We start from the raw sequence: 288,358 nt of genomic DNA, 5'->3' as shown, positions 1-288,358 counted from the left end.
TTAGTTGCTCTTGAGATGTCCCACTATTAGATCTAGTCCTGTCCAGTTAATTTTCAGTTACCAGGCCTGATTCTCTAATAATCACACACTTTCTAAGCTCCAACACTTTTCTGGAGTGAGCTTCACTACACTGATTTCCTGTTATTTTCCACAGGAAGACATCAGGACTCTCAGCACTCTGGAGGAAGATTACTGCTAGTCTTTCATGCTTAGTCGAAAGCAATCTTCATCCCATCTGTAATCTCTAAACAGCCTGTCATTCTTCAGTGGGGTATAATAGAACATTATTATCTAACAGGGACTATGTTCAGGTATGACTTCTTGCTAACAGCTTAACAGTTTTACTTTAGAAGTTTAACAGATTAATTTTCACTAAGAACCCACATCACACAAACCTTCAAAAGGTCTTCTCAAAGAAACAAGATCAAAATAAACACTTTTTGAAAATGAGGCAGCTGATCAAAATTGACAACTGCTTCTTTTGAGAACAATCAAATGAAAATTTGTGGGTAAAAGGCATCCTCTGGAGGCAGCAAGGTTACTTGATATTTTAAATGAAAATCTATTAATAAAGAATTTGAATTCATTCTACCTAAATTCGTATTACGAAAAAGTCCTTCCAGTGCAAGTAATAATGGGGAAAGAATACTTTATTCCTTGTTAAATTATAAAAATATAGTAAAGACAGCAGTTGCATATGCCAAAGATGGTTTGGACTTCAGAATTTTTGTGAATTCAGATTCAGTTTATCCACAAAATAAAGCACAATTTCTAATTCCCTCATATTAAACATTACCTGGCAAATCAAGTAGTATTTGACTGAAGAAAAATTTTATGCATCTTAAATAGAGACGAGTGATTTTTCTGTCATAGCTTTTAGTGAAAAAACAGTGTCTCATTTACAAAACCACTCTGACACAGAAGAGTCAGATCCATTAAATCCATAAAAATTCTCAAATAAATCTTACCAGATTTGGGAGTTTTGCATGTATAGAATACATGCATAAATACATACATACATGCATACATACGTACATAAATATATAAAGCAAAAAAAAATAAATCTAGGAAATATTTTCTAAGGTATTTTTTTCAAGAAACTAAAATGCATAATAATGTTCCCCTCCCTCCCCATTCCCACCCCTGTGGATTACAGTAAGAACATTTTTTAAGAAGGAGACTGATCCTTCAGATTTATCTCTGAAAAAAAAATCATAACAGTAATATGTGTGTATGCATGTATGTTTATTTTAATATTCTGGTGCAGAATTAGAAATTCTGAGTTACTATGGGAAGCTGTTCTCTTGGCACTTCCATCTCGGCCAGAGCCAAGCATAAGAGATACTGTATAGATATTGCGCAGCTCTTTTGTTTTCCATTAGTTTTCCGGGGATAGTTCTAAGAAACATTCTGATTGGAAAACAGAATTAAGATTCTGATGGGAAATGGCCCTGCGGGGTGGGAATAACAGGGACGCAAATCTCGGGAGCGCCCGGCGGCGGAGCGCGAGTGCCGCCCCGAGGCCGCGGGAGAGAGGGATGCTGCTGCTCCTGCTCCTGCTCCTGGTTTTCCTCCTGGTGTTGCTTCTTCTGCTGCTGCTGCTGCTGCTGCTCCTGGTTCTGCTGCTGCTGCTTCTGGTTCTGCTGCTGCTGCTGGTGTTGGTTCTTCTGCTGCTGCTGCTCCTGGCTGCCGCTGCTGCTCCCAGTTCTGATCCTGCTCCTAGTTCTGCTGCTGCTGTTGCTGCTCCTGCTGCTACTCCTGGTTCTAAAGCTGCTGCTGCTGCTCCTGGCCTTGCTCTGGCTGCTGCAGCTGCTCCTGCTCCTGGTGCTGCTGCTGGTCCCAGCTGTGCTGCCCCACCGCAGGAGCGCTCCCGCATACTTTTCACTTCTCTCCATCTTATCAGGCACACAGGAAAACAGTCCTGCAATTTTGTGCCCCTGCAGGCTGGGGAAAAGGGCTTTTAAAGCAGTTTAAGGCAACATATGCAGGTATATAATTTTTTAATGAAATGTGAAATACTTCACATCAGAAGAAAAATAATTATCTTCCAGAAACCCTGGCTCCCTGATTTTCAAACTCTTGCTTTCCAAACTTGACAGCACAACAGAAACATCAAAGTGACAAAACATGTGCTGCAAGTTGCTCACAATCTACATTTACAAGTGTCTCTCTGGACCCCACCTAAGTTAATAAAAATTTAATATGTTAGATGTTGAACCTTGTTTCTAAATTATATTTCCTTTCTTAGTTGAATAATATAAAATATGTGTGCAAATACTTCTACAAAAATGATGATAAATAGCTGACAATACACAGCTATAAGAAAATCTAAATCATAAAACTATTTAAGCTGGAAAATACCTTTAAAACCATTTAGTCCAACCATATACCTAACACTGCCAAGTCCACCATTAAACCATGTCCCTAAGTGTCTCATCTACACTAAGGTATGTCCCTAAAACTTGCATCTACATGTGGTTCTTTACAAAGGAAGAATGCAATCCTGAAAGGATGTTATATTTCACATGAGGAAATTTTTTATACACTGTGTAATTAATATTTTTTTACCCCTACAGAAAAACCTAGGAAATCTTCATTGAGCGGTATTTCTCTATTGAAGCACATTCTCCTTTCTATGTCTGAATGGGGGCATATATCCTCCTACATTATAATACTTATTTTGTAGAGACTGTGTATTCTTTTAATTGAAAAAGTCAACAGATCAGTACATAGATTTAATTATTTTCTTAAAATATAGACTTAAAGATTGCTGTAGGTCTCCTTTAGCTGAAATAGTCTATTCTGTTCTATTCTATTCTATTCTGACTGAACTAAGCTAATATTTTTTGCAAGATAAACTGCTTTAATGTTAAGGAATATGGTACTTAATACACTATTTTTAAAATCCAGTAAGATTAGATTTAAGGAGATTTTGAATAAATTCTGACTTGGATTTTCTTTTTTTTTTTTTTTTTTTTTTTTTTTTTGCCACTTAATATTTTATTGCCTGGTCTACATTGTGGGAAAGAAAGCCTTACAGCTAAAACCAATATGTTTGCAAAAATAAAATATAAATTAAATATACCATATTTTCCTTTCTTTAACTGCTTTTAGTTCAGCTATGAGGGTTTAACATAAGTTGCCATCATGTGTTCCTAAAGAAATATTGCTTGTACTGCTTCCAGGGTATCTGAGATTTCACATTTGCCAGATATATATTTAAAGAAAAGAAGCATAATATCCCAGTTAGAAGTGCTGGTGAGAACATAATTTACTTTATAGTTCTACCTTTTTCTCCCTAGTTACACTCAGCTGACCATTAATTTTTATTTTTGTGAGAGTACTAGAAATCTTTTACATTTCTAAGGTTAAAATGGACCGAAATATTTAAAATTTTCATTTGCAAAAGCAGGGACATAAGCTTATGAGCAGAATCAAAGAAGCAAGGAATAGTTGAAGTTGGAAGGGATCTCTGGAAATCCTCTAATACAACCACTTTCTTAAAGCACAGTCAGCTAGACAAGAGTGCCCAAGACTGTGTTCAGCCAGGTTCTGAGTATTTCTAAACATTAAGAATCTACAATAACTCTATTGAAACAGGTTCTTAAAAGTGTTCAAGAACACTTACAATAGAAAAATACCAAAAAACCCCTACCCTTTTTCTAAGTCTAAATTGAATTTCTTTATTTCTGTTCACTCCTGCTGCTTCTTGTCCTTTCACTGAACACCACTCAAGATTCTGGCTATGTTCTTTTTACTCCCTCTCATTGGATATTTACTTATATTTACAGGACCCTTCTGAGCCTTCTCTTCTACAGGATAAACAATACAAGCTCTCTCAGCCTCTCCTTGTCAAAGATGCTTCAGTCCCTTGGTCATAGGATTATAGAATATCCTGAACTGGAAGGGACACAAAAGGATATCAAGTCCAACCCCTGGCCTACATGGGACAACCTCCAAAATCACATAGTTATATTCATATAAATGTCCTTTCACAATGTCACTCACACCTTGATGTTCACTTGCTCCTTTGCAGAGAAGGCCAGTGCTCAGGACGTGCCTCATGAGTGCTGGGTAGGGGGGCAGGGTCACCTCTGGCAATCAGTTGTTGACTCTTTTCCTGAGATAGAACACAATGTTGTTGACATCCTTTGGTGCAAAGGCATGTTACTGATTCACGTTCAACAAGTTTACCACCCTAACTAAAGTCAAGACAAAAAACATCCATTGCTATCCTCTTGCCCATAGAACCACTCATTGTGGAAGGCTATCAGGTTGGTCAAGCGTGATTTTCACTTCATAAACCCAAGTTAACTTCTAGCTTTTATTTCCTTAAAATGTTTGGCAGCAGTTATATGGTTTATTTGCTCCATCTCCTTCTCAGTAACTGAGGTAAGTTTGAATAAGCTAGAAGATACATCTTCCTGTTCTTCAAGAGAGGAGTGACATTTACTTTCTTCCAGGGCTGACATGTACTTTCTTCTGGTCCTCAGGAACCTCCCCCAGTTTCATCTATTGGTTCATCCCATCACCTCCCATGGACTTGCATATACCATTTGATCAAATGCTTAACATGGTCCTCCTCCATGGGTAAGTTTTCCTTGCTCCAGACTTTCCCATATGTCTCAGGGACCTGGATTCCTGAAGGCTGGGCTTACCAGTGTAGTCCAAGGCAAATTAGGTATTAGACACCTTGATCCCATGCCCTTTGTCACCAGGACCCCTATTCCATTCAGAAGTGGGTCTACGTTTCTCCTAATCCTATCTTCATTTTGCTACCAATAGATTGGTAGAAGCCTTTCTCTCTGCTCTTTACACAGCTCACCAGATTTAACTCTATAAGTTTTGTCTTGCCCATCTCTGCATGTTCAGACTGTTTTTATATTCCTCCTGTTTCATCTGTTCTTGCTTCCACCTCCTCTATGATTTCCTTTTATACTTTCATTTTGTCAAGATGTTCTTATTCGTCCATGCAGGACTCCTGCAAACTGCCTTTGTTTGATTTCCTCACATGAGGATGATCCATCCTTGAGCTTGGAAGAGCTGATCCTCAAAAATCAACCAGCTCTCCTGGACTGCTCTTCTCTCCAGGATAGTATCACATGTTATTTCTCCAAGCAGATCCCTGAAGAGGCCAAAGTCTGCTCTCCTGAAGTCGAGGGCTGTGATCATACTATATTACATTGTGTAATCCTGCTCTCTACCTTGATCTTTCTCCTGCGGAAACAAATATGCTTGGAAGAGTGCAGATGTATCTCATGCTGGTTACTGTGTACATATATGGTATCAAAAATAATATTTCCTTTTTTTTGGGTCAGATTTGTCTATTTCAGATCTTTACGATCCAACTACTTTAGTACTAGCTAATGAAACTTTGATACTGCTTTAATTAAGAAAAAAAATTACGTCTATGGTAAATGATGGATGAAGGAAAAACCTTTTACATAATTTTTACGTTCCTCTTAAATCTCAATTCCATTTCAAAACTCATAACCTAAACACAGGTGTAAATCAAAAAAAGATTGCCTTTCTCCTTAAAGTGACTGAGTGTATTTTTGGCAGCCTGACACTGAGAACTGGCCACAGAAAGAAGCTGATGCTTCTTCCTTGCTTTCTGTCCTCTTAACTTCTGTCACTATAATCAAAAAAAGATTGCCTTTCTCCTTAAAGTGATGAGTGTATTTTTGGCAGCCTGACACTGAGAACTGTCTACAGAAAGAAGCTGATGCTTTTTCCTTGCTTTCTGTCCTCTTAATTTTGTCACTACTTTGTTCATTCTGTAACATAGGGTGAGTGCACAGGTGACACATATATATGTCAGAAAAACTTGTCTTTAGAGCAGGGACATTGGTTGCTCTAAGAATATAAAAATAATTGTTCCATTAAGGATACACCAGTAGGTAACAGGAAAAATGAAATTTTAAGGAAATAGGAAAGAGCCAGAGGAAAGTGAAACCCATTTCTTTCCTGTCCCTTTTTCAATGTCAAGGACATATGAAAGTCAACAGGGGGAAAAAAGTCTGGCGTCAAATAATGAAAAAAAGCTTTGTCTAAGAATGCTTCTTTTGTATTTTCCCTTTCAAAAATATTAGGCAAAACTGAGGAGAGAATGTCATTCCTCCCATCCTATGCCAGAAATAATCAAAAGCCAGAACCCAGGGAGATCAGGAGTCTGAGAGCAACTTGCCAAGGAAATTGTTAAGAGAGTGACAGAAAATCAAGAATATTTCCAGAGCTATAGAAATTTCCTACAGAGGTGTGAAAGAGCAAAAGAGATGACAAGCAGCATGCCAGTAACAATGAGAGAAGAAACAAAAAACCTAGTTCTAAGCAAGAGAAAAGCTTTGGCAGGTATCAAGAGCAGGACAAACTTAAATGTTATGACTGAAGCCAGGATAAATCAAATATTCAAAGTACTCTGTCTACTTCAGGGACAAGCTTAGATATAACCTAGTGAGAGGATACTGTTCAAGTTTGGAAATCCTTACAGCTATACAGTTAACAGATTACGGGGTTTTGTCCCTCTTGTTGGGCCCCAGGGAGCTCCCCTGGTGGGGGAGACCCTCCTGTAACAGTTCTCTGCCAGGATAGAGAGATGCACAGGACTTTTTCTGTCTTCAGGTTGTTGTTTATTGTTATCAAAAATTCTGGCACACCGTCTATACCAGACAGCGCGCAGGAAAGCACCGCAAAATGGCTACAAGATGTGCAGTTTCAGGGTCTTTTAAAGTAGTTTCAGCTAATAAACTCTTAAAATGTACTTTATTTCCACCTTTCTACCAATAACTCGTCCCTTGTCTGTCCACGTAACCTCTGCACTGCTGCTTTCCTCACTCAATCATCCTGTGGCACCAACCCTGCAGAAAATAGAGTAGATGAAGAAGAAGAAGAAGAAGAAGAAGAAGAAGAAGAAGAAGAAGAAGAAGAAGAAGAAGAAGAAGAAGAAGAAGAAGCAGCAGCCTGAGACAACAACGCCTGAAATCCTCCATCTTGCTTCCTATCCACTTCCATACTAAAAAAAACCAAAACCTTAATCTCTCACCCTGTGACAAACTACATTATTCTCTATTATCTATTTCACACTCTTGTAGACTCTAGTCTCTCCTGGAGTCTTGGAAGCCCTCTATGGGCAGAGGTCAAAGGCAGTGCTTCTCTGGGAGTCAGGACCCCTCAGAGCAGGCAGAGAAATATTCCCTGTGCCCTGGGTTCCAACAATGGATAGTAATGTTTCCAGAGAGAAACAATTGATGGATAGATAGCACCAAGATGTAAAATCAAAGGATGTTTGTTATCCCTCTTTTCATCATGAGAGAAAACATTCTGAGAGATGGAAGGTCTGTTTTCTGCATATTTTGCTCCACATCTCAAGCAAAAATCTGTAGATATACTGGCTAGCATCATCTCAAGGAACTGGATTAAGTCAGAAAAATGCCCTTAATCCATCTCCCCATTAGAAAGCACAGCTATGACCATCTCTTCACAATTTTTATTATTTCCTGTACATTGATAAGATAAATGCTTCCTGTCTCAGATGGAAGTGTGGCTGGGCAGATGAGGGATAGGTTGGACTCTGAAGTAATACCTTTCCATTAGTTAGTGACTAGTGAGAGTCTCAGAGCACTGAGCCTGCAGGAGGACAAGCGTTGCAGGAATAAAACAGGGGTTTTTTTTCCTATGACACTGTTGGGAATACAAGGGGCAAACTTCATGGGATAGCTGTGGGAAATACAATCTTACTGTAACTGATAGAGGTGGAGAGAAAGTAAGTGGTCTGCAACCGCTTTGTACTAAAGGCTAAAATTTTGTCCCAGGTCATCAGAGAAATGAATCAAAAATCCGAAACTCCTGTTACTCACCAGAATTATGGTATGATCCTAATAGTTTGGGAAGTGAGCCAATACTCTCTTGCAAACTGGTCATAAAATCATAGACAGGTTCGTAGGCCATTGGGGATGGTGTTTCACCCTCCCTTGCACAGACGGCTCCCTGAGACTTCCCAGGATGTGCCTCCAGGGAGCTCCAGCCCGGTGTCCCAGGGCAGGGGCTGGAGGCAGGGAAGCCTTTCCCCGCTGTGGGGAGCAGCCCTGCTGCTGTGCCAGAGCCCCCCATGGCACTGTGCGGGGGACAAACACCTGCTAGGGACAAAAGAAAACACTGCTGGAGAAAAGACAAGTCGTGTGGTGAGAGTAGGATTATTTAAGGTGGTTGAAAGAGGAACATGAGAAAACTCCGGAACACAGATGTCTAGAGAGCCTCCACAGAGCCAGGGAAGGAAGGCACTGCTGCAGGCTTGGCCTCGTTGACAGCTTGAAGATCAGTGCTTTGAAGAAATTACCTCATTGCTAGAACACAGCCAGTGCTGGTGTGTACTCGGCTGCTATTACCAGATTTTACTGGCAAATATTTTCTCAATGAGACAGCTACATGCAGAGGTGACAGCACCGCAGCCAAAGGCAGCTGAATCCATCTGCACTTGTTTTGTTTAATTTTATCTTCAATGATTTAATTCAGCTTTGCATTTCATTGTTTTCATGTTAAAAGTGCATCTGGTCTCATGAAACATTACCAAACTGGGCTTTTCTTAAGAGAAAAATCAAGATAAGAAAGTAAAATCACAGAATAATTTGTAAGAATAGTAGAATTGTATTTTAAACAAAAGATAAGGAAAACAGGGTTGTGCCTAAATAATAAAGAAATAGATTTAAAATGTTTTAGTTTGAGTTTAATTACTGGCAATCATATCAGCTTTAGAGACAAAGAGATAATTAAAGACACTTGTAGGTTTGGGATGGATAATTGGTATTTGCCAGAACTAGCTGTATGAGAAATGAAACAATATATACTGTATCTTAGCTGTGGTTGCATTAAATGAATTTGGTTTGCGCATTTTCAATAAATCTTCCACAAAGTCCTCAAGGAATAACTTGCTGTTTCTTTCTTTCTTTAAAAATAATCTGGTTTCATTTGTAACATAAAAATGATATGCATCCTTTTAATTTCAAGTAATCTGGCAGCTGACTCTAATTTTTGTGTTTATAGGAATAAATGAAAAAACACAAAATATGCTCTTCAAAATATGTTGATGATATTAAGTGCTACTCTAGTTACATCCTGAGATTAGCTCAGTTGTTTAGAGCATGGTGCTAATAACACCAAGGCTGTTGGTTTATTCCCTGCATGAGTCATTCATTTAAGACTTGGATTTGATGATTCTTGTGGGTCCTTTCCAACTCAGACTGTTCTGTGAATCTGCATCAGAATACTTGTTAGAGAAGCTGATTCTTACATAAATAATACTGTGCTTACAATATAACTGGAGAATTGGTGATGTTAGAGTGGACACCAAATGAACAAAAGCATAAAGTGACACTTCTCGTGTTCCAGCCTCAGTGCAAATGCTGTTGATTTAATATAGCTTTTGCATGAGTGATGTAAGATTCCTTTCCAAAGTGTACTCTGACTGCTCCATGTGAGAATATTTGTGAGTCCTTGTTGGTGTGATGACTTTCAGAATTCAAATCTCTTCCTGGCCTGCTGGGGTCTGGTTCTTTTGATTTGCGATTTTCTTCAGCTCTGGTTATTTTCTCACTCTTTTTTTTTTTTTTAATTTCTTTCTTATTTGTAAAAGCCAGCAGAACTTTTCAAGGACATCTCATTTTAATGAGATGTTACTCATAGGAAATCTTTTTTTCTTAGGTAATTTGTTCAACAGTGGAAAAAGCTGGAAATATCACATGTTACATGGAAAGCATTTTAATTTCTGCACATTTGTTAAATGAACAGTTACACAATTTTCCCTCCTACTTCTTCTTGCTAGTTTTAGGAGAAAATATAAAAATATGCTATTATTTTACTACAAAGGGTTTCTTTGCTGAGTTCCGTGAATGACTTAATACCCAAATGGGAAAAGGTACATGGTTCAGGCCCCACAAATGTTGGCAGTTATAGCATTCAAAACATGAATGTGATGTGAAAATACAATGATCTTCCCCATCACATGAGTAAAATTATTTTTTTAAAGCAAAACCATTGTTCTTCTCAAGTATAATATGGAACACTAGAAAGGAGTCCACAGTTCCAAAACTTGTTATCCTACAATTCAAACTCATTGTCAGAATTTCATAGCAGACAACAGAGGAAATTAAATAAAGCTGTTGTCACTTCTCAACTTGCCATGGAGTTAGAGCTTAACTAGATTTTTGATATTTCTATCAGAGATTTCTGTAGGAAAAAAAAAAATCTATCTATTCATCCATTCACTCATTCATCTATCCTTTCATCCATCCCAGGAAGGGATTTAACAATTTGGAGGAGGAAATCTGCTGGTGAATACTGGCTAAAATTTCTGTTAATTCCCTTTTGCCCTTAAACTGATACTGAGAGAAAAAATGCTGAAGTTTCTGTTAAGCTCTGGTCTCTCCTCATACATATCCCACTATCTTCCCCTTTCCTCTTGGGTCTTTGGAAACAGAGTGGTGATGCTGATGTTCAGGGTTAGGAAACAGCAATACTTTTTCCAGATTGGACCATATTTTGAAGCTACAGTTGTTGGAGTTGTTTGGGCAGTTTCCTCACTCCCTAAGCAACAGCTAATTCTTGTTGTTCGAGGCTCAGATTTAATATTGAAATAAATGGAAATTTTTAATTAGGAAATGAAACTTTCTCCTTTTCTTACTTATCAGTTTTAAACTTTGTAGGGAAAATACAAAACCAAATTTTTATGCAAATGAAGAATTAAAGGGATTAGACTATCCAGTGCCTTTTAAAACTTCTTTAATCACAGATAGTTGATTACCAGCTGTATGTTTTACAAAATCCTTTAAAAAGTATTAATCTTACAAAAGCTACAAAGAGTTGGGAAACAATGGGGAATATAACACTTACATGCAACACTGACAGCTGTGAATAGCAAGAATTGTTGAACCTCAAGTAACCAGACCATGCAGTCAACTGCAGCATCCCTAGGGTCTTTTAATTCCTTTCATGAAGCAACCATGCACATTCTTTCTAATGCAATGTTGTGTGAACAAGACTATCATTTCTCCTCGTGGTCTCATAAAAAAATGACTGATTAAAGGGATCCCAGATGTACAGAATAAACTGGAGCATGCAAATACTCATTTAAAACACTTACAGAATTTTTAGAAAAGCATATTTTAGAAGGAAACTAGTCCCCCCACTAAAAGAATAACATTTAGAATACATTTTATATTGACACAGGGGAAGATCTTTACTAGTGCTGCTTTTCACCCATGTATATTCTTTAAATATCCTTTATGGAATAATAATAAAAATAAATGTAGAATTAAAGAAGCAAAACACAGCAACAGTTTTACCATTACTCAAAAAATCACCTAAATAGTTTCATTGTTTAAGCTTCTCAGTTTCCAGGGTATAATCTGTCAGCAGTTGGCTTGGGATTCCCAGTGTAGGAAATTTATAATAGGTACTTGAAAGAGTAAAGTCAACCTTTTTTATGCCCGTATTGGGGCACCCTTAAAACTTTGACTGGATGCTGAACAATACAGCACCTAAGCACATTCTGGGTCTTCTTATGTTCCTCCATAATATCAGTGAACTTTCATAGAGAGGGAGACACCCCTTTGGGTGTAAGCCAAAGGATGCAGCCAACCCTTTGGGTTTTTGGACATGTTTTCCAGATTAGTGTATTCTGAATTCCCAACAGCGCAGGAGCATGACATGCACTTAGAGGTTTTTTCCCTCTCACAACTTTCCAAATTTTGAATAATTAACAGTGTCATAGGTGCCTGCCTAAATAAATTAGATTTGTACAGCTATATAAATATTTCTGGATCAGGCTTTTCTGTATTCCTGGTCATTGCATTAGCCACTCATAGGTGTTAACTACTTTGTTAGTTAATATGGTGACCTCAACTGACCAGTAGGTCATTAAAAGCGTTGTTCACTTTCCTCTGTTTGCAGAACAGCAGACAGAGATTTGATTTACTATAACTTTTCAGGACCCAGGACTTCTGCTGACAAAAAGAATGCAAATGCAAAATACTTTGGCTATTTTTCAGCCTGACTTGCTGCTCCATTCTCACAGGGACGTTTCAGTAAAAGAGTCAGTATGCTCTTCAGACACTTCAGGGAAAGTACTGTAAAGAGGACTCACAAAAGGATCAGAAAAGTCTCCAGTAATTCTGTCAAGATATGGCTAAGCTGTTTTTTGTTGCTGATCAAAAATATTTGCTCTTTTACAAATTAAGGGAACTGGGGATGGAAAAGTCACTAGATTTACCACAGGTTTTAGTAATACTGGTCATTAGTGTAATTGATGTACATAATTCATTTTGTATGTTTAAGTCCTTGTTAGCTAGAGATCTGGGAATAAATGTCACGTTTACATCATGTTTGGGACAATATATGACAATTTTGAGACATACTGAGTTCAACTGTAAATTGTTACAAAAGTTTAATTTGAAAACTCAGTATTTTGGGAAAAATAGGGGTATTTATCAACAGTTAAAGCCATTTTGTAAAAATAGTTAAAAAAAAAAGGAAAACCAAAGTGTTTATTAAAAAAAAATAACAATAAACTACTTTTTTGAAGCATTTTCCCTTCAGTCCCTCTATGAGACAATAACTTTTCTTATTGGCATCAGGAAATCTATGAAATAAAATCTCATCTAGTTCTAGTGCTAGTGGCTATTCCATATTGGTGCTCACTAACAGGGGAAATGATCAAGTTGAAGGAATTTGTTTTAGAAATTATAAGCATGTCCAGAGTGGATGGTGCAGCAAGATACCAGCAGATGGCTGGTTCAGAAAACTCCTATTGCCTCTGAACTCAGACATGCCAGGAGGACTGGCTCCCCAAACCTTATAAACCACTGAAAGTTGGTTAATTGCTCGGGAAATGCCCATAGCCAACACAGGAAGAGATGGGGATGAATTCACAATGTACTGTACATGTGTCATGTTCAGTTAGATATGTCCAGCATAATCCCATTGCAATATTCAAAGTATAGGTTTTGTGTAAACAAGGTGTAAGATCCTTACTTCCACTGAAGTAATGTCATTCCATTCACCAGGCTTTGGAACTGAAAGCAAACGTGAAGTCACCCACAGTTTTTTTCTGATGTGCATCATGCCAACATATCCTTTGTGATTTACAAGTCCAAAGAGAGTTTTCTTTGTTTATGGATATTTTTTTTTGGTTTGTTCTGACATAAGAGAGGAGTTAAGCTGTCACATCACAGGAACAGAAAAAAAGCCCCACATGATTTACAAAACAATCCAAATAAAGCAGTATGCCTATTAATCACAGCTCTTAAAAAATGTGGTCTGTACTTCAAAGACTGCTGAAAAAATAAATGAACTTTATAAAATATTTTAAATTTTTGTGACAAATTGTCAGGGAACATCTGTTTTAACATCTTCTAATAGTAATACTTTGCATATTTTGCCAGCAGTTCCTCCAAAGATTTAAACATGCTTTGCAAATAGCTGCTGAAGTAGTTAATGAGTGTATATTGCCTAGATTTTCTTTCTGTCTTTGTAATTTTTTAAAATTTCCATGGTATTTAAAAAAAAATCAGTTTTGTTTTGCCCAGCTTTCATTTGTTAAAAAACAAGATTTGGCATTTTTTTGTTGTTAAGGTAGTAGAGCACATGAAACCTAAGTCTATAAATTTTACTGATTTCATTATTTATGTCTCAATATACCTACGCACTTACTGAATACTTTTGATATGGCATTTTTCTAGGTCAATTTAACATGTGTGTTATTCTCTTAGCCTCACAACTTGTTCCTGATCAGGAAAGAAAACATTTTTGGCGCTTGTTTTCCATGTATTTCTTATTACCTTAATATAAAATTCCAGAATTACTTTATTGTCTCTCAACAGAATGGGCAAGTCTGTTCAGTTCGTAGCAAAGAAAGAGAGAATCCCTTCACAGGAACTTCTTTATCTTGCAAATGACCCTTAAGTCCCAGGTTTTCCTCCTACTAATTACAGGAATACACTTCCCTGAAGTGGGATGCTGTTATGGCCCTTTCAGCTAAATGAGCTTTCTTTTATTATGAAGGGAAAAAATAATAAAATCATAAATAAAACTCTAAACTTAGGCTTGTATTTACATCCTGTGTGCGAAAGGCCTTTAATGCATAGACTCCTCTGTATAGTATTACATAGGCTGAGTTTGTGATTGTCCCTCTCTGGGTTTAAATTTAGACAAGCTCTCAGATGGTTCATAAGATAGGTAAATAGATAAACTGTGATGGAATATGGTCTTTTTTTTTTTTTTCCCCAGTGTATCTATCTGAAGTCTTTCTTATATTCCTACACAGTATGTGAATGAGTTGAAAAATATGAAATGAAAAGTAACATTAAAGATCTGACATATGATAAGATTTCATAGAATTGGTGAGCAGAATATTGCAAGTCTTTTGCCCTTGGTCCATTCCCAGCCTCAGAATATTCTTAAAGATGACAAGATACCTTTTTTTGTAGTTCAGTATTCAAATATGCCAGAAGAAAGATACTGGTTGAATATTCCTTTTTAGATTGCCTCTTTACCCTGTATATCTGTAGTTTTGATATCAAAATCTTTAGTGAGTGTTTGTAAATAGTTGTTGGGAGACAGATCTCAGTAGAAATCATAAAATAAGTCATGCTTTGTGGCAATATTCCATAAACACAGAACTAATGTAAATTTAAAAATTTCTTAAGAGTTTAAAGCACTAAAGCCTACCTCAATGAGAAATTAGTTTAATTTAAAGTTCAAGAATAATCTGAATTTAAAGCAAAAAGAATTATTCTCACAATAAAAATGACAGTGCTAAAGTTGTCTTTTAACATCCCATTTCAATAAACCAGTGCTTTTCTTTCTGTCTTTGTAATTTTTTAAAATTTCCATGGTATTTAAAAAAAATCAGTTTTGTTTTGCCCAGCTTTCATTTGTTAAAAAACAAGAAGATTTGGCATTTTTTTGTTGTTAAGGTAGTAGAGCACATGAAACCTAAGTCTATAAATTTTACTGATTTCATTATTTATGTCTCAATATACCTATGCACTTACTGAATACTTTTGATATGGCATTTTTCTAGGTCAATTTAACATGTGTGTTATTCTCTTAGCCTCACAACTTGTTCCTGATCAGGAAAGAAAACATTTTTGGCGCTTGTTTTCCATGTATTTCTTATTACCTTAATATAAAATTCCAGAATTACTTTATTGTCTCTCAACAGAATGGGCAAGTCTGTTCAGTTAGTAGCAAAGAAAGAGAGAATCCCTTCACAGGAACTTCTTTATCTTGCAAATGACCCTTAAGTCCCAGGTTTTCCTCCTACTAATTACAGGAATACACTTCCCTGAAGTGGGATGCTGTTATGGCCCTTTCAGCTAAATGAGCTTTCTTTTATTATGAAGGGAAAAAATAATAAAATCATAAATAAAACTCTAAACTTAGGCTTGTATTTACATCCTGTGTGCGAAAGGCCTTTAATGCATAGACTCCTCTGTATAGTATTACATAGGCTGAGTTTGTGATTGTCCCTCTCTGGGTTTAAATTTAGACAAGCTCTCAGATGGTTCATAAGATAGGTAAATAGATAAACTGCAATGGAATATTGTCTTTTTTTTTCCAGGTAAATAGATAAACTGCAATGGAATATTGTCTTTTTTTTTTTTTTCCCCCCAGTGTATCTATCTGAAGTCTTTCTTATATTCCTACACAGTATGTGAATGAGTTGAAAAATATGAAATGAAAAGTAACATTAAAGATCTGACATATGATAAGATTTCATAGAATTGGTGAGCAGAATATTGCAAGTCTTTTGCCCTTGGTCCATTCCCAGCCTCAGAATATTCTTAAAGATGACAAGATACCTTTTTTTGTAGTTCAGTATTCAAATATGCCAGAAGAAAGATACTGGTTGAATATTCCTTTTTAGATTGCCTCTTTACCCTGTATATCTGTAGTTTTGATATCAAAATCTTTAGTGAGTGTTTGTAAATAGTTGTTGGGAGACAGATCTCAGTAGAAATCATAAAATAAGTCATGCTTTGTGGCAATATTCCATAAACACAGAACTAATGTAAATTTAAAAATTTCTTAAGAGTTTAAAGCACTAAAGCCTACCTCAATGAGAAATTAGTTTAATTTAAAGTTCAAGAATAATCTGAATTTAAAGCAAAAAGAATTATTCTCACAATAAAAATGACAGTGCTAAAGTTGTCTTTTAACATCCCATTTCAATAAACCAGTGCGTTTTACCTGTAAGAACTAGGTCTTTATTAAGTCCATGTACTCCCTAGTAGCTTTAGTTTAGAGGGTTCTTTAATAATTTTAATTCCTTATCACTTCTGTTGTACTTTTAAATCTCTAGAACTTTTCCAGATACAGTTTCATTTTTATCTGCAAAATGAAAGCCAAAATTCTTGTTGACAAGTAGAACTCTTTCCTATTCTCATCAAAGCATTGATTTTTCTAGTCTCTGTGTCCAAATGTCCCACAGCAGGCCCTGGTTTGGAGGGCCAGATGGAATGCTGAGGCCATCCAGCAGTTTATAAATGAACATTTAGTGTATAATAGTGCTTACTTTTATATTAGATTCCTGGAATTTCCTATGCCTGCAATTCAAACACTTCAGTCCCCTAGTGAACTTAACTAATACAGTTTGTAAACACAGTAAGATTGTCACCAGCTATATACAGTGAGAAAGATGATGTTGAGTGTTAAATCATGTTGAAAATAAACTTGTTCAATGGGAACTACTTGTATCTATTTGTAGCATTCCCCTCTTTCAGAGGGAAGGAACAGACAAAGTACACAGCTTTATGTGTATATGTGCTTGGGGATTCTCAGCTGTTTTTCAATCTAGACAATTTTATTATCAGCTCTGAAACAGAAAAAGCCTTTCATTATCTTCCTAAAAGAAGCAGCTTTTGTATGCCTCTGATCAGCTGTACATCATTTCATTACAGCAGTGATTGTTCTGTCTGTAATAAATCTGTGCTCTGAATGATTCTCTCCTGCAAGAACAGCACTCACACTCCTCAGAGGAAACACACAGCCTGTGTCAGTTCATCTTTTGACACTCATCTTATTTTTATGTAGATGACTTGAACTCGTCATCTTGTTAAGCTCTTAACTAAAGTTTTGTTGAGGAATTAAAACTGTGTCTTTGACATCTTCCCTAGTAATTGCATGATTTCAGTTCTATCACTCTTTTCTGTGTTCCTGCATTTTATTTCTTGACTTCCATTCATATGTTTAGTTAGTTTGTACCTTTCACTTTTTTTTTTTTTTTTTTAATTAATTCAGTGTGTCTGGCAATGTCAAAATGAACCTTTTTGTTGGCTGCAGTAGGCACTGCACTGGCACCTTTCTAACGTTCATATGGTGTAACTAGTCTGCCATGGCATTTTCCATTAGTGTAGTATCCTCAGAGTGTTTGACTAGCTTCTTCTAAGTCCTAAGGACAGGCATGGATAAAAGTATAAGTGGAGCTTAAAAGGTACTCAATCAGATTTTCCTCCTTTTTTGTATGGGTAAATAGTTTGTATAATGACAAACTATATCCATGAAAGGAACTGAGAGTCTAAGAGTCAATTCAAAAAGGACATTAGGGAACATGTCATGACACAATTTATGTCCAAATAGGTAAATGTTCCTTTCCTATACCCTATGCTATTCTCAAACCATTCTCAGATGTTTGAGAGAGTGCTTTTTTGCATGAAAATACTGCCAGGAGAATTTCTAGTAAATAAACAGTGTGAAGAGTTGCATGTTTGTTCCATAATAACAGCTCTCAAACAAAGAAGGTAAATTCATTCATAGAATATCCTGAGTTGGAAGGGACACAAAAGGGCCATCAAGTCCAAATCCAGGCTCTGCACAGGCAGTCCCAAGATTGGTAAATGAAATCCAGAAGCAACCTACCTCCTCATGTAAGGCACTGGAGAATTTAAAAGATCTAAAGGATAGTCAAGAAATCTTGAGTTATGAGTAACCATTGATTTTTAGAACTTGCAGAGCTTTTTATAAAGGCTATGGACGTGTATTTTGCCCATTTAGTTACCACAAAGTAGAGGTGTCTCCTGGGACTGTACATCAGAATAAACTAATCCTTTATTATCTAAAACAGTGAAGGCTGTGTTTCCTGACTGTAATATGGAAACAGTTGGAGCTCTTGGTGGAATGTGGGATTCTTAAAATCAATATACTTTTCCAATCCGTTAGGATTTAAATCCACAGAAATATATCCAGGTTCTCAGACTATGGCACAATAGTGGGTGAAGAACATCACACACTGAATCCCACAATTTATGGTGTTAGGGACCTCTGGAGGCCATCCAGTCTGATTCCTTACTCAAAGCATTTCTATTTCGACCAAATTCCTCAGGCTGTATTCAGAACATCTCCAAGATGGATATTCTGCACAGTTTGTAGATGGATGACTTTTCCCAATATTTAATAGAAAAATAAATTTTCTAATCTCTAAGCAGATCTTTCTATGTTCCTAACTCGTGTCTCTTGACTCACTTTCACTGTGCATTTGCAAGAGCTTGTCTTCATGGTAGTCCTATCCTCTATTCAGGAAGTTGCAGACAGCAATATGATTTTTCCCTTAACCTTCTTGAAAGGCTGAGCAGGCCCAGTTTGTCAGCCTCTGCTCATGGCCCTGTTCTGCCCTATTGGCTCAGTGCCCTCACTGGAATTGCTCCTGAGTCTCACTGTCCTTGTGCTGAGGAGCCTCCCAGCAGACACAGTACTGCAGATGTGGTCTCACAGCTCTTGGAGTTGGTAAGGACATGTACTTTAGTCTGTGGTTAGGTGTAAAGACTTCTGTTTCAGAAGTCACAATATTTTGAAACTTCATAAATCAATGTATTTTCTCTTCTATGAAAAATAATTTCCCACAAAATTATATCTGAGAGCTACCATTATTACAATATCTGGTTTATTTTCTGTGAGTCAAAAGAGTAACTTTGTTAAATGGCTTTAATCAGTTTTTTAATATCTCCAAGGCATGCTTAGAAGCTGCCTGATTGCCTCTGTTCTCATCGTGGAAGATGTAGAAGTGGCTGTCTTCTCATTTGTAAATTGATTGAAAATATAGAATATCTGTTGAAATAATGACTAACATTTCAAGGATGCTGGTGTGGCAGAAATAAATACACTTTAAAGTATTCATGAAGGAGTCTCTGAACTGCCTTACAGTATAAGACTATGACCACATCCACTTTGAACTGTTATCAGAAAGTACATGGAGTGGTTGTGGAGGGTCAGGTCCTACATCATATTTTAGTCTTGCTATGGATTTCTACTCTGTTGGTTTTGCATAAATTGTCTAAAGTAATTGTTTTCGAATTTTCTTGATAGACTTAAGGAATATTTGCCGTGTTGCTCAAGAGGCCTGTATCACCTAGTCTATGAGTAATACTAAAGAAGTCAATTACTTACACTTTTTCCTTCATATTTTCTAATAGTCTGAATAAAACCTGGAGATATTGCCCCTTCCAATAAACAAGAACTTCTCTCTATTCCAAGGCCTTTCTGTATTTCATGTTTTTGTAAGTGACAAGGACAATTCAGACAAGATTTAACCAGGCTGGAATTTTATTGTGTTCGACTACTAGTGTGTAAATGAAAAAGCATCCACTTTTGCACTGTAACTCAAATAATTGTTGTGTATAGCTGCAGCTATTTACTCTTCTGAGGACAGAACTGAGCTGTATGTTGAAGAGTCCTAGATCCCAGTGTTACACATGTCAGACCTTTTGCCTTAGCTTTTTAAACAAATCACACAATAAAATAAGAAGAGCTTCCATGTGCCCTTCCTGTTCAGTCTGTCAGCAAAAAAGGATGGGTGAACTTCTCATTTAAGAAAGGCAGCCTTTTGAAGATGTTTAGAAAAGCAAGGGGGAGGCTAAGATCAAAGGACCCCAGAACCTGTTCTGTGTAGTCAGTCAGTATTGTTCTTGCACATCTGGGTCAGTTCAGAATGTTTTTGTAGAGGCAATGAGATCTTTTTACATACTACATTCTCTTGAATTTATGATGTGAATTCAATGTTATATTGAAGTTAATTGGTAGTGACCTTAAACATACACAATCTTAGACAAAAACTATGCTAAGCTCAAGTTAAGGTCACAAGATGTAGCTATAATTTGAAGTAATAAAGATATCCAAAGGGCATGCAGAATAAATACAAGAAAAAGAGCTGTGTAAGAAACCTAAATGAGTTTGATGAAGAAAATGCACAAGAGAGATATTCAAGCCTCCTCCTGCCCCCCTATTTTTTGTAGTGATGCCATGTGGCAATAATTTGATTTTTTCATAGCAGCCCAAATATAATTAAACTCTTTTAAAGAAATATGTTTCCTTTAGTTTTTTAGTTCAACAGACCTGAATCACCCAAAATCATCCAAAGTTTTTTCCCATTACTGCTCTATTGCCAATGAACACTAAGCCTTTTTTGTTACTTTCTCCCTGAATAAAAAACAACCTTTTTCAGGTTTATATTTTCACATGAAACAAGCAAACAATACAATCAGAAAATAAGCATGCCCAGATAAAGCACTTGAAAAAAACAGCATTGCATTCTCCTGTGAGCATTACTGAATACAAAAACTCCTTCATTTGGAACCTTCTTCTGCCCAGAAGGAAGACACTGTAGCATGTGCTGAATGTCCACAGTCACTGTGCTGGGCCAGCAAATGGGTCTATCCCACATCTGGAAGCTACTGCCAACCAATGGACCTCTCTAGCCTTCTGTTCCAGTTAAACAGGGCATATCCAGCCTCTCCTCTTCATTCTGGACCAAGTAAATTTGATTTACCCTTGGTTACAATGTTAAAGATCAGTTGATTCTTTGGGCAAGTATAAAACCTCCCTGAATATATCACTGAATTTGCTGAGGCTCAAGAAGCTCATGGGTTCACTATAGTTCAGTTATTTAGGTAGTGCAGTTCTTGGATTTTGCAAATTGATAAATATTTTACCAAATTATAGTACACCTATAAGGTAGATGTAAAAGAAGATAAACCAGTGTTTCTTGCCACATTCTCAGGTCAAATACTTCAAGCCAGGAATTTCATTGGAGCGTTCAAACTGCAAGAATTAGATTTATGGCATTGACTTTGATGGGAAATTGTTTTAAAACTTCAGGATTTGTTCCTACAGCTGATGATTCTCCAGGGAAAGTAAAAAGTTTTCAATCACAGAAATAAAGTTACATTTCTTAACTTTTTACATTTTCTCCTTCATGAACCCTTCTGAAGGTGTCTTTTCCTTTCACAATGGATGGACTTTAAATAAAAGATACAAATCCTCTGTGCAAGTATAATATTTTTCCTGTTCTAGCCCCAGATCTACCTCCCTCCACTAAACTGCTTTTTACAGCTCTGTAAAACATGCCTTGTCTTTTTAACCTTGAACAGCAGAGGGCAACCTGAGAATGACTATTCTGTTCCTACAGCTTAAGATGCTGGAAATACAGTGGTTTAAAAATCGTTACCACTTAATGGTATGTTAAATACATGTCAAATAACTACAGTATTCAGTATTGATTGCGGATATGTCAAATTTGTTGCATTTTTCAGAGCAAACTGATATTTCATTCTACATCAGCTCACTATGTGGTCTCAATAAGTCATGACCATGCCCAGCATAGTCTGTCATTTGCAGAATAAATTTTTTCAAGTAGGCGGAAGAACTGTGCAAAAGAGATGGGGAAATGCTACCTTGGAAAGAAAAAAAAACCTTATTGAAATATTCTTAAGGTAAAAAAGATTAAACCAGTGTAATTTATAAAGCTATTATAGATTGTAGTAAACATTTACTGATTTATAACACTATGATTAATTCTACAGACCTGATTAAAAATTCTGTATTTCTTTCTAATTAAAGTTCTTAAAATACCATACTTCGTTTAAGGGACTAGACTACCTTTGTCTAAACTTACTTGAAAGTGTTATTAGAACAGATTAAATTAAGTGGAAGAAGTAAGAACATAATTTAGAGACAGTGAGATACCAGAAGACATGAAAAAAGAGCCCAAGAGAAAAGAACCTACAAAATAGTAAATATCATAAGTGCTTGACAACATGGTTGCCTTGTTGCTCATAGCCTGATCCAAATACTGCTGCAAATTTATTTAAGAGCTGTCCTTTAGATCTTGGAAATCATCTTCTTACTACTATATTGTAGCTTATTTATAGTCAGCTGTGTTTCAGTGCATTTCCTTAAGGAAAGCTTTGAATTTTCAAACATGTTACAACAATATGTGTGAAGAACATTTGCTGGTATTGTTTCCCTTGGGACCCTGCATGCCTTTCTCCTAAGCTCCTCACAGGACTCATCCCTTAATCCTACTTTCCCTTCCTGTGGATCTTTGTAAAAAAACTCCAGCTAGAGATCATGCCAGTGACTCACAGGTATAGTACTTCACTCAAAGTTAAATTAAAATTCTTTTCCAACATTCTCAGTGCTACTCAATACCAGAGCAAGCTCAGAATGCCTGAAACAATCCTTAACCATTCCCCTTTGGCTTTCTTTGTTACATTTGCATGATGTCATCACTGTCCTTCCTGGGCCTGATGCCAGCAAGATGGAGATTGTGTTAACCTCAACACTTTTTCCAGCGCGTCAGGTTCCATTTCAGTGGAGAATCTTCTGTTTTCATCCATGTGAAAACGCATCTTGAGTTGTAACTCTAACAGCTTTGAAACATTTGGTTTATATACATTTAAGATGGTGTTGATGTGCAGAATTTGTTCTCTAATACATTCCACACCTTCATATTGTAGAACTTCCTTTTTTCCCAGAAACAAAAGACAAACTGTCTGTCTTCCATTTTGGGGAACATTTTGCAACCCTTGCTATCTCTTCAGTAATGCTGAGCTTCTGAACTCATGTCTTTTCTGCCAATGTCTCCCCTCATCAACCCATTGCTACATATTTTTACGCCAAGGATATTTTTATGCCATTTTCTCTAAATACTGGAATTTAACTCTCCACTTAGAATAATTTGTGGTTGTTAATGCTAATAAAAGTCTTGGAGGAGATATTAAACTTTAAACGTCACATTTTAACCCTGTTTTTTTCCATTCTTTTTCAAAGCATGATCAGTTTTCATCAGAATTGTCTTCATCATAAAAATAAAGTCATTTTGCCCAGGTACTCTGTCCTGAGTGAGTAGGTAGAACATGGGCAAGAATTGGATGAAGCTCTTCCACCCCTTTGCCTTGGTTTTGAGGCTGAGCCTTTACAGTTTCAAGGGACCTGTATCTCCCAAGCTCTGCCATTTATCTTGGCTCACAAACCAAGCCCCTTTTTTACTTCATGGAGAAACTGAAATTCAGGGATTCACTCTGCATTGGAATTGTCCTACATTTTAGTTCTTTGCTGACTTGCATTACATCTCTCAGCATATTTCTGAGAACATCATAACTGTTTATGTGTAACAGTCTCTGCTTCTCTGGAAAAACATTTCAGAACATACCACTTCTAAATTAGAACACAGTCGTGCAAGAAACAAGAGAGTAAAGGAAGGAAAAAGTGATGAACTCGCTGGATATGTTTACTGACCTGGCTAGTGTCATAGAATTCAGTACCATCACCTTTTTTTTTTTCCTTCCTTTACTCTTTTCTGTATGTTCATGTCTCTTTAGTGCTGTCTCGTAGACTGCTAGAGCTTCACGATAAGGATACCATGAAGAGATTATGTGAGGATATTTGGGTTACTGAGAGCAAATAATGATATTTTGTATCCATTATTTCACAGGACAAAAAGTGAGCCTCTTCATCATATGAAATCTGAATGTATTCCAGAGGTCTAGTTCTTGGTTTGTTTTCTTTCTTTATCCAGTGGTATGAGACACTGGACAGACATCACTTTTCATAAAATTCTACTAAATGTTTGCATTTCTTAGATGTCCTTCTTAATATAATATTGGCAAAACCTATCAATATTTTGTGAAAATATTGGCAAGGCTTCCACTGGCACAAGTGTTAAAACAATATTACCTAGAAAGAAAGGAAAACTTAGTGAGGGATTAGCATGAGAGATTAAAATAACTTTTTGCTTTCATTTGTTGAAGGTGCAGTCATTATGACCACCAAGATTTTTTTCACCCACTTTAAAACTGTATTTAAAATGAGCTATTCCCAATCTTTTTGGCACAGAGTTACAAAACATCATGGATTTTGAATTGCTGTAAGCCAGCAAAGCTGATCTTACCATAGCTAATCTGCTGTTGTTCCTCTTTGTTTATTCTAGCTGAGACTCTGGCACTCTTGCCTATATTGTGTATTACTGTCATCAGTTTTCTGATGGGAAATTACTAGCTGCTGTGTCCAGCTGACTTTAGCATGACTTATTTAAGTTCAGTCTGCCTGGTCTTCTGTCAGCTGTGGATGCAGGTCTTGTTTCTGCACATATAAACCTGTTTTCCCCAATTTCTGAGCCATATACCTTAGTGGTGACTGCCTTGAATTATGGAGTAAAAAGGCACCATGCTACGTGATAACGTTTTGCACAATCAGTTTCTGCTCCTCATTCCTAATCTAACCCCCACTGTTAACTGTCCTTTTCCTCAGTTCCTCCATCTCTCTTGCCTTGAATGTCCATGAGGACTACTCTGGCTGTAGCCCTGAGAGCTGTGACTGAAGGTGACAGTGCTTTGCTAGTCTGAGATCCAAGCTGGAGCTCGTGCTACACTGTTCTGGTTGCACCAAAATTATGCCCTAACCTGTAAAAACTTCTGTTTCAGGCTTTGTATTTGTAACCCTGTCATTATTAAAAATTGATTTTGAAAAAAGTTTAATTATTCATTAAGATCTGTTTTGGAAAAAAACAAATTCTTTTCAGTATATTTTCAGTACAAGCATTTAAGAGTGGAAATTTTCAAAAATCAATGACTGTAGCCTTATGTCAGAGAGACAAAGGGTACTGTTAAACACAGACTTGGATGGATAATGTGTTGTACTCTTGTTCAGAATGTTCCTATTTTGGTCAGTTGAAGAAAAGTTTATTTATTTTTATAGGACAGGAAAAACACAGAATTTTTTAATGAAAATTTGTGTGTAGTCTTAATTCACTGGCACCTTTTTGTAAATATTTAGTTTTCGAGCAATATTACATATAAAATTTTAATAAAATACAATAATAGAAACAGACTAATGCCAAAAACTGGGGCTGAATAACTTCTTTCTGAAATTCTAGTAGGATATATTAAAGTACTGTTTTCTTCTATGTTTCTACATTCATATAATAAAATGTTAATATCAAATATTAACATAGTTAATATCAAATATTAACATAGTATAATAATAAAATGGTTCTTTTCTTTGTATATGTTCAAGTATATGTATATGTTTATATATGTTCAAGGCCCAGATACAATATGGGTGGACATAATGTGATCACAAGTTTATTGCTTGCTTCTTGAAAATGTGCCTTCCTCACAGCTTGGGAGGCTGGGCTACTATTGACTCAATTCTGTTTTTATGCTTATTTTGTCCTATATCTTTTATTAACTAGAACTCTTTGTCACAGTGTGTTGTGCATCCGCCTTTTCAATAAAAAACTGATCTAAAAGTATTGATTTATGGCCCTGGGTCAAACCTGGCTCTAGACAGAGGGGTGAATGGTCAGTGTAGAGAAATCCATACCAACCAGCCAGATGATTACAAGGCAGAAAGAGTAGAAGAGAACCATAAAGTAATCCCTTGTACCATCATCCTACAATGTCAGAAGAGCAGCTGGCCTGTTGCAGCACACATTACGGTGATCAAAAGTAAGTTTTAAAGTATATTTAAGTGCTTCCTGTGCCTTCTGTTTTGTAGCTTTTCCAGAGTTAAAGATTTCATTTTATATATTGGCTGTGGACTTTGGATTGATAAAGTTTTATTTTGCTGAATGCTTCACAACACTTTCTGGTACAGTTAACAAGTGAAAAGCTCCTGCAGATGAGCGAGGCAATCATCTGTCACTGAACCTAAGCCTCAGGGTACTGGAACACTTTCATTTACCAAGCTTGTTGTGTCCAGGTGTGTGCTGTACACCTTCTCTGCCATATACACCCTTGTTTCTGCAGCAGAAAACTCAGACTGATTATTGGAAAGAAGATGCATTTTTCTCTGTCGAGATCCTTGGTACAGACGTTTAGAAATCCACAACCCTTGTGTGCCTGTTGTCTAGTCTAGGCATACCTTTTGTAACTTTAACTAGTCACAGTCCATATACAGATAACAGCCTACATTTACTATCTACTGGAGAATCAGTCGTGCTCTGTCACCACAGTATTCATCAGAAATTTCAGACAGTCCTTCACCAAGAACTCATATTTGTGGTAGGAGTCCATCAGCAGAAAATAGTCCAATGCTGCATATCTATTCTGCATGCATGCATGACTGTTTATGATAACCCCAGAATCCTTAGTTATATTTCATGGGATGTGTGAAAATTTTTCACATGGTGTCCCAAATAAAATGAAAAAAAAAGTCTAAATGCCATTGGACTAGATAAGAAGGTGTGTTCTGCACTCTAACTGCCACATAAAGTAACATCAACATATTGCTGTGTACTGTCAAAATTGTGTCAAAGTTGGGAAATCGCCTGACTTGTGCATGTGCATCATCTGGTTCTGTGCATGTTATTATCATTCCTCCAATTTATGAAACCACCTGTCTAAATAATCTCTTCTCTGGAGAACAAAACACTGCAGGTCTAACTTGCCTGCCTTGGTGACATTGGTGAAATCTTCACATTGGCATCAATGAATCCACTTGCAGGAAAATGTGGATGTTGAATAAGACCAAACCTTAACTACATCAATAGAAAGATCTTGCACTTGCTCACTAGCCTGAAACTGTGAGGAGCCTTTCTGGTAATTTCAAAGGGTGTGGAAACAGAACTACAGTGGCTTATAATCTTCAATTTAGTAAAATAGGTTTAATTAGCATTCAGCTCTGAGGTCTCTCTGTATGAGACTTAGTAAAACCATGTGACACTTAAGTTAGAGTGTGATCAAATTCTACTAGAAAAACACTTATATATTGATTTCACTGTCTGTGAATAAAGTCTTTCTAATAATTCATTTTCCTACTCCATGTAACATAAAATCTTGGAAAGAAAAAATAATTTGTTTTAATTAGCATTGTTCTTGCTGATCAAGTCCAGATGATGGTGATAATGATTACTACATGTACTACTACTGTTATTATGAGTTACTTTTAGCTGGCTGCATTTCTTGCATTGCACTTTGAGATAAAAGCTGTAAACTTCCCACTGTACACAATACCGACATAATTTCAGGTTGAAGTGGCACAGTGGGCTCTGCACTGGTCTTTGATGTCTGGAGAGTAGAACTCACATTCTGCCTTTGATCTCAAGTGAAAATAAGTTTGGTGAGTCTCATTTTAGCCTCTTCTCTACAGTATAAGTGCTCCCACAGTTCAGCACAATTGGCATTCTCTGTGTAAGGGACACCCTAGAGATGGGGTGTTGTTGGGTCAGCTCTGAAATTTGCTGGCAAAGCTGAATGGAGGTGCTTGCATAACAGCTTGTGGGATGCCTGGTTTATATTTAGCACTGCTGTACTAAATACGTTTCCATTGTAAATATAAAATAATATAGTTCCACAGTAGCTTGCAGATGAACATCTTAGTTCATCCATATAAAGTATTTTATTATGTTATCTTATTTAAAAGACTTCTTTCTCTTCACTTGACATGCAGGTTTTTTAAAATCTCTCCATCATATGATCTAACAGTAACCCTTTGGTAAACCCCTTGAAGCTTGCCAAGACCACACATACTCCATAGTTCAACCTAAAGACAAAAAGAGTGAAACAAGATTAATTCTGAATATTTAGTCATTATTTTAGCTTTGCTTTTACCTCATTTTTATAATCAATTCTTCAAAAGTCCTACTCTGCCACAGTCCAGTCTCTGAATCTAGTTATTTTTCAGCAGGTCACTGAAGATCTGGTTTGTATCCAAGCATTCCCCAGATTTAGGAATTGGGAATCTTGTCTTATTGCTCATCTGTATAAAAGCATCTGGTATAATTTGAGCCTGTTTTTAGGAGCTGTTGTTGTACATAAACAAACAAACAAACAACCCCCCACAAATTAAAGATGTGTGTGCAATATAGCACAGGTAAAATATAGTGATGCCTTGAGATTCTCATTGTAGAGCTTATTTGTCAATACAGAAACTTAAATATGGGGAGGAGTTTTGTGTGTGCATATTTCACAGTTCACTTTGCTATTGGCTGCGATTCAAAGGAATTAACAAGAAATGAAAGAATCAAAAATGAATACCTTATTTATTGTTTACAGGCCAAAATCCAACTTAACTCCAATTTGTGTATGACTTCCCTCTCATGAAATAAAATCTGTGTGTCACTGTTGCCTTTGTAATCCTTTCTATTGCTCAAAAAATGTTGCATATTTCACAATGTCATGAAACAAAGTCACTAACCACAACTTAAAACTGTGCCTCCTCCAATATACTGCAGAGTTTCTTATGCTATTTTATCTGGTTTTTTAATAAACTGAGAAAGGGAATAAAACTGAGAAATTTACAGAAAAAAACCTTGAAGTTCATATTTCCCATTTTCTTATTTTTGATAGGTGCCTATTAATACTTGCTTACACTGGTTAAGGAATAGGGGTAAAGGATAAGGTGAATATGTTCAGGCAACCAGCAGCTGGAGACTTCTTGAGCCAGAGGTTGTGTTGGCCATGTTGGTCAGTTGGCCGTGTTGATTGCTACTTAAAGACCCTTCTTGAGCTCTGTCTGAACTCCTGGCTCACAGCATCATGGTGTTGACTCAGCCACTTTGGAGGAGAAAATACTGTTTTTCACAACTTTGATGATATTTTTTCTGATATGGACACAGCAGGATTCCAAGAACAGGGAATCAGTGCCTTGCTAATCTCACAAGATCAGGAAGCAGATCCCAGCAAGCTTTCTCAGGACCATGGTATCATCACATTGGTGTCTGATACTTTCTCTCCCATTCTCACTGGGGGTTTCTTCTCTTGCTTTTGTAGCCATACAGTTCATCACAAAAGAACTTCCAATGATTCTTCCAAACTCACCCATCCCTCATGCTACTTGACCTTTGTGCCATGACGTTTTCTTCTAGTGGGGCACCTAATTTTTTCATCTCTCTAGTTCCAGGTGGCCCCACAGCTGCTCCTCCCATGGACAGCTGAAATGCGAATGAAATTCAGCAATTTTATTGATGGTAATCAATTTTAACCCAAACCTGTAGTATTTGGAACAGTCTATTTGTCACTTGTCGTTAAAAAATTATTTGTTCACACATAGTAAAGCAGCAACCTGCCAGAAGGCAGGAAAATAAACAGCTATGCCTCATCCCTTCATCTTTAACACACAAGCAGCAGGTCAAACAAAGATAAAAATCTGAGGGCTTAACTCTGTCAATAACAGTTTCTGTAAAATTCTTTCCAGGCAGGAACTTTTCCATTCATTATAAACATCTGCTGAGGAAACCACATTAATTTCCTAAGGAAAAAGATGTGCAAACATTCACCTTTTACACTTGGTAATGTATACAAAACTTTCAACCAAAAGGCTATTTCTATTAACAAAAAGGTTTTAAAAATTAATCATAAAACCAAGTATCATACTAAGTTCATAACACATGTTTAGAGCAATGTAAATATTTAGGTAATTTAATTAAATCTAGTAACCTTTCCAAATCATGTAGCTCCCTATTAGCAGTTAATTATAAACCATTCCATGCTTTTACAATATCATTAAAACTAATTTCAAGGAGTTATTGTTGTAGAATGGGGAAGGCATCTATCCAGGTTTGAAGGTTAATCAGCTGTTCAGCATATTTTAGAAACATAATATCAGTCTCTGAATCTGTCTCTGAATCTAGGAAATGTATGAACAAACACTTACCAAAACAATACTTGGACCCCAAATAAGTGCTTCTGCTTCAAATATGTTGAAACCTTTCTCACCTTTGTTGTGTAGACATGCCTGAAGTCTCTACACTCTGTGGCTGTCACAGAGTCTATTTATTTCTTCCTGAGAAACTAAAGTTTCACTTGTTCACGCAGAGGAGTGTGAGACAGTTTAATAGACCCTTTGACTCTCTCATGGGCTACTGGCTTTGTGAATCCCAGTGTGAGCACCAGGAAGAATGTCAGTGCCTTCTTTTCCCCTGAATTTTTTGGGATCTGTTGGACCTCAATCCTCATATCCCTTCAGTTCTGCAGAACATCACATGGCTGGACAGCCACAAAGGGAAGACTAGCCCATGGACAGATGTAAGGTGGTACTGGTAAGTATGGGTAAATGCAGGAAAGTTTTATCTGTCTTGCCAAATCACACACAAACAGGCTGTTTCAGGATGTGTTAAGCTGTGCTGGTATCATATCATTAACTTGGAGCTAACAGATCCTCATCAGGAGATGGGCATATTTGTTTGTTGAACTATCAGATCTGTTCAGCTTCTAAACCAGATACGTCTCATCTGCTGGACCATTTGTATCAGTCTTGGAACAGGGTGAGAGCTGAGGGCTGAGGTTAGTCCTCAGTTCTCAGTTCCCTGCTCTTTCCTCAGAGCAGATAACAGCCTGGCAATTGTACACGAGTGTGAGGTTTGGGAGCAATCAATGTATTTATTGGTTGCATGTCTGAAAACACTGAACAAACTTCTTAGTCTTTTTTTTTTTCTCTTTTATTTTCTTATTTTTTCCAATTTGTGAATTTTGCCCACTTTGACATTTACCTGAATGGCTCTTGTCTCAGGGTTTTTAGCTGTGAAGTTGACATCCCAACATGCTGATGAGTGTTGATTCTTACAGCCTGTCTGAATTCAGCAAGAGGATTATGGTGCCAGGGAAGAAAAAAGTAGGAAACAAAGAAGAACCTGTCAGCCTGCTGGAAGGAGACTCTGCTAATCCTCTTTGGGGATATCCATGCTGCTTTTTGAATAACTTGTTTGTGGTAAGAATGATTTTGCTAAAGATAATATATAAGGCATTTTCTCATAAGCAGTGGGTCCACTGAGACATGGAGACATAGGAACTAGCCAAATAAATATTAAGGAAGGAGCACTAACTATACAAAACTGAGAGACAATGTAGAGGACAGATGACCTGGTAGCTTTAGTGTTGATATAAATTTGCAAAAGTCACTTCCCTGCTCTGTCAAAAATTTCCTGTGTGACCACATGCAAACTGCGGAAGCCAGGTATTACAAGGAGATTATGGTTTACAACTTAACCTTAGGCAAACACAGTCTGTCTGCAAATTTCACAAGAAATTAGGTACATAATTAGGAGCAGTTGTCTAAATACCTTTGTGAACATTGCCTCCAGCATATTTGTGCTCTACTGCTGAATGCACTTCTACTCTTCTCAGAGGCATTGGAGGAATGAAGACCTTAAAGAGTAGGCTGACAAGAAACCATGTTTCTGGCACGCCCGTCTCAAAGTGAAATGATGTTCTAGATGTGCATATTTTTCTCTGTGGACGATAATGGCAGATTTTAGATGTCACACTACAATGCGTATTGAACACATGCCAATGTTATGTCACATAAATATTGGATTTTGTGGTTGAAAAGCTCCTAGAAGTTAGTGTTATTACTTTTAGGAAAAGAGTAGTGAATAAAACCTAGTGGCATATATCTGCTGAAGTAATCTCTGTGGAGTGAAAAGATGTAGCTCACAGAAGTCACAAAAGACTTTGTAGAACATCCACATTTTAATAGTATTTCATTCTCCCTTTTTGTTGCTTGAGCATCAACCCTAAGTGAATGTGATTATTCAAGGAGAATCCTACCTGCTTTTTTGTCATCATAAGTTAGATTTTTTAATTGCCTGTTGTTACAAGCAGTGAGTAGCAAAATTTGTTAGCTGCAGTTCAATCCAAGTGATGATGAGACTGAGCTGGTGCTTTACTCCATTTTTTTTTGTTAGCTTTTTGTGTGGAATTGGTCTTGTTTTCTATATGCTCTACACTGTCTTGACATAAAATGCACACAGTTTACTTCATGATAAGCCTGACAAGTTAGATTAAGATGCAAGTGTGTGGCTGTGCCAAGGCTGTTATTAGAACATTTATGTTGCCAGAGTGTAGTCTCATTCGAATTTAATACCCAGCAGACATATCTCTGACAGACCCAATTTTGTACAATTGTCCTCACCATCAGGCCAGGTCATAGTTCCTTAACACAAATATACCCTAAGCTTTGAGAAAAAAACCCCACTCTTTATCTGTGAAAGGAATATGAAGAGCCAGAGTAATGGAATAAACAATATTTAAAATATAACAATATTTAAAAATACTTTTTCTAGGTTTATATGTCTTTTAAGTTACCTAGTGGACATGCCATGGATGGTTGCCCTCTGACAGGCACATGTACAGGTTGTGTCGGTACCTGTATGAAAGATGGCAAATTAAATTTGCATGCTCCCCACTTCCCATTTTGATGGCCACCAACAACTTTCTTAGGGGAACAGTGGACACCTGGTTAGCTGATTGACAGGCTTATAAATTCAGCCCTGGCTTTGGTAATGAAAGTAAACTCTGCCTAGTCCACATTATCAGGTTCTGCATTTCAGATTGCCAACACTTCCTGGGAGTTGCATCAAATACAGAGGATCTGCCAACAGGTTTGGCACTACAATTGCCTACATCTCCAGGGCTAATAAACCTATGTCTGCTAAAAAGAAGCATTTGGAATGGCCTAATTCAGAAAGGGAAAAGATTTGATAAACAACTAGTGCTGAACAAGTCCAAATGACAATGGCACCTCTAAATGAATAGTTCATTCTGAAACTTGGGCTCAAAATCCTAGAGTCTGAAGGTGTTTTGACTAACCCAAAAATGTTTTACCTTTCTGTAGTTTCTTCTGAACATTACAGTATAAAAAATATTTAGTTTTGGAGATCAAAACCATCACTAAGGTATATTTGTGGTAACTGTTGGAGTGTATCAGGTTTGTCTCAATATAATTTAAAATGTATCTTGGGACAGACAGCTGATCATTCTCTACTTGTTCTAAGAAATGAGCAGGTAACAAAACATCTAGAACTTTTTGCATTCTCACGTGTAAAACTGAGCATAGAGTCAGTCATCTGCTAAAAGGTTTTGGAGAGTAGTAAAATTGAAGATTAAAAAGGTCTGGGAAGGCAAGGAAAAAGATTGAAATAGCTTAAGAAAAAGGTACAAAGAAATGTACATCAGAAAAGCAATGTACAACCCAGAGTTATCAACCAGTTTTTCAACATTTTTTAACCACAATGCAGCATTAATTTCAGATAAACATTAAACAGCATTAAGGTACTTGACTAATCAACTTGGTTACTGCATAAGAGGAAAAGTAAAACATCTGGGTACTAATGATTCCTACCTATTTTTAGCCAAGGTTCTAGGATTTTTGTGAAGCAAGTCCTGTTGCTATATACACAAAGAAAGAAGTACACCTTATATGAATAATCAGGACATAATGGCAAAAAAATTCAGATCAATGAGACATAAGTAGTTATGAGAGAATTCATTATACTTTCTTTTTCCTTGTAAACCTTTGTGGTCAGGGAGGATCTTTGTAGAAACCAGAGAAATTTTACAAAAACCAGACACTTCTATTCCCCTGGTGTCTCACTCTTCAACATGCCAAGAGGTTTTAAAAACATGTATATATTCTTTGCTTAAAATAACAGTGTTTATTTCACCCTGACAAATATGTGCCAACTGTTTTATCCTCTAAAAAGATTAGTCAAATCTTTAAGTTAGAATCAGTAGAGGTGTGTAGAAACTTGCTCCGATTAAGTAGTGCACAGATCTTTTACTTTCTTCTCCCATCCCGAATTTCTCTCTCCTGCTTGCTTTCAGAAAGGTTTGCAGTAAAACTGCATGCAAGTTTTACTAAGAAACATCTCTGTATTAGCAGAAGTGAGAGGCAGTGACATGTTCTTCTACTAATTGTGTAGTCATATATTTGCTGTCAGTGTATTTGGTCTGCCAGAGTTGAAACATTCAAATCCTGAACACTCGACACGTTGCAGTAACAAAATATACACATATGTAGAACATGCTGCACACACACACACACACACACACACACACACACACACACACACATATGCATATGCATGCATGCATTCTCATATGCACACTGCAATGAGGACCAGGGCTTCTAAATTCTGTAAGATCTTTTAGAGATCATAAATCAACTTATTATGAGCTTTTCTACTTCAATGTTATGAAATTGAGCCAAAAGCTTTTAACATAATATGATGTGACTTAAGCCAAACATGAAAAAGCATAAAAAGAATGTTCAGCTGGGAGAGAATTCATAAGGACCAAATAAGAAGTGCTTTCATAAATCTGCTTGCATGTGTTAAGATGAAGACAAAAAATTAAAGGTCTGTTCAAGTGTAAGAAGGCAATATTTTCCACGTGTAAACATGGCATAGCTTCATCATTAAATTATGATATTAAGGGGGAGAAGTAAACAGTGCAAATAATAAATGCCCCAGAGATGGTGAATGCAATCACAGTGGGCTAGAAACAACCATGGAATAATGCACGCTCTGCTGGACTCTGTCATGGAAGGCATAGGGCTTGCTTCCCTTGGCTGGAGGAAGCTGGGAAAGGAAGGGTTTGTGAAGCTTCTGCCGTGAGCGGAGGCAGATGGAGAGCTGCAGCAGGGAGGTGCCAAGTGTGAGCATAACAAGCCACCCTTTCCTGCATTACCAAAACCATTCACCTCAAAGCAGGGGTCATGGTAGACAAGTACTTTAAACCTTCAATGAAGAAAAAATAGAAGTTTAAAGAACTGATTTCCTCAAGTCTGACAATAAATCAAGTGGAAGAACCTGGAGCTTCTTACTGCTAAACTTACATTTACACTCCTCAAAGATAATATAGAAAACATCTGGATGCTTACATTCAAAGTGGTTCCAAAACTCAGGTTATTCAATGTCAAATTACTTGCATACTGTGTCTGAATTTTGACATGCAAAGATAGCTCACAGCTAAGCTCATAGCTTATTCTTTCCTTTGCATTTGTTCAGCTTTAAACAGATAATTACATCAACTTTCAGAGAAATGCTTCTAGTAAGTGGAAAGCAGATTAAAGTACATTTTCAGTGAAGCAGGAGATATAAACCAGAAAATACTGGGTGAAATGCTGAAAAATTCATGTCAAATAATCTGAAAAAGGCAGGAGTTCTAGAATGTTTTCCAGACATGCTTTCTTATGGTGTGAAGTGCAACAAGGTGCTGAAATATATTCATTAATCTATTTATTTTATTGAAGAGTATATGACTTGGAGGAAAATTTTAGCAGTAGTAAAAACTATTAAGTTTGTTTAGAGTCAAGAGTGAGTGGAAGATTAATCTACTTAAGGAGGAAAGACTGTCTTTAGATCAGTGCCTTCTCTTGCCTTTTGAATATCAAGATCCACTCTTGAACTCTCCACTAGATGAGAGGGATCTTTCTACATCTTTTTTACCTCTTATAGTAAGGGCAGCCAGCTCATGGGCTTGCTGTCACAGTGCAGAGGGAAAAGGAAAAGTAGCTGATGTGGGGTACACTGCTGTGTGCTGAAATATGGTAGAGCCACCACTGCTTAAAGTCATCCTGGATACCAGGCTGCTACTTCGAGATATAATGGAGAATTTTGGAAAAGCTCAAAGACGAAGATATTTTACTGACAAAATTATGATAATGAAGAATAGTGGTTGGGTAAAGGGGCAGCAACTTAAACTGAAAGGAGTCAGATATTAGGAGAAATTGGATATTAGGAGAAATTCTTTACTGTGAGGGTGGTGAGACACAGGAATAAGTTGCCCAGAGAAGTTGTGGATGCTCTGTTCCTGGGAGTGATCAAGGATAGATTGGATGGAGCTTAGAGTATCCTGCTCTAATGCAAAATGTCATTGCCCATAGCAGGGGATTTGGAACTAAGTGATCTTTAAGGTCCTTTCTAACCCAAACTATTCTATGTTTCTTAAGAACAGAGAAAGCAACTTACATGAGAGCTTTTAGAAGTGCATTGAAGAAAGATTAGGTTCAAAAAATGGGTTCCTATAACAAATAGAAGTTTAAGAATGTTTGATTTGAATTGTGTAGATTACATTTTTTCTATGAGACAATGTTCACTTGAGGCTAAAAATGTTAAATGGATTGTCACTGTTTAGAGGTTGAGAGTCTACTGATTGCAGTAAATTAAATCCACTGGTTTTAAGAAAAACATATGTATGAACATATATGTACATGTATACATTTTCATATGCTCATACATGTATGAACATATACATACATGTATGAACGTATGAATAACAGTATGTACCCATTTATGGGTGGAAGACAGACACAACATTTTTAAATGGCTTAACTCACACTTAAGGAGTAGGCACAGAATTATTTCTAAGAACCTGGTTTAGAAGGCAGGGCTCTTTATTTGTTTGCTTATGTCAAAATCCTCTCAGCTCATTTTCTCAGTTCTCAAGGTGGATCTTCTACAGAGAAAATGAAAAGATAGCTCTGTAAAAAGACAAAAGATCATTCATGAGCTTTTATGTTTCAAACTGTCCATAATGGATGATGACAATAGGAACAGGATTCACTTAAAAAATCAGAAGACCTTGTGGTGGATTCAATAAACATTTCTTTCTGTTGTGGTCTTTCAGGTGTTCTAGGTTTAATTGTGATGACATAGATTTTTAAAAAATCATATTTCCACAGCAAACTAGAGGAGAGTACAAATAACCTGCACAATGCTCCTCCTGCCTTTAGAATTTAGAAATGAGTAAAAATACACTCCCTGTCTCCTCTGCTTCCGTGTTCAACAGTCGTATCTACATTCTCACACATGTTATCAATCACTCCACATCCATCTTAATAGAGTCAAACTTCACTCTCTTGCCTTTCAGCACCATGCATACTCTACATATTCCTGTAGGTCATCAACTTTCCTAACTATCTTGCAACTTAAACCTTCAGCTGAAATCCACTTAATTGAACAATGGCCCTAACAACCAAAACCAGGCACAATCTGTTAATATATTTCTCTTTTCAGTAGAAAACAATAAACTATGTCAGGGTTGGACATACTTTTTGAAATTACCAGTAGAGATTATACTTTATGAGGTCCAGAGCTTTTCAACAGTAGTTTTCTTGCCCATTTCTTCAATAGGTCTGAACAAATTTAAATATAATATTGTGCCTAAAATATTTCAGAAATCTAAGGCCTCTTGTGTAAAATGCTATTCTTTTCATTTCATTGTTCACATCACATTACAAGCAACAGTGACAGATGCCACGCTTGAAAGGAAACTCTTAAAAAGAGATTTGAGAGATACCAAACAACATAAAATGTCTTTTTTGTTGTTTTTAATTGTGAGTTACCATCAGAATATCCCCATGACCCTACCAATGCTCTGTTGCTTATGCTACAAGAGTAAGTGCATCTTCTAGTGCATTATTTTTTTATTATTCCTTGGATGAACTATTCTAGACAGACCTGGTTTCTGATGACTGAATTCCCCTTTAAACAAATAGTATCAGATGTGGGATGTGCAGGCACATACACAAGCTTGATCACAAGATCTGATTTGCTGTAATCCCAAGATTATACTTGTCTTAAAAATTAAAACCCAAGATTCAGAACAAACTTTTTGCTTTATAAATGCAGCAGCTGTCTGTTCACACCTTTCATGGCCTGCTTGGGCCACCCAGATGAAACAGTCACAAATCAAAATGGAACTCCCATCATGCTGTTAAACACTCCCCAAAGATAAGAGCAACAGGCCTGTAACATCGATTATCTCACCCACAAGAGACAGCAGTGGGGTTGCAGAGTATCTCGTTCTTCTGACAGTTTGTGCTAAAATAAACCAGATTGAGGGACAAAGGAGTTCAAATGTAAAAAATTAGTCAAATCTGTGTGTCTGTTGTACAAAAAAACAGAGTTATACATGTGATCATAGCAAACTCAAAAGGAGCTGTTTTTATGACTGGTTAATGACACGGCAAATGCATTTGGCTTTGGTGATGGGCTTCTATTTCAACAGTAAGGAAAACCACTAAGTTGTTTTGGGGGAGATTTGGACTACATGTGAATTTGTTTTATATTCCCATGACTGGTTTTGGAAAAAAAACAAAACACCTCTACTCTTTTGCTGGTGGGTTAGAAGTACTTCTAGTCCTTTTCTTTGGAATTTTGTAAGTTAAATCAATCAATTTAATTTACTTAAGAGCCAAGCAGGAATGTCAAAAAAGAGCTTAGATGGGTGGGAGAACTAAAACAACTTGCCCATCCTTTCATTAGGCCAAGGTGATTCTACCTACTTCTCTTGCTATGCATCACCACCAGTGTTCCAAAACTCCAACAGTCTCAGCTGGGGATTTAAATTTCAGTCATCTTAACTTGTGTTTCCCAGAACAATAGGCTGGACAGTGGCAAGGGTTTCACAGGGCTGCTGTGAACAGCATACACTACCCTTCAGGTTTACTCAAAAGCATTTCATGACAGAAAGCACTAAGTGAGGGAATACTCTATGGGCCTGCCTTTTCTGGCTTTTTTCCATCACTTTTACTGTGTACATCAACTTAGGTGCTGAGAAGTGACATACTCACTGTGCTGGTAGTAATAGAGCACATCGTCATTGTAGGAAACAATGAGCAATTTTCAGATTATTTGTCAGTAATATTCCTAAACTCACTTCTTTGTGTACATACAGTGGTGCCAATGATATTTTTTATTTACTATGCAATGTTGCTACTTTTTTTACTATGTTTCATAGCCTTTATTACAGTAGAAACATTGTTGTTCAGTAGTAACGCAAGTAACCAACCTTGACCTGCAGCACAAAGTAGGAGTAGTAATAGCTAATACTGGGTATGAAAGAAGTGATGCAAGAAAAAGAATTATGAGGCTACTTGTTTCCTTTCTGCTTTTTCCAGATGAGCCTAAACCCCGTGATGAAGAAAGGTTAGAAAATCAGTATTGCATGTTCTATTTCAGCTTTTCTTTAACGAAACCCAAAGTCCAAACAAATGAAGCAGAAGTAATTAATTTCTAGTTTTTATGACTAGTATTTTTGTTATGCTTAAGGTTCAGAGAACAGAAACCAAATAAAAATAAACCAGACATTTTAATTAGAGGAAGGATTTCCAATTTGGAATTTTTTGAATTCTCAACATTTCCAGTGATTCTTCAGAGTAGCAATTAACCAAAACACTACTTTTAACTGCAATTTGAAGAATTTATTGTACATGACCTAGTGCCTTAATTGCAAGGTTCTGTGATACCTTGAATAGTTTACTTCTTTCTTCAGTTTAGCAGGGTAAAAGATCCTTTGTATGATAATTAAATAAAATTGTTAACATAATCTATTAATAAGAGAATAATATTTATGTCAAAACAAATTTGACATTTCTTACAAAAACTGTTAATTCTTCACTTTTTCCTCATTAACATTTGAAAGATTTTAATCTCAAATAATAATTTTTTGTAGCTGTTTCTGAATGTGGCTGTGACAACTTTTGTTGGTCTTTGCTTTCATTCATTTAGCCTTATTTTTGTAGCTGTTTCTGAATGTGGCTGTGACAACTTTTGTTGGCCTTTGCTTTCATTCAGCCTATTCTAAAACTGGTGTGTTTTCCCTTTCCACTCTAATGTAGCAGTAGTTATGTTTCTTTTAAAAGAAGACAACTTGACACTGCAGATCTGGCTAGAGGCCTGCTACACAGACCCTCTCTGCATTTGTTCTCGCTTGTCAGGGTGATTTTTACCATCCACATTCAAAGCCTCTGCAATCTACATGGCCTCCCATGTCACAGGTTGGTGTTCCCAGGCATGGTTATAAGGATCATACATAAAGAACAACCTTCCCTAGTTTTTATTAAATAATATGATAGCAGCACAATCCTGCTTCTTTTTTTTTTCCTCTGGGGAGGATTTCATAAGCTTCCTATCAGTGTTTCTAAGTCTGTATAACACTAGACAGCCGTGTGGCTCTCCACTTTCAATGTGATTTTGAAGGCAGGCTCTGGAAAGTTGATAACATGTTTCACAACCTTCGTGTCTGGAAGCAGTTTCCCTTGATTGAAGTCATATAAGTTCAGCTAAGTTGGAGTGTGTTGTAAATATTTATCTGGCAGTCTGACATATAAAGTTGTTCTGAAATTACAAAGTACATTCCTGGCTTTCATGTATTATTGCCACTTTTTTCAATACACTTGTGAGTGATATTATTTTGAGAACTTTCTATAAGTGACTTATCATTGCTTGTTAAAGTTCTCACACTCTGTTGTACGGTCATTTTTTAGGATGGTAGCTCTTGAGTTGTATTACTTCCCTATCTTCTAAAACATAAATGTGTGATTATTCCAGAAGTGCAACAAGAATTTATACAATGAGGTAAGCATGGTTTGCACATTTGATTTTGAAATCTGGTTTTGTGGCACTTATTTCCATGTAGGGATACAGATGTTTCCTATTGCTGGCAAATGGATGGCGATGACAAATTTCTAATCATTAGGTCATTTGTCATTACCTATCAAATAATTATATGTAAGGTAATGCTTCTGCATAGAAACTCTTTCCCAGAAACAGAATTAATTCAACTCCAACTTCTTCTGTGTTTTCCTGGGATTTTTTCACTTATATTCAAAAATTAACTTTGTGCTCTACAATGTGCTGTATATGAAAAGTACAATTCTTCCTTACAGAGGTACAAGTCAGGTTCAATAATGTTAGGATAAATAGTATTAGGATGAACAGTGCACTGCTGCTGAGCTCTTGTTCGAAGCCCTTTCAAGTCCAAATACAGTTTTGTCACAAAGCATATTTTGAAAGGTTTTTTAATGGGTTTAAATGTGAACTGTTTCTTTGAGTTTGTGATGGCTTCTATGAAAAGAAAGAGAAAGGGAACTGAGGTGAAAAATCAGCTAATTTCAACAAACAATTATAATTTCTATCTGTTTCAGTTGAAATAAACTGTGGTAGGTTAAAATAGTTGCAGAACACTAACACTTTGTTTTCCCAGGCCAGAAGCCAATACTGCCCCTTAAACTCATCGTTCCCAAAGCCATGTCACTGAGAGCTATTAGGATGGAGTTGCTGACTGTGACGTGCAGTTCCACTGAATGTTACAACTGGGTGTAGTTCATCCTTGTAATAATTAATGTCAGGAGCAAACACTTGGCTTACATACCTAGGAAAAGTTTTGACTTGTAATACTGGGTTAAAGTTTGTTCTAGTTTTAGTGTTGTGGGGCTTTTTATTTATTTTTTTTTAATTTAAGAAAAATTAAATGACATAAAAGCCAGTAATTATTCTTAGAGGCCTACCTCAGGGTGAATTGAAAACATTGCTGCTTCTTCAATCCTGACTGGCAGCAAAATAAAAAATAAGCTGGGAACATTAGGATAGAGTATTAAAAACTAAATACCCCGGGGACATTAGGATAGAGTATTAACAACTAAATACTCCTTGTTTCAAAGCATTCAATTTAGTCATTATGGCAGAGGCACACTCAAGAAACCTAACGCACAAGGAAAAGTTTTATTATTAATTTGTAAAAATTAATCCCAACTCGACAACAATTCTGTGCAAATAGAGTACAAATTCTCACATTACATATTAAAAACCAGTTAAGATATAGTCAAATAGATCTAACCATTTAAGATCCATGTTACTCATGAAAACAAACTAGTTATAGTGTGGTAACTCTGTGTGCAGAAAAATTAAGACTTTCCTTTGGTCTTTTAGTATTTGGCTAAGAGGCAGCTGAATAGCTGCATAAAGAAACTAGTTTGATAACAATTATTTGGACCAGCCAAAGAAAAAATTGCTTTCTGCAGCTTGTGACAGCTGGTCAGACTGATCCCTGACACTAGAGAAACTATGAAAACAGTAGTAGAGGTAAAAAGAAATTAAATTCTTTTCTTGTTTTATTTAACAGCAGCCAAATAGGCACTTCTGAGACAGTATAAAGGTATTCAGTATTCTAGACTGTGTGTGTAATAGTGTCATTTGATGTTTTACACTCTGTTGCAGGGTGTGTCTTTTTGTTTTTTTTGTAGCATGCAAAAAAACCCTTAAAGAAACTGCCTGCTGATATATATGTAAACAGATTGGGTTTGATCATTTACAAGAGATTGCTGTTGAGAGAACACAAAGTTCCATAAAGACTATGCTGTCTCCCTAGCTGATGGCAGTCCTTGTAAATGTACAGGAAAATCATGTTTTGATTAAAATTTGTCTGCGTTTAATTTTAAAAGCTTACATGATAATTGCTGGTTTTTCAACATTTGGACAAATTTTTACTTTGTATTTTAGGTCTGAGTGCAGTAAAGCACTTGAGTCTTTATGGAAACATGATTTCAGGAATGTCAGTGCTAAAATCTTTAAACTCATTAGCCAAAAAAAGTGTAATTAGCTGCTGCTATAACTTTATATAAACATGTGTGCTATCAGGCTGGTAACGCACTGATGTCTGATTTGGCCAAGGGAATCCCTATTGTGACATCTTTCTTCACCCAGGAATTTTAAAAATTCTATGGAGCAAAGCATGCTTCATAACTTATTTGCACTGGAAGAAACTGTGTGTGTGGGGGTGGGTGTGTGTGTGTGTAACAGACTGCCATTTGATCCAAACCACCAGTATGACCCAGCTAAATATGTGGTCTCATATGAGTAAGACTTGAAAACTTATCCTCCAGCATATATCTGACAGCAATTCAACAAGATATTGATTCAGTATGTTATGGTAGTTTCACTTTCCGTGAAGGTATCGCTCAATGACCTGAATATAATCACATTAGCAAGACCAAAAACTGCTTCAAGCAGAATGAATCATATTGACTTTCTACCCAAGAGCTGTGATATAGCTAAAGGTATGTGTAAGGAAGACTTCTTAGAAAGCAGTTAAATGCTAATACTGAAAATTTAAAAGTATGATCTTGGTGTTCTGTTCTTGGTTCTGTTCTTCACAGTGTTGATATGGAGTGTTTGGCCAGACACTAAACCTCACTATGTTTTTCCTGCACCTTTCATTAGCAAGTTAGACTGAGGTTTAATTTTTTTCTCTTATTGCATTTATGAAGTACTTTGCAATTCTGAAGAGGAAAAATTAGCATTACAAGTGTAAAGTCAAAAGGTCATTATTGTATTTAAGTAATTATACCAATTTATTTCAACCAAAGCCTTAGAGGGTAGCAATGTATTTGTTTTAGCTGAGGTTGAAGATACTGTGTGACAGGCAGAGCTTGCATGTTACTGTAGTTCATATCTAGTTCACTGAAATTATCAGATCCTGTTTTTTGTCAAAAGCAGATCATAGAGAAGATAGCACAGTTTAACCCAAATGCCTGATTTCTGTATTTCAGAGCCCAAGATTTTCACATGGTGGTGGCAAAGACCAATGGCTGTGTTAGCAGCCACACTACAGCATTCACAGTATTTTGGCTTGAACACTATGCAGAAGTGTACCACGGAAAATACATCCAATAAGTCTAACACTACTATGAAATTATTTTACTTACTTCAAGTAGTAATTGAAGTGCACATATTTTTCTAGGGAGAGTAAGGTTTGTGTATGGTTCATTACAAAATGAGTGTTTAGCAGTTAAGCATCTTTGTTTCTGTCACTTAGATCTCTGCACTTTGGCTCGTGCTAAGATTTGAAGCCATTGGGATGCTCTTTGATGTAAGTGAAATTCCCAAATTACTCTCCTCCAAAAATTAGATAGTTCACTGGTTTGTGCAGGTATTCTACTAGTTAAAGGAAAATTTTATTTTTTTGCATTATCATTTTTGATCCTGCTAATCTTTTAGTTGAATATCTATTCTGCTAAAGCTGAGGTTATGGAAATCACTAGAACAAAGGCATTGGGTTGAGCGCTGAAGAAAGAATAAAGTCAAAGTCTTGTCTACATTCCACATGGGATAAATATTTGAATACCTATTTTTCTTTTCCAAGAGAGTTCTTGTAATATTACAGACATCTAGAAATACATATTTTCTTACTCCGGGTTTTCTTATTTTGCTGTTTTCTACTCCTGCTTTTACTGTTGTTGGTACGGCATTAGCATGCTGTGGTTTAACACTCTTATCACATCAGAGGTGATGATGTGCTCCATTCCTGTTGCATGCAGCACAGAACTGACTTATTCCTAAAGAAGAAAATAAAAAAAGAGACTCAATAATTTATTTAGTTAAAATGTAAAAACACCTTTACATTAGTAAGAGGAGAGGTTAAAACATACCTCAGAGATTAGACTGCTGTTTTTAAATGTGTGATCTAGTGATTCCTTATGGCTGTAGTACTCTTGTCAACTACAAACTCCACTTGCCCAGAGAAAACTTCTTTTATCTTGCACAAAAATTTATCAAGCAATATATTAAATAAATACAGCAATATATTTATATTACTCAAATAAAAACCTCTTGATATAAAACATCCTTCATAGAGATTTAGTAAAACTAAATTTATACCTTGAAGATTTTATGTAAGTTCTGTAATATTTTGGTTTTTTCTCTGGTCCTTAACATTAGTGGGGTATTAAGTTAAGAAGAGGGACTGTATAGTGCTCTTCATTTTTCTTAAATCTTTCAAAGGATATTCCACCTTAAAATCAAGTCTTGTTACCGTTTGAAATGCCAGAGATCTGAGATTTGTGACATTGTAGGTGAGAGACTCAGTTTCAGTAGAAGAAAACATAATCTATCTTCCCTATGTACTCTTGAGAACCTGTCCCAGCTGGATCTTGGCAGCACTAAAGATATCCATCACTGCTAACCATGCTTGTCTGGAAGCAGCACACCAATCTGCCTGCCTTAGAAGCCCTGATTGGAACATTTCCAGTTCATCACCACACATGAGTCTCCATATATGAAGTCACAAGCATTCTCCCAGAGAAGCACTTTGTAATCTCGTTAGAAGCTGGTGGAGGTGGACATGGCTGTGTGCCTCTCCCTGAGCATCTCCAGAGGGCTGGCCTGAGCAGGTTTTGTCAGACACAAGGAATGTTGCTGTGAACTTTACCATTATTAGTCCAAAAAATTACAGACTCTGCCTGTCACCCAAAATACAGCAATTTACTTCTGATGACTAATGTTCTGGTAGCAAACTGCACATAATCTATTTTGATTTACTGTGATTATGGTATGTCCCCTCCAATGGCTTTTTTCTCATTTTCAATGAGCTTAGACGTATGCTTCTCCCCAGACCCCTGAAGTACAGCCATGAGCTGGAGAGACATATGCATGTGATTAATCAGTGGATGATGAGAAATCAGTACCCTGCACTCATTATTTCATGGTGATTAAAATTTCCTAGTTATTAATGATGTAAAGAATGGCTTTGAGGTGTGTAGAAAATTCAACATCTGAATAACAATGGGCACAGGTGAATGGGGATGAGGCTTTCCAAGGGAAATTTTTGTTTAAGTCTTCCTGGCACAGAAAATGAAAGCTGGGGCTATCACTTGCAACAACAGAGGGCTGTGGGATCGGAGTTCATCACAATGGCCAGTTCTGTCAGCTCAGCCAAAAATAACTTGGAGGAGTAAAAGAATTAAAATGTTAACTTACCCAGAGAAAGAAAAATAATCTGCTATTTCTACAAACAGCCTTCCACTGTCTCTCTGTAGCTGCCTCAGCAGTACTCAGTAGGATAAGAAATAAGTTTTAGTTGTTATTAAAGACCACATGAAAACAAATGCGGAAGTATTCTCTGAAATATGAGGCTGATTGATTTTCTTTTGCTTTACAAACATAGATGAATTATACATTCTTGCACAGCTTTTGAAGGATTCAGTGGTGCTCTTTACAGATTTTTAGTTATCTGACTAACACATGAGAGGCATAAAGAATTTTTTTCTTCTGTAATGTTTAAAGCTGGAGATGAGGATTTAAATGCTAAATGCTGAGGTGCCTCTTATCTAATAAGATGTAATTATCAGTGTGGTTTAATGTTACTGTGTTTGTAATATTTGAACAACAACAAAAATATTAGTTCCTTTTCTTTTGTGAGATGCATATTACTTACTTTCAGCTTGTGTTTGTACATATACACTTGGAGCTATGAATGAATGGGACTTGGATCCTGACATGATGTGAGGAAGATATATGGCAAAAACCTGCAATTAGCAGTGTTTATTTTTTCATCTACTGCTTCTCTCTTGTAATAGAGATAAGTAATGGTTGGGTGAAATATATGGACTGGTTAACCTGTTTTCAGATAGATAGAAATAAGATTACTGGAATTTAGCAAATGGTATTTCAAATGGTTGTTGCATTTTATTTTTAAAAGCTAACTGTCTTACTGAAATAAATATATGATAGACTGTGACACTCCATCTGTGAATCTGTATGTGTCCAGAGTGTTTCCCAGGACCTCTTTAAAAGAATACTTTTTTTATGTCAGGGGTTTCTTTGTCATTACATAACTCTAAATTTTGGAAATATATTCATCAAATGGCTATGGGTCATGGCATCCCCTCATTATTATCTAAGAGATGGTTTAGTGAAAATCTGGCTCATTTCTTTCCATCAAATTAAGTTATGAACAACAGCTAATGAAAACTGAGTTTTTAGAGGTCTCAAGAGTGTATGATTTTCTAATTAGATTGATGTTTAGATAAAATTAATACTGAGGTGGTCAAATATTTAGATGGCGATGAGCAGGGGCTACATAATTCATGCACCAAACTTGGGAGCTTGCTTCTCTCCGTTGCTCTTTTATTGGAGCAGTGGAACCTCTTTAATCCACACTGATGACAGAAAGATTTTCATGACCATATTGTGATTTAGAAATTATGGCAGACTGAAAACCTTCCAAGAAGACTGCTTTAGAGAAACAGTGCTGAACTGGAGGGACGAGGCCTGCAGGGCAGTAAGTGCAGGAGGGAAAAAGGAGATCGTTGATAGCAATGGTTAACAACATGTGATGCTTTTTGCCCAGTAAAAAAATAAGGTGCAGGCATAAAAAATGACAGTACAGGATGTCACCTCTACACAGTCCATTTCTATCATGGCAGTGGACTCTCCATGCTGCTGTAAATAACAACCTAGACCTGGCATGAAAGTCTTCTATAAACACACTAAAGGAAGCCACAAGGATATTTTAATAATTCTGCACTCTCTGATTTGGGATGTGGGCTACACTGATCTCTCTCCCTGTGGATCAGGGTTTACTGCAGTCCAATAGCTGTAGTTTTACTGGCTTTTTCAAAGTATTCCTCAAATCTGTATTTTCTTCCCATGAAGACCTGAAATATCTGTTCAATTTTTGCATGTACAAATCACCAGGATATGGTACCTATGGAATCAGCTCCTATACTATGGTGAATCTGGAGATAAAGGAGGCACAGAAACATTCTCCACTGCTTTTAAGCACTATTTTTAGATATTTTGGTGTTTTAAACTCTGCGTTTGGACCCACATAAAATTTGAGTTATTCCTGTTTTTTTAAAAATCCTGCAGACTGGACAATCTTGAAACGTTTTAACCTGTTGGATGTGGCTGGCTTCCAGGAAATTATGGCAAGGCATGCTTTAGACCATGAAAAAATATCTTCTGAGGAGGAAATAAATGCTTCAGGGGAAAGAGAGTGTCACTAGCCTGTAAAGGAATCATCACTCTTTCCCAGACTTTGTAAGGGGCTCTGGAAAACAGGATATTGTATCTAGACTGCTGCACTCAGAATTGGCACGGTTTGCAGCAGGGTTTATGGCACCAGAGAGGCAAGGAAAGCTTCATTCAAACCAGGACACCAGGTTTAAATGATTCTTCTCAGGACTTTGATGTGGTAAATAAATGACAAATGTGCATCTTTATGAGCACAAGAAAGAAGAAAGAGGAACTTAACAGCACTCCAACTTTATTGGCCTAAAGGCAAAAAAGGTGTTGGGACATGGTGCAGCTCAAGAGCCTTTCAAAGTCATGATCATTACTTTTGTGGCCACAGGTTTAAAACTAGCAGAGTTCAGTGTTTCTGCTACAGCTGAGCATGCAGTCATCTCTGACAATACCTTTCCCAAAAATTTTCACACCCTAAAGTAAATTATAAATCCCAGCATTTCAGCTATCGTTAAAAAAAAAATAAAATAAAAAAAACCCCAAAAAACAACAGGAGCACGCTACTCAGCACCTTTACTGTATTTTAACTTTAGCTCATGAGGTCTGCAGGTGGAAAAGGGATACAGTATTTTCCCAGATATATGTAAAAGTCAAATCTTGGTTAAGTGTTTCAAATGAATGACTAATTTACTTTTTAAAAAGTCACTTTCATAATTATTTCCATTGAAGGTTTCACACTATTATTATATATTTTATAAAAATATTTGAATAGTTATCAAAGTGTTAGCAAATCTCAAACTGCTATAAATGTAATTCCCCAATAACACAAGGATTTTCTTTTGAAAATGTACAGTTTAAAATGAAATATAGATTTTTTTTTTTCTTAAAATAAAGCACTCACTAATCAGAGTTTTCTCCCTATTTTATTTCCATTTTTTCAACAAACAAGTTGCATAACCCAAGAAATCAGTCTGGTCATAAAAATCTTGGACAAAAACACCATTATGTGTTGCAAATCCATAACTGCATCTCCAGCTATCTGGGCTTTAAAGATAAAAAATTACGTTTTCACATATGCTGAAGGACAGGACTTGTACTTTTCCAATCAGGGTAGGTAGACAATGTTTCTGAGGACAGATGGGAGGTCAGACATTCGCAGTTTACACTTTCTGGCTACAGTTGTTCCTGTACGTCTGTACAGAAATTTCATGACAGACGCTTAGTGCTTATAAGGAAAAAAAAATCTTTGTAATTAAATACATGAAAAGTTTTTAATTAATATGCATAATATTCCTGGACAGACCTTCAGTTTATAAAACATTATTGTTATTTTACAGTTAGTTCTGGATGATTCTCGAATCTATCTGGTGTTTCACAGTTGGTTCATTTCACTATTATTCAACCTATTTCTTATGTGCTTCTTTCTATAGGTACTTTGTAAATAGTAACAATAAATCCCAAAAGAATGGTAAATACTGAACTGGCATCTTGGTAGCAGACATATGCTTGAAATACACTGTAGGCTGAAGAAGAAGGCATCTTAATTGATATCTGCAAAGATACCTCCTAGTTTTGATACTGTCAAAGAAAACACATTCTCACAGTGCAGTTAAAAAAATCTTTTGGTGCTTGCAAACAGAAATAGGTTAAGGCAGAAAAATGCTTTGCTAGGGATTTTGACATTTACTTCTATTTGAATTTGAAAGGAAATATAAAAATTACAAAGGTCTCTGTGGCAAAACAATTTCATTATGAATTAAATTTCAGATTAACTAAAATATTTATTTCAAAAAACAATGATTATTATTTGGAAGCCCTGTAAAAATGCAAATTTTTATAATTAAGAAATAATTTAATACCTAAAAACCTGATTTTATTCTTATTTTATTAATCTCTTATTTACTCAATTTGTGATTTGATCTTAGACTTTATTTTAAATTAATTTAGTTAATTACTCTCACTTTTTCAACTTTTTTGAATCCTAATTAAGAAAAATTGCTCTGACATAAAGCTTATGTTATTTTTCTCTTCAGAGTGCCTTTTCTGTAGACTACTCATGGATAACTTTAAAACTTTGGACTAGAAAATTAGATGAGTCCTCATCATACATTATATAGACATCTGTTTTTATTATGGCAGCTTGGTTGCATTTTTCTGCAGTAATGAAACAGCTGTTACTGTAACCTGTAGTGAATGATAACCTTATTTTCTTTTTCCAAGCATTTCTTCTCTTATTTGTTACTAGAATGGAGCAGTTTCACACATTGATTCAAGATGCAAAAATTTATTACAACAGAGGAGATGCACCAAAGTTGAAATTAAAATGGAAGATTTAAAATGTTGTTAAGAGCTTCCATTCAGACTTTTCAAGACATATTTTTAAATGCAAAAAATAGTAAATATACAAGAGCTATGACTTAGAAACTGTTGAAACCCAGAGGACCTCATTCCTGGAGCAGTGTGAAGTATTTTAAGGGCTATGAACTGTGAAAGCCCAGCTGTGCTGGGGGACTGCATTTCTGTGGCAACCAGCTTTTCAAGGAGGTGGCTTATAATTCCTGAAAATCAAGCAGTCCAGCTGCTTCAGGAGCTGGGGCAATTGCAGAGGTCTATAAGCTGTCACAAAACAGGTTTTCTCTCCTTTCCAAGGGGAAGATAATGAAACTGATGCATTCCTACAGCTTATGTCCTTCTTCTAACAAGTCAGTATTTTTTAATGGGAAAACATTGTGTTCCTAACCAGGTCTCACAGGGATGTAGCTGTATAATCTCTCTGTAACACAAACTTGTTTCTCTACTCACTGTAATGTAAAGGTCACCTGTAGTTACTACATGCTCATGCTATGATTTAATGTGCCTCTCTATTTACTGCTCATTAGTGTGGACCATCACTAAGACTGAAGGCCACACCATTGGCTATCCCACATCAAAGCAAGACTGATTGTAAAATTAAAAAAAAAATCCTGCTTAAAACAAGTTTTCAAATTATTTTCTCCAGAGTAAAATCATACTGTCATTCCCCCATAAACATTAGAATATTTGCTGTGGGCTTTAGTCTAAATTTCTGGCTTGCAGAAATTATAATAGCTTTGTGGTGCTCACTAAGAAAAGATTTCTGATATGTAATGTAAAATATCTACATTTCAACTGAAATTTAATGACAAGCTTCAATACCTTACTCCCAAACTGCAGTGAGTTCAACTGTTTCCTTCCAGATGCAGATCAACTACAGCTCTGACTTTCCATGTTCCATTCTTTAGATCAGGAGTACACTATTATAAGTCTGGAGATCACATTTGGCTCTTGGTGTCAAATGACAAATCAATTGTCACATAAATATTAATCAAAACATCAGTTTCAATTCTTTTATTGTTAAGACTTAGTGTTAGCCATTCCTAAATGTAGCTATTGTGGCTTCTAGCTCTTATAAAAATTGGTATTTTATTAAATGACAGTTTTAATATGTAGCCAAAAGTCTAGTCTTTGTAGGCAAAAGGCACTCCTGGTTTTATCACTACATTTGCAAATAGCAAACTACCAATTATCAGCATGGCAAACAAAACAAATAAATTGACCAAAAGCCTCACATTGCTCATTTCTTGGTGCCATGATTCTTCAAAGCAAGAAAGTTCTTTAAGATGTGACTAGGATGACAGACTCCCAAAACATGATATTTTTAGGAGAGAATAAATGGCAGCCTCTAGAAATCTGGAGGAGGAGGATAGAGTGACTTAATTGGAGAGAATGACTGCCTATAAAAATAAGTTTTACTCCTAAATTACCTTTAATGAGAGGTTGAAAGAGCAGAGAAATCACAAAAGAATATCTGCTCTACATTGTTGTGACACTTCGGGGAAATGTATAACATACTTTCTTCCCAGCAGTCAGCCAATTCTCCAGGCAGTCGTACATAATGCAACAGAACTCAGCTATGACAAGAGGATAGTAATATGATTTCATTAAAATGTAGTGAATGAGTCAGGTTAGGTCCCTATAAATAAAGATGCTCTTTAAAATGTCATACATATATGCAGGAATAGCCAAAACCTCTGTGCATATTATTTATAGCGTGTTACACTAGTACTGTGAAGCTGACCTCAACTTGTCTGAGGACCACCTTGTACTGGGCAGTGGACCAAAACACTGTGACATCCTGTGCCCTATCTAAATAGTTTTCCAAACCCTCTGTGTTTGAAGATCTGCCTCTTTTCAGTCAGAGAGAGCTAACAGGCACTGCTGGTTTATTTCAGATAACTTACGGCTGTCATAAACAATTTTCATGCCAATGTTGAACTTCTACCCTATGCTCTACTTATATTTTGTACTCTACAATGTGCTAAAAAAACCTAAATAATCCTAAACCTATTAATTAAGTTGAGGGTTTTTTTTCTATGAATTAATTCAACCTATGTGATCTTTTAAAATTTAGCTTTTTTTCAAGGCTGACATTGAGATAGCTGTCTTGGACTACAAATGGAGAATCCAATCTAGAGCCAAAGACTCACAGAATGGTGAGATTGAGGAAGAGAACTCTGGAGGTCATCTGGTCCAACACACCTTGTCAGGCAGGGGCACTTAGACACAACTGCCCAGTATTAAACCCAGATAGCTTTTAAACATCCCCAAGGAGGGAGACTCCAGAACCTTCTGAGTGGCCTGTGCCAGTGCTAAGTCACTGTCACAGTAAAAAAAGTGTTTCCTGTGTTCCTGTGTGTGCCCACTGCCTCTGGTCCTGTCACGGGCACCGAAGGAAAGAGCCTGGTTCTGCCCGCTGTACCTTCCCTTCAGACACATGGATCCCCCCTGAGTCTTCTCCAGGCCGAACAGTCCTTGCTCCCTCAGCCTTCTCTCACAGAAGAGATGTTTCTGTCTCTTAAACGCCTCTGTGGTGCTTTTTGGACTTAATGAGATTCTTGTCTCCATGTCTCCATCCAGCTGAGGTCACTCTGGACACCAGCAGGATCCTCTGGCATATCAGCCACTCTTGCTACTTTTGTGTCATCTGCAAACTTGCTGAGGATACACTCTGCCCCAGAATGCTGATCATTAGTGAAGGTGTTAAACAGGACTGAACCCAGTATTAACCCCTGGGGTAGACCAATTACTACTATAAACTGGACTTTGTGCCACTGATCCTCATTATGTGAGCCTGGCTGGTTTTCAGTCCACCTCACCCTCTCTCCATCCTGTCCATTCTTCTTTATGGTACTGTAGTTTTCTGGATCCTCTTTCTTGCCCTTCTTGATGATATGAGTGGTGCTTGTTTTCTGCCAGTCCTCAGGCACCTGTAATCATGATTGTTTGAAGATCATTGAGAGTGGCCTTGCAATGACATGTGCCAGCTCCTTCATTACCTGTGAGTATTCCATCAGAGTCCATTTGCTTAAGTATTCCCTAACCTGATCCTCTTCTACCATGGATACATATTCCTTGCTCCAGGCTTTCCCCTATGTTTCTTAGACTTGGGATTCCTAAAGACTGGTCTTATTTGGAAAGACTGAAGTGAAGAAAGCATTTGGTACTTTGGCCTTTTCTTCAGCAATACCCATACTTTTCCTAGTCTTCCTTTTGTCACCTATATACTTTTAGAAGCTCTTTTGGCTGCCTTTGACAATCCTAGCCAAACTGAATTCCATTTGGGCTTTGGTTCATCTCATTCCTACATGCCCAGACAGAGTGTCTGCATTCCTCCAAAGTCCTACATTCCTCACAAAACCTGTATTTATGTTGCTAAATAGAAAACACTGAGACAGACAAATAAACTGTCGGCTATCTATTCCTTGTTGTCGTGCTTCTACATACTGTCTAGTCACTAATGGTGACTAATTTTCTTTGAGACATGGTCTTGGCATGATTTGTGGATAAAGCATGAGCCCAGGACCATCCCCAACAGGCAGTATTTTTAAGACTGCAGCAGATATTGAACTTTTACCCACATTTCCTTGTTTATTCCAAAAGCTTTTCTATCTCAAATGCACTCATATACCTTTCCAGCCTACCCCTTGCCATGTAAGACACACTTCTAATATTGTGCTGTTAAAAAAATCCCCACTGTAGTAGGCTTCAACACTGCATTTTGAATAAAAATACTCCCCAACACATAAAACATAACATCATTTGCTACTTGGAAACAGCACAGGATTAAGAACAGACATTGGGCCAAGTACTAGGAGACGTGAATGTAGGAGGTCTGTGCCATTTGGCCTCATATCTGAAAACAAATTAATAGAGATGAATGATTCAAGAGATGCCTAACGGAGTTGACATCTTTCAAAGACTGGAATGAAATTATTTTAGATACTTGGAGATATTTTGGCATATTTTCCTAAAAAGGAGAGGCTGCCAATAAGACAGTTGTATGAGGTAGGGTTCTCATTATATTGATTTGATTTTTTACCATGTCTACCCTCTTTGAAGGTTGGAGTGGTAAAATACTGTCATGAATGTCTCCTTTCTTTTTCTGTCTATGTTTAATGTAAAAGATGTTTCTTCTTGCCTAAAGGAAAGGTCCCAGCCCTGAACTGACAGCACTAGGTCAGAGGGTGGATCTCAATTCTACCCATCCCATCTTCCTGTTTTAACAACTAGTAGGTTCAAATCTCCATGTCCCCCACTTGCAACATCTAAGCTATTGCTTCTGATAGGGGGATGTGTCAAAAGCTCTGTGAAGACTGGGCACCAGATGGCAATTTATATTGATGCACACAACTGAGAAGTACATAATGACAGACATTGCTGACTGCCTGTACTAGCAATCAACAGAGGGAAGGAAATTAGGAGGTTATGTCAGCTGATGGACTCTGACTTCCTTGCTTTTGGACTCTCAGAATGACAAAAGTCATTTCCCACTGCTCAAACTGAACCTAGGAAACAGTGAAATAATACTGACCAGAAAAGAAAAAAATCACTGAATATCTGGTCAAGAAAAAAATTGTTTCCACCTTTTAATGAAGAAATACAGCTGCCATTCATAAAAACAGTCCAAAGCCTCTGAGCTCTCAGTTTGACTCCTCACTGACACTGGATGAGCAGGTAACATCAGTTTCCAAAAACACTTATTTTGCCTCTCTAGCTGGCTGAGAAAATTCCCTTCTCTCTAATGAGAATTTTACTGAGGTAGTCTACTGTTCTTCCTGACTGCCCCAAAGCTACTTTAACTATGTGGTTAGAAACTGAATGTGACTGTCATAAACACGTTCCAGCAGACATGAAGTATGCCACTTTACCTTCCTTCTGGTTCCAGTCACTGAAGAAAAAAGAACTTTGTACAGAAGTCCAGCATAGCAAGTGACTTCCTCTTTGAGATTAAAGTCTTTCTGATCTCGAAGATCTTGAAGACAATTACCAAATAGAATAGTATTTGAGTTGGCAAATTCTATAACCACACAGAAAATGACAAGTTAAAGCTGGGGACAAGAGTTATTTATCAAAGAAGGCAATACCAAAGTGAGGGGGGAAGTGGGTGTCAAGTCTGTCTGTTCTGGTTCAATTCTCCAATAATTTTTTCCTCAGGCTTCTTATCATGGCTTTCTCTTTTCTACTGATTCCCAAATGAAATCTTATTTCAAGAGGCTTTTTCTTTCCAAAGAAGGAAGTATTAAAGTCTTTTAAAAGTTCACTAATTTCTGCATTACTGTCATTGGTTTTATGGGGAAGGTGAAGAGACGCTGACATAAAGTAGAAAATATTTGGTAGAAAGAAATACAACTGTAGATGAGAAGGATTTTGTTAAGTCAGGCAGAGGACTGTAAAAAAATTCAGAGATTGATAAAGTACTGGAGTAAATTAAGTCAGAGCTATTGCAGTTGGATTTCAATGCTGATAAATGCATAACAATACCATAGGGAAAAACCGAAGCATTTTAGAAGAGTCTAAAATGAACAGCACCAGGAATGTTTTGAGAATCTGATGTCAATGCAAATATGTTAGTGAGGAGTTTGATTCAAGACAGTAAGACAGGAATCAGATGAAGGATAACCTAAGTCATTAGAGATTGTAAGAATTTGGAAATTTTATTAAAAAAAAAAGAAGCTGTTGCCATTACACAATTCATTACTATTTTTATTATTGCCATTATATAATTCATTTATAGGCTTGTCTGGGATACTTTAGTTGAAATTGGCCACCCCATGTTTAAGAAAAAAAGAATAATGCAGAACAAAAGGGAACCAGAACTGCATGATGAAAATTTCAAACATACAACTATGAAAGTTTATATAAAGAGAAATTCAAAGGCTTTTGTTGCTTATCATAGAAACCAGCCTGTTATGGCACTAGATAAAAGAATATAAAGAATTAAACAGAAACTGTTTACAGCTTCTGTTCTCCTAGCTCTTAAAAATGTGAAACGTAAAGAAACTGATGTTTAAGGAATTTAAAATTCATGAAAGGTAATACTTTTCTATATAGTCCATTGAGCACTTTTTTGACATAGGATGTCCTTAGCATGCTCACAGGAATAGTCAGTAAGAGTAAGTAAAAAATGTTGTTCTTCAGTGGTTACGGTGGTTTCTACTACTAGACTCACTTCTGTTTACTCATATGTTTTCTTTTAATATTAATGTGAAGTATCAGATATAGTCATTATTGGAAATATATCTGTTATAATTTTGAAATGCCTATCTTGTACATCATTGATACCAGCACATAATTGTTGGTACAGATGGCAAAAAAAAAAAAAAAAAAAAAAAAAAATTAGAACTTGCTTTGACACAGATGATGGACCAAATCTTCTTGAATACAAATCCATCTGTTAGATGCAGTTTAATGATTTACATGCAGTGGATAGCTAAAAGAAAGAAGACAAATTTGACACAATAGTTTAATTTGATTATTTGGTAAAATATTCTGAATATTACCCCTTATTTTATATTTTAAATATCAAATATATCTTGCCTTAAATGAGATGGCAGATACAGTGGGATGTCTTCATACCACAAGTAGAACAATAATTGGTCTTGATTGTCAAAATATAAACAAGCATAGTGAATTACTTTAGATCTACTTGGAGAACTGAGCATATCTGAATAACAATATTGACTTTGTCTCATGTTATTGCGTGTTAAAAGCAAACCTGAACTTTATGTATTAACGAATGCTATGATCAGATAAGGATTTTCCCTAGGTCCCTTAGCCATATCTGCAGATCCCAATGAGAGAGCAAGAAGAAAATACCTCAAAACTATTTTTCACTGCTTAATAAAACTGTGATCCAAATCTCCTCATGTAAGTTTCCAGGGGATACAAGGCTGCCAAATCTTCTTACTTAAGTAAATGATCTTGAAATGGTGGGTCTGTAAATAATCAAAGAGATGCTATATTCTTGTCAGTCAGTGAAACAAATGGAGCATTTTAATTACTACGCATAACATTTTTGTAACAGCACATTCCCTCACCCCTGCCTACTCTGGGATCTTTTCAGACCACCTCAAATGAAAAATGAGATTTCCTACAGTACTTTATTTTAAAGAAAAAAGGGACATCAATAAACCACTTATGCTCCATTCCAGATGTGTAGCATTTAAGGCACAATGGGATTGTGTAATGCAATTAAGGGAATTTGATCAAGAGGCCAGACAAACAAAACATTCAGTGGTAATAACTTGATAATGCCCTCCTCCCTCCAAGCCCTGTGAGATTGCCTCCCTTAAAGAAGCCAGCTGAATAAGATAGGTATCCCAGTACAGCTATCCTAGAAATGCAGTGAGGAGAGGTTCCTAACCTATCTTGGTCAGGAAGAAGAAAAATCTCTTCTAGAAATTTTAGGGGGTAGGCAGTGTTTCCTCCAGAATCAGAGAGGAAAAAAATAGAAAACTAAAAAAAAGCCATCTATAGCTATGAAATATTGTTTTGAAGAAACCTAAAAGGCATCACTTAATGTTTAGATGTAAGAATTTGTTTCAATATTCATCCTGTTACCACAGGAAAAGAGCCTGTATCCTAGAATACACCAGATGATGGTAGTATACACAACAAAGTTTCCTGAGATTCTGCTGAAATTTGGTTGTAAGTGAACTGATAAAATTTAATATTAACACAAAACCATATTTCTACCTAATGGTTATAAAAATGACCACTATGTCATTGGGGCCAAATTCCATTTGAATTGCTCTGGCCATTAACTTTTTTGAAGTCATTTGAACTAACAGTGTAGGTAAGGTAGCTGGGATTTGTTGTCTTTATTACCTCAACAATGTTGTCAATTATTACTTTGAAGAAGAAAGAGACCATAGCTGTTTTAAACTCCCATGGGCAGAAATAAAAAGCATTATTTATTGTAGGAGACACTAATGGCTTTTCATAGGTCAATTAATCTTTTTTATGGAAGGATAACATTAAATTCAAATTACTGACAAGACCTAACACAATGTAACTCCTGAAGGCCATTCAAAATGGTTCTTAAGAGTTGAAGAGACAGTCAACAAAATAAAGCACAGCAAAATGTGTTAAGTGTTTGTAAAGTAAAAGCACGATACAGAACAAGTTATTTCTTACGGCAGAAATTGGCCTATTGAAATGGATGACAAACTAAACAGAACATAAGATTAGGAGGCTGCAAAGAGAACTGAATAAATCTCATTCCAGGATGAGAGCTGTGTCTTTATCCTGAAAGTAACTAGCAAGTTGGTTTTTTTTCAGGAAATCTAAGGGTTCATCCAGATGGATTTGCCCATCTGCTTGCCATACTACTAGATCAACCTGAAGGAACTGAGAAAGAAAAAAAAAAAAAAACATCAAAAGAGATTTTGAAACAATTAACTGATAGAAAAGGTCAAAAGATTAGAGTAAAGAAAAAAAAAAAAACATCAAAAGAGGTTTTGAAACAATCAACTGATAGAAAAGGTCAAAAGATTAGAGGTTTTTTTTAAACCAGGAAACAAAGAATTTAGGGAGGAGACATAAGAAACTTCTAGTAAACAAGAGTTTATAAAAAGAACAGTGATCAATTTATTTTCCTTGATCACAGGAACTGGACAAATAGAAATAGATGTTTGTTTCTAGCAAAGGAAATTTCAAATGAAATGCTGTGGAATATTGTATTGGAGATTTTCAGGATCAGCTCATGCAAACACCTACTGAGAATGGTGAGTTTTTCCAAGTAACAGGGTGAACAGATACTTTTTAATACCTTCTCCTTTTATTTTGTAATTTACAATGGTACTATGCAATGAAAAGTACTATTGACACTATGTTGTATGTAAGAACATGCAGAAAAGCGTGAAATTGAAATTTCAAAAACTCAAGCACCTGTACATTTCTGCAGATACCGCTCCATTAAATGCAGGAAAGTGTCTGGGGTCTTGTTAATGTCTATCTTATTTAAATGTTTAAGTGGAAAATTTTAACCCTTTGCCTACTGATTTGTGTTACTTCAATGAAAATGAATTTTTATTTCCACTGGTATTTCAAATAGGTATTTTTTTTTTAGTTCATATTTTTAATAATTTCTTCAATTGTATTTTTGAATATTTGGTTTTCAACCTTTCTTAGAGGAATTAAAACTATATTATGTGATAAATGTATCCAAAATTCTTTAAAAGATTAATTTTAATAGTTCTATATTAAGGGCAAGCCTACAACACTTTCAGTTTCCTTGAGAAGATATACAACTTTGTCTAACACAGAAATAATTTAGAAGTTGTAAAAAAAGCTATTTGATTGAGTGTATGATCATAGAATTTGGAAGGGACCTCAAAGATCATCTAGTAATCTTCTGACCTCATGTTTGTTGAGTTCACTTACTGTAAATATTTTATAAATATTTTTAATCATCCATAATTATTATAGGCTATTATGTCCCAAACATCCTAAAGCTATGTCCTCAGTTGTGTGAGCTGATGATATGTTCTACTGATCTTGTCCTTTTCGAATCTTCTGCATGATATAGTGAATATTTTTAGTACTTATATTTCTGAATGGAAGTATAAAGGAGATGCAATGTACTGCTGAAAATGAATATTTACAACCTATATAGGAAGACATGAAATACTGAGAACTGCAAGCTGGTCTATTACCTTTGACAGAAATCTCAGTGTTCTGTATAAAATTTCTTATCTTAAATTCAGTGTTACAATGTTGTACTTTAATTAATAATTTTAAAAAGAGATTTTTCATTTTACAGTAACATTTTTTTTATATATAATTCCTTTTCCTTGAGAATGCACATTTATTTAATGGGATTAATTTTGATTTAATATAGGCATATAGGCACTTGTGAACCTATAGGCATTTGGGGATATAGGAGATATCTAAAAGATACTAATGAAAGATAATTTTGATTTTGACCTGTACTTAAGCTTTCTATATTGTGATAAAACGAATTCTTCATACTTTGAAATAATGTCTGTTGTAGCTTTGAAATAATGTCTTGTGTAGCTGACAGCTGACCTTAGTAAATTTTGCATTTGCTAAAAGCTAATGCATCTCTGCTGCAGGAGAAATTAGTTGCTGTCAGAGGAATAATACTGCATTGTCAGAGGAAACTGAGCTTTGCAGCTGAAAGTTCCTCCTATGACTGAGGTGGGAATGTGGAAGAAAACAAGGTCTCATAAATCACTGCACTCAGGTGGGGAGCACAGAGGCAGTGCAGACTTGAGTGTGCAGCTGATGGTGTCTCCACAGCAGAATCTCTCACTGACTTACACCCAGCACTGCAATGAGGTTTACTGGCCTTATTTTAAAAAAAAACAGGACCCTTTTTAAAACAAGGTTTGAAAATTCACATGCAACTCAGGAAGATGTTTGTAGTCTCCTTTTATAATTCAACTGCAGAATAAGAGGGACTGTATGAAAGCTGCAGAATATTTGGGGAAGGGAGCAAGGCTGTGTAATGAGCTCCCAAAGGAAAACCACACTCATTCATGCAGCAAGCGCTCAATTAGAGAATATTTACATTTAGAAAATGCTTTCATACCTATCAGTGACCAGGAAGAGGCTGAAAAATGCTAAAAATATGAAGCTAAATCTCAGCTCCCAGAACTGATGCTCTTCTACTATGCACAACATAACATTTAGTATTAATGAAGTTCTTTCTCCACAGCATCAAAAATCTTTTTCAGTTTCTACATTTCCTTGTAGTTCTGCACCACAGAAGGCAGAGTAACAATGAACTTCTGTGTACAGGATCAGAAAGGAGGATCTGGTTGTTTTTTTGTGTCAGTGACAGTTGACATATTTTTAATTGTTTTGTCTTTGTTAATTTATTTTTACTTTGTCTTCACCTGCTAATTTTCAAGTTAACACAACTGCTCTGAGTCAATTTCAGTATTAAAATCAAGGTTTTTGCAGGGAAATTGTCTGCTAAACTATGGGCATTTTAGTAGAAATGAAACAGTATTCATATCAGGACAGGCAATTTGTAATTAGCTAGCAGTGATCCCTGGATAGACCAACACTGGGAAAAGCAGTAATATATTCTTTAGTTAATACTTCTGCTCCATTTCCAGTATGAATTTAGAATTTGTTCATGGATTTGAGATATGGGGGACCCTAAGCTGTTAGGGAAAATAATTTAGATAAAGTGCCAAATTTTTTTATGCTTGTTGGAAGCTGGTTTGGCCTGCTTCATTCTGAGAAATCACAATGGTAATCTTGCAAATGCAGGTATTCTCCTGGGACTCCTGATTAAAACACTCTGTCTTTGTTTCTCTGGCTCTTCAGCTTCTAATCCCAGAGAGAAGTGAAGGGAGAAGATAGATTTGAAAGCTACACAAATCTTTTTCAGTTCAGCTGTGTGAGGACACTAGAATCAGAGCTGTCCTTACTTTGTCTTCATTTGCTGCACATCTGTTTTGACCATTCTGAGACAAAAAGGATTTCTTTTGTGGTAAGCTTATGGCCACTGAAGTGGGTAAAAGAAAACTCTTTAAAAGGCAATGGACTGTTGCTGTTTCAGACAGGTCCCAATCAGGATCTCTTTCTCTCTTCCTTTTGACAGTGCTTGCATTGTCTGTCATATCAATAAAGGCTGGCTGAATCAATCTCAACTGTTGCCAAGGAAAGCTGTTGCAAAACAATGTGAAGTCTCCATGAGGACAAACCTAAACAAGCTGCTTCCCAAAGTGGACTAAGCTGAACTGCACAAAGGAGCTCTTGTGAGACACAAGGTTTTCCGTGTTCTTTAATTCCCAGCTATTGCCCTGCAATCTGCCTGGATGGCTTGCCCTTACTGCTTTCACTACCAAAGGGCTGAATCATCTCTATCTGGCTGCCCTGCAAAATTTTTGTGGATTTATGAAAAGATATGTTTTGATTCCAACCAAATACACAAACATTAATGACTTCTGCCCATCACTATTACGCTGCCCTGAGAGTTTTAAAATGAATTGCTAAAATAACTTATTGAGATTCAAATGTACTTGTACACTGAACAGTAGTTATGAGGCGTATTCTTCCAATGACTCTCATTTGTCCATTAGTTCCAAATTATTGTGGTGTAAAGCTGGAGTCTTATACACTTGTTCCTCTTAGATTTTCTAAAAGGAAAGACTATAATGTTTATGTGACAAACTTTTTGCATTTCTGGATTCTTCAAGTAGGGAGGAAAGAAAAATAATTTAGTAACTACATCTTTGAGGGCCAGCTGGCTGTAAATCACCTTGGCAGAAAAGGCTCTGAGGGACCTGGTGGACAACACATTGAACATTACAACAAAGCTTAAGGGTATCCTGAGCTGCCTAAGGAGAAATATTTCTATCAGGTTGAGCAAGGTCAACTTTTCCTTCAGCACCACTGAGGCCACATCTGGAGTCCCGTGTCTAACTCTGCAATCCCCAGTACAGGAGAGACAGGAACTCCTGGAGAGAGCCCAGTGAAGTTCCACAAAGATGATACAGGCCTGAAACTTCTATGAAAAAACAGGCAGGGAGAGCTGTGATTGTTATGTCCGGAAAAGAGATAGTCCAGGAAAGATCCCATAAATGTGTGCAAACCTGAGGGGAGGGTGTAAAGAGGATAGAACCAGGCTCTTTTCAGAGGTGCACAGTGACAGGACCAGAGGCGCAAACTGAGGCAGAAGAGCTTCCCTATGAAAATCAGAAAACACTTTCCACTGTGAAGGTGACTGAGCACTGATAAAGACTGCTGAGAGACCAGTGGAGTCTCCCTCCTTGGAGATATTCAAAAGCTGTCTGGATATGATCCCAGGCAACTATATCTAGGTGTACAGGCTTGGCATTAAGGGGTGTTACACCAGATGACCTCCAGTTTCCTTCCCACCCCATCCATTCCATTCATCTGTTACATATATTAGACACGTCACTAGCTAAGGAGTTATGAAGTCTTACACAGCCCATGATGCAAAGCTTCATGTAGAGAAGGAGAAATTACTGTTTTGACTATCTTGACTATTGCCAATTCAGTTTATACAAATATATATATATAAGACTAGATACCTTGTGAAATTTTATTTGAACCAATAATATGACAAAAGCCTTCTCTTTACTCAGTTTGTTAAAATTCCTGTCTGAAAAGTACAAGATAGACACCTAGAAAGAGAAAAAAATATTTGATTGTAGTTCACTTAGCTTTTAACGATTGACATTATTTGGGCTTAGCTTAGATTTAGAAGGTACAGTTTTACTCTGAACTCACTCTATGGCCTCTCTATGCTTCACAGCATATGAAAACGATAACTTACCATATGGTAGAACTTTATTTTATAACTATTATTGACCTTTTTTTCAACTCCCAGTGTTTCCTGCAGGACAATCCCAGCACTCTTCACCAAGAGAGCAAGTTCTGCAAGTTGGACCTGCTTAGTGCACTATGGATGTTTCACCTTAGCATGTATAAACTATTTACAGTGTGTTTATACAGAGATTATGGAAGCTCTGTGATGCAGACCATTCACACATCATGAGCAGATTCCGGTGTGTTTCAAGCTCAGCAGTTCCTCAGTAGAAACACTCTCACTGAAATCGATGGGGTTCCTCTCGGTGTGATTACGTGTGACTTGACATGAGGAAAGGCATTTGGGGCTGACCTTGTGGGTTTTTTATACTAAAGCTAATTATTATTCCTACAGAATCTTTTGTTAGTTCTTATTTTTTTGGAATTGATAGTGGTCTCAGTGCAACCACAACTGCAGTGCATTGAACTCTAAGTACTCTAAGTACAGCACAAGTACAGCAAGGGTAATTTTCTTCCTGATACTGCCTTCCACTACCCCCAGCACAGAGTGGCTTCTATTTATTTCAGTGGAAAACATTCCCCCACTTTAACAGAAACAGAAAACTCATTGTGGGATCAAAATCTTAAGCACATTCACAGATACAGACATTGAACTTTGATGAAAGTTTTTACAAGTAAAAAAATCAATCAATCAATGAATCAGTCACATAATTTAAATTCCCCTCTACATCAACAACTTAGAAAATTATTTTCCTTCCTTTCAAATTAAATTCTGAACAAAGTGGTAAACACTTTAGCTACATTGGAACTATTTAATGTTGTGTCCTTCCATCTGAATATTTATTTCATTTATCTTTTTGCTGGAGAGTGATTACTATTGATACCTATCACTACAGAATGTCTATGATGCACACCCAGTCTTCAGGGGGATTTGAGGAGCCATATAAGCTGGAGAGCTTCCCACTTTAAAGCATGCTCATTTATCATTCCACTGTCTTGCACAGACAGAAATTTTGCACATTATCCAATTTAAACATCCATTTAGAAACAATCCAATTTTTATTCCTTGCTAACATCAGCACAGAGACTGTGATGAACTCCAGCAAGATGGCTGAAACTGAGAAGGGGTATTCAAAAAGAGAGAGACAAAAATGTAACTAGATACCATTGCAGAAATGATTGCAGCAAATTTTGAACACAAACTTACTGCTTTCTGTTGCCATGACACCAAGTTTTATTGTAATGAGTTAAGGATGTCAATAATGCCTTTTAATGCAGTTTTGAGAATTCAAAAATGGTGAAAGGTTATGCACTAGTTTGTCATTTTAATTTGCCAATAGGAATAAAATCTGGCAAAAAAAAGTACTATAAAATGAAAAGAAGTCATATTAGAACAAAATTCCACATTGCAATTCTAACCAATGTTATTTTGCCATAAAATTAGAAATAATGTTGCCCTTTAACATCAAACTAACATTTTGTCATTCAGTATAACTAAGTTCTGATGTCAAAGTAATACATTATTCTCATAGAAGAAAAATAAAATATTGCCATGATCATACTTAGACTATTGCAGGAATGGAGCTAGAATGACAATTAAATATGCTGTGTCTTTCAAACATAACATTTTCTTGAAAGGATGTGCTTTATTCTGAAATAAATTTATGGTAACTACTTTAGAGACATTAAGTATAAAAGTGGCTTTTGTATCAGTTTAAGACTTCTTTTGTCTATCAGGTATTTTAGGGGAATGGTGTGGTTTGGAATTTAGTGGTTAATTTCTTGCTATTTAATATGCTGAATAAATGATCAGGAAAGTCATTTGAAAAAAGATGAAAGAGTGATTTAGGAATCTTGGCATCCTGACCTTAACAGGTCTAGACAACACAATTTTAGATTTAATTCCATAAGTTGGATTCTCCAAGTACCCAAAAGTTAGACTACATAGAACTTCTTGTGATTAATTGTTTAATGAAAAGGTATTTTTTAAACATTTTAAAATTGACACCCTCCCCATTCCCACAGTTACTGGAAAAGCTCTTCAGATTTATTTTTTTTGAATTTTTTCTGTTTTCAGTTTCTGAAGTTCTCCCTAGAGAAACCTGAAACTTTCAGAAAGTTTCTGTTTCATTGAGGCAAGCCTGCAATAACTTACATTCCTGTTCAAACACACACACATCGTGAGGCACTGCATTTATTAATCACATCGATTTTGAAGGCACTAATCCTAACACACAAAGCCCAGAACAATTGCAAGTCTCTGCAGGTCTGTGGCACAGCAGCCTTCCATAGTGATTTTCTATTTGTCAGAGCTTAGTATTTTGCTTTTGACAAATCCACCACTCTTGATAGCACGTCTTGAGCTGAATAAGTTGAGCCTTCTAAAAGACCTATCTAAAAAAACTTTTATTTGTTTATGAGAAATTCATACCAGTGCTGATTATTGAGAAAATGTAAACTGTTATACGACATCCCATCTTCCACAGGTATTTCTGGTCAAAGGCAAAGAAATAGAAGAGAGAAATAAATGTGACCACACAACAAAGAATAGTGCAATAAATAGGAATATTAATGGAGCAGCTCTAAATTCCTCTTGCTCTTTTCTGAAATATCTGTAGAAGAGACCTGAAGAGTGATCATCTCAGCTCTGGGTTGGAAAGACAGACACAGTGTTTAAATATCAAACAATAGACTGTGTTGTGAAGATTTGTTTTACTTGGTGATTAGTGTTGATCAAGATGATAGAAATTGGGTACTGGGGCCCTTTGTGAGGATTTTATGTTCCTAATTTCAGGCATTCAGCTGCAAAAATATCTTAAATGGGTGCCTCATTTTCCCAGTCTGTGAGTATGTGTAGACACACATGGTTTTACATGAAAAGTGATCAAAAATTTGTTTCAAACATGAAAAATGCTGCTAAGTATGACATAATTTGTAAATCCATTTACTAGTGTCTAAGACATTAAAACAATAAACCCATAAAATTACAGGTAAGTATATACTGTTTTCTTTTAAGATTTATGTTTTTAAATAATACATAAAGTTAACAAAAATAGAAGAACTTAGCAAATTTTGGCATTTTACAAAACCTGTACTTCATAAAGTTCAGGAGTTTTGACACACTGTAGGTTCCTTTTGTGGGGAGTTTTCTGGTTTGTTTGCCTTTTTTTTTTTTATATGCAGTCATAAATGGAGGAAAAATCGACACATACATACACAGAGCAAGACTAGAGCAGCTTCACCTTAAGGGGATACTAGAGTTTCCACAGTTCTGTGAATTGTATATGTTAATGACATTTTTTAGACAGGGTTATACATTAAGTAATAGTACTCTATCTTTTCAGAGTTAAGTGGAATTTAATCACACAACCTTTGGATTTTGTGGGAGCTGAGCACTTAAATTCTATGAAGCTCTGAAAATTTAGGGTTAAAAGGGTCTGGCAAACATAAAAATAAGGAAATTCATAATGATGGGTGACCCCAAAAGACTTGGAATTTGGGTAAGCTGTGGACAAGTGTCTAAAAGTTCAGATGTTTATCTATCCTCTGGAGCCTACAGAGTTGGGCTGCAAAGGCTTTCAGGAAGATGATTACTTTTAAGATTTTTAGCTCTTCTGCTTCTGGTCATAGCTGAGTATAGACCCTAAATAGGCTTTGTTTCTTAGCACATTCTTTTTATTTGCTTCAGGAAAAGTGATTTGAAGGGAAAGTATTTTACAGTAGGGGTCATCTTTTCTAATTTAATCAGCATTTCTTAGTTAAAATTGCAGAAAATAGAACTTAAGATATAATCTAAAGTCATTAATAAATCCAAGGAAAGTGAGAAATAGTATAATATTAATACCTTGAATTCTGTCTTGCCAAAAAGTAGACTTCAGGGTATTGTGCTGAACAGGGACTTTGGTTGAGATCTTGAAGGACTAATTTCAGATTAATAATTTTAAATACTTATTCTAGTATTTAAAATTTTAATTTTTGAATTTTAATTAACTGATCTGAACACAGTGGGTAGAAGTCTGTAGTGAAAATTATTAATGTCACAGAACTGGCATTACTGGTGTGATGAAGAATGAAAGAAAATTTCACTGTGATATAAAATAGTAGATTGAGACGGAAGATATGCGCACAATTCTAATGTGCTATTTAACTAAAGGACAAAGCAGGAACAAGTGAAAATTAGCATATGGATAAATATAGGAAGGAAATGAGAAAAATGTCCTTAAGCAACAGAAAAAATTTTGTAACAACTCTTCCTCAGGAGCAGTGGAAGCAAGAAATGCATCTGCTTTCAAGATGGAGCCAGAGTCAATGTTACAGGGGATTATCAACTGCAATTACTTGTGATTACAAACAGGAATAAATGATCCAGAAAATGGAGTTACTTTCAATTTTTTAAAAATTTCTGTTAATTCATATAATGCTCACATATGACAATATTTGAAAACTGTTGTTTGCTCAGATATAGTGGAGCATTAAAAGTAGACAATGAGATAAATAATTAAACACACTGACCCTATCTCCCTGATGTTTGTCTTAACATGGAAAGAAAATGTTACTGACATTTTCTGTAATATGTCACTGTACTGAAAATTCATTAATAATTAAATAATATAGAAACATAATCTGTCTCAGCTTACATGTCCTCTGCCTTTCTCATTTGACAATTGCTAAAATTTTTAGATAACTTGTGGGACTTGATTTGCCTCCTCAGAGCTCCAGCCCTAAGAAATGCAGAACATAACAGACATAATCTAGGAGAGCATTTAAATTCAAATTTCAAAATACTAATTAATCCTCAGAAACCACAGTGAGTCTGCAACAATGCCTGTGCATTAGGCCTCTCCATTAACTGGACCTATACATTTCCCTGGCGTGGGGTAATTCTAATTGTGATCTTTTTTGTTTGACTTGCTTTTCCCCCAGATAGCTATCTTTTCCAGCACTTACTTCTCAACATAGGATCTGAGGGTTGGCATGAAAGACAGTTCAAAGCACTGTCAGTTTCAGGTAGGATCACTATTCTGTAGGTGAATATTTGTGTCTGTTATTTGATGCTAAATTTTCTGTCCTTGCTATCTGAATAAGCTATTTTTAAAGGCATGCTAATCAAACATGATGTTATCTATAGTACTGTTACCTGCTTGAAAAAAAAACATAAGGAACCAACAGTTATAAAAAGTACTAAAATTCTTCCTGTGTTAATTAGCACTATCACCTAAAAAGAAGATACACTTGAGAAAACAGAATTAATTTTGTTTCAATTTTTAGTGCTTTGAATCAGCAACATCCACAGAGAAAACACTGATATGTGATAAAAGGTCGAACAGTCTCTTTTTTCCTGCATATGTTACTTTTGCCTTGGGATAAAAATGCACATCTTCACAACACTCTCTGAATCCAATATACTAGGGCTTTTTCAAAGGCAAAAATGATAGTTATTGTCTGTGGATGTTATAAACTTACAGTATCAAATATTACCATAATTCTTAAGGCAGATCCAGATAATTGTACCCATCTTTATTTGTTTATGGTGTAATTTTAAGAAATTCATCACCTCTTATGTTCTTAGATGGGAAGCAGAAGGTCTTTGTGGCAGGAGTAAATAATTCCTGTACAGATGCTGAGTTCTTGAAAATAACACTTCTTTAAAAGTACCATCTCTTACTTTCATTTATTTTGGACTTTGGGCATTGCCTCTACAATGTATTAAGCAGTCTCAGATGTCAAGGTCTTTTAGATCTTGACCTCAAATGTCTGCATTACTAGAGAAAATTTTGGTTGAGAGAATGATAGTGTCTTCTAGAGAAGATGAGAGAAAGCCTGAGGTAAGAAAAATTAATCTAGTAGAATATTGCTTATTTATATTTATCATCTTGTGCTTCATACAATTATCTTTTAGTGAGCTGGAATAGTATGCAGAATGGAAAATAAGATAGAAAAAGTGCTATTTATGTAGAAATTTTATATTTAAAATGATAAATTGAAATATTTTCCTGATTATTTGCAGAATATTGTTTTCTTTACATGGCTCAACTTGGCTTTAACTTATGTTAAAGTATAACTGAGTATTATGTGACAGATACATTGCTGAAACACATAACATTACCTAAATTTTGACTGTACCCCTCTCCACAACAAGAAATATATGTGGTTAAAGTTTGAAGCTTTAACAAGTTTTATTTTGATGAGAACTATAGGATGATATTTATTTAACATTTTAATTGATTCATAAAAGCAGTTATTCATGTACAGATGAACACTGAAAATATTAAATATTCATTGGAGACAAAATAATGTATAACTTATGCACAATTTCTGATAGAAAGCAAATTAAATATTCATTGGAGACAAAATAATGTATAACTTCTTATGCACAATTTCTGATAGAAAGCAAAGTCACTTTATCACAAATGAATTATAAATATAATTTTTTGAAAATAATGCAACTCAGTTAGAGCCACTAAGACCAAGAACTAGTACCTTAACTAAGAATTTGTTTTATAGGCTAAATGCCAAGAAAATATTCTGTTTAGAGAAGTACTTTGATTCAAATATTTTTTTAGATGATCACTTTTTATTGCTATTATTGCTATCAGTGTAATTGTTGTTAGTCCCCTTTTTAGTTTTTAACTCATTTGAAATAAATACCATTATTTCCATCTGAGTTAGGAATGGGTGAATCACCATGCAGATTTGAATGTTTAAAATTAGAGCTGGTTTTGTTTTTCAGCAACAAGCAGTACAATCTCAGTAAAATGTAGATGGGTGTCCTTTTACTTATTTTCTCTCTGTGTATGGCTTTGTCTAAATGACTTACAGTTGGTAGGAAGATTGAATATTGTAAGGTTATCTGAAAAGTCTAATACTTGCTGACACTAAGCAGGTACCAGAAAACTCAAAAGCAAGACCATCTTGCCTTCATCAGTGTTTTTAGGGTCAGCTTAAAACAGGATGAAACTTACAAACTCTTTACCTCTTTTTGCATTTCAGTTGTGAATAGCCTGTCCAAGAGACTGTGGAATGTAGTTTTTGGTAATTGACAGAACCCAAGTGAATAGAATTCATTTTTGAGGCTATCAGAAAAATGTCTTCTCCATATGGGCTTTACATTATGGAAGATGAGAACGTAAAATCTCTTGGCAATCCTTTGTTGCACTTTTGCCAGACTTACAATACTTACATTAAATTGATGTTCATATTTTTGTACAGGAAGATTCCTTCCTTGGTATCACAGCACTCTTTCTCAGACAACAACCAGGAAAGTTTTAAACATGTGGTTAAATTAATGCATTTTTGCTTACTCACAATGAATTAATGGCATAACTTGCTGGGTACAATATTTCCTCTTAACCTGGAGTCTTTACAACTTTGTGGCCTTAAGCATTTTATACAACTTTAGTGGTTCTATCAAAATATTTCAATTTTACAAGAAAAACAAGCAACAAACCCAAAATTGCACATGGAAATACGAAGAAAAATGTGGGGAGTTTTTTGTGCTAATTACTATCTTATGTTTCAGAAAGTTCTATAAAATTAACCTCAAGACAATACAATATAATGTTTTATTCAGGCTACTCCCTTACACACTGAAACAGAATGGCTTGGAAGATAAACATTTACTGTGCCCACAGATATTTGTATTTTTAGTTTTTTCTGCATTCAACACCTGAATTAAAATTCTTTCAATGGTTAGTGAAATAAAAAAGAATTTACACAGAATATATGCATTTTCATCAAATGCACAACAATTTTTCATCAACAATTTTTGTTGTCTCTTTAATTGTTCTTGGAAAAACAATGTACTCTGGATTTCAGACAAGATTCTATCAACTACCATCAAAGTTATGCAATTTAACAAAATATTTCAGTTTTGGCAAAATATCGTATTTTGGGAAAACACATTTTGTCATGTTGTCCCACCAACTTTACTGGTGAAAAACATCTGTTTAAGAATGATTTCTGGAAATATCATATCCTTTCAAAGGGCTCAGGATTTTTTTTTTCAGTTTTCTGTGCACTGCCCTTCCATTTGCAGCTAAAATGATGTAGAAATAAGTAGGCTGAATTACAAAAAAGGCCCTTGTTGTGATATATCAGTCTTGGAGCAGTAAGTGCTGGAATTATTGTGAGATATACCATTCTCAAGACTTCCAGTTTAATTTGCAAACCCAAGGGGGAAACTCATAGTTTAGATACACCATTTAAGGTTTGCCCAAAGCCAGCCTTGGGTCACTTCAGAGTTCAGGAGAAAACTTCTGTTACATGAACAATTATTGTTGTACTCCTGCAATCTTATCTTCCACACAGAGACTTAACTAGAGTGCTCAGAGATTAAAAATAAAAAATTCTAATAACATTTTTACCACGGCTGTACACAGTCTTTACCATAGAATTAAAGTGCCCATTCAAAAAACCCTGTGAGCCTCCAGGACAGAAAGGGGCTAAGACTTGCTGCTATATGGTAGATAAACAAAATCAGTCATTACAAAAGCCTAGCTGTTAATTTGCTTTCAGAAGTATCTGTACAACGCCTGATACACCCTCCTATTTATGCAGATACTTCTTTTTTAATGTTGCATACTTTAGGGCAGCGTGGCTGACCCTTTAAGGCAGAAAGTAGGCATCAGTGAAATACACTTTCTTTATCTCTTAGGAAATGTGGAGGGGTGATTAGGAAATACCTCTGGAATGGCTTATATTTTGATCAGGTGCATTTGCAGACACATTTCTTATCCTTCCCCAAAATTACAGAAGGATTTACAAGTCTTACTGTGAAAGTGGTGTCAAAGACATCTCTAAGTCAAGAAAGACATTCTTCAGAGCTTCAATCCATATGTTGAGAGCTTTCTTGGCAGGCAGCTCTCATCACAACAAGGTGTTCAAAGAGAGGGATTTGCTCTGAACTGGCAAGTTGCAATGATGCTTCACAGGCATCATGTGAATTGTACTTCAGTGTGCTGGGATTTAAAGGAAACTGCATTGCCTTTCTATGTAACTGGCCTTTAGAGGGAATATGCTGTTTTTGAAATACAACAAATAAATGTCCACAGAGGAGACTTTTGCACACTACAGTGAATGGAAACTGCATTGCCTTTCTATGTAACTGGCCAGTTTAGGGAATATGCTGTTTTTGAAATACAACAAATAAATGTCCACAGAGGAGACTTTTGCACACTACAGTGAATATAATAAGTTTTTGAATGAACTCAAGCTTTCTAAAGAAGAGTTTATTTTAACCTACCTGCTTGCTTTTTTATTTTGCCATGATGTCATGGTATTCATAGATAGAACATACATATAAGGGATTTTTGCTGCCCTTACTGCTACTGGTATATAATGGAGAAGTGTGAGAACTGGAACTGCATTATTCAGAGTATATGTTCACCTCTGTTCTTTCTTGTTGTGTTAGGTATAGGAGGGGAAATGTCTGTGAGATTTATAGTGGGAACTGTCACAGTGATCCGCATCATCATAGAATGATCCAAAATGCAGGAATTCTGTTGTCTGAAGCTGATCAGTTTGGAAACAGGTGGCAAAAACCCAGTTTTATCTGGCTAAAACTTCCTCCTTGTGCTTTCAGCAGTTGATTTTGTCCTAAACCCTTACAGTCCTCCATCCTACAAGAAGTATTGAGATGAAAAAGTAAAGGATACTCAAAAGTCATGCTAGGTAGGAGTCAGGATGAATAATGTAAGTCCTCAAGGAGTCAGAATTATCTAGATTTAATATTACCCTTGGGTTATTACAACCCAGGACAAAATGAAGAGCACATGGCACTTCCATTCCCAGCACAGTGGTTGAGGGTATTTGCACTGTTGGCAAGGAAATGGGTTTGGCCTGCCAGCAGGAAACGGATCCAAATTTGGATGAGAGCTATAAAAAAGTGTCATTAATTGGAGGTGAACAGAAGTAACAGATGCCTTGAACTATTGCATTACCCCCCAGACTTTTCAAGAATAATTTGCATAATTCAGGGCCACTGTATTTCACCACCCACAGCTATTGCATATGTCAAAAGATTTTGCTTCAGGTTTAAGATTAGTCCCTGAGACACCAGTTTTTTATGAACTATATACATGGTGAATTTTACTGACATATTTCACCCCCCTGAATTTGGGCCTATTTTTCACTCGTCTAGTATTTAGTAGGGATAATTTTGTCCTAATTTTAGTGAACTAGAGGATATAAAGAAAAAAAAAATTATGTTGGGAGAGTGCCAGCTAACAACAGTTTAATTTGCAGATCTTTTTTATCTTGATTTTTAAAGTTAGCCATATACACTGAAGTTCTGCAGAGATGTGATAGGATTCCTTGAAATTTTTGAAACCTTAAAGATTATATAATTTGGAAGATTTTTAGAATCCTTATGAATTCTGAGGGAATTATTTTCTGGTAGTTTTAGAAATGCTTTCAATAATTTAATACCTAAAGGTGTATAAACCAGCTTATTGATTAGCTGTAGACTAAAGAAGTAGGTTTTTGCCAGGAATGCTAAAAAGGTTTTATGTAATTACTTTTAATTGTCAGTACAAACCACTTTTTAATAGAGCTTTTCAGTTACACTTACATGTTGCCATTGAATTTGCTAAGATTTTATTTAGACTAACATTTTTTAGGTGGAACAGACTAGAATTTATTCTTTACAGATGAAAATCATGGAGGTAGTCCAATTATTCAAAGGTACATTTTCATATAATTTGCACAGAAAGATTTCTTATCTGCCCCTCTCAAAACAGCCCTTTCCCCTCTGTTGGCATGTCATGGCAAAATATTCATCAAAGCAAAAATGTTTTACAGTAAAATACCATGTCTGGTTCCAATGAACCAAAAACCAAATCCCTGTACTGAGGAGAGGCTCTGTCTTTTTACCTTAGCCTAATTATTGATGGAAAAGTCTTGGGAAGGATGAGTTTATCAGAACATAGTTAAAATTGTTTTTTTTTTTTAATTTAAAAAAGCTCTGCTATTGAATCCAAACCACATTTGATAATGTATCATTTTAAAAGAATTTCAACATGGGTAGATCTTCAAGTCCAACTTTTTTTCTGGAAAGATAAAAGTTTTAAAATGCTAATTTATATATGAAGGCACTGTTTGCAAATGTGTCTTACAGGCTTTGTTTCATGCAAGTGAAAAGCAAAACCATATTTCACAGACTTAAAGTTTATCAAGAAAGGCTTAACATTTTGTCCATTTGTGAAGGAAAACTTACTTTATGGGTGTCTGCAAAGAGGATAGTCTGCAAATTAAAAAATGTCTTACCTTTTCCTTGAACATACTGTAACTCCTTACCTTCTTAGTAAATATCTTAGCAATGTAGAAACAAATTAAAGACCTGTATCTCTCTGCAGAGAATAATTGATCAGATGGGTAGAAATTGACATGAAGAAAAAGAGTGTTGTTCAAAACCCACAGCTGCTCTGTTGCTGATGAGCACTGACACATTTTTCTGTACTTTTCCCCTAAAAAGTGCACAGCCAACATATATAGACACAGTTCTACAATACATGCAGTAATTATGTGGGGCTAAGATATGCACTGTAATTATATTGCTATGGTAAATCCCACTCTTGTGCATAACATGCAAGTAGGGTTTTCTATGGCTTTTTGAATTTATATGCTAATTAACCAATTAGGGTTTTTTTCCTTTGTGAACTGCAGTATATAATTTTTTAAGACTACATGTATTCTACACTGACCGGCAAGTTCCAGTTAACAGTTTTTCACATCACTGAGAAAATCTTAAAACTTATGCTGCTTTGCTATTTTACTTTTCCTGTAAAATTCCTTGGTGCGCTGCATTGTAGGTCATTGCTCTTTTCCATAGCTCCCTGTCTTCATTCAGCATTTTCTTTTAATAGTTTTAATTTTAGTTTAGGGGTTTTTGCATTTATTTTTGTTCCAAGTAGTGTGTTCGCTTAAAGTAAGGGAGAAGTAGAATCCTGTTTTCAAGTTTAAAAAAGAAAAGAAACCTACAGGTCCAGTGGAGGACTAAAGTCACACAAACTATGTTACAAAGCACTTTCTCCCAGATGGGGAATCTTTTTTCTGCATTCTTAATTTTCACCACACCTGTAAACTGACGTTTTGGTACTACTACCAGATACAGTATCTGCCTATCAATCACTATTTGCTTTTGTTAATTAAAAGCAGAGGGCAAGTGCTTAAAAAAAAAAAAAAAAAAAAAAAAAAAAAAAAAAAAAAAGAGTATGTGGCTGTTGATGAAGTGGAAAGGAAAAAATTCCATCTTGAACAAGTTACATCAAATATACATAAATTTATTGACTAGAGATTTTGGGAAAATGCTGAGTTCTATTTACTAAGAGTCAATGAAATTGCTGTGTCCACAGAACATTCAGCTTTGTTTAAAAAAGGGCAAAAAAATACGTTGTTTGTGGTTGAAAGTGAAATGACTTCATTAAGTCAACTGAAAAACTTTTTTGTTTTGGGTTAACCCTGAATTGATCTCTGTAAGATGAATCAGATCCTGTTAAGACTTAGCAGAGTCTACCTGTACCAGGTCAGATCTCCTGCTTAGGTGAGACCTGTCACATTCTCTGTTTGCTCTGCAGCCTGTACAGTGCCAGCCTGGGGCTTGTGGTGCATTTGGCTGATAATCTCTGATCTTTCAGATATTGGGGAATTTTCTGCAACAATTTTCAGATGACATTGGACGCAATCAGAATAAGATACTCAGATTGCAACCTTCTTCACTGGTGTTCCAAACTGGATGAGGAGAGGTAATTCCCTTAACTGCAGTGGCAGTGCCTTACAAGCAAGCATGAAAGTTCCTCATTGCATTGTGAAATGACACGTTCTCATATAAAAAGAACACTCTTCCAGCAGCCAGACTGGGAATCAGAGTCATCCCTGCTCAAAGAAGGACTCTGCATCAACATCCAAAACCATGCAAAATGACTTTGCTCAAACTGGATTCTTAACCATGCAGATCAAATATAATCTCAATTTTCAGATCAAATTTGCCTCTTTTCTGCTTGGCTCTGAGCTTGAAATGTCTTTGGAAGCAACTGGAAATTCTGGTTTTCAGCTGGTATCAGGTATGAGTCATCCACACCTTAAAGTTACTCTCAAGAGAGTGTCTTCAAGCTTTGAAATTAAAAGTATTTCAGGCTTTTTGTAGGAAGGTTGATAACTACCTATAAGCTTTAGTTTCTCCTCTTAGTGCAAGCTCTAAAAACATGATAATTGCTCTTATGCAAATTTTACTGCATGAGCAATATCAGCTTAGTTGTTAAAATTTTTTTTCAAGAGGGGATTTTAATTTTTTTTGTACTGTACCATTTTGTTATCCCGGTTTAAAAATTAAAGTCTATAACAACAATCTATTCTGTAGGAAGCCAGAAAACATTTCTAGGAATGTCATTGCCATATTAAACCTTTTTAAAGTGTAAGTATGTTAATATGAGCTGGAAAAGATTGTGAAGATTAAGGAACATGATAGAATTTCAGGAGTGAGAGGAAGGTAGGAAGAACAGTCTCTTTGCGACATCTTATTTCATATTATTCCTGAGTTAATTTTCCTTGCTTGAAAATGTGCTGGTATCAGTTAAACTGCCTTAAAGGGATGAGAAAAAGTCTTAAATGAGCATGGCTATGCAGTAGATGAGCTTAATGTTTGGGTCACATTTTACATATGACTGATGAGCCTGGGACATTGCAACTTTATCTTCTGCCTAATGCAGAAAATAAACATGAAGATATACTGAAAAAAATACAGAAAATGCTCTCCATTGAGAATATCTCCTACTGGAAGTGTCAGCCACCTGGAAAAATACAGGTATTTAATTTCTATAAATTGTTGTCCCTACAGTGGTACTTGCAGGGCAGAAGATAAAACAAGGGCAAAAAAATTCCATCAGTTTATCTTTCTCTAGGCAGTCACTTTGAGCACATAGGAAATGCACATGATCCTACCTGTTGCCTGACTTGCTACTTCCAATTCAAAAGAGGCAAGCATCCATTTTGTTTCTCTTGTGCACATTCACCCAGACATAGCACAAATACACAAATACGTACTTTATTTGCCTGTTAGTTGTACTTTTTAGTGAAATAAATTATCCAGATTGAAATATTTCTCCTCACAGTGTGGGAAAACTCAAAAAACCCTTGAGCAAAACACTTTTGAAACACTGGCAGCCATGGATAAAAGCCAGAATAGTCAGCTGGGCTTTATTTTTCTTTGAAGGGTGCAAAGATGTGCACAAACTGCTGCACTGCCTCTTCTCATGCAGGCACTGGGTCCACAGAGGGCTCAGCAGTGTCTGAATTGTCTTTCTGACCCTTACCCTCAGCAATGCTGTGACAAGAGCACTTGATATTGATTACTTCGTGAAGAGGGAGTGGGAGTACAGCTGGATTTTGAAGCAAACTTTTTTTCCTTGAAGGTTTTGATGCAAAGATACCAGTGAACTTTCTGGGAAGAAGTACATTGGCTCTGACAGCACGTGCTCAAGATGAGGTTGGAGTTTTCCCCTGTGCAGGTTGACCCTGCACCAAGTTATCACAGTTGGACCCTGTGTCTGAAGCCACGGTTCCATTCACAGGCAAATGACAATAATGCTGGGATCAGTGGCTTTTGGACTTTCTCCCCAATGCTATTGCAAGTTTCCTGGGTTCTTCCAAATGGAAAGCAAAAAGCATTTACCAAACCTCAGAGTTCTCTGGGATGAGAAAAGTATTTCCTCCCCTATTGCAGGCTGAAGGTCTTCATGTTATTTTCTAAAGTACATTTTAAGGAACTGTCTACTTAGAAGCTTGTGCTTGAAGCCATGCATGTCTTGTTTCAGGCAACTGGTGCCTCAGGTCTCTTTTCAGTTATTTGGTCATTGTGGAGTGAATGACAATGTAACAAAAGGTTAAATGGTAGTTTGAAAAACATTTAGGTATAAACAATAAGCAGAAGATACTTGAAGACAGACTATTTTGATTTATTTGTCATGTGATATATATTTCCTGTGTGAATATATGATTTGAGATAAACACTCTGTTAGGTGTACAAAACTCAAAGCTTGTCTCTGAGTAAAAAAAAAAAAAAAGTTCTTGAAGCTGTTCTACAAAGGAAAAAAAATCTACTTCTCTTCAAAGATGAATCTCATGCATCAGGAATATACACTCAACATTTCATATCCAATTCTTCCAAATCCACAACTGTGGAATTAAAAAGGTATCTATAATAAAAAAAGTGGAGTGGATTTTGTTAATGAGAAAGGCAATTAGTTAAAAAGCTACTGTCTTCCAGTTTCTCAAAACCCATGTGTTGAGGTGCTTGTGAATACACTTCTTCTCCTTATAAAAATCCTATAAACTTAAGTCACTCAGGGCCATCAGGGAAAAAAAGATTTTTGCATATAAGGCGACTTCATATCATATTAATTCTTCCTTACAGATTTTTCCTTAGGAATTGCTCTTCTGTATATACTTGGTCACTTTCAAGAGATGACCAGGCAAACTCAAGTCTTCTGTAGACGCACAAAAGGTAAGGAATTATATTACTAATTTTAGGCTGCCATATGGCATTCTTGCAGGCCTACTGGAAATGAAGTGTAAGGTTTAAACAAAAAGGTTGTATCATCTCTTATCTCCAAAAAAAAGGTTAAATTCTTTAAGGCTGGGCTGTATAGATATGACCTGTGCTTGAAGACTCTGGGACTTGTCTCTAATAAAGAAGAAAAACAGCAATTACTTTTATCACTTTCATGGAAACACAAAACAGTGGAGCTATGTGAAAGCCAGAGACAATGGGATACGGTATATGAAAATATGCTTCTTATTATAGATTTATGTTAAATTTGGCACTAATTCTATTATTTTATCGGTGGAATTCAGTTATTTTCTACTTGCAGGGAAAATTGATGTGGGTTTTTATTGCTGATTTATCTAGAATTTCACTGTTCAAATATTTTGTTTTCAGCAAACCAAGCTTATAAAAATTAATATTTATTTCTGGAAGGTTAAGGTGTTGTTTTCTACTAAGTGTTCTTTTCACAGTGTTAGATTTTCACTGTCATATTTTCTGGAAAAATCCCTTTGTCAGTATTTCTTCTCCTGCGAAGATGAGAAGCTTCTGAGAAAAAGGAAAACAATATTATCTTATTTGCTTTTCCTGTGTTTCACTGTTTTAAAATGTGGTTTGGACATTGTTTACCAACAGGTGATTGTTTCATTGGTTTCATGAGAATTGTTTTGGACTTATTGGCCAATCATGGCCAAGCTGTGTCAGACTCTGAAAAGAGAGTAATGAGTTTTTCATTAATATCTTTTAGTCTTCTGTCTGTGTCTTTTCTGTATTATTTAGTATAGTTTAATATAATTTAGTTTAGTATTATTTAATATAACATAGATATAAAATAATAAGTTAGCCTTCTAAAAACACAGATTCATCATTCCTTCCTTTGTCTGGGAACCCTGCAAATACAAGATTAGATGATCACTGTTTTACTCCTCCTCTTATTACTGTACTTGATCCAAGCATCCTCTTGCAAAGAAAAACACTGCCTTTTCAGCCATTTGGTGGAAAGATGCTTCCTTGAGACCCATGATTTAAAGTGGCACATAAATTTCTAAGACTGACTAGGTCTTAGAAAGGAAATGGAATAAGGTGTCAGCTCCTGATTTCTGGCTCAGGTTGATGTTTTTAGGAATAAATGGTTCATAGCAGAGTTGTCAGAGAATAGTCAGACCCATGCTAGATTACTGGGAGCTGGCTCAGAGTCTGTGGATCTATTGGACACTTGGGCACCAGGATGGGTAAGCAAACCCCTCAGCCTCCAGGCCTGCAGTGCTGGGTGGGCTTGGCTCAAATCCCTTCAGGATGTCACTGCTCAGTGGGAGCTGCTGTGGGAGACAGTGGCTGTGATCCTTGTCAGCAGCACAGAGGGACCTGCCAAGTTCACAGCACTGTTCACTTCTCTGGGCTGCAAGCAATCGTAGGCTTTTTATCGGGCTAACACACACACACCCTGCTGGTGGTGACACTTAATGTCTTCAGCACTTCAGAAGTTTTGTGTAGTTTGCAATGCACATGGCTTTTTATGAGAGGAGATCTTTGATTATTTTCCATTGCCCATGAACTGAGGCATACCTACACTTCTGTCTATAATTACGCCTCTAGTTAGAGCTGTTCACTCCTGGCAAGTCTTACATAGGCAGGATACATTTTGCTGACTGTACGCTGTGCAGGATTTAATAGCAAAGGTGAGTCCATGATATTCCATAGCTCACATTATTTTTAGTACTTGTCAAATACTTCTAGACTTACTCTGAAGTAAGCACTATTCCTGTAGTAAGATATTTCCCAGACATATGGCATTTCAGAGTGAATTATCCATATTGGGGAGAACGAGAGACTTGGAATTGGACATTGTCAATCTGAAGCATTTTTATTGGCATTATGTAGGAAAAGCAAATTTCTGACAGTAGCCACATACATTTTATCAGAATTTTGGGAAGCCATCTTCAAGGGGCTAATACTGCTGCTCAGGAGACTGGTGATAAAATAACTGCTCTTCATTTAATGTGAACTTCAAGCAGCAGATGAGCTTTTTTGTTTCAGGAAAAGGTTACTGAAATAACAGTATCCACTTAGAGGACACAAATAATATTCAAGGTGGATTAAATCTTGTCAGTAAGTAGTGAAGAGGGGCTCCAGAAAGTGCAACAGAAAGGCAGGGGCTGCTCAATCAGGACAGAGAATGCCTTCCCAAGCCAGGCTGTCCCTCTTCAAGCTCAGCAGGAAGGAGACTAAAATAAGCAACAGATGAAGTGTGGTCCCAAAATGTATTTTTTTGAAAAAAAATCAAAGAATGCAACATTAGTCTTTTGTAGGCTGCAAATAACTTTATTTTTTTTCCCTTTTAGGTTCTTTCATGCATTTTTTTCATTGGTGAGACAAACAAAGCTAAATCTCTTTAAATTCTTTCTCTGCTAACCCAGCAGTCATTTTAACTGCTTTTTGATCTCATCTTAATCCTGACTCTGACTCCATTTTGTGTGTATGTATATGCATGTTTGAGCACAGGTGGGAACCAAGAAAATCAGTCCTGACTTCCCCTTTTCCTGGGGTTAGAACAAGGGCCTGAGAGCATGGGCCTCAAAACAAGACTGCTCTAGCCCAGCACAGGCTTTGTAGACTTTACAAGACACGTGTACAGAAGAAAAACCTGAAGCATCACATTACTGCAGCTCTCAGCACTTAATTCCTCTGCACTATTTTCACTCATCTATTCCAGTCACCTTTGCCTGAAATTCAACTCTTTCTACTATATATATCCCAGGCACTTTATTTCTAACCCTTGAAATGCATGTTGTTCAGGATATTAAAAATAAATATTATTTTAGCAAATGTAAAGATTTCCAATATCTCATTGCAAACCTCAGTCATTTTTGGCTATGCACAGTGTGGATGATTGATTATATTTGCCTACAATAAGTCAGAAATCAACAAATTTTAAGTGAAGCATACCTGAAATGTATTTATTTAAAAACACATAATTTTAATCCCAATTAATAACTTGAATATTTAAAAACAAATATTTAGTGCTTTTACATAAGATGCTGAAAGATCATCTTGGAAGTTTTTGTAAGCATGAACTTTTCATGAAAAGATAGTGGCTGATGTTTGTTGCTTAAGGCAGAAATAATGTCATCAGTGATTGGTATAAAATGATATGGTAAATGGGATACCAATATCAATTAATAGAGACAAAACCCACCAAACTTTGTTCAGTTTTTAAACCCCTCTTCTAACTTCAATCCAATAAGGAGCTTTGGAGAACCTTTGTTGAAAAGATGGACTTGCTTATAATTCAGTTGACTTTATTATATGAAAAATATGCAGATGAGTAAACTGATAAATTTTACTTATAACCCATAAAAATAACTCTGACATAAAAATAGTTGCACAAATGTTTTTTATGTTGCACAAATAAGTGCAACATTAAAAAAAAATCTAGAGAATGGAGAATGATGGAGGCTGTTGCTGTGTGTGTTTGAGTTAAGGCAGACTTGGCTGCATGGAACAATCACCAGGAAGGATTTTGTCCAGACACACATTCTGCTGAGCAAGTCACAGTGGTTCAAGAGTTGAGGCCAGAGGACAATATCAGTATTTTCTGGTGTAGAAATACTGATGTCCTTTCCTTAAGGATAGAGGTGCAGGGAGAGGGGAAGGAAGAAGCAGCTGCAGGTGGGAGACCACAGTGAGGTTTCCAGGGCTGGACTGAAGCCCAAGCAGCCTTTAACAGACACAAAAATGTGTAAATGTGTTTTTTCAGCTAAATATGCATGTGGAGGCCTGAGTTAAAACATGAAGTCACAGTCTTAGTGTTCTACTCAGTCATGTTTAAAGCCTTCAATGTGGTATGTCTTTGACTCATTTTCAGAATAACAAGCTTCCCTGTGAGAAAGTTTTGAGAAAATTTGGAGCTCCTTAACCTAAATCATCCATTCTTAATTTCATCTTCTCACTGCCTAATCAGTTCCTTTTTCACTGTCCATGCCTTTACTTGTCAATTGTATGTGGACTGGTACTGGACCTCATCCCTATTTGCTCCCTCTCCAAGATAAATAAATTTAGACCTAGTATTTTAACTTAGATGCAAGTCATGTTTTTTTTTTCTTTTCAGCAGCCTTTAGTTGCCATAAAGGTCCAGATGATTTGCTGCATCCAAGCTGTGTACAGAAGGCCTGTCCCATCTTTTGTACCTCTTCACAACTACTATACAAAACCTGATTTTTCTTTTAGTCATTCATTCCGCTTCAGAAACACTGCATAGTATTTTGTAGGATCATGTCTTTGTTGCTGTCAAAACACTAATATGCTGCAATAATTTTCCCAGATTTCTTATTTTTTCTATACAGCATGAAATTAATAATTTTTCCCCTGGCATTTACAGTTCTTCAAAGAAAAAAAATCCTGCTCCTGTTCCTTCACTTTCCAGCTGGTACTGATGCCCTTTCCAATTCAGTGCTGTCACAGAATTTCATCCACGCTTCCTATACTACAGCTTCCAGATGGAGACTTTCCATAGGGCCAATTGCCAATCATCTTATGTGCTGTCTCTTCCAATGTGATATTACTTCTGTTTTATAATCCTTTATTTGCTCCTTTAGCTGGTTCTAAATCTGCATTTATATATCTATTAATTAATATTGGTTTGGATAAATACGTCAAGCTAGATTTTTTGACATAGAATGTCAAATGTTTTATTAAATTTTAATTCTAAAACACTACATATCATTTTGTGGACTTTTAATATCTGATAAACAGTTTATGAGGAAAAGGGTTCTTTTTCTTCATAGCTGATTATTTCTTATCCATTCTCCTTTATAATTTTTTCCCTCTGAAGCATACATTATTTCATTCCTTTGTAATTTATTAGTTGATAAAAACTGCTATTATTTTCTTTTGTAAGTCAGTATGCTTACCTATCTCAGTATTTTTGCAATCTACATAAATTGCAGTATCACTTGAAAATGGAGTTGAGAGCTCAGATTGTTTGTTTATTATTTGCCTTTTAAAATAGCATAGAAAATGAATCAGCAATAAATGATCTTACAAAATTATATGAGAGTTGTATATATATTCATACTCAGCAATACTTTATTAAAAGATAGCCCCTTGCAGATGTGAGGGAGAAGGCAAGGATATAGTGGCTATGCCTGGTGATGCAATGGAGACAAGATCATGAGCTTGCAATTATCCCATTTGCTCCATCCAGACCATGCTGAGATGAACATTATCTTCAGAACACTATAGCCAAAGTCAATGATCTCTGAGATATGATGTAGTGACAGATTGAGGTGTCTATAGGTCTTGTGTTCTTAGAACAGTTGTTGGGTCTATGTTTCAGGGTCTTTGCAAGATGATTAAGTGGTGTCAGCATGTCCAAAATATGCTGCTTTCATTACAGTTCTCTGCCAAGATTTAGAAAGATTTAGAAAGGCCTGAAGACAAAAAAGTGAGGAATAAAAGAGCACATGAAAAATATAGTATTATTCAGGAGTGTAGTTGTTAATTTAATTTAGTCAATTAATTGAATCAATTTCTGGTTTCCACTAGAAAAAAGCTTAAAATGGTCCCTTAAGTTTTTAACAGACTTCTGTTCTTGGCAGAACTGCCCATTTTGAAAACACAAGATCTCATTATATTCACTCATGTAAGCGTTTAATATTTCAAAAATATACTTCAATACAAAAAAAACCCACCAGAAAACAACAACTGAAGGATAGGAGGGCAAAGAGAATGTAACATTTTGGAAAACCTTCTGCTCTAAGTTTTTTTTAAATATTTCAAAAATATACTTCAATACAAAAAAACACCAAAAACCAACAACTGAAGGATAGGAGAGAAAAGAGAACGGAACATTTTGGAAAAGCTTTTGCTCTAAGTTTTTTTAAAATCAGACCTGAGCTAGGAATTGGCTGTGACAGATTACCAGTTGCTGCCACTTAGAGCTGCCACAGTAAAGTGCGTTACGCTGACTGCAGGGACAGTGAATGAACCCCTGCAAGCAAACACTGCCAATGCAACCATCTCAAATCAGTTCAGCATTTCAGAGACAGTCTGTGTGAAGAACACATGCCTTCATGAGAGAAGATAATGATGGGAAACAATGGCCATTTAAGGGCCTGAAAATCTATGTGTACCTTTAAACATGTGGAGTCCTGCCTGCCATATCTTTGTAGAAGTTAGCTGAAACTTGCAATGATGGCTATTTCACATCTCCAGTCTTCTTCTAGACTGGAATCAAACTTGGATAATAAAATTAAAACAATAGAAGTTTACATTGTATAAAGTGGGACATTAATAACACCATAGTAAAAATATAGTAGAGCTATACTGCGTGCAAAGATAACTGGAGGAAACACAGTTTTTCAGTAATTTCAAGGTTTAAAATTTCGATTCTGTTTTGGAAAAAACGAAAACCCAAACCTTTGGAAAATCTTTCAAAGTAAAATTGTGGAGAAATATGAGTTTTTGAGTCAAAACCAGAAATGGTATAATATGAGAGGGTTCTTTGGACTTCACTATGCATGTGTTTTTCTCTCTCGTGATCTGAGATAGACATTTTACTGTCTGAGTTGGACTAAGAATTTGAACCTCTTTCTTTGACATCCCACCATCTGAATTAATGCAATGTGAAGATTAATATTAATATTTCTCTTTGCTACCTGGAATACTCGAAAGGACTTGGATGTTCAAAAGTGCTGTTGAAACAGATACATTTCTGGAAGACATTTGTTTCAGCAAAATTTCACTTCAAAAATATTTGTTCAGCTTTAATTATTGTCTTTTTCCTCTTCCTTTCTTTGACATCCCACCATCTGAATTAATGCAATGTGAAGATTAATATTAATATTTCACTTGTATGCTACCTGGAATACTCAAAAGGACTTGGATGTTCAAAAGTGTTGTTGAAACAGATACATTTCTTGAAGACATTTGTTTCAGCAAAATTTCACTTTGAAAACATTTGTTCAGCTTTAATTATTGTCTCTTTTTCCTCTTTTACTACTATCACTATCTGTCATTTACTAGGAGATGTAAGGACTTAATTGTTCAAATGTCATTACAATGCTGTGGGAGCTAATTATCTAACTCTTTCAGAGTTTTGATAAAGTCAGATATCCTTTCTTTATCAATGGAGTTTTTAGAGTGTCCTCTGACTACCAAGTTTCCTGCTATTTGCCTATGTGTTTATCTTGTATATATACATGTCATAATCACACTATTATTATTGAATTACTATGCACATAAGGTATTAATTGATAGAGCCTAATTTCTGCAGGCAAAGCTGTGCCCAGAGAAAGAAAGGCTTGATTTCAGACTGCCATGTAATTTCACCAACTCCTGATGAGTAGTGCTCTTAGTTCTTATGTATACTTCCTGCTATAAACTTGCTGTGTGCAGCAGACCAGAGCAGAACTGAACAAAGCAGAACAGAAGGGCACAGCATAAAGTAGACTAGAAGAGAGTAGGATATTTCAGTTGGAAGGGAATGACAATGGTCGTCTAGTCCAACTGCCTGACCCATGCAGGGCTGACAAAACGTTAAAGACTATTAGTAACAGTGTTGTTCAAGTACCTTCTAATCACCGACAGGCTTGGGGCATCACCCACCACTCTAGGAAGCCTGTTCCAGTGTTTTGCCACCTTTTTGGTAAAGAAATGCTTTCTAATGTTCAGTTTGAACCTCTGATGCAGTTTTGAACCATTCCCATGCATCCGGTCACTGAATCCCTCAGAGAAGAGATCAGCACCTCTCGCTCCACTTCCCTAAGTGGTTTATGTTGCAAAGGAAGACATTACAGATGCATTTTCTGAAACGAGAGATCTATTGACATCACAGCAGGAAAAGGAGAGTAGAATATAAAAGAATAATCCAATGAACATTCTTCTTCCAAGCGCAACACCTTTATTTGTTGCTATTTACCTTGACTCAGGTACATTCAGAATCAAGGAAAGACATGAGGAAAGAAAGGTCACTTCTGAGATGTGGGAACATTTGCTCAAAATCTCTAAAACATCTGCACTATATTAGGACTGTCCATGGAAGAGTCAAGAGTAACATTTGAAAACCAGCGGTAAAGACTTGGCCCATTAAATAGGAGGAGCACAGGACAAGACTCTAATCCCAAGGGTGACAAGTCTAGACTGACTTTGGTCTCTGGTCTGTCTAGTAGCTTTCTTAAGAATGAGTTGTATTCAGCTCTTCTTGTCCAGAGAGAGGTTTGTCTTGGGCCAGAAATTTCATGAAATGAAATTTGGAAGAAAACCTGTGCTTTTTGTGAGTTACTTGAAACACAAATATCTTAGGTCTTTGTACAGCTGCTTTGTAGGGAGGTTCACATGGCTTTCCTTACAGTTAGAGTCACATAATACAACAGGACATAATCCTTCAAACTGTACCTGTGCTTCTGAAAGCTCCCCCATATCCCGTGCATGATGTACAGTTGTGAACTCTGAACTTGCAAACTTCTGTAGAAATAGCTTAGAGAGAACCACAAGAAACATAATGAATCCTCATGCATGAGAGGTTGTGACCAGTATTTTATGAAGTCCTAGTGGGAGTTATTTTTCAGATGGGAGTAGCTGTATGGTTTTGTCCCCACAGAGTGACAAAACCCCCCCTTTTTTTCCCTTTATTGATATTAGTGATATCGCAAGAGTTGTCACCATTAAGGTTAAAATTTCACTTCCATTATAAATCTTGTTTGTAGAGGTTTTCACATCTGGCTTATTTCAAATTACATCAAGCTTCAAGAAATTTGGTGTCTAAACTGTCAGCATTAGTGTGATTTTTTTTAAAAGCAAAAATGTTTAAATCCATTAAAATATTAGTGCTATGGAGTGGGAAAGTATAGTATGTGTTCCCATGGGATCAATGAGAGTTTTGCCTTTGACTTCAATAGAAACAGGAAATAGGTTATAATGCATAATCAATCTGAGAATTCCCCAGCTCCATCCCATGCTCCAAACTTTAGCTAATATTTAAAAGAGGATTCTGATGTGTGTAGGTGACGTTTCTTCTCCCTTTGCCAACCTTCTAACAATATTTTTGGGGTGTTTTAACCTGAATTCACATTTGGTCAAGAGTCAGTACACCTCTAATGAAATAACACAGTCAGAATAATGTCAAACAAGCCACAGAAATCTCCAGTGCCTTCAGTGTGAGAGACTGGTATTTTGTTTTGAGTCCCCTGAAATGTGAAGTCACAGAATGAGTGTAAGTAGAGATGGAAAGCTGAGTATTAGGTTGCATGTTACTCTCCCCTGCCAGTCTAAAATTTTCCCTGCAGCTTGCAATCTAGTTTTAAATGACCTGACTATTAAGGGGCATCTCCATCTTTTCTCAGGAGTATTTACCAGTTTAACAGGGATTGCTTAAGGAAGCATATCCAGATAGCTACTAGATACTCCCTGAACTCAGTCTAAGGGTAACCTCTTTGACCACACAAAATAATCATGTCATCTTTGACTCCTGCCTGTTTAACTTCTTGCAGACAGTGACGTCTACTACTTCCCACCAAAAATAATCATGTCATCTTTGACTCCTGCCTGTTTAACTTCTTAAAGTTAAAGTAGTAGACAGTGACGTCTACTACTTCCCACCTCCTTCTTTACTATACTAGCTATTCACATAGGAGTCTTTTCATAAGGCCTTATACTATTGTCTTTATTTTTTTTAAATATGGAAGTATTTTCTTTTCAGCAACCATAGATAGTACAGGTATTTCAAAATGTGTGTGTGCGTGCTGCAGATTGCAGTACAGCAGAAATATCCACAGTCTCTTTCTGAAACTGAAAACATTTCACAGCCCACAAGGAGTTGTTTTCTGTTTTCTATTTGTTCTGACACAAACACTGGCTGTAAAACTTGCTGTCTGAAAATATGCCTGGCAGCTGAAATAACATTCAGCTTTCCCTGTACTTGGGAATGCTGCATTATATCATTTCAGGCTACATCATGCAGTATCTGATACATGTTATCTGAGATAATGCAGCTCAAACAACAAGAGAACTTTGTGCTGACTTTCATCTTTAGCATAAGATAGCTCAACTGATTATAAGATTATAAGATAAAATAATTTACCAGAAATAACTTAACAGAACGATTTACCCAAAACATGTTTTGAGTATGCTTGTTACTCAAGATAGTGTACTGCTGCTCTTAATAATTAATCACATGCCCATGATATATGTCCCAGATCATCCATTCCCAGACTGTGACACATTCAGCTGGGTATCTGAGAGTCAGTGAAGACTGGTAGCAAAAAAAATGTAATGAAGTGAACAACCCAAATTTATGTAATCCACGGGGAACTTTTTGGATATTTCCCGTATTATAGAACAGGCTATTTCTCTTGGAAGTGACTTATAGTGATCATCTAGTCCAACTGCCTGAACAAATCAGGGTTGACCAATGTTAGAGCATGTTAGTAAGGACATTGTCCAAATACCTCTCAAATAGTGAGAGGCTTTGGACATCAACTACTTTTCTGTGAAGTCTTCTCCAGTGTTTGAGCACTGTCACAGTAAAGAAATGTGTCCTAATGTCCAGTCTGAAACCCTCCTTGTGCAGTTTTGAACCATTTCAATGCTTCCTGTAAAAGGATACAAGGGAGAAGAGATCAGCAAGAGATCAGAGTGAGCTGAGTAAAGCCATGGTCCCACCACGATTGAGGACATTTCTCCCTTGATGTCAATGAGATTAAGATTTCCATATTTCAGTACAAAATCTGTATTTAGCTGCTACTGTGAAATATAAAAATAGATCCAAAATGCTTAAGCTTATTTACAATAAAGACAACTGTGGAACACAAAATGAGTATAAAGGAACAGTTCCCAACAATTCTCTCAAGAGCAGTACAGAAAATATACAGTAATTCAGACTTGTTTACAGTTATTCCCATTCACACTGTACTGATTGGCAGCTCTGATATTACCCTGTGAACATCTTTATTTCCACAGCTCTGGTCCAAACTTATTTGTTCTTCCAGTCCTCAGCATTCCAGGCCTGTCACCAGTAAAGAGAGTAAAGGAATATTAAATTAAACTGGGACCTATGCATTTATCAGCTTTGCCTCTGTTGTGAAGAGGTCTGATCTGGCACCTCTGGAAGCCTCTTCTTTTTGTGTTGTGAAAGCTGAAGTGGCCCATATAACACACAGCCAAATTCTCAGTCTTTTTAACTGTTTTAAACTAAGTTTTAACAGGACTGTCAAGCAGCACATGCAGTATGTCAGTTAACACTGTAGAGTAAAATTGACAAAGAGCACTTTATGTACCTTCAGAGCAAGTATATCTTTACCAACACTTTTGAGCTATTTTAGGTTTGTAAGCTGCAAGTATCTCCTGCTCTCAGATTTGATAACAGGAGAACCAAGACTGGAGATGAGTAGCACCTGGCAATTAATAATCTAGCTAGTCTGCAGGCTTTAATAAGCAGAATGATAAAAGTTTAACATTTCCTGACTCTGGCAGTCCCTTCTCCAAATACTAAGAAGTATTTGTTTCACAGTCACAGGCAGACTTGCCCCTCTCCTTACTTCTATGTAAAGATCTCTTAGAAGCATGTGAAAAATCAGAGAAAGGTTAATCCTGAGATAAAATACATAAAAGTAACAGAATTCTTTGCATCAGTTGCCAAAAATCAAAATTCTCCCACAATTTTGTGGAAGTAAATGACTTTCTAAATGCTTTAATTGTTCCTTTGAACATCACTTTCTTTTCATCATGTCCCAGAACAGCAAAGACATTGCATATGCTGTGGTTAGCCTTTAAGAACCAGTCACTGAAATGAAAGTGAAACGAGAAAAGGGGCATTCTAAGAATTTTCTAGCTTGTCTTGTAGTGTTTCCATTTAGTAACATCTGCTACTCATAAATCATGAAAGAAACCCCTAACAGCCTGTAATACCAATACATGTGTGAAAACAAGAGTCTTTCACCTCTTGCAGGTAGGCAAAACTTTCATCTTAAAGTAATAAAAGCAGAATATTTGTCTCTTCCTGCCCATTTGGTGGTGCAGTCTGCCCTCAGGGTTCTTGTCACCGGGGCTCTCAGGTGGCCCACCCTGACTGTGGCCACTGACCTGCAAGTCAGCACCACGTCTATGCTCAGCCTGCTGCAGCTCACACACCAAAGCTCATCTGGGCTTGCTCTGCCACAGCCTGCAGACAAGCAGCTGCTGCCAGGGCTGGGCCAACTGCACTGGCTGCTGGCTGGGAATTCTCTGTTGCTTTCCACAATACGTAAAAAAAATGTGCTCTTTTTTGAGCAGCACATGGCAAAGTTCTGCCCATCGCCTTTTGTCTGCAGCTGAGCGACTTGCCTTGGCATACAGACCTCTTAGGTAGAAGATGATTTTGTTTCACTGACCAGCATGATGATTCCAGCAGATACATAAATGTAAATATGTATATAAGTGGATAGATACAGATATATAGATAGATATAGATAGATATGAAGAATATGAGAGTTATGAATGTTAGGGCTTGTTATAACCTTACAGAGGCCCTAATTATTTATTATATAATAGATTCAGATGTAGACAGGCAAGACTGTGTATCACCTCAAAAACAATCTCAGACTTTGGGGCATCATCAGAAAAAAAAGTGCACAAGAGGCTATAAAACATGAAAGGGAAGTAATGTCCATGAAAATCAAGTTATGATAAAAAAGATGAATAAATACAGACAAAGAAGTAATAATGACTTGACTTTCCATATAAAAAACTTGGCTTGACTTTCAATATAAAAAAAAGAGTATGATAAAAAAGATGAATAAATACAGACAAAGAAGTAATAATGACTTGAATTTCCATGGTAGTCTTCTGGAAATTTTTTCTGAAATCTTTTTTTAACCAATACACTAAGTTTGTCATTAATTTGACTCAATTTTGGAAGGAGCATGATTAGAAATTCTGTGACAAGCATAGTAGTAGTAGAGAAACCATTTACAGAGTCCTGTACGGGCAGGTTACATAACAGCAGCTCAGGCAGGGCTGTTTCCAGCTGCCCCTCCATGATTTACACCCCTGGGCTGCTGTGTGGGTTTACCCCATCTGGGGTGCAAAAGTCAGGCTGCAGCATGGGCCGGGCAGGGGGCTGGGCACTGCAGAGACAGGACCTGGCAGCCTCAGACTGTCCCATCTCCAGGCAGAGGAAGGGTAGCCCAGGGTCACAGGGACAGCCTCAGCCCTGAGAGTCGGGCACCTCTCTGGGGACAGGGGCAGGTGAAGGCTGGGACAGAACACCAGCCCACTTTTACAGGTCAGTATGAAAAGCTTGTATTTGTTTGACTTTGTCATGTATTTTCTGTTGGCCTGGTTCTCAAGTTCTCAATAGAGTCTGAATTGAGGCTATATTGGCATATAGTTTTGTCTCCTTATTTCAATAAAATCCACAACATTGCTGAGGATGTACTTTGAGTCCTCATCCCAAAGATGAAGATACTGAACAACATCAGCTTTTGGGATCATCATCGACTTCTGGGATACAGCAGTCCTGACCAGCCACAATGTAGATGTCAAGTTGCTGTCTTCTGAGCACAATAGCTTCAGCCAGTTTTCAATACCTCCAAAAAGGTATCCAACCAGCCCTTAACTATTTAACTTCCATATGAAAATGCTATGGGAGGTAGTGTCAAAGGCTATATTGAAGTAAAGTTAAGATAGGTCTGTGTACGTACCACAAATAGATGTTTTCCATCTGTTTTCACATATGAAGAAGGTTATCAAGCTGATCAAACATGATTTATCTCTGATGGATTGACACTAACTGGTCCTAAAGACTTTGTCACTTATGTTGACATTGAATTACTAGGGGCTTGTTATATAATCTCCCAGGAACAGAGGCAAAGCTGACAGATGCATTCATCCCAAATTCACTCTCTGGTCTGTCCTAACACAGGAGTACCTCTACCCTTTTCCCAGTTATTAATAATTTTACCATGCATCGTGAATTTCAGCAATGATTCAGAACAGATTAAAAATCACATCAGCAAACCAACTCAGCATCTGGGTGATTCCTACTCATTTTGGGCTGACTGTATCCAAACCATATGACATTATTATTAAAACCTTTGAGTCTCAGAGATTGCTATCAGCCAGGCCAGAGCACTGAAGGATTTCATTTTGAATGGAGGTACCTGTCCTCACCATTCAGAGACACATCCAGGTTTCACTGAGTTTTATTTGAAGGTCACTGAGGCCACTAGGCATTTTTTTATTCTTGAACTAAAATGCCATTCTGACAGTAGGTTTTTTTCAGTATTTTCAATAGGATTTTCCTTGTTTACTATTTGTTTATATATTTTCTTTCCTCTGAAATTTAATTTGTTGAAGTGAAGAAGTCTCTAGAGCAGTTAATATTTTTGCAATAGAAGAGATGCCTTTTTTAAAACACCAGTAGCCTTGGAAGAAAAAACAAGATTGGTTTTCAGAAAAGCATGAAGTTCCCATTACCAGAATCCACAAATGTGAATTTATTCTAAGATATTAAAATTCCGCAACATGATGATCAAGTTCCTGTTTTTATTAGAAATTTGATTGACCAAAGTCCACTTTAAAAACTGTGAATTCCCATTAGAGAACAGTTATTTTATCAATTATCTCCTACGTGTTTAATTGAAGAGAAGCTGGTTGATTTTATTGAAATTCTGGTTTTGGTAAAGTTCTAATATTTCAAAAATGTTCCTTAATATTATTCTCCTGGTTTTTGCAAAGACATAACTGCAGCTTCTTTCCTTTAATAGTTGCATGAGGCAAAAAAAGAATGTTTAAAAATATTTTATTCAGTAAGAAAAAACCAAAAAGATAAAAGGTAATCCTTGTTTCTCATGCCACAAATATATTTAAATCAGCCCTAAAATCCTTTCACCAAATACTTGTAAAATGTTCTGATTTAATATGTGTTATGCAACTTTTTTCTTCAAGACTCTCATGCCACAAATATATTTAAATCAGCCCTAAAATCCTTTAGCCAAATACTTGTGAAATGTTCTGATTTTATATGTGTTATGAACTTTTTTCTTCAAGACTGAAATCCATGTCTACCTATGTTCCTACAATACAATTTTCCTCATTAATCTGCAACTGCTCTACAGGAATCCATATAATATGTGGTATGTTGCCAAGGGACACTGTAATAATTAAAATATTGAATGTAAAGATGGGTTCTGCAAAGGTTTTGGAGACAGTTTGGATAGACTTGGTATCACTGGCCATGGGGCCACAGGCTGCTGGGTGCTAGTGAGCATGAGCTGTAACCTTGAAACTTCCTATCCTAGAAGCCAAAATTATGATAATACAAGATTCGAAAAGTTTTAAAGTTCCTTTTTGTAGAGGTATTCTTTCTGTGCTAGCTGTGTGAGAAACTTCTCCATCAGTTAGTAAAACAAAGGTGGACTTAGGCAGAGGCCTGGGGCTGGTTATGCTGTTTAGTTTTTGGCAATTAGCAACTGTCTGGACTGTCCCTGTGCCTGGTAACAATCTCTTAAAAACCCTTGACTTTGACCTCTGAGACTGGACAGAAACTCTTCTGGGGAAAATTGGATGCAGCCACCGTGTTTCTAGGGGTATGAGAGTTTGGCTCTAAGTATATAAAATGCCATGTTAGATGGCCTTGGGGTCTTAGCTGAGATTTTGCTAGCTTATGAACTTTCATAACGCTTTTATCCAAATTAGGTTTATTAGAGAACTCTCCACCGTGAAAATTCTTTTTAGAGCTGTCATTGATGCGTATAATGAAGGCCACTGGCCCAGTACAGCACCCTCACAACATGCCAGTCCCTGACACTGAGAGCACAATTGGGCACTCCACTTATACCACAAACCAGAGAAATATGACCAGCAAGGTTCTTTTTGCATTCCTCCTAGAGGCTATTTGTCTGCAGTCCAATGTGACCAGCCATGCTCCTTTGCTGTCCAAACTGGACAGATCACCAATGAGTAGCAAAAGTTTGGTATTTTTCACATTCAAGAACAGATTGACTGAAAAATTTTTAATTACTGCCAACTTGATGGAAGACTGCAAAGAGTCCGACATGTCTTAACACATATCACAGCCATTGTAGGATCAAATTGCCATCCATATGAGGGCAGTTAGCTTCCAGATGTTAAAGGAGCAACTCAAACTTTCAGGATTATATTGGGATTTTTTCCAAATTAAAAGTGACCTTTTTTATGTGCGCAGATAGCAGCAAATGATCAGTTGGAGTGAATGTGCAAAGCTCCCTTTAATTTGGTGAACCTGTGCCAAATTACACTAGCAAAGATTATGGCTGCAGGAGAGACAGAACAATTTTAAAGCAATCTCCACAGTTACAATTTGTTTGTTTTAAAAAGGAAAGTATTACTTCGTATTTGATAGGGATCATTTGACATTATTACATTTTAACAGTAATGTTTTTCACTGTGACAAGCAGAGATAATTGGAACTATCTTAAATATCCAGCTTGAAATGTCCTCTTGTTTTCCTTTTATGGCAAAAAGGAACCTTTTAGAAGAGAAATAGATAAACAGCTCTTCTTCTTTATAGGGGCATAGAATGAAATAACCCTGTAAGTAAACTGGTTAGATAATCTTTTAGAACTTAATGAGAATATGGAATCAACTATTATTCTTACAAGCCAAGTAATGTAAAACATATGATATCTCTAACTAAAAACATAGAGCAACAGAGCTATGACTGAACAAATAAAGGTAGAAAACACAGTAAGAGTTTTTGTGAAACTTTAAATGAAAACACTGTTTTAACTCACGTAAAACCAGTGTTACATATCCTAAAATTTAGTTTATATAATATAAATAGTGTTATAAGTCCATTATAAATGCTTTGATTTATTATTGATGAATGCCATAGTATAAAATATAAAAGTGTGGTTTTTACTTGATTTTATAAACAGAGTTTGCAGTTTCTTAAGCACTGATGTTCTGTCCCATTTCCATCTTTATTTTATTTTTGTACATCAAATCATATATTGTGCTTTCAAAACAGGCATGCCACCAATGTGGTCATTAACCTGCAGACAATCTCTTTATTTGAAAAATTGCACCAAAGATACTCTCTTATCTGCTGGCAGCAGAATTGCATTTTCACTTAACTAGACCTCAAACTGCCTAGGAATACAAGAATGGCCATACGTTCTCATTAAAGCTCCATGTAGGCCAGCATTCTGCCTGTAAGTGGACATCAGGGAAAAAGAAGATCCATACAAGCCTCTTGTATAATATTCCCCTCTCGTTTTTTTTCAGCTTTTTCCTACTTCCACTTCAGAGAATTTTTGGTTTGTCTATTTTGTTTACCTCTACATGGATAATTTTACTTCAGTGTGGAGCAGTCAGAGCTCCACAGAACTAAACATATTTTAAAAAACATATGTCTATTTGATCTTCTGATTATGAAGTTTTGCATGAGTTTGTCGAGACAGTATCTGCCTGTCATGCCTGCTAAATTCCTGTCATGTTGCATCAGATACAGAAAACCTGTCAATTATCCTGACTAGCGTGGCCCATAAACAAGTCAGAACTGAAACTCAGATTGCTTTTTTGAGCATGGAAGTAGATTATATAACTTGCAACACAGATAAAAGTGACACTATTTCCAATTTTTTTTTACTTATATGCATATGTCATTGCACAGTAACATAAACACCATCTCAATTATACCACATCTTCCCTTAGTATTTGTGCATTACAGTTGTGGTGAAAAAGGTAGGTGTTTCACAGTCATGATAAGAAACATCACCTCTGAGGGAGAAAAAAATTACAGAATTCCTTACTCTGCTTTTTGTGATTGATCTTTTCAGGGCATTTCACAGAATAAAACTGAATAAAAATATTGATGATCTCAGGGAGGGGAAGAAAATTATGCTGATATTGGAGCAATTGACACACTTCAAAACAAGAAGAAAGTTAGATGACTTAATTTTTGTCATCTTCAACTCTCTGTTAACCTGCTCTTCTAGTTCCTTTAGAATTCATTTCCATGAGCTGAAGTATTGTTACTCTCCAAGGCAGTGTGCAGGGGTGAAGGTGGGCTATGGATTGTGTGAGTCTGTAGAACTAACATGCCTTGGGGGATTTAAAATTCGTAACGTCTGCTTAAGGCACTCAGCTGGCAAAGAACAGCAAATCTCAAAGCTAGGCAACAGGAAATACTAAACAGTTCCTAAACTCTGTTAAAACCTAGTTTCACTTGTGATCCAGAACCTAGAATCCTGAGCATAAATCCTTGATAGAAGAAGAAGAAAGGAGCTTCTGGGGGGAACGTGGGGAGGGTGGTGACCTGAAGCAGGGTGGGGCTTGTCCTCACTCCTGACTCTCTCTGGCCTGGCCTGTGCAGGTCCAAGCTGGCTGCTTGGGAGCTGGCTTGTCAGGCTCCTCACTATGCAGAACAGCACCGTGGTGGGGGAGTGGGCACTTGTTAACCCCTGTGGGCTGGATTTGCCCTGTAAGCTGTAACTATAGGTTGGGGCTGTACCCTACAGGTATCAACAGTAATTCCTAAATGAAATTAAAAGTGATGAGGAGTATCAAAACTATGGAAACCATAGACAAAAATGGCCAGTTATTTCAAATGGATTGGACAGCAGTTCACAAGGCAGATGCTTTTTTATTTATGTTGTTAAATATGGCTTAAACATTTGCAAACTGTTTTGCTCAGACACTGCAATGTCATTTTCACAAGAGCTTTGTAAGATGATAAATTAGAATCCAGTTCTACAATAGGACCATTTTCTGAATCCTGGGATATATCAGCCTTAAAAAGCAAATTTCAAAAACTTCTCATCCAACTGCATCTGTCATGAAGCAGACCTCATCTGGGTGTCAACGACAAGGAACTGTGAGACTGAAATAAATTACAGATTTATTTTCATCTGCACTAGCTCATTAATGTAAAGGAGAGTGATATGGATATAATTAGATAGGACTAAGGGAAAAGTTGGTCAAAAAAAGAAGGGATCTTTGATGAAAAAATAATGACAGCAAGATTTTTCTCTGAATGCTGGGAAAACTAACTTGTATGAGTTTTTTATCCTTGATTAACAAATATTCTGGCCTAGCTCCTCTGAATTTTCCGAGACACTCCCTGTGTTTCTATGTTTTTGCTGTGAAAACTACTCAGGATGCTGAAAGGAAGAGGAGGCAAGCATTTACCTTCTTTCATTCAATTTCAGACATAAGTATTACTAAGATGGCAAAACTGTGCCTAACAATGAGCTGTAAAACTGCACACATTTTGAAGATAACAAAAATGAAGAATAAGACAGGCATTCATAACATTGACTAGATATTTTCTCCTTTTTCTTCTTCCTCTCCCATATTCCATGTAGAGCAGTCCCCAGTTTTCCAATGAAATGTTGCCCTATCACAAACTAAGCTGCTCTAAAAGGTCTGATATGACCTAGTTTTCTCAGTAATATGTAATAAAGACATTTAAAAATATTTTAACTTCTAGTTGATATTAAAAAAATTCATCTGTATTCTTGGAACGTTTCTGTGCAAAAATCATGCTCAGTTCCTTCTTTGACTTCTGTAGAAATATTCCAGATTTACACTCAGCAGATGTGAGATGAGAATCTAGCCGAGTATGTCAACACATCAGGGAAAAGAAACATCTGGACTCGAAGCTGATCTATAAGGTCTTTTTCACAATGCCCAAGAAAGTGAGGAAACACTAGTAGCAGACACCCCCAGCCTGCCAAGATTCTGCAAAAAATGATGGATTATTTGTTTCTTGGTGAAAATGATTATGCAGTGGCTGTAGTGCAAAGTACATATTTTATTATCTAAATATGCATTTTCACATTTAAGGGGAAAAAAAAATGGAGCATGTGAAAACTGGAGTGCTTTGTCTTGGGGAGGAACAGATTGCTGTTTTGGCTCACTGCAAATTTAGCATTACAAATCACATTAAAGGCAAATTCATTATCAGTTGATTTGTGTACATAAAAACAAGGGCACCCATACTTTGCTGCAGGCATTTTTTACAACTTTTAAACTAGAAACAGCCATGGATATGGCTGCATATCTTAATTTTCTGTGCTGAAATTTAGAAATTGCAACCTTTTTTCCTCCTTTAAAACAAAACAGGAGACCTCTTGCAGCTCTATTTTTGACAAAAGACAGAACAAACAGCAATTTGTCTGAATAAAACTTTTAGTAATTTGTAGAATCTGAGCTGATTGAAAATTTTCACTCAATAATTGCTAAAAGAACATTGAGTTCTTGAAAATGTTCCTTGTCAAGATAACTGAATTAGCTGCAATTTGAATGAGTCAGACTAAAAAAGGAGGCATCTTTACAGACAAAATGCTGGCAGCAGAATTTTTCATGAGTCTTGGTGAAATGCTTCATAGTTTGTATGAAATTGACAACCTTACTTGAGTAGTTTTGTCAAATACCTGCTTCATCCTATCTGGAGTTTATGTAACCAAACCAGGGATGATCAAATATATTCTATCAAATTTGGCTTTAGCAGAAATTTGATTTTTATTAGAAATATTTACATAGTGCAGTTGTCTGTTTTCAGTGGAAACCCTGACCTTTTGCCAAAGCTTCCACTCCAAAACCTTTGTTGACAAGCTCTAATTCTTCTTTTTTTCTCAGCTGATAGCTCTCTGAGTTTTAAGTTCTGACAAAAAGCTGACATTTTCCAGAGATGTATTTTGCTTTTTGCTATGAGACTGACTCTATTACAGTAATTCCATCTCATGTTTTTATCATATCTCCTCTTATATACCTCTTTTCTAAACAACTCCAAACTTTCCAGTCTCCCTTCACAGAAGTTTTTCACAGCCCCAGTCTTTCTCAGAAGAGAGCACTTCTGCAATTGCTGGTGGTGAGGGTATGAGCAGTACAGCACACCTCATTGGCAAGGTAAACCAGCCAACTTCTGAAAGTTAGAGTAACTTTTCTTTAGCACTCTCCAACATTGCCTCTTTAAGATTTTATCATCTCAGCTATCTGTATAACTTCTTTTCCACTGGGAGGTATCTCCTGAATACCTACATTAATCTCCTGAATTGACATTAATTCAGTAATATGTGCTGCAAGTAATTTTTCTTCAGTTTGCACTGTTGCACCTGCCAGCACTGAATTGTTGTACATGTCAATGTGCTCATTCACAAAGCATAATTAAGACCCAAGGAGAGTCAAGATTTCACTTGGTCTCAGTTAAATTACCTCTCCCCACAACATTTTAACATGTGGCTGTATATATTCAGTGTAAAACTACTTTAGTTTGGATGTCTTCTCTATGCTTGGATTTCTTGCCTGTCTTTCCAAACTGCAGTCCCTTTATCTGAGGGCTATGCCTGTGTAACGCTTTCAGTGTAAAACAAGCAATCACAGTAAAAGCCTATTTTATGAAATCTGGAAAGAAATACAGGAAGCAGCAACAGGAATGCTGTAGAGAAAAAAATTATTATTTTAACAGTAGGCAATAATTTTTGACAGATGGAATAGGGAATGTTTTTCAGGAGTCGTAAATATTGAATAGCCAATGCGTAATACTTCAGCCATTAATAATTTAATTCTATTGAATTATTTCTACAACTAAAACTTGCTTAAAGATAGGAATTGTATAGAAAGAAATAACAGATAATTTCTGGATTAAGGAATAAATTATAAAAAGAAAGTTTTGAGATTTTTGTGGCAAGAGGGTATAAATATGTTGGTAATTCCTCTAATGGACTCAAGAATGTCTGCAGAATTCTGTTGCATTTCAATCAAATACCTAAACTTACAGAGAATAATTGACAGAGAATTTTTAGAATTTTAATTAATACAATGATAAAAAGAAATCTTGTCTTAGTTCCAGATATCAAAATGCAAGACATTTTGTTAAATCTTTGGTGTTTTATATATCTTTTTCATCTACAAAAGAATCTATTTAATAAAAATTGAATTGACATCTATAAGAAAGATATTTATTGGTTCTCCAAACATGTTAAACCCACCAAACTGCTGCTCCTCTCTATGCCACATCTAATGGCATTTAGTTCTGTTGTCAGCATCCATTATTCTTTTCTTAATACTAGGATGCAAAGTTTTACCTTTCAGTTGCAGATGTCTGTATAATCAAATGATGCTGAATTGTTGTAATATGAATTTGAAATAAAACTCTCTGTTTTGTTCTTTCTGTTCTATGAATAATGTTTTATCCAACACCCTGCTGGTATTCATAGCACAGAAAGTATGCCAAAGTCTGCTTTTTCCTTTTTGACTTCAGAAAGAGAGTGCTTCAGAAGAAGAGGGCTCTTTTGGTTCAATTGTTATTAAAGATGTTTGACTATGGCCATGGCTGTGTGCCAACTGATGGCTGGTATCAGCTAAAACAAAAAAGTGATAAAGCAGAAGGAAATATCAAAAAGCTTGGATTTCAGAATGATCTGGATTATTAATTTATTAGTTAACAACAGTAAATTTACCAGATAAGTTCTAGGATAACACGTGTATATTTTCATATTTAAAAGTATAAAAGGCAACTTGACTATCAAAGATTTTGCCAACATATATTTCAGTTCAATGGAAATTCCAGTTTTTGGGCCAAATTCACAGAACACTGCTACCTTGTGATCAGGACACATCTGTACTGCACATTGCAGTTTGGCTGCCACAAGCAATCCAGCTGCTGAGGAGTTGGGCAAATGAGCCTGCGTGGGACACGCCGCTAAAGCAGCTATCATGTGCCTGATAATCTGTGACACACTGCAGCGTGAGGTGCAATGTTTATGTTCCCTGGCACTGCAGTGAACAGGTTTTAGGCTCCTGCCATCTCTTGGGACATTGCAAGATATGAATTAGATATAGACTGTCAATGGAGCATATGGAAAGAGAGGAGTGCCAGCACTCTACAGAGAAAATAAATAACCTAGGCCAGCCAACAGGAAATATTACACAAAATCCCCTGCTAAGATTTAGACATTTTGGCTTTACAACAGTGAGAGATTTCACTTCATAGATGATTCATGGACATTCCTGCTATTGAGATCCTTTGGTTAAGGAATGAGTAGAGGATCAAGGTCAAAGGAGGAGTGCAGTTATAGCTGACTGTTTCCATATAGCCTGTATCATAACATTCATTTACCATCAGGAGACTTGGCTACAGGTTCATATTCTCCCTAAATTGATTTAAACCCACATCACCTAGTTCATGGGAGAGTGTCTGTGTCCTATAACTAGAAGGGATATGGGATGGGTCAGGGACTGTTCATGCCTTGCCAGGACTCATAAACACCAGTGACAGCACTTGGCCCATGTGGTTCAGTAGCTGATAGAAGCTGAAAGCAAATATCTAGATATCAATTATAAAAATTTTTCACCAAAAGGGTCCCAATTTTCAACTTTTTACTGCTCAGGACATTTGTGAGCAGACAAGATATCTCTTGAAGTAATTTCTCTTTCTGGGAGTAATTAAGTCCTCATCAGGATGGGGCAGAAAAAAATGTACATATCTTCAGGGCTTTCTTAACCCACATTTCCTCTTTCTCAGAACAGTCAGATTGCAGAGTGTATGAAAGACTAAACTTCTGGTGTGATTGCTAGTGTGGAAGGAATAAGTCCTTGTTCCCTGGGAGTAAATTAATTTGTTTGCTTATCTGTTGAGTAATGGTTTGTTTGATTGCAGTTTGTCAGATTTGTGGTTTGGCTGCAGTTTTGGGTTTGCAGAGTCTGTTTGGGGCTGTCGGTTGAGAGTAGGAAAAACATCTTGAAGCTTGAAGGGTGAAAAAGTCCTTCTGCTTTTAATCACTGCCAACAGTGTTAATATTTTGTTAGCTGCCAAAGCTCTGTAACAGGGTAAGGTTGACTAAGGTAGATGTTCCAGAAGCCAGACCTAGTAGCAATGAAGTGTGACTTGCGCTGGAAAAGCATTGTCCTATCTATCAAAGATGAGGGGAAAAGCAAAGGAGACAAGGCTGAAAAAGCAGCACAGAAACAAAAAGTGTGAGTAGAGTTTATATTCTTGTAGATAGATTTTAAAAATCAAAAATGTGTAACTACCTTTTCCCATGTTTAAAAAATTGCCATGGTATGTGTGGGGGTCACATAATAGAATTTCTCTCCAAGAGGCTATTGCATTTTCTGACAGCGTGTAGTTTGCTTGTACCACAGTATGTTTTGGAGCACAGATGTGATCCAGTTGAAGGCATAGCAATGCACATATCATTTAGGGAGCTCACATGACAGTGATTTTGTACCAACAAGAGATTAGGGGTTTATGTCTGAGAACCACAACATGTGGTGCATCCATGTGTTGGATTTTATGAGCCATGGAATACGAATTTCAGTACAATGTAGTAAATTCATGGGCAGTTCTCTGGGGCAACTCAGATTTTTTTTTTTTTAAACAGCCACCATTTCTTGGGATTTTCTTACTTGAGAGTCTTGATGAACCAGGCTGCACTTACACTTCTCCTTGCATGACTAAAATAACATCTTAGTCATCTTCCAAGGCAACTGGTAAAGCAGTTGAAATTTTGGGTGCTGAACACATGCCTCAGTCCTGGTCTTGCAGACTTAGATCCTTTCAGTGCACTGTCCATTGGATATGTGATGATCACCCATTCGGTGTACACACCAACGCATTCTGGGTGGACTTTTGAGATGAACTAGCTAGGCCCTGTGTGGTTTGGCTTTGAGGAAAAATCCCTTCAGAAACTCATCCCAACAGGCAGTATGTAAGACTGTACATCAGGTTTGTTTCTTTACACACCCCTTCAGCCTTATTGTTGCAAGATTTTGTTCACATATCTACATGTTCTTGTGTACCAGCTCAGTTTCATTACATGGAAACAGCTGTCTGTCAATAATGAGACACAATGATACAACTTCATATTCCTTTTATTTTTTCTTCTTCTTTTTTTGTTTTTCCCTATGGTTCCCTTTGTCCTGCAGATTCTACTAGTATACTTGTCATTACCATCTTTTTAATCCCAAATGAATGGGCTTCTCCATTCCAGCCCTGAGGTTTGGGATGCTGACTATAGAAATAATAGAGTTTAGGGTTTGTCAAGGGAAACAGCAGAGAAAAATTAAAACAAAGGATTCTGGAAAATAGATGCTAGGAACAACATGTAAGAGGAACGGTACAAAATTTAGAATATATTTAACTCCCAGGATCACAGGACCAGACTTGATCCCAGTAGGCACTGCTTGCACCCTGCTTTTTTTGTACTGGGTTTTGGTCTCTGGAAGCTAATAGAAGTTAAGCGGACTGTTTGCTGAGGAAAGTGTATTAGGCATCGACTTGAGGAACTTTGTTCATGAAGTAGCTGACTGAGTATTCAGAGTGTGTGACGTGTTTCAGTAAGAACCGGGTACCAGTCAAGATCTCCCACACAGTGTGCCAGGTCTCATAGCCTACTTCTGCTGCCTTCTGTCTTTTGTCCTGTTCAGAGCTAGCATGATAGTACAGTTGAATGCAGCTGCAGCTGTTACTTGGCTCTGGCCCAGGACAATAGCAGAGCAGTACACCTCCTCTGAGCCAAACCATGTTTGCTTGAGTACTCTCCTCATGGCTCCCATACTTTTAATTTCATAGATTACCTATCCACTTGGCCAAAGATCAGGCTCATGTGCTCAGGCAGCCGAGTTTGACTGCAGATGCCCAAACTGTTCAAACAGAAAATAGAAATGGTCACTGTAGATACCCCAGCTAAATGAGCAACCTTTGCCCTAGGCTGTTGAGGATCCCAGGTGACATATTCTCTGTCTGCATCAGCCCTGGTAATGATAGGTTCTGTCAGTGTGATCCTGTGCCTGGCTGGTGTCCCAGAGAGAATAGAGGTGGGAAGAGTTAGTAACTGCTGCATGCTCTCTCTAGACCCTTCCACGACTGGGTTCAGCACACAGAGGACAAAGGCTTCACCAGACCCATGGTGAATTGGGGGCACCATCACGTGCAGATGCTACCTCTGGCAAACAATCATCCCTGCTTCATGATGGCAATCACCCATGAGACTGCAGGGGTATGCAAATATATTTTCAACAACACACAACCTTCCTATATAGTACAACATGCTCCAAAGTATAGAAAGCATTGTGGAGAAAAAAATGTGGTCCATGGAGAAGCCCAGGAAACATCTGGCTATGCTTACTGTCTATCTCAGGCTGAAGTATAGCTCCATAACTGCTGACACATTAGCTGCAAGGAGAATTGTGATGATGGTGATGATGGGCAGAAGTGACATCAGTCCAATCTCTTCTCCCTTCTCCAGGCACTCTTGATGAGCAGGAAAAATCATCAGTCTTGCTTTTCATGAACGCATGTATGAATGTATGTATGTACGTACGTGTGTATGTACAGTTTGAATGCAATATGTCTTCTTATGCAGCTCCAGTAAAATAAACCAGTGAGAGCTTTTTGTGGAAAGAAACAGGTGTGGGGCTATGATTCTCATTTTCCCAGGGTGAAAAAAATAGAGACAGTAGTCAAAGCCTCCAAAAGTGACAGACACTAGGTCCTGGAGTAGGAAACATTTTCTGAGATTGAAAGGGTTTAGGTAGCATAAGGCCAGTTCCCTGTCACTGATAGAAGAGCGGGGACAGAATTGTCAGCAACACTAGACCGTTCTATTGGCAAAATGCCTAGGAGCTGGCTGTGTGCTTAGAAAATGATAGGAAAAAAGAAAGTGGCCTCAAAGGCCTTCAGAAATGATCCAGAATTTGTCCTCAGATGCTCCCTTGTTTCCTCAAAGAGGGCAACACACAGGAGGCTTGAAATCTCAAACCTCTGCATCTGAGTACATTGCAGCTGCCAAGGTTTTCATAGCTGCAGAATGTCTTCCCATCATCCATGCAACCATTATTATCTTCAGTCCATATTAGTCCTTCTTCAGAACCTTTGGCTTAATCAAACACAGCTCATTGTTTAGTCCTATACCAATAAACAAAACAAAGCCAGGGCCTCTCTCATGGCCCAGAACACAGGAGGTTTGGATGGCTAAAATTTTCCCTCCTCTACAGGAAAAAAAGGATGGCCTCAAGTGCAGTTCTGGACCAGTCCCTGGCCAACAGTATTCTCACCAGTGGAAGAAGTTCAGCTGGCTCAGGCCAAATCTGCGTCAAGAAGAGTGTGAACTGTTGAACAGCAGGGCAGGACTCAGTGGAACAGTATGGTCCTGCAGAAGGCCAAGTAAACAATGCACACCCATAGCACAACACACAGCTCCTTTGCATGTGCTGGCAAGAACAGACCTGAGAAGAGTCTCCCTCTAGAGTTCTAGCAGCTGTTTTAGATCTACCCACCTTCATTCTGGATTGGGATCAACATAGTGGTGGGATTTGGGTTAGTGTAAATGAGGCACACATGACGTTGATCTGGCATGAGTCCTGTCCCTGTCTCTGTGATGATAACCATGGTGTTGTAGCTAACATTCAGTGTTATGGCAGTGGCAGTCTGAGGCAGAGGGCCAGCAGACATCCACAATGCACGGCAGATCCGCAGCTAGAGCCATGACTAGAGATGGAAACCAAAGACAAAGAGAAATAAAGGGCCCCATGCCTGCATGTAAAAGATGCAAGGCTGCTTCCAAGGACAATGACTGTGGGCAAGTAGGCAGAAACAAAGCAAGAAGGGGCTGTGAGAAGGCTTGCAGCCTATCTGTAGGAGGTTCACTAGCTGTGGGAGATCTGGCATGGTCAGACAGTCCTGACTTAGCATAAAGTTCGCTGGCACAAAGTCACCTCATCAACATTTTTGAAGTGCTATAAACTTGCTTCGTTGGCTCAAGTGTAAGTTTATCAGCACTCTGCATCATGAGGGGGAGTGTTCTTATTCCAGTGGAGTCTGGATTTAATCTACAGCCAAACCATAGACATAGACAGTGAGAGCTGTAATAGAGCAAGTAAATGGATACATGTTCTAATGGTAAAAATTGAGGGAAAAAAGTCATTACAACATGGGGGAGCAAACTGGCAAATATAAGTGCTGAGAAGAGAAATGAAATGTATCCAAAATACCAAGTGATTATAGAGTCATGATGCTATATCCAGCATATACAATTCCTATGGATATCAACTGCAGAGCATGCTGTGACAAATGTTTTGCAAATGGCCCAGTGGAAGTTGAAATTTACAGCCTTCACAGTAGGAAAGACAAGTGGAAAACACAGTGAATGAGCCCGTGATATGCTCCCTGTGATCCTTAATGTTCATGTATCACACCAACAATTTCCTCCAGGCCAGAGAAATTTCAGTGTTCCTAATTTTACTGGAATTCTCTCCTGCTTTCTTTCACTGTTGCTTCTTTATTACTACTGCACCATGTAGCTAAGCAGAGGATCTACTTTGGTGCTATCTGAATCTTCTCAAAGGCATTATGAAGACTCAAGTGCACGAAAAATTGCCCCATTCCCCCGTTTATAGATTCAGTTTTTCCTGCAGGTAAGAAACATTACATTGTTATTCAGATGTATTAGACCACCCCAAAATCAAAACAGGCAAAGCCAAGTAGAAATTGCCAGTATTCATAGCATCCCAGACAGACAACACAGTTGCTAGTGTTTATGAAGGTTAATGTTAAAAAAAAAAAGGAAAAAGGAAAAAACTGCTTTCATTTGCTCTTAGTGCATTTATGTCAGGAAGGTCTCTGCCTTATGCAGGTGACTCCTGTTTTTAAAAAAATTCCAGCCCCTGGGTACCTGTTACACATCACTTAGAGGGGCAATTTTAGGAGGTTCCCTGCAGAAACATTCATCACCTCAGGCCCACCCTGCAGGATTTATCTTCATATAAATCACTGACTACACCATGATTTTTGATGTGTGGAGAATGCTAATGCTAGCAGACAAACTCCCTTTAAATTCCTGGAGGGACTCAGACAAGTATTTCATCCTAATATTTGTTCTGCTCCTTTCTTAACTGTGAGATATTTTGATTGTATTGTCTGTTAAATAGAGCATTGTTTCACATTCTTGGACTATTAGACTATTGGTAATCTGGAAAATAAAATAGTCTATGCTTTCATCCTGGTACAACTTGTCCTTGCTGGGTGGCTCCCTGACAGGTTTCATTTTGAAAAGGGCTTTATACTGGATCTTCTGTATCAATTTCAGTGTCTAGAAAAATACATACAATAAATATCAAATTAACGTAAACACATGTTGGAAGGTATTGGCTTGAATGGGAAACTGTACTTATGTAAAATGGAAGAAAACAAGGCATATCGTACTATTTTCAGTAAAGAAAGAACAACTAGAAATTGGCAATCTCCACAATCCTTTTGTACTGACTGACCTTTCTTCATATCTTAGACAATTCTCCTACAAGCAATCCAGCTGTCATAAAAATTTCAGATCATCTGAGAAAAAGAAACTTAATACATTTCTCTGGAAAGCTTTCGGGACTCAGATTTGTTCCAAGCTATAGTCTCAAACTTGGTCATGCTGCAGATGACACAGTTATCTGGAGAAGGTTTTCACCTTCCAAGGATTGAAAGTGCTGACAGCACAAAGTCAATGAGCATAGAGAGGTGAATAGTACAGGAAGAGTTATGTGCTCTCAAGGACAAGAGTACTAGAATTGTATAAAAAACTATAACACAACTAACACAACAAACTATAATACAACTGTTCTGTGCTCTCAAGGACAAGAGTACTAGAATTGTATAAAAAACTATAACACAATGTTCCAAAAATCAACAACAATTTAGTAAAGGTTGAAGACAAAGTTTGAATGAGGTGACTAATTTTAATTTTATGCTGAAAAAATCAGTTAAGACTCTTCTTAAAAAGTAAGATATGGTTGTACAGAAGACTATGCTAAATCTAAACCCAGCTGTATTAGTTGTTAGATGTACTAAATCCAGTACTAAATCCAGCTGTCTAGTTGTTAGATGATAACTAATTTAAGCTTTTAGGTGGTTTAAATATTTTTGTCGTGGTTTATTTTCTCTTTTTTTCCTAGGATATCATGTTATCTGAAATAGTACTATTTTGAATATTCTAATGAAGACTGATATTAGTTTTATAGATGTCATGATTTAAAAAGACAAGTAATGTAAAGTTTAGAGAGAAATGTAATACCAGCTGCCAGATCAACTAGCAGAATTGGGGAGAAAAGAAAATCTTTGGATTGACTGCTTTATTTCAGACATAGAAATGTTTGCTTGTCTGAAAAACTGTGAATTTTGTATGCTATTTAACTTTGTTTAAGGGCATATAGTTAAATGACTGATAAATAAGCCAAAATAGAAGACTAAGCATAGAGTACCAGATAAATTGCTGAATATATGGACAGAAAGAGAAAACAGCTGAGATAAAAAATAAGGAATCCTACGAATCATGTACTTTATGGTGCTTTATTTAAGGGGGGATTATGAGTGTGAAATATAAAAATGCATTTTAAATGGTTTATTTTCATGATATTCCATGTGAACATATCCATGCTAAATGACATTGATGTATAATGTGACTTATATAAAATATTTTAAATAATTATTCAAAGGAAAAAGTGTTTCAGATTAGGAAAGGGAGTCAAGAGTCATTAAGTTCATTAGAGAAATTCAATTCAGATTTCATTACATAAAAATAAAATACTAAAGGGGTGAAACTAGGCCCTGGAAAAACAATATTTACTTTTTCCTGTCATGGAAACAGCTATGAAAATCACCTGTTGCAGCTGTTGCAGGACTCAATGAGCTAATAGATGAACTTTTTCACAATTATTTTCAGTTGCAATGTCAATCCTCAAGAGTACACTGATGTTTTCCTGATGACATTGCCTCACAAACAATACTAAATTTAATTGAGTTATTGGGATGTTTATTGACACAAGCATCAAATGTCTTTGTCCACATGAATATTGGCTGGTCCAAACATTCCCAAAGTGTCTGTTTCCCTGAGTGAAAATCAAACACAATTTATCTCGTGTCTAACCTCTGCAGTGTTGGATAAATGTGACAGGAGCAGATGGCAGCTGTATGATGGCAGTGGTTGAGTTTGCTCCCAACTCCTGTCCACAAAGGCCATGGACATGGAGGCCAGCAGCTGACCCAGGTCCTCCAGCAGGGCTGCAGCAGGCAGGGCAAGCGTGCTGTGCTGCACTGACTTGCAGATGACCAGAGTTAAGACCTGGGAGACTAAAAATGCCTGCTTGTTGCTGCCACGTATTTTAAAATCTCAAGTGGATATACTGGGAGCAAGGAAGAGAAGAGCTGATCAGCACTCATGGCTGTTGGAGAGGCTGGATGTCCTCTATAGCCTGCCTGGTCAACACCCCAACTACTTCCAGACTGATAAATACATATAAAAAACCTTATAATAATGTGACTAATTATTGTTTGTGGCTTAAACTCCCTGTAGATGTACAGTGAAGTTAAAACTGGGTAAAATAGGCTTGAGCTGTGTGATGATTCCAGAAATTTCAACATTGAGCTGTGAGAAACACTGGGAAGAAACCTCCATCAATGTGAAGGGCTGAATGACAGCCACCAACTTTTGTGTAACTTACTAAATGCCCTCATCTCTGGACGAGCTGTGTGATGATTCCAGAAATTTCAACATTGAGCTGTGAGAAACACTGGGAAGAAACCTCCATCAATGTGAAGGGCTGAATGACAGCCACCAACTTTTGTTGAGGTGGCCCTCATCTCTGGATGCCCTATTTTTGTTGCTCATGTTACATGGGGAAGGTCACGGGAAATGTTCCTTAAGACAAAAGCTGCAGGTAGATTTTGCATTATCTCTGTACTGAGCTGTTACAGAACTATGTAGGTGAGCTGCAAATCTACCTATGATATTATCTAAAACCAGTATAATTTACTGATTTGTGAGAAGCACCTATCTCCTCATGACCCTGTGCTTAGTATTTGATCCCCAACTTGCTTGGTGTTTATTAATGCAAAAACAACACCCATGAATCCACTCTTGAAAGAAATAGAAAATTTATTACCTAAACCAGAGCATATTATCACAGAATAATTATGGATATTATTATTGTTATTTTTATTGTTATTATTTTGCATCCTCCTAGACAATACATTAATTTTAGGCATACACTGCCTCAGCTGAGTTATATCCCAAAACTGAGGTCATGCAGGGAAGTGGAGGCCCTTTGCCTTCAGAATTCAGGTAGTATATAACTCCTAATATTATGGCAGATACATGCACATACTGTTGTACATTTATATATTCATAATTCAAATTTTTACACAAACTCATGGTTCATTGGATATAATCTTCCTTTGTAGCTGAATCAACCTCAAATCAGAAATATCTTCTCTAGTACAATCCAAACTTGATTTATCCCTTCAGGAAAAAAGGGATATAGTTGTTATAGCTATCTATCTATCTATCTATCTATCTATCTATCTATCTCTATCTCTATCATCTATATCTATCTATATCTATATATCTATATGTATATCTATATATATATCTATATCATCTATATCTATATCTATATATCTATATCTATCTAGATTTATTATATATATTATTTATTAATGTATCTATTTATATTTTTATATTATTTTATTAGATATATGTAATTTAAACATTTGAAAAAAATGTTACAGAAACATTGCTAAGTAGTGTATTTTTCTGATTCTGTAAAATAATGGAATTTTTTTTTCATTCTAAAGTCTTCATAATAGCTACTTTTCCACCAAGAAATTAATTCTTTGTTCCTTTGACTTTTCTAAAAGAAACCAAGGCACAAGGCCATAGATAATACACAAATTTCTAAACAGTTTCAATTTCTAAGCTTTAAATTACCATAAAGCCATTTGATCCATCTGTATTTCAAACACTTATAATTATAGAGATTTATATTTACATCTGGCACAGAGTTACAGAGTTGTAACTGGCCTCTTTTGGATCCTATTGCCTAGACCCCATCACATCTGACTCTGCACTGGTAATGTAGAGGACTGGAGAATGCCATTAGTGACCCCTACTCCACAGACAGACAGCTATAAATGGTACTTAGTATCAGAGTTTAGAAAATACTTGTGTTATGTACAGATTTCCCAGGGCCGTGTGGAAATGAAAGCCATACATCTGTTGAAGAGAAAGGTTTTCCATTAGGAAAGGTCTACTCTATGTAGTTCCTACATTGTGTGTCAGAACAGAGTTTGAACAGGATTGAAATATTTTTACATTATCACAATGCAAAATATATAAAGTAATAATTTTAAATATGCCCTCATGGTTTTCTGATTTTACTAGAGTTCTAAACTTATAAAATAACACATTGAATATTATATGTAATAGCTGCAGTCAAGAATGTTAAGAAGCAGACCTTCTCAAACCTTGAGGCTCAGCTGCGTGTTTCCTGAACAGTGTTTGGCCAGGGGAAAAGAGGCTGGGGTCAGCCTGTGGCCTCGGTCAGCCTTGACAGGTTCTGAGAGAACACCTTGCATCACAACTGATTTCTCATTCTCCCTCTACTGCAGGCAAATAGAAATGGAAAAACATGTTACAGTGACTTTGAGGTCTCATCTGAAGTTTCCTATAGGGAGCAGCTGTGCACCACTCAAAACTGTACAGTCATCCACACATAGCTTACAGAAGATGGACAGTTATCCATGTGCACCTGTAAGCAGTTGGCTCACACGGAATTAAGGTGTAATTATTTTTTAAAATTATTTTCTTCTTATTTTGATTTTTTTTTATAGTTGGCATTTGTTCAAAGAAGCAACCCTGGAAGATTGGCATGTTTTGTGACAGAGCTCAGGAACACTGCTGGAAAGACTCCCCAGGATTTCTGGAATAATCTGAAGTCAGACAGCAGTGATTCTTCTGTTTTCTTGGAGTTCTTTTGAAAGACAGCAGGAAGATCCAAGGGACTGACTCTACCAGTAAAGAAGTGAATTGAAGAAGAGCCTAGGAGGGCTGCAGAAGGAAATATTGAAGACTGGTTGATATGAGACAAGGTGTTATATTTTATACTTGAAATCTCTGTGTGGTAACGGTCAATTAAAATTCTGACACTGTTTGAAGCAAGTATTTATTAGTTTTCATGTTTTTAAGTACTTCCTGAACAATAACTGATACTCAATAAATCATCTAAGAAAAATTAGGTCTTCAGCTTATACTAAAGATTTCTCCAAATGAGGGGTCCAAAAATTGTACAAATGCAATGATTAGAGAAAACTCTACTTTATTCTGTGGACAAAATCAATATTGCAGGCATGTTAGACACAAAAGGATTTTCTCTAAAAAATGCTTTGTTCTCATGCACTTGATTGTTTTCAGCTGCTGTAGTCAGAAGGCTGGCTGTAAAATTGCATTACAAAAATGCTGAAGATGTTGCACTCCACATTAAACTTATGATGAAAACCCAGAAATTTTAAAGAGTAAAATGAATGGGCTGTCAGTCTGAAAGCACAGGGAAAGCTAAATCTAAAGCTGGATATAGTTGTGCAAGACAGTATTATGCCAGAAACTGTAATATTAGCACTGAAAGGAGAGCCACAGACAGCAGTGGGTAAGGTGGTAAACTTCAGCCTTATGATAGGGAACTTATCCCCGCTAAGGGAGTTTGTGAACTAAATTCATAGAGAAAAAAACAACTGGAAAGGATTCAATTTGTAATTGGACCAGAGGAAAATGTATCCATTATGGGATTAGAGAGAGGTCGTGCTATGGCGTCGCTGTGCTGGTTCTCTCACTCCTCTGCTCCACATCCCTCTTATGATAACCTCAGAAGCTGGGGAAAGCTACAGGACAGGGGTGGGCAGTTGTACTCTTCTTTCATATGGGATAGTTGTTTTTTCCCTTTGGTTGAGGCTAAATGAGGGGGTAGATAGGATTTGTGTGTGAGTGTGGGTGTGAGGGGCAATAGCAATTTCCCAAACGTCTGCGGCTGTGTACACGTGAGAACTGATTCAGGATGGTTTATCTCAGTGTGAGCGACCTCCTGAGAGTGATTGGGAATGAGAACTTGAAAGCATGAAGATAAAGAGGAGTAATTTACACTTCAATGATTATCACACAGTAGAGTTATTGTCCCTTTTTGTTACTTAGTTAGCAGAAGTAAATATGTAAACAGCAGACATTTTTTATTATTATCTTTCCTGGTTTGCCAGTGTTTGAAGGGCAGGCTCCTCATCCTGGTAAATCCACACTTTATTTTAGATTTTTTGTGATATCCAGAATGTGAGAAGTCATTTCTTTATTTGTGCTGATACAGTACTTCTAGTCCTTAAAACATCATTCTTGTCAGGAACTGCTGCACAGAAAAATTTATTTATTCAGTACAGCCCCCCAAATCCTCCATTCTGGAGTCCTGGAGCAGCACCTGATTTGAGAAGGACAGACATGGAAACTCTGTTCTCCTATGCACAAGTTAAAAAATAAACTTGTGAGTTTTTTTGCTTCAAAATTTTCATGTCTTTCTCTCAAGACCAAAAGCCTTTAAGCACTCAATGGTGTGGAGAGAGAAAGTGCATGCAGCCATTGTGTCCTGCTCAAGTTCCTGCTAAGGCTTATATTATCCCATTAGCTGCACAGTAATAGTAAAGTTTGTTTCTGAAAGTATATAGTTATCTATTCCTAATAGTTGTCCTTGGTTTACTAGAGAGTTTATTGTTTTCTTCCAATAAGAATGAAGAAAATGAAATTAAATAAATGAAGAAAAATCCTCCTGATTATTTACTTTCTTGAGGCCCCAGAAGAAAAGGCACAGAGTCCTTATTACTGCTATAATCATAGAATGGCCAGAAGATCATAATAATGTGTCACAAGTAAATGTTTTCAGTGAGACATGAGGTTGGGGTCTGGTATATTTCTAAACTATATGTCAGGCCTTGAAAGTTTTCAATTAATTGACTTCAGGTTTAGTAAAGTGAAAATCTCCCTGGTAAGGGGTTATCACAAATGCACCAAGGCTCTGTAACTCAGAAGAGCAATACTCACACTGAGCACTTACATGCAGACCTCAAAGAGCTTTTAATCACTAGATGCTTAACCAATTTGCAGCAGATATCTTAGCTAACAATTATGGCCTCCCTTAGCTCCAAAGTATTTGTGGGCAGACTGTAACTCTCTCAAACAATTCAGTCAGTCACTCAAAATTTTACAGAAGCATTTCTTTAAGGAGGACTTTCAACACTGCTATGTATCAGTCCTTTAAAATAATTTACACATCAATTTATGCATTTATTTTAATACATATATAGCTAATCTAGCAAGCATTTAGCACTTACTGTGTTATTTTAAAATGTAATGCACCTACATTATATGTGCATTATAACTATAACATTAACTATAACTATAACATTATTGGAAAATCTATTTATTATACACTGTCCTGTTCACTAAAATAATGTATTGTTAATTGTGTAGAAAAAGTTCAATTTTTATTGTAATTATTTGAGATAATGCTATAGGTCTTTGATATTATATGTTGAGATGTCATTATAACTGCTCCTGTTAGCAATGGGAAGCCAGATATGTCTTCATTGACTCTGCATACAATAGATCAATAGCAATTTCAACATATTTAAATAGTAAAATAAATTACTCCTTATGTGAAAAAAACGTCTCTGCCCTCGGTATGTTAAACATTAGTTCTGGAATTCCTACACCAGGAATATCCTTCTTTTACCAAAAGCCTCAATAAAAACAGAAAACAAGAGAAAGCAGAACTGTTGGCTTCTAGTGTAACTGCAGGCAGAAAAATCAGCACTTGCAGATGGTTCCCAAATGAAGCAATTGCAAGCTCTGAACTGGGTGCTAGCTCACTGAGGATGCTCAGCCTGCAGGAGTTACCAGGCAAACCGAGGGGCTGGGGGGACAAAAGGGTTCTGCAGCTCCACTTGAGATTGGGTCTTCACTGAAGGCTGCTTTTGAAATGCATGTGAGAGAGAGGTGTCCAATAAGGAACTGCAGAAATCACAAGCAACAGGCAATGCAAAGCCACAGAGATGCAAAGCCAAAGCATTTATATCTATACCTCCATTGTACACAGGTCTGTAACCATATATATATATATAAAGCCATTATATATCATACCCTATTTTATTTAGATGCATATGTTTGCATATGTATCTGTATATTTTTGAATATATTTATGTTTACATAAATGACAGACACATGTACATATATATATAATTATTACCAGACTGTGTACTAACTATTTCTCAGATCAAATGTGTTTGAAAGTATGTAAATAGAGAAGACAATTTTGATGTTTGTTTTTGGATGTTTTAAAAAATACACATGGTACTTGCCTCCCTTCTTTCAAATAAAGAAATTTCTGTGAGGATCCAGGTACTCAGTTCTACCTTCTAATAGAGAAGCCAAGAAACAAAGTAACTATAGTGAAATGAAATTAATCAAAGCTTTTCCTTTAGTATTTCAGTCATTAATTTTACAAAATATCCCTGAATTTAACATAAGGGTGAAAATGAAAGTGGAATTATCATTGACCATTTTTTGTTTTGTTCAAGTAATTTCTCAGGGCTACTCTATACATTGAGTTATTTCACAGAAGTCTATTTGTCTGTGATCTTGTGCTAGTGTTGCATTCAAACACTCTTAAGTGTTAGAAAAACATGCAAATTGAAAGTTTACAATTTAAATATTTAAACACTTTATATCGTATTTCCTTCTTTTTTAGAAAATCCAGTTTTATAGAGAAGGTAGGTGCTCAAAATTCTGGTTTCCTACAAATAGTTTTCAGATAGCACTATTAAAGAATCGACTTTTAAAGTATGTTAGTGTGGTAAACAATATATAATGTATATGAAAATATACATAGTAAGATTTAATGTGTAGTGAAAGAAGTAAATACATACATTAGTGATTTTCAAGACTTACCTTTAATGAGAAGATACATTTTTAACGCCACTATATAATTTCTTTTGGTGTGACAGCTGTGTCCCACACACATAACGACCATGAGGGAATCCATTCTTGCATTGTCGTATACAATAGATCTATTTGACATAACTTCAAGATGATAATATTGAGGATTCAAGAAACCTTATAAAAATTCGGTGGAATTGAATAAAGATTTTATAAATAATTCCTTGTCTCCTTGGCAGTTTTTCTTTCTTTATTTCATACTTATGGTTTGGAGCTTTTTAATAGCTTCCATTATTTCTTGAACTTCTAAAAAAAGTAGATTTGTTCATGTTTGTCACATATGGGGGACTGTGCTATTTTAGACTGCAAGAAGTAAACACACCTTTAAATTATGATTATCTTCTAGTTCTGCTTTTTAAACTCTCTATATGCTGACCATATTATTAAAGTTGAGTAAATGCCCTGGGGTGGCTTCACCTTGCATCCTGTGTGCAGTTTTGGGCACCACACTGAAAGAAATACATTAAACTATTAGGGAGCATCCAAAGGAGGACAACAAAGATGATGAAGGGCAGTGAGAGAAAGCTCTATGAGCAGCAGCTGAGGTCACTTGGTCTGTTCAGCAAGGAGAAGAGAAGACTGAGGGGAGAGCTCATTGCAGTTACAACTTCCTCATGAGAGGAAGAGGAGGGGCAGGTACCAATCTCTTTACTCTTAGGACCAGGGAAAAGACTCGAGGAATTGGCAGGAGGCTCAGCATATTCTATGATAAATGCACAGAACTAAGTGGACCTTGCATGTGGTTCCTTACACTATCAAGAAACAGCTATTTTTGGTACTCAGTTTGCTTTATATAGCAAATCATACTGGCATAGACTGATTCATACCCATACCCTTCAGACACACACTTCCTTTGTGAAGCTTTTGGTGGTGCAAATTTACATTGGCACCAACACCATTGTTTACTTGAGCATTTCAGTTAGTAACCCTTGTTTACTTGAGCATTTCAGTTAGTATTAAAGCTACCAGGTCATAAATATCTAAATATAATTTACCCTGTTTCTGCTTTCTTTTGCTCTCAGTGAATAATTTTGTCTCATTTTGCACTTCACATAAAATATAAACCATTGTAGTTAAAAGATTTGTGAATCTTTATGCAAGTTACAAGAATAAAGAAGCCACAGCAGAATCCTGCACAAATGTGCCTGAATGCTGCCACTGTAAAACTGTGAGGACATTCAGAGTTCTCTGCTGTTGCTCAACTACTTTCAGCCAGTCCGAAGCAATCCATCCGTTGGGTTCAGTTCTTGTTCTCAGACACCTCGCGCCTCGTGTGCCTTCACTGGTGACCTGTGTAGGCGTCTGGGGCTGCAGAACTGGAGCTTGAGACCTTTCTTTCTTTAGGAAGACCTGATGTGCTTGTCACACGCCACACACAGCACTGTGGGCTCTGAGTTTTGAGCACTCTGAAATGCTAATGTCGCCACATGGAGTTTAAGATTACATATAGGTCAGCGTTATGTGTAAAGGGGAGAATGACATTTCTCCAAGGACAGATAATATTATTTATAACAGATTTCTTGCACTTTTCAGTGATGGTATCAATTGTTTACAGCTGACTGAAACAAGTAGAATTAGTCTGATAAGAGACTGAGGCTTGGGTCCAAGCCCAGATCCTTTTACCAAGGCTGCAGCAGAGTCTGTTGTTAAGATTGTTAGAGAGTCAGAGAGTTGCTGAAAAAGTAGCATAAATATTTTTAGGCAAAATGCTTGTTCCATGGAAAAATTTTCATTAACTTTAATGACTTCAAGATTTCCCCCCTGCTGTGAAGCTGATTTATCATTTGTACAGGGCATTTTTAACAAAAAAGCCTTTGCTAATGCCAGAAATATGACATTGCCTGGACTGAGAGGCTTAGTTTTTGGGTTTTTTTCTTCATTTATGAAGAATATGTCTGTTAAAACAGCCTCTAATAATGAAATCACATTCTGGTATAATGATTAATTTCAACTTTTAAGAAAATTTTCAGCTTTGAATATTGTGGAGGGAACAGTAGTTGAAATAGTTTAAATAATGAAGTATGTATTCGTGTGAAAATAATTGAAGTGGGAAACTTTTACAGAATTTCACAGAATCACAGAATGTGTTGAGAAAAATGGACCTTAAAAATCCATATTCCACTGTCAATGACACCTTCCATTAGACCCATCCAGCCTGATCTTGAACAATTTCAGGGCTGGGGCATCTACAGTGTCTCTGGGCATCTTGTTTGAGCATAACCACTTCAATCAGTAGTATGTGTTAGTTGGCAATTACATGTAGAAAATGTCAGTGAGCTGCAAGCCAACATGTAGGTTTCAGTGGCAACCTGAATCTCTATTCCTTTTTTAAACTTTGTTAAGAAAATGAGAGAAAATTAGGGAAATATGCAGCAGAATAAAAGTTTCATTTCTTATGCACTCTGCAGGTCATTAAAAGGATATATTTTTACTAGTGATCTGGTAGCGATACTTGCAGCTGGTCAGCTTGGCCTCGTGGACCCCAGGGTACACTCACTGCATTTACTAAAGGTGGGTTAAGCACGGGACGGGACCTTTGCCTCCCTGCCCCGTGCCCAGACCGCCTGCGCCCCGCGCTCTCGCTCTTTTGCCGATGCAGCTGCGTTTGCAGGCGGCGGATGTTGTTAGCCGGACTACGGAAACTGCGGGTTCTGTGGAGCATCTCGAACCACAGCCCGTAAACCAGCCTTTTGTGCTCGAAGGCCGGGGTTTGCCGCCGCGGGACGCGGGTTCAGCGCCGGGCCCGCTCGCACGGCCGGGCACGGCCCCCGCCCCTCCCGGGCGGTGCGGGCCGCGGCCGGCAGGGGGGGCCCGCGCTCCGCCCGCAGCGGGGAAAAGGCGGCTCCGGGAGCACCCAGCGAGCCTCAGCGGCAGCCAGCGAGCCTCAGCAGCACCCAGCGAGCCTCAGCGGCACCCAGCGAGCCTCAGCAGCATCCAGCGAGCCTTAGCAGCACCCAGCGAGCCTCAGCAGCATCCAGCGAGCCTCAGCAGCACCCAGAGAGCCTCAGCGGCAGCCAGCGGGCCTCAGCGGCACCCAGAGAGCCTCAGCGGCAGCCAGCGGGCCTTAGCAGCAGCTAACCAGCCCGAGGAGCTGCTCGCACGGCGGGAAAGAATCGCTTTGTCACTGTCCTAACATGTCTAAATAAACCAACAAACACCCCCACCTTCTTGGATGAGGGTATAACAGGAATTTCAGACATCTATTTCAGGTCTCATGGGCAGTGGCTGAGGGAGATGGGGGTGTTTAGTCTGGAGAAAAGCAGATTCAAAGGGGATCTTATTGCTCTCTTCAGACACCTGAACGGAGGCTGTAGAGAGGTGGGGCTCGGTTTCTTCTCCCAGGTAACAAGAAATAGGATGAGAGGAAATGTTTACATGTTGCACCACTGGAGGTTTAGATGGGATGTTAGGTAAACTTTCTTCACCGAAAGTGCTGTCAAGCCTTGGAACAGGCTGTCCTGGGAAGTGGCCAAGTCACCATCCCTGGGTGTGTACAAAAGACATGTGGACAGGGCACTCAGGGACGTGGTTTAGTGGTGGACTTGGCAGTGCAGGGATAACTTTGTGTTCCTAGAGGGTTTTTCCCAACCTAAATGATTCGATGATTCAAATACATAGCAAAAGCATACTAGTGACAGTGCTCCAGAGATCAAACTTCTGGCAATCTAGACTTTGCTTTGCTCCAGTCATTGGGATTTCCTTTGGTTTGAAACGTATTCCAAAAGCCTGTGTAGATAAATGCATGGGAACTGAGAGTAATGTTTTTTGAAGTAGCCTCTCCTCCAAGGATGGATATCCTCGAGGGGATTTAGTTTTGAGGAGTTTTTTCCAAAAGTAAAATCATAAATATGCCTCCACTGCATCACTTAAATCTTACATGAACATGAAAGATATTGTATGAGTATCTTGTTCAATTTTGTATCTGCTTAAATGAAGATTATCTACCTTTAACTTTTCTTAAACTAGTTAATGACTTCTTTTACTACTAGTAGAATCTGTGAAAGAGGTCCCATAATGGGTGATCTTTGTCCTATTCTTTAGTTAGTAGTACAGCAAAATCACTCTTATTCAGTCAGAGCAGTGCCTAAATATAGAGCAGTGGCATAAAGCTGAATAGATAACAAGGGACTGTAGCTTTTTGATATTGGATTTCTCTTTTTTTTTGGATTCTAATAATGGTTTTCCCATCATAATCAAACTTCTATGTTTATTGCTTAGAAAAGAGATAAGGTAGACTCTTGTACGACAAAGCACTTTTTTTTTCTTTTTCTAGGCTAAACTACTCACAAGCAGCATTTTCTCACTTCAGTTTTCTTTTACCCTTTTGAAAAAAACAAAAAGGTGGTAGTGATTTAACATTAATGAGAACTACTTTGCTGTAAGATTCATCTGCATATAAAGATGCTGATATGCACAGGCAACATACTTTCAAAACCCTTCTTCTCCTGTTATAAACCCCCACCAGTGGAAGTCTCCCAATGGGAGATTAGACATGAATCTCAATCCAACTTCCAGTAGCTTCCTGACCTCCAGTTTCATCTAACACTTCTATTTTTCACTCATCTGAGGAAATATTTATGTATATGAAAATACACTAGTTGATTATAACAGAACCTATTGCAAAATCACATACAAAAAAGCCCCAAACCAACAAACAAAAAAATCTACAATCAAATCAAAATAAAACCATTTATTATTAATTTATTTACTTAGATACTTCATAGAGAAATGTGCTTTCCTTCTGGAAATAGAAATTTGAAGGTACTTTCCATTTAAATACAAGCAACCAGATTCTTTCCCTGAAAAGATGGTCTTTTTCTTTTGAGCTCCATTACACTTGAAGACATTTATCACCCATGATCTTTAGTAGATCAATTAGATATCTTGGGCAATGTTCATACAACACATTAGTCAAATGGACAAGATCTTGAACTTGTCATGAAATTATGTCAGTGTGCAGAGAAAGATCCAATTATGTGCAGCCTGTCTTGCCAAGGCATTTTAAACCATTTAGCAGAGGCAGCTTCAAACTTGCTGCCCAAGCACTTTGCATCACTATGGTTTGACTGAAAAGTGCCTCAGAGTAGATCGATAGCTGTCTGGATACCATATGGTTGGCTTTCTGTAAATTATGTGGATCACAGTCTGAACTGAGTCTTTTACATCATATCTATGAAGAAGACTGCACTGTGAAGCTGAAATCTTCCCATCAGTACTGATCTGTCTACTGAGTTCAAATATTCTTTGTTTTGTCTAATCTCTGATGCAACAGCGAATCCACTTCTCATCTTTGCATGACATCCTCAGCTAAATGTTTTAATCATGTACTAATTGAAAAAACATGTTAAAAAGTATTAGAGGAAGAGCTTATTTTTAGACTCTGTTAAGAGTTTATAAGCAGATATTCCTGTGTTTCATGTTTTTGATTCCCCCTTTCTTCTGAGGTCCTGAACTTTTAAGAATGCTATACTTTGTGGGACCTAATTCTGGTAAATGCTATGTCAGAAAGATACACTGAGAAAGGCTGAGGAAAACAAGTTTAAACTTTGAAAGTGTTGCAGAAAACAGAGAGAATGGGATAACCTTAGGTAACAATTTAATGAAAATACTTACTATGATGATGTCTTGTTTCCTTCACATTTTATTAATTGAGATATTGCATTGCTTTAGAGTATTTAATATCACTTCTGCTCTGAGTTCTATTTGCTTATGTTCCTATTCAAGTCTTCAGCATCTTTCTTATGCTGCTGAAAATGGAAAATCTTGCCTTGGTAGGATGAAAACAGAAAGCACAAAACAACTTTCAAGATATAAATTGTTGATAGTGCCTGCTACAGAAATTTTGGAAGAGTGATGTGGGTTTTCTTTCTCTTATGAACAGCACAGGGCAGAGATAGTGGTACCTCCTGATGCTTATACCTCACATACTGAGAAGCCCCAGCAGAACATAAATGGTATGAGCAATTTGTTTCAAAAAAGCAAGAAAACAGTAGATGGCAACATAATAATGACATTACTACTTCCCCAGCATTCCTCAGTTCCTATAGACCTTTCTGTCTGCTTCTGCTGTACTAGACAAAGCCTGACAGCCTCCCTGCCTCCAGAGGGGCACACAGAGAATGCCTTCAGATGCACAGCCTTGCTTTGCATGTCCAACTACCTTAAAGAATATTTTAGGAACGGTGAGTTTATACTTGCTTATTGCCTATGGCAGCACTGAGAGTGATGGTTCTATATTTATGAAAAAATAAATAAAAATAGCAAATGAGCAATAGAGAACTTGCAGGAGCAGATAAATCAAGGGTGGAGTAGGCAGAGCCACATCAGATGTCTTTGCATCAGATGTCTTTCATCTCTTGTTAGTGGTCCCAGCCGCTTATAGAGTGTCAAGTCAGGGAGGGAATGAAGGGAACCTGAGTTCGTGGCACTTCAGACTTGGATGTGTGTGCAGCTAGGACAGATGAAAAATCTGTGTACAGTATATTTCTTTTATACACTTCAGAATCTAAAGAGCAAGACTGTATCACGCAAAAAATTTCCACAGAGCCTGGCTTGCTTGGATCAGGTTTACATATTCAAAGTTGTACTTAGAATTGTGATGGCTAAATTTGTCCTCATTTAGCCACCTGTTTAAAAATAATGATTTGCTATATAAAAAGATTTTTTACCTTTTATACAAGGGATGTAAAGTACTTTACCAACAGTAAGACTTGGATACAGATCTATCTACTCTTCTGCTTACTGTGTTTCTTCTCTGCCTCCTGCTCTCCTTTTCCAGCAGTTACAACTCAAATTAACCCAGTGCCACAAACCTGTGTCTTGCTCTGGGACCTACCTGGTCATGCATGGCTGATAAATGTTCAGTGGGCATCTGCTGAGTACAGTCTCCAAACAGGAGGGGGACGGTCATCCTTTTGGAAGGAAAAATGTGAATTTCCTCATGCCATGTCCCATCTATTCTTCATCATTTCACCATGATAATTTTTACCTGATCCAAAGGATGTGGTTTCATTGTTTCACAGGAAATATGCAGAGAAAGTTGCAGTTAGAAAACTCTACATTCTGATTAAGAAGGTTGCATCAAGGATGCTAAAAATAGTATAGTGGTTTTGACATTATTTTCTTCTAAGAATAATACATCTCAATGTCAAACCAGGGGAGAAAACCCTAAACTACCAAGAGTGATCCCTTTCCAGGTCATGAGCCCAACACTCCCCAAGAGCCAAAGTTAATATTTATCTATGCCCTGTGGCAGTAATTTCGAAGGTGTTGATCTTGGGGATTAATTACTGCTTTAAACAGGCAGTTAACAGTTTAAACAACATTTTTATTGGCATACAGTAGTTAGATGCCTAGTAGTGTGCTGATGGGTTTATGATGACCAAAGTCAATTTAGAGTTCATCTTTGAGTTACATGTTCTTGGAGGCAGTGGGTCGTTTGAGTACTGTGGGTTAATATATGTGAGATGTACAGTAAGTATTGTACACAGAGAAAAAAAATGTTCATTTAAAAATATTGTACTTCAAACCATTCTGTGTTCTACTTATATAATATGAGCTGCAATGAACCTCTCAGGCTACTGGTGCTCCAGTGACCTGGTGCCTAAGCACACATGTTCCTGGGGACACAGTCCAGGCTCTGGTCCTCATTTTTCAGAGCTGGTTTTCCAAGGGATACAACAACAGAAGAAGTATTGCTGGGGTGTCACGGGTCCTACACTGTACTGTGTTCACAGAAGTGGCTGAAAAACTGGCTGCAAATCTCATTATACTTATAAACATGTTTGGATTCAATATAATTGCTACAGCATTTATATGATGAGTGGCATTAGAGGAAACCAAAGATATTTGTAATTCCATTAGCTCCATTTTTATGGCTATAGTGATTAGGCATTTTGAGATCTTTAGTGTGAGGCAGAAGCATGGGACCTGTATTCTGGCCATGTGCTATAGATGCCAGTCTCAAACAGTGTGGCTCTGCCTGCTTTCTGCAGGGAACCACAATGCTACAGCAACCTGTGGAGTGAGCTTTACACCCAACATTGGGCACGTGTGTCAGAGCAGGTTGCACAAAAGGGTAGAAAAGACCTCTGAAGGGAAGGTAGCACTCCTTCCTGGTGCCTGCAGTGTGACATGGGGATGTCTGCACCATGGGGCCAGTTAGAGATATGCAGTACAATGCCTGTGCCTCAGTGCTAGGAATACCCCAGTCCCCATGGATCCCTATCTCTGTTTTCCAACTCTGTTCAAAAATACTGCCCTTGACTTCTATTAATGTCTTGAGTCTAGCAAGCCAATTAATCAGAGCCAATTTTTGCTAAATGTTTCTCCCACATAAAATTATGACAGCTTGCTGTCTAAGTATAGGGTGAGTGCCTCCTGTATTTCACCCAAGACGTGTGACACGTGGGTGCAGGGAGGCTATTTAGTGCGGTGCAGCTGGCGCGCCTCGCTGCTGCGATTCCACGGAAAGCTGCTCACAAACCATAGCTAGCCTCTTGCCTCACTGCTATTTATTTGTGTTGTCTGGCTTCTTGTTTCCTAATTAAAAATGACATGTACAGTTGGGAGGAAGTTGATTGGACTCTTAAAATAATTTTGACCAGTTGATTGAGGTTTCTACTTAGTTAATGATGAATTTTGGTACTATGGGGATGCTGCCAGAATGTCACACAGAAAGCCAAGTCTCTTGCCTCATATACACATATGGAATGTGAAACCAGAAGCTGTTTGCAAAAATAAATAATAGGTGTGGGGAGAAAAGTACACTATAAAATATAAGATACATTTTATTTATAAATCACCTTCTTAAATAAGAAATGCTTGCAATTCCTAATTCCAAACTGTCTCTCTGTGCCTCTCCCTTTCCATGGCTGCTCTGCTGTTTATTTAACTCTTATCCCTCAGATTCCTGGTGGCTTATTCCTGCCTTTTTCTCTGCTATATCTATCACCCAGTGCCTAAACTCTTAGCTGCTGGGAATAAGTGAAAAAATAGACTGATGTACAGAAGCTGCCATGGTTTTAGGGACTGCAATGACCTAGATAGATGGACATCCAATATGTCAGTGTTGCTATCAAAGTATTCCATCAATATTTGACTTAATTCCTGAAAATTCATGTAGTAATATGGACATATAATCTATTGATCCTGTACGAGAAATCAGGATGTTCTATTTCTTTTTCAGAGAAAACAGTAAGATTTTAAGGATTTATTTTTTGCAAATCTGAGCTTGTCAGATCTGTGATAGGTTGACATAGCCATAGTGAGCTTATATTTCTTATAGTTTCAACTGAAATGCAAATTTATTTTGTCTTTCACCAGGTTTTAGAAGAACGTTGGCAATAGTTTTGGGTTTGTTCCCTTTACTGCATTTAAAGTGTTTCCTCTCAGCAGAAAATTCTGTAGCTTTCAAGCTAAGTTGCCTATGCTATAAATCTTGCTATTGTCCGTGTCAAAACCACGGACTGGCCATGTTCATGTTCTGCACTCTGCTTCCTTTCATACTATTTATCCTCTTCAGAACAAGTACCAGCGAGGTATTTCTGGATGCTGGAAAACTGGGCTGCTTTCATTGGGTAATATTATTACTATTGGCCTCTCCTTCTCCTGTTAGAGTCAAACTCTGGCCAGAAAGTGAAGCTAAGTTGGATGAACGCTGAAAGAGCACATGGAGTTGAATGTTGCCATTCATGAAAAATAATAAACGAATCCAAAAAGCTGCAAAATTGAGATTGCTCACTCTTGGGACTCAATTTCTCATTGAAAATGAAATACATTTTGGAAACATCATTGAATTTGTCACATTCTCCTTTTAAATAGACTTCTAAAACAACTGTTTTAAAGTTTGACTCAAACAAGTGTAACAATTCAAACTCTTCAGCCTGTTTTCTCAGTTTATGTCTAAATCAAAAGATAGGTATTTCATCAACATAATTAACTATTAGCTTTTTGAAGGATGAATTTCATTCTTTTGACTGAATGCAGAAGATGTGTTATGATTGTTCTAGGAAAGTGATAATACCAGACTTTTCACAGACATTTGTAAAATGAAGACTTGGTGCATTCCCTGCAACTTTTTTCCTTTGCCTTTTCGTGTATAGATTACATCTCTTCCAGGCCATTTTTTTTCTAGTCCCTTTGATTTGCAGGCTTTTTTAAAAAAGTGTGTAGAAGTTAATCAGAGTTCCACAAAATCTCAAGAGAATAAGCTGATGTTCATAACTTCTACCACAGCATTATATCCGATGAAATTCTGTTCCTGTGGATTATTTTATCTATTCCTGTGGATTATTTTATCTAAATCTGTTCTAGGTAAATTTTTAAGAAAATCAGTCCTAATCAGAAAAATCTGTTTGGAGTATATTCTTTCTAAATATGCTTTAGCCAAATAGTTAAATTCTTGTAGGACTTAAATACTGAAAACTGATCTTGATTTATGTAATTTTCTATGTGTAGGAGAATGCTTTACATTTCAATTTTAAATATGTCACAGAACAGCAAAGACTGAATTTTGCAGTTGGTGGCTCAGGGTGTCATTGAAGATGACATGGAGTCTGGCTGATATGTCTCAACCAGCAGAAGAAATCAGAATATGAACTCATGTTTTGCTTTGAATATACAAACGCAAAAAGACCAGAGTCTGATTCCTGCCTCTCTCCATATCAGGCAGTAGAAGAATTTATACTTGGGGCTCACCTCCAAATGTTCTGACCATCCTTGTCAGTGGCATCATCTCCCTCTTTGGTGCAGTTGCTGAGGTGAAAGATCTGAGCTGTAGAGAGGCCTGTAAGGAAAAGATTTTCTGATAGGACAGACAGATTGAGCTAACAGGAGCATCCTGCTCAGGAAGGATGGATAGATCTATTTCTTCTATGGAATATGTAAGAGATTTTGCAACCAATATTTTGTCCTGTGTCTCTTAACAATTATATATCTAATTCTCCTCAGAAACAAGGCTTTTAAAGCACCTAAATCAGAATATTGATTTCCATTAGGGAAGAAGGCTGTAATCTTAAGAATTTGAGTTAAGACTACAAAGGAAATATGTTAATTTTCTAGTCCATAGAATCAGAAGAAACCTCAGTGCCTTTTTTGTTATTAAAAACTTTTACCAGTATTTGGAATAATCTTTCTCATTTACACTTCACTGGGGACTGCAACTATTCCTTTCATAGGCAAAGTCACACCATTTTGGTCCCTGCTTTGTGACCTCAAGAACAGATACACATATAGCATTGCACTTGAGGCCATATGTTAAATTGAGTCAGGAGCTGAAGGTAACACATCAATGGATTGTTGTTTGTCCCATGTATTTTCCCTGGAGAGCATTAAGACAGAGAGATAATTCACAGACTAAGTAAATCATTCAACCAAAATAACACTGCTGATAAAAAATTTCCACCAAACTGCACTTTCAATTAATTTGCAACAGAAGGCACATACAGATGATCTGGCTGAAATGCCTGTAGGCATACAAAACACCTTTCTTTTAAAACTAGGCAGTTTTTTGGTTGTGTCTAGGCTTTGCAGGGAAAGATCACTGCTGGTCTTTTCATCAGGTGTTTTGATTAGAACACGTATTTTTATCCTTTTGAAACAGAAATATCATACCCACTGTGTTCTATTACTGTGTAATGCATATTGTATCCTCTTCAATAGTGTTGGGGTTGGTCTTTGAAAGTAACTCAAGTATCCAGAAATTTTGAAAATAAGGGACCAAACTTACCTTAAACAGATACCAAGAGGACGCTTGTAACATTTCCTCCTTCCCCAGGAATGAGAGCAAATTCAACAAAAGTAATCCATGTGCTTTATCTCTACATGCATATGCTCGAAGATTGCTTATGAATATAGAACAACTTGATTTTCCCACATCATGAAAATAAGTTTTTAAGAAACATTTACCTCTTTCATCTGCCATCATATTGGAAAGAATCCAATAAACCTTCTGTATGAGACAAAATTCAGACAGGTTGTACAGCATAAACCGTAGTTCAGATATTTCTGTAAACCCCATCTCCTAAAAGCTGCTTTTTGCCACTCTGTTAATGCTCACAGCTGTTTACTTGCTCTCAGGTGTGAAATCAAATACTGGGGGAGCTGAGCTGGGCTGCAGCGTGACTGAGCACCCATCACCGTGTTCCTTTGAAGGAAGAATCTGGCAAGCAGCATGATGTGGGATCATGCCTTAACTATGCTCATGTGAGCTTCAGTCCTGAGGAGAAATTTATCTGAGATGATTACTTGCTTGTTCCCTGGAGAGCAAGGAAAGAAAGCATGCAGGTATTGTGTGCTATGAGTAAGTGGGGCCATCTTCACTGAAGTAACTGGAGAAGCATTAGCACTTAACAAGTCAGGGTTGTGGGACTCAAGATCCCATTTTATTTGCTAGAAGCTACATATGTAGGATGAGGTTCTTTGGAATGTGCTACACTAAGAATAAATATTTTTGTGTTGTACTAATGGTTTACTGAGAGAGAAAATCTTGCTCATTATAGCTATACTCAGAAGCCACTCTGCACTGATTTCCCATACAGACCAAGGAAGCTGATTTGGAGTAATTCCAAGTACTGTGTGTGACATGATGCAACCTTAGTGCAACTCATCTGCAGCAATAACACATATTTCAGCATAAATGTAAAGACAGAGAAATAGACTTTGTTTTCCCAGAATTTATAATTGAACTATGAGCATGCATATGTATTGGTAAAAGCCACTAAATTGCATTAATTTTAGATATGTAGGAACCAATAGCATGTGAATGTAACCTTTATCTGGATGTTGAATTCTCATTTATTTTGCCTTGTAGGATTGATTACATAGTGAGCTACAGTATTTTGCATAGCTACTATGTAAACAATGGATTTGAGACTTTGCATGGTCTGGGAAGGAAGCCTCCGGATCCATCCCTTCCCTGTTACACAGAAGGAAAAGTTAAAGGAATACGAAACTAATAATTGTGATGGAGGAAGTGGTCTTAGGAAAATAAAGAACTTTTTAAACACATCCCTACTCAGTTTCTGGTTGAGCAACTGTGCGATCCTGGGCAAATAATTTAGATTTTATCTGTAGGATATAATGTAAGATCCTGCAGAAATACCCACAGTGACTTTGACTGAACTGTGAGAACTATTTTTTTCCTCATCTCACTGAAATTTTCAGCTCTTGCAAAGCTGGGACATGTCGCATAGACCACATGGTACTGGAATAATAAACTGTACTTTATCAAATCAGGTATAAGACATCAAACTACTGAAACTCTTGGGCGAGATTTTTGAAAAGAAAAGAAGAGCAAAAAGAAAAGCAAAACTTAAGAAAAAGAAAACACTTTAATAGGAATAGTGAACTTTTGAAAAAAAAAGCTTATCTTATTTCTGAATCTGTTGTCCTTAGATAAAATAGAATTTATTATAAAATTACAATGTGGAATTAAATGGAATAATCTGTAGATCTGGAGAAAAGATTTTTTTCATATTGGTTGTTACACTTCTGTCTATGTATGCAGGGAACCATGAGTGTGTCAGGGAGCAGTGTAAACTGAACCTGGCCTGCTTGGTGCGGTGTGTTTATCAACATGATTTCACTGTGTGTTTGGGGAAACAGCAGGCTGACCTTGCTGGTCCCTGTGTTACAGGACTGGGAATGTCTGTGATTCTTAGGGACCCTGGTGAATAGCTCCAACTCTGGGGTCAGCCAGAGCAGCCCTAAAGTTTGCTGAGTTTCCACATAGCCAACAGAGGTGCTGCCATTTCAAGGAGCCCTTGAAAATTTTTAAGTGCATCCCATCACAATTCACGGGTCCCTTTCTGTGTCTCCCAGTGGGCTAGAAATGCTGCAAACTAGGAGTGACAGAATGGTTCCTGGGCTTCCATCAGATTCCTGCCATCCCTCCCCTGCCCCTGTGTGAGAGCCCACGTGTTTGCACACTCAAGGTGTCTCAGAGTCTCAGATGTGCACATTGCACGGGTGGGGGCAGGTGATTCTCTGCAGTGAGGAAGCCTCAGTGCAGTGTGCTGGTAGGAGATGCTCTGGCTGCTGCGTGGCTCTGCCACATCTCCCTGCTGACACCTGACAATTGCACATTGCCCCTGATCCATCCACTGGGGGCCTGGGGTAGGGGGTCTGAGGAGCAGGTCCTGTGGTGGGGAACTAAGCTGGAGACAATCGAGCAAATCTCAAAGACTCCTGGTAACTCTGCATTGTTCTTGAAGGTCTTGATGGCTGTTATCCCTCAGGAAGAAGGGGACAGAAAGGGAAGGAGAAGCCACCTCAAGCCAGCAGGAAGGGGCCATGTAACAGCATCAAAGTGAGCCAGCTCTTCTATGAAATCCTTATCTGAAAAACATCAATTGTAAATTTGCAATCTCATTTTTCCACATTTGCATGTGAATAAATCTGATGCTTAAATGCTCTGTGGTAAATGAATGAGGCATTTGTGTAAATGTGTATTCATCTTTGAAAATATCAACTAAAAATCTAGGAAGTCTTTGTACACCCACCTTTGCTATCCCTCTTTCAGCTGCTCTGCGGCCCTTTCATAAAGTACTCTTTTTTACTTACAAGAAAAGCATGTATTGTTGCCATGTTTGTGCTCTGGTATTTTTGCTTTGCCTCAGAGAGAATAGCTGCTTTTTTGCTAACCCTTCAGTTCAGTGTCTGATCCTACAGTTTTCTTCCTTTTTCATCTCTGATCTTAGATGAGCAAATACCTCAGAAATACATTTCATAATAATTGCAAAGACAGTGTAAAAAACTACAGCAGCATTAGTTCTGGTGGTGATGGTGAGTTATGAGAACTCCTTTGTGTGAAGAAGAAAACAAACTAAGAGGATGGTTTTCAGAAGCAGAAAAACAACTGCTAAGTTAGCCTGAACAGTTCAGAAGTGGAAGGATATTTTGATTTTGCTCAAAGCAACAGTAGCATTGATGTTTTGCTTTTTGTTTGTATTCTTCCCTTTTTTCTCTCTCTGTATACATTGTATATATAAAAAATTTAGAGCAACATACGAATTTCTCTTTTTTTCTATTTTATTGTAGGGAATATTACTTATTGGTTCAAATGCAGTGATTTCTTTCCAGATGCAAGATGTTTTGCAGTTTGGGTAGGAATAGCTTGCATGGGAACAGGACAGATGCCTGGCTAAATATTCCAGGCAGTTCTTTTAGAATGACATGGTAGTTGTGATACAGGTCACAATTACACCAGCACTGAAGTTGTTTGCACTCAGTATTTGTGCAAGTAGGTCTTCTTGATGTCTTTTTTAGTGATGCACTATTGCTATTTGGAAGACTACTTACTTTCATGGGAAATATTGTGCAAAGTGCTCCACATTAGTTTTGGCTGATATTTATTTAACAACAACAGATACTAGTGCAGGAACTCAGATCCAAATTCCTCTGAATTTTGTAAATATTCCAGTCCTGTTAGTAATCTGTACATTTTTTATTTGTCTCTAGAAAATACCAAAAGCATTATTTAAGATAGTTTCTTGAGCAATTACCACAGCCTTATTCTGAGGAAATTGCCCCACAGGAAGTTTCCACATGCAACATAGTGTGCCTGTATAGCCCAAACAGACTTGCAAATTGATGTTATGCATGTGATAACTATGCAGTGGTATAGAAGATATCTGGTATAGTTCAGTCACCATCTCTCACTGGTTTTTAATTAGTTACCTTTGTTTAGATACCAAACACAGAAAATTATTATCCTTCTGAACTGCCTTTTGCAATTACTATTTGGCAACTCTAATTTCAATATAAGATGTAAACCAGCTCTCTGAAAACTGTTAAAGAAACACAACTGTCTTAGATAAACTTAGTGAGGGTTAAACTTAACTTTTTCTTCCTGCAAGTGTCATAAGCCTGACCTAGAATTCGTTAGTAGATACAATGCAGAGCAGAACTGAAAGTATTTTTAATTTCACTGCTTTGTATATTTACAGAGGGATTACAACAAACTTCTACACTTTATCTACATTTTAATAGGTCAGTGGGAACATATGAAGTGTATTAAGGTGGACTGACTTACTTATGAAACTGACGTGAATTCGCCCAAAGCCCCCAGCAGTTGTGTGCAGCAGGGGCTGGGCAGACATGCATGATTGAGGTCATGCATCCAGCCAGTTTGTAAGATGATCCCTCTGTACTGAGCCATCAGCCATCCTTAGCATAGGGGCGCTCTCATACACGCATTCCTGTCAAGTCATCTTGTGAAAGGCTGCTTGCTTTCAGCTTGGCTTGAAAGTGCAACCTTAATAAAACTCACTGAAGCCTGAGAGAAAATAGCAGTTCTGCAGCAGATAGTGTAGGGGAAAGAGTCTGGGATATGCATATGCAGCTGACTAAAGCAGGCTACATGCTGGACTGTAACAGAGAGGAAACAATAAATCTTAGCTACTATGCAATAAATATTCCCAATTTTAACTAAGGAAGCTATCCTCACAGTGAAATTTTTAAAAAAACCAAAACAGTTTATCCAAGCTTTTTTGTTAAAGTGTGCTGCTCCGCTTCTTTTTCCAAAGACTTTGAGGGAAATTAAGAACAAATTTAAAGAAAGAGGAAGAAAAAGTTTTTCTTAAAGCAGGAAAGGAAAGTAATAATAACATGTCAGTTTTCTTTTCCTTTGCTTTCCTGGCAGTGATTCTTGCTCTTGTAGGCTGTACTAGCCAGCGTCGGGGTCCAGAAGGCAGTGGGAGAAGATTTAACCGGGTTCAGCACGGGCAGTGCACCTACACTTTCATTCTACCAGAACAGGACGGGAACTGTCGTGAAAGCACAACAGACCAGTACAACACAAATGCTCTTCAGAGAGATGCTCCTCACGTGGAACAGGATTTCTCTTCCCAGAAACTGCAACATCTGGAACATGTGATGGAAAATTACACTCAGTGGCTGCAAAAAGTAAGTGCTTCTTTTTTTCTTTCTCACTAAATGATTTTTGGAGGGATGTTTATGCTGTTCAAAGTTTTCATTAGTTTCTATGAGAACAGAACTAATAAGGATGGATACAGTTCTTGGCTATGTAGGAGAGAAATGTTTTAGCCAGAGTGCACCCTTCCTAGGGACATTGCTTTTGGGAGCTGAATTTTCTTTACTTTACTGAAAGATGTGACTTCTTAAGGCTTTTTTTTTTCAACAAACTATGGATGCATGTGAGTCGGAGAACACAAAAATCCTCCAGGGACTCTACTGACAGAACTTACTAAGTTCTTATAAGCTCTACTTATAGTTTACAGATTCAGCTCAGATGTCATGCAGGATACCTGCTGCTGTGACAGCAAAGGGGAGCATTTTAAGAAATCAGCATTTAAGGGCATTGGGTTAAGAATATCATAGTTCCTTCATAAACAGATCCTGTAATACTATTCTACCCAGCTGATTGCTGGAAAGAAACAGGAAAATATATAGGCATTCACACTTCTAAAACTTCACAGAAAACATTTTTAACCATGTTGAATACACTGGTCTTGACAGCCTGCTTCAATTTGTGTACATGCATTCTTTCCTAGAAAGGGGAAAATGGGTTTCAAGGTGTTGCAGTAACTTAATAGAAGTAATTATTTTTATAAAATTTGGGTCTGAAAGGCTTAAATATGTGAATAATTTCACTCATATGAGCAGTCCCAGTCACCTTAGCATGATTACTCACATGTGTAAAATTACATGTCTTGCAAAGATATTGTGCATACCTTGCTAAAGAAAATGCTCTGGGGTAGCTGACCAGTTAAAATAAATAAACAGTCTGTGTATAGCTATTTGTGATATTCCCATTCACATGCTGCCATTTTGACCTGGCAAAACTTAGAAAACTGCACAATTGAGTGATGCAACTAGTCATGTAATCTGGTACAAGAAAACTTCTGTATGTGTCAAGAGATACAGGATTTAACTCCAGCACAAATTCATAATAAGAATGAACATAAATAAAACTCTAATGACTCTACTAGCTGGGCTGAAACTTCATATCAGCATAGTTGGTGCCAATCTATCTCATTTACAAGTTTTGTTTCACCCAGACAGTACGCAAGACATGAATATGTTAAAAAGCATATACAGGTCTGCCACTCCCCTAACTCAACTATAATTTTTAGAGAGGATTTCCTAAGTTTTGGTAAATTTTTTGTTCTCTTGCATATCTGGCCATAGCAAGAGAGAAAAGATTCTGTGCAGAAAATATAACCAAGCATTTAATTTACAGACTACTTCCCTCATTTTTTAATGTCTTGATCTGCCTTGGGGAATATAGGGCTGGAAATAAGCGGATATGTTTTATGTAGAGGAAAAGAAATTATTTTACTCTGCCTTGGCAGGCTGAGACAAGCACTAAAAAGAGGAAAGTTGTTTTCTGTTTTTATACACATATGATTTTACTTGAGGAAATTGCCTGCTGAATCATGCTCCTAAGGCTTAACTTATTCTGTGTTTGTCCACTAGAGACTGAACTAAGATCACTGTTTCACAGTGATCAGGAGGAAATATGAGTCTCTGGAGTGTGAATGTCTGAGGGTTAGTTCTCTCACACTTTGGAGAGAAGTGATTAAACAGGTAGGAAGTCCAGTGAAAGGGGTTTATATTAGGGCTGTTTTCTTCTGCCATGATTGTAAAGCTGGCTGAGGGCAGAACTATTCCCCTCCTCCTTTCCCTCCCAGCCCCCATGCCTGGCTCCCAGGGGTTAGGATAAAACTGGGATTATGCATGTATCTCCATGTGTCAGTTTTCCTTGGAATGAAAGGACCTGTTTCTCTGTGTGAAGGACCATGTCTCACTCTGAACAAATGAGGCTGATGCAGCTCCTTTATAGCATCTCTGAATACTGAATTTGCTTTGTTGTTGTTGCCACTACAAAGCATCTCAGACATAACTCATTTCCTTTCAAAACCTGCATAATGCTCAAGTGTAATGAATATATTACGTAGGTATCTCCCATCTCATTTTTATACTCTGCATTTATTTTCCCCCCTAAACTTTCTACACTAGGCAGCATTTTACAATGCACCTGCTGTGAATGAGCTAAAGAATAATTAACAGTTGCAGGTCTTCTACTGGAAGAGAATACTTATAATTAAAAAGAATGTTTAAGAATTTTAAAAATAGTCTGATTTACATAAAGGAGTTTTGTTTTTTACTTCAGGTAATATATATATAACTTCCAATAAAAATTTACATAGCTAATGTTTGGCAAAGTGAATTCTTTTCTGAGCACAAATGCTCTCCTCTGATATTTGAAAAATACTTAATGTGAAATTTTGTTAGAATCATGGCTTGCTTAAATTTTAATTTAAAACTGTTATTTAATATCCAAACTATCAGATTTTTAGAAGCAAAGCAAGTATACTTTTCTGTGAAAAAATAATTTATTTTCTTAATGCAAAATTTCTTCTTTGATGCTCTGTAAGCTTGATTATGGATAAAAATGCCCTTGCTTGGGGACCCAATTATAGGCAATTAAGGCCCAGCCTTGTCCATTATAATTTGCATATCTATAATCAGTGTAACTGGGGTTGGTTGACAAACCAGGGACATGGCAAAATGCTCTGCGCAGAAAGTCCACGGAAGTAGATGAGTTGGTAAACATTTTTAGAGATTTTCCTAGAACTGTTTATTTTAATACCAGATAACTTTCCCCATTGTTTAAGCTTGGGTTTCATTTCTGCAATATGTTTATACTGATAATTCAAAACAAACAGTTCATCACATTTTCTTTCTTGCAGTAACTGACAGGCTCACGTGACACTCTTTGGTATTTAGTTGCAGTGTCTAAGTATTGCCAAAGAGGAGTTACATGAAATGTTATCATCATTTCTTGCTTAGGAAGTTGCTGTTTGCTTGCTGAACTTACAGTATGGATGGACTCCGTGTACATTCAGGATAGCTCTATAGATGAGCATTCCATATACTTTTCCTGGCAGGAAATTGGTAGCAATAATTGTTATAAGAGTAATGAGGAGTTTTACTTGATCCACTGCTTCTTTTCTTCCAGCTCGTTATTTAAGCAGAGTATTATAAAAGCTTAAAAATATTGCTTAATTATAGTACACTATTAGAAACTAACACATACAAGTATTACAAGAAGGTAGATAAACAAATAAACAAAAAAATGCAGCTTCAACTCACTTCCTCTCCCTTCAAAGTACCCTTGCTGTTATTTACCAGCTACAGCTGAGGAAGTATGAAATTATTGTCTTTATTCAGTCACTAGAGAAAAAAAAAATATGAGCAGTTTTTGTGGTCTTTGTTGATTTCCTTATTTTGCAACAGTATCAACATAAATACTCACCTAGGTTTTAAACAGGTAAGAGATCTAGGTTTTGAGGGGACCAGTCATTATGTAGAAACAAATGGCTTTTGGAAAGACCAGTGTCTGTCACTGTGTGCTGTGGCTCCACTGAAAGTCTGCCCCTTTGTGCTGTCTGTACAGGGCTTAACTACTGTTTTCTGCAATGAATTATAATAGGCTTATATGTGTGGAGTGGCTGATTTTTGCCTTGGATTTGGTATGCTGAAGATGGGAAAGTCCCTTACCTGTCACTCTTGTGTGCAGCAGAGTGGAAATATGACACAGCAAGCTGAGTGAAAATGTCACAGAGCCTACCCTAAGCAGTACAGATCTAAATAGCTGTAATCATGTCCTGTCAGGAAAATTTATGTTAATATAAAGATGGAGATGTCACTGTGTGTGTGTGTGAAATTTTTTTCATATTAAGAAACCAATTTTCATGAGTTGAACTATCACAAGAAAGAGTATTAAAAGTTCTATTTTATTTATAATTATGTTTCATTGGGCATTTTGCAATGTAACATGTGACCTAAAAGTTCACACGATATTTGGGTGTTAAATGCAACCATGGATGCATGATGGACTCCTGAAAACTCTCACAAACCAAAGGTGGCCAAGGGATTTGGAACCTGCTATTCTGCATGTATGAGCATCACTAACAGAGCTGTGTAAAGAATGGCTTTCCAGTAAATCTTTCATTTTTCAAGGTAGACCAGAGCTAAAAGAAAACAGTGAGAAAGCTGCATCCAAAACTGGGCATTATTTGGTGTCCAGCTCAAACCTGTATTTATTTTTTAGACACAGAAGCTGCTTATTAATCTGGGTCCTCCCTTCTGCTTTGGAGCCAATGAATTCTCATATCCAAAGGAGAGTCTCATCCTAGTGATAGTTGAAGTGCACTTCCCACAAATGTGAAACAAAGGGTGGAATAAAAATTAGTGGGATTTCTTAGTGTACTACTCAATGAGCAAGTATATATGTGTCTATATAGATATAAAATACAAATTTAAGGACTTAAAATAACTTAATGGAAATAAACTTGTTCCAAGAAAATTAATGTTTGAGTGTAAATCCAAAATTGCTTATATTCCCCCAAAATCCTATTGGCCAAAAACATGCCTTCTTTTCAAAGCTTTATTAGTCAAATTGCTCCTTGGAATATTCTGATGTACCCACAAGGAAGAGGCAATACTTCAAATGTGGAAATGCCTGAAAGCTTTATATTATTGGAGAATAATTTATTTGGCAATTAAGCTTTTTTAGAAGCAGAAGAATCGGGGAATTAGACTGAAAGACAGTTTCACATGTTGCCACATTTGGTAGCAAATTACTTAAAAAATATTTCCCATGCTTGGAGGGAAGGCTTTATCATAATTTTCAGTAGGAACTGAATGTGTTTATTTACAGTGATGACAGCCATAATTAGGAAATTTCTGGTAACAATAAAATATTACGTTTATTAGTCATCAGAATTGTCCAACAGAGATGCCCCGTGGGAGATCTCATTTGGAGCAGAGAGCTTTTCTAAATGAAACTGATATACAGTAAATGGTATCTTATTTTCAGGGTGCTGAGACCATTCAACCAAGCAACCTACTCCACAGTGCTGTGTGTCCTGGGGGGGAAAAATCACCACTGGGGGAAAAGTAATGAGGTTGGGTATTTCAGGCCTGCATTATCCCACCCAAACTTAGAATTATAGAATCACAGCATAATTAAGGTTGAAAAAGACTTCCAAGATCAAGTTCAACCTTTGAACCAAACATCATCATGTCAACTAAATTATTGCACTAGGGGCTACATCCAGTAATTTTTTGAACTCCTTCCTGGACAGTGACTCCACTAACTCCCAGGGCAGCCTGTTCCCATGCTTAACCACCCTTTCAATGAAGAATTTTTTCCTGACATTCAACCAGAACCTTCCCTGGCACAGCTTGAGGCCATTTTCTCTTGTCCTGTCATGTGCTGCTTGGGAGAAGAGGACCACCCTCACCTCACTACAACCTCCTTTCACGTAGTTGTAGAGAATGATAAGGTCCACTTTAGCCTCCTTTTCTCCTGGCTAAACAACCTCAGCTCCTTCAGCAGCTCCTCATACAACTTACCTTTATACTATTTTTCAAACTTATCTTTAAACCAGTTTTGCTGCCCTTCTGTGTACCTGCTCCAGCCACTCACTGTCCTTGAATTGAGTGTCCTGAAAGTGGACAGAGCACTTGAGCTTCACTAGTGCCCAGTACAGGACAATTACTTTCCTAATTCTGCTGGCCACACTATTTCTGATCCAAGCCAGGAAGCCATTGGCCTTCTTGGCCACCTAAGCATGCACTGGCTCACATTCAGCAGCTGTCAACCAGCACCCCCAGGTCCTTTGTCACTGGGCAGCTTTCCAGCCACTCTTTCCACTGTAGGGGGTTGTTGTGACCCAAGGGCAGGACCCAGCACTTGGCCTTGTTTAATCCCATACCATTGGCCTTGGTCCATTGATCCAGCCTGTCCAGATCCCTCTGCAGAAACTTCCTACCCTCCAGCAGATCAACACTCCCACTCAACTTAGTGCAGTCTGTGAACTTACTGAGGATACACTCGATCCCCTCATACAGTTAATTAAAAAAATCATTAAATAGGGCTGGCCAGTACTGAACCTTGGGGACCGCATGAGTGACTGGCCACCAGCTGGAAGTAGCACCATTCACTATCCTGCTCTGGGCCCAGTCTTAGAGCCAGTTTTTAACCCAGCAAAGAGTGCACCTGTCCAAGTCACTGGTGCCACCTTCTCCAGGAGAATGCCAGTTACCCAAATAGTTTTTTCTTTGCTGTGGGGAATCTCTTAGTGCTGTGTCAAGAGACCGTAGCAAGTCCAGAGGAAGACTCAGCTGTCTGAAGTGTTCTGTGGAAGTCCCTCTTTCTCTTCACTGACCCCAGGAAAATCCTGAGCAGCTTGCTTCCTGATTTAAATGCCTCAGTTAAGTGTGAAGGATTTAAGCTTTACTTCCGTACTTGCCTGTATTAGGGCCTTCACTTGACTGCTAGGAAATTGTAAACTTTAAGTATTCCAGTTTCTCTTTTCTAATACAGATATAGCACTACTACTCAATTTCACAATGCTGTTGGGAGGCTTAATGTGTTACTTTTTGTGTTGCTTTTGGAGTCTTTCTTGTGGAAGGTATTTTGTGCTCTTAACAGTGTATGTATTATAATAATGTTTCCAATATTTACAGAAATTTGTGAGATTAAAAATAATTTGGAAGGAAAGTAACTACTAGTAACTAAAGTACTTCATTAAAAATAAGAAAATACAATGAATATACATCTATAAAGCTGAGAATATCAAAGGTTGCCATTGACTAAATGGGTTATTTGTGTCCTGCTCACAGAACAATCCTCATTCTTTCAGGGTTTTTAAAACCCATCAAGCAGCTGCTGCCCCAGCCTGTATCCATCTACAAGGGACTGAGTCTTGTATGGATTCTCATGACCAGTGAGGAATACCTTGTTTTTCAGTGCTAATATTTATTATTGTTAATTAATGAAATTAAATGTTATTTAATAAGCAATTGTGTTAATTTGCCAAAATTAACAAAATTTTTGGATAAACTTGTTGTTGTGAAAACTAGGGTAATTTTCATCACCTATTGCTAGAAAAATCTGGAAGATGAAGATACTTAACCATGATACTTGTATTCATCTCAATTTACAGTTTAGCTTAGTTCAGTCTTATTGTCTGTATTTACAATTGCAGACAAGGAAGAGCTAGTAAATGAGGACCTTCTAGAACCAGTATCATGGTTTAAGTTTGCTGTGAACTCATCTTTAACATCAGCAGATCAAGTGTCTTGAATAAACAGCCCTGGTGTAAAAGTCTTCCCAGTAGCATAAGAATTTGCTCTCTTGTTAAGGGGTTGAAGTTTGATCAGGGAAAGGAAATTGAAATGGTTTCATATTTCATAGAAAAAACTTTTTCTTATGAAACAAGCTGTACTTAATACAAGGTTATTTTTCTGCAACCACATGTGCATATTTTAGACAGTGTTATGAAACACCATGGTGGTGAATATTCACTTGGAAGGGTAACTTAGAAATGTCATAAATTGTTGCACATTTGCACTGCATTCTCGTTAATATTTCTGCACAAAGATCAAGATTCACTTTTCATTGTCTTAGGAATCAGGTTAATCTAAGCCAGTGTAAGTCACTACTCAACAGGGATATGGATTCTAATCAGGGACTTGCACCACTTTAGCTATTCCTCTTTAAAATTGATGCAAATCAAACTAGCACAACTTTCTTGTCTAAACAAGACCTAACAGTGAGTAACACTCAGCATTGAACACATATATGATGCAGATGGTCAAAGCAAGACAGATACAGGATCAGCTAGAAAGACGCTCAAGTTACATTATCTAAATTATTTGCTTTCAGATTTAAATGGAACAAACCCACCAAAAGATTGTTTAAGTTAATGCTGTAATTACTTAGAGGAAGTCACATAGAAAATCTGTATTCAAGGCCATGGAGCTACCTTAAAGGAAATTTCTTATACTTCCTTGACTAGCTTCTCGGAGGAGAAATGAAAAAATAAAAGAAAAGGAAACAATAAGAAAAGGGTAAGAGTAAGAGAACTATGCCAGTTTCAGGGTGGAATAGGTGTGTCTTTAAGAGAGGTACTTTAAAGGTTTGTTATATGATAGTATGTGATGAATCACATGGTCTGTGTTACTAATCCTTTCTTAAAGGAGAGAGAAATAGGTTGAAAGTAAAATGTTGCAATTGGAAAATCTGTGTAGAAGATCTATGAGTAAAAAGTGGATGATGGAAAAGTCTCTAAGAAGTCTGTAGAATTTCTTTCGCTTCAACAACTCAGTCTGGCGCATGAGTGTCTGCACACATGTATGCATTTTGATCTTTGGAGTGTTTGGTTTTAAGATACTTGGAAATCTGTTTTGAAGTGTGGTGTCTTAAATCCATTGTCATGTGTTGCACCAATGTACCTGCTATCAATTGGTTGTTCTCTTCAAACTGACCTGTTGGCTTAAAAAAAAGTAAATTTGTAGCAAGATGAAATCTTGTTTGTTGTACATGCCTTAATTCTGTGTGAACAACTCCCCAGCTGTATTGCTGAAAAAACATTTTACAAAAGCATATTTACTTTTGTCCCTTCCAGAATGTATACAAAGCAGGACTTTTCATATATTCTGGAAAAAGTATTGGAATTTTGTTCTCCCCATCCCAGACACGTTTCTGTCCTTACATGTGCATGTGTTGGAAGACAAACCTGTTTGTGCTCCATGCGTGCATGACATCTGCTTTTTTAATAGAAAATGGCAGAGGTGTATAGCTACAGGTTTTCATCACTTCTTCTGGGGATTTTTATTTTTAAATTCTTGCCATTTGGCATGTTGTCTCTAGTTGTCTTGTTGCAAATAGAGGTAATAGGTATTCCTACTGACATAGGAATTTATGGAAACAACAAAAATTCACTTGGCCCAGTTAGCCGAATTTTCTTCTGATTCTGTTCTGCCTGAGAATTTGTGTACTGGTATTCTTTCTCCTCCTCTTGTACGAAGAAGGCTTGAGAGATCACAGTAGAGATAGGATAAACTCTGGGCATTCCTCCCAGGATGAAATTAGGGCAATACTAGAGAACTATGGGAGAAAATTTGGAGTATGAGCAGGCAACCTTAGAAGGTAATTTGTCTGTTTTTGACAGCATGGCTTCTTTCACACTAGAACACAGATGATCAGATTGTTGCTAATCAGTTTTGAATCTAAAAATGATTTCTGCTGCAGAAATTTCTGATGTGCTGTTTGTAGACTGATCGTTCTTTCTTTCACATCTGAACTTCCCCTAAAGGCTTTCTGTATGCAAGATTTTTCTTAAAAGATCTTATTTAAGTTACAAAACTTAAGTCTTAGGGATAACAATGTTAGCAGGTCAGACTTTTATTTTCCCGATCTGTGATCCACCAACCTAAAACTGCAGAAGTAACTTGCAGGATTTCAAAGTGAAAAGCACTGAGTTTGAGGCAGATGAGTGGTCCTGTCCACTATTTTAAATGTCACAGTAAGCTTTGAGTCATTACCAAAGGCAATTCATTCTTTAAAGAGAGATTCATATGTCCTGGTTGTAGGTGAAAAGAAAAATCTGATTCTTGATATGTATGTTTAATATTTTGACATGTATTTTAATTTTTCACCTTTAATACACTCCAAATTCACAAAACATACTTTAAATACCTGCAAAAATCCAAGGAGAAGTCCTAATGCAATCTCTAGAGATGCATTTGCATTTGTCTTCAGGATTGTTGTGGACTTGCCTGCCCTCTGGATCATATTATTTATGAATGTTTTGAAGTTTTCAGCCTGTGTTTATAAAAGTGTATTTTTCTTTTGGAATATCTTGCCTACGAATATGGTCTTGCACAGTGCAGACAGGAAAAATAACTTATTTGTTGTTAAATGATATTTTTTTTGTTTTCCTTTTCTAGGCAATCTATTGAATGAATGTTTGAATTTGTATTAAAACACCCATGGTTCTGTTTAACAGTGCTGATTTTCACTTTCATATATTCAGCTTTGAGTAGCTTTAGCAATATTTATTTTCTGGAAATTTTAGTTCTCGTGCAGAAGTATTTTGAAGGAAAGAAAACTGTATTAAATAAATCTTGTCTTTAAAACTCTGCCATCAATTCAGTGTGTGGGTAACAGTGAGGGTGAATCATAGGGTCACTTACATGTCTTTCTCTTCTCACTTATGAGTCATGCACTTGTGTCTCAAAAAGGAAGGATCTTCAAATAACTATATCACTACCACTATCAGATTACTTCTCCTAAAAAAATGTTGGCTTTCTTTTTAAATTGAAAATCCTGTGCAGAAATTACTCGATATTTCTGAAATCTCAGAGAAATGCTTCATATAAAATCTCTTTCCTTGAAGTCTCCTTCAACTCAAAGAAGACTCCTGCAGCCTTTCAAAAACTGGGCATTCATATGCAGATAAAAGTAACAGAAATGAGGATTTAGGATCACTGCCTTTATCATTTAAGTATTAAGTATACTAATTTGTGTCATAGTTAAATATTTACCCTTCCCAGTCTTAATTCTTCAGGAAATTCCAGTAGCCTTCTAGGCCACATCAGCAAATCAGCACAGTAATGGGAAGCCCCCAAACCATGATGCTTTTGGTCCTGTGCCTGGAATTTTGAGGATCTGCTTAGAAGGAAAATTGCTCAGAGATGATCTAATCTCTTCCTGAATGAACTATTCCCCTTTTTGTTCCTTGGTTAAAACTTCATACTTCACCCTGTGTGTGACTTACCACAGTAGAGATAAATGGTCAAGGGCCACCTATCTTTCCTGCGTCACTTCTGTCAATGGGAAAGGCCATCAATGCTCTGCTAGAAGGTTTTTCTGTGTTACTATTTTTGTGTGGAGGAGATATGGACTGCAAAATTCTTTATCACTTTAGCCTGTGAAATACAGAGGCGATGATTAAGGTTGTTTCTCTTCACATTTTTCTTTAATGATCCAGTTGAATCTCTCAGCTCTTCTAAGAATTCTGGCTGATGCAATAAATATTCTTTTGTATATTCCTCTGACACTGTTGACCTCCATGACATCCCACAGCTCAACCATTAGAGCCTCTACCTTCATGTCAGTTCTTGAAAAAACTGTTTTTACCTGTTACAATACCGAAGTTTTATGCAGGGAAGCATAAGCAAGACAATTGTATTTGCAGAGGCACACAAGGGAAGAGGCGTTTGCCATGTACCACAAGATTATTGTTAAAGGAAAGGATGATTACAGCAGAATTAATTCAATAATGATTGTTAAAAAAAAAAGATGTCTTGATCTTCTTGATGACCCAGTTTCTAACTGTGGACCGTCAGTGTAGGGAGGGTCAGCTCAGGGAAAGTGTAAGGGATCCAGAGAGATATTGAAAAGGCTAAATATAAAGTGGGAGGTGAGAGTGGTGCTTCACAGCAGGAAGTCTGTCAATTTGAGGTTGATAGAAGATTTGACTAAAAATTCCTAGGAAGGGTAAATGATACAATCCACAAATTTATGACTGCCAAGGTACCAACCTATCACTAAAGTACACAGAATCAGGTACCTTGTCCTGATGTGACAGAAAAGACTGAAATTACTTTGGTATACAGCACTGTGTTCAGTAAAATGTTCTGAAACAATGCAGATGTAAACTGTTTACAAATGTCATAGTACTGTGTATTTCAGCAGTAGCACAGCCTGCTGAAGAAAACTCATTGTAGTCAAAACAAGATTTTCCTTTTTTAAAAGAAGGAGAAAATTATTTTTCTAAATTTAAGAATATAGGAGCGAGTAAGAGAAGATGCTCAGCGGCATGCTGTAATGAGGAAAGCAAAAAATCTCCAAATTTTGCTGGTTTTCAAGGTATATCTAAAATGCATCCCAGGCTGAAATGCTGAATGGAACTCAAATGCCATGTGAAGCATTACAGGTTGTAACTAATGTGTCACTGTGTCACCACAAATGCCCTTGCATCTATCAATGATAACCTCATAGATGGTGTTTGTGTTTGCTGCTTATACCATCAAGTGAAGAAACAATTTACTAGCATCAAGCAAGCACCTTGGACAGTTTATGATGATGAGCTAGAAGTCAGGAATACTGGAAAGGCATTTGCCCAAATTTGCCACCTTTAAATTTTGCAAGATCTAAGAACTTGACCTCAAATGTGCCAAGGGTCCTCAAATGTAGAATATGAATGAGGCATATGAATATATGCCTCAAATATTAATGAGTCAAGCTTTAACCCGGTAAAATAAACGGGTTTAATTTTATAATTGGAGTGTTAGCACAAGGACATAGCTACTTTTCACAGACTTCAACAGGAGGTAGAACTGAGTTGGAATTCCTCTGTTACACTGAACAAGCACATGTATATTTTATTATTTTGGATAAGTGGGTGAGAATGAGGAGTCAAGAGACTTTTTATAGAGAACATTGACATAAAGTTCAAAAAAAGGAGAATTATAATTCTTTGTCCTTCTTACCTGAAGAAACATCATTAAATACCCTTTTTTTTTTTTGCCAGTGCATGATAACCATTATGCCACATGCTGTACAAGCCACTGCACAGAACAGGAATAAATTTAGTATGTTATTGTTTATTCAACATATTTATATCTTGACTTTTAAAGTGAAATGGATGTACCAACAGTAAAAATAGTTATAAAATTAAATACAGACTGAAATAAAAAGACTTGTCAAGAATTCAGTTTTTAGTGATTGAATTCAGAGTAGTGATTGTATTTCTTTAGTGCTAAAACAGCAAGAGCATTTGTTATGTTCTACCTTAATATCTCTCACAAAAAAACCCCTGCCTTACAAACCTTATAAATAGGAGGGGAAAAATGAGAAAGAAAAAAGTTTCCTTGACCCAGGATTTAGTACTCCGACACATCTTGGAAACATCTAGTAATTTGGCCACTCACCCCCTGGGGTATTTCCTGGAAGCAGAATTGAGCAAGACTGAAAATGTTTTTGTTGCACTGTTATGGGCATGAAGATAAGACACAAATTCTTGATCCATAAAATATGTACCAAGTGTGACATCTTTTTAATGTGAATTTTTAAAGACTACTTCAACAATTTTTTTTCATTTTTTTCCTACCAAAATCATGCAAAGCTCCAGAAATCATGATTAAAACTCTGGTTGTTCATCAATAGAATTAGTCCTGTTTGGTTTTGTCTTTGTTTTTATTTTCTCTCTGGTCTATAACTCACCATGATGGGACACTGAAAATGTGTTTTAGGGTGTATTTCATATTTTCATTATTTGTGAGTTTCAAGATGAGTGTTAGTTCTATCAGTGGGGTTTTAAATGTTGTCATGTTTTCACTTCTACAGTAAAATCATTCAGAAAGGCTATAAGAAAACTGAAGCGAGACTATTTTTAGAAAACTACTTATAATGCAATACAACCTAAGTCAGAATTGCTCAGTGTTTTTTCTACCATAATGGATATTAATTTTGGTTTTGCTTCTCTTAGGTTTACTCTGGCATTGCTATTATATTTTCCAGGTGTTTTTATCATGAGATCTTACAAAAAAAAGTCAATTAGAAAAACTAGTAAGTTTCTATGGGAACATAAACTCAAAGGAGGTTTTCAACACAGTCCACAAACCCAAACTATTATCATTAAAGAGTCTCAAGAGGATTAGAAACTGAGGAAAAGGTCTTGACTTTTACTTGGAATGTGATGGTAATGTATCCGTATGGATCTTGGCCTGATGCTGCTCACAGTGAATCAGCAGGAAAAAACTATGCTTAATTTCTCTTCCGAAAAGGGGTTTTCCCAACCTCAGGCCCACCCAGCTTAAGCTGACTCCTTCCTTTCTCCTTTTCCTGTCGCTTTCAAAAGTGGCAGAAGTTTCAGGTCGACCTTTTGGTGCCAGCTGTCTGGGTTCACCTACATCAAAAGGTTTATGCCCTAGCATAAGAGGATTTCTCTCTAGTAAAAGACAGACAGACCCCAGCACTATCCAGGCAAATCTGTTTGGCAGAACAGGAAATTCCCAGATGGTCAGGAGGAATTTTAAAGGGTTGGAGTGGTATGTTGCAAAACACTAGCCTGGCACCCACAGAAACTGAAGTCTGTTATTTATAGAAAATCAGAGACAAAAAAAAAAAAAAAGAAAAAAAGGATGATGTGCTTCCTCACAATATGCTCTAGAATCATTGCATTGTGTCAACATGAATTTGTGGGGTACCACATCAAGATGTGAAATGATAGCATGATCTCTATCCCCAGGCAGTTCTTTTCTCCTCATGCCTAGAAAGATACCAACTAAATTTGTAAGCAGTGGAAGTTTTATAATAATGAACAAACAAACAAACAAACAAACACCTTTAGAAAGCCCTGGTACAACAACATAAGTCAGAAATAATGTAATCACTGGCATCAGTGGAACAATCCAATATCAAACTGCTGTAGCTTAAAGAAGAGGACTCAAGTCCAGCCTATGAGAAGCAGACAAGCTCAGATATTTTTGTTCACTTGAGGACAGGATTCAGTGTACAGCTTTTAGCATGCATCCAGCCTACTCCAAACACTCTCCAGGCCTGAAAGCGGGGATCATGAGGTACGTCTCATAAGAATAATTTTATAGAGATGTTTTCAGTATTTCCTTTTTATTTCATGTCAAAAAGAACATAAAAGCAAATTTGCATACCTTTTTTCCCCCACTATTCTTCTTTTCAGTCCTTTAAAACACCAGAGAGGAACTGAGATACTTGTTAAAACAGAAGCACTCAAGCAGGCAGATTATCTTAATTTAAACCTAGTCTTGGATTCTATCTAGCATCTAGTGGACATTTGAGTAATTTTTTGTGTTTCTTTTGCTGAAGCCAATCAGGAAATGGTTTAGGGTTTTTTTTTTCAAAATACCTTAAAATAGAAAACTCTCCAGACTCCTAAAATAGAGACTCTCCGGTCTGAGGTCTCGAAACCTCAGGTAACACCAGCCTCATGACACAGAGCAACTGTAAACCAAAATGCTGTGGTTTCCAGCCAAGAGGCTACAATTCTTGGTTAAATAACGTAATCCCTCTCTTTTTTTATCTATTTGCTTATAAACTAATCTTCATTTTCTTTTAAAATTTTGATTTTTTTCAAGAACTGAAAGAAATGTCACTGGAAAACATTTTCCTGCTGATAAAATCATCAGATTTATTTTTTTTTCCTTCCACATGAGCTAAATTAGCCAGCTCAAAGTTATTTTTCTTAATTAAACCAAAACCCAAGGCATTGGAAGAAAAGTTACAAATAGTTCTCTTTGAACTCAGATGCCTCTAGTTCAGTGAGGACAGTTTGCATGATCTTTTCTACATCAACAACATTCCACATATTCTTTCTATCTTCAAGAAAAAAAAGGAACAGCAGAAGCAACTGTTTCCAGATAAACAGGAGGACACCAAAACAGTGCATCCCTTTTCTTGCTAGAAAATACATCCATGTACTGTGGCTGTACACAAATATTACATTTAGGCTTCTCCTTCATACACCAAGATAATACCAGAAACTGATTCTACTCTTACCCATTAGCCCTAAGGCAATCACTTTGTAGAAGTCTGATGATTTTATCCATGGAATACATGACAACCGTCCAGTGTTGTGTTTAATGACATACTAGAAATGCATATCTGGATATTAGAATCATAGAATTCTTGATGTCAGAAAGGACCTTAAAAACCATCTAGTTCCAACCCCACAGCCATGGTCAGGTGCATTTTCCACTAGACCAGTTTGCACAAAGCCCCACCCAACCTGGCCTTTAACACTTCCAGGGATGGGGCAGCCACAATTTCTCTGGGCAGAGATGCCCTGGAAACCAGGGGTGCTCTTCTTCCTGAACTTGCTGGAGCCTCCATGTCTTGTTTGGTAAGGTTTTATGTCATCCCTCTGGCTTCTTATGAGAAAGTTGTCTTTTAATTCCATATACCAGTCACCAAGACCACATACATTTTAGTTTTGTGCTTCTACACTGCTGCACACTGGGAAAGAAATTCTTAGTGTGAAGGCTACCAGACAAAATTTACAAAAAAATCATAAGGGCTGCTTGATCATCCCTCCCCATAAATGACCTCACTGCTTGAATTTTTAACCTGGAAATATTTTTCAGCCTGTATTATCTTTGATAACAACTGAGGAAACTAAAGTTTGTCATTCTTTTGTGTAGTGCTTTTTGAAAGTTTGTTTATTAAAATTGTAGTTTCCAAACAAAATTTGACTGTTACTGACATTGTTTGGGATACTTTTTGTGTGTGGAATAAAATAATTTGCCCAGTTCTTAAATCCAGAACTTATTCTATAGTATTACTACATGGAAGCAAGTCATGTCATTTTTCAGTATTTCTTTTAACAACAGAATGTAGGTATGAATCACTTGTCCTTCACAATTTATGACAGCTGAATATTATACATTAAATGCAACATAGTGGAGCAGGAACACTTCTTTTTTAGCCCAAATGAAATTTCATTGCAGTAAGCATTCACAGGATTTTCAGCTTTAAACAAAGTTTACAAAATGAATGACAAACTTGAGAAGAAAATACTGTAATGATTATATTTCAGATTACTGGAAATGGTTTACTTACATTTTCTGATATAAAGATTCAACCTATAGAAATACCATCTGTAGTGACGTCAGAGGCAGAACTCAAGTAATTTCATAATTTCAGTGCCATCAAGACTGCACATCCAACTCTGCTGGTTAAATTTCTGCCCCTATGAAGGAAGTAGTGTTATTGCTGTAAGTTCCATGCATGTACCTGTTATAACTCTCTCAATATTGACAGAGGTTCAATGGTTGCTTCACAGTCTTGCATTCCTTTTTAAAGAATGGCAACAACTGATCATACTTCTACAACTTTTGTGTTCAGGATCCTAACATATTTTAGAAATGTCAGTGAATATAACATAGTTCATAACATAATATAAAGTTCATAACATAGTTCATAACATCCAGAAAACTTAGAGATGGCAGTAATGTTCTTATTACCCTTGGAAAACTCAAGGCACACAACCTACAAACTGATGTACCCTTAGGCAATTCAGAAAACTGAGTACAGACAAAAACAGACAAAGACCTGGGGTAGCTCCAGTTTTTCTATGATAGCTATTAAAATACTCCACACTAATACAGATAGGTAAATATCCAACTTCTCTCAGGTTACTCCTCCCACTGCTGTCCAAAAAATTTGGGTTCTGTGGGCTAATTTCATAGCTGGTGTAAGTCTACGCTGCTCAACCGAGGTTAGTGGACTGGTTTTGATTTTAATCAGGTAGGTTTCTGGATGCTCATGCTTGCTCTAAAACCTCATTTTCAATGCATCTTCATCATTGATTAATTGGACTACTTTATAGAAATGAAAATTAAATTTGTCAGACCTCCTGCACACATCTCTGCTTTCCTTTTCTCACTCAATTTCTAAAATAGTGTTTTTTGTGTTTCTGAAGAGACCAGCCCTGGTCACACAATCTGATGTGCAAAGGAGCTGTGCTGTGGTGCAGCAACGAATCCTCAGCAGCACCCACGCATGGAAATACCAAACAATTTCCCATCTATTTCTGTTTGTCAAGTGACACATGCAGAAAGACGAGGCAGTGGGTAGGGCAGGGAGGGCTGAATGGAAAGGTTTGGCTGGAACTAAGGACGGAGAGATTCTGACCTATGGAAGAAGGGCCAGGCCACTCAGGAGCTCTACAATGAAGTCATGAGGTTCTGTAGGGTGAAAATTAGAAAGGTCAAAGCACAACTAGAGCTTAATGTGGCTACTGCTGTAAAAGACAATAAAATATTACTATAATACTACTTTAGTAGTTAGAACGGTTGATTTTGGGAAGTGGTTGAGTCACCATCCCTGAAGGTCTTTAAAACTGTAGATATGGTGCTTAGGGACATGGTTTATTGCTGGACTTGGCAGTGCTGGATTAATCTTGGACTTGATGGTCATAAAGTTTTTTCCCAGCCTAAATGATTCTGTGGTTCTATTACTATGAATAAGAGAGATGAGTTTGTTGCAAAATGCTTACACAATATGAACATTTCTAAAGGGGTTAGTCTCTACACAATGTTTTGGATTAATTTTTTCAACACTCTTCTACTGTTTTATGATAAATATGTTTTATCACAGGTAAAGTATCATTCATTGCAGAACAAATAATTATGGAAATATGGATATTTCACTGATTTTTAAAATTAGTGACTCCACGTTGCCACTAAGCCCACACGGTGTGAATTTTCAGACACACCAAGCAAAGCAGTGTGTTTTTATAGTTGCTGTTATGTGCATATTTCCAAATTTACTATTCTGTGTACTATTTTACTTGATTCTTCATATATGTTCACATGTCTTCTACTGAGGGTCTTAAAAAAGCTGTGTTCATATAAATATTTAGAATAGCATACTTTGGTTTGATTTTCAGTTTTTTGAATGTCTTCTAGGTTAGAAGTTTCAGCCTGTTATGTTTTAAGCCACTGTCATCTCTGTTGCATGGCATACAAGGGAACAACTTATTTAAATACATAAAATTACGTAAGAACAAGGAGGTTTGGTAAAAATGTAAGGAATGCTAGCAGTGAAAACATTACTGAACTGCTGAGCAGAAAACATCAAATTTTAGGTAGGAAGAAGGAATGATAAGAAAATTTCAAAGAACAAAGTTATTATGTCTGAAAAAGTTGTAGACTACATTTCAACTAAAAAAAATTAACAGGTCTACTATCAATACCTCAAATATTTCTTGCTACAGGAAAAAAAAATGTTTTATGTGGACTTGAGGGTTTATTTATATTTTTATAGCCTTCTTTGTGTTATCAGGGCTATGGAATGTTAATATTAGTTTGATTTTTATTAATTTCACTCTTTCTAGTTCTGCTTACTGGAATATCCACTGCACTTGTTCTGTTTCTGTTTATTGTACATTTGCACAGCATCACTGAGTTCAACAAAATGTAACTAGAAGCAGAACAGGCATTGTTTTCTTTTGCATATGTACACATAATTTTGAACATATGGTTCCAAGCATATTTTCAAATTAAATTGTCACTAACTTCAATGAATGCTTGTTTTTAATTTTTTTCTACTTTTATGTTTTGCATTTGTTGCCCAAGAGATTCATAGCCAGCTGCAAGACCCCTTCTTTGGGCAACACCCTAAAGGATGTAAAAATGGCAGCTAGAAATGAGAGCTTCCAATCATAATTAGGTTCCTTGGTACAAAGAGCTGTGCTAAGTGAACCTGGGTAAATGCACTTCGAGTTAGCGATTACTACTAGCAAAGGAGATTTTGAGAGTTACTAATGATCAGCTTTCATCTGGAGGTAGTCTAATTCTGGTGATGTCACTTTTTCATTCAGATACCATACTTGGGAGAGGCTGAAAAATTTACTTTTGCTCATATTTCAACACATGATCCAAAGAAAGTTTGGCATCATTAACTAATTAACATTACTTGAACACATTGTCTTGAGGAATATGATGCAAAAAGGATTATGTCTCATCTAGGAATTCACATGTTTTGTAAATGAAGGATATTGAATAAAACTGAAAACATCTGCAATTTTGACAGACTTAAAATATATTTTGGGATAATACTTTTACCACATTTGTTTATTATTTATTGTCACAGAATCTCCTTATAGTGACTTCAGAAAGAACATTAGCTAAGTGCATTTACAAATGTGAAAAGAAATCTGTCTTCAACAAGATTGGCTTGGTTGAAAGTGGGTATGATAAAGTAATTACAAATAACATGTCAGTGTGCTGAACCACTATTCTGTTAGAAAACGTAGTTTTATTTTTTACCTAGTGATAGAGAAAATTGAGATATAACAATAATTCTGATGAAAGCAGTGACAATTTACATGAATTCATCTTACTAATACCAACCTCTTTTGCTTTGAGGGCAAAATATAGCTCTTAGTAACAAAACTTTAACAGGATTTTCTTTTGTCATTAAATACTATTCTCAATCAGATTTTGTGGAATTAATAGAGTGATTTAAATATTGAATTTCGTATAGCAGTAAGAAATGAACACCCACTGACCCTAAACACCTCTCCTTAATATCCTTAAAATTGGTAGATGAAGAGGAAACTGGATTTCAAAGACAGGAAGTCGTTTAATATTGAAAAATCTTGTCTTGATTTTTTTTTTCTTATTTCTGTTTTCAAAGTAAAATAAACTGGTTGCTTTTAGTTTGTTGTCAGTTTAGGACTCTGTACTTTCGATCATCACAGTAGCACTTTCTGCACTTTTTTATATAGAATGAGAGAAGAATTGTACAGAATCCTGTCTCTAGTTTTTAAATTTTTTTTTAAACCTCAACTAATAAATATGAGGTTTTATGACAGGGCCTTCCATTTCTAAGTGCTAAATAGCCATCTGTGTCCACAATCTTCATACAAAATATTTATGAAAAGCTGCAAAAAATTCATTCATTTTTTGGGTCATACATGGATTACCTTTGATTTTCAACATTTACATCACCACCTAATTGTCTTGTTTCTTTCTTTCTTGTACTCTTTTTATTTATTATAAATTGATATTCTATGATCTATCTATTTGTTTCAGTTTTGGCATAGTTTTATTTCCTTGTAAATATGTATTTCCCGTCATCATTCATTGTAGGTAATTTTCCAGTTATTGCTCAATTATTCAGGTAGTTTCAGGAGTGTTCCAAGATTTTAAAATCATGTTTCAGTTTTATCAGGATCTATTATTCATAGTTATCTGTGAAAGGAAATGCAATCCTGGCTCAGAAACAGCCAGTCTGATGAGCTGGCTTTGTGCTGCAGGTCTTGGATTCCCTGAGACCCCAGGGTGTGGAGGAACTGGACTGCCTAGGAATCAAAACTGACCCAGAAACCTTGGCATCTGGATGTTATGGCTCCCATGAGCTTTGAAACTCCTGGCTTTATGGCTGTCCAGGATGAAATTCAGCCAAGAGCTTTCTAACCTTGGAGGACCTGAGAGTCTGGGCTTTTGCATCTGGAAATCCCAAAACTTTCTGTGTCACAGGTCCCTGCAAATCTGTTGAGTGGCTCTTTGCAGAGCTGGGAGCCTGGAAATTGCTTCATGATGGGCCACACAGGAGCCTGGCAGTGAAAGTGACAAATCCTGCCTAAAAAGCAGGTTTCCACTGCAGTTTTTATATTTGAACTCCTTTCATGAAATATTCTTACAACAATAATTTGGATTCTTTAAAGGGGAAACAGTTTTGGAGCAGCTTGAAGAGCCTCTGTTTCTTAATGTTTTGCTCTTAGAAACACTGACTTGTGGAACAAGAGCATCTGAGGTATCTTGCAACAGCTCCAGAACTGATTTCAAGTCTTGCTCCAGATTTCTCATAGATAGGAAGATGTGTCCTACATTACTGATGACCTCGAGGTTATTTCACATAAGGGTACATGCATTTAACATGAGGGTGTGCACAGTATGTGTTTATGTTGGAATTCCACGATGATCATAATTCTACTTGCCCTAAAATCCTCTGAAGTTTGGCAAAGAATTTCAGTAAAAACAAATTAGATGTTCATTAGAAATAAACAGACTCTTTTGGTATGTTGAATTTGTGTCTTTTCATAATGGTTGTGAGGCCTGTTACTTTTAAAAATTGGAATGGGGTTTGTGTAATTTATGGACGGAAACAGAAACAAAAAAGAATTCCACAGAAAGTGAGAAGGTTGTTCGGGTTCCAGTAATGTGGATATTTACTGCTTTTAGTTAATTATCTTTTTTCTAAAGGACATACATTTCCCAAAGGAAATACATCTTTAGTTTCTGGCTAGAAATGCAGAATATTACACTTCCCTAGTATTTTGGATTACCAGAACTTTGTGTGGGTCAAAGTCTCTTTTAGTTACAAGATAAGCATTCACAAGATCACTTTGGATGAACCTCCAGACATTCAATGCTTATTGTATCTTAATATTTCAATGCCTATGGGTTAAGAAATGTATCAACTTCTTTATTATAGAAAACCTGGGCTAAGAATTTTATAGAAAAATTTGTTAAGATTTCTAATACTTTTTGCTAAGGAGCCACAAAGTTTGTGGAACAGTCTTTGACTGGTTTTATTTTATCAGGCTCTGAATTTTCTGAAATATTCAGTGCATGATCTAATATGAGAGGGAAAATTAGGCTGGATATTGTCCTGCTTAGTCCAGTCTGTTTGGACTCAGGTTTTCTGACCAGTAATGGTTGTTTGTCTAAAACCACCACATAGCTTTACTTGTATGGCTGTCCTAGCACACAGAGGTCTCCCAGAAAGTTTTGGCACTGCCATCCATTATCTAGGAAGAACTTACTCATCATCTCACTCTTCTGTTTGCTGTCCCAGCCCTGAACTGGGAGAAAAGCTACAACCTTGGTTCATCAACCATCTTCTGTGAAGTAGGAAAAGCTCTTGGAGAGGAGTTCTGTGTGACCAGAGGGGCCTGGTCCTCAAAAGCATCAACTGCTGCAGTTGGACTGGGCTCTGCTTTGTTTGACTGTGTCAGTTAACCTTTGTTAACTGAACTGATGCTTTTGGACAGGACTGTGCAGTGGAAAACAGCCTTTGAAACAAAGGTTTAGAATCACAATATTTATTTTCAGGCATATGCTTTGGTTTAGGAATGGTATTTTCCAATTTAGTACTCCCACTAAAACTGCTTGCATCTCCTGTGGCAGGATGGAGCGGGGAATTAGAGGCAGGAAAGGCAAAGATCACAGGTTGAGATAAGAACAATTTACTGGTAACACCAATGAGATAAGAAATAGAACAGTAATAGAAACAATACTAATGACAGAGGATACAAGAAAAGGAAAAACCCCAATCTCACCCATCCCCCTCTCCCAGCAGGTAATATTGGATGTCTCCGTCCAGACTGGAATCCTTCTTCCCTGGAAGAGACTCCCTTCCCATTCCCCTGGCAATGACTTGAGGTGGTATAGAGCAACCTCCAGGTCCCAGCCATGTTCCCTCCCAGGTGCTGCAAAATTTAAACCTGTCCTGGCTGGAACCAAAACAACATATTATTAAAATTCGGTGAGCAGAGAAGCAGTTAAAAATAGTGTGAACCACAGAAACCTATTCAAAGATACTACCTGAGGCTTTAATACAAAGGTAGAAGAATACATTGAGTTTCTATTGCAAACTTTTTAGCTGATCAAACAAACAATACAGTCCATGTTTGGTATACCAGGGATAGAGGTATATTTACTGCTTAATATAGACGTCTAGAACTGAAAGTCAGAGGGTGCAATTACTAACATGAATATGAGAAGAAAACAGAAAAATAATATTTTTTACCAAAGAGAGAGTATTATAAACAGTCAAATGAAGTCCCTAGAAAAAGCAGAAACTATTACACTGATAACATTTTTTTTGCTCAGTCAAGATTCTGTTCAGCAACATTAAAGTTTAATGCCAAAAATATGCTTGAGACTCATTGTGGTTATATCTTAAACAAAAGTGTCTATGGAAGTTAGTTATTAGCTTTAAAATCACTTGTGATTATAGGACATCTTAAACTACAGATTTACATATAGGGCTTGTTACATGAAACTTGAACTATGAAGTTGAAACAAGGAACTATGCCTTCAGTGGTTGTAGTGGATCCAGAATCGCATACAAGAGTAAAAGGAAGGACTGGTGATGGTATGAAGGTCCTCCTCCTTTTAAACTGATTCTTAATGTTCTGACTGTGTTTAATTGGGAACTACATTCTTCTAATTAACAAAAGTATACTCCTTAACAGAGGCAACATCTGATATTTCAGGATTTACTGATCAAAGATATCTACTACTTTGCAATCTTTCTAATGATTTAAAAAGACCTATTCAAGAACTTTACTCAGTCTGACACTGTCCTGATAAGGTGATAGGTAGAAGATGGGAGACCAAATGCTCTCCTGCTGAGAAGGTCCTTATATTACCTTTGAGTTCATTAGGCTAATTTCTACAGATCAGAAAGGTGTCAACAAGGCTTTCATATATAATAAGATACATAAAGCCTTATCACACCTTTTAAGAATGTTTCTGTATGTCTTTGTGAAAATATATTTGGTCTTCTAACATGGAGAATATAAAAGTGCATCTTTTCAACTCATGATTCAGACTATGTAAACACCCCAAAAGAGAGAAACGCTCTATTGTAATATTTCCTGATGAACAATGAGTAACATGTCTCAAGAGCTAGAACACAGGCTCAGACTCTGAGTTTAAACATTAATCACAAGGTTATGTCTTTATTGCTTCACTACATAGGATGTAGATGCCTAAGTGTCTTAGATGTGAATCTAAATTAACAGCATGCTTCATGTTTATGCATTAATTGGGAAGTTAAAGAAGAAAGAAACAAATAATGAATGGAAAACAAAAAAGGAAATTATAGGCAGCATCATAATAAATTAATAAATTATTAATGTTACTACTTTTAAAATATTTTTAAGAGCTCTGTTCATTTGTTTTCCATTATAAAAATGTTATTTTATTCAATTCAGAACTCACTTCTGCCTGCTTTATAGAACACATAAACAGCAAAAGTTGTGCAAACCAAATAACAATTCAAATAGTCCTAAAAGTTTACTTTGTGCTGAATGCCTGCATTAATAGATGTCAAACAATTTGGTTATCATTAAATGGATTTTAGAAAAGTTTACAATTTCAGAGGACCTGGATAGGAATTGTTCACATTATTGACAAAGTTTGTATTCTGCTTTCTATCAATTGAAATAAACAGCTAGAAAATGTGTTTCTCTGCAGCCATTTTCTGTATTATGTTAAAGAAGATTAAAGGATGATCATTAATTTGAGGTGATTCCTTTATAAACTTTGGTCAGTGAGCCACTGAAGTCAGACAGTTAAATCTGGGTTTTTTTAAATTCTGATTATATTACTAAAAAATAATTCTCTAAGAAGTTTAATTCTTATGTCATGCTGATACAAATGGGAATTGAGATTATTTCACATAGATGACACATAAGCAACTAAGTCAAATAAGGACATGAGTTGCCATGAACAGATATGGTTGCTAAGGAAAATAGATGCAGGGAATTGGGTAAAGCTGTTTGTAGGGTTGTATATAAATAAACAGCAATAACAAACATCTATTTTTCAGAATGACTTAAATAAAAATATTTTCTTTTCTATCAGTGGGAAATTTTGCATTACAAAGAAATAGACACCATCTGAATCTCTCTTAGAAGCTAATGGATGTCCATGTTTTTAATAAATGGACTACTTTTAAACATAAATGACACATTTTAATAAAAAGCTTAATTTTTTAAAATTTATTTTGTATCACTCTTGATGGGTTTGAACACAGAAATCACATGTTAAATGATATAGTGGAAGAATAAGTCACACAGATAGGATGATATTAATTTACATTCATGACCTGTCACTGATGGAGTCACAATATTTTCCATTATAACCCTCCCTTGAAGTTTCTTTTTTCCTTTTTTGTAATTCACAAGATGGCATTCACATGTATCACAGATGTTTATACATTTTTATGCACATTTAAAAAACATATGTTTTATTTTAGATGACACTCCAAGTGGGGAGCAGGCTGGGCGCAGGGTGGAAGTGTGAAGGGTGCTGTTCCTGGCCAGGGTGATCTGTGCTCACAAGATGCAGCTTCTTCTACAGCTTTGTGTGACTTCTGGCTCCTCATTTGTTGCTGTCATGACATGACAAAAGGGACAGGTACAAAACACAAGCAATGAGTTAGTTCAAGGAATAAACTGGTTCCAACAACTGACTTGCTCTGGAAGGCTAACTGAGTTAAAATTCTGAAAGTCTTTTTCTAAAAAGACTTCAAGTCAAAAAAACATTATAGTGGCCCTGAATGGATTGGCTATGTTTGCTTTTTTCTGTGAAAATAGGAAAATAAATATAAAATATATTATAATCCAGTTGCAAACTATTATGCTGGCACTTGTAAATTCAAAAACTAAATTCAGATTCATTGACCAGAAATTCACCTTGCATAGCTTATGTAAAGATTTATAGAAGGTGGTGAGTTTTGGAGATTTTTGTTCAACACAGACTCGGAGAAAATAATGGAAAAGGGTAGTTTTGCCCTGTCAACAGAGATTTAAAAGTCAATATTCTTTGCTTTATAACTAACAGTGGCATAGGCAGTCATGTGACTCATTCCCAGAAAATGAAGGGAAAAGAGTGAAATGAAACTAATTAATGCCTATAAAATGATAGACCTCTCTAAGTCTCAAAAATATCAAGGAAGTATGAAATACTAATTCCTTTCATGTCATGTTGTTGTATACACCACTTGAGTTGGGTCAGAGCACACTTCCTTTTTGTGTAACCAGAAAAAAAAAATTGTTAGTTTAGGCCAAAAAGTGGAAAATTCTAGTTATAAAATAATAAACACCCTGAAAACTTGTGAGACTAGTACTTATATTTCATGAAATTTTAAAACTTAGGCATGGGACTGATTTTTCTTCTCACCTAATGGGTACCACAGGCTTTTACATATGCTTTGAATAACACAAAAATAAAACCAATTCTTCTTACTGCTACCTAAGATTCAAATTCATATGAATTTGAGGAAACCTGGAAGTAATAATTTATTCTGTACCACTTATGCTACCTGCTTAGTATAGGGACTGAACATTCTATCAGCTAAAGAGAAAAAACTGTTTACACGTTAACATGTAACCAATGTCTGAATCACTTGTCTCCTATTGCATTTAATATTATATTAAAGCCTTAATTTTGGCCAGTAACCCATAATCTATGGTCCTTGAAAATATCAAGGACATACCTACTTGCAAACTTCCACAGGATGTCATCCATAGGACAAAATATTGAATTGTGCATTTCATTTTTTGAAAAGTAGTGATATGAATCAGTACTTAAAATTGTTTTAGTAGAAATTACAAACTGTATTCATTATCTCAAATTATTTAATTATATGAATTTTCCAAAATAAAGGAGTGAAAAACCATACAAAAAAATATATTTTCCTATACAAAGAGTTTTACAAAAATTTAGGAGTCTTTAACAGCAGAGGGCATTCTAATTTTCTTGGACAGTAGTAATAGGACATTTTAATTTATATAAGAATTGTGAAAGAATTTATATAGCATATAAAAAAATAAGAAAAATACAAATATAAGGAAAAAAATCTCACAGTGAAATACTAAGACCTGCACACATTTTAAGAAGATTGTCTTGCCTGTATTATGTATTTTAGAATTAAAGGATACCCATACCCATTAATATTTCACAAGTATTTGTTTGTATGGATTCTGGTTTGGATACATGTGTGAATGTATGTATTCATTCATACATGTGTTTATATATATATATATGCATATATATATATTTCTTCTATGTTTCAATCCATTGTTTTGTTTGTACAGATAAAAATTTGAAGCACTTCTTTTGATAAATACAAATCTATTAATGTAAGGTTGAAAGGAAATATATTAGTTAATATAAATATATTTCCTTCCAACTTCACAGTTATGAGATGCACAAGTGGCTACCATTTTGAAATACCTCCCTGAACAACTTGCCAAGTGTCTAAACTTTTTCTTCTGTGGAGATAATCCTGCCATCCTCTTTCAGGCAAAGTTCCCACTGACATGAAGAGTTTAGTCTGAGCAAGTGTTTTAGGTTTAAGCTCTTTATCAAGACATAGCTGCCAATAAACCCATTTCAAAGAACATCTGTGCTCTGACAGAATTGTATTCTGTTAATGTTTTTTTTAAACTTACATTTAAAAAACATTTATGAACATATGATTTAGAATTAACATCTGGAAGCTCAGAACAGATGAAGTTTGAGAATAAGGTAGCTGCAAAAATGTTTCCCATCTACTGGTGCTCAGGGTTATATGGAATTTGCTTCCTGGAGCAGGAATGTGAGGCAGTGCAATGGCTTTCATATGTTTACAAATGGTGCATGACAAGCATCACCGTCCAGCATTGTTTGGGTAAGTCAGACCCACAGGTTGTATACTCAGCATGGATTTTTCCTGTCACAAGAGAGGATAAACTCATCAGGTCCATTAGGTCAGAGGTTGAATAGGAAAGGCAAGAGACCATGCAAGAGTTCCCACCACTATGCCCGACTTGTAAATAAATAGAAGACTTCAGTCTCCACCACTATCAAGTCTTCTCTTTTCACAAACACTTAATTCAGCAGCACAAATAGACTTTTTCCTTTTTTTTCCCCCTTAAGAGATAAAAAGACACCTACAGATCTTATTCTGTTTGCCTGGTCCTGTCTGCCTTTCTTTACCATTCTTGTTGATTGATTGCTTCTGTGTTTCATCAATTAAAAATGTTTTAGAGTACAAAGTCTTCAGCATGTTTAATAGAGTCTGGTTAAGTAAACATCCTCCACCAAAGCAGCACAAGTAGAGCTTAAAATAAATATTGCTACTGTGCCAAGTTCATAATTGCTTGCACATTTAGCACTTTACCATATCCCAATCAAAGCCATAAAAAAAGGAAAAACGCTTTGTGTACTTACTGTAGTTGTCATGAAATTGTAGCCATTTAAATACTGAAGGGTACTTACATTTTTTAAGTACTTGGTTTTCCAGATTATTTTATATACAGAACTTGTTTCAAAGAACAAAAAGCTGAACCAGAAGGTGAGAGGTGGTCAGGTTTAGTCAACAAACTAACTATATAAGTGCTTTTGTACTACTTTCTTTCTGTCAACACAATAAATTTTAATCAATAATATTAAAGACTAGAAAGGATCCTATGCCTCTGTCACTCCTACTGTTAATCAGTTTATTGGAAAGGCAAACTTTAATTTGTTATTTTTACTGTGAGACAGATAAAAGCTATTATAATTGGGTGACAGATACCTGTTACAACCACAAAAAATGACATTAACAACTGGATTGTGAAGAATAATTTATGCATTAAAATAAATGTAAATTTAAAAAATGAAGGCAAAGCAAATCAAAATATTTGTACTAGAAAAATATATGAACTGTTAACATTACATGTAATTTCTTCCAAATGTAAGATGTTTTAATCTGCTCCAGTAATACATAAAATCTTTATGGCATGTTTCTAAGAAGGCATACATATAGGAAATATAATTTCTGTAAAAGAAGTTAATAATAAGCTTTGAAAAATAATAAGGGAACAGGATATAAATCTGATTTGTTGTAATTAAAACAGTGTTAGGAAAAAAAAAGTGTGTAAAATATTGAAAATTACAAGTCCTATTTTCTAATAACTGCTGACTCCAAGAGGAAATGATTGTCAAGATTTTGAAAAGCCATTAATGTTTTGTTTGTATCTACTGCTGATAATGATTAATTTGGACATGTTGAGGAGAGTAGGTTTTCAGAGCAGAGATACTCAAGTTTTCCAGATAATCAAGCCTTAACAGGAAAGATAAATTCAGAGAGACTTTACATGAGCCTCTACAGGAATCCAAGGTAAACTTGGTGCTGGTCATGAAGTGATGTTACATATGCAGTCTTAAAATGTGGTCTCTAGATCATATCGTCAATATATATACTCAATAACATATCCTCTTCTAGGGTATGTGTTTGACAAGCTTATATTTTATGCATCAATGGTATCTAGTTAAGTCGCATTAGGTTCAAAATTCCAGGTTTGTCTACCTCTAAACCTCCAGGAAATTTGAGGTTGGAAATAGGCATATAGAAATGAAATAGCTGTGTTTACATGTTTCTATGGAATATCTGCCAGGTTGGTGCAATATTTATCTTTCATCTGTCACTAACTTATTTTTACTTTTTTTTTTTTTCACATAATGTCATCTCTATCACTGCTAAAAACATCATTTTCAATCTCATTGTCTAGAGTGAGGATGTATTTTTTATACAATTGCTGATGAATTTGGTAAAGAAAGTAAGAAGTTCTAAAGAAAACAGTTGAAGTGCTTTCCTTCTAAATTTAGCTTGAGATTAAATTCCAGTTTTTCTGTCTCCAGCCTGTTCTACCATCCATGCTTCTTTCATTTTCCCTTCAGAACTCCTTTGGGCCCATGAATTTTGACCATATTAATTTATCTAAGAAGTGCCTTACACTGGAATTCAAAACACAAGATAGTCTACATGTATGACTGAGAAATCAACTATTTAAAGTACAAATTATTTTTAGAATTTCTACTGATTATATTCATGCCATGTTTGACCAAACCACTGGCAAGCAGTGGTCTTATTTGAAATCCAAACAAAAAGTTTGCTATATTAGAAGATATTCTTTAATATACCTGAAAACTAAATTTTAGATTTGTTCGAGCATGCAACAACCATTCACTAAACTTAAAACTAAGTCAGGAGAAGTATTCATATTCCATGAGTCTTTATGCATTTGGCTGAAATAGTTTCACAACATTTCCAGCGAATTCTTACAATTTGCATTGCGTAAGTTAACGGAAGTTTGTACTGCTAAGAAAAAATGGATCTTTTAATTGACTACTTCAATTAAGAAAACATATTAGATGTTGCAATTTCATAGCTGTGCACTGATACAGTGCATTTGCTTGAGGATGCCACAGCACTAAAACTACCCCAAAAACGAGTATTCCAACACACTACACTACTCTTCCAACAGGAGAAACCAAAGCATTACAGAGAAAGAAAACAAACAAACAGGTTTGCATCACTTCACAGTTCAGCTAACCAACTTACTTTAATAGGAGATTGAAAAGTATATTAAATAACATGCCATTTATAGTTCAGGAATATCTGATCAAGAAGGGGAGATTTTTGAAGAAAATGTTATCCTTCTGAGAGGATTTATTGAAAAGCATTTTGTTTTAAGGACTTTGGAAAAGAAAGACTTATCCAAGTTAAGAAAGCAATCTCTTAGTGGATTTTTTCTCTGTGGATTTTTTTTTTTTTTTGTTGTTGTTGCTTTGTTTCGCATTCCTTTTATTTCTTATCTCCTTTCATTCCAAAACATGTGTGAACATATGTTGTGGAATATTTATAGGCACCTAAAGATGTTTTAGAAATTGTACCATAATGTATGGATCCAAAATTGAGTATGTGGCTAAACTGTAGAAACAGGAAAATTTAGATTACAACATTGAAGACATCTTGAATTCAAAGGTAGATTACTATAAGAATTTCAATTACTTTGTGTAGATGCCCAGATTACATAGTCTTTTTTCTGCTACCATGGGTCTTCTGGAAGATAATTGCTCTAGTCTGCCTATGGCTTTCTTGTATTGGGATGAAGGCTCCAGGTACAGTCTTGTGAGTTTTAAATAGTTCAGGGCTGTTTTCAGCAAAGTGCCAAGAAGGGAGGGAGCCTCTCAGCCTGCAGACTGTGATCCTTTATTGTTTTTGTGGCTGGCCTTCACTACTGCAAGGACAACCTCTCATGTGGCTCCTCTGGGATCCCCAGGGCCTCCTCTGCAGAGCAGCTCCAGAGCCACTTGTCCCCATCTGCACTGATGCCCTGGGCTGTCCCCTCAGCATGAACGAGTTGTGCCCCCCAGTGCTGCACTTTGTCAGGTTTCTGTCAGCCCATTTCTCTGAGCTGCTGGAGTCACTCTGAACTGCAGCCCTGCCCTCTCACACCAGCAGCTCCCTGCAGTTCAGGGCCATATGAGTATTTGCTAATTGAAATGCTTGGACTTTATCTGCTGCACACTTTGCCAATATTCAGCTTTAGGAAATAGTGGATGCACACCAGCCATCTACAACATGCCACTGATATTTTTTTGCTTCATTCAAACAGTTCCTTGGAGTTTCATAAAGTTATTGGTCAAAATCCTCCAACTTTTAGGTCACTTCAGTCTCTAATTCTGAAAATCTAACACTTTCACATCTAAAGTATTTGAGTTAATGGCTGAAGGGTACTTACAGATTTGTTTTAATTTCCCACAGATAATTGCACACATACAGTTGCAACTGTGTTGTATTTTCATTAGGGATTTATTCTGTGTTGAAGGAAATATTCAAGACTTTTAATGAGTTTTACATAAAAAGCTAACTTGAAATTAAATCCACATAAAAATGACTTCTATAATAATTTAATAGCCTCCTTGAGCAGAGAAAATGTCCTTTCTGTCCTTTACAGATGACTTTATGTTACAATGAATGACCCAACCTTGTCACTGAGTTTAAAAGGTTCCCTTTTTATGGCTATCAAAATGCCCCAGTACTGTATATTCTCCTCTGAGAGAGAGCAGAATTGTCCTCCCAACACCCTTGCTCAGGAAGGAGACATCATTGTCTCTGAGGTATTGAGGGAATAGTAGATTAAGTGACTTTCTCAAGGACACAGGAAACTGTGGTAAAGCAGAAAAAGGAATCCCAGTATCATGAAACTCTAGACAGCAGCGTTAATCACCAGACCACCAAAGATCAGGCCTGAGGCACACTCTGCTGAAGGGAAAAAAAAAGTCAAACTAAATGCTTCAAAAAGATACTGGTAGGACTTCCAATCCCTTCCTTTACTTTCCTGCACAGCTGCATGGGACCTCATGAATTGTCTGCAAAATCAAATTGTTACTGCAAAAAACTAAAGTTCTAAAAGACACACAGTAAGGGGTGTTACAGGGGACAGCAAGGAGAGGACTTGGTGGACAGCACTGCACAGTGTGCCAGCTTTCACATGTGTTGTCAGCACAGTGCCTGTGTCAGTGAGGAGCCATATAAAAACCAAAAAAAGCAGCTGCAAACCCCTCTAATTTGGCTTGCACTTCACATTGACAGACGACACCAGGGGAAACAATGACAAAAAATGGACCTGAAAGTCTAAGATAGCTTTATTTAATATCATGTGTGGACTGTGGCTGTGGAGCAGGTGGCAGAGGAGACACCTGGACTCTTGCTCTGTGTCCAGCAGTGACAAGAGAGGCAGTCACAGAGTCAGCCAAGTACAGCACCAACCAGGGGCTGTGCCTGCATGCCGCACCTCCCACTTTCCCATCACGCCTGGATGCCAGGGTAGGATAGACAAAGCCATTATTTTGGTTAGTACCCAGAAGTCAGGATAAGGTGGAAACAAAAACATAGAGGCTGTTGAGACCCACAAAGATGACACAGGACAAGTGAGAAACAACATGAGGCTGTCCAAAGTTTGTTTGGGCAAGATTAGTCCATTTTTGACCAGTCATATATTGAATGTGGATTTTGGAAACTGGGAACATGTACTCTCATTAGTGCTCCAGTTTCTTCTTTCCTGGAAGACTTGTTGCCTGTATATATGCAGCATAATGCTGGAATTCATTTGTCCAACTGATATTTCAGAGCAAGAACATTTCTAGATGGACGACCCTGATTAGGATTTCACAACCCCATGTACCACAGACACACACACACACACACACACACACAAAACTCCAGCTCTGCCCCATTCTGTTTTCTTTGAAAATAAACTTCTAAAGTGGAGACTCTGATTCAGCAGGACAATGACTGGTTAAATTGGACATACTCTTTGGAAAGAGAGGATTATACCCATGGGTGGTCAAGCTGATATATTTTAGCATGAAATTCAACAGTCCTACTGGAAACATAGATAAAAGAATAAGACAACACTGAAACACTTAAATTTCATTTTGACAGTGTTTTTACTCCCTTGCAAGAAAATGAATTAGAGATTGATCCAAATTTCAGCAAATTAAATAATACTATCTCTTTCTCACCAAAAAAGTTTGATGAAGTCACAGTGAGAGATACAGTCTAAAGGTTTACTGAAATTAATGTCAGTCCTGTAACACTGTCACCTGGAAAATTAAACAGCATTTGTGAAGTGCAACTGTTATTTAATAAAATAAAATCCCGAAATGACTCATTTCAGTTTCAGTCACAAGAGACAATACGAAGTAACAGATTTACCTGTGCTTCAGTGTTTAGCTGTGGTAGGCAAAAGCCAAGGGGAAAAAAAAAAGCATTGGTCTCAATGTGGGCAAATACCTTGAAGAAAGAGTTTTACATCTGATTGCAAATCAAATTTTATAGTTAGATCTTTCCTTTGGTTCTTTTGGTCATAAATGTAGGATAAAAGATCTCAAACTCCATGGATTTATTTAAATTTTTAAGCTTGGCATGGTTTCTGACAGTCACCAGCACCAGATGTTTCTGAAGACAGTCGTATTTATTTTTAACTCTGCTGATAGGAGCCATCTGCTTCCAAAATATCTCATCTAAAGAATGACTGTAATGTATATTTAATAATTAACTGGTAATGAGCTGATTGGAGCAACTTTATAATTGAGTAAGCATTTATAATTCCTTTCTTTTCTTTTTCTTACCTAAGAGGATTTTAAACTTTTGGGGTTTGCATACCATGGTTTTCCAGTGTGATAGGAGGGCCTTTTTGATATCAAGTAAAGTTACTATTCTTTGACACTTTTCACCAATCCTTAGAGAAAGGTTATGAATCAAAAAATCAGTTGAATATATCTTAAAATTAGTGCCATAAGTGTATTCTGAACCAAAAGTATGTTCAGTACAGATAAAATGGCAGCTCAGTCTTGGAAAAGACAAAAATGGAGCAGAGAGAAAAAGAATCAAGTTATACTTTGGTAAATTTGCTTTCTAAGTTTTCCCTGTGCTCATTCATACATTTTTGAGTTTCACTTATTTTATTAATGACAAAGTAACCCACTCCTAATAACAAATGTTCCTGTTCAAAAGAATAATGGAAGTTTTTGAAATTTCTTATACAAATCTTAAGCAGGCCTCCTGATCCCAGTTTTCCCTCTGTTGCTTACAAAGATCCTTTTGCCTTTGATGCCTTTGATTCTTAAGGATTTTGGCCAGTACACCTCACTGTTAGGAATCACTGATGATCTGTGATTTATAGTTGAATGTCAGCACCAACTTTGAAAACATGAATGTTCTTTTCTTCAGAATTTCTCTGAAAATCCCTTGAGAAGAGAAGAACTGTCTGGCCCTTCCATTTCCAGCCTGAGCAGGAAGTTCAGGGGAACAAGAAAGCTAGAATAATACCAGAATATTTTTGCAAAGTTAAGACAGAATCTGGAGAGAAATCAATTGTATGCTGTGTTCTTTTTCTTTTTTTAATTAGGCGTGTAATGCTCATGAGCAGATGATTTTATTCCTGTGCTTTGGTCACATCTTAAGGTTTCCACAAAGACCTCCTCTGTAATGAGAACATGACTCTTAATCTTTTCTGTCTTTATGTTCTGCACAGCACAGAAATGCCACGTGGATTTATTGTACCCTGAGAAGACCACCGAGAAGCTGGGTTTGGGAGGCACAGCCAGGGTCTGAACTCCCCAGTGTGCTGGATTAGCCACCCAAGCCACAGCACATACACTGACCCATGTCAGCTTCTCCTCCTTCTGGTCCCATCCTGGTCTCTTGTCCCCAGTCCTGCTGCTTTTAGTCACGTGGAGAGTACGGATTTTGCTAGCTATGAAATTCAGAAGCAGAAAGGCACTTTGTATGCCACAATTACTTTTCAACACCATACTGCCCCATATTTAGCTACAAATGACCATAAGATATCTAAAGAAAAACACAAGCAGTGAAATTACTAAGATGAATAGCATCTCTCTTTTGTCTCTAGAGTAGTCAATGTCCAAGAACACTGGTTTGTTGGGTTTTTTTATTATTTTTCCTCAGAAAGACCTTTCCATTACCTTTTGGCTGACCTCAAATTTGATTTTCTAACTAAGTATTTTGTGTTTTGTAACTTCAGTCTTAAGCAAGGACAAAACCATTCAAACTCCAGTGTTGTCTTTGAATTATGTAGGTTGACCAGACTTTTCAGGCTGTTTTCCTGCCTCAGCATAAAGAAAAACAGGGAGGGTGAGTGAGAATGAAAAATGGTGAAGTTGAATTTTGGGGAGGGCAGGGGGCACAACTTACCAGCTCTATCCTGTAGGAAGACAGAAATGTATAGAGTGAAATCAAGGGTAGACTTGTCCACAAAATAATAAAACAGTGCCAAACAAGGGATTTCTCAGTGTGACATTTCTCTTTGCAAAGCTGGCTCTTAGAAAAGCTCTGCATGTGGCTCATTAAAATTACAGTCCACAAACAGAGCAAGACACACATTGAATAAAGATCTCTACAGACATGGAGTTTCAGAGAAAAACAGGTTGCTTTGTAAAAATCTGATGGTTCAGTGTTGAAAACCATAGTCTTGGTAGTATTCCTGTGAGATTCAATAGCACGATGGAAGCCTCAGGACTGCCTAAAGATGAATCAACTGCAGACTCATCAAAAAGCTCACCATTCCAAATATTCACTCCTTCTCCACCTGGTTGCCTCAGTATGGCTAAGCATGCATATTGCTCCCTTTTTTTTTTTACATGAAAGGGCATGTGAGGCCAATTGCACATGATATTATCTGTGATTTTTCTGTACAGAAACAGAGAAGATTTTTTACTCATACCTTTACAGTAGAACACTGAATTTTTCAAAAGTGAATATATTTTAAGATTTGAGAGGAACAGCTAGTTAGACCTCTTTCATAACATAAATATATGTTTATTTACAAACTCATAGTCTGCACTTGATCTGGACCATATTTTCTAGAGGGTAATCAAAGGTGAAATCTTGATTCTGCCTTTTCATAGACATGAACAGCTAGCAGGGAAGGAGAACTGAGTTCCATAATTTGTTAGTTTGATTTTCTTTAATTCAGTGGATTAAACATCTATCTATAATTATAATTATGAACAGGAATGTGCGCAAAAAATACTAAATACTCTACAACCCTGCTCTTGAAAAAAAAAAAAAATTCCTTACTATTAACATAAAACAGTTGCTCCAGAAAGTCCAGTGCTGTCCTCCCTTCTGCTGTCCTGCTGTCCTCCTTTTTTGGGCAGCAACCCCCTTCCTTAGCTTCATCTGGATTTTATCTGAGTAAAGAGCAGCACTATCTGCTCCTGTGGACTGTGGATGAAATAAATTCAAGAGGATAACTCATTAAGAAAACAAGTCAAATGGGATTTTTCTCTCTGTAGTGTGAGAGATGTTGACAGCAGCTAACCTTACAGGCAAGCTTGTTGCTTCTATGTAAACCTGTTCTCTTTCAGTTTTTTGGGACATGTTGCCAAAGAATTTTGGCAGAGTCTACATTTGCCACTGCTGATCCCTTTTAATGAGGTTTGTGGGTCATTTGAAAGCTGCACAGCAAAGTGAGACTTTGCTTTTTGTGTTTTGCCAATTTCATTATTATTTGGCTAGTAGTTAAGGGTCATTTCCAAAAGTCCAATAGACATTTTATTAGGTTTCTATAGAGGTACAGCTAATATTCTTTTCCTGGCAGATTTCCATATTCTCTGTGACTAATGCAACCTCTATTGTTTTTTGACAAGAGTAAAAATAGACAATATTTTATTCTCCAAGGAGAGAAGCTGTCAGCTACCAGAAGAATAGACTTACAGTGTTTACCTTTCCACTCGCCCAATGACTACATAGAGACAACACAGACTTTTAATTGCTAGAATGAAAGAATATGCAAAATAGCATGCATGGACTGGAAAGTAAACCATCTGCATATTTATTCTTGTCAGTACACCTTTTATTCTGTGGCATTTCACCATGGAAACAAGTAAAGATCACTTTAAGATGGCTATTAGCATGTTAGCCAAACAGTCACCTTTTGGCTACTACTTAAAAGGTTGCTATGTCATCTGGATGCACCTAAAGTGACTGCCAAAGGGATTCAGAGAGCCTTGAGTGCCTGGCTATTTATTGTTTTTAGGACTGACCTTATCTATGTATGTAGACAGGATTGCCAGTGGAACCGAAAGAGCCTTTGGGATGTGTACAGAATGAGAGATGGTGTTGTCTGGAGCCAGTCATCTGCTCAATGCCTGATCTTAGGAACTGGCTTGAATGTCAGACAGATGTATTTGAGTGGGAAACCCCAGCTCCCTGATCCCAAGATAGCCCTGCCAGGAGGATACTTCATCCCATTCACAGAAAGGAAGAGGGGGGATTTTCGGATACTGGAAGCCTTATTTATACTTTAGGGTTTTTTTGCCTGGAAGTCTCCTTTCTTTGGAGAGGTGCAGAGAGCAAGAACTTCTTGTTTATCTCCGTGCATCTCACACCCATCCTCAGACTGTCCCTCACTTTGGCAACAGCGCATACAATGATCCTACTCTGCAGAGTAGGATACTCTGACTTATCACTCAGCTGGACTAGCTGGGATATACATTTTGCTTTTTTTGAAATAAACTGTGTTTTTGCTATGTGTGCCTTTAGGGGACCAGATGCATTATTCAGGAGATGAAGCAGGGCAGAGAGAGTGTGATATTCTTTATTTACGTTTCAGTGACAGTAGAATTATTATAAGGATTTGACCCTAGCAATTGCTGAATATGCATGGAAAATAGAGGGTCAGAAGGCTTTCCCTTCCTATTGTTTCCTTACCACAGCAGCACAAATTCAGCATTTATGGTCCCTTCAAGCTTCTGTAATGTGGCCCAATCATTTTCTTCTCATTTGGATGGATTGTTACTTGAAAGGATCGTGTGGCACATACCAACTCATGTCATTACAGAAAGACTTTCTCTGCATGCTGTGGGTCTCCTGTGGGTTGGTGGCCTCTGTTCCTTTTGCCAGCCTCTTCAATGATTTGTCTCCACCACTCCAGGCCAGTTCCACAGGAAGCAGAACTTTTTATCAGTTACTTTCATCTTCAGAGAGGTTTTTTTCAGTGAAGATTTCTAGAATTCTCAAAGACATTCTTAACTATCCTTCAGCTGGAAGGAGGATAGCATGGAGCCTTGTGCTCCTCGCACCTTCAGCATCTTTCTGAGGTGTGATTTTTGGTCTTGTTCCAACATGGATGATTGGCTGAACCAATTTTGTACCATTGTCCTTTTCTTGGTCTTAATTTTCTTACATGGAGAGAAAATTCTCCTTCCAGCCCCAGGACATCATATCTGCTCCTTAGGAGCACATTGGTAGCAAGGGGAAGGACCTTCCTTCTGCTCTGAGACAAGAGTCCAGTCTCCCTTGTGAATCAGCCAAGCCTGTCAGCTCAGGGTTGGATGCTAAATGATGTCCAAGACCTTAGAACAGGACTGTTGCTTTTCATCTATCAGTGTGCAATGTAAGCATCAGCCCCTGCTCAGATTCCTTGATAGCTCACTGCTTGATGAACTCCTCACCAGATTTCTAGGTACCAATCTTCGGACGGAGCTGAAGCCCCATGAACACAGGCTGAGCAAACTGGCTGAGCAAACTCAGGCAGGTTCAGCCTGCCATGCATGAGTGCTGCTACTGGAACTGCTGCCCTGCACCACTGCCTGCAGCACTGAGCCCCTGCAGCTCACTAGGAGAGAGTGCTTTGCCTTCCTCAGGCACTGAAAGAGCAAAGTTGGAGCACATTACAAGTTTCCAAGGGTCCAAATACAGACTTTGCTGGTGGTTCTTATAAGTATCAACATTCCTATATATATTCTCATATATGCTTCACATTTGCTGTGCTTCAGAAATATTATAATTTAATAACAAAACCTTGTTATTCCATCTTTCATTTAAATGCCTTTAGAAAATGTCTTGATTTTTTCAGTTAATCATTTTTTTTCCTCAGTGTCAGTAGCTAATATGTGCATTTTTAAATGCTTAAATTAACCACTTTTCAAGAGATAAATATTACTGAACATATTTTATCTCAATAGATCATGTAAAATAGGTCTTTAAAATAATTTTTACATTAAAAAATAAGTAATAGTTACATTATATTAATTTTTAAATCTAATTTTTCATACAAATTTATCTAAAACTAGTGTGTAAATTATGTAAATTATAAAATGAAAGCTAATTTATGTATCATTGTCTTAATGTTACAGAAACATTGCTAAAATTTTATAAAATGGATTGACTTATCAAGTTTAGGAGCTCTCTGTGTCTACCTCATGATGTTTCAACACTCCAGGAGTTCCAGTACTGTGGAAGTGAGAAGCCAAACTCTCCCAAGCATAGTGACCTCCTGTGGGGATTAGAAATGTCTTGATTTGTCACCTCTTTTTTACTTCTGACTACCCAGCTCTGTGCAACATATATATATAAATATATAAAATATATAAAATAGTGTTATGACAGTCCCTTGGGCACTCACTTTCTGTGTGTCCATGTTTGTTTCTTATATTTTACAGCGAATACTATTTTGACAATATTTAGTTGCTGCTGTCAGGATAGTTTGAATCCTGTGGCAGAATGTGAAATAAGACTTGCCATCAGAGAGTCTGGAATCCAGTGGTTTGATCTTCTGATAATTTGCTTTGTAAACAGAACAAACAATGCATCCAGAATATTTTTTAAATATAACTGAAAAGTGGTGAAAGAATACATTTAATGAACTCAGTGAGTCAGATTTCCCTGCCAGGTGTTCAGTTAGTATTCCATACTTTCTGTTGAGGAATCAGATTTGTGTTGACACATTATTAGTGCACTCTAATCACTATAGGACCATTAACTTACTGCTGTCATTTCTGCAGGATGGACCTGTCCCAGCTGCATATGATGAGTTAGATAGGGTCCCATACAAACTTCAGAACGTGTGATTCAAGTTTCTCCTCTGCAAAATGAGAATAATTACATTTTTTGCTTCTAAATGGTGTTGCATGGGAAAATAAATTCCAGATTGAGAGATAAGAAGATAATGCAGCCATAATTAGAAAGGGATAAGGTGATTACATAGGTAATACCTCAGGTTTTAGCTTTTATATTTTTCAGATTCTGTACTGCTTTAATGTGTAGTTCTGAGCTTCATATTAGGGGATAGTAATCTCCACAGAGTAGGTAGACAAAGCAATTCCTTCTCTAGCTGGGGAACAAGGACAAATGATCCAAATTTCAGGCCCAAGAGCATAAACAACAGTGGACTGAAGAGAAAAAAATAAGGATGGGACTTTATAACCTAAAGCTATAATTGGACAATTAACTCCAATATGCAAATGGACCAGAACTTATAAAAGTGTGAGACCAGTCATCCATTTGATGACCATTTTGGGTTCCTCTTGGGTGTAGCCCTGGCTGGGCTCTTGTACTGCCCAAGGTGTGTCCATTGAGGCCTTCTAATAAACACCTACTTTATTGTTTAACTCTCTCTAGTCTCTGTTCTAGGTCAGCCTTCATAAGGCATCATAGGAATAGACCTAGGAGATCCATTTGGCTCTAAATAAACATGAGGGAATTTGAATACATTTTAATTTAAATAATACAGTAGAGTTTGACTGAAACTTTTTGACAAAATAATAAATAAAATGTTTTTAATGCTATTCAATTTGCTTCAACTTTCCAAAAAAGAACCACACATATTTCACAGTGGTTGGTTTCATAAAGACATTTATGCACTCACTCTAATAACAGCACAGAGCCCTCATGTCTTTCAAAAATGTATAGATAATACCACTTATCTGTGGAAGGTTTCTATTAAAAATCAGCTTTGTCTGCATCAGTGAAGGATTTTATCCTACCCTCATGTGTACATCTAGGAGGTATGTCCCAGCATTCAAAATATTGAGTGGCTAAACCCTCTAACTCTCTAGAACTGAAACAGACTTATTTCAGTTTGTTAACAATAAAAAGAAACAAAACAAATTTTAAATTAATTAAACTCCCAAAATTAAAAATCAGTTTTCTGCACGATTATCTGTGGAAATGCCTTTCATTTTAAATGCATTTAAAAATGCATGTAGACTTGTGTTTTAAATGCAATACTGTAATATTGCTCTGGTAGTGAGTTTCTGCTAATAAGAATGAAAACCACATCCAAACCAAAGTTTTTGTAGCTTTTAAGTCAGAGGTATAAAGAGTTCTCAGGATCATCACTGTAGATCTGATGACTTACTGATGTCAGGGGTTTAAGTGATTATGTTATTAACAGTGTTTATGTGTGGGCCCCACCTCTGAACTTTGCTGTGCTCAGTACGCTCCAGGAGTGTGTCTCCTTACTTGTCTGAGTAGGAGAAATTTTATTGTGTTTCAGGCACTATCAGAGTTACGACACTGAACTGTCAGCTCACAAGGTCTGTAATTAAGATATGAAATTATTTTACTCTGAGTAAGGAAATAAAAATAATTTTTTGGTACAGAAAGCAGAGATGTCTACCTCGAGCATCTCGGCTTCTTTCATGGCTGTAACACTCAAGTGTCTCTGGACCATTGGTACAATTTCTGATTGATTTTATTTGCTAATTTGTGCTCTTAATAGACTAAATCTAAATGTTTTAGAAAATACAAGAAGAAAGGCACTGAAAGATCTGAAATAAAAAGTGGGTTAAAGTTGATCTTGCTAGCCTTCACTAGTTAGAAAAATGTTATTGCTTTAAGTTGAAACATGCCCCATTGGTTTTAGAACATTTTTATGAATGACCACAACTGTAGTTTGAGCTTTTTATGAGAACTGATGACTCATTTATAAGTACTTTTTTCTGGATCTATTGAGTTTTTGAAAGCTTCTTCTGTAACAATGATTATTTTTACAGACTTGTTCTACTAGATGCTTACTTCATTGTCCTTAGTTGTTAGAAATGTTTTAATAAGAGAGCTAAATAAGAAAAAAAAACCCGAAAAACTATTGGGAACACTTAGAGCTCAGGATTTATTTTATTCACAAGTATATGTGAGATAATCCCTTTTTTTTTGCAAAGAAAACTAGAGCTTGGGGATGGCAAATGAAGATAGTGGCACAGTAAGATCCAGACCACAGGAGTTTCTAATTTGTACTGTGTCTATTCAGCTGGCAATATAAAATGAACTTTTCCACTATGCCTGTTTATCTCAGAAAATCACATGCTATTTTTCAGTTTCCTTTCAAGGATCAGTGTGTCATGCAGCGATTGCTATTGACATGGGCAGCCCCATGTCCAAGTTAACACCACAGGATCACATTTTCTAACAGCTTCAATTAGAAGCTAGTTAAAATCACGTCTATTTAAAATGAGAAAGAGGCTAGCAAAGCAAGCCAAAAATAAGCTGCAACTACCTCAACTCTGTTATTATTTGATGGGCCATAGAGAATAGGAAAAGGAACCATACTCTGTTTACTGTTCAGCTTCAGGCACTTGAGCTATTTGGGTATATGAGGAGTGTAGAAAATTTACATAAGCAGTGAAGAAAGGAGGGATCTGTGAAGAGCAAGGCAGATCAGCAATACTGTGAGTCAGCCTTTACAGACACCAGTGTGCTCTGCCTCAGGCAGGTGGTCTGAATAATAGCTAGATTTGTGCTCTTTGAGCCTGTCATACATGACATGTACACCTTTTGGCCTTAATGTTCACACACATTTACCAATATCCTACTGCATGCTAAAATCTTGAAACTGTGATGCCTTTTATTATTCTTCAAATACATTAGAAGAAATACTGCAGAGATAGGGAAGTTAAAAGATGTCCCACTTCCTACATTTATACATTTTTCCATACCACCTAAAGAGATTTCTGTTATCCAGTTACCTTAAAATAATACTTACTTCAAGTCAGCTGAAGGTGACAGTTAAATAAAGTCATTGTGTTCAAAATAGATAGCATGTTTATAGGAACTTGTTAAATTGAAGAGAAAGGACAGTAAACTGTGTTTTGTGAGGCTGTACTGGTTGGTGTTTCTTCCCTGTGACTAGCTTAAGTGCTTCCAGGAAGGTGGTACTCATGACACAGTTTTTTAAGGAGGAGGCATAACCTGGAGCAATGCTAGTTGGAGACCTGTTGGAAAACCCTGAGAACTTCTCATGAGAGAGGCCTTTCAGGAGCATGTCCTTTGAATATTGACTGTGCATTGGTGATGGAAGTTAACTTTGCAGCATTGGCCCCTTGAAGTCTTTGAAGTCCAAGTCTTGAAACCTCATCTTCAGACTAATCTCTTGCCTTTCTAACAAAATATTACTTTCACTGTGCTCTTAATTGAAGTAAGGATACCTTCACTTCACTGAGGATGTCTTTTTGTTTGATTAGCTGCTATCAATTGGTATAGGCTAAGTAATAAATATCTCCTTACATTTGTAAGGTATAAACTTTCTTATTTTTTTTCTTCGCACTTTTTGGCAATTTTTGGTATATTTTAAATCAAAAGTTTTGTCTTTCATTGGACTTTATATTTGCTTAGCTGCACTAGTGAATTTCCTTGTTGAATTAGGTGACATGAAAATTTTCTCTTCACTTTCATGCATAATAATTAATTCAGTAAGCATTGTCTCCAAAAAGTTTTGGTATCTATCTATACATAGATACATAGCATAATAATAGCTTATTTAAATACTATATAGAATAATAGAATAAGGAGTAAAAAAATTCAGTTAAGTAGCTTTTCTAATTTCTCATTTTCTTGGGGTATAGTATATTGAAATTTGGTGTACTTCAGTTTCTTCCATATATTTCTCTGGAATCCTTCCTGCTGTCAAGAACTCACTCTGATTTGACAGGTAATTTATGTGAAATGTTGCTGTCATAATTATGTTCTAGTTCATAAAACATTGATAAGTAAAGACAGATATGGTACCTACTCTGTGTAAACACCTTTGCTTGTTAATTAATTCTCCCTTTTACCACCACTAACTATTTTGTTCAGAGAATGCCTGGTAGTACTTGTTTTTAATGTAAGGTAAGACACAGGAATCCAAAGGTGGTCTGAAGTACTTGAAATACTGTAAAAAATAAAAGAATGACAAAATGCCACTGGGTAATGCAGATTCCTAAACCCCAAAGATCTTCAGCTGAACTTATTTACAACTATTTCATGCTTTCCAGGTGCTCAGTTTCCTAAAATTACTTGAAGCAGTAGCCATTTATTGGAAACTTCCTCGCTCAATCAATTAATAGCAGTACCCATATCTATTTTTTACTGGAAGCTTGACATGCAGCCAAAACCCGCAAAGCCACAATTTTTCACCTTGTACCACACATTGTAGTCCTCCTTCTCAAGCCTGAGAAAAGCCTCAAGAATCTCAGCCCCAGCCCCACTATGTAATTCAGCAAACACCATTTACTTTTAAAGAAAAATAGTGCTTGTAGATTAGAGGTTATATTTGAAAAGTGCTGCCACTGCCTTCAGTCCTTAGTTGTGAAGTCCTTAGCTGTGAATCCATACTTTCTGTCTAAAAACACAGAATACTTTTCAGTTAAGCAATAACAATTTTAAAAGCCTGTAATTAGCAGTTCAATAATGTGGCATTTTAGTCATTTGTGCATTGAAAAAGTAAGTACAATACATTTGCTTTGTATTTGATAAACGGAAGAAATGTGGGGAATAAACTGAGAAGTGTTGGGTTTTTGCTTTCTGTCTCTAGAAAGGGAACAAGGGTAAGGGTGTCCGAGGATGTAACTGTCCATTAAGTAAGTCACACTCTGCAAAGTGGAAATTCACTACCAGCAGACTTATATATATGTTTACCATCTAAATGTGGATATTTTCAGCTCATTACAAGACCACTTTGAAAAGGACAAACCACAGAATATGAAAACATGCAGTTTGCCACACCACAGGCTGTACTCTGGGCTGCCTTTAGGATCCACACAATTTCCTGTTCATGTATTTCTATAGCAGGCTGGGGTTGTTCAGTAGATTATCCAGGAGAAAAAGCTTATTTCCAGTGACTTGTATTTCACACTAGATATATGCAGATAAACATCTGGCATTGATTTGTGGCACACAGATATCCAGGACTCAAATAGCATTGACAAAATGAGAAATTCTAATGACACACTACAAGAAAGGACTTTGCTTTCTCCTACTGCAGAATTTCAGCTCAGTCTTTGGACTGTGCTGTGACTGCCCCTTGCTCTCCTGCCTGCAGAGCCTTGGTCATAATCAGCACCCTCTTGTGCAGCTCTGCAAGTATCTGAAAGTGTTACTGGTTACTGGGTAAATACAGCCCCTTTTCATTTGTCCCTGGTTCCCTTAGGGACAAACAAACAAAAAGAAGAGCACTTTTTCTCATGATACATAATAAAATTATGGAACTTTGCCACAGGATGTTGTGGAGACCAAAATTAGAAATTTTTTTTTTTTTTTTTTAAATTATATTAGATAAATGCATGAGGATAGAGTCCAGAAGTGACCATAAAGTACAATTTTCTGCATAAGAATTTCCCTCACAAAGTTCCTAAGCTGAGGGTATCTTGGAGAATATACTGCCCTGGGCTTCATTATTGGTTGTTGTCAGAAACAGGATTCTGAACAAGATAAACCTTTGGTATAAATATTGTATAGCCATTTATGTCTTTCTGCTTTTGTAATTTTTAATGCCTTATGAAAATACTTAGTGCTAGTGTTAATGTACAGTATCTCAGTATGTTTCTTATTTCCCTTCTCCTTTAACCCACATACTTATTTCCCAAGGTAATGAAGCAATAGAAAATGTTACTAAAATGACAACTTGTTTCATAAAATTGTTCTCAGATTACCACAGTGGATGTTTTTAGTCTAACAGAAGATGGAAGCCATTTTGCTGAACCAGAGCAGTTTCACTGGGTGTGTAACGAGAGCACAGCTTGCAACACATTTTAACCAAAATAAATTACTCCATCGCTCTTCAGGAACAAATCATTGCTTTTTAAAAATTGCTAAATATTGAACTAGTTTATACTTACACCACTGCATTCCATCAAGAATCTACAGGAACTTCTCTGAGACTTGTTTGCACAGACTGCCCGAAGGAGGTCGTTCATAGTGCAAGTGGCTAAAGACTTATGAATATGAACTTATGAATATTAAAGGTGCAGATCCGTATTCAGCAGGAATGAACTTCACTATTTCCAGCTGGGTCAGATGGTTAAAGATGAGATCTGAAATTTCGATGAAAACAGAGACATTGAAGTTATATATGTGAGAAATGGCCACTCACTTTTCGTAATTTTAGAAAGGTTTATTAAACCTTACCAAAAATACAACAGAAGACTGAATAGAGAAAATATTCCCAGTGCCAGGAGCAAAGGATTTTCCCCACCATATGCTCTCTCACACAAAGGAGGCATTGCCTTTTAACCCTTTAACCCCTCCCAAAGTTCTGTCCATCGACCTCTTCTTTGCTGTCAGCGGTGGAGATCTCTTCCTCAAATCCTGATGGGAGGTCAGATGTCACCATAGTGACAAGACAATCCTCCCAAACATCCCAGCCCTGGTTATCTCTTGATAACAACGCAAGGGGGGAAAGCATAACTATAAATCTATAAAACTTTTCTTAACCTATATACATGATATTTGCCTGTTAATTGTGAGAATCAATCATCTCATTACTCATCAACCACATATATTTTAAAAGTTTCTTCTTCGTCAGTTGCTTGCTTTCAAAGGTCATATTTTTCCCTCTTAAATAAACTACCACTCTTGATCTTGGAAATTCTCTGTAACTTAACTGCTTGTGAAGTAAGCTGGAATGAAGTCATAAAAATCCAAATGTTTGTAATGAAAGCAGAAACAGGCCTGTAGCTTCATTCTTATGTTGTATTTGAATATTTTATTTCTTCCCACTCTCTCTTTAAGCACCATGCACTAGCCTTTTTCCATACAAATATAGAGTTCCCTCTAACATTAGTAGAAATTGTGCATGTGACCTATGGAAGCTGACTATGTAATTTCAACTGGCAGTAATGGTGTTTTCACAGTAGAGTTGTATTCACAGATGGGAAAATAGTTCTTTTGTTAAGTACTTAATTCAGCTAGAAAACACCTAATCCAAATCACCCCCAGGAGGCACATACAGTAAATACTATCTACTCTGTGACTATGCATTTCAATAAAAGCTTCTCAACTTAAAGTCATTCTTCCACTAAATACAATCTGTCTCAATTTCACAGCATTAAACTAAACTGCTTTTGAAGGAAATAAGTTTTGCTAAAACAGGGCTAAGAGATTTCTATGTAAAAAGATAATGATGTGCTGAAAGATTGTGCTGAATACTTTTGCTTAAAATGTAGACATAAGATACATAGTCAGATGGCCACAGAGAAAAGGAAACCTTTAAACAAAGTGTGAGAAGGAAAGAAAATTCTGTGATGTAAATAAGGGAATGCAAACTATGCAGGCCTAGTTTATTGAGAGAAATTGCAAAATAGAACTGGAATCAATGAGGGTGGGTGTATTTTTTGGGCAAATCTCCATAAACCTGTAAACTTTCATCATCACTTGTTAAGAAAATGTCTTGGCAGCCAGCAGCAGAGGAGAAATTACTTCCATCTTACCAATGCCTACCACCTCTTTCAGATAAATAGTTGTTGAAGATATCTTGAATGTCTTGAGTTGAACCACACTACCTCAAGCCAAAGTCTGCCAGTGTTGCATTCATTAAAGTGTTTGTGCTCTCTAAATCCTCCTGCAGGTAAAACCAGGAAGTTATATTTACAGTCACAGCCTGAGGGGCAGGGTTGTAAATGCTCCTAAATATCCTAAGAAGATAACTACCAGCTAAGTACCACCTAAAAGGCTAAATACCATCACTGTACAGCATTCCATATTCTTTAAACTTCTGGAAAACCCAAAATTTTGGTAAGTGATGTCAGAAATTTAGTGTATTTGGGATCATATCTTCATAAAAGACAGAAAATGAACGAATAAGCTCATAAAATGAATACAATAAATTCCACAATAAAAACCCAGATAATTAAACCAGTAGATAAAACTTTCCTGTTAAATATGAAGACAGTAATCACACTGGGAATGACACATTTCAGTTTCTGAGTTATTCTTGCAACAATTTGGTTGTTGTCAGTTTGAGGGATCTGATATGATTGTGCCAGCCCTGAATTATCAATTTTTTTTTTCTGTAGCCTAATAAATATTTTGCCAGTGCCTTTTGATTTTTCCAGTTGTGCTTGCACTAAAGAAAGAGACCAATTAATATGTTTACATACTGCTCTGATAGCTGGAAGAAGATGATAGTCCTGAGAGTTCCTTTTCACCTGGCATGAAAGAGAGAAGAAATGTCTAGCCCTATCATGAAGGGAAGGAGAAAGCCAGAAAAGAGTAAGAGGAGGAGAAGGGGAAAGGAGAAAATTAAAGGAAGTGGATAGGGGAATTAAAATTTCTTAAGTTGCTTTAATGCCAGGTGATTACTGACATTTATAAATTACCTCATCTATGAATGCTGTGTTTGTTTTAGAAGAAGGTGATTATATATTTATGGGTTCTTTTGAAACCTGCAGATCCCCAACTTAATAATTCCCCTGATCCTTGACAGCAGATTCGCAGAGCTTTGTGGTGCTGTATAACACTTGAGGATGTGGTCCTCTATCACCAAATCCTAACAGCCATGTATTAAAACCTAGATGAGCATATTCAGTGGTAATCGAGCTGAAGGTGAGGTCCTTAATTGCATTCTTGAAATGCAATAGTTTGATATTCCTATATGCCTTGTTCCTTATCTGAATCACAGGAAACAAAAATCCTGTTACACAATGAACAGGAACCATTAGAAAGAACTAAATGGATTCTCTGGAAAAAAAATGTTTTGCATGTGAAATGCAGACTTTCATCAGTTTTGTTTCCACAGTCATAACCCATGTAGGTAGTCACAAGCTGATAATAGTACTTTCAAGTGGACATAATATCAGAGACCACATTATTTGGGAAAAAAGAAAGCCAGAAGCTCTATTTCATTTAAGTGATGACTGATAAAAAGCAGTTCATTTGAAACCTGTTTTTATTGGCTGTGTCATACTATTTCTTTCAGTGCCACTTTTGTCTGAAAAAATATTTTCTCAAACATAGCTGCTGGCTGTCTTGTAAGTATTAAACATGGCCACAGCACAAAACTGAATGGTTTTGATGAGCATTTTAGGGTTGTTGTGTGTAGACATCCACATAATAGGTAAAGTGCTTCAAAGAAATCTTATGGGGTCCAAGTCCTATAAATCCTTAATTTTTGTAAAGATAACTAGTTCTGCCTCTAAAAGACATCATGGGCTGGATGTCCAGTGTTTGTGTACAGCTTTCTATTCTGATTTCTTTAGAAGAGTCCTGTCAGAGTGGAATGCAGTGCAACTGTTGTGCATGTGGGGTGTGACAACTCCTGGAAACAAAACATTTCAAGGCAAAGGTTTGTTTATGCACAAAATTTGTAGAGCAATTGTCTGACTATTTTTCTACTTTTCAAATAAGAAATCAGTGGGACTTAAGTACAGAAATACAGTATGGGCCTAAGCCAAAGATTAAAAATATCTGATGCTTACAGAGAAATTTTAATATGGAGGCACATAAATTTAAGCATTTTACTAATTTACAATGGATTTGGCTGTGATCACCCAAGGCGAGAACCCTCAGGCCAGTATGTTTTCACAAGTGTGTTCAAACAATGTCTTCAGAAACTGTGCATAACTGAAATCTTAAGCTCACCACGAAGTACAATACCATCCCTTCTATACTTTAACAACTTAATTATTAAGAAAAGTTAAATTGTATATTTATTTAATAATCCCTACAAAATTAATAAACAATATTCAGAAAAGAGACAAGTTCTTAGACCTGACACATGTATTGATGATCAGAGCATAGTTACACTTGAGCACTTCCTCTTTAGCATTATGAATCTTGTGCTTTTCATGGCATAATGGTCCTGCTTTAGCCATTATGGAGAATTGAGGAATAAAAAACACACTTGACCCATCCTAGCCAATATTTCTGTGAACTAAAGTCTTACTTTGAAGAGGATTTGTAGGCCTGTAATCTCACAGACTGAAGAGTGAATAGAAGCCCTGTTTTCCAGTCTCTCATGTGATGGCGTTCCAAAGAAAATTAAACCCAGGTAAATCAGTTTAATGTAATTGAGTAAGTGTCAGCTAATTCATGAGGAAATGTCTAACAGAGTGAGACACACCTGAACTGCTTACTGTGTTTGTGCCCATGAATCATGTTCCTTAGAGTTTAATCTGTTTTTGTTTGAGAAATTCGGGTATTTATCTTAGTTCCAAACTTCTCTTTATAGATATAAACTTGACATCTTTGATATTCTTGTCCTAAAAGACTATTCTTAAAATTGTTTCTATACTTCTTCATTTATATAAGAGATACAATCTTGAGACATAATTAATAGCTTTTATACTGTAGAGGAGTATCTTGTAAGAATAAGACAGTGAACCTTTTGTAGCTTGACACATACAATCTATAGGAAGGCAAGGTGAATGTTCTGTAGTCAATGTTATGTATACAGTTTAGTTTGGCACTGTTCTCTGTGCAATTGGCAACGTTTGGCTGAAAAGTACTTTTTTTTTTTTGGTTTTAGGTTGGCTACTTTAACAGTAGTTACGATTTCAACAATCATCTCTAAAATCATTAATCATATAACAGGTCCTGCCATGGCCTATTGGGAAGTATTAGTGAAATGACAGTATTAATGTCATTAATGCAGATTTGTTCTAGTGCCCAGGGTAAAGGAAATAATAAACCACAGTAGTAAAGCTGTACCCTCAACTTGTAAACCTAAAGGAATATTCTTGTAAAAGAAGTGAACTGACAGGGCGAATTCTGGCAAATTTATTTGAGTGATTCACACTGTTTCTTTGTTAAGAAAAGCAAAGAGAAAAAAAAAATTCTACCTTTTATAAATACAGTAAAACAGAGTTAAGAGCTGCTCCTCCATATCTCCCATGGCACTAAGGTATACAATGAACCATCTATGAGATATCTTAAAATCAGACATTCCTTCAAGTTAGCAATATTTTTCTGTTTTCCCAGAGCATAAAAGTAAAGAGCTGAATTATGCCAAATCACACAGAATGTCATTATTTTTAGCTCTGATTCAACAGAAGATTTACAGAGAGATTAGTGGTCACCAAAGAAGTATTTGCATCTGTTGTTTATGTTATGACATCTGAGATCAAAGTTAGGGTTTAAACTTTAATTTTCTGTTTTGCAAGTGGATAATGAAACTGGAAATAAAGCTGAAAATGTGAGGAAGGAAAAGCAATGGAGTATTAAAAACACTGCAAAGAGTTTTGAAATGAAGGGCATGTGTGGGGTGAAGCCCAGAGGCTGGATCCACCAGCCTTCTGAACACTCTGCTCCTCATTCCCCAGATGAAGTACACATCGTGTGTGTGCCTGTGAATCACCCCAGAGATTGTGGAAACACTCCATGTTTAAATTGAGGCTGGATTGACCTCAGACTTTGCTGAAAGTCCAGCCTTTGCAGCACTGTGTCCGGCGTGCTTAATTCTGTGTAGCCATGGTGATAAAAGATTTCTGTGGCTGAACCTAACAAAGTTAGTACTGAGTTGCAGTGGCAGAAACAAGTCCAGTGAAAACCAACAGTGGAAACTAAGCTGCAACAGGGATTCTTTCCAAGGAAGTGCTAAGATTTTTTAAGTACATATAAACCTTTGAGTAGCTGATTTTAAGTAAATTGAGGGTCTCTGAAGAGATTATTGGTGTGCATTCCTAAGGTAAAAGAAAGGACTACTAACAACCTTGTAAAAGATTAGATTACCAACAGGCAGAAAACCAGGACAAAACCCCTACTTGAGCCACTGTCATTAATGAGATCATGATTAGGTCTTTTATGGAGATAGCTAAGAACGACAAAGAAGAAAGACTCCTATGGTTTAAATGCAGAACTCAGAAAATTATTATTGGTCAGGACATCCCGTCATAATTGGCTGACTTGTAAAACATCAAACAGATCAGTGCAGTCAAAGGCATTTCCGTTTATCAGTTTTTGGAGAGTTTGATGAAATAATTTACTGGCTTCGTTTCAGTTCATATAGCCTGATCCTGTACTGATTTCTCTGTGAGAGCAGACCATGTGATAACAAATGCTCACAATTTCAACCGTTATACAAATGTACCAGTACAGTCATACACACTTGATAATATTGGTCCATACATGTTTGCAAAGGCTGGAACTGAGAAGTCCTTCCTCTTCTTCAAAGAACAGAAGTCATAAATTATATTAATTTGTCTCTGTCTGAAGTTGCCTGGCTATGGTCTAAGTGTTGGGTTTATGTGTAGACTGACATTGTCATCTTGACATTATTTATAGCCCTTCTTGGGTACAGTTAAGTGAGTAGAAATTGAAAAGAGACAAAATGTCATCAACTGTGAAAATCAAACAAACTTACCAGAAATATTTTCTTTCTCTCAGCACTCATTTACATATTACTGTTGGTATTACTTGGAAAGAGTGTAAATAAGGTAAAAAAAGTCTAAATAGAATGTTGACTTTAAGCTGGCATTGTCTTATAAAAATATTTCTAGTCACTGTGTAGATTTAGATTATTACGGAATGTTCTGTTCTCTTAACTGAACATCACATTAGATTTGTCTGCATAAAAATATTTGGATTATTTATTTATGTTGGAAAAACTGTATGAATTTAAATTTAATTTAATGAGCTAACTAACTTGAACTTTAATGATACTGAAGTTTCATTAAATCGGAGAAGCAAATGCAGTTTTAAATAAAATTAGGAGGACAGTTGAAATACTTAATTTAATCTGATTTTGGAAGTTAGCATAAAAAAGTATAGCTGTCATGTTTTATCATCAGTTCTGAGGTTCTGTTACAAGTCTTTCCTTTTTAAGCGAAATGACATATTTCTAGCAGAAAGGCTGGCCTGCAGTTTGAAATTCAATGTATTTATCTCACACAACTTTCTGAGTAGAAATTATATTGTTTTATTTTTAAATAAGGCATGACTTCAAAATAATTTAAAATCATTCGAGACAATAAAACATATTTTTATGTTTATATCTTATTTTGCATAAAACTATTCTGGAAATATATTTATAGCAATCAATTTTTTATTAAATTATCATAATTAAATAATAAATCCTTCCAGTACCTGAAGGTGGTCTACAAGGGAGCTGGAGAGGGGCTCTTCATCAGGAACTGTAGTGATGGGATGAGGATTGGCTTTAAATTGGAGAAGAGGATGTATTAGATTGGATATTAGGAAGAAATTCTTTATTGTGAGGGTGATGAAGCACTGGGACAGGTTGTCCAGAGAAGCTGTGGATGCCTCATCTGATCTGTCTAAGTGTTCAAGGCCAAGGATGGATGGAGCTCTGAGGAACCTGGCCTATTGGGAGGTGTCCCTGCCCATGGCAGCGGGAGTGGAACAATATGGTCTTTAAGGCCTCTTCAAACCCAAAACATTCTATGTTTCTATGATTTGTTATTAAGCAATCCTTTTGCTGAGTTACCAAAGGACAACTCTTCACAGCATCCCAGGAATTATAAATTGAATAAAACTATTTGGTCATCTATTTCCTTCTTTGAAAGCTCAGGATTATTTCCTAAAGTATATCCCTCCAACTACTAAGTCTACCATAGCTAATTATATACTGTATGTTCAATTTTTAGTATTCAGCTCACTCTTTTCAATAAAAGCTTTACAGTTCATGCACAAGTAGAATAGGCTTTAAGTATAAAAGAAATAAAATTAAATACCAATCTGATTAACTTTTCAGGTCTCAGAAAGCCAGTTTATATTAAAAATCCTTCTTAGCACACGGCTTGTGAACCATGTGCTAAAAAATGGGGATTATGAAGATCCATTGCAGCAAAGCATTCAAACATTCTTCAGCTGGTTTGGCTGATGTGCAGGGCAGTCTGTGCCAAGACTCTCTGCCGTTCTTAAACATGTCAATGAAACACATCCACCACTAGAGCTGTTCTTCATATTTGTGACTGGTCATTTCACTCTTTTACATGTCATTAGTAATTTGTCTGAAACGTCTTGACAATGAAAGGGCAAATGAGGCTGGCATCATATTTTAATCAGGCATGGAAGAGTTCCATTCACATTTATGACAATATTTGTTTATTAACCAATACAAAACAGCACTGAAGTAAAAAACAACTGGTAGAAAACTATTTTTTCAATCAGCAATTATGTGACGTATAACCACAGCTTTCTGATTTTGATAGTTCACACAGTGCTACCTCCAGAAATGTGATGTTAATACGTTATTTTAAAAAAAGAAATTAGCGCTGCCTTATCAAGGAAAACTACTGGGACAGCCCATGTTTTAGGTTATTATTTCACAGGTGTATCAGAGACTTCTTGTCAGACAAGTCAGCAGCCTTGTGGAAAGCTTACAGAAGCCAGGAAGCTGTAAGTTCAAATATCACTTGTTTTTCAGCCACTCCTTTTATTTCAACATGCTTTATAGTTAGTTGCTAAACAGGGACTCAGGCTCTTAATTTTAGCAGTGACTGAGTTATCAGTGTAAGCCTCTTTTTACCTGATAAATTAATGGACCAATCTGTTGAACACAATCTTTTCTGGCAGGATGAAAAAAAAGCTACTTCTTAGATATTGCAGAGTTAACTGCCACATACGTGAGTATACTGTCACCACCAGGAAAGTGGGGAACGGATTAAACCCTTGTTTTGAGCTGCCTCAGGAATAATCAGCTCCAACCAACAATAATCCTGAGTCTATATCCCTTCTGCATAACATAAATAGAAGCAGGATTATGAATGCATCATATTCACATATAACTAAGTCAGTCCCTGATCTACACTAAGTGTCTGAGAGGTCCTATGAGATTAAAACGTTAGTCTACTTTTCTCTTACACTTTTTTAATATTGAAAAATATATATTTTGAGAATTTTAGTAGTCCAATTAGAGAAATTTCTTTATACTTTCTGCAAAAATCTGCTTTCACTCACAAAGGCAGGTTGTTCACCAGTGAAAAGCTGTGCAACCATCTTGAGTAAAGGGGGACCTTGCAGTAACAAAGCCTAACATAGATGTTAGTAAGAGTGTGAAGGTAAGGAAATAGAATCACATATTTTAAACACTCAGCTGCATGTTTGGATAAGGGATTTTCATTTAGAGCAGAGATCTGTAGTACATTTGAGATTTTTGTTCTATTTCTTTTTTGGCAATTAGAAGAAGTCCTACCTGGAAAAGTAATTCATATCAGTCAAACTGTTGCAGTGTTCCAGCTGAGTCTCTACTCACAATTGCCACAGATTTGAGGATGACAATGAGGAAGATGCTTTTATGCCATGATCTTCTCTCATGTGCAAGTGGACTGCAGGTCTGCTTGTAATATCCCCTTTTTTGGGATGCCATGAAAGCAGAGCTCTTGCTTCTGCCTAGCTGTGAAAGATCTGCTCTTGAATGGCAAAGAGTCAAAAAGATAAGCTTCAAACAAATCCCCAACACCTGACCTTTTAGGAAGTTCAGTTCTCAACTGGAACTCTGGAGATCATTTTACATAACCCTTTCTGTATTCTTCCTTTTAAGGGAAACATCTTTGTGGCCTTGCTGTCCACTTGCAAAGAAAGAATGAAGTCCTGTTTTCCTACTATTTGTCTTTACATTGACAAAAAGAACAGTGACACACAGAACAGTGTTATCACCCAGAAATCCATTAAACATTCTACATATTGTGAAGAAATTTACACCTCCCCTTCCCTTTTCCTGCTGGGAATTTGTGGCAGCATGGTAATTTATTTCAAGTGGAACAGAAGCATTTCTGTTTTAGTTTTCTTTTCATGTCTAGAAGTTAGAAGTTTAGTCCAAATGCAATAATGGTTAAATAATCCCTATGTCCACACTTGCATTAATGTCAGCAGTATACTTTTCACAGGAAAATAATCTTGATTAGCATGTTAATAGGTTTACAATAAGGAAAAGCCCAAATGTTTGGTTTTAGAGCAGATTAGAACTGTAGGCAGAAAAAAAAAATAAAATAAAAGCATTCCTGTGGCTTTGAGAAGACACTTTTACCTGTTCTGGAACTGAAAGTCAAAAAGGAAAGCCTTAGTAATTAAACCCTGGTCAGAGTGTGGGTACCTCCCACAAAACCTCCTTGACTTTAACAATAAGGAAAAGCCCAAATGTTTGGTTTTAGAGCAGATTAGAACTGTAGGCAGAAAAATAAAAAATAAAATAAAAGTATTCCTGTGGCTTTGGAAAGACATTTTTACCTGTTCCGAAACTGAAAGTCAAAAAGGAAAGCCTTAGGAATGAAACCCTGGTCAGAGTGTGGGTACCTGCCACAAAACCTCCTTGACTTTATTATGTCAGAATTCCAGACTTCTGATGCCATCCCCTCCCCCTCAAAAAACTTACTGTGCCATCCCAAAAAATCTGTGTCCTAAACCCATATTATTTGACCTAATGGAAATTGAAAACATGAAATTACCTGAATGCAATTAATTTGATGCAGATGAGACAGGGATGCATTGGGCAATCAGGAGTTTTCTGACCTGTTGCCCCCAGTTCTCTTGTATGGTTCAGTTGGCTTTGGCACTCTTGCCAACCCCTTCATCAGATCAAACCTTCAGACATGGCACAGAGCTGACCTGTTTCCATCAGCATCAATACCAGACGCCAGTTCTCTTGTATGGTTCAGTTGGCTTTGGCACTCTTGCCAACTCTCAGATCAAACCTTCAGGCATGGCACAGAGCTGACCTGTTTTCATCAGCATCAATACCAGGCACGGAAAATGTTATCCTTAAAAGGAGAATACCTGTTTCTGAACATTTATTTTTCAATGTATTTATGGCTTATATTTAGATTTTCTATGCTCTGGGCACAGGAGTTTGCAGGTGACATTGGGGTTCAGTAACCAATACAGTTTCCTTGGGTCCTCCAGGAGCAACAGATATGACTTTGCCAGAGTCATTGTTACAGCATTTCTTTAGTACCTGGCAGGATTTTTTCTCTCTTTCCAGTACTGAAGAATTCACTGTGCTGTAAAGTTTTGACTACAGGGCACAAACATTATTGCCAGGTCTTGGGCAGAATGTATAACTGTTAACATTATTGCAACTTACAGCTCACTGAAACAGCTGCCAAACTTTCTTTGGGATTCATAAACACTTTGTTCTCTACTATTATACTACAAAGTGTGATAGATATGAGCATTATTGATGTCAATTCTTCTTTAGATCAAATAGCTGTAGTCATGGGAAATGTTATCCTAATTCCTATATGTTCTGCACATGTGGTTAAACTAATTACTTGAAAGTCTGCATTTATATACAGAAAGTACAAAGTCAGTAGAACAGATATTTTTCCTTACCCATGAGGGAGAAGAACACTACCACATGGCTATCATTATGAAAATGAGATTGAAGTAAAATCCTGACTTGGAATACTTGAAAGTTTAAGAAGATCTATATTTGATTTTGAGCCCTGGTCATCTCTGAAGAGTTACAGCATGTTTGAAAGGCCTAGGATATTTTCCTTTTATTTAATAGTCCTGTTATTCTGATATGTTGGTTTATTCAATGTATTTTTTATTACATTGTAAATGCTTCTGAGTTATTACTAAACCACCCTTCTGACTGTGGTTTTACTTGGCAAGAAAGCGTCAGTCTTATTGTTATGCATGACCTACTTGGGATTTATTGTAAAATTAAAAGTATTGTAGAATGAAGAACAAGAGAACTGAACCAGTGATAAATGCTAAGGATTCATGTAAGATCTGAATGAAGTTCAGACTTATAATAACTGGTGTGTCTCATCTTTGACTCATGGCTCTGTGTTTTCACTACATTAATCATGCCAAAAGGGTCGTCACTTCATATTTGTGAGCTGTGAAGGTCTGTCAGGGCAAGGTCCTGTATGTGTTCCTGGATTACAAATCGGAAATGACTGTGATCGTTATCACTTTGGGCACAGGGACACTGTGTAGAAATTTGCAAACAAAAGTAGCAACTTAATCAGTGACAGAGTGAGCCTGACAGCTATGCTGCCACTTTGCTGAGAATGCGGGAGCAGCACGGGTGCCAGGACTCCTGGATCACCAGAAATATATTCATATTTAGATTATCCGAAGGACACATCAAAGACATGTGAACAGTTTCTTGGTACTAAAAATAATTAAAACCATTCCTCTTCATTATTAGTATAATGATTTGAGTTTGTATTGAACTAGAATGAGTCTTAAACAATCATCATCTAATTGTGGCCATTAAGTATAACATTTGAAAATGTATGCTTGGTGGCTTCTGTTTTCCCTTGCAAAACCAGATGTATTTTCAAATTTCTGCATCCAAACTGCCCATGTCTTTGTCAGCGAATCCATTTCTAATATATGTCACTGTTCCTCTATCACTTGTTATGTCTGTACTGCACGAGTGCTTGTGGACAGAATTAGTAGTTCATCTATGAACACATTTGTACTATCTTTGTTAAGAACAATAATAGAAACTCTACATCAGCCATAAAAAGAGAATGACAATGAGTTAGGAGACACGTATTTGAAGGTTGAGAGCTTCCCCACTTCAGCTCATGATTTCATGACTTACAAAAGAATGCATCACAAAAACATCGTCTTCCAGGAAGAGCTGTGATTATGATAAACCAAAGTAGGAGAGAATATTCTTGCCAGGTCCCAGAAAAAAAAAAAAAAAAAGGCAAAAATGCTTCTCCTAAAGTAAGGCTTTAGTTCAGAGACTCTTCCATCATTCCTTTTCATTTGTCTACTCTTTACAGCAACTTAAGAGCAGGAATATCTCCAAAAGAGTTTTATTTTCAGATTTTCCCTAAATTTAAATATTTGAAATGGCTTTCGTTCTTCAGAGCTACATTAAAATAGATATTTTCCAATCCAGTTATCTTCTTATTACTGCTGAGCTTGTGCTCAATGCTGAGCACAGAACAGCCCAGTTCTGCTCCTCATTATTGCAATTCCAGTATGGTTATTCCTTTGGCAGTTAATGGAAATAAAAATGTTTATTTGTACTATATGAGCTCTCTAGAGAAACCCAAAGTTCTACATTCTTCATTTAGAGATTGTGACATTCAAAAAGGGCAAAGATTTGATCCCTGTAATCATACCCTGAATCTCACTCCAGAAACAGGGGATGAAGGAGATTGTATTAGCACATGTTTACTATAAGGAAATGTGATTTCTCTCTTTCAAAATCTCAAGAGGAATATAATGAAAAGAGGGACCAGAGTTGTCTTCATATGCTTTGGCTGCTCTCATATTTCCTATAACAAAAAAGGTCTTATCTTTGAATACAATTATTAAAGCCGTAAATGGATATATCTCGAACTATATAATTTCAGATAAACCAAGGCACTTTTATCTTATTAAGTTTCTTAGTCTTTTCTACAGGCTAATTCAAATACATGATATTTCATAATATTGTTTAGTGACTTAAAGTTATTTCCAATGCTAGTTGTAGAACAGTTTTTATAATCTATTTGGTGGAATTAACTCATCCTTATTTTATGTATGTACACCTGTATGTGCGTATGTAAATATATACACGTGTACTGAATATGTGACAGTTTTACTCTGAGATTTTTAGGCATTTTCTGATTTTAATAATCATTTGAAGGAAATATTTGGCGAGACTTTAATTTATGGATTTTAATACACTGTTTGACATGTATAAAGGCAATCAGATCCATCAGCATGGAAAGAAACCAAATTTTTGTGGGCTGCATATATTTTGGCCAGACCATCTCCCTGGTATGCAGTTACACAGTCATTATAATGCTGAGAATTATAGGTATGTCTGGAGGCACTTAGAGGTTGGTGGGTATATATATAATTTCAAGAATGAGAAGAAAAGGTGTTGGAGTGTGTACTAGCAGTTAATATTTTTATAGTGCTGTGGGAAATTGAAGCTCTTAGTTTACTACTCCAGATATTTCTAGAAAAGTCATTTATTTATATTACTTATAAGTATTTTTTTAAATTATGAAGTGATTCCAGTGAAGATGTATCAATTTTTTTAATGTCTGTATTAAAACTAATGTAAACATTGCCACTTATCCAGAGCACCTCTCGTTAAAGTGCTTGTGCCCAGATTATTGTAATTAAAGTTGAGAACCATAAATATAGGCAAAATTTAAAGGACACAAATTAAAATTGCTGCCTACAGAGATTAAACCCCACAATTATGTAAACTGTTGTGTAGATATTAATTCCTTATTGACTGAAGAAGTTTAGCAGCTTTCACATTTCAGCCTCCCTGGGTTCTCCAGGGGAATGGATTTTACGACACATAAAGGATTTGCTCTTTGCTATCTTAGGTACCAATGGACAAGAACATTTTTCTTCATTATTAACTAGAATCATATTGTTGGAGCCAAATGCTGAATGCAAGATAAAAAGCATAACAAAATAAGACTTGTCGTTATTAGGCAAGGGAAAGGAGAAGAAAAGGACAGGGTTTGTGACTAAAATGTTATTATTCTTTGTAGTCTAGATAGAATTTTTATAAACATTTTTTGCTAAATAAGATATGTTGAGCTGAGGACTCTCATTTGCTTACAAATACCTTGTCCACTCAGCTGCTGTACCTTGTCAGAGGTTTGATCGAGTCAGAAATTGGTAGCAGGATTCTCTGCTTGAGAGCAGACCATTAACCATTTTGTCCATGCAGATTTGTTATGTTTCTATTTTTCCATGTGTTTTGAAGTAAAGTTAGCTGCATAAACACTAAGTGTGGACACACAATGTTCCTGCACTTTATCAGTTTTTTTGAACAAAGCAAAACCCTACCATGATTCAGTCCCTACCAGGTGCCAATGAGACATTATAGGACAGGGAGTGCACAGTAAGATTTACATTTCCTGTCACAATCTAACTTGAGGAAGTTTTCATTACTCCCTATCACCTAGGAAAATATCTGAGATAGGTTTCAGTTCTCCTCACCAGTAGGTGATTTATGATAGAAGCACACACACACAGAGGATGTGAACATGTAGTGTGCAGATCACGAGTTCTGGTTCATGTTATAAGATTGATGGGATGCCTAGAGTGGATGTTTTGTCGATCTCTCTGGGATGAAGATAAAAATAAGTATTTACCTGGAAGAGTGAGGAAGTTGTTTTATGGACCAGGGGATGCCTTTGAACTCCTGTAGGCCCAAATGTACTGAAATTGCAGTATTTTCAGTGGTTTCAGTACATCTAAACTTATGATTTATGCCATCCAAACTTCCAATTTAAGCTTTCAAATAGGATTAAAAACTGAGACTTTGTTGGCAGTTGATAAAATGTACTGCATCTTTAGTTGACTTTGAGACTTCATATCAGGATAATGAAAGGCAGAATGGTAATCTGCTACCTGGAAAGAGAGAAAAATGGTAATAACAAAGAATTTGTGATCTTTTCATCAGGAACATCCTAAGACAGAACTGAAGAGCTGAAGGCAGAGCACATGGCAATGAATAAAGAGCTTCAGCTTCTGTGAGATATTATCTCTATATATAAATATATATAACATACAAAAAAAACCCAACTTGTTGAAAGACTAGAGCATAAAACCATTGAGTCTTAATTTCATAACCTTTCTGGGAAAAGTGTGCCCATATGTCATAGTGGTGAGTGTCAGAAACTAAGCAGAATTAAAAATAGATTAAGTAGTACAATGTTAAATCATTATACTATCTCCTGTAACACGTATAGATTCCAAACTATATTCCAGCTTCCCAGGTTCATTGAAAGTTTAGCTATAAGCTGGCAGAGAATATAGCAACCAGAACTATTTATGCAGTTTAAGATTACATTTTTCAAGAACCATATTCAATGCAGTAAGGAGATATTTCAGTGGAACTAATTTTGATTATGTCATATGCACACAAGCTAGGAATGAGCCAAAAAGTGTTTAAATATTCTGCAGAAAAGTTGTTCCAAAATTAGTGTTTCAGAAAATTAGGCCTCACCAAAAGTATATTTTCTAAATAAAATTAATTAGTTCCATATTTTAATAGAAAACATTTTTTTTTAAATCCCCATAGATGTTAATGTGCTTAGGGGGATATGACAGATGTTGTATTTTTCACAACTATATCTTCCCTTTCCCTGTGTATGTTGAGGATGGTTCAGATTTTCAGTCAACTGTAAAACCAAATGAATTTAGTTTATAAAATTAAGTGGCTTAGAAAATGATCAAGAAAAATATCATCCATACAGTAACAAAACTTATAAATTGTAACATTCAACAAGATAATTCTTTGAACCAGAAATATTACTAATCAGTAGACAATGAAAACATATATTGTTATGATTAAATGTTATCAGAAGCTTCCTTGTGGGACCCATTTAATCATGTTTGATGAGATTCTCAGTTATGCTGCTTCTTGACTTTATTAAGCCTTAAGGCCAAAAAATTAGTTGTATTAACTAATATTCATACAAAATTAATTGAAATTTATTTCTAAATGCTTTGTATTCTTCTGTAGAAGAGGTAATTAATTGCATTTCAAGTGACAAATTTCATTCATAATGATTTTTGGGTTTTAGGTCTAGAAATGGCTTAGCCTTTAGGATGACATAAAACTTCAAAAACAAATTGGAAATATTTCTTGCCACATAATAAGGAACTGAAATTCATATTTCAATATTACACTATTGGGTAAACCTATCTGGGGATGTCTTTAAATATCTTGAAACAAAGAACTATGTGTTGCGCATATCTTGTATTTCTATTCATAATAAAGTACAGTAATTAATAAAAAAAATACTTGCCTTTCCAGTTTCCTAAGATTTTAGTGGCATGCTACACTGCATATTCTTCCACCATCATTATCTGTTTCTACCTGTTACATTTTATGTACTTTACTGAATACACAAAATGGTACAAAGGTGCCAAGACACCACTGACATAAGCTTGGATATCTGGAAATTGACGGACTTTTTAGAGATTGCAGTTTTGAAAGCAGCCTCATAAAAGTAACTTGAGTTTAAGAAATTTCTGCCAGTTTATAATTGCAGAGGTAGTTCATGAAATAATTTCTCCGATCATTCTCATGCAGAGTGCAATTCCTATGGAGGAATATTCATACATTCAGAAACTTCCTCAATGAATATCCTAATTTGGTTGATTTGGTCTATCCAGAACAGTTCCTTTTATTTATATCATTATGCGTGGCTTGCTTTTCTTGGTTTGGCTTTTCCTTTGTTTGTTTGTTGGTTTTATTTTTTTTTTAATTTATTTTTTGTCATTTAAATTCATGACACTCCTCTGTTTTATTGACTTCCTTCAAAAAGTCTCACTGGGAGATGGGTCTTCCAAACCTCGTCTCAGTTCAATGGATATTTTACTATAGAGTTTTATTCCAAATATTGAGCCTGCAAGATTAGGTCTGAAGCATAGTAATAGAAAAACCTATGATTAATGAAATCAAGATAACTAGAAAGAACTATACAATGAAATAATTTGTCTGATCTTTACCTGAAATATTGTCCACAGCAATGGAATTTTCACAGTTTGCTCACAGAAGAATCCCTACCAATATTTTGGAACCTGTACTGTTAGAAAACTTTTCACTGAATGTGTAAAAATTAAACTTCCAATACTGAAGCTTCATAGATGTGGGAAACAGGTCATTCACTTTCCCTTTACATTTTTTGTGTCCAGAAAATTTTTTTTGTTAGCCTTCCTATCAAGCTAAGCAATTCTAAGTCTTTCATTTTTTTAAATTTATGACAATTCTTGGTCTTCTGTACACTTTTCCAAATGTTGTGCACCTTTCTTGAACTGCAACACACAGAACTGAAAACAAAACCGCTGCAGACACTACACTGATGCTGAATGCAGCAGAAAGATTACTTTGCCTGTTTTGGAAAAATCTCTTGCATATGTTATCCCTGATTTCTTCTGACAAAAAGATGTCTGGTCTTTATCTGAAGAGGAAAACCTGGTTGATTTGGGGTTTTATTTTGTTTGTTTTGCAGCTTGCAGAAAGATTCTTCTACATTTATAGCACATTTTTATTTTACTGAAGGATATAAACCCTAGCTCAACTTCCATGAGGACAAGTGTCATTAGTGTATTGGAAATCAACTAGACAAGAAATCTCAGTATCACTCAGCTGGGGCTGAATCAAACAGTATTTAGTCATTCTGTGAGGGGAATGCAGCTGTGGTTTCACTGGTCACAGTGGAATTGCATCTATTGAATTATGCCTTATAGCCAGACAGTAAACATATGATATGCCAAAGACTCAGACATACAAGGAATCAAGGATTTGAGGAAAAGTATCATTTATGTGTTTGGAACATTTGGTTTGGAAATAACCAGTCCAGTGTTTCAGTCAGAAACGAATATACATTCCCTGCAAGTCACTGTTTGTCTGTCAGGAACAGAATTTGGGAAACCACACTATTGTGATTGAGGATTGAGATGCAAAAAATATCTGAACAAGAAGTCAAAATGATGAATTGCAATATTACAGAAACTTATGAAAATGCAAAAACAAGTACAGAATAATTGGACAAGTATCATGCTAATATTTACTTTTATTAACGTGCAACTGGAAAACTAACAGGCTTATTTTCTTGTTGCTTTAAGGCTAGAAATCTGGGTACATTGAACTAAAAAAAAAAAAGGAAATACTGTTTCTGCAGACAGATTTTCTTACAAGTGTTTGTTTGACTACATATGGATTTGGTGGATTAGTTTTCTGGTTCCTGTTAGAATTGTAACCCACAAATATATTTCATAACCAATGTATTTCATAACCAGTATATTTCATAACCAATGATTTTGTGAAAGCCCCATATACCACATATCCCAATGTGCCTTTGTATGAGTCCAATTTTTGTAGCAGTCACTTAAAGATTTCACGTCAGCTTGCAAGGTTTTTTTTATAATTTTACTGAAGTTATACATATGATCCTCTATTATGTTAATGTAGGTAATCAGGTAAGGTTGTTTCAAAAGTGGCACAGATAAGAGTTTTAGCATTTGTGCATTTTTCATTGCCTTTATGTGCCATCCATTGTTCTTGGTTCCCAGTAATAATATACCAACAGAAACTGTGCAAGGATTGTTGTTCTCTACTCATTAGATTTGTAATACACGATGGTTGAATCATTGTAAATTAACCATTTTATCAATTTTCCCTTATTGACAAATAGCCTATAGAATATATTTTTTAATAAATGCAATATTGGCTTTTTCAATACATAAATAATTTTTCTCAGTGATAGTCTTTTCTAACCCCTTTCTACTTCTCCAAATCAAAAAGACATTCAAAGGTACTCTATATATATTTCTACTTCTTCCAGCTTATTCCCACTAAGGCTGTTTGTGTATTTATGAAACACAATTCACATCAAATGTCATTTTCCTACCTCACTCCCTGAGGCAGTTTGTCACTGTGGGGAGGTATGACCTTCCCTCAAACAGAAAAATAAAGAAAGAAGAATTGAACTTTCATTGGTTGTGTTGTGGTGTAGCATTGCTAGTACTTATTCATGTTTGCAAAGCAAAAAAACCACAAAACCACTCTTACAAAATAACACTGGTCATTGCGTCTCTGTATTTCCAAATGGTGTGCAGTCTGTGGTAGGAGGAGAACAGTCTATGGTTACTTTAACTTGTAGTCTTGTTGTAAGGCAGTGTATGAAAAATGTCTTCTGGGAATCATACCATATAGCTCTTACCTGGGACCAGCATTATTTGATCAAAGTAAAAGAAAAAGCTCTTATTTTATTTATAAGCCATCTGCCACAAACACTTATCATTACATAGACCCTAAGTTACAGTTTCCTTTTTAATAATTCTATTAGTGTTTTGTTGATTTCTTTGAAGGTTATTCAATAGACATTGTCCAGAAAAGGCTAGATGCTTTCAATATATAATCCTCTGGAATGCTTATTAACCAATAACACTGAATCTTCTGACAGTTTTATTTCTGAGAATGTTACAATGTTCTTATGCATCCCACTGGTAATTCAGCACTACCCATACCTCCTCTGCAATGTAATGAGACTCACTGAAAGCAGACGCAGCCAAATTAATATCAAGGACATCAATTTACTGTGGAAACCCATATAGTTGAGGGGTGGGATGAGGGGAAAAGAATGCAGAATATAATTCTGTTTCACTTTTGGAAGAAAAAGTAGCTGAAATAACTAGATACAGTAATTTAAGGACTTGTTTAATTCAGAGGGTCTGGAGGAATTGAATTTAACTTAATTATAGGATGAAGGAGTTCTAGAAAATTACTTAAACCCCTAAATGTTCTTTAATTTTCTTCTGTGAATAGGTTTCCATGTGTCAAGTCTTTGGTGAGGCCACCCTGCAAGGATCCTTTTATCACCTAGTAAATAGATGCTATTGCTCTTAACTAACCACAAAGAAAGCTCAGTTCATGTGCTTAGTGTAAGGCCTCCAGAGAAGGCAAGGCTTCAGATGAAATTCCATGCTTGGTCATAATGAACCTGGTAAATTGTTGGCTTCCTGCAATAAAAATAATAGGTGAAATCTTGGCCTATTGAAGCCAATGGGAATTTTGGCATTGATTTTAGCAGGGCCAATATTGCAACCAATAAATCCACAGAGCAAACTAAAAGAAGTAGACAAAGAGGAAGGAAGGGGAATTAATGTAACAAAACCCCTATATTATTTCAATTTTTGTTCAACCCCCTTTGCCTGAGTGAATGGCTCTTGATACTCCAGAGATGTGCTCACAGAAAGTATTGTGGTGGTATTCTGAATAACAAATATTTACAAAAGCATTTAATGAGTAATTCTGAAACAGGAAAGTCAGCTTTGTTGTTATAAGGAGTCAGTCTCAGATTCAATTTGAGGCTGTTTTAGGGGTGAGTAACAGAGGGCAATTGCCAAAGACTGGATACCATGGGGACAGTGTTAGACTGGAATAATTAAAATTGGGAGTTATACAATATGCCTCAATCTGTGGTTGTGTTTTTACTAGTCAAAGCTGCTGTAGTTCCACACAGATGCAATCACAATCACAATCCTCTCTGTAATGTGACTAAAGAAATAGGCAAAGAAATTTACTTAAAACATAAATTTCTTTTTTATATTTATTTCCCTATCTCTGGGCATTTTTTTTATATGTGAAAACATTTAATTTCTGACTTCTGATGTGTAATAAATGCTGTTACCATTTCAGAGGCATTCATTGCACATAAGCACCACATTCCTCATGTACAACAGGGCAGTTTCAAAAAGCAAATCAAGCACTGTACAGCTACAGCACAGACATGCTATGTTCCTATCTGCAAACAAAAGACATGGGATGTGAGGAAATGGGTGTGTTGGCAACCTGTCATGAGCAGTACCCCTTGTTTCATTAAGAAGCAAAATTCGTCAGAGAAATGGAACTTGTTCAGATGCCCCAGAATCAGTCTCCATATTCTGGACCTCAGTATGGAAAAGGACAATCACCCAGTTTATGGGGTTCATTCACAAGGACTATTTGCAATCAAGAGATAGTTTCAGGAAAAAAAACCCAAAAGTGTTTAGAAGAATGAGAAGCAAAGGGCGACTAAAAATAAATTCTCTTATGAGAAAATGTTATAGAGGCAAAATACTCCTGAAAAAAAAATGCTGTAGAAATGCAATGGATCAATGAATTCTTCCTTGAACCAGTTTAATATCTGTAAAATGTCTCACAGTATAAACTAAATCAAAGCATTAAACTTACACTGGGAGGTGAAAATGGTGACATCCATTGAAGACATTGCTTTGCAATACACAGTTTTCTTTGGCTGTTAAATCTCATTTAAATACTTATCAAACTATTCAAAAATAAATGTTACCAACACCTTAAAACAGTTGCCAGGTTTTCAGCCCAGAGTGGTTACTTGGCAATTCAAGCAAACTTGTTTGTTTTCTGAAACTTTAGGACATCCACTTTAGTTTTGACCATGATGGTTACTGTTTCTTCAGATTGGGATAAACAAACAAACAAATAAAACATCAACAACTGTCTTATGCAGAAAATATTTTACATTGTGTCCTATTTCTTTAATAATGTTCATAAAACTAGTAGGTACACATAAATGATCAAACTTGTAATAAATATTTTGTGAGCTCAACAGAAGTGACTCATTAGAATATCTAACAGTCATGGCCCCTAGGGACTACAGGTATACCTATAGAAAAAATGAAAGCAGCCATTCTTACTAATCACACTCTGTATCTGACTACCACTCCTTTTTGCAGTATTCAAATCAACTCTGTCTGGTTCTTACTATTTAGTTGTGCAATTTACCTGTCAGTGACTTACTACTAATTAAGGACTAAATCTTCACTGGGTTTAAACCAGCTGGACTCCACCTGGTCACTTCAGTGGAAGGTACTGAAAACTATGTTCTGGGCTACCTATCTTTATGTTAAAGCTCTGTAGAGGACATCAAGACAGAACAATGTTTATATAAGTAAGAAACAATCTCATCATACCATAGACTAATCCTGGGTTTATTGCCTGATTTGGCAGGACAAGGACACTGTTTGATAAAAGGGTATGATTATGCTAACACAGACTAAAACAAACTGCAACAAAAAGCACCCCTCTCTGGGGTACTTAATTTATTTAGAGGGTTCTAGTTCAGATTTTGTTCAATAATTTGCCAAGTAAAACCAAATATGAAGAACAAAAAAGCAAAGGAGCAAACCAGCTTTCTATGCTTTTTGGCCAACAACTTCCTTCTTTTATTGGCAAGACAATGTCACCATTCCTTTACAAATTTTTGATCTCAATTAAACTAAGCTGTGTTTATTGCTGAGTTTGTGAAAAATCTTTTGGAGGATTCAAATCAATAAAAAAATCATATTTCTGAATGCCAGACATAAACCAGGGGATATAGGATATGGTAGGATCCTGTCCATGGAAGTTTGAGTTTTATGTTTTCCTTTGGTGTGCTTTGCTCTTTTAAGGTTTCATTTTGAAGCTGCTATCTCCATTACAAATGTTCACTGCAACCTCGACACAGAGCATAATACTTGGAAAAATATTGGGACTCTAGCTGAAAGGGGAAGATAATCAGATCCATACCCCAGCAGTCATATGGTCAACTGAGACTTGAGACCCCCCCTGAAAATATTAAAATTTCTGCTTTTGACAAGAATGCCAGCTATTCACCCTTTATGACACCAGAATGCCTAAACAGGTAAAAACACTGCAGCTACAACCTTTTCTCTTTTACAGCTTGAGAACTACATTGTGGAAAACATGAAATCGGAGATGGTGCAGCTGCAGCAGAATGCTGTGCAGAACCACACTGCTACCATGCTCGAGATAGGGACCAGCCTCCTCAGCCAGACAGCAGAGCAGACAAGAAAACTCACGGATGTTGAAACCCAGGTATGTTCCCAGTGTGTTTTTCAAAAAACTGTTAATTGCAGAGAACATTTCCCAAACTCTTTCCTTTCTAATGCATTACCACACAAAACATTTCAACACAGGGGTCCAGGAAACACACTTTGTTTCTTGGTAATAACAGCATTGATGATTGACCCTTGTTATGTGTCTTTCTTTTGATTTCATTTGGTTAGTATATTTAGCTCTGTATGTGCAAAAAAGGTAGGACTGCCCAGGAAACTAGAGCAGCATTTGACTTTCAGTAAATAGCCACCTATTGTCAAGGATACAAATGTCAGGCTAAATAATGAGTAACAGGATAAATCACAGCTTTTGATCTTCATTGTTGTTGTATATCAATCATTTCCCAATTTTTCAAGCTCTGTAGGACAACAAAAATGGACAATTCTGATTGCTCCATGAATGTCAACGATTTCAAACAAAAATAAGGCACTGAACTGCCAACACCACAAAAGAGAGAATGCAGGGGAAAGCTAAAGTAGGAGCTCTATTTACAAAATAGCAGATGCAACCCTTTGACTTCATTCCAAGTACTCTTGCACTTTTCTGGTTTAAGCATGCTTTGTAGGAATGCATGCCTGAGGCACAGCTCTTGTTTTTTCTACAGAAATGAAGCTTGTTTGGCAGTCACCTTGCCTCTTTCTGCTGATGCACTACTATCCTACAGTTTTAGTGACAGAATATCAGCTGGTACATATCAGTGTAGTTTGATTGAGTTCATCTGCACCAGCTGAGCAGCCGAGGTTAAAAAAGGATTTAGAAACAATTTTTTACAAACCATCAAATCAGAATTAAATTATTATGTTATGCTGCTAAAACAAAAAATCCAGGACAATATAAACATTAATGTTTTTAATTTATCTTTAAGGTGCTAAATCAAACATCCAGACTTGAAATTCAGCTACTGGAAAATTCCCTGTCAACATACAAGCTAGAAAAACAGCTGCTACAGCAGACACATGAAATCCTAAAAATTCATGAGAAAAATAGGTAAGCATGAGTAATTTGTCTCTTTCTCTGTTCATTACAAAGTGGTCTGTGTATACTTTGTTTTAAGCAACTGATGAAAGGAGCAATATGTTAAGTAAACAGCATAGGTAATATTTATGAACTCACTGAAACACCTGGGGTGTGAACTTACACTGTATTATATCCTGTATGACAAATATAAACTGATTTTTACCACTTTTCATATTAACATCTTACTCTGTTTCATGACAACTTAGTCATATGACCACAGTTCCTACAACCTAAAAGTACAGGGATAACGTTTAAGACCATTTTTAAGTAGAAAAATATTAAATTATGAGATTTTCAACTACCTTAAAGTGCTTCTGAAACAGAAAATCTTCATTCATTCATCTTTCTAATTTTAAAGGATTCAAAGATAAGGCATGTAGAAGGATCTCTCTCCTTATGTACTCCATAGCATACTTGTAGTCATGCTCCATTTTAAGAAGTCAATGGTAAACATTTGGGGTTTATGTTTAAGCTGATGAAAAAACTATTTACTAACACAACTTTCTAGGCAGTAAATTGAGAGCTGGGAAGTAGTGCCAGTGTTCCCTTTCTGTGACACAGGGACTCAGCACCTGAAGCCACTGGGCTTAGCAGCTCAGTGTGTCAGAGAGCGTGTGTGGTGAGCTGGCCTTGTCTGGGATGCCAGACGCCCACCCAGACACTCTCTCACTCCCCCTCATCATCAGAACAGGGAGAAAATATGATGAAAAATTCATGGTTGAGATAAAGACAGGGAGATCACTCATCAGTTACTGTCATGGGCAATACAGCCTTATTTACTACCAATTAATAACAGTGTAGGATGGTGAGAAACAGAAACAAACCCAAAAAGACCCTTCACCTCTACCTCCCCTTCTTCCCAGGGTCAGTTTCAGTCCTGATTCTTCTAGATGCCCTCTGAGCAGTACAAGGGGATGAGGAATTTGGGTTGTAGACAGCAGACAAAGCACAACACATTGCCTTGCCTTCTTCCTCAAGTTTTTTCCTTCCTCCAGCATGGCTCTTTCCCACAGGCTCCTGTACTTCAGGGTAGAAATGCTCCATATGGGCTCTGCACAGGTGTCAGCTTCTTTCTGGACATATCTGCTCCACTATAGGATCCTCATGGGAAATATCTGCTCCCCCATGGCCTCTCCCACAGGCTGCAGGGCTGTGTCTGCTCCAGTGCCTCCTTCCTTCCCCTTCCCTGACCTTGGTGTCTGCAGCATTGTTTCTCTCCCTTTTCCCCTCTCTCCTCACACTGTACAGCTGACTGGAGCCAGCTGTGCCCAGCACGGGGCAGCTCTGGCCTTTCCTCACAGCAGCTGCGCCTGGGCGCTGGCACCCAGGGCAGTGGGGAAAGCTGCTCCTCTTCCTCACTGCTCTTTGGAACTCCCAATAAACCCACTGCTGCCTCTGGGCAGGTGTGAACAGGGAGGACAGGGAGAGCTCTGACTCCTCAGCCTCACTCAGCTCCCTTCTAGAAAGAACAGCTGTGAGGTCTGTCTGACTAGGACTGAGGTTTCTATTTCCTCTCTCTACATTTGATATTGAAATGAGGCAAACAGTTTTTTGATGAGGCAGACACTGAAGCATGTAATACAAGCAGTAGAGGACTTTTTAAATTGAGATCAGTCAGTCATCCAAAGAGAGCGGTGTAACCCCATGCTGTTGGACAGGAACTGGCAGCTGAGGCAGAAAATCCTTCTCCAGGGTTATGCATAAGGCAGACTAGCACCATAGTGGGCAAGAGGCTACAGGGTAAAGAAGGCAAAATACAGGTGATGATGAAAAATAGAAAATACTGATATGAGGAAATGTGCTTGTAAAATGTGTCTAGTTGCAAAGCTGTTTGAATAATATATCATTTTTGGTACTGATTATGAAAACCAATTTAATGTGTTTAATCTAAAAACTGTTTGCAACCTGTAATTCCAGCAAATGCTATTCTGAAGAAATTTAACTACACTGAAAACTCTTGAACTCTAGAGATGTCCCTTAACCAAATAGTAAAAAAGTGAAGAAATTAGTGTGGGATTAACTTTGCCTTCAGCAATCTGAAAAATAGGTAATTCACCTTAACTGCTTGTATGTTCTCTCCTTGTAATCCACAGACAGATTGGCAGGGTTCATTCTACATATTTTACAAATTTATTTCAAAATGGACTTAATTCAAGCATTGGTTAAGTATATAAGTACTCATACTTTTATCTGCTGCAATATGGTTAGCAACAAAATTTTATTGGCCGCTTAAGAGCCTGTGTCTTGTATACTTAGGATTTATTTATTTACCTTAGGAATGAATCAGAGTAAAAAGCCTTCATGTCAGTAAACAAATTAGCCTTACTTGAATTGACCTTTGACTTGGCTGACATTATGATAAAATGGGTTTTGAAAAGTCAGATGAAAAGGAGGGCTATTTTTGAAAGCACATTTTTTGTTGTTTGTCTCAGAGGTATAGATATCTGTGGATAGATGGAAAAGCACACAGAATTTTATCTTGTAGCAAAGCAAGGACCTGGTGTGCATTGTGTGGGTCCTTTTCAAGTCTCCTCGGGACTGCTAAAATTAGGGAGAAGGCAGTGATATAATTACACTAAAATATGGATCATCCACTCTTGTATCATCATCTTCTCTTCACAGAGAACTGTGCAGTCTTGGCCTTGCAGGTTCTAAATTTGAAATCAATTATGTGTGTGCCAGGTTGACTGTGATACAAATCCTGGTGACCTCAGCAGACACTAGACTTCTGGACATGCCAACGATTTTAGCTTGCTTAAATTTAAACAATATTTGCAGATTACTCATGAGGCTGTGTTTAGTAGCTATTTGCAGTTAGGTACTCATAATCCCTCTCCATATCACTTACACACCAATAAATAGGGAAAATTCCTTTTGTCCACATGTAGGTGGACTGTAAGCTATTTTGTAAAGGATCTTTCTTTTCAGTAGATTTACAGCACAGTGGGAACTAGTGTAGGAACTATTGTCTTTGCAAAAACAATCAAAAGAGATAGTACTGTGAGCTAATAAATTCTCTCCCTGGGCTTAAATTTCCTCTATATAAAATAAAAATTAAGATATTAATCACATTCATAGAACTGAATTTTGGATGAAATCAATGCAGAATCTTGTAATAACAATAAATGACCATTGATATACTACAGTAACTGGCATATTAACCTTAAATAAAATTAACACTGTGTATCAACAAGGGAGCAGTGCATGTTCTTTGGACTGGAAATATGTCTATTCTTGGCCTTTCTCTTTACTCCCTGTCTCTGCTCAGAAGAGGGGCCAATTTTTTTTTATTCCACTGAAATGGAAGATATTCTGTGGCACAAGTAGAGTCACATTTGCCTTAGAATCATGTGTCTATTGAGTGTTCTCATGCCATAAATAATTTGGTTTTGTGGGTTCCCACCCACTATAATGTAAACGGTGGTTTCTTCCATTGCCATTTTTTTCCCACAAGAGCTTTCTAAATGCTGTTTTGATTTATTCTTGAAAAAATTTCTTTCTTAAGTGCCTTATGAACTCCCTTTTTTTCCCCCAGAGTGTACCAGCTGCATTTAATTTGTAATGTGCCATCTGTTTCTATATGCAAGTGTAAAAAACCTTTCTATTTGCTAAAATGAAACAAATGAGAAAAAATATAATGAAATTCTGGATCTTCCATCAACAAATTGTGGAAGTGAAATTTAAACATAAAATCTTGCTTGAATTTGCAGAAAATAATACTGGATTAACAAGTTCAGTGCAAGAATTTTTGCATGCTATAAAAAGAAAGGACTCAAGAATGGTTCTTGAATGTGTCTGACTGTGTGGAAGATGAGGAATCACAATATGTCTGTCAAGTTTTATTTGAAGGTTGTGCATATACTAAAAAGATAAATCCCAATTTTACACTTCAGTTATGTGAATTATCTTGTCATTGATATAAAAAGTGGGCTTGCTGGTGCTAAGTGACTTGTCACTTTACTGGCCCTGAGAAATAGGGGGACACACATTTTCATATTTCCTTAAAGTGATCAGACAGTATCAGACTCCCAAGGTAGCATGAGTGGTCAGCACCTAACAGCATAGGGAAAATTTCACTCACCTAAAAGGAAGTACAAAGAAGCTGTCTCAGGCTTTCTTTGTAAAATGTTCTTGGACTCAAAAGTAAGCATTGAAATCCTCTACCCATTCGTCTTCCCATACATATAAATAAAATAAACTTACATATATATGGCCAAAAACCACTTTTCTAGTATGACATTACTTGTCTTAAATTATTGAATACCTCAACAAAGTATATGTTTTATCTGTATATTTAATTAATAATAATTTTTAAAAGATTATTTTAATGCAAAAGATGTCCATCTCCAAGGTCTGGTCTATATCCTGTTCTCACGAGTCTAAACTAAGGATTCTGAAAACAAATATTAAAAAAAAATCTCTTAAACTTCTGTGGTCTGGAATGGATTAGTGATTAAACTACCTTATAAGGCAGATTGTCTAAACCATACTTTCCTTCTCACTTGGACAGCTACCAGAGTGTTTCCTACATGTTCTACTTCATCACCTTTCAAAATGACAACAGCCTTCACTAGAAGTCATTCTTTGCCTTCTGTATGAGTACTCTACCCTCTCCAGCATTGGTAGAGGTTTTTTTCTGAATCAGCTGGACATAGCACTGTTGCACTGAGGCATTGCACCGAGTCATTCCACAGGCTGACAAAGCCAAGTTATCATTTATGCCATTGGAAATAGATTCCTAGACCTACCAAAACCACTACATTAGACATTGAGACATAGCTAACCCTAGAAATATTAAATTTGTCTGGGTTAGGGATCTGCGTGTGTCTTTGTCTGTGTGTTAAATTAATATTCTCCTAGGTAATTACTTCAAAGCATCATTATCCAGTGGGTAATATTGGTATTTGTTCATGGTAACAACACTTGTTTATTCACAACTTTATTCTGTTCCCCAAATGCCTGATTTATTTCCCCAAATTGAAGGCTCCAATTTTAAAAACATATCTTAGTGTATATGTGTGCATCTTTAGAAATAAATATATGTATATTTGTATGATGCTTCTGGTGAATGGTGATTTATTTTTATTATGTTATTGTTCCAATGAATGTTTCATGTGCCTAGATTAGTAGTATTTTCAAAAATTTAGAAATTCCAAACATATAGGAATTGTATAGGAATTTGAAATGTAAAGGAAATTAATAGAGGAAACTTACTGCAAAAAAAGAGCCGTAACATGTTGCTGACAAGTGTTATAAAAGAATATTTCAGTCAACCTTTTGAGGATATTGGACTGATTCATATAGAGACAACCTTCTTTCCATTTTCATTTTTTCGTGTTAGCAATGGCTGTTAATGAAAATTATTAAAAATATTTTAATTTTAACTCTGTCTTCACAATGCTTCTTTAAAAATTTGAGAAAATATCTTTACCAAATGTTCAGCAAAGTTATTTCTTAATGGTATTTGTCCGTTAGTTTGTCTGATGTTACAAAAAAGAGACAACAGAGTCGTCTTGCCACAGTTAAAGTAACCCTAAATGCCTTTTAAATTGCTTTCAATAAGTTTCAAGATTTTTTTGAACTTCCTAGCACTTTTTAAAAAAATTTAAATTATTTATACTTTTAAATTGCTTTCAATAAGTTTCAAGATTTTTTGAACTTCCTAGCACTTTTAAAAAAAATTTAAATTATCTATAAAAATATTAATATACCAATACAAATTAATAATTCTGTCCATATTGTTGTCAAAAGCTGTAAGAGCAGCTTTTCTCACGCTATTGAAGGATTTCTTCCTTTTGGAACAGTCCAATTCAGAAATCCCCAATCTGTGCAAAGACTTTGCTTTTTCTCATTTGGAGATTTGACCAAAGTTTTCTCATTGTTTAATAGTAAAACAAAAATGAATGTTTTGGACTTCTCCCAGAAATACAGGGCGTTGTCCTATCCCCAGGACTTACTTTTATCTGATATAGATTTATGGATGTAGAAAGCCAATCACATAAATATATCTGCATTCCTGAAAATAGCATAGTTTTGCAGTTTATAATTACAGGACTTTTAGTCTACATAGAAAACTAAACGAAGCAAGTGCTGTGATACTTCCATCTTTCCACCACATGTTGACACACCACTCAGAAATATTAGTATGTATTATTATTAAAGCCATAGAACATCTGCTTCCTGTTTGGCTCTGTAGATTCCAAACTGTGGAGCCCTAAACATTGTCAGCTTCTCTTTTCTTGCTTGAGGTGGCCAGTGCTGCCACAAATAATTGTCATCCCCCTGGATTAATTTACTATGGTTTTAGAAAGGCCACAGTGGGAAACAAATAATGCAATGCATAAACTGTGGCTGTCAAAGGCTGTTTCTTTGACGTGAAATGATTCAGATATGGAAATGATTTAGTTGTGGACATGCAGATAGGATACTGTGGAATTAAGGAAATACATTGTAGTGTACTACATGGATTAGGAAAAGGGAACTTTTTGTCTTTTCTTACTATATAACCATAAAGCTGTGTTCTGTCTTCCTGATTGACATCTTGTCTTGTATTGAAAATACACAACATTTCGGGGGACTGTAAGATGTCAGACTGGGATGTGGCCCCACCTAACACCCTTCTATTACAGAATATGACCAGGCCACCTTTCTCCTATCCCAAGTGCATTGATGTAATTAGTCTATCAAAAAAGTTAAAATCTAGAGTCACAACCAGGACTTCAATAATTTCTGTGAAAAATTATCAGTGAGTAAAATTATTCTGTGGATAGAACTGATAAATTTCAAAAGGAGGTGGGTTTTTTTGACAATATTTTATGACGAGAACCAAATCTGTCTGAAGATTTTCAAGTGCTTCTGCCAAACTAAACTACATTTGACCTTCTGCATAAGAAAGTTCAAAGGCTACCACATACACATTCTCAAAAAAATCCGTGTGAATCTAGACCATGGTGTGAATCTAAACATGATGTTTAATGTTAGTGTTCAAGTGATGAAAAATCAGCCACAGCTCTGATAAGGTGCTAAAATAATTTATAGTCTTTGGCTTCAAAATCCATATTTTTTCAGGGTGTAAACTTCTGCCATCTTATTTCAGTCCACTAAATCTTGTTATTTAGTTTCTAATTAATGAGCCTTTTAAAATGAAATTAATTCTCCTTTGTGTTTGGGACCCTACAAAAATGTATTTTCCCTCACATCTTTACTTTTTTGCTCCCTTTACTCAGATGCTTGTGATTTTCGCAGAATTAGACATGTTGATATTAAAAAGTATGTTTTCTTCAGGATCTTTGTAAATTCCACATTTATAACATTTCAGAAAAAAAATGCTGCTTTAAAAAAAATTATCTCGTTCTAGCTTGCACAGCAAATTTTGGTGCCTGAATTTAATCTTTGCATTGTTATCATCTTAACAGCTCATATTAGGACTCCATGATATAGAGTAGAAGCAACTCCATATGGATTTTATTACATTCCTCTGTTAGGTTAAATGACCTAAAATTTTGCAGGCATTTTGCCACTGATCTATTATCCAGAAGTAAAAACAAAGGTAAAGAGAGAGTGCAAATAAATAAAACCTAAGACTGAGTTGAGCAGGAAGCAGTTTGTTGGCAAGTTTTTAACCATCATTTGGTTTTTGGGCATGAGAAACACAACCTTTGGTGCATACAACAGAAACCCCAAAAAGAAAGTAGCAGTGAGATTAAATTAATTTCTTTATCTAATACTAACACATTCTTTCTGTTAAATTCCCACCACAGCATCAAAGCACTGTCCTAGAAATGCTCCTGCTTCATGGTTGACAGATATTAGCTGTCCTTTAAGTCTACAACATCACTATTTTTCTAGATGTAATCTGATATGCCTTTGATCTTGGTAAACTGAACACTTCCAGCACAGGACAGAAAGGGTACTAGAAAAAGAATATTAATCCAGAGAAAGTGTTTCTTTACATGAGCAAAATTCTTTATAAAAATTGATGCAAGCAGATAAATGATGCCAAACAATTTTCTGCCTGAGGGCCTTTTGTGGAACAACCAAACATGGCTGGGCAGTGTTAGTGGGATAGGTATGTCAAGGAAAGAGAGAATCCTACATTAAAATGCAAGTGCTGATTTACCTGTTGGGAAAACAGTACTATTCTTAATGTGAAAGCAGGTACTGCTTATCTGGTGGGAAATTCTTATCCCAGCTTCACAGACCACATCAAAAAATACATTTATTGTGAGTTCCACACACTCTGATGGTCCTCCATAACTTATAACGCTTATTTTCCTCTCAGTGACAAGACACTTCACAAATTCTTCTTCAGTTTGCCCTGATTTTTCTCTCATCATATTGATCTATTAGTGTTACCAACCATGTCCTCCTCAATTCCCTGCTCTTCTCTCTCCTCTGCCTACCTCAGGCTCTTCTGCCTCAGCTTTTACATTCAAATATTTTACTGGCCCTATGCTTGTGCATATTTTTAAATCAGAATAGTACCTACACATGCAGTTCCCTGCCCTTTAAGCATTACAACATGCAAACAAAAAATGAAGTTTTGGAGATCAGTTATGGTTGACTCAGTGGGCTAAATTACTACATATGTAACATATGACATATGTCACATATGTCATAATACACATACATAATGCGACATATTTTAGAATTGTTGATTTAGGTAGTGAATTATACACTGAAAGAAATGTTCTCGTTACTGTATTATTAACTATGATGGCATGAAATAATATTTACTAATTGTTTTATTTCATTTTAGTTTACTTGAGCACAGAATTCTAGAGATGGAAGAAAGGCACAAAGAGGAGCTGGCCACTTTGAAGGAGGAAAAAGAGAACCTACAAAGCTTAGTCACACGACAAAGCTACATAATCCAGGAGCTAGAGAAGCAGTTAAACAAGGCAACAAGCAATAACAGTGTCCTGCAGAAACAGCAGCTTGAGTTGATGGATACAGTTCACACCCTGATCACCCTCTGCTCCAAGGAAGGAGGTAAGAAAGTGGCCTTATAAAGTACATTATAAAATACATTAGAAGTACTAGGAAATATCTTGTGAATTAAGACCTCAGTTTTTTGAAAAAGCAAAACTTAATGGTCTTATTCCAAGAAAGAAAAATACATTATAACTGGGGAGAAAAGAGCTGATGAGAACCCACAAATCAGATAAAGTTCAGATAATGCTGAGGCTGATCCTTGTACCAACAGCTATATTTGATTCTTTGAATTCAATATAATTGAGTTTTTGTGTCTTGACCATAGCAGATATAGGCCAAAATTACATTGCCTTTGTACTAACAATACTGATTTGTTCCTCTGAGTATCTGTCTCCTTCTGCTGGAAGTAAGCCAACCAACTGTGGATCTTAACTTTACAGTACCTCATCTACTCTTGACTTCCTTTTCAGTCAATGGAGAGAACAGGCTCCTAACCAAAGGAAAGTAATTCAGAGGTTGTTACATAGACATGTACATAGTCTGGTTATAGGCTCTTATGGTGCTATAGGTAGATATCCAAAAGATTAATTTCTTCTGTTGAATTAGATCTTATTTATAATAAGGGATCATTTTGCTTTCTTGTCTTGCTGTGTTTTGTTTGTTTCTGGGTACTCCAAACGAAAAAGGTAGAAATAACATTGAAATAAGAGCTCTGCAAAGACTCTGTAGGACAATCTTCCTCAAGTATGTCTTTCTTAGTAAACAGTTTTCTTACAGAAACAGAGACAGAAATTCAGATAGAATTTCAATTTTCAAATGCCAAGGACACTGCAGAATGTATTAAGAAAGAAATCCTTTTCACCAGAACTGGTCCAGGAATGGGTGGAAACCACTGTGCAAAATGGAAGTGGTACACTTGGAAGAATATATTATTATCTATGAAAAGTAAGGCAAAGTCATACAGAAATGACAACATAAAAATCCTTCTGAGAAAGGTACAGGATAAACACAGAGAGAAACTGTAGACATGTGAGTGTGATGGTCTTTCAGCAATTGTGGAAGCATGGATCAAGGAGTCCTCTGACAGGTATCAGAAGTCTGAAGAGCCCAGCATAATAGATCGTTGTCATTCTAGAGCTCTAAGTTCCATAAACTTTAAAAAAAAAGTAAAATACTAAAATGAAAACAGCAAACAAATACCTGAAAACTTGTCACCTGTATCATTACTATCATTACTTGCCACCTGTATCATAATTCAGTGCTTTCTGCAAGAGGCAGAAGACATACTAGACCAATCAAACTATGCAGCTCAAGGCAATGTGGGTTTTCTCTCTGCTATATATTCCCATGCAACTTGTGTGGCTTAAATATAAACTGCTCCAGTCATGAGGATTAAATCTCTTACTTTGGAAGTGTTGCTTCCTTGGGCCAGTGTTGATAGACTACATTTCTTTTTTGAAAAAATGTTTTCTTCCTCTCATGTTCATTCTAAATGTTCCCTTCTGCTCATTCTGTTATACAGTTCCCTAGCATTTGGAATTAAATAACATGTTTCATAGAAGGCTGTTCTCATATCAGTAGAGAAACACTGTGATGCAATGCAAATCCTTTATTATGTTTTATGGCCTTTTGGCAAAGAAACCTGGCAAGGCTGTGTCCAGTGTGTTCTAATAAAGCTCAGGAGTATTTTAAAATCAATATCAAAATGAAAGATATATTATTCTCATACAGAGATATATAGCAAGTTCTTTAAAGCTTAAAAAGATTTTCTAACAGTCTTGAATATGATTCAAAGAAAAAAAAACAACAAACAAACCAACATTTTTCCTAAACTTAGTTTTCTCAGCTGCTTCTTATAAAAATTTTGAATGAGGAATACAGAAGTAGATGTTTCAAATTGGGCTCCTGGGGTACAAATTCAGGTGCCTGAAAACCTGAGTTTTTGGTCTTTTTAACTTCTGAGGAACTATGGAAGGAAATTATGCTTAGCACAGTTAAATACCTAAATACAATTCCTGGGGTACAAATTCAGGTGCCTGAAAACCTGAGTTTTTAGTCTTTTTAACTTAGGAACTATGGAAGGAAATGATGCTTAGCACTGTTAAATACCTAAATACAACTTTAATAGCCTAACTAAGCCCTTGATTTTGAACATTACAAAAGGTAATGCATATTATCATGTTCAGAATTTTCCTTGGAGACCTTTGTTCTTTGAGAAGAATCACTTAACAAGAAATGTTCAAGTCAAGAAATGTTTCTTTCCTATTGTTTGATTAGGTTTTTGGTAGGTATATTCACAGCTGAAGAAGTAGCCAGATAGCTGAAGTTAAAATAATATTTTCCTGGAGCACAAGACCACTCTAATGAAGACTATGTACTGAAGGTTGTGCCAAAAATTAATGCCAACTTCAGTCTGTGAAAATATGCGTTGAAGGTGAGAATGTATGCATATTGGGAAGTACCACTGCAGCTACTCTAAATTTACACCAAAATAAGATACAACAAGTCTTGATAGGTGTACTAATGATCAAAACAAAAAATTCTCTGTGAGAACTTGTCTTTCTTGGGAAATGGAGAATAACAAAAAGTGATACATAAATCAGTGACACCTCTTCTGTCTTATACTTTGGTAAATTTCAGTAATCTAATTTCATAAGGGATATAGCAGAAATGGAAATGGTCCAGAAAAGAATAGGACAATAGAAAAATAAGAGTCCTGGAACAATTTTCATATGATGAGAGAGAGCTGTAACATACAGATCTATTAGGCGGGAAAGAAGATATATGGAATGCTGTTATGGAAATGTCAAAAAAAAAAATTAGTTATAGGGAGAAAAGGAACAGCCAGTAACAATGGGAAGTATTTTCCATTGATAAAAAGAGGACTCAAGTAATTCAGGTAAAGGTTACTAGATATCATAGAGATTGATGAATATTTTTTTTTATTATTATTAGAAAGCTGTAGAAGTAACAATGGGAAGTATTTTCCATTGATAAAAAGAGGACTCAAGTAATTCAGGTAAAGTTAGTAGATATCATAGAGATTGATAAATATTTTTTTTTATTGTTATTAGAAAGCTGTAGGGATATAAAAAGATGGGTCCTCTTAAGAACTATGGGTATTTAACAGGGACACTCATCTTTGATAGAAAGCACAACCTAAGTGAGGCATCAAGTCTGGAAAGCCAGACTGTCAAAGATGAGGAACTTTATAAGTATGAACTACAGAGTTGATAGGAATTGCAAAGTATGTCTAAATTCTGGGGTATTTTGAGAATAGATTTATGTATCTCTGTCAGATTTTCCTAAATTAAAAATTTAGGAAATTAAGTCACTATATTTTATCTTACATTTATGTCATGACATTTTAAAAACTGTGTGTCTATCTATCTGTCTATCTATCTATCTATCTATCTATCTATCTATCTATTCATCCATCCATCCATCCATCCATCCATCCATCCATCCATCCATCCATCTGTAAATGCTCTCCCAAGATAAGCCATAGAGAGGACAATTATTTTCTTTTTCTTGTAATTCATAGCATTGAGGATTTTCCCATTTGTGAAAGTAAAAAATATAATATAGATAAACCAGTAAATTTGAAACAAATCTGGTGATAATCACTGTTTTTTTGATTACAGAACATGAGATATATTTACTCCAGTAATGACATAATCATATCAGAAGACTTATCTTTAGACTAATTTAAATAAATTGGGACACTAGCTGAAATTTTCCTGCTTGGAGCCTATGAATAATATAGCTAGGTAGTATAGAGATAGAGGGCTGAACAGAAACTATTTCTGTTCAGTAAAACAGTCTATGGAGCTAACAAAGTCCCTAGAACTGGATGAAAACCCTAAGAAATCTGCTTTGGTGCTTCCACTGTGCCTAGGAATATATTAGGAGAATTTCTGAAGAATATAAAGGTAAATGAGAAAGATAAAAAAACCCCAAAACCAACCAGACCAAATCAACCAACCAAAAAAAAACAAGTGAAAAGGTAAAAGCAACACAAATGAAAAATGTTTTAAATATAGGTGGATCTAAATAGAAAATCCAGATCCCATTTTCAGTGTCAGTTTTGGTACAGACCAGTTTTGGGATGAGGGCCACCTGTAAAACCTGGAATTGTGGTGAGTTCAGTTTCCAAAATACCACCCACCTCTCTCCCAGTGTGAGTGATTCTAGAGTTTCAGTTGCATGTAATCATTCAAATAGACACTCTAACAGGTCACAAAGCCTACAGAGAGTCAAATAAATGCAGGGTACCATGGGGACTCACGTCTCTATTTTGGCCTGTGTCTGTGGCTAAACAAACTTGTCACATTCTCTGTGCATATTGGTATATTTTAGGCAGGGGCAAAAACCTTGGCAACATCTGCCAGTAAATTTCTACAGAAGAATTTCTAAAATAGAAGCACTTTCATACACTAGCCTTCAAATGAAATGGTTGTTCATTATGGTGAATATTAAAAGAACTATTTAAAGATTAAGTAATCTCAAAATTAAAATGTAGATAAATGCATTAAACTTTTATTTTTCCCCCACAAAAGACGAGGAAATAAAATAGAATTGAAGGCCTCATTAATCACAGAGATATTGCATGACTATCTCCAAGACTGTAAGAGTGCTTCACCTGTAGCAAGTAGCAAATTGAGATCAAATTATAGGAGGATAGAAATCAAATTATTGTTAGAAAAGGTCATAAAAGGTTTTGTGCTTATTGTTTTCTATAAACTGGTCTTTTGTCATGCTACTTAGAGTATTATTTGTCTTAGAGTATTATTTATAAAGCACATTGCTGTCACTGTCAAACACACCTGTAACACAGTAAAGAGTATTGTGAAATACTTTCTAAATTGCCACATGAGAAAAATTATTTGTAGAGAAGATATATAGTGCTAAAGTAGACAGTCACATGAATATCACTCAAAAAACTCCTCCACCTCAAAACAAGGCATATACTACAAATTATGTTAAGCAATAGCTGATACAATCAAAGATGTGTATACAACTTCAAACCAATTACTTTAGAAAGTGTATTGGTCCACTGGGAAATTATGGTTCAAGCCGACGTCACAAAAGGGGCCTGATCAAAAATACATTGTCTTTTATTCCAGTATAAGAAAATTTATTCAATTTCTATTGTCTTAAATATAATTTGCACAACTTGTGGTAACTGCCTAGGTAATCCTACCCACAGGATGAAGGAATGTTAAATTTAGTGGGAAACAAAGAATATTTAAACATAAATTTATTTTTGTTGTTCTATTAGTTTTTTTCTTTGGCTGTTTTTCAGACTGCATGATAATATGCCTTGTTACAATGTTTGGCTTAAACTTACTTACCTCAGAAAACTAATGGAACAAAGGAGAAAGTTTTGTTATGAATGTCTGGTTTTGTGACCTCTTAGTAAAAGAGAAATGAAGAATTATGTTTCTCTTGAATGCTGACAAGATGCAAAACCTAATCCTCAAAATCATACATGCATATGCTAAGAATTTACCTCCCCAGAAGTACCTATTGACTTCATAAAATAAATAACATGGTTAGTGGGTCTGGCATTTCAGACAAGGTAAAAGTCTGCTAGTTTATGGATAGAAAAAGTAAATGGGTCCAAACGTTCATTTGAATGGAATTAATGCTTTTTAAAGGCATAGCAATTAATTTATTTTTTTTTAAATTTAAAAGTAATTAATCTATTCCACTTCTTAGTCCAAAGTTGATGGGATGTAAAAATTTATTCTGAAGTGAAAAGAGTGAGAATAGACTGAGAACTTCAAAGAAATGACCTGAAGGTTACAGGCTCAGGGGAAACTCCATTGACAGAAGCAGAATTGCCCCAGAAAGGATGCTGGCCTTCTTCATTAGACAGACTTCAAAGACACCTTTTATAATACAGGCTAGTATTAAAAAAAAAAAAAAAAAACCACAAAAAAAACAAACACAAAATTAAAAAAAAACCCACTAAATAAACAAAACCCATTAAAAAAAAAAAAAAAAAAAACACACAAAATTTAAAAAAAAACACTAAATAAACAAAACCCAAAAAAATCAACCAAAACCACAAAAAGCCAAAACCAAACCAAATCAAAAATCCTGGTGGGAACACAGGACAGAAAAAGAGTACTGTAGTTTTAAATATTAGTATTTTGACAGTGTTTGATAAGAAATATTTTCTATATTATGTTGATTCAGCCATAAATTGGAATGCAATAATGAGAATATTAAATCCACTAGATTTTAGCAGTGTAGAAGAAGGTTTTATGATACAGGTCTTGATAGTTTTACTACTGTTCCTGGAAAGAATAATATTGGTAATCATCTGAGACATGTTTTGAGGTGACATTTTGTTTTTTCTGTACCATTTCTCTATAAATATTTCATTCCTTAAGCCCATGCCTCCTCTTGGCACCTCATCCTTGACATTAATAAGGTTTTTTCCTTAATGATGAGACATAACTGGTGAGGCAGAAACTTAGAGTGTGTCACATCAATCACTTCAATACTTTTCTTTCAAAGCATAGAAGAATCTTTTGTTCCAGGTGCACAGAAGATTCTTATCAGCTTTGGCTGAAAGCTGTAGGTTTGGGTGGATCAGGATTGTGCTTGAAACATAATTTAAAAAATTAATTCATGTACGAAGTTGTTTTTTTTTATACCAGAAATTTAATTTTAGATATCAATGTGTTCTAATATACTGTGGTGTAAGAACAAAGCATGATGCTTTTGATATACTAATTAATTTTAAAAATGTATTTTTGTTAAGAATGAATTAAAAACCTCAGACTTGTAAAAGTTAGAATGCCTACACCAAAGCTTTAAACAAAATGCAGTTTAATGCACTGAAATCATCTGGTGTTCCACACTTTTTAACTTCCCCAAAGATGTCAAAGCAGATAACTTCAGCTATGGTTCAAGATTATGGAAAAAATCAATTTTCTCAGTTTCTCTCTACTTCCTCAGTCTTTAGAGATTTTATGAGCATGAGGTTTTCATTTTTACAAAGATATTCTAAAGTATTTTAAACAAAAATACTTTTTGTTTAAAAAGAGATCAGAAGATCACTATCAGAAAATGTTTGCTGGCATTTCACAAAGCTCAAAGATACATTCCAATATGTGATCTACTCTTATTTATATTCTGAAAGCTGGAGAAAAACTGAATCTTTCTTTTGCACTCAGTGTCAGGGAAGAGGGATCCCCTTACTGTGGCTGGGTCCTACTGAGCAAATGATCTGGAGAGTGCTGCAGGGCTGCAGGCAGAGGCTCTCTGTGCTGTGTGGAGATGTTCAGTGGAACCCACACATCAGCACCAGCTTTTATGTGTCTTTTTTTCTGTTCAGGTGCTATACAATTCCTGCTTTTGTTGAAGACTCTGTTGATATGCAATTTTCAGACATGCTCAGAAGGTTCTATTGGAGATTTTTGGGGTCATTCTTATCTGACTCACCTAACATTTTCAGAGTTTGGGTCTGGAATTCTTTTAGATCAATGAAGTCACTTCTGTCCAAGTGAGTTTTTTCATGATGAGACGACTTACAACCACAAGTACCCTTTTTCTCCATATTATCTGTTAAAAGGTAGTAATGTTAGAGTTGATATTTAGTGTTGATGCTAGTATTGTTTATTTATTTATACAATCACTACCTGTGCTATTTTTTTTCTAAAACTGAAAAAAAATCAATTCCAAATCATCATGTTTTAAAAATAAAAATATTTTTGTACCCTGCTTAGGCAAAAATACCTTAATTTCAAAGTTCTCCTTTATATTAAAGTACAACAAATTACATTAGGTTGTAGCAACTTAGGGTGTAATTTAATAGAGATTGAGTTCTGAAATAAGTGAATTTGAATATACAGCATTTGAAATTTATGTCAGTGGAAAAATATTTAAATTCTTCAAAACAGAATTGTGAATTCTGATATTTTATTCCTATTAATCCTCTGATGATCACAGCAGGAGATCAATATTTATTTGTACTGAAAACTTTAAACTGGAAGTGTATATAAATTCTTGATTGTTGATATTAAAATCAATTACCCACCCTCATTCCTACAGTATAGGTCAGTGCCAAATCCCTCTTCACTCAGTTTTGTGAAACTGGAGTTATTCACTCACACCAAAGATATTACAGAGAATATCAGAACGTATAAACCAACTAACAGCACTGTCAGTGTCACCCAAATGGCTTGTTAGTAAAAATTTTCTTTGTATGCATACCATTGCTCAGATGGAAATATCAAATGCACATTAGGGTATCTGTGTGGAAAAATATAAATCAATTAAAGAAATATGGACACTAGAAGTATTAAACAATGCCAGCAACTTAATCTCATTGTACAGTTAGTGAAAGGATTCTTTAGTTCTCCTCTCAGTGAATAGCTAGTTACTCACAAAATTGCTGTTTCAAGCAGAAACTCTTAAGGAGCTATATTGCAGCTGGATAATTAAGTGTCTTTATCTCTTTGTAAATGGGCCATAAGGCATTCTATTGCAGCTTACTAATGAGGACCATTTTATGGTATTCTTAAGTGATTTCTTTCAAATGCACAGTGATTTGAAGTATTATTGTTCTTGCCAGTCACTAAAGCTAGATTTATTGGGAAACAAACTTGATAACTGTAGATAATTTATTAGGTATTAAATAATTATGCCCTGGAGAGGGTGAAAGCTCTCTATGTTAATGTCATTTTCCAAGACCAAGTTAATTCCTGCAGCCCAACAGGAGGGAAATTCTGCTTTAAATGATTTATTTAATAAGCAGTTGGATAGCTTGAGTGCTCTTGCTATGCAATTGTTTGCTTTTCTTACTGCAGACTTAGAGGCTGTGTGGGAGGGCAAAGTAATGTTCTATTAGCTGCTAAAACATTTCTATAAATGTTAACCTGAGACATCTAATTGACTACACCTTTTGTCTTTCCTCCCCTTGTTAAAAGTATTGATCTCAAATTCTTCTATGTAATGAACCTTAGTGCTCCTAACAAATCTGGTACTGGACTAATGCCTAGGCTGTTAGAATCATTGTAGTCCTGCTAATTGCATTTCAGCATGGCCTGGTAGTTACTCTGGTTTGTACTTGAGCGAGGTTCACACACCTCTTTGGGCCTCCCACATGCAGTGAGGACGATGCATGTGGTCATTAAGGTCTAGAGTTTGAGAGCAAAGGGACTGTTTTTCCTTGGAAACAAAATCCTTCCACTTCTCCATCAAGTCCAGTGACTGTAGGGTCATGGGGTGAATCAAGATCATTGAGCTGCTACAGCAGAATAAACAACTAATATAACCAAAAAAGAAACCAAACAACAAAACAACCAAGCAACCAAACACAATCCTTAACCTTGCCTCCCCATTTTGCTCCTACAAAAAGTCCAAACATGTTCTGCAAGATTCCCATAAGCTGATTCGTTCTCTGGCTATGGAACCAGTCCACAGCCAACAGATACAGCCAGACCAGCGCTGCTCCTGTAAGTGACATTCTGTGATTGCACCACGTTTGGAGTTAGGACTAAGTGCATCCAAAATGTGCACGTGTATTATACACACACTTATACTGTCATAGAGTCTGAACATTTTAATGAAAGCCAGCATTTTCTATTGTCGTCATTAAGCAAATGAATGTGCCTAAGAAAGGAATTCTAGAGTTTTATTTTCTTTCACCTTCTAAATCACCCATATGAATTGAAGGTAATGTCCCAGGAAGATCTTGAATGAAAGAGGCAGGAGGTGTTACTCGCCAGTTAATGGCCCAAATGAAAATATTATTTTTAAAATTGTTGCAAAGGAATAGACAGGAAATAAGGAAAAAAATGTATCACATAATCCATGGTGTGTTCAAATACTGCATAAAATATTGGAACCACACTGCACACAAAAAAATCTACACAGACAACTGTGTGAAATACCATTAACTAAACCTATGACAGATACTTCAGGCAGTGCAAAAGATAAGAGAAGGAGATTGCAGTAGAAATTGTTGGTGGCTTGTAGAGCATGGGTGCAGACTTACTGACACTTTCATCTAAGAATGCAGTGACATCATCTGGAACACTTTTGTTAAAAGCTAACAAAGGGAAATTGTCCTTCCCACGGTATGTGTATGGAGTTCCTTGTGTTATAGGTAATAATCGATCAAGCCAAATTAATAATTAATAAAGATAAATTTTATTTTGTGGCTGAGATACGGTCTCCGATAGCCACAATCCAAAGGGACAGCGTCGAGCCCAGGTTCGGCACTGGGTGAACACTGGTCCGACCTCTATCACATCAGATCCCCCTCTGTTCATGACAGTTTGTGGATCTGGGCAGTTTTTATACACTTTAATTAGTCCAAGGCAGAGTCTCTCTTGTTCTTTTCATGGTTAAACATATTCATGTTGTCCTCTTTCTCTGCGTTGGGCTGGACAATGTAGTTCCCGGCAAACGATGAGTGCTGATGTTGGGTTAGGGGAACCTGGCATTGGGATGGAAGTCCCCAATGGCTCTTGCTATCTTGATCTCCAGTAGCTAAGTATTCATCGCCCAGGCTGTTTTTGGATAAGGACTCATCTCCTACAGAGCCAGGCTCTTTCGATTGCAGATTAGGCTTCACCTTGCTGCCATCTGTGGTTTCACAATGGCATGAGGCAGTCTCTCGGTATGAGAGAGGCTCCTCCAGTGTGTGGACTTGGAACTTTTTTGGATACTTCTTACAAACATTTAGGCTTCACCTTGCTGCCATCTGTGGTTTCACAATGGCATGAGGCAGTCTCCTCCAGTGCGTGGACTTGGAACTTTTTTGGACACTTCTTACAAACATCATAACTTATAAAATGCATATTTCCATCATATTTTACATAAGCACGAATTATCTAAATTACATATTACACTTGGTATGGGATGCTGAATGATAAAAATTAATGTGGCTTCAAAAATGTTAACTGGAGAAATTAATGGAAGAGAAGTCTTTCAAAACCTATTAAAGATGTAGGTATTTTATCTGATGGAGGAAGAACCTATACTCTAAATTCCTGGATATCCGTTCCTGAGTTTATGCTGCTCTCCAGTTTTCTGCTTTGAACATCTGTTCATATTGAAGACTCTTTTTTCACACTAGCTGTTAGCCAAGCTCTTGCAAAATCCTAGTGCCCACCTGAGGAGAAAAGTCCTAAAGGAAAAGAAAAAAAAAAGAAAATAAGTAATTATGACAGTATAGGAAGAAAAAACCTGAAGATGATGGTTGAAGGTAGTGAGGAAGCCCTACAACTTCTGGGACCCTGATGCTGGAGATGGGACACTGGAGAGGTTGGAGCAGCAAAGTAACCTGGGATATCTAGTCTTTTAACTTCATTTGGGGGAGCCTTGACAATACAGTTTTATACATTAGAATCTGCAAATTTATAATCTATAAACTTGATTATGGAGCAATAATTCCCAGATCAGAAATATTTTATTCCAATATGTCAAAATGAACTTTCCAAGTTGCCATTGGCCTGATCTTTCTGTAAGATTCACAGCAATGTCACAAAGGAATATTAGCTTTAAAAGCATTTTGGTTAATGCATATTTTGTTGAAAGGAAAATGCTTGTCTAAACTCCAGTCTTAAACTTCATTTCACCTCCCTAGTAAACAAACATGAGTACACAAGCATGCACAATGACGTATCTGAGAAGACTGATGGACTCCAAGACATACAGAAGCATCTTTCATACTAATATCCCCCCATTATGTTTTGTTTTTTTAAGATTTTCAGACTTAAATCAGATGGAGATAAAGATAAAACATAGAATTAATAAAGTAGGAAAAAATGTTGACATTGGAGAAAGTTTTGAATCAGGTGGTAATAGTTTGTCTTTATAACAATTAGAATTTATTAGTAACTATGTATAAATTCACATTTAAAACTTTTAGTTGACTTGCTAGATGCATAAAAAGCTCCTGATATTTTTTCAAGAATAAGTAACTGCAATATTTTTTTTATTACACACATCTCAATGGATGAGATGAAATTTTAATTTTCTAATTATTTTTTGCATTGGCGATATTAAGTGACAGTGGTAGCTTTAACAATCCAGAAACATATTTTGTGGAATCAAAACAGATAGTGTGTAATATGTACTTGAATGAAAATATGTTTTCAAGTCTATTTTAAGAGAGACCCAAGTGTGCTCTTGCACAGTTATCATTTCAGGTTGTAGGCATCATGGTAGTGATCTGGAGAGCCTACATGAACTGAAATCAGCCTTTAGGTTTGTGCTTTTTCTTCTGGTTTGTGTAACATTTGCAACACAATGGTGTTGTCACGGGGTTGTCTTATTGCAGGCAACACTGGGTGTCACAGTCAGCTATTAGGTTGCAGTTTAATTCTTGTTCTCAAGTGGAGGTTGGTATATGCGAGACAAGGACATTGAAACAACACTGTCCTCTGCGTGTAAATCAGCAAAAACTGTAAGTCTTTGGATATTTTTCCTCCTCAAAACAAAAAAAGAAATCTTCACCTTATTCTGTCAGATTTGTTTGTGGTTGCTGTTGCTGGGTCAGGGAACATATATCCATGTGTGGGCAGTGTTCCAGGCCTCCTCACTGGCTAACAGCTTGAGTAACATCCTTTGGATAACATTAACAAACTGTTCTGGATTTGATTCTTCACAAGCCAGGAATTATTTGCCATTGTAACTGGAATTTTCATGGTCCACAGCAGCTGCACCCAAATGGCTGGGAAAGAGGTCAGAGACAGAGGGTCATCTGCAGAAATTCAGGATTCCCCACAATATGTCTGGAACAATGACAAGATCAAGGCAAAATTTATTTGCAGTCAGGATCTAGACAGAAACCATCATTTGGCAGTCCCTATATGACCCTGTCCTGGAATGTAGTAGCTTTAGGTAAAATCCACCAATTTACAACATTCTCCTTTTTGATTTTTTAGGAGCTGATCAACATGGGACATAATTTTTATCTCAGATGCTTTTGATAGTGCAGCTAAAATTTAAGTCAATTATATATGACAATAAGATATGGAGAAAGACTTTTCCTTTCAGAATTCAAAACCATTAATGATTTTTTTAAAGTGCCATTTTGTTACTTCTGGTCTATAACAAAATTAGATCTATGTAAATAGAGCATTGAAACAATGAAAATATAATAATTCATTCAGACACTAAAGAAATCTCTGCATATCTGTCCAAATAAGTCACCATCATGCAGAAAAACAAACAGCTGTTTTTCATTTGTTGTCAGTATCACTAAAGGACATAAAAGTCTAGTGATTAACTCAGTCTCAACTGATTTCACAAACATAGCAGCTCCGATCTCAAATAATTTAGGAAGCATGATTGTGATTTATTGATTCAATCAACATAATTAACTGCATTTTAACATTCTTTATTGCTTATAGACAGGCTGTGCTATTCACCAGGTATCTGATAGAAACTTGAAATGCAATGAGACAACTTAATTTTCTCAAAAAAACTCAGAAATATCAGTTTAAAAAAATCAAGTAGATTATTTCAATTTTTTTTTCTCCTAGTTGAGATGAAATTAGATAATTTACATACAGCTACGAAAAACAGATATTGTATGATTTCGATTTCATATTCCTAGAGAATACTAGATTAGTAAATATTTCAGAAGCTACTTATTCTTAGTAGTCAGTTGGTATTTCTTTCAAGCTGGGAAAAAAAGGACAACAGTCTCTATTTGTGATACCTATTAGGAAATAAACTAATTAACTATTGATTTAATTCTACAACTGACAGCAGAAAAATAGTCTCACTCTACACTGGGCACACATAACTATCAATCAGTTAAATTTCCCTGACTATTGATTTGGGAAATAGCCCTATATGCCTGAGCTCTCTCACTTGCAAGCACAGGTAAGCCATTCTAATAAAACTGGAGGGGCTGCAGCCCCAGGTGCTGACCCTGGCTTTCTGCTGAGGGTTAATATCCTGGGAGCAGGTGCAGCAGGACACTGCTCAGCTCTGGTGCTGCACAGCCCATGGGTTAACAGAGACCTCATTGATTTGGGTTCCTGTTCATCATCCACAGGGCCTGGGCAGTTATGGATGGCACTTCCATTACTGTCTGGGCTCCACTCATCATCCGGGAACTGAGGAATAGGAACAGACTGACAACTGAAATAAATAATTGCCATCAAGTAGGGGAAAGTGGATAGTATAGCCCAAGGAGGAAGTTCTTGGGCTAAAAATTACCCAGAAGACTTTTGGAAGTGCAGTGAAAAAGTCATTATTGGTTCTCCTTCTGTTCAGAAAAGCAGGGTTTTCCACACAGGCACCATTGTTTTAAAGAAGCATGACCAGTTTATTCATCCAGAGAAGGGAATCAGAAAACCCTCCCAGGTTCCAAACATTGGATAACCGTTCCGGTTTAAAAAATTATAATATTACTTTGCTTCACATAGACTTATCTTTTTCTTCAGGTACATAAAACTCTGTCATAAGCATTGTATATCAAAACAGCTAAATAACACTAGAAGTTTGTGTAAAGTCAATATCTTGAAGCTAAGGTATTTAATGGTTGCATATTTAGTTTTAGAACTAATTTAGTTGAACTCTTAAAAAAAATTACTTACACATCTACCATATGTGAGCCAATACATCATTCAGAGACTTAATGTATAAAGGATTCAAGGTCTATGTAACGTTGTAGAAAAAATAGTCTAGAGTTATAGTACATAGAAGTAGTTTGGAAACTCTATGGAATATTAAGTTAGAAAAACAACAGCAAACCTTAGAGAAAACATATTTTATTCTAAAAGCACATTACCAGTAACATTCCTGAGTATTAATTTTCTGTCAAGTTTGGGCTGTTCTTGCAAATTATAGTATGATGTATTAAGAAAACCTAAACTTTGGCTAGTCATGCTTAATATACTGTGCTGCAATCTGTAATAGTATAGGTCCTTGTGAAGGAGCTGGGCTTTTCTTCCAGTGGGAGCACTAACTCTTGAGAGAGGGAGAGAGGGGTGAGAGGCACCCAAGGAAAGCCATCTTCTCCTGGCTACAGTGGAATAAAACCCCTGGTGCAGAAAACCCCAAATGGGTATTGTGTTGCTTAGTTTTTAGGAAATTATATGTTTGCTCTCTGTGTGATCTCAGCTGCCTCAGCTGTCTAGGAGGAAAGATGACCATATTTATAACATTTCTTTATCTTTTTCACTTTTATCTCTCACAGAAACATCCTTGTTATTGTGTTTCTTTTAGTTTTTAAGTATGAGAAGATAATTTATTTCTAAGGACGATTCCTAGAGATCCATCTCTTTAGAAAGTTACCAAGGCTATTTGCTCTGATATTAACATCCTACCCTGTTTAAAATTTTATTGATATAAACTTTAAAACACACTCATGATCTCTTTTGTCTAAGTTTCAGTTAGAAAGGAGCCAAATTCAAATTTCCTTTATTGAATCTTAATGGTTATTTCCAAGTGGTTTTCAATGTGTGTATAATACTCATGTAAGAGGTAAGATAATCTTGCTGCATACAACTAATAAAATATAAGTGTTTTAAGACTGAAGGAAATGAGCAGTGCCTCTGCACCACTTAATATAATTTTGAGACAGGAGAGACTGATGTCTCCAGTTGAAACAACAGCATTAGAGAAATTCAGGCCAGAAAGAATGGTTCTATTCTAAAGCCCTCTGAAATCAATGAGAGGCTTTTCTTTAACTCCTCTAGGCTTTGGCTCCAGCCCCAAGTCATTATTCAGGTTGGACTTTGGCCACAGATACTAGCACCATCTGCTTAAAGAAAGTACCATGAAGTCTTTAATTAACACAAATCACGAGGGCCTCAGTTCTATGTCTTATCTAAAAAATGTCACTTTTGAGAGAGTGCACAATTGATTTGCACCTTGCTGAGGACCTCACTCCCTGCCATCTCACAGGGAAGGCCGTAATCTGCAGCACTGCCAGCACTACCTTCTCCAAAAATGGCTAAGTTTCAAAGCGGTTGATTTCCTAATTGAATTTCATATGCAAATATATAAATTAGGGGTTTTTTTTGTTGATAATGTTGAATAAAAATAATAAACATGAGGAAAATACATTGAAAGGGAGAAGTAAGGTATTTTTGTTTCTTAAAATAGAATTTTAAAATAGTAATATAAAACACATAAAAGGGAAATAATAACATAATTTTTGTGCAATATGCCTACCTAGAGAGCAGTATAGTCAGGACTGGATTTCTCACTATTCTATTTTCACCTTTTCATGGAATGACTGAGGTAAAATGTTTAACCTTTTTTTACATCAATTTCCTCATCTGTGAAATGGTATTAATACCAAGTGCTCTGGCAGGAATTTGCCATCCTAAAATACTGCTCTGAGGCGTTCAGAGGGAAGACAGTACTCCCAATTGCAGACCCTTGGCATTATTCTCACCACCTGTGGCCCGTGTAGTCCCACATACTGTGCAAGGCAATTGCCCTGCTGCACATCAGCATCAGCTTTGCAGTGGAGGCCATTTCACTCAGAGTGAGTAAGATGTAGTCCTTTTTGTATCTATAATTCACACTTTCAAGCCAAAAATTCACCAGAGGATGAGTGTGTCTGGAAGACTTAAATATTGTATCCTTATTGTAGGGATTAATGAAGTGCTGGCCCAAACCCTGCACATCACTTAAGGACATGTTTAACTTTAAGAATCTGAGTAGACAGATGGATTTCCATGGGAATACTGATGTGCTTAAAATATGTGTTGTTGGAATAAAATCATATCCTTCGCTATTGTGTGGGGTCATGCTACTTTTGTTTATGAAAGTGAAGAACACTCTCAGATATTACTCCTTCTACAGGGAATTTCCTGGTTGTTCAAGACTGGGATTCTCAACATTTTGCACCCCTGATTTCTCAGCCCAGACTCATATATATATATGGTCTGTCTGTAATACACAGGATCAAGATCTGCACTGGTGTTATAATATTAACTGTTTCCCTGTGTTGAGCCAAAATGAATTCTATAAATCTTGCCTCTAGACACCTGACCTCAGTAGCACTTTTTTTTCTTTTATTGTATTTATTAACCTTTATGAATGTACATATGAAAATAATTAAATTATTCTCTAAAAAAAAAATTTAAGCAAGCAGCTGCCTTGCCCCAAGCTCCTATGCTGCTCAAAAGTCATTACTTCATGAACAGCACAAAACTCTCTCCAGCATTGCTGTCTAAGGTGAGCATCTGTGTCAGATCACAATACTGAACATGTTTTCCCACATTCATGTGCCATCTCTGGGGCATTCATTGGCAACCTCCCAGGTACAGCTTTAGTCAGAGGCAATACCTGCAGGGGCACAGAGCTTTGCAGTCAAAGGAGCATGCTGTGTTACCTCTCAGCAGACAGGACGCTCTGTTTAGCTATTTGTATCATGACTTCTTCTAGTACCCACTCTGCCATCTGTCCAAAACCTTTGTACTAGTTCTTTACTAGAATTTGCCAAATGCATGAACTGTGTAAGAAACACTGTACAATTATTACTGTTCATCTTTAAATGGGATGCAGTGTGCAAAAGTGGACTTCCTATATACAGAAATGCTTAAGACTGTTGTTGTAACTTATATTATCATGTCTTTTGTTTTGCAGTTTTACTAAAGAATGCAAAAAAGGAAGAAGAAAAGCCATTCAGAGACTGTGCAGATGTATACCAGTCTGGTGTTAACAAAAGTGGGGTCTACACTATTTATATTAACAATGTGTCAGATCCTAAAAAGGTAAAGACTGGGTTTATTTTCTTGTTTGTTAATACGATATTGCTCTGAACTGAAAGGAGTGGTTTGAGTCTTTATTGAAATTATCATTCCACAAAATATTGTACTGGTATAAAAAGCTTGTCTTCTATTTAGTCTTTAAAAAGTATAATAGACTGAGAAAATGATTAACTGTATTATTCCAGACATTCTTCTTTCCCGCTGACAGAAAATCCTTCCTAAGTTCCAACGTACACTCAATAGTTGACTCACTTCCTCCCACTTGGCAAGCTCAGTTGAATCAGACTAAGGCTGCAAATAAATCGCAATAAAATTTAGAAGTGAATTTGTAAAGTGTGATAATGAGGAAGCTGATCTTGGGGATTATCTGGTAGCAGGAGAAAAGAAGGAGCAGAATGAGGAGTTTTTAAAGATAAGGATTTTAAAAAATTCTGCTTCTCTTGTAGGGGACAGGGAAAAGCAGGTTTGGCTGTAAAGAACACAACATGCTGAGTGCCAGCGCTGCTTGAAATTACAAAGCATGTATAATCCCATCCTCCTCAAAAAAAGAGACTTGGGAGGGGGTTTCTTTTATGCAAATGAAACATTAGTCTGTATAAGAGATTATTTTTTTGCAAGGCTTTTGTTGCTAAGGTACCTGAGTCAGGAACTGAGGTTAGGAACATGAGAGGATGACCTAAACCCAGCTTGTCTGTGGGGGAATGTTGGCTGTCCCTCTGACAGGGCACTGTTGGGAGCACCCACCAAGGCTAAGGGCTGATTACCTGGGAAATACAGTGGTGGCCATAAAGTGGGCCAGACAGGAGGGAGGGAACCACTTCTGTCTGGTGAATTTATTCTTACTGCAGTAAAATGGTGACCCTGAAAACATAAAAAGACTGTAAAAATATTACCAATATTGTCGTTTACAGCAATATTATGATCATATTAAGATATGCTAACCTTGTTCCTAAGTGGAGTTTGGTATTACAAAAGGCCTTTGGAAGCCTGTAAACATCAGGATGTTTTAGTTTAGCAAGGAATTAAAGTTCATTAAGCCATGAGTAGAATTGGGGTGGGAGAGCTTTATGGGCCAAGATCAACATAATTCTGGTAAATGTGAATGGGAAAATAATTGACATGACATAAAAGGCAGAGATCCCTGAAGGCATTACTGAGCAGGACAAGAATAATAAAAAAATTCTGCAGATGCTGCTCCACTCAAAAAGAGATGTAACATCTATGTCCAAATTACATGTACCAATTGGCAGTAGTTTTCTTAGCCTTACTGAAGCTCATAAACCATAACCAGAAGCTGGACTGCAATTAAAAACAGTGGTTACCTGGAAACACTGTGACACTGATGGTTCTGGTACATTTACCTCAAACCCACTTCACTGGCAGTATAAGGACACAATGGAAACCATCCTGTGCTTCCACTATATCCCTGATTACAGACAGTGCTATCAATCAACACAGGTATCACAACTCAGCTGGTGCCATTGCATTAAGTTTTCCTAGAGGGTTCCTGTTTTAGCAAGAAAAGGCAGGACTGTGTGTTTCTGTGTGTTGAGGGCATTTCTGATACACCTATTTCTGTCTTGCTCTAGCAATAACACAGCAAGAGCTGAGCCCAGGCATGTTCATGTTAGTAAAGTGAGGAGTGTGAGTGCTTTAAGAGGTGTTTTTTTTAGACATTAAGGTCATTTAAACAAGCTGTAAGGTAGTACTGTGCAGATAGCTGAACTAACTCCAGCTGAGATAGCTCCAAAATCACATCAATGCAACACTGTGCCAGCACTAATTAGCCCGGAGGTAGCACCATGCAGACACAGTCAGATTGCTCCAATATCCTGATAGGTACTCCATGGAGACAGATTTGCTTGTTTAAAGCCAACTTAGTTATCTGGATTACCACAATGCAATGCACAGTTCTGGCCTGTCTTAAGAGCCCTAATATATTATTATCTTCTGTATTACTCACAGTCACAGGCAACTATCTCATTCATAACAATTTTACACATCAGGTTACAAAATATACCTTAATTTATTTCTATATTTTCTAAAGGATACTTACAAGAATCCTGATATTCAATGGAAAATACCTTTGTCATATATACAAATGTTACTCTCAATTTGGGTGTTTTGTTGGTTTCACATCCATGTATTCACAAAAAAATTTTCCTTCATACCATTTACATACCTCATTTTTATATTCTCATACATGCTTTAGACTGCAATTTTTGTTTCTTTTTCCTAGCTTCAACAGTTCATTAACATAGTTCATTAGCCTTCAAGCCTTGATCAAAACTAGTGTTTCATCACTGTTTAAAAGGATCTTAATAATATTCCACATTTTTATATAGAAGGAGAAAAAGAATTAAACTATTAAGCTAATTAATTGGCTTATTCTGATGTGTATATGTGCAGTGCCTGATAATGTGGACAAACTATTACTCTGAGGGAAATAAAAGGCAAAAAAAAAATCCTCAGTCCCCAGCAAAGTCAGGGTGAACTAGAGGGGAAGCAAGGTTTCTGATGGGCAAGGGAGCAGTGAACGTAAGGTAGTCTCATTTTGGAGTTGAAAGAACCAAGTCACCTTAGGGTAGGCCAGGTATGGTTGGTCTCACTGCAAGCAGGAGCTCTGCATGTGCCCTTGGATCAATGTATTGGCTCATTCCCTGTCTCCCCAAATGCCCCCACAAACGTGGCTGCTACCAACACTGAAAATGTAATGTTATCCACCCCTGCTGCTGGGCTCTGTGTCTGTGTCCTCATGGTTCTGCCAAAGCAATCGCTGAGGCTGTGGTCTTCACTCCTCCCCCTTCACTTTCTTCTTGTGGACTTCCCACTAAATTGCTGCTGTCGCTCTCTCTGAGCATATCTGGCAGAATTTTAACCCATTAAATGTAAGCTATCCCTCTGTACTGTGCAAACTGTCATCAGACTGTTTTTGCATAGCACAGACACATTCCCTGAATCTCAAAGGTCTGGTCTTGAGCTTGTTGCTCCATGCCAGTGAGGTAGATTTGTGGAGTCTTAGTGTGCATGCACTTAAAATGCAATTTATAGAAATTTCACATCTTCCATTTACTTTAAAATTGAGCTTAGATCTGAATGCTATTTATAAAATTTTTAATAATTTAATTCATAAAGCTAAAATAAGTAGAAATAATACCGTATTTGCCTTTTAGGAGCTTGAGAATTTTTACCCATGCATTTGAGAAAGAGCAAGAGTGCAATATTTTGGATGTCTTTTATTCTAAGTCAGGTTATTTTATTAATTATAAAATCAGAAACTATAATGCATACAAATTCAGTCACCTTTTTTCATCCTTTTCTAATAGAGGGTTAAGTATCAGAACACATTAAGTGGTTCTAAATGGCTGAGTGCCTTGATGTTTTCTGGGACAGACAAGGCTAAAGCTATGCACTGTAAGATCTACAATCACCATGGAACTCCTGTTGGTAAGGGCAGATGTTTGTGTCTACCACTGTGGAAAGTGTCAGACCATACAATGATGACAAGTGAAAAATGTGCTGCTGGCAAATATTTTTTTAGCTGTGCAATTTTCTCTTTCAATTTGATATATTATTCAGAAAACTTCAGTCTTTTTACAGGTATTTCATTATATCATAGTATGAAAATCCCAAAATTTGCATGCATCTTTAAAATGAGTAATCTTAATATGGTCAAGGATTTAATGCTTTAAAAATTGGCAGTGGATTCATGGGAGCTTGAAATGACTTATAAAGAAAGTAAATCCATCTTTTAGAAATTCTCACCGTAAATCAGACTAAAGACATTAAATCCTGTAGATAAATGTTTTGACTCACAGTGGCTTCCCTAAAGAAAGAATAGGGCCAAAATATTTGTCTAGAAAATTGTGGGTTTTCTTGTGGTTACCCTGAATCAAGTTCATGTTTGTCCTGGTATTCTATTTCCTTCCTGCACTTTCACAGGGACTTCACTTGGCATGCCTGCTGCAAATTAAAACAAAAACACTTGCATGTTGTTACTATGACAGTTCTTAGAGTTGAATAAATTTAGAATGGCTTTTCCTGAGGGTAGAATATGGTCCTCTAGTCAACTGCAGGACAAAGTTTTATTTAACTGTGCTGGATAGTAACCTCCAATTTGTCAAAGCAATATAAAGCTTTAAATTGCCAACCAGTGCTTAACGGATTGACTCTTGCTGCTGTGAGTGCCAAAAGCTAAACCTCTTCAACACTCTTACATACTGACTTTTTACTTAAAGGGAAGATTACAGCTTTTAAAAGCACAGACAAATAAAATTTAGGATAGGTGCAGTGTCAATATAGCATGGATGAGTACAGGCGAATGAAATTAGGAAAATTTGCTTGAATGAGTAGCCCTAAGAGACTTTGATCTTAAAATCAAGTGTCCTACAAAAATAGGAACAAAAAATATTACTGCTTATCCATACCAAGAAAAGCAAGTGCACAAGCAGTAGTTTAATTTGTTCATAGTTTATCTTCTGTATTTTTGGAAGGATAATGAAAAAGAATAAAGTGAATGAAATTTAATATCCATTTTTATTATTATATGGATTATTTAAGATTGATAATAACAGAATTCAGCTTACACAATATTCTAATATCAGGGGTCAAAAAAATTGTCAAATTGTTTCATTATCCTTTATACACAGAATCTTCAGTATCTAGGTTTTAATTTTCTTAGTGCAATGGTGACAGGGTATGATCTTATATATTGAGGATATATCTTAACTTCTGACCTTGTGTCACAGATCTCATCTCTTGAGCCTGTTTCTACCTACATTCTCTGTCATATAATGCAGCTTGCTCTGAGGTCACTTGTCCCATTTTGGGACAATGCCTGGAACACTGTAGACAATATTACACTTCTAAGGAAAACAGAGTAACCTCATCTGTACTACATTTCAGGCTCTTAGGATGAGTGTTTTCTGCAAGAATTCTCAAGGTACTCTCCGAGACCAAATGACACTCTGCTAAAAGCTACATGATGCATTATTACCACTGGAAGAATTACTCTTGTTTATTAAGAGGAAATGAGTGGTTTCAGGGGCACTGCAGAGAAAATAGAAAAAAGAGCATGAAGGAATGTGAAGAGGAAAGCTGAAGAAGTAGAAGGGGATGACTGGGAGATATTCTTGGTGATGTACTGAAAGGAGACATTGCTGGGATAATTACACTAAACATAAGGAGAGAACTGTTTGTCACCAAATGACTGAGGAAGTAATTGGAGGAACAGGGCATGAGTGCATAGGAAAACACACTTCCTTAATACTGTTATTCGCAAATATTTTTTTCCCCTGAAGATGACAGAATTTCAATGTAAACTTCTTTTATATTTTGTTTGGTTTTTTTAATTTTTCTTTTTTATTTACTGTTGTAGGTCTTTTGTAATATGGAAATTGCTGGAGGAGGATGGACAGTTATACAACACCGAGAAGATGGAAGTCTGGATTTTCAGAAAAGCTGGAAAGAATACAAAATGGTAAGGTGAAAAATGTGCAATAGCTGTACAATTCGTACAAGTGTCAGATTTCAAATACTACTTCTTATTGACCTAAACAGATAATTCCTCTTATAGTGATGTGGTATGATCCTGCAGTCTTCTATGAACTACTTTTCATCATGTCTGTTACTTTTGAAAATAATGTTTCTCAGTTAGTTGAGTATTATTTCCCCTGATTTAGAGTTTCTCTCAGATCAGATACTGAGATTAAAATTAAATGAGGTCTGAATGCTGCTGTCTGTCTCTCTGAAGTCTTGACTTGATGTGATGTTCAGAGGTAAAAGGCACATGATGATGTTTCTAAGGCATGGATGTTTTCAGCTGAGAGGAACTGATTCAGAATTTGGAGCAGATAGGAATAAAAATTTTTACTGGGGTTTATCCCAAGTCATACAGCACCTTTGCCAATCAAGTTAATGTACTGGAAATGTTGATACTTCAAATAGGATTACAAGAAAATAAATAACTTAACAAATTAAAGATGACATGACTTCAAGCAGGCTATTTTCCCTTTGCCAACTCAAAAAATTTTACTCCAATCTAAATAACTTGTCACTTTTTTTCATTCTCTGCCTGATCAAACTTTCTGATGGAGCTCCATTCTCTGAGTCTCTGAGGACTGGCTTGGATTTCAATGACATTCCTAGTGAAGTTTTCAGCACTGTGTTATCAGCCTGGCAGAGGAAAGGTTTTTTTTAAAGTTTTCAAAAAACGCTAATAAAAAGAGAATTTTAAATGTTTAAAAATAAAAGTATTTAAAAATCTATAAAAAATTTCTATGGGAAAAAGTTCGGTAGTAGAACTTACCATTTCAGAAATAAACATAATATCATATTATTGAACCAAAATCTAATTTTGGATTATATTGATGTTTTATTTTCAATATTGCTTGAAAATATAAATAATTATCTGGGTCAAACTATTGCTCTTATGGATAACTAGAGGATGTAATCTATTTCCTAATACATATTAACTAAAGTGATGTTAAAATGAAAAGAATATTTTTAATAGAGTTAAATAATTGGAAATTTCTATTCAAATTGATATTGTTTTAATTTAGCTGAAAATTTGAAAACTGTTTTACTCAATTTTGGTTCAGAATCAAATTAAATATAGAGCATCAAATTATTATTTGGGGAACCAAAATTTGGAGATTCTACCCATCTTACTAGTAAGGAAATCAGAATTTGTATGTGCAACTTAGATATCACATTAATGATTTTCTCAGCTTTTATCTCCTGAGATTTTCTTAGGCAGTGTAATAAATACAGCCCTTTGTAAAGTTTTCCCATGTGGCCTCTTTTTATATATATCCCTTCACTTAGTCATTTTCCTCCACTTTTCCTTCACAATAGTGTGGATCTATACACTATTAGATTCTGTTGGTTTTGTCTTGTTCAAGCAGCCTGAATTAATTTTGCTCCTCTTTAGGAATGATACAGTATTCTAAAGGATTACTTACTTCTACCAAATAAAAAGGATCTCTTTTGGACTTTTATTGGTAGTTTATCCTATATGTCATGAAACAAGCTGGGATTCATGCTTGTTCTGCTTCTATGAAGTTTCACCAAAGGAACAATCTTAGGCTCACCTCTGTGTTTATCATATAATGCCAAATGTTGAATGTGGAATGGTAGAGGCTGGTGGGCTCTCTGTGTATTTGTGTGATACCTGAAAGCACCTGAGCTTCAAGCCAATAACACCACTAACTTAGTTATTTGGTTGTTCAGAGAGGGTGTGTGGTGTGTGTTGGACCAAAACCTCTCTCCTTCCTGACACATCTGCCTGGCGTTTCTTCCAGTGGAAGCTGGGTAGTGTGGTGTGGGAACACAATGGCACTTAGGCTTACTTGGAGCAGTTGAACTTAATGTGTGTTTTCTCAGCCCATCATTCAGATGGAGATTTCCAATTTTGTTAAGATATTCTTCTTGAGCCTGTAACTCATTGGGGTCCTAAAGCAAACAGAAATAATATCATCATATAATAACAGCAACCATAGGTCTCTGAGGCTTCATTTATTTTCAGTGCATTTAGTTCTTATTGGAAAGAAATCTGGAAAACTGTTGAAGTTTTTAAGCTATAAGCAAGTACTTGCCAGCTTCTGAGCTGGACAGGAATTCAGGCCACCAGCCTGCACTGCTGCTAAAGGCCTCACAAGTTATTAGCTGTTGCAGTGTTAGGAGGCCACTGCACATATGCTCTGGCTCTAAACAGATCCTTACAGCAGCTTTCTTGGGCAGGGTGCATATGGAGCAGTCTCTGCATGGGTTACAGGAGTCACTGACAGCAGTGAGGCTCCTTGTCTTTGATGCAGTTTCACACTGGTGCTTTCAGCTTACATGGAAGCACTTCTGTTCTGGACACCAATACAGTAAACAGGTTAATTGATAGGTAGGGTAGCCATAAATCTTTTGAGTAGGAAATATACAACTCCATTCATAAATAAATTGCCACACAGTCAGTGATAGTGCAATAGTGGTACTAATTTTTCCTTCTGTTTTTTTTTTTCTCTGTTTCCATTTGCATTCAGCCTCCAAACTGGAAAATAAAGTAACACTTTCTTTGGTATCTGAAACAACAGCTAATGAGTGCATAACCTTTTCTGCAGATTCGCTGTTATGGAAGGTTGGTTATGCATCTTCTTGCTTAGGGTCACAGTTCCCAGTATCCTCCAATTTTCTTGTTAGTCTTATGGTGTGTAGTGTAATTTTTACTTTTGCTTATAAGAACTGATTACTGACCAAGAAATCTCTTGGGCCATTTGAGTTTTGTACATTCAGTAGTAATTGTATTAAATTCAGAGAAAACCCCATAAGTTCATTCTTCCATCCTTTCCTTATCAATACCCACTACCTCTGTTCTTTTGCATTTTGCAATGGATTTTCTGTTATACTGTTTGTTGCTTATCAGAAAAAATTGAAGTGGAATAACAAATAATTTCTTTAATAGCAGGTGAGATCACCCTGAAGCAAATGTCAAGCATTTTTCATATTTTCTTGCCTGAGTAAATCTAAATGTAAAACACTACTAAGAGTTTTGATCTCTAGAGGGGAAATATCGCTTAAAAATCATTGCTTGCCATCTGCAAAACAAAGACCCTTTAGGAGGGGGTTTTCTACAAGCTTACTGTCCAAGACACAGTTTTTGGCATTTATTAGGTAGTTATTAGCAATAATCAAATCTGAGTAAATGGTTAGCTCATGTGCTAACTTGGCTGTTGAGACTTCTTGATAATTTTCCAGTTTTCAGTTCTTGGATGAATGCACCTTTCCCAGTGACTGTCTCCATTTTTGCCAAATTAGGTGATGGAGTATTGAATTCCCTATTCTCTAGCCTTCTAGCATGTCTAGTTTAATAATTCCCATGAAATTCTCCAAATTTATTCCACACTTGATAGCCCAACGTTCACTATGAGTTTCCTAGGGGGCCTTCTTCGAGGTTGAGTCTGTTGGGAGTTTCCTCAGACATTTAAATTTTCCTGCTTTCTCTCATTTGAGAAAAACTCTTAATAGGTATTTGAAATAGTGTCCCTTAGCCATCTCACAGCAATCATTTTCCTTGCCAGTTTTTTTCTTTCTTGCATGTCAGAATTTAATTGTACTCTATGCCTTAATTGCTGCTTTCCACTCTCTGATGAAAAAAAAAATCCTATCACTTCTTTTTATCATTCATGTCATGAGCTAGATTAGGATCACTTGTACATAGTACCACAAATATGAATTTCTAAGCTATATGGCAACCACTTCCTACCTTTCTGACCAGCAAGAGTTTTTTCTTTTGGTTTCTTTGAAGGAAGAATGACGTTCAGCGCTAAATTCCACATTCTTTTAATTTCGTGTTCCTGATTAATATCTAAGAGTCCAACAACAGTTCAGCACTTAAAACAAGTCTGCTGCCAATTGTTTCAGAAATCATCAGTAGCATTTGTGTGTGCCTGAAGAGCACATCTACAAAACCACTTCCATTCCTGTCGCAGTTCCTTCTTTTTCTTTTCTCTGTAAAGCGGTTGGGTCAAATTGATTACTATCTTCATAGTGCATACATGGTATGACACCAGAGCAGGATAATTTATGTTCTTCTGTGGCTTAAATTCTTCACACACTGAGAGCCAGACCACGGAGGTAGTCACCAGAACTTTCTCAGGAAGTGTTTTTGGATGCAATTCTTGTGGAAATTTACATTGTGTTATCTGGAATAGCCTGGCTTTCCTCTGAGTCTCAGTTAATTTAAGCTATTATAACAAGTCTGGTGATCGGTATCTTCTGCTTACTTAAAGGACAGCTGAACGCATCTTTGGACTCTATGTATCTGCTTTCCTTCTAGACACAATGGTTTTTACACATTTTTATATACTTCCCACAGTACACATCTGTGAGTAAGCTCCAGTTTGGACAGAGGACATACCTATTTCCTTCTTGTTTGTGACAGTAAGGTTGCTGGTCACCTCATATTTTCATCTTGCTAGTCTCTGTAAGTCTTACAAGCCTGAATTATACATAAGAGCTACCATTCCAATAAAGACTTTTTTTTTTTCTTCAGTGCCTCTGTTCAGTTCATTCTGAAAACTTCCAGATGTTACTTACATTCAATTTGTATTTGCAAATGGCTCAGCTCCTGTTTTAGAATATGGCCTCATAATTCATTTTGCGGTCTCCACCTGTTGTAAGCCTTTAAGCCTCAAAATTTTAATTTCTCTTGTGAAAGTTTTAATTCAAGTTTCAAATTCTCCTTGCCCATCTTTCTTGTTTTTAAACTCTGACATTTCTTATTTTTTTCCATATTGCTTCAGTAACAATGTTAACTTGCACATTTTTCTGATTCAAGATAGGTATTCACGACCATTTAGATTGTATTTGTCTTGAACAAAGAGACAAAAACTCAAGCTGATGTAGATTCCTCTTGGAGTATAAACTGATGATGGATAATTCTATGTTGTAGTTGTATCCATTTACAAATAGTGTTCAGGTTATGTTTTATCCCCAAATACTTGATGAATCAAATAATTACAGACAGAGCTCCAACCCTTTTCAATAATTAGAACATTATGTTCTTCACTTTCTTTTTCAAGTGAGACAATAACTACATAAAAATGCATAAAGCACCTTTTAGAATTGTTTTTGTAAGCTTATTGATTCTGGTTCCACTATCTTAGTGCAAAATAACTTCAGATGTGGGTGGGATTTTAAGCAAAAATTACATAAACCATATGGCTTGGCTGAGGAGAATGTTCTTGACAGAAAAATAAAATTACTCATAATTTGAAAGCCCATACTGTGGGAACAAGATCTTTCATAATTCTCACTTTTTTTTTTTTTTTTTTTTTTAAGCTGGATATTCTGAATGAATTTTAATCTTTTTCCAGGATTATAACTCTTGAAGTTATGTTATGCATTGTTATGGTCATCTTCACACTTGTTGCATTGATAGATGTACCCCTGTGTTCTTTAAAATAGGACTCAAATATGTCTTGTGATAAAAGATCACTAAATTTTAGAGTAGTTTTGGGCTGACTCAAATAACATGCACAGAAAATGCCCAAGCACTGGCAGGTAATGGGCCATTCTCAAATGACAGCTGGCATAGGGCTACCTTGGTGTTAGAGTTGAGACAGCTTCACTGTTAGCACAGGAAATTTTAAGAGCACATTTCACAGATTCTTCTTCCCCCTGTTTCTTAGTGAAACATTTGTGAGGGAAAGAATTACTGGTTCAAAGAACACAGGCAAGGATTTTTTTAGATAACCTTGGAGTAGGAAAGGAATACAAAAAAATTTCTGGAAGGAAGAGAGCCTTCATGAAGCTCTCTGTACTAGATCTATCCATCTAGCTACTAGCTGGAGATGAATCCTATAGTTTCTTCAGCAGAGATGGCTTTGCATTTTTTTTCCTGTCAGTAGCGTGATGCAGTTAATAAAGTGCCTTGTAATAGCAGCATGTTTTGAAAAATGAAGATTTGAGAACAGAATGGACCTGTAAGAAAAGCAAAAACTAGGGAATGCATGACCTTGGAAAAGACAGATGTTTCTGTAGTGTAAACAAACCAGACAGGTTGGCAGTAGTGGTGGTCTTGAATGACTATGTTGAATGAATGACTTATAGGAGTGACTTATGATTACAAGGCACACTCAAGATGTGAATAATTTTATAATATATAGTGACAAATTCATTGCTTATGATAGCATGCTTCCAAGTCATAAGTTTCTTATATCTGAAAATAGACAATATTCTTCAAGGGACTGGGCTAGATAACATGGAAGTAATTTGTTTCTTTCACACATTTTCCAAGTGAGTTGGATATAAGGAAATGATTTTTGGTGAGTGGAATGTGTATGAAGATATTGCGTGAGTAACGCCTTGCACAGAGACCCACCCTCCTGTGATAAAGAATGGCATGTCTTGCTGGTGTAATAAAAAGTCTGTTCTGACTGCAACAGTTGCTCAGATAATTGTTACTTTCATCTGTGCTATGGAAAGAGACGGCATTTTCTCTGCTTCTCCTGAGATCTAGATCCAGTATGTCCAGTAGAAATAGACATGGTATTGAAGTGGTGAGAGACCATACTTTGTTTTATGAAAACATGCTAATGAAACTCTTCTGGTCCTGACCAAAGCGTAATCTACAGTGTAAGCTTCAACAGAATTATGTAAGGGAACAAGAATGAAACAATATTTTTCTCAGAGAGGGTTGGAACACCATATTGGGCACAGAGATGTTACTACAAAAGGAAGCATCCTCTTTATTTTGGATAATATTTTTGGATGTGTAATTAAACACAATTTTGTGCTGGAGCACAGTTGTGTTTTAAATGTGTTATACTCAGCATAGTCTTTCCTAAGCAAACATTACTGGATAACATTAGTTTCAAGACCTGTGTTGACACATGGATGTATACTGTGCCTGCTTTGCCACTAGTGCTTCAATTTAACAGCATTGATTTATACTGATAGGACTCATGTGGTATTCCAAAGACTGTTACTTAATAAATTGTACGTAATGATAACAAGATTTAGCTTAATTATGATAACAGCCACTTGTAGAGCACCATGAGAAAGATTAAAGTCATTAAAGAACTGTTCCAACCACAAGATGAAAATGCTATATTAGAAGAGCCAGGTGAGATTCTCTGAGGATCCTTTTAAAATCTGTGATTTGAAAATATAGTAGAATTGTAGCAGAAGTCTTCCCAAATAGCAGTTGTGTGCTCTCATCGTGGAACAAAATTTCTCTTCAGGGAGGAGCATCTTCTGTATGATCTGCTCCATTTGGAGTTTGGTGGAACAACTCTTTGTTTTGGGGCTCGTGTCAAATTAGAAGTATAACTTTTTGACTCTGATGTCAGTCAGCTTCTATTCTTGTTCAGCTGTTTAGACTACCAGCTGAGCCCAAGCATGAGATTCAAAAACAATCCATAAATTTGCTTTCTCTATTTAGACAGATTGTGTGGCTGAAACTCAAGTCCCTTCTCAAATTCACAAACTTTTGGTCTTTGCTGTAGCATCTATGCTCCTAGCCATGCTCATTTTTGCTGCTTGGGATTAATCTGTGTATTTGGAGAAGAGAATTAAGTCCTACAGCCCAAAACTATTAGTAGTTTTTCCTTTTGTCTGAAATGACTAAAAATACCTTTCCTAGATATTTTTCTTATATTTTGCATATTTAGCCCTAAAACTTACCATTTATTTCTTCACAAATGATGAGTTATCAGAAAAGCTTAAATAAGTTATCAGAAAGCTCAAAATTCATTTTTCTTAGACCACAAACAACGAGTTTTCTTTTCTTTAATACATACTCATGTCCCTGTGATGCTCTTACTAGAACCCAAACTAAGTGTCTGTGCATTCCTAGGATCCACTTGTCCTACAGTGAAAAAGGTGGTTTGGGATAACTGCTTTCAATGCAACTTGTCTCAATAAGAAATACTCTCCTGTTTTCAGTTACATAGTAAGGAAGTTAGGTTGAAATCCAGGCCTGAGAAAGATGTCCTGGTTGTTTTATTTATAGGAAATATATGTAGGCAACTGAGCTGTTTTGGGCCCCTTGCCCAGCCAGAGGTAACCTTTGTGTAAGGTTTACTCTTCATTCTGTCACTGTGATTTTTATTCATTGGGAATTTTGTTGCTGCTGATACTGTGTGTGTTTGAGAAGGAAAAAGTAAAAAATAAAACTAATTTATATATTTCTACTAATATATCGAGTCTAGAATGAAGTGCAACAAACTTAATTGCTACAGATTATGAGCAAGTTTTTCAGGCAAATTATACAGATATTTCGTTCTTTATTTAAACTGAAAATAGCTTTGTTTTCTTTTTAGTCTTTTGAGACAATATCTGGCTTTAACTGAAATATATTTTTAAAACTTCCCATCAAATATGTGTTGGCACTTCCTAGGAAAAAAAATCTGAATATTTAGAATTGTTTTCCAATATTCTTGTATGCAATATTAATTAACACATACGTTGTCTGAGGAAATTGAAGTAATTTCTACAAACCAAATTTTTATTTAAAATAAAAGAATGAATAATACAATGTGATGGGAATGAAAATATACAAGTACACAAAAAAAAGTATAAAAACATTTTTTGGAAATTATCTTCTTAAACAATATCCATCTCAGCTAAGGCAAAAGGAGCTGAATATTCTTTATGGCTTCTGGGAAGTTGCTGCTGCTGTAAAACACTGAATTTTTATCTGCTTTATTCACTGAATTGTCTGACAGAAGATGAACCCATCGGATATATTGGCTGTGTCTGGTTTCAATTTGTTTTGTCTATAAAAAGTCAACACTTCCTGTGAGCATTATCAGACAAAATAAATAAAGTAAGAGAGATAATTGTTTAATGAACTTGGAGCAACATGATTCAGGCAGAATATCCTCACAGATTTTGCCAAAGGTAATAAAATTCTTTTGCACCCTACTTATTATTTTTGAATAAGTATCAACTTTTTCAATTCTTAAGGGCATTTTTAAAACCAGTACTGAATTCTGTTTCTTTGTACTTATGACTGCTTTAGTAGTTTGGAATCTGTTAATAACCATATTGAAATTGATAATGAGATGATGTAGAAGTCAGATGTCATCTAGAATAAATATTATACAATCATGTGCTTTTGTCTTTGATTCCTAGTTCCTAGTACTTTAGTCCATACAAAAGACAATAATTTCTTTATTTTTGCATAGCAGTTGAGCATTATGTCAGAATTTACAGAATTTATGATATAGTTATATAGAAAAGGAAAACCCCTTTGTTTCATCCAACTACAAAAATGTATTTACATTTGTCAGTAAAGTTCTGTATTGTTATATTTTTCGTCTGAAAACAAATTCTATCACATTGACAAGAACAATGTGCTCTAATGTAGTATAAAACATTACTTTATTATTTATCAATGACAAAACCTGGATAAAATAATTTACTCATTGTTTGTGATTTTTATGTCTTATTTCAGATCAGCCTTTGCCAAAATATGATCTTAATCCAATTTTTAGCAGCAAAAATATTTATTTTTTCTGTTTGTGAAGAAAAAAATGAATCATTATAATAACCTGTGCTGGGTCAGTGCAAACATTTGTGTATCCTTTTTGTGACTAATAATGGAGAGATAAGAAAGCATATTATCAAAATATAAGCATATTTCTCTGCTATATTCTTCTCCCAGCTTCCACAGAGTGCTAGTGAAGAAAATGAAAGAGAATGCTGAGAACTTTTGGAAATTAATGATCTTTTCCTATTACCTTAAGCACTATTTTGGGAACTTAAAGCCCCTGATTTGCCAACCATCCCAAATTATTATGCAAATTTCTAGGGAAAAGAAAATTTGAGTATTTTTGGAATAAAATATAGAGTTTAAAGAATGAATCTCTTTATTTGGAAACATATCATGAGCAAAACATAGATAATGACAAAATAGTCCCTTAGTCATTTAAAATGCAATTTTGGAACAGTGTTTAAGACCCACTGGGTTTCAGAGAGCCTTAAAATGTAGTTAATTGCAAACACATTCATGAAATACAGATGTTCCTTCTCCTAGTGGATTGATAGCTGAGGATGACTTGGATCACCTCATGTAATTCCTTGAGTTTAGGCACTAAACTTTAACACAAATAATTCTGGAAGCATTTGCTATAACTATTTGAATGCAAAAACTAAAATGTTTGTTGACAATGCATATATCTACTGGGAAACAAATATATTTAATAAAAGCTAGGGGCCTGAAATTGGTCACTCCTAATGTTAACTTTTAACACTGCCCTAAGGCATTCTCCTAACCAAATTACTTGTCCTAAATCTTAGGCATCAGTCCATAAATGACAAGCATCCTCTTAGGCAAGGCTTTAGGCACCTTATCACTTGGGGCCCCACAGATTTGAGCAGCAGTATAAACCCAAATGGTCTGCTAACTAAAATGCTTATTTTTCATTACTGAATTTTAATTACTGAACAATTACTGAATTCTCCCATGAACATCAAAATTAATGAGGTCTGCTTTTCTGTGGACTTTTGTCCTGTGTCCCACATAGAAGTCCCATTCTTATTATTAATAATCTTCTGAATCCCTATTATTTTCTAGGATTCTCTGTGGTAAAAGCTCGAGTTCCCCTTTTATGTCCCTCAAACTCTCCCAGATGTCTAAGAACCTCTGAGGCAATATTTGCTCAGCATCTGCACTTGGCTGACTGCTCTACATCTGCTTGTAGCAATTGGAATAGGCAACTGCTGGGCTTCTCCTTCAGCATTTCTGCCAGCAGCAACTCATCACAGACACCAGTTCTCTGAAACCTTGTTGAACTTCAAGTTTGGGTGATTTTTAACCAAACCTCAAAAGTGTTCAAAAAGTATTTCATAAATATATAGGACAGATGAGGCATACTAACTACACAAGTTTGTTTTCCTAAGTTTTCTAACTGAGAAAAGAAAAAAAATATTTTGTATTTGAAGAAAAAAATTCTGAAATGTTCTTTGAAAGCTAAGGATTCTGAAGGTAAATCAAAAGAACCAGGCACAACCATTCTCTTTGCCAGCCTCAGGGTTGGGAATGGAAACACAAAATTAAATCATGTTTTTCAGGGTTTTTTTGGCTAATATTATGTCATTTTCTTCTGTACACAAAAGTTTACATATCCCATCAAAGTAGTAGTGTTCTTGTGGTAGAGACAGTCTAAGTAAGATATAAACAAGGAGAGCTGTGTCGTTATTAAGTCAGACAAAGTATCTGGGAAAAACAGGATGCATGCAAGTCTTCAGCTCTGAAGTTTAGGCAGTAAACTGCAGACTAAATACAGGTTGGAAACAGTTGAGTTTGGCATAATAAAATTACACTTGAAGAAATTGCTGCCAGCTCTGTGCTTAACAGAAATGTACTGCTCCTCTGGTTTACATCTATGAAAGCTTTGAGTGCCTGTTTGTTTGTTTATATCTTTTTAGCCATATTAGGTGTTTAATAAAGTACACTGCTTCTCCTTTGGAACATTCCTTGCTTCAGAGAAATGTTTTATATCCCACTTATTTCCTTCGTTTTCTTTTCATAAAAGCAAGTAGTTTGTTTAAAAAGAAGTAACTTCTGTGAAGGAAAAAAATAATCTTGTTCTAGGAATTTTTAATCTGAGTTTCAGTATTGTAGCCCCTGATAGTAGGATTCCGTTTTTCATAACTAGTATGGTGGATTTCCTCATAATTTTTAATATTTCTTTTTATGTTTTGTTCCCTGTTGCAGCAGCTTCATTTCCTCTGGTCAAGAGAGCAAACCACTTAGTGATAGATTTTCATTTTAGTGCAATAATACGTATAAAAAGGGAAAAGGAGGTGAAAATTTGAAGGATAAAAATCATTACTTCAGAAAAATTATATATGGTGTCTGGAGTTTCTATAAAACACATAAGGGATCATATAATTTTAAAACACTACATATATTACATCCTGAATAGGCTGTAATCTAAATGAGATAAGATATATATAATTCAATAGACAACAATTCAAAGGGGAGTCCCCTCAGCTTTCCTGCACTGGGAAAAAGGGAGGAAGAATTTCCTGATACTCTTCACTAAAGATAGACAGATAGTAGTAATAATCATCATCATCATCATCATCATCATCATCATCATCACCATCATCATCATGATCATCATCCTATACTTTTGTAAATAAGAAACAATGTAAACGCCAAGAAAACCTAATATCATCATCATCATCATCATCATCTACTTTTGTAAATAAGAAACAATGTAAAAGCCAAGAAAACCTAATTTGAATGATATCTAAACAACTATGCTCCACTTCTTTCTTAATTTTAGGGAGAAAAACCTCCTGGTAGGTAGTCTATGCAGAGCATATTTTGCCTTACTCTGAGATGAGTGACAGTTACCAGTGAAATATGTCAGAGGCAAACCACTAATTGCTCTGGTATGACACTGCCAAGGCTGCTGGAACAGGAGACACCGGGAGGGATGGTCAAGGGTAGAAAGGCAAGGCAAGAAGATGGAAAGGATCAAAGGCACAGCCAGAAAACAGTGATTACAGAAAGGTGTGCCAGCTGTAGACAGGGCTCATGCAGGTGAGGAACAAGTATTTTTGTGTTTTAGGAACACTGTATAAAGCCAAATATGAATGTGAATGCCACCAAAGCAGAAAGTGAGAAATAACAGAAAGCATCATAGTGGGAAAACTTGAGGAGCAGCAGCTCACACTGGAAGACAGATGGGTTCCAAGCAGGGTATCACCAGTATTACCTACAACCAGTATTTCCTACAACCAGGATTTACAGAGACTTCTATAGGAAATAGTCTACTGGAGAAAGGAAAGGAAAACCCAACTAATAGTATGCTCCTACATTTCAGTCTGAGACTTGCCACAGACTACTGAATTTCAGCTCTTGCAGATGAAACACTTTGTCCATGGGTATCTCTTGATGCTCTCTGAGACAAAGGGCAGATATGTTTATTCAAAATATAAGTTAGTGTAATCAGTTCAGCATACCCAAATGTGGCATGTCTTCTCAGCCTCTATTATCAGTGAGCCACCAAATATATGCTCAGGTGGGGTCATGTAAGCAAAAAATACATCCTCCGTAAAGTAAATTCTCTCTAGGAACAACAACAAAAAAATCCTCCATTTTTATTTTTTGGACTAAACTTTCAAACTTTTAGATTTTTAAAATTAGTTTTCTTTAGAAGTTTGTAGCTGATATACCTATGCATTGCCTGAGTATTACCTGTGCTACCACATGGCCTCTGGGGAGGCAGGATTTCATCCTCCAGAGACACAACTAATCAGGACTGGAGCCACAGCAATACAATAAAGAAAAAAGAGAGAGCTCTACTTTCAATGTTTTCATCTTTCAAAGTTAGGAGTGACTGAAACATTATATAGAGAAGATCGATGTCTTGCCAATGTATCTCACAGACACATTTCTCATTATCTAACCTCTAGTCCCAAGGAAGTCTCTTGATTTTAACCCTTTTAAAAATATGTGCTTTCTGGAAATAATCCAGTCTTTCATTTAATTTGACTAGAAAGTATTCACAGGATTTTCTAAAACACCCCCAGTACGCCACTGGAAGCAAATCAGGAGATTTCTGATTCCCATTTTTTCCATCTCAGGAAATATGAATAAGCACAGTCATGTTGGCATAGTTCTTCATAAGTAAATAATATTGTTGAAAATAATTTTTACTGTTTAAAGAGAAAAAAAAGAAAAATGTAAAATGGACTGACGAGTTCTCATGTATGAACTAATAGCTTAAAAAGAACAATTATTCAAATAATGTAAATAAGTTAATGACATTGAATAAAACCTTACATTTAATGTAGTAAAATATTCACTACAATTTAAACAACTTTACAAAATGGAAGATGTATAAAACCCTATGTTTAGGAATTGGTTTTGAAAATTAATTATACTTTTTCTTTCATTATTACTTTTTCGTGTTTAAAAATGATATCATTTGCTTAACCAAGAATAAGATCATCTGAACATATGAAATGTGAGGAGAGGAAGGTGACTAGGAGCAGAGCTAGATAACAAGGTTTAACACCATATTAAATGCATTAGAGAATATTGTTATGTCAAGTGTTCCCACTGAAGCACAAGCAAATACAGCATCATGTTATTAATATCATGGACCCTTAAAATGATTTCCAGCTGATAGCCTCAGCTGCCCTTGCAAACACCAGTTGAACTGCATGACATTCCTACATCATGTATATTAGTAAAATTATTTTAGAGACTGTCAAAGAGGAGCAAAGTTCGTTCTGATCAGTAATTAGAATGCACAGGTAAAATATAATGATGGTTTTATTATTGTATGTAGGCTCTACCAAACACAGTAATTACATCTAGTTATTTTGCCAATTTTTTTCTAGGGTTTTGGTAGCCCATCAGGTGAACATTGGCTGGGAAATGAATTTATCTTTGCAATAACAAGTCAGAGGCAATATTCTCTAAGAATTGAATTAATGGACTGGGAAGGAAACCGGGCATATTCACAATATGACAGATTTCACATAGGAAATGAAAAGCAGAATTACAGGTAAGAATCTATTGAAATTCTTTTAACTCTGCTGAGTGATAAATATTGTTCATTGCTAACTTGTCAAATATGATGCTGATTTTCATCAAAAGATTGTAAAAACACCCCAGAAATCAGATTTCTCAGTGTTGGAAGGATAGAGTAAACCTAAGATATCTGAGAAAAAGGGATCTATTCATTGTATTTTCTGGTAGAACTGCTAAAAACTGTGTAACTTTCATATTCAGAACTCAAAGCTGATTGAATAGAGAAAAGATTTGGATTCTTCATTAAAAACTGAAGGATATCTACCTCAGAAGCAGAAGACTGAAGCAATGGACATGGGAATAAAAGACCAAAAATGCTGTTAAACCATCTGATATTTGCAAATTAAAAATTATTGTAAATGAAGAGGAAAAAGAGAATAGTGGATCTTATTTTGAGGAAATTAAACACAAAACCTTTTCTTAATAATATTTTTCTCCCATACTTTGTTTTAAGATAAAAGTTTATTAAAAAAAATAAATAACCACTTGAAGACACAAGAAATGTGGATAATCTAAGTTGTCGTTTATACTATTTTTTAATCATTGCTTCATCTGAACAGGCAGTACAATGCTAGAAAAAGAAAATGAAATCCATAAAAATATCCAATTATTTATTACAGCACATCTAACTAGCATAATACTCAGAAGAGAAACAGATACATTGTAAACTCAAACATTCAAGGCATGTGACACTAGGTTGGTATTCAGATCCTCAAATTCAAGTAATATGATTCTCAAAAATGCTGACTGCCTCCCTCCCCCCGGGTCCCCAGCGAAATGGAGGTGAGAGCAATTTGCTCTTTCTGCTGACAGGGCTGTGCCCAGGTGGGACAGAGAGCAGTGCCCCTGCCCTCTGGGGCACAGCAGTGAGTGGGGTACAAGAGCAGAGGACACCTTTAGAGGCAATCAGTAGGAGTTCAGCTCCTGCAGAAAGCAAGGACTGTCCCTCTGCACACAAAGGACAGCTCTATCCCCTGCTGCCTCCAGCAGTGCTGTGCCTGGCACTGCCCTGGGAAACCGTTGCCCCAAATCAGGAACACTTATTCCGAGGTAGTTTAAGGCAAAGAATAAATATAAGTAAAGGAAATTGCTCAAAAGAGAGACTAGAAAGATTTATATAAGACATAAAAAGAGCAGGGTGAAAGTGGGGTCTTAAACATTAGTAAAAGTTGTTCAAAAGGAAAAGATGAGACAATTCCTTGTCAAATGAAGAAAAATGTTGAAGGGCAGTTATATATAGCTCAAAAACTTTATGATGAATCAGAGGAAAGTGTTGCTCATGGGATGAATTAAAATCACTGAATTTGCTAACAAAACCAGGGTCTTTTTTGCACATATCTATTCTGCACTAAGGACAACATGTGTTGTTGAGGAATTGGAAGGCTGTTGAAAATTTTACATGTTAAAGCTCATGTTTAGAGAAGATTTCTTTTTCAGGACTCCTTGGTGTTCATTCATGGCAAAATATCAAAAGAAATGTGTTGTTATGTTTCAAAATGGGAAGGGAAGGGAAGGGAAGGGAAGGGAAGGGAAGGGAAGGGAAGGTGCTTTCATTATAAAAAAGGAAGATATTTTGCAATATAAAATAATATTTTCTGAACATGGAAAAAATCGAAAAAGGATCTATGTAAATTCTTCTTGTGAATCAAGAAAACCAAAAGACGTAATTCAAACATGTAGAAATTAAATCAGAGGGGGCATAAGGGCCTCAAAGAGTATAATGTTGAGTAACAGGCATAAATTCTGCTACCCCTGTCCAAGCCACTTTTTTACAAAAATCAAAGGGAATTTGACTGGAGGCTGTTGACTTCAGTTTTGGCTCTTGTCCTATTCCATAGTGTAAATGAAGGCCAGAATGAGATCTACTCACACTCTGTGGTCTCCTTATGGTGCAACTGAAGCACTTCTGTTGAGGAAATAGGAAATCAGTTTCATTCATACTTTTCTGGAATAAGCAAAGATGAAAACATAAAGAAGTTAAAAAGTCCATCTCTGTTGTCCCTTTGGGTTTCAAATTAATTCCTCTATTATTTTTATCAGGTATATTGGAATACTTAAAGAAAATAGCTAAGTAACATCGTGATAGTTCTGTGAATAATGATGTGTAAGCCACATGCAAGTCTAAACTGGTTTTTATGCTTGACAAATTTTTACAGGAATGCATTCTATGACATAAAACTCTTTATTTTGTTTGCCAGCATCACTATCTGTGATAGCAGTAATTCCAGAAGGCTGGCTGAATAAAAACCTAATTATTGAGTACTAAACAGCTGGCCACCCTTCAGAGAATGCTGCTTTCCCTTTATCTGAGAAGCTGCCATTAAGGATTTAAATGACTCCTCTGAAGCTGAAAACCACAATTCCCAAACTCCTGCTCCCAGTGCCCTTCCTTCCCAACTTTCAGGCATTTGCCATGTTTGCTTTCAATACCTCAAACACAGAACAGCACACCTTTTCAAAACTTTAGTTACTGTTATTTGAAATAATTTTGCCAAAAAAAATAGATGCTGTCTTATTTTGGAAGCTTGTTTCTTATAATGACCCACATTAAATATTGTTCTGTTCGCAAAAAAATGTAATTGCACACTGGCTAGATTCACATTAGGTTTCAAGTAAACTAAGTTCACTAAGTAATAGTAACCAGTAAAGAGGCAAGTTTCTAAGCTGGTCTGGGAAATGGATCAAAAAAATCTGAAATTGAAAAAGGGCACTGAAATGAAAAGAAAATCTCAAGAACTGGAACGTCTTTAATTTTGCTATGGCAGTACCTTGCATGGTTGGAAGATGTGAAAAAAAAGGTTCCAGGTCAAGGAAAGGAAAGGAAAGGAAAGGAAAGGAAAGGAAAGGAAAGGAAAGGAAAGGAAAGGAAAGGAAAGGAAAGGAAAGGAAAACCATGAAGTGATAAAATCTGCTTGAGAAAATTTCAAAAATAATTTTCATATTGTTCTTACAAAATCCAGCCTCAACATTATGCAAAATTCAATTCAGTCTGGATAACGCCCAGGTGGTGATTTCAGAAGGGTTCTGTTTTTTCTCTGGGTTTTTTGTATTCTCTTTACTACTTTTTATTAGTCTGAAGAATCTATTATTAAAGAGAGTAATGCTAAACACATGTAAGTTCAAATATACTTGTTTCTCTTTCAAAATGAGACAGCTCCAAGAGGTTTTCTGGGAAATCAGAATAAAATCTATTTATCCCAGATGATGAGTGGGAAGAAGGTTGAGATGAGAAGGTGGTTACTGAATCAGTAAATGTATAATGATAAATGATAACTGAAACAGAAAATCAAATGCTGCATCACATGTGAAATCTTTAATAAAAGTATCTAAGTGATTTACATCTTTTAGAACATCCTTAGGTTTCTTATCTACACAAGATAGATAAGTACACAGAGACTATCTGTAAATATGATGCAAATATCTCTGTCAGACTCTTTGCAACTCAGACTGTGGCAAGTAAAATGTCCGTGCAGTAAGAAGAGCCAGATCTTGCAGATCTCCCATGTAGTGCAGTGTTTCTTAACGTAATTAGGAATTATTTATAGAACTATAAAAACATGAGTTGAAAGAGAATCCTAAAAGACACACGACCTCTCCTCTTTTCCTGTGTAGATGCTGCCTAGCCCACTTGACATTGTTTGATGTTCTTTGGAGATGTACAGCTGTGATACACTGCTGCTCTGACCCATGTCCTCAGATCCTCCAAAACTGAACAGGAAAAGTAACCATGTGTTCAGATTTCAGGCACCACAATTCATAATCCTACATATTAGTTTATGAAAACAGATATATTGATGTTGAATTTTGAACAGTAATAATTTCAGCCTGTAGATACATCTGGTTTTTTCTACTCGTGATATAGGAGAAGCACTTCCAAGCAAAGCAAGGGGTGAAGAATGGGGAACTGCACTTTTAATTCTCTGAGCTATTTTTACTTCAGAACCACTAGAGAAGTTTAATAGACAGTCATCTCCCTAAGACAGTATACTCTGGTATTTAATCATTCTTTTAGTTAGAAAAGTTTGCTATTGCTGCAATGATTCACTAACTTTGGTCTTATCCATGGAGAAATATGATTAAATGATCAGAGAGCTCTGCTCAGGTGAGCAAGGCTTTGGGGTTGATGTAGGCATAGGTGAAAACTGATGATGGACAGAGACCATCCGAACTCCCCTCAGTCAGTTTGGACTTAAGGTGGTGGCTGACCTTAATTGGTAGTTAAAATGAAGAAGATACTTTATATTGGAACAAGCATGAGGAAAGGATTACAAAATCTCATGAGAAAGTGAAAGAGAGCATAGATCCATCAGGAACACAGAGACTTGTTGACAGGGCAATGATGGTCATGTAGGGAAGAGTCAGGTGTGTGGGTCCTCAGAGGAACAAGTTGATGAAATTCGTTGAAAATAGGATAGGTAGTTATTAAAATTATTAAAATAATTTCAAACTGCTGACATGATCTTCCAAGGCCTGTAAATCTAGGTGACAGTTTCCAAGCTCTCCAATATCCTTTATCTTTCCAGGCTTTGCTTTAGGAAACTAGACCAGTTGTTGAAATTAAACTAAGAATTGGTAAACTTTATGGGACCTGGTAGCAGAGAGTTTTCAATTCACTGAATAAAATATTGGACTTTTAGTTCATGTTTGATTAAATGTTTGTATTTTTAGTTACAGCAGTAGTATTATTTCTCTCTGTTTTCATAGACAAATCAGGAAGGTAGTCTGCTGTCGGAAGCTTTGATATAATGTTCATCTTAGTTTTTTTTTAAGGTTGAGGCTATTTATATAGTTGTTGAACTAATGATAGAATTTCTTGCAAAAATCCTCACTTATCTTTCTGTAAAATAGAGACAAATATATTTATCTTTACAGTCTTTTAAATTTTACCGCTGAAAATTCTGTAATAGATAGTAAAATAAGTATTACTTGAGACTACAAATTTTATGGGGACAGAAGGTTTTATGTATCTTTAATTAAGAAACAAATTTTGCATAGTATTGCTGTTTCAGAAACAGGACACAAATAGACCATTCTCACTTCCTTGGTGTACAAAATCCCATTTTTAAATATTGGTGTACTTCTTGTTATTACCCATGCTTTTCAGTGATACAACTGTATGAGTAACATTTTTTTCTTATGTCACTTGAGTTTTTTAGGCAAAATAGGGAATCAATCTGACTTGTAAATTTTTTGAGCCATCTACTTAGCTTCTTCTGCATGATTTGTATCACAATAAAACTTTGAAGGATCTATTCAATCTTTTCTCAAATGGGGAAGGAAAAGTACAATGGAATATATATAGGAAATCTGTAGCAAAGTGAAGAAATAAACACAGATCCTCTTGGAACCCAGTTCTGTGCCCAGACCCCAGTACATTTCTCGTCAAATACAAAAATTACAGAATAATTTTTAAAATAGTCATGTTGCAAAAACACAAAAAACCTGTAGGTATTCACTTTTCTTTGGAAGCTGAAATTCAATTTGCAAGTCCACTTCAGAGGAAATAGCCATGTAAAATCCTATTAACAGGCAAAATGATATTTATGGTATGCATAATTTCTATGTTTTCAAAATATTTTTACCAAACAGGGGTTTAAAGTCAATAATATGGATGAAATTATTTAACATCTTTATGTATATATAAATATCTGACATAAATAATTTGGTTTTATTTAACAATATTATCAGTCCAATAATATTCTATGAAGCCTAAATACTGGAAATGCAAGGATTCAATCCAATGTCCATTAACCAGAGGTCTTTCTGGAAACATGCCAGTGTTGCTCTAGCATATCAGTGACTAAAACTCACTGGCAGTTCATGCAGTATCTCCAAATGTAAGCAGAAATTAAATACAACAATTTCTCTGACTGAAAGTTGATGTAAATATGCTCATGGAATTTATGAATTAAAAAAAATAAATCTACATAAATCCCAATATACACTATCTATCCACAGCTAATAATTTCCCACTTCTAACTTCATTAATGTATTTTATAGTTCAGTATACAATAGCTGTGACTACTGTGGAGCAGGAACAAAGCTTTCCTTCTTCTCTGTTATGGAATCTAATGAGAATGCATTGAGACACGCTGGCTGCTCTGCAGTGCACTACACCTTCAGAAGATGAGCCAGGGGCTCCTGAGGTAACAGAAACCAAGAGAGAAACACCAGTGAAATATCTCAGCAGAATCAAGGGTTATTCATCTAAGAAGGTGGCACAGCCGACAGCCCAGCGCACACAGCACGGGCAACAGACAGGAGCTGGAAGCCACCGTGCCACTGGAAAACTGGGACCTACTTGCCACCGCTGAAACCTGGTTGGGTAAATCCCCTGAGTAGAGTGTGGCTATCAGTGGCCACAGGCTGATCAGTAGGGACAGGCAAGGAATGAAAGGGGGAGGCATTGCCCTCTACATTAATAAATGGATACACAGCAAAGAGGTTTTATTCTGAAGAACAGTCACAAAGAGGTTGGAAGCTTACAGTTAAGAATTAGAGACTGAGGCAACACAAGGAGGCTGGTTCTTGGTGTCTGCTCCAGGCTGCTTGATCTAAGGAAGCCTAATGACAAAACCTTCTTGCTGTAGCCACGGGAGGCATTGCACTTACAGGCTCTTGTCCTGCTAGGGGACTTCAGTCACTCCCACATCTCCTGAAAATTATCATAGAGAGCTGTAGACAATCCAGGAGACTCCTGAAATGCATGGAGGATAACTTCTTAAACCAGGTAATCAGCAGCCCTACCAGAGAGGATGGATGATGGTCACCATCAAAAGTGAGATAGCTAATCACTGACATCAAGATTGGAAGCAGCCTGAACTTCAGTGGTCACAGAATTACAGAATCATAGATAGGTTTGGGTTGAAAGAAACCTTAGAGACCATCTAGTTCCACCCCCCTGTCAAAGACAGGGACACTTCACACTAGACCAGGTTGCCCATGTTTTGGTGGAGTTTGCATCCTGAGGGATATGGGTCAGGCAAAAAGTAAAGTCAGACCCTGAATTTTAGGAAAGAAACCTCCAGTCAAAGAATTAATTAATAGAAGCCCCTGGGAATGTGTCCTTAGGGACAAGGGAGCAGAACAGACTGACAGATCTTTCAGGACACTTCCCTTAAAATTCAAGATCTAGCAATGTACAGGTGCAAGAAATCCACAGGTAAATAAAGGCAAGAGAGCACCATGACTAAGTGGACTCTTGCTGGTCAAACTAAAAGGCAAGAAGGAAATGCACAGGCAGTGGAAGCACAGCCAAGTATCCTGAAAAAAGTGTAGGTACACTGCCTGGATATATAGAGATGAAATCAGGAAAACAATGATGCAGCTGGAGCTGAACTTTGGAAGGGATTCAATGAATCATAAGAAGGATTTCTACAGGTGTGTCAGCAAGAGAAAGAAGATAAAACAAAGTGTACTCTCCTCTATGAGACTGACAAAACTGGTCAAAAGAAGTGAAAAGAAGGCTAGGGTACTCACCAAATTATTTTGGCCTCGGTCTTCACTGGCAATATTTGTTCCCACATCTCTTGGGCAAAGTACAAAATGAATGGAGACTGAGGAAGCAAACTCCTTTTCACTGTAGGAGATCAGTTTTGTGACCATCTGAAGAACCTGAGCATACATAAGTCTATGAAACCTGACAAGATGCATCCCAGAGTCCTGAGGGAATGGGCTGGTGGAGTTGCCAAGCCATTCTGTGATATTTGAAAAGTCATGGCAGTCGGGTGAAGATCCTGATCTGGAAGCAAGGTGCTGGACCTGGATCAGGGCAACACCCAGTATCAACACAGGCTGGGGGATGAGCAGATCAGCAGCAGCCTACAAGAGAAGGCCTTGGGAGTTCTGGGGGGTGGGAAGCTGGACATGGCCCAGCAATGTGCATTTGCAGCCCAGAAAACAAAATTTGTTCTGGTCTGCATCCAAAGCAGTGTGGCCAGCAGGGCAAGGGAGGGGATTTTGCTTCTCTGCTCTGCTCTGGTGAGACCTCATCTGGTATACTTCATTAATCGCTGGATCTCTCAGAGCACAAGATATTGACCTGTTGGAGCAGATACAGAGGAGGGCCATGAAAAATATCACAGGGCTGAAACACTTCTTCTGTGAAGAAAGTCTGAGAGAGTTGGGGTTGTTCAGCCTGGTGAAGAGAAGGGTCTGGGGAAACCTTATAGCAGTTTTTCAGTACTTAGAAGAGGCTCATAAGAAAGGTTGGGACAGTGTTTTTATAGAGCCTGTTGTCATTAGACAAGGGATGATGTTTTTAAACTGAAAGAGTATAAATTTAGACGAGGCATAAAGAAGAAATATTTTGCAATGTGATGGTGAAATACTGGAACAGGTTTCTCAGATTAGTGGTAGATGCCTTCTGGAAAAATTCCAGGGGAGGTGGGACAGAGCTCTGAGCAGCCGATTTAATTGAAGATGTTCTTGCTCACTGGAGTGGCAGCTTTGACTAGAAGACCTTTAAAATTCCTTCCAACTCAGACTGTTCTATGATTCTACTATTTACTAAATACTTGAAAGGATTAATATATGCAAAGGCAGCTCAGAAATTATACAATTTATCAGACATTATCTGTTCAAAAGTGTTTTCTTTTGGTCAAAATTAATGCTAGAACTCCTTAACAAACCCGTATCTATGACAGGGAGGAAAATCAACATTGGTGCTCAATAAACACAAGAAAAATTTTTCCTTAAGATTTTAGAAAACCACTGGTGTACAAGCTTTACTAGATATATGCTGTTGGTGGTACAGCAGCCTCGTTTCCAAGGAGGATGGAGAAGCCTCCAGTGTAAGTCACTTTCAGAATTTGATGTAACAACAGCCTAACCATTTTGTTGTATCCACTTATTAATAAATAATAGGTAGATATCTGTTATCTATTTTCATTATTAGATCTTCCAAGCTGTCTCTAAATTGATGATGCCTTCAGTCTTGATTTTCTCTAACTTTTTCCCTTAGCAGGTTAATTTTCAATTACCTTCTTCAAACTGATATATTTCCTTCATCAATACTGGATAATTTTCCATATATTCAGTTTCATGTGCCTGCAGAACCCACCTTCCAGAATTTTTTTATAGGATATTAGTAAGAATCTTTCAGTAATTAAGCTTGATTTTGCTCATGTTATTCTTGATGCTTTCCTTTGGCATTTTGGGGCTTTTCAGCCACTTAACTGAAAGAGGAGCTTGTCTTCCAATATGTTCCACCACAGCTATCACTATGGAACATAGTGGGCATGACATTATCTCCTCCTCCAGACTCCTAAACTTTTTTAGAAAATGGAAAATATATGAGCAAGAACAAAAGTATCTTATTTTCCCATAAAGCTTATCTACAATAAAATAAACATCAATTCAAACTCGAGGCAAATAAAAAAAATATTTTGTAACAATTTTTTAGTCTTGGACATCATCCTAGATTTAATGAATTTAAGTGATTATTCCCATGTTTTCTTACAGGTAGGTGAGATAAAGATTTTCAGCGCTAACATTAAAGCTGTTGAGCCTTAGGAGCAGACTGCAGGACCCTATCTGAGACACTCAATTCTCTGTGCATGCCTGGGGAGAGATAAGCTGCTTAGACAGAAGCCAAATCAGGCAACATGCAGAGCACAGAGCTGCCTAGAGTTAACCATTAGGAAATTCTGAAAATAGCAAGGCATCCATTTATATCCCCTGACAGTTCACAGCCCACTGCTTGAAGGTAGAAGACAATGTCTTGTCTTACTCAGGAAAGAAATGAAAGGCCTTGGGTTAATGCATTCATTTGCCAGAGGGTATCCAGACCACAGCTATTGCTTCCCAAGAGAAAGCAGCAGTCCCTGCTGCCAGGGAACAGGCTCCTCGATGAATCCCTGACACTGTGCAGGGATGAATTCACTGCTCAGTGAATGAATAGGTACCAGGTCACTTGTCAACGAAGTGCAAGAGGGATTTCTAAGATTATGCTCCCTGCTCCATGTCTTATTTTGAATTCAATAGGTTTTTATTAAGTTATGTAATTATGTAATGAGGCAGTGGATACTATTCTGCTACACACATTTGTACTCCCTTTGAGGCTCAGTGAATCTTGAATAATTTATTTGTAGCAGGACACGTGTTGCTGGTTATGTTATGCTGAGGGAAGTTTTGTGGTTTTAAATCTTTCTCTTGCTGAGTCCATAAAAACCGAACTCCTATGTGGTGGGTAGTAGTCACTCGGGTCAGTAAATTTTTACATGAAACAATGGTTTGAGTAACAGCTCAACCACTTACCCAGTGAAGAATCTTAAAAAGAAGAAGTAGGTTTTGTGAGAACAATGTAATTTTAGACAGAACAGTGTTATGAAATCCTTGCTGAGGGCTACTGCACAGGTACATGAGTCTGAAGGCTGAGAGAACTCTTTAATGAATGTAAATATTGGCAGAAAAATTACCAATGGAAACTCAATAGTGATCTCCTTTTTACATTGTTGTTCAGTGGAGATTTCACAGGGTCTGTCCCAGTTAACAGGGGAAGACAGAGCGTGTTGTGGCACCTAACAGAAAGCTGCACAGGCTTTAATATAATATTGACCTGTTCTTACCTGTTCTTTAGTTTCTCCAATTTAAAATTACTACTTTCCTTTTGTTTTCATTATCTTCACTATCTACAGTGTCAGTCTTCTTGCAAAGTGTTACTCTCTTTTAAGCTTTTATTACTTTATGCCACCTCTACATTTACATTATGAAAGAATTTCAAACAATATTTTAATGAAATTTATCAAATCCTGTGCTGAATGGACTTTACTGTCCCCAGTGTAAGAGCTCCCACTTCTACCAGTAATAACACCAAAAATAACTACATTTCTTTAAACTACTTGCATCAAAGCATCTACCAAGAGCTAAAAATTACTGTTTTACTTGCTGTAGATTTTGATATAGAAGTCGATAACATTGTTTCTTCATCTCCAGTGGGGTTTGACATGAAACAGCTCCTGAATTAAAGGATCTTGTGTAGCTGAGACGCTTCTGGATATTTGCCACACATAAGGAATTTTTTAATGTAAAAACTGTTCTTTGTAGAATATTCAAACATCTCCAAGGTCATATGGTTTTAAAATTCAGACTATCCATCACAGGGACTTAAGTGATGTGATATTTACCTCAATTTCTATAAAAATGAATAATATAATAATTAATTTTTATTGTTACAATAATTTTCTTAATTAGAAATTGTGTGCTCTTGGAAATTTTTCACTGTTTGAATCCACTAAATTCTTGTATAATGTAAGTGTTAAAATCCTCTGTAACCTATAATAATTTTCAGAATGAAGATTAGCATAGTGAAAATTTGTGTACAAAGTGTAATGGATATATGTAAGGACATGTCAAATGTTACAGATAGATACAGCATCACAGTGTGAAAATTTAGAGTTTCATTAATGTCTGTTGATCACTGATATGCAGAAAATTTAGTATTTCAGCAAAATGCAATACATCGTCTTAAGTGTGCACGTAAAAAAACAAATTCAAAAGTAAAATGCAGAATGAAGAAAACTCACAGTAAAATTCACAATTAGAAAATATTTCTGTGTTGGAAAAGTTTCTTTAATGAAGATTCCCTGGCTGCATAATTCTCTTCAGTGTTATCTGTGCAAGTGCAGTACATTTTCAGGATCAAATTCAGCTCAAACTATTTAACCTGGACATTATTCTTCCCATAACTTTGATCAAAACTGAAAATATGACACTTCCAAATGTCACTCCTGAAAGGTAGAAAATCTGAGTACAAAAAATGGGATGTGTCTCTGATTTCAATGAGAAAAATTATACTCTTCGTGGATGACCGAGATCTCCGTCAAAGTGAAGTTGACCACTAACTGCTTAAAAGATTTTGATGAATTTATTTAGTATTAGTGACAATATCTCCAGATTTAAAAAAAAAAAATGCTGCTTGTGAAGTTTTCTAATATTTTCACCATGAGCCAAGCATTCAAATTTAGATCTGCACAATGCAGAAGCAAAGAATGGGACCTGGAGGCCCTCTCAGAGAGTGTGAGCTCTGTGTGCCCCCATAGCTGCTGACTCTCTGCCCACTCTCCGAGCTGAGCAGAAGCCTGGTAGACCTGTCAGAGTGGCTTTGAGCCCAAGCTAAAATACCCTCCCTGCCTGTGAGTAGGCTCAGTGTCACACTTATTGCGACAGTTCAGCTTCCAGCCAGGATGGAGTGTGGGCAGAATGAGCTCATGTCTGCTCAGAGAACTGACAGAGCAAGCTTTCATCTGCTTGAAAAACATAAGCAGAAAGTCTTAGGGTGACCCCTATTTAATCTGGAATGTACATGGTTAAGGTCTCTGAAGTCTGTGACCAGCTCAGCAGCCAACCAATGCCAGTGGTTTTTCCCCATCCTTTTATCATTAACAGCTCTACTGGCAAGGTTTCTAGAGCTTGATCCTGAGAACACTTTTTGCCCTGATTCACTATATTTTCAGCAAATGCCAGCAAAGTGGTGTGGTATTTTTTGTGAGTTTCCTTCTTTCATGAGTCAAAGAGTAAAGTGTTCTTGTGGGACCTGAAGAGAATCTGGCAAAGGGATCATCACAGATTTTTCAGTAGTCATTTATTGCATGAGTCTTTAGGTTTCTTGTTCTCTTGGGTTTGAATTTTGGGATTTTTTTTCCCTATCAAATGAGCTCTCAATTCAGCTGTCTCTACCTCTAAAGTAATGGTAATAAAAACTGATATTATTCATTATTTGGTCCCTAGCAGCAGTGCAGCAGATGAGTTAGATCACAAAGCAGAGGTATACACCATGTCTAAAGAGCTGCTCATTTACATAAACCTTCCAACAGATGACAACTTCGAATGTCAGAGCACAAACTTATTGTGGTATCCAATACAGTGAAGATTTCGTTGTTTGGTTGGTCTGCAAAGATCTGCAAGAAGGAGGTACTCAATAACAATGAAAGCTTAATTAGAAAAAGAAAGAAAAGTGCCTAGTACTGTACAAAGTTTGGTCTCCAGTCTTCTGTTTCATCAGATCCTAGAGGCTGAAGTGTTTTCAATTTAAAATCAGTGCTGGAACAGCTCAAAAGTCTTGCCCCAAGTGCATGTGCACTGTTCATGTTTTGTTTTCTTTTATTTAAAATTATAATTCAGTTGCACTGAAGTAAAACCTCTTTGCACCTACCTCAATGCCATTTGAACCACAGGAGTCCTTATTGTGAATCACAGCTTTTATTAGGTCATGACCTGAGTTTTTAGGGTGAAAAAGGCATGTAAAACATGCTGAGCACTGTTAGCCTGGTCAGTGTGGCACCAGGAAAGGACTTGGATCATAAATGGGTGACAGTCAGTTAACCTTTCACTCATAGATGACTGTTTGTTGGCCACAAATGACGCCAAGGGAGTTGAAATATGTTTTAATAGTCTGTTTATATTTTTCTACTAAGGTCTTAGTGCCACATAACTCATTTTGGCATTTTTTAAACTTAATTTTGCATTAAGAAAACCAAGGAAACAGTGAAGCCAATATTTATTTTTCAAATAGCTATAAACATTTCACAGAAACTCTCTATGCATCAGTCACTTATAAAATTTGTTGTCTTTTCCTAAATATTTGCCCTTACACTGAAAGCCTAACCTTAGTGTGATAATGGAGATAAAAGGCAGAGGATAAGTGTTGCGTGTTGTACAATTCAGACACTAATGAGTGAAGAGATCAAGCCAGGCCTGTTGCACATTATTCAGACTGAATGTGAGATGTGCTTGTAAGTAATAAAAGAATAAGTACTTTTATTCTAAATCTAGTTTCGAATTTAATAAATCTTTGATCAAAAAATGAATAATGCTGGTGTGAAGGACACTATTTGAATAAGACCAACCTTGACTTTCTCGTCCCCAGCTTTTTTTCTTCTTCTCCTTCCCATCCTCCATTTTAATTTTTTTTTTCACAGACTTATTTTACTCATTCTACGATGTACCCAAGTATTTTTTTTTTCTTTTAAGCACATAGTCAGTACTGTGTTGAGGCAGGACCACCAGAGCTCTCACTTAAAGTCAAGTCACTCTTGTTATGATTACACAGTCTTTAAGATGACATAAAACCATAAAAAAAATTAAAATATAAGGGTCAGAAAGAGATCATGACAATTATTTTGTCATTAATACTATCTTCTATTGTTTCCGTATTTGGAAATTATTGCTTTTCCTGTCACTTCCACAAAGTGATTCTTCAATATTTCTTGCTGTTTACTGATGTCATGAGTCTGAGTACATAACCACCAGCTAAAGCCCTTTAATCTGATTAGAGCAAATTCATAAACTTGAACTGGCTTATCCATCAGGACTGAACAAGTCCAAACACAGGTAAGAGAAATAAAATTCTGATTAACTTTTTGCTTCGAAAATAATATTCCCAAAACACCTTGCATTTTCCTCTGGGATTCATGCAGTGGGAAGAACATATTTCTTGACATGAATCCCAGCATAAATCTTGAAAATCTCATGCAGAACCCAAAATATTTATTTTAATGTGTTATTCATTAAGTTCATTTCTTTATATTGTAGTCTGTTGGCAGCTGCAAACTCATTCCATTTCATCCACATTAAACCAATGCTGTAGTAAGATTTGATAGGGTTATTAGGTCATTAACAACTGGAAAAATTTATAAAACAGAAACTGCAAATGCTGAAAGGGGCACAACTGTAAAAGGAGATTGCACTGCTAGCAGAGAATACAGAATAAGTAATCAAAACAAATTGATGAAAAATTAATTGCAGACTATTTCCACCTTTATCAATAATGATTAATTTCCTTATATCCAAACTCTTCACATTGGGAAAAAAAACCCAACAAACTGCCTAGAGATTTCTAAAGCATGTTCTAGTGAAGGCAACAGAGCTGGGGAAGTGCCTGGAGCACAAATCTTGTGGGGAGTACCTGAGGGAGCTGGGAGTGTTTAGTCTGGAGAAAAGGAGGCTTCTGGGGACCTTATCACTCTCTGCAACTACCTGAGAAGAGGTTGTAGCTGGTGGAGGAGGGGGGTGTCAGCCTCTTCTCCCAAGTAACAAGTGACAAGAAGAAACAACCTCAAGCTGCATGAGGGGACTTTAGATTGCATATTAGGAAAAAAAAATTCTCAGAAAGAATTGCTAAGCATTAGAACAGGCAGCCCAGGGAGGTGGTTGAGCCAGCACCTATAACATGTGGAGACATGGTGCTCTGCAACATGGTTTAGTGTGGGCTTGGCAGTGCTGGATTAATGATTGAACTTGATGATCCTAAAGGTCTTCTCCAACAAAAAATTTTTCATCATTCTATGATATTTGAAAAATACCTTTCACAGCTTCAATTAACTGTTGTACTAGTGGAAACATGAGGAAAAAATGTTACTCAACCTAGATGTTTTGTCCCATTCAGTATTTAAATAATTTATTAATGGTGATTACATGTTACACCTTATTCAACATCCAATTTGATTAGAAAGAGTAAGTTCAGTAGTCATGTTTCAGTCAGGAATTCTGTTAGTAACCAAAAACCCCACAAGAAACAAAAATCAAAACATTAGCACCCCTCCCCCCAACCTACATGCCTATATGCTCTTTAGACACATTAATTTCCAAACACCAACTTATCTCATTAAGATTAATATAAATTTTTAACATAAGTCTATCTATGATATTAAAAACTTTTGTAGTTACTTATGATTAATGACTTTCAATTAAGTCAACTGTGTGATAAATCTTTTACTGTGGCCTGTAAATGACATTTCTCAATGACACTGGTAAGAAAAACTCAGTATCTCTACAGTAGCCATCAGGGTAAAAGTGAGCATGCTGATACATGAAGCTTTCTATTTCCATTTTATCTAAAACAGTTAATTAGGATAATGTATAACCTATATGGATGACAGTGTATAATTAATGTCACCCTCAGTACAACTAAAGCATAGATTTATGAAATCCACCATTACAATATATCTGCATGGATTTCAGCAAACTATATTTACGAGACTTTTGGAACTTCCAAGCATATTTTGGAAGAAGTACTAAGTTTAAATTTTACTGTAGTTGTGTGGGTCTCTTTTACTGGATTTTCAAACATGATTAATCAATTTAAAGATAAATCAAATTTCCAACAAATGTTCACTGAACTTTTCCACTAACTTCAATGTCTGTAAAACAGATCCTTAAATAAAGATATACGAACACCACAAGCTTCAGCAATTCAGTAAAGATAGGCATCAGAAGGTCTGATTACTTATATAAACCTTAAAAACTTTTAAAATATTACTTTCTCTGTAGAGTCCCTGTATTTCTGTGCTGTAAAAATCCCATAAGAATCAGTTTTGGCATTTCTGCTGTTGGATTCAGCCAAACCCAGAAAGTGTGTTTGAGTAGGGAGAAAAAGATTTTTTTTTTATTTTAGGCTACATTTTGAATTAAGCAAATTTCTCTAACCTTGGCTTTGTCCATGTGCTGGAAAAAAGTTCAGATAACTTCCAATTTTGTATTTTATTTTTTAAGATCTTCATCAATCTTCAATGATAAAAAGATAATTTGCATTATCATTTAACATAGTTCAGTGTTTATATGTCCATTTAAAACATCAATCATCTCTAGTTATTTCAAGCTTGAAATTAGTTCAGCCCCTACATTTTATAAATTAACGTTGTGTTTTATAGAGCCATGAATCAGTACAAAAGTGGTAATTTCTGCAGAAACAGGAAAACTTAGCATTTATATAGCTGGTGAGATAGTGAAATTTTTTTCTGTAGTAAGAATTTAACTTTCATTTTTAAAATTGTAATAAATCTAATAACTGAAATGTTTCATTTCAGTTTTCCATGAGAAAAAAACATTGGTGGGTGATTTTGTTTTAATAAGTATTGTGTTGAAAAATAGTTTTAACAGAAAATGGTAGTAGCAGATTAATGTATCTCTTCTGAGCTGTGTTTGGTGAGAGATTAGAGTAGAGGGAATTATTTCTGTTCAACACATCATTGTGATAGTAGCCTTAAATATGTTTCTGTTTCTGTTCGCAGTAAAACCCAGCATTACCGTATGTTTCCTCTCCATCACCACTATGCTACTGACATCAGCTGCAAACCTAGCAGCTCACACTGCCAGGGACTTTCTGTGGCTTCTGTAGCATGTATTTCAAGTAATAGAAGCATATGTTTGCCTGTTCACTGTCCAGAATAAACATATTTTTAAACACTTGTTGTAAACCGTGACAAAGCACCATTTGTCTGCACACAGCAGTATGACAGCAGTGTGCTGTGCATTAGGAAAAATGATCCTGATGGCTTCTAATTATCCTTACCCAGTATACTTTTACTGGATGAATAATATAATGTAATAAGTACAGTGCTTTACTCAGTTAATCTATTAATCAAATTTAATATAGAAAAGCAAATTTGTTCATTTGATGCAAAAACTCACAATCAGTACAACATCCAGGCTTACTAGACTATTTTATATTTTTCTGTAATGTGTAGATGTGCTTCTGGCTGGGTTGTTTGCTTGTTCACTTTTCAGAATTTCTCCTTTGACCTGTCAGGTCTGAAGTTCAAACACAAGCTAAACTACCCATGGGATCTTAGCTATAGAAAACCAGTTTTTCAGTTTACAGTGTGCAATTCCTGGGAAGGATCCCTCTACTATAAAGCATTTGTTGTCCCTTAAACAGGTTGTACTGAAACAATTCCAAAGGCAAACTGATCATATTCATTTATAGCTGTATTTTATATTCACATTTTGTGTTTATAGTTGGCAGATATACGTTCTTCCTTTGGATATATGGAATTAATACTTTGTTGGCTGGCACATTTCACTTGTCTCAACAGGAGAATGAGCAAGGAGCACCAGTGCTGTCAAACAATAATTACAGCAGTGAGTCATTGCTACAGAGCAACCTAGGAGAAATACAGAGGTTATTTTGTCTTACACTTTTCTAAAAAAAAATGTAGAAGGAAATTATTTTCACGCACATTGCTACAGAGCAACCTAGGAGAAATACAGAGGTTATTTTGTCTTACTCTTTTCTAAAAAAAATGTAGAAGGAAATTATTTTCATGTGCAGGCAACAAGAATATTAAGAGCCAAATTACAAATCTGTTCAAGTTGTCAGAGTTACTGCATTATTCAGGTTTTCAACATTTTACAGAGCCATCATGCCTACTGCTTGCAGTTACAAACTCCATTAGGAATATAATAAAGTTACATAAAGGTCCATTAATTTACCAAGTACACAATTTCTCAAGTTTGTACTAAAGATAGGAGTGGGGAAAATGCAGTATTCTTAGGTTTTATGGTTGATATTTCTGGTTTTCTCCAATCAGACACCAAATGTAATAATCCCTTTCTGCTTCTCTTTTGGTACTTTTGTATCAGTTATTCATTCAAAGACAGGCAGTGGTCAAGGAGGTGAATTGTTCTTGCAATGTGATTAAATGAGTTAGCAAGAGCTCAAAATTTTGTGAGTAGCTGTGTTTTTGTCATCTTGCTCCCCATCTTGTTTCTTCAATTTCTCCAAAGTATTTTCCTTTCTTTTGGGGTAGCTTTTAATTTACTTCTAATAATTATTTACCTCATCTCGTGTTGCATTCTTGCTAGCTAGTTAATCTTGATTCATGATAAAATAAAAATTATGCATAAATTTGGAATTGTTCTTGCAATGTGATTAAATGAGTTAGCAAGAGCTCAAAATTGTGCATAAATTTAATTTAGTTTGTTTTCATAAGGAGAGTATGCACTGTCCCAATGAAATAAAAGTATTTCCTCCTCTCCCTTTCAAAGAAAAAATATAGGTTATGTTTAAGAAGAAGTTTATTTTCCAATAGAAGAAAACAAATCCAAATGGTTTCCCAGGCAATCTATCTAAAAAATAAAGGTTATGTTTAAGAAGAAGTTTATTTTCCAATAGAAGAAAAAAAAAATCCAAATGGGTGCCCAGGTAATCTATCCGTAATCTGGGCAAGGGCACTGACTATGATACCTTTTACTTTAGAGTCTGACAGAGTTCAAACTCACAGGGATCTCCCTGGTCACCACAGATGGCTCATGCCCTATCTCCAGCCAGGAGATGATCTTTCCACTGATTTTAAAAACTAGCAGGCACAAGGGATGTTTCCCTTTATCCTTTAGTGGGAGTACTAAACAATGAAAAAGTTAGGGCATATAGGTAAAATACCAGGGGTAGGATTCCCAGATAGTTCCCACATTATATTTAGTTCCATGTTTAGCCAGCTTTTGGCAGACATTTTAGTTTCAACCTCAGTGACAGCAGTATTTCTCTAGAGTGATTATTTAGATTTTTTTTCTCCTGTTCACAACATGTTATCTATCATTGAATTCAACCTCAGTGACAGCAGTATTTCTCTAGAGTGATTATTTAGATTTTTTTTTTCTCCTGTTCACAACATGTAATCTATCATTGAGTATTTGTAAGATGTCTTTATTACAGAGGTGATTTTGCTATTTATGGACAACTGTTACCATTGGGAGGCTTGGTGAGATTTTGCAATATGTTCAGGAAAAGGTGTATTGGCAAGAATTCTAACAATATTTAATGTAGACGTGATGTCTTATTAATTGGTAAAAAAGGGGGTTTGATTCCAAAATAATTAATCAAAGCATTTTTGATGGAAAACAACCTCCAAACCTGAACTTAAAATGAAGCTGCTCTCTGGTTTTGTTTTCTTTTGTTTCTTACTTAGAATTATTACAATTAATGTCTAGACTTAAGAGTATAATCTCATATTGGGTACACCTAAGTGGTTGCTGTCCTGTGGGCTTTCATTCGCAAAGGGACTTAACCAGCTAAATTCCATTATGAATGGAATAGTTTGACTAACACACCATTGAAACTCTACCAACTTCAGCATCCTTACAAGTGGGTTTAGTTTCAGAAACTTAAGCTATGTAAAATTTAGATGCAGCTGTGAACCAGATGGAAGATGCAAGTTAAATCCTTCCTCAACCTCAAACATTTCTAAAGTAGAGGGCAAAGTAATGTCAGTCACATGGGTTTTAAAGACAAAGATGTCTTTCACATGCCTAGCATGCAGGCCATACCTAAGTGGTGACCAGTAGGTTAGATGGACTGAGATGTAGGTGCTCCCTGTTCCTGTCAAAGTTAGGAAAAAATAAAAACCCAGTGAGGAGAGAGCTCAGAAAAGAGAACTCTGGGTACAGGATTCTGATCCCCATGCAACTATTGTTTTTCCATTACCATCAAAATTAACAACCCCTCCTTTGAGAAGGGATCAGAATCTGGGATTCCCTCCTGCCATGTGGAATGAGCAGGCTGGAGAAAAGACATTTTAGGCTGCAGAGACAAAATTTAGGTGGGAATTTGGAGGCATCCCTTTAAAGTATTTCCCAAAGGCAAGCTTTGACGTGTTCCTCTCCACTTATCCTGCTGAATAGTTTAAATCCTACTTCAAGACTCTTGGTTCTTTCTATTTAGCTGTTAAGGATATTAGGCCATTACTCATGTTTATGAATTCCAGTCAAGGAGATCCCTGCTCAGATTTTTAGCACTGTGGCAATGGTGAAATTTGCTCTCAACTCAGCATATTCAAGAGATGCACACTGAGATAGTTGAGATGGTTCTCTACATCTCTTAATGACAGTTGTTCATGTTTGCAGTAAGCTATTATCTTGTTTGTTTTTTTTACAGACAAAGTATTTCTCACCAGCAAAGCTGGATATGACTTCTTAGCTGTTTCATTGAGAGACTGCTATAAGTGAAGGACTGAGAGATCTCTAGCAACTGTAATGGGAAAAAAAAAGAGAGAAAACTAGCTAATATTAAATTCTGGGAGTTCTAATAAACTTTCACTAATTCTGGTAAAAATAAATAAACATACATAAAGTCTAAAGTTAGATGCTTGGTATGTAAAACACTGCATCAGAAATTATTTCTTACACTTTTAGTGATGTTTAGCACAGAACTTTTTCACATGGATTTATGATTGCATTTATTTTTCAGATTTTTTTTTATATTTCATTCTGTATGTTGCAATTTTCACAGCTGTATGTTGCAGAACTATACCATTTTAATATTTTTTGTTATTTATTTAGAATTACCCCAAGTTCATCTGTTGAAGTCTTTAAACATGGTATGAAGATAGTTAAGCTGTATATATTTGAAAGAATGAGAGGTCATCTAATCACCACAAAAGCAAAAATTTCTGATGCAAATTTAAAATGTCGTTCCAGGCTGCCCTGCAATTGTTTATGTAATATTTTTAGATCTACTCTTTGCATACAATATACCTTACTTTTGTTTCAAGGGACTGCAGATAGTCAAATTGTGTCACACAGTAAGAATGATGAAAAGCAAAACATCCTTGAGAATTCTCCTTCACCATTTGACAAGTGAGATCCCAAGCTGCCATTGCTATAATATTACCAGAAAAAAATGAAGAATGTTCCTAACATCCATGCTAGATAAGATGTAACAGTTGCAATATTTTTAAAAATCTGTTGTTTCTTCTGAAGTACATCAACTGTGAAAGTTGCTAGTTTCTAAATGAGGGCTGCTCTGTTCCTCATAGTGAATTTAAAATTTCATTAAAAATTAATCAGAAGTTTGCAAAATTTAAAATACTAATGCAGTATTTCTCTCACTTCTATTTACTCATGATTTAATTGTTATTGCTTATTTGTTGCTTTTTCAGTGTCATTGTATGCAAATAAAGTAGATTTGTTCTTGCTTACATGAATGCAAATTTACTTTTCCCGCCTATTGTGTAAATCAGAGCAGCTTTCTTTCCTTGATCAGAATTTTCTGGTTATGAGAAAGTGGAAAGACTAGAGATGTACTCTTAAAAATGTTCTTTGACTTTTAATCAGTAATGAGTGGCTTTTTGCTGTTAACTTCCTTTCCTCTATTTCCAAGAACAACCAAGAAGAACTATACCCTGAATTGCCATTTTTTATAAGGGAGGGAAATTGTGTCCTAGTAACTATTTGCAGTTTGTTTTAAAGGTTCAGTTTTACCAATCTGAGTCCGAGAACACTGAATAACCCACTAAGTCCATGTAGTAAGAAGTCTATTGCTCCTGGAAGCTAACGGGCTCGTCAGCTGGACTGCTGCTCTTCAGACTTGCTGTCTCAAGCCAGACTAGTTTGGGCCTGTATGGCTTCAGCTGAAGCCCCTGATTGCTTCAGGACCAGCTCTGGGTTTTGACTGAGATCTGATTTTGGTGTTAAGTAGTGCCAACTTTGCAGTGGCATTTTTTTTCTAACTGCTGGGCAATGCCAATTCAGGGAGAAAAGCCCAAAGAAACAAAATTACTGTTTCAACTGTGGTTCATCTGCACATGGCTGCAGTATGATAAGCACACTAGAGTTCAGAGCCAAGTTAAGCTTTATTCTTTTAAAGTCACTGGAGACCTACTAGACAAATTGTGTTGAGGAATAGTCAAACATAACTGACAAGATCTAAATCTGTGATGAGTGGAATGTTTGTAAAATATCAGGGAAAGTAAAGAGTTTGTAAATAATCCTAATGCCCTCACCCTTTGGGGAAAACATTGAATACCAAGTAATATTTTTTTCTTTATGCTTTATGTTTTCTTAGATTGTACTTTTTTATTGGACTAAGTGGGTTTTATAGTGTTGATTGGTAATAAAAAGGTCTGGCTAACCTTGTCTTTCTTATTTAAGTAAACAGCATTTGCTTTTTAAACTAACTTTACGAGGCTTCTGTGAGCTTTGGTGTGGCTGATATAATGAGGATACACAGCCATTTAATCTCAGATCATAGATAGCATGTGACAAAATAATTTTTATATCAACACAACCTCAGGAAAGTTTATTTTGTTCTGCAAAATATTAGGCACAGCCCAAAAAATCAAGGCAAAAGTCCAATGAATTAAGATGGGATCAATTCCAGCCTTTCATTTGTATTAAACAAAGAAATGGACATGTGCAAAGACAGATCTTAGATTAATCTTGTCTAAAACAAACATCCTTTAATAGATTAACATGGTCATTACAGGCTAATTTCCACCATGATTGGGCAATAGCATAATGCAATGACCTTCTTGAATTCCTGTTTGTGGGTTGTTTCTTGTTAAATTACAAAGGATTTTCACAGTCTTCTATTGAGGCTTACACTTAGCCTTATCTATTTTCAGAAGGTATTTGACTATGCATGATATTTGTATTTAATCCAAAAAGTTTTGTATGTTTATGTGTGTAGTTATCTATCTATATATATAAAATTTGCTCTAAGGATTGAGTCCAAAAGTATTTAATCATCAGTCTCAGCCATGTAACATTCAAAATTTAAATCAAATTAATGTAGGTAGTGAAACTACTTTAAAAAAATAAACCTGACAATTTCTTTTTTAATGATTTTTTTTATTTTTAAATGTTCATACTTCGCATCTACTGTCTCCATTTTTAGAGTTGATCAAGGACATATAGGAAGATATTTACTGAAAATTAGATGAAGCTCACATCAGTCTGCAAGTGTGAAACTCTCTAGGTTGCTAAGACCTGGTTCTATGCCTTCACATTTTGAGTAATCTCATCAGATATTGTGACAAGGCTTTTCTGTAATGAGTTTCTGTGACAAGTTTAATCCAATTGGCTTTGTTTGGACCTCATATCCACCCACAGATGCACGCAAAAAAAACAAAAACAAAAAAAAAAAACCAAAACAAAACCACAAACAAACAAAAAAAACCCACCCAAAACTAAACCAACAAAAACCAGCAGCCATGCACTTGATTAAGGAAAGCTGTCATATGGTGCCCTTGCTCTCATAAGGAGAATTCAGCTCCAAAGTTCTGTCGGAGAAGTGGGTTTTATTTAAATCTCAGTCTTGGGACAGACTCCTCATCTCAGAAAAATGCCGGTGGTTTAACTACTGCTACTACTGTAGGCTAGAAAGGTCAGGGATGTTCTCTACTCCTGCTGTTAGTACTGTGAACACTGCAGCTAAGGATGCCTTCCATGTAAGCAATGGATGAATGACACTCTGATAAAGGCATTTACTTTTTTATTCATGCAAAGTAACTAGATTAAAAAACAACAGAGAGGGAGTGACAGTCAGTGACTGACATCTGCTCTCCTTGTTCACTCTGTCTGTGGGAGAAGTTGGGAAAACTTTCTCCAGTATAGCACCCTCAGGTAAATCACAGAGAGAAGCAGACATCTCTCCTGCTTATGTCCTGCCTCTGTTCTTGTAACTCCTTATGCATTTTATATTTGAAATTTCAAAGATATATTTGCACCTCTGCAATAACCCTAGAAGAAACAGAAGAGATGTCTCTCACTTCAGTGGAGAAGTCTATCCCACTACTTACCAAATCATATTCTTGGTTAGCCCAAGATTTATGTCACTGATTTATTCCTAGCCTGTGTATTCAGTGAGAGGGGAGGGATGTGTCTTCCTCTCTTATTTGCTCCAGTGGCTAGGGCTTGCTCCTGAGTGTAAGGATGTGGCTTCAAACTTCTCCAGTGACACTCCAATGATGCTGTCTCTTCCTTCTTACATATGAAGCTATTATGACAAATGATATCTTTCTCTTCCTGCAATGTCCTCCTCTCCTCTCCTCTCCTCTCCTCTCCTCTCTCCTCATTGCAACCATGGTTGCAGCTGGGCTCCAGCTCCTAGTTAATGGTTTTGGTTTCAACTAGTTGAAAGACTCCTTAAAAATAAAGAGATGCTTTGCATTGCAAATTATGAAGACTTTTGTGGCTTGAACTCTAAGTTTTTTGTCACTCAGAGACAGCTTTGGCAGAACTGAGATGTTGGCTTGTGGAATTAAAAATTCTAAGGCTGCTAAAATCGTCTTCCAAGCCCAGGCATTAATAACATGACTCCTGTTAACTGGGGTTGCTGTTTCTGTGCCACAGGAAAGAAACAGTGAAGAAACCAGCTACTCGAGTACTCAGTTATTCTGTCAATGTATTCCAGATATCTGGGCACCTCTTCTCACTCCCCCTCTCGCACTGCCTCTGCTTTTTGTCTTTCCAGTTCTGATTTCTTGAGCTTGGTTCTGCTGTGGAGAAAGGACTATTTGCTACTACAGATACACTGAAAAACCCTTAATGTCTCCTTTTCACACTGAAACAACAGAGGGATTGAGCCAGAACCCAAGAGATTCACGAGTTTTCTGGATGCACTTCATACAGTGCTGATACATACAAACTCATCTGGAAAAAATCTGAATTTCTTATCTTTCCTTTCTATTTGGGGACCCTGAATGTTTTCTCTTGTTGTTTCAGGCTTTATTTAAAAGGTCACAGTGGAACTGCTGGAAAACAAAGTAGTCTGATATTGCATGGTGCTGAATTCAGTACAAAAGATGCTGACAACGACAACTGCATGTGTAAATGTGCTCTCATGTTGACTGGAGGTGAGTACAACTGACTGAAAATATGGTACATTAATAGCAATCTACTGTGCTTTCCTAAAGCAACCATGGATGAAGTTGCATCATGGATGTATAAGTCCTGAGTGAAAACTTCTTTTATTATTATTACTGCTACTTTTTCTATACATATATTGTCATTATGCCAATACCTCTAGATTCCTATCAGCAGAGAAAGGATTATCCAGAGATGCAGTCAGTACACTTCTGCACTGAAGCTGTTGCAACAAAGAGGAAAGCATAAGTTAGTGTAATTGTTGAGGCAAGAAAGACAAACTAAAAAGAAAAAGATAAAAGATTAAAAAGGCAGAAAGAAGTTTTTCAAAAGTTGGAAAATCAACCAGCAAAAAAAGAGTGAAATTACCAGGTATTAGATATTAGATTATAAAGTTTAGAAACAAAGTCTAGACTTGTAATGCATTATCTATTTCCCTTAGGAATGTCGTTCTGTTATTAAGATATTTATAATGGTTAAACTTTCTCTGTTAGGTGAGCATAATGCATAAAGACACTAAGTGACTAATTCACTCCTGTGAAAGACTAGAGCTGCAACCACCTGTTGAAATCAGGAAGGTTTAAGCTGATTTCCTTTGTGAGCTGAGTCAAACTACAGAAGGAAAGAAAGAAGAGTTGAGGTGGGGAAGAGCACAGACAAGTTACACTGGGACAGTTTAAAGTCCCAAGTCTGACTGGCAGCAAGTATAGTGTATATGATTGGTACTTTTTCCCTCCAGCACAGAGAATGAATATCTGAGATTATCTCTCCATTCAGACTCTTAATGCTCCTAAGAGTGAGAATTTTCTCTGGCAAATAATAATTATTCCTAGTATGTGTATGGTCAAGCTCATTTTTATCTCTAGAATACCACATTATAGCAGAAAGCTTAAATAGAAATTCTTTGGTTTACTGTCTGGATGACCAAGAAAGGCTCTTTATTATCTTCACATCTGATCTTGTTTGGAGACTTTCTCTCAGTGATTTCTAACTTTCCTGGAAAAAAATCCTGTTGCATGTAAATTTTTAAGTATTTTGGATCAGACTGTTAAACCTATATTATTTGTGGTTACTGACATTCTGAATTCAGCTCAGGCCACATCCAGGCACATATGAGCCTCTAAAGAAATCATCTGTTAGCAGAAGATGGTTTCCCATCACTGAGAATTTATATCACCCAACTCCTCATTCTCTTTTGCCAGTTGGAAGTGACCCAGTTAGGAAAATCTTTAAGGAGCCAATTTTTCAAGCTTCTCTGACTTCCTCTAGGGTCATATTAGAAGTTATCATGGGAAGCTTCTTCCAGTAGACAGGTGATAAGACAATACCTTTTCATGTCTATAAAAAATAGAAGTTAACCAGATAGGTCTGGAGACAGATAGTGGATAAGAAGTGAGTAGCTTATTTTAATTAAAGCTGTTGTCCTTTCCCTTTGGAGAATTGCTAAATTAGAGTGTGTTACCTCCAGGGCAGGCCAGAGTCTAGTGAGAAGCTCCTGAGTGTGAGTTGTGTCTGTGCTGAAGTGCAGACTCATCATGTATCTGAGCTGCCTGGAAACCCCTCTGCTCCCAGGCAGCTCCTCCTGGGAGCTGAGGCTTTGTTTATTTTCCTGCTCTGAGTTCTATGACAGGTCAACGTCCTGGTAAGGTCAGTCTGCTGTTGAACAACCATTCCACAAGGTTCACATATTGCTGCAGCATTCCTGTAAATCAACAGCTTAGTCACACTTTGGAATTTACTGGTGCCAAATTAAATGAATGGAGAGGAAGGGGGTGAATTACCAAAGGCTGAGGAAACCCCAAGTTTAGCAAATCACTACACATTAAAAGAAGCAATTAGCCTTTGGAGATAGATGAATCTACCATTTTGGACTATGAGTACTGTTCCTTTGGAGACAGGTTGTCCAGCACAGTAATTTGTAGTTCCTCAAGAAAGACTTTAATCATGCTAGAGTTCTCCTCAAACAATCTGCTATGCTTTTCTCCTTGAAACAACTTTCTCATTCCTTGAGAAATACCAGAATTTAATTAAATACCAAAATATCTTTTTAGGGAGTATATTTCAGTGTTCTACCAGACAAAGACTAATTTAGAAAAGTAGCAATGATAACAGGTTTTGGAAAACCTCCTTTTTTTTTTTCTCAAAAAGATATCAGAATGTTAGTTTTGGCAACATCACAGAGAGCTCTTTAATGATGAATGGTATGAAGTCTGCAGGCAAGTTTCTAGCTATCTTGACAGTTTGGGTGAGTCTGTTATCTCTATGAGGTGAAATGAATATATTTATGTCAGGAATAAAGGCTGAGATAAGCCAAAGCTCAAGACTGTGATATGGTTATAATCAAGACTGAAAATAAAAATGTAAGGAAAACACACATTTGTCTCTGTGATCTTGCTAGTTGTCAGTTTTATTTGGTCTATATCATAACTATTATTCTCTCTCTTCCTATATCTCATCCCTCTTCCCTAGAATGAGAAATTAAATACTGGGTGAATAATACAGAAACACCAACAGTGCATTTTGTGTGTGTCTTGTATTTTAAAGAGCCATGCAATTCTACTTGGCTCTATCTTTACATGGATTTTAGGGAATGCCTTCAAAATTATATGTATGAGCTGGATTCTTAACCCCTCTAAACTGTCATCATATTCAAATGTTTTAGCTGCTTTTTGTGACTTGGAAAATTTAATCTAAGCATGTTTGTTTTATTTTAAAGGAAGAAAAATCATTCATTCAAATAAGTTCTTCCTTTTCTCAATATCTCAGATGAGTAAACTAAAAAAACCCAAAAGGCTTATATATATGCATATCCCCATCTTATTTCAAGCTCCAGTCTGAAGAGTGTCCCAATGAGTTACGTACACAGCTGTTTTGTAAGAAACAGCACTAAAAATGCAACAAACTGTCACCAGAATAAGCCTATGAGCAGAAGTTCAAAATGCTTGATTTCCAATACAGCCCTCAACATTTAACATCTCTGGATCAGATTTCTGGGCCAAATTCCCATCTGTTCAGCCAGATACCACCTGTCAGCTGAGCCTCAAATTGTTTGTGAAGTTGTTTTGAGTCACTGGAAAGTGACTTATGGTATCTTGGTTCACCAAGGAAGAATTTTTAGGTGATTTTCTTTGTCTGAAATTGGCTGCAGTCTGAGGTGTTCACAAAGATATTTACCTTGCATCAAGTGAAAAGTGAGAACACTGCTAAAATTCTGATCCCTAAAATAATTTCACAAAGACAGGGAGACTTTCTAGATGTATTGCCAGGTTTGAAGCAGCATAGATAACTGAAAGAAACTGGTTTATTTTACTGGAAGCAGAGGTCCAACCAGCTGGAGCCTCCCGTCTCTGTCAATACAGGCATAAGAACAATACAAATAAATTATACCTCCTTTGAGTATTTTCTCAGTATCTTTTGAATCTCAGGGGCTTCCTGAATCAGAGAAATATGTATTTATTAAACACATATTTATTGAGCCTCAATAGATTTCTCGTCTATCAAGTCAGAGGTTGCTCAATGACTCAAAAACCATGTTGCATTCATGTCCTGTTGTTTCACTGCTTTTTTCACCAAGTGGTGGATTTTATGAATCTCTGGAAAGAAGGGTATGGAGAACTCATGTCATGACTTGGAGGGAAGTTCTTGGCTGAATACAGAAATCTGCCCACACGCTCCAATCAGAAAAGCCACAGTTTTTCTTATATTCTCATTGAAACAAAATATTTGAAAGAAGCAATGGCAGGACACTTAAGATTATGCAACCTGAACCCCTGGATATGCACCTAATTACATAAAGAACACCAGTTTTTAATTTTTATGCATATTCCTGCTTTCATAGAGAAATTGCTCAGAAAGCAGCATTAATGAAGTACCATTTATATTGCAAAATATTTTTATGAAAAAAATATATAATCAAATGGTTAGACTATTATTTGCTTTTTTGCTTGAAATATTCAAAATATTTAATTATATATATTATTATGCATAATTTTAAACAAAAACATTACTACATTGGTATGTTTATCAGGGTTAAATATGGGCAACTGTAATACAATGTTAGGAGATCTTAAGGAAGTGACTAACATTTGATACACTAGAACATAATCACCAGTCTGCAAGTTTCATGTTATTTTTACCTCATAAAAAGGTCCCTGTGAAAGGGACTGCATTATCCAGTTGATATGAAAGGCTGATGCCTTTTCATCTTATATCTTGACAGCTAAATTCTAATTTAATCTTCAGATTGTCAAGTGGTAGTCTGGTCAATCCAATACTCTGAGGAATAAAATAACATAGAAATTTCTTCCAGAGTCATTTAGTCTCTTCCCAAGACAGATTATTCTCTGTCTGTTTATTTCTGTCTTTCTATTCATTTTCAAGATTTCTGTTGATTTCAAGATTTCTATTCTCACGTTAAAATCTGTTACTGAGTTTGTCTACATTTAATATAAAAAGCTTTGCATGTTGACTAACTAAATCTATGATAATTTAAATGTGTTCCATCCTGTTATAACCTCTACCATTAGAAAGAATAGACACCATTCCTTTCCATTTCTTTGAAAGTTTTTTAGTTAATTTTAAGTTGGCAATTTGTCTTTCAAATTCTGACTAAACAATCCTAAATCCTTCCTGTTACATTCACTCTTTTGGACTCTGTCCCATTGCTCCAGTGGTAGTTTGAGGTGTCATCCAAAACCTCATCCAGAGAAGTTACCAATGAAAAATCACCAGATCTTAAGTATTGTCATCTAACTTCTTTAAAGTACAGAACATCAGAAACACTGAAATCATTCCTGAAATAAATTTCTATTTCTTTTGAACATTGAGGACTGTTTCAATATTTTGGGATTAGAAATTTTTCTTTTTAGCTTTGTTGCCAAATGCACTAATTTTTATGGACAAATGCAGAGGGCTGGAAGTAAATATTGGCCTTCCATATGATCTATTTATCCCATAAATCCATACAAATGTACCACTCAGACATACTTTGGATCTTATTGAATTGCAGCAGCATTGATCCTACTGCATTTGGAGACATTCAGTGTCCTCAGGAGGGAGAACTGACATGTGGGAGGAAAGCATCTGCCATCAAATGTGCAGTGTTTAGACACCTATTATTTTAGAATGTAAAAGTCAACTAAGAACCTCCTATCAAACCTGAGCAATCATTGCAGTTCCCAGTGAGCACCAGCCTTACAGTGCAGTAATGATGAGCATTAGGTCACTGAAAAAGAATTTTACATGCATACATGCTTAATTGCAGTTTATACAAGCCAAAAAAGCAAATCTGTTAGCTTTGGCACACAAAAGCCCTTTTTTAATATTGCTTTTGACAAAGAAGATTTTATCATGCAAGAATTATACTTTTCACTTCAGAAAACCATTATAAAAGGTGCTTGTGGGTTTTTTTCTTTTAATATTGTTATTCATGTGAGCAATGTCCTTTTATTAGGTATTTTTGGCAAGAATTGGTAGAAATTATTTCAATATACATTAATATTCAGTCAAATATCTAATACAGTATAGTGTAGTCTGGAGCTCAACTGTTTGAGATAGGTAGATTAAGCATAAAAAATGTATTTATTAGTGAAAAGAGCTGACATGAAATTTAACAATTTCACTTTGATTATAGCAACATGAATTAAAGACCAAAGCATAACCACACACAATATGTGAACCTACTTTAATTGTTCCAGAAGAACAAGCATCTACAGTGAGGATTTATTTCTATTTGTATAGCTGAACTTTCAAACAACTTATCTATGTAGCTGAACTTTCAAACAACTTATCTATGCATTATTTAATTTATATTTTTGTCTGGAAAATATATTTTATGACCTAGGGATTTTTCTTACAAACAGAGGTGATAGTGCTGCTTATGCTATATAAGATATTAGAGGTGGGCTAACTTAAAAAAATTAATTGGCCTTCAGTTCACATATGTAATTAGTGACTCTTCAACAGCATGAAGAAGTTACCTCTCTTTCTGAGTAAAAACTCTCTTAAACTTCTCATAAAAAGCCTTCTTTTTTAGCACTTCAATTTAAAGTCTTGCTTCTATTATTATTTCTTACAATGCCCACTCTTCATCATTTTCATGCCTGATTCAAATATCACATGGAAATTGTTGCCAAAAGTTATCTCCAAAGTTAAAATTTTACTGTGGTTCAAAGCTGACTTTATACTTATTTGGGAAAGCCATTACCTTGCAGAGAAAGATAAACACATTTATTCATAAGAAAATCCTGCAAACTCCAGGTAATAAGCCAACATCTGGCTACTGAGGATTTTCCTTGGGTCAGGCTGTCTCACAGCTCTGGAGCTGTTTAATTTGGAGTTTTCTGCAATGACAGTGCTGCAGGTGTATCTTTCAGAAACCTCTGATTTATGTTCCCTCACTTCCTCATAGCTACCAAGAAAGTCACTGCTTACATTCCTCTTTCCTTCAACATACAAAGCATCTGTAAAAAACATTTCCTTTGGGTCCATTCAAAGAAGTGAGTTTTGGTGTTGAGACATGCAGTAAGAAGTCTTGCAATAATCTCAGGCCCTAAGGGGAGTGAAGTCCCTTCAGAGGACTGCAGGGGAGCATGGAGAGAAATAACCATATGGAGAAAAAAAAAAGCCACCATGAATCAAAACAAGCAAACAAACAAACAAACAACTACACTTCACTTAAAAAAAACCCAAAAAAACAGAAAGTAAACCCAAAATCTTAGTGCAATATTAGGAAACATCTTTAAAACATTCATCCATTCATTCTCACTAACAAGGACAGTACAATAGGGAAAAGGTTAAGATCATTAAAACACATCTTGAAAGAAATGTTTATTTAGAAGAAATCTGTGATGAGAGGTTGGAGCAAGTCCTCAAAAATATTTTATAAAATTATGTTTCTTTGGCTTATTCCAGTTTTTACATTGATTTTGTATGGCATCACTGAAAACCTTCACCCCAAGAAGGACCATTTCTGCATCTATTCCTGTTCCTTTAAGATGAAATTGTAACTAGGTCAGCTTGCCATGTCTTCATCCCAACACCATAAACAGAACCCAGCTGCAACTGAGTTCCAGCTTTGAAAGACGAGGATTAGAATTTCTCTGTTTAACCTCATCTTCAATTTCTACAAGATTATACTCTGGTTACAGTAAAACATCAGCTGCACAGCTTTCCCTTTCTTTGGTTATTGCCCCCTTAGGCATAACACTGAAATCAAAGGGAGGACAGCTGTACCAAAATAGAAAATTGTCAGAATTTATCTGGCATAAATTCATCCCTCAAGATTTCATTATGAAGTGTTACTTCTTTAAAAAAAACCCAAAACACTAAGTACTTTCCAAAATCTTAAGAATTACAAGACTAGAAGCATAAGTTATTTGGATCTGAATACAAAGAACAGAGTAAGCACTGGTTCTGAGGGCTAAACACAGTCAGTATCATATCAGTGGAAGTATACCATAGATTAAAATCCTTTCATATAATGCATTCATTATAGGTAGATAAAAGCCTAACCACTAAACATGATGGAATTGGAGGATTCCCTGGGACAATGAACATTGTGGAAAAGGAGTTTGTCACAGTTTAATTGCTTTTCCAGAAGTCAAAGTGGAAAACACACAGAAAATGTTAAGTTCTACATTCTATTCTACAGTGACACCTGCAGAATTCAGTATGCACTCACTGGGTGACCAGTTTGCCACTACCAGGACTGTTAGAAAATGCTTCACAAGGGGTCGTGGGAAGATGGCAATGCTCTGATGTGCAGGCTGAAATAACTTTTTTTTAAATTAAAGTAGCATTTAACTAACAAAAGCAAAAGTCACTACCTGATCTTTATGAGCTTATTTGCCTCGTGACACAAATGTTCAGTACAACCATATTCCATGGAAAGATGCATGAAAACTGTGCTAAAGATTTACAGTGTTATAGGTCTCACTATGAAAAAAGTCCCAACAGAAATCCTTCTGACAAATAGAACTCCTAGCCACAGAAGTTAATACATTTTTGATATTGGGGATATTTGCTTTTTGCAGTCTGGGAATTCATTCTGCCTTTCTCAGTCTGAACTAAGCTTCTTTCTCTTACTATACATAGATAGTCTGCAAGGTGTTGGAGAGAAAATTCTATTCCCATCAAGGTATCCAGCAAAACTCCCACTACTTTCAGTAGAGTCAGCATGTCACCTAGTTAATATTTGTCAGTTTGTGTTCTGTAGTCCTAGTGTTGCCAAGTTTCATGTTATTTGGAATTTTTCTTAAAACTCTAGGTCCCATGGCAATCTAAAATTCACCTTAACAAGAAAAGATCTTGGAGAGATAAACAAGAGAGTTCACTGATTAATTTCATCAAAAAGCAACAATTTAAAATAGGGCAATGCAGCACCACAATTCTCATAATTCAGTTGCTAACAACATGTATTCTGGAAACAAAAGTAACTGAGCAGCGAACAATCACAGTTAAAGCAGTAGAAAAGGGCTGGTAAATAAAATCAAATCATGCTTATACTCAAAATAACAGGTGAAATTATTCAAAATACATTTGAATTATGGTCTTTTTCTGAGGTTTAAATGAAAAATATTATACTGTCTAAATATGAAAACCACTTCGTCTTTCATGTTCTTGCTTTTATTCCACATACTGAGAATAAAACTAGAATGCTTTGGGACATATTTACTTTTGGAATTCTGTAAATACATGTGTGTGTTCTCCAGCACTCCTTACTATGGAATTGCAAAAAAAAAGTAAAAAAGGCAAATATGAAAATACCACACCAGCACTTTTAATGAGCTGTTTACTAGAATTTTCTAATCAGCTAAACCTAATACAACAAAATAAAATATGTAGTGAACTTTTAGTTTAAGATTTTGTCTTACTGGTTTCAGGGTGGTGGTTTGATGCCTGTGGCCCCTCCAACCTCAATGGAATGTTCTACACAGCTGGACAAAACCACGGGAAGCTCAATGGCATCAAATGGCATTACTTCAAAGGCCCCAGCTACTCCTTGCGCTCCACCACCATGATGATTCGGCCTTTGGACTTCTGAAGGAATTCCGCAGCAGATCCCGGGGGAAGCCAGGCTGGCACCGCCCTCAGCAGCAGCACTGGCACAGTCTGAAGGTAAAAGGCGAAGGGCTTCTTGAAAGCAGCATGTAGGGATGATGCAAAGTCGCTTTGCTGGCGCTCCACAACCTGCAAACTCTTCCCAGCAGCCACCCCACATTTTGATAACTACCGGGAGCTTGGTTTAGAAGAAGGTGGCTGAAATGATTTTCCAAAGAACTGGATTTGGCTATTCTGCACAAACTTGGTGCTTGCCAGTGGATGTTTTTAGGTTTTATTTTTTCTTTTTCTTTTTTTTTTTTAATTCAGCAACAGGATCAGAATTTGAAGAACTGGAACATGTCAACAATGGTCTATTGAGTAGAATGTTATTCAGCAGTGAAATGCCAACATTATACCCATGAAAAAGGATTACAGAGACACTTTTATTAAAACTTGTCTTAAAGCATCCAAGGTTTGAACTCCAAATATTGTTTTCTTAATGAACTGAATTTGAATAGCGGATGGATTTATGTGAATCCCAGAGTCAAATTATTTGTGCAAATACAATTTTTCATAAAATACTTTAAGGACAGGTTTCTAATAAACTGAGTCAAACATATGAATAATGGTAAGGATAACAAGCATAAATTCCTCAGTTGCTCTGTAGAGGTAAATCAGGTAATTGGCATAATCCTTGAGCTAGGATTTATAGTGTGATAACAAAAGTAGCTGTGTTTTTAGGTTTTTACTTTCTTTCATTAAAAGCAGTCTGAACGTCATATAGAATAATTAATGGAAGGTTTAAAGAATGTGAAATAGTATCCAAGAGAAAATACGGGATTTTGCATAGAATTTTTCCATCAAAAATGCATAGGAAGGCAAACTGTTAGAGTATTAAAAAATTACATAAATGCATAGCTTAAGGCAATGGATTAATTTTGCAGTATCCTTGCATGTGCGCAATTTATCCTTAATTATTTTACTTTTTATTACATTTTTGTGGATATCAGAAGCATGCCAGTTCTACACAGTGCTTAGGCTACAGCTATAAAAAATACTCATCAGAACTGTATAAAAAATAAAGAATTGTGAACTTGTAAATATCATATATTTCCTGCAACAGTCATTTATTTTGTACTGGCAGCCCTGAACCCATGCAAAGGGTGAAAAGCCTCAAAAGGATATAAATATTAAAGAACTTCAGATGACTGCTTACAGGTTGCTAACAAGTAATTTTGTTCTATTAAAATGCTGCAGAAGTGTGGGACTATTGGGAAAGATAAAAGTCTTCTAATAACAAGCAATAAAGTAATGGGTGGCCTATGAGGGTGCAGAGACAACTCTTTCCATTTACAGCCCTTTTAATTAAATCATATGAATAAAGTCCATTTGGGGAAGTAGTTCACAGTCATTCTACTTCTACTAGAAATGAAATGAAAAAGTTTACCCTATTCCCACTGAAATCAAGAGTAATACTCTCATCAATTATATAGGGACCAACATGGCACAGAGAATTTACATGTGGTGAGGCCTTTGTTCATCTCTTTGTTGCTTTGTTCTGTTTATTAAACTGTTCCTGAGATGAGGCACAACAATTATCTAATTTTTTTTAAAGAGTAATGACAACTCTTTTTTCCCCTTACTTTTTCACCTTTTTTTTTTTTTTTTTCCATTTAGCAGTTTATTTCTTTGGAATAGTGAAAAAAATACTTGGACACTTTTAAACACCTCTTCCTAAAGATCACAAGGTTATACTACCAGTGAGGGCTATTGCAGCCCCTAGGGGTTCTCTGATTTTGTTACAATTTGATGTTTGTTTCATTTTAAGTGGGAAGAATTTTTTTTGTGTAGTTGTATATATTTATATATATATATTTGAAATTATCTTGACTAAGGGTTAATTTGAAGTTTTCTGCTGAATAAGTTACCAAACTACTCTTTACTTAGCACTTTCTTCACAGGCATGTTTTGTCCCAGTTTCAGTGGGTTTTTCTAATGGTCTTTATTAATGTGCAAAATATGCAGTCTATCTTCCACCACATTCTCAACAGATAGCATTTTGCAGGTCTCCAAGTTAAGAACGCCATTTTTGCAGATCCTATTGCAAAAGGCAAAACACATTTAAAATTAAAAGCATGATATTTACTGTTTATTTATCTGGGTTTGAAAAAAAAAAAAAGTGGATTTGGTTTCCTATCCTTTATAATAAAATGTTTAAAAAATTGTGGAGTATGTGATTTTGCTTTGCTCTAAGTATAACTTTCTGTAACAGGCTGATAACATTTCAAAAGCCACTATCTCTCCATGTAAGAAATAGTAATAAGCTTAGACAGACTATAAGAAAGGAGAAACTCTAATTCAAGTTTATCCAGTAATTATTATTTGTAACTTTTCATACCCCTACTCCAATATTTTTTATTGAATTTCCTTGACTAAAATCATGGGACTCTATTTCTTATCTTTGGTTCAAATCATACAACTTTTCAATCTTTAAAATCATACAACTGTATCAATCTTTAAAATACAAGATTTCTTTAATTCAACAGACAAAGATGCAAATTGAAATGTTATGTCTTCCTTGCCTTATGGTATCCCCTTCTATCATCCGTTCAATCATGTGTGGCAGTGACAAATCTCCGCTGATGTCTTACCCAGAAATTCCTTCTGATCCATTTGTATGCCTTTTAACACTACAGTGATCAGGTTTAGCATCTCTTTGTAGTCAATTTATCCTCATTTTCTCAGGAATTTTTTCTTAATTGACTTCTTATGATCTTTTCAATAAACACAGCTTTTCAAATCAACACTAAAGGTGCAAGGAGCTATAGACATAAAAGCACATTTTGCTCCTAAAGTTGGATGAATATGTGCAGCATAAATTGAAGAGTTGCAATTCCTAAAAATGCTGGGTTTGGAGTTGATTTATATTAAAAGCCTACTTGCCTTGAAAGATAGTAAAAAA

General features: G+C 36.4%; 1 protein-coding gene across 2 annotated transcripts; it reads left to right on the top strand.

The window, feature by feature from the left end:
* The first annotated feature begins 132,773 nt into the window (after positions 1–132,773).
* Positions 132,774–287,890, top strand: ANGPT1 (angiopoietin 1). 2 transcript variants are annotated; one of them, XM_039706182.1, is made up of 9 exons: positions 132,774–133,447; positions 203,107–203,262; positions 204,149–204,270; positions 213,059–213,291; positions 230,821–230,948; positions 236,323–236,424; positions 250,803–250,969; positions 276,214–276,344; positions 285,237–287,890. In XM_039706182.1, the coding sequence occupies exons 1-9, from the start codon at positions 133,151–133,153 to the stop codon at positions 285,395–285,397; spliced, it is 1,497 nt and encodes a 498-aa protein (XP_039562116.1). In that variant the 5' UTR covers positions 132,774–133,150; the 3' UTR covers positions 285,398–287,890. The 2 variants fall into 2 exon arrangements, with proteins under 2 accessions (XP_039562116.1, XP_039562117.1); XM_039706183.1 differs by lacking the exons at positions 276,214–276,344; positions 285,237–287,890 and adding an exon at positions 251,197–251,289.
* Positions 287,891–288,358: the final 468 nt, after the last annotated feature.

This window comes from Passer montanus, unplaced genomic scaffold (assembly GCF_014805655.1).
Source record: "Passer montanus isolate IOZ18808 unplaced genomic scaffold, ASM1480565v1 scaffold19, whole genome shotgun sequence".
Classification (NCBI taxonomy): Eukaryota; Metazoa; Chordata; class Aves; order Passeriformes; family Passeridae; genus Passer; species Passer montanus.
The sequence above is the reverse complement of the archived record's forward strand: the minus strand, read 5'-3'. Positions and strand labels throughout refer to the sequence as shown.

Coding starts and splice junctions, on each gene's coding strand:
- ANGPT1 (XM_039706182.1), top strand. CDS start 133,151: ATGTCAGTTTTCTTTTCCTTTGCTTTCCTGGCAGTGATTCTTGCTCTT. Junction 133,448..203,106: donor ACACTCAGTGGCTGCAAAAA/GTAAGTGCTTCT, acceptor TCTCTTTTACAG/CTTGAGAACTACATTGTGGA. Junction 250,970..276,213: donor AATGAAAAGCAGAATTACAG/GTAAGAATCTAT, acceptor TTGTTGTTTCAG/GCTTTATTTAAAAGGTCACA.